At 36.6% G+C, this 288,358-nt stretch overlaps 1 long non-coding RNA gene across 3 annotated transcripts; it reads right to left on the bottom strand.

The window, feature by feature from the left end:
- Window positions 1-47,714: 47,714 nt before the first annotated feature.
- Window positions 47,715-271,944, bottom strand: LOC134729949 (uncharacterized). Of its 3 annotated transcripts, XR_010111524.1 has the most exons (5): window positions 270,213-271,944; window positions 257,790-257,895; window positions 208,460-208,621; window positions 142,919-142,982; window positions 47,715-49,850 (listed from the first exon to the last, which is right to left on the bottom strand). It is a non-coding gene; the product is annotated as an uncharacterized LOC134729949 (long non-coding RNA). The 3 variants fall into 3 exon arrangements; XR_010111523.1 differs by lacking the exon at window positions 208,460-208,621; XR_010111525.1 differs by lacking the exons at window positions 47,715-49,850; window positions 142,919-142,982 and having other exon boundaries at window positions 208,103-208,621.
- Window positions 271,945-288,358: the final 16,414 nt, after the last annotated feature.

The raw sequence follows: 288,358 nt of genomic DNA, 5'->3' as shown, positions 1-288,358 counted from the left end.
TTTCCTTTAGTTTTATAGACTCTACTCATTTCCAAAGTTACTTAGGTAAGCACCTTTTCCTCCACCCCCTTCACTGTGGTTGTTTTATACATTTGCACAACAGTTAGATTCTTTGGTCATATACCACATTTCATCCTGGGATTTCCTAATCTACTAAGTTATTTTGAAAATTTGTATACATTAATATTTTCTCTTTGTGCTGTAAAGTTCTGTGGGTTTTGATCAATGCATAGTGTCATGTATCCACCATTACATGACAGAATAGTTACACTACTCTAAAAAAAAAATGCCCATGCTTCAACTCTTCAGCCTTATTGACCTCCCCCTGAACCTCTGATAACCACTGACCTTTTGACCATTATAGTTTTCTTTGTCCAGAATGTTATATAATTATAATCATACAGTATATAACCTTACAACTGTTTTTTTTTCGTTTAGTTATGTACATTTAAGGTTTATTCATTTGTTTTTGTGGCTTGATAGCTATTAACAATTATAGTTCATTTTAAAAGTTTTGGTTGTCCTAGAGTATGCCATATACATTTTGACTAATCTAAATTTACCTTCAAATAACATTATACCACCTCACATCTCTTATGACATTATTGTCATTCATTTCACTTATCTATGTGTCATAATTATCTAATACATTGCTACTATGACTATCTTACACAATTATCTATCAGTAAATTAAGAATACAAAGATTTTATTTTACCATTTTTTCATCGCTTTTCTTCATGTAAGAAAATTTCTGATCTATATCATTTTCCTTCTTCCTGAAGAATTCCTTTTAGGGCAAATTTATTGTTAATACATTTCCTTAATTTATTTCTCGTTCACTTTTGAAAATTATCACTGAATATAGAATTTAGGTTGATAAAATTTTTTCTAAAAACGTTAAGTATTTCACTCTACTCTCTTCTTCCTTTTCCTTGCATGGTTTCTGATGAGAAGTTTCCAGTGATTCTTATTTTCTTGCCTGTATAGATAAGGCTTTTTTCTCTGGCATCTTTCAAGATATTTTTGTTTTCTGTCCTTTGCAGTTGGAAGGTGTTATGCCTAAGTGTAGACTTTTTGGTATTTATCCTGCTTGATGTTCTCTGAGATTTCTGGATCTGTGGTTTGGTGTCTGCCATTTATTTTGAAAAGTTTTCAGCCATAATTACTTCAATTTTTTTTCTGCCCCATTATTTTCTATCCTTCTGGTGTTCCAATTATTCATATGTTAAATCTTTGGAAATCATGCCAAAGTTCTTGGATGTTCTGTTATTTTTTTCCATTGTTTTCTGTCACTGAATTTCAGTTTGGAAGGATTTACTGACATATCTGTAAGCCCACTGATTGTTTTCCTCTACTTTCTCCAGTCTACTGATGAGCTCATCAGAGGCATTCACTTATTTTACAACATTTTTGATCTCTAGTATTTTGTTTTGATTATTTCTTAGAGTTTCAAATCTCTCTGTTTACATTAGCTCTCCATTCTTTTATGTCTACTTTTCTTTAGAGGCCTAAAATATTAATCATATTTATTTTAAATGGTCTCTGACAATTTCAACATGTGCATCATCTCTGAGTATAGTTCTGATGTTTACTCTGTCTCTTCATGCAGTTTGTTTCTGTCTTTTAGCATACCTTGTGATTTTTTTGTTGAATGTTGAACATGATGTACTTGGTAACAGGAAGTAGGTAAGTAGGACTTTAGTTTGATAGCTTATGTTAATCTATCTAGGAGTCAGTTGAGCTTACTATTTACAGTATCTGTAGGTGCTTCAAATTCCTCTAGTGTCCTTGTCTCCCTTCTTCCTCAATTGTCTTTGGATTTCCCTGAGAACTCCTTCTTAGAGTCTATGACTTGCAGCTATTCTAGCCATAATCCACTGTTATCACACTGGAACTCTGTGGGTGTGGTGGCAAGGGAGGGAAAGTATTCTTAAATCTTGTAGTTAAATTTCAGCCCTTTAGTAGTCCTGCTGCGTTAGGCTGTGATCTTCACAAGTGTTTTTAGCTTCCCTCCCTTCTTCTTTTTCTTGGGTGAGACAGGAAAGCTAGAGGGCACTGAAGTGAGAGAAATACTTTTCCCCATGTGACATATGGTCTTCATCTCTGGTAAAGTCTTTTCACCTTAAAAGTAAGTCTGTTGTGGAGAATGATCTGGGTATATTTTACAATGGTTATCCTTCCCTTCCTCCTGCCAGAACCACAGGGTATCTTCTCAGCTCTTCATCATTAGAGCCTGATGTGGTTTCTGCAGGTAAAACCCATGAAAGTGTGTTGAATACTCTGTATAAAGGTGTATAAGACTGCAGGTCCACAAGTTTCTCAGTCTCATTCTGGTCCACACTCAGCCTCCAAAATTGTGTCAAAACTACCATTTAAATGTTTCTACCCATTTATGGTTCTAGCAGTGTCTGGAGCCAATCTCAGCTGTGACTTTCTGGATTCACCTATCTCTCCAGATTACCCAGTGTCAGTTAGCCCTGTGACTCCATCTCTCCAATGGATCCAAGAATAGTCATTAAGTTTTAGATCAGCTTTTTTGTTGTTGCGGAGATAGGAGTAGGTAGGTATTTTGAATTCTTTTAATATCAATATTTCTCTAACTTATGTTTAAGGATTTTCTTTTCTAAACATCATATAGTTACTTATAATAATCTGGAGTATTTATCTACTCATATTTAATATAATTACCAATATGTTTGTACTTAAATCTACCATTTTATTATGGATTTTTATTGCTCTTGCCTTTTCTAGGTTCTTTTGGTCCTCTTTTCTTCCTTTAGAAGTTTTATGCTTTATATTGCTGGGTAAATTTGGTAGTGCTTTCTTAAGGAATTTTGTGTTTCTATTCACTGGCCTTAATATTATTCTTATTATTTTTGGAGTTTTGGGGTCAGATTTTAGTATTAAGGCTGTTCAGTCTTCATAAAATGAGTTTGGGAAATGTTCCCCTTCATTTCTTTTCTTTTCTTTTTTTTTTTTTTTTGAGACGGAGTCTCGATCTTTCACCCAGGCTGGACTGCAGTGGCGCTATCTAGGCTCACTGCAAGCTCCGCACGCCATTCTCCTGCCTCAGCCTCCAGAGTAGCTGGGACTACAGGCACCCGCCACCACACCTGGCTAATTTTTTGTATTTTTAGTAGAGACGGGGTTTCACCATGTTAGCCAGGATGGTCTCAATCTCCTGACCTCATGATCCTCCCGCCTCAGCCTCCCAAAGTGCTGGGATTACAAGTGTGAGCCACGGCACCTGGCCTCCCTTCATTTCTTGAAAGAGTTTGCTATAAGATTGGTTTTATTTCTGCCTTAACTGTTGATAGAACTCCCCTATGAAGCATCATAGGAAAATTTTATATTATTACAAATTCAATGTTTTCAGTAGATATAAGGTTATTTAGATTTTGTTATCATTTCTTTTAGTCATTTTAATAAGGGTGCTTTTCAAAGAATTGTCAAATATATTCACAAAACATCTAGTACTAACTTTTTATTATACTGTTGAATCTCTGTAGAATGTATAGAGATTAATAAACAAACCTACAATGATTCCATAGTGTTTTCTATGTTTAAAATCATATCTTCCCTGAAAACATTTGCTTCTTTCTTTTTAATATTTATGCCTTTTATTTATTTTTATTGCCTTATGGAACTGGCTATGAGTTCCAGGACAATGTTTCACAGCCGCCTTTTTGCTGTTTTTCATACATAGTATCTTGTCTCCTCATTTATCTGTTGATTCCTATTTGTTTGTTGGATATTTATATTTGCCAAGTTCAAAAAGTAAAAGCCAAGTTAAAATATTAATGTGAAAAATAAATTTTTTTAAATAGCATGTTTGAAAAGAACCAGAGAGAACTAATATATATAATTGAATTTAAGAAATAAATAATAAAAGACAGAAAAAATAAAATTAAATTTAGATTAGAAAATCAAAGATGTCAAGGACACAATAAGTGTACAAGAAACTCAAGTTCCAAAAGGGGAACAGAAAGAGAATAAGGAAGAGCCAGTATTTGAAGAGCTATGGGCTGAAACTTTTCCAGACAAAAGTGATAAAACCACAAATCCTAGAAGCATAAATTCCAAGCAACAGGATAAACATAAAAATGCCCACACCTAAACACATCACATCGAAACTACAGAATATCAAAGGTAAAGAAAATATAAAAGTTTAAAACAGTGACAATTGGACTAGAGCTGACTTCCCACAAATAACCAGGTTTATAAGTGAGAGAGCCAAATAAGTGTTCTGATTTCCTCCCTCTATTAGATGGGAATCTAAATGTACTACTTACATGTGGTAAATAATAAAATTCAATGTTTTCAACAGATATACAATTACTTAGATTTTTCTACCATTTCTTTCAGTAGTTTTTATAATTCTTTTCAAAGAATTATCAAATGTATTTACTAAAACTTCCAATGGTAACTTACTTTAAAACCTATGTAGGATGTACAGTGATCAAAAAACAAATCTTAAAATAGTGGTAAATAATGAATCAACAACTAGAATTATGAGCATCCCACTATCTGAATATTGATTGGTAGAGGAGAGGGACAAGAGGAGGCATAATATATGTCCGTTGATTTTATTGTTGCTAATACTCAGAAACTAGTAGCTATTAAATTAATAAAGAGGACAATAATAATAAAATTTAAAATATATCTACATAAATAACAAAAAGTACAAACTTCTAAATATCAGAAGTAATAAAACTGAAAAAGAAAACAGAACACGTAATAAAAGTACTTTAATATAATATATAGAAAAAAGTAAAAATTAAGATATTTGTTGACATGTGCATATTAGCACATATCAATGAGCTTTAGTCACTAATTACCAGAAAAATATTTTACATTTGGATTACAAAGCAAATCCCAATTATTTTCTATGTACCAGAGACACCAAGTATTTAGAAAATGCTTTTTTAAAGAAAAGTTTGGGGACATGGTAATGAAAACTTAGTTAATTCAACCATATGCCATGAAAAAAAAATGAAAGCTGGGCAAAACTTTAAAAAACATTTATATGTAATGTGCTAAGAGACAGCGAAAAATTCTAACCTGATACTCAAGAAAAGATGGAAACAGAGAATTCAGTGCTGCTTCTAAACAAAGGGAGTTTGCTGATCCAAGTGAGTGAGAGGCTATGGTGTGCATTTAGTGACTTCATGTGACTTAGAGAATAGAAGTCAGAGTCCAGGGCTGCTGTGGTTGAATGTGTCCCTAGCGTTCATGTGTTGAACACTTAATCCCCAGTGCAACAGTGTTAGAAAGTGGGGCCTAATGGGAGGTGTCTAGATCATGAGTGCACCACCCTCATGAATGGATGAATACCACTATAGAAAGGGCTTTGAGAGCGGGTACTCTTTCTTCCACTCTTCTGCAATGTGAGCCCACAAAGTTCAATCCCTTTTGCCCTTCTGCCTTCCACCATGTGAGGATGCAGTAAGAACACCCTCACCAGTTGCCGGTGCCTTAGTCTTGGACTTCTCAGCCTCCAGAGAGAATAAATTTCTGTTCTTTATAAATTGCCCCATCTTGGTTATTTTGTTATAGCAGCACAAACGGACTAAGACAAGCACCTACGAAAGGGTGAAACATGGTAAAGCACTTGCCACTTTGGGATGTGAGTCCTATGAACAGTACCCTAGGAGTACAGGTGAACTTAAAGAGGAACAGCCCTTGTGTGGACTTCAGCTCCATTAGAGCCATCTAAAAGGACCCAGAATATCATGAAAAAGGTGTTTTCATAAACTTGGCATCAAATTTGTCAGCCAAATCTTATCTGAACTGACAATAGCTGTCAGTTAGATCTCAGCACTTCTACCAGTCACTCAAACTGTTGAATTTTCATTTTATTATTTTGTAGTTTTACTATTTAAGTTTTAATCACACTGTGAAAATGTCAAAAGGTATTAAGGTATTACCCCATGTGTAACAATAATTTTGTGGGGGATAACCTGGTACAATCTTTCTGGATGGGATTTTGATATAACTGTCATACACACACACACACGAATCATATCCTGCCATGGCAATAGCCTTTCTAGAACTTTATCTTACACACAGAGTTGTGTATACAGAGGGCATTTATTGCAGTGCTATTTGCAATAGCTTAAAGTAATCTAATGTCAATCATTATGTGACAAACTAATCAACTATGATGATGCTATACAATTTAGTAGCAAGGCAGCACTTTTTAAATGAATGAAGCAGCTCCATATGTGCAACTATGCCCTGTACATATATAGTAACTAGAAAGTAATCAAGTAAATTTTAATATGTTAATTGCAGAAGGTCTCCAAGGGATGTATTATTAGGTGAAAATGGAAGAAATTATTCTCTGGATAGAATTTGTCTTTCTATATCCTTGACCTTTCCATAACTTCAAAATAAAAATCCTGTCCCGTGGAGAACTGAGGAAAAAGCCTGACCAACACATGGAGGTTCTTGGGACAAAGTAGTAAGGTTCTTCTTAAGAGCATGAGAGCAGCTGGCATTATATCCCCAATGTGTAGACAATTGAGCCCAGTAAGAATTAGGTTAAAAAGTGAAAATATACTGAAAAGCAAAATATGTTTAAAAACTGTGCAGTAGTCTCTGGGGGAATGAGACTCTCAGCTATGGTTGGCAGATAAAATCAAAATGATGCCTATTGAAATTCATATATGTATTTATTGTCAAAGGCTGATAAGATATTTGGTTTATATTGCATACATTTTACACAATCAAACAAACCTACATGTATGCATATAAATATGTTTTACATAAATGTCTATATACATATATACATACATATATAATGCCTATGTACATATTATTTATGAAGATTACTGAGATTTTTCATAACTGGATAGGGTCTGATTGACTTGTAATGATGGCTGTTACACTAATTTAATGTAAGCTAATATCAAATATAAATGAGTTATTAAAATGTCATTTGTCCGAATTTTTTCCATGCTTATAAAGTAGTCCATTAATATTAAAAGAATAGCAAAAATATAATTTCCTAACTCTAAATTTCCCAATTGAAAATTTGAAAAATGCCAATATAAGCAGGAGTTTTCTTAGGAAAAGTACAGGGTTCAATATCAGTTTTTTTTTTTTTTTTTTTGTAATTTCTTTTCTATCCTCAAGGTCTGATTCTTAGTGGGCAGAGACTGCAATCCAGCACAGAAAATAGCTAGATTATGTTTCTCCTACAAGAATGAGTGCAAATGTCTGTTTTCTCTTTACTTTAAGAAACTGTTGACAGGAGATAAATGTTTTAAGGATGTTAACACATGGTAATACACCAGGCCAGAAATCTATTGATTCTTTCTGTGATCAGCATTTGAAGAAAACTAAATTATTTTAGTTATAAATTTTTTGACAATAACTAGAAGTTCACATACTGTATTGGCCAGGAGGCCTATGTTTGCAAAGGTTGCCAGATACCTCTCATGAGTCACTGCAAAGTTATTTACCCTTATTTCAGTTTTCATGAGCCTGACAATTTCACCCAGGTGCATTCAGAAGGTGCCTCACCTCTGGTGACCTGCATGCTCTCTTCTAGCCCTGAAGCTCCTTTAACTCTATGGTGTGGGATGCCCATGTCTATACTGTTGCATGCGCAACTTGGAGTCCAGGGAAATTAATGCCTGGTGGGGCTACCCCTTGACCAATGGAGAAGGAAGCCAATGGATAAATGCTTCCTGCTTTCTGCTCAGAGGTGGGCAGTCTGGCAAAACACTTAATAAGGTGACTCAGAAGCTCTTGGCTGGATTGAGCATGGGCTGTTTCCTATAGAGGAGGCCAGGTTCATTCTGCATCCTAATTTTACCCCTTCCTCTCCTCCCCCACTCCACCTCTTATCCTGCACTCCTGTTCCCTGGGATTACTTTCCAATTAAAATACCTGGGAGCCCTTATCTCAGGCTCTGATTTCAGGAAAACTCAAGCAAAGAAACAAGTAAAATAGCACAATTATTGGTTTGTGTAACTAATGTTGGCATGTTGCAAATGATCTCAGGAATGGCCTGTTCCAGGGCTGAAATGCTCCAGTAATTCTCATTCTCCTTTTCTGTCTTTCATTTCTCTTCTTTGCTCTGTGAAGGTCTCATTTGCTTCTCCAGTAGCAATGTCTCCCAAGAACAACAGGAGCTTCTGATAGTCTTGGCTTTGTATTTCAAAGGTCCCTCTCCCCCTTTCCCAGAGATCCAGCTCAAGGACTTTCACTGGTGTGAGTAGGGCCAGGTGTCCTATCATAATCACAGAGGCTGAGAAAACTGAGCACCTCCATAGCCTAGTATGGGACCGGGAGGTAGTGGGTACTATTTTCAGAAGTTGACTATGACGACAATTTTAAAAACTGTATATGAGTATTATGTTTTATATTAGCAGATATTGAGAAATTATCAGGCTTTTGATATCCTAAATTTTTAGGGCAACATCTGCTATGTGTTACTACATGGCCCTCATAACTTGGCAGACTTATACCCTAAACATACAATATGGCAATGTGTTAGTCAGGGTTCTCCAGGGGGACAGAACTAATAGGATACACATATATATGAAAGGGAGTTTATTAAGGAGAATTGGCTCACATGACCACAAGGCGAAGTCCCACTACAGGCTGTCTGCAAGTTGAGGAAGAAAGAAGCCAGTAGTGGTTCAGTCCAAATCCAAAAACCTCAAAAATAGGGAAACTGAGAGTGTAGCCTTAGTCTGTGGCTGAAGGTCTGAGAATGCTTGGCAGACTACTCGTGTAAGTCCAAGAGTCCGAAGGCCGAAGAACCTGGAGTCTGACATCTAAGGGCAGGAGGAACAGATGGAAGCATCCAACACAGTAGAAAGATGAAAGCCAGAAGACTCAGCGAGCCAGTTTATCCCACCTTCTTCTGCTTGCTTTGTTCTAGCTTCACTGACAGCTGATTGGATGGTGCCCGCTCACATTGAAGGTGGGTCTTCCCCCCATCCACTGGCTCAAATGTTAATCTTCTCTGGCAATGCTCTCACAGACACACCCAGAAACAATACTTTACCAGCTATTTAGGCATCTTTCAATCCAATCAAGTTGACACCTAATACTAACCATCACAGCCAAAATAAACAAACAGATAAGAAAACAGTCCTCATATGGGCTGTTAGTCATAGCTTCTGTCAACGTGTCTTGCTAGTCCATCGTAAACTCAACATGTGGGCTTGTTCCACACACCTATCTTGATTCCTGCCTTAACTGACTGTACATCTCCCTGAGCTCCAGGTTTATGTTCAGCAGTACTCACCCTGAAGATCCTGCTTAAAAGTGATTCAATCAAAAGGGTTGACGCTGCCTGAGAGGCCTGGAAATCCAGTTTCAGGGTCCCTGCTGTGTTCCCAAGAAAACTTGCTTTGGAACAGTACAATTTACCACTGCTAATGCACTCCGGACAGGGTTTCGTCACTCTCCCATCAGTATTTAGTCTATGTTTAGCCACTGTTCTTGGAGAAAACACTCTGCTTTAAAATCTAAAGAGTATCATGAGTAGTCCTTTGATTTATGAGATTAAGCATGACTATTGCACACAATGTTCTCACCTTAATTAAACAAATTCATTGCTGGGTTCTAGCTTGATGAGTGATATCAGCTGTACACTGCAAAGAGTCTCTGGCTGATAGAATTCAAAAGCTAGGGAACAGATTAGTGAGACCTTGTGGAAGTTTCTTCTGAGATGTCTATGAAACACACCTATACCTACACACACTCTCTCTCATAACACACACACACACTCACACCTTTTCACACATGTCAATTATGCATAGCTGCAAGCATCAGAGTGCTTTGCTATACAATCCTATTTACCTTTCCACCAAGAAAGATTATACTTTTTGTATTTCTTAGAAGTATTCAATTATGCTATATTTCATAGTAAGTTTTTATAATGCACTTGTTAACAAAAGTTGTTATGGAGAATTTTCCTGTAAATGCCAGTGTGGGTAGCCTTTTTGTTTCTCATTCTAAATTATTTCTCATGGAGTGATGTGATATGGCATGCATCTTATTGCATTAACTGGGAAAAATATTCTCTCATTTTAAAGAATCAACAAATCTTGCTTTGTACTTCCTTTGACTTTGATTTTGAAGTCAAATTTTTTTTCACACCACAGACTGCACTCTGTGCTAGTAGGTCCCTGGTTTCATGACAGTGGGTCACTTGTGATAGAGGCCACTGTAATAGTCCAGGTACGAGAACTGTGGTGATTGAGGCTTCCTTTAGAGCGGATCTCTGCCAGTTTCTTCACATAGACACAGATTGCTCAGCTATGCAGGGGTTTTTCTGTTGCTCAGACAGAAAAGACCTTTGAGGTCTTTGCATTCCCTATCCCCCCTCTCTCTGCATATGGCCGGCTCATTCTCAATCTGTAGGTCATAGCTCAAATGTCACATCATCAGAGATGCCTTCTGTGCATGTTCTACTGGAAGTAGCCACACCCACATGCACCCTCTACCCCACCACTTACATCATTTTATAAGCTCTAGAGTGCTTAAAACCTAAAGTCAACGAAGTACTCATAAACAGTATCAACAGAAAAGACAGGAATATTGTAACCTACTACTAACTCTAGAAACAAAAAATAAAGCAAATATGTATGATTTTAAAAAGTGTAAATAAATACGGGCAAAATACAAATTTTTCTGAGTATTTCAAAGAGATTTATTTGGATAATGTAATGTTTTTTGCATACAAAAAAATTTTCAAATTAATAAGATAGCAATGAACCACCCAATAGAAAAAGAAGCACAAGTCATGAAAAAGCAATTTACAGAACAAGAAAGACAAACCAGGAATAAAGATATGACATACTTAAGCATATTAAAAATAAAACAGATATCCACATTAACATAAATTAATTAAAATTAAATTCACTTATCAAATTCAGCAAAAATTAAGTAGTTACATAAATTGAAATGGATTGAAGAAACAGTCACAATGAAAATTTTCAAGAGCAATTTGAAATATCCTTCAGAACTTGACAAAGTAATTTCAAAAGTAGAATTATTTTATCCTACAAATACGTTAAAATAGGTACAAAACAACTTGCCAACAGTTAGCATTTATTGAGTACTTACAATGTTCCAGATTATGCTTTGAGCACTAAACATCCAATTTTATTTCAGCTAGCTAGGCACTACTGCTTTCACAATTTTGCACATGGAAAAAAATCAGGCAGCAGAGGTGGCCTATCTTGCCCCAGCTCCCCTGCTAGTCACTAACACAGGCAGAATTAGAATGAGGGCATCTGGATGGATACAGGGCCTGGACCCAACTTTTACCCTAAACTGCCTAGCCTCCTGGTAGCATTGTAATGGCACAAAACTTTAAACAATCACAGTGTTTATTTACAAGAAACTGATTTTTATGGTCATGTAAACTAATTTTTATGGTTATATAAACAAAACACTACTTCATAGTATCTAAAAGGAATGGAGAATATTTATATATGCCGATATGGAGAGACATCTGCTGTGATCTGAATGCTATGTCTCTCAAAAATTCATATGTTGAAATCCTCACTCCACATTGATGGTATTGGAAGGTAGGGCCTTTGGGGGCATGATTAGGTCATGAAGGGGTTAGTGCCCTTATAAAAGAAGCCCATGAGGAATACCTTGCCCTTTCTCCATGTGAGGTTAAAATGAGATGACAAGATGCTCTTCATTAGGAAGCTGGCCCTACCAGACACGGAATCTGCTTGCCCTTTGACCTTGGACTTCTCACCCTCCAGAATTGTGAGAAACAAATTTCTGTTTTTTATAAGCCACCCAGCCTATGGTATTTTGTTATAGCAGCCTAAACTGATTAGGACAGCATTGAAGACATATTAAGATGAAAAATAATCAAAATGAGTATGTTTAGTATAAACTTTCATTTTATGTAGATAGATATATACATGTGATGATATAGTATATTTATGCTTATATGTGTGTATGTATATGTATACACATGTATATATATACACACATATACACATGCACACAGAAACGTGCTTATTCAGAGACAAGTCTGGACTGTTGGAAAGAAAAGATGAATTTCAATGTCTCAATTTATACTTTTCAGTACATTGAGGATTTTTTTCCCCTAATATGTCCATGAGCAGATTGTATTGCTTAAAATAGTAATATTGCTTAAAATAGAACCAGGAAACTATACTTCTATGTCAGTGAGAAAATACTAAATCAGTGATTCCCATCTGCTCTCACATTTCATGAAATGCATATAAAAAATAATATTTAAGGCCCATTGAGATGGAGTTGCTGGAGACCTGTTGGACCTGGGTCTCTGGCTCCTCAGAGTTCCCCAGTAGATTGGAAGCTAGAGGAGATCCACTTTTGTGCGCACCTGTGACTTACTCTTAGCTTGTAGGAATTCACAGTTGGAGTATGGGGAAAGAAAAGGGGAATTCATTTTAGGACCTTGGGTACTGTTGGTGCAGCCTCCCTGCACAGAGCAGCGGGAGAACACATACATAGCCTATGTTGTGTCTTCTTTTGGAAAATAGGAACTAGCTTTAATAGCGATCATTTTTTGTGGCATTTTATAGGCCCAGATTCTGTGATTGACACAAACAAGACACTGGTTTTAACCAAAATATTCTGCTCTAAAATGGTAATATTTTTACCTATTCAGATGCTTGTTATGTACCATATTTGGTGTATAAATTATCCTCAGTAGAGTTTTTCATTCCATAATAAAATTAGAGTGGGCATGGCTCCAGCTCTTCCAGGTAGATTGATAAATTGAGGCATGATTACAGCAGGGTAAGTGTGTCTGTGCACACATGAGCAGACAGCATCTATCTGTTGCTGGTTTAGTGACTGAATTTTCATCCAAGGGAAGCTACGCTTAGAAAAAGAAATATATAGCAACATTTAGAGTGCCTGCTATGCCCGGCTCTGGCAAGTGTTTTCTTATATAATGTTTACAAATAATTTATTTTGAAATAAAACATAAATATTTTCCAAATTAACCAACCAACAGACAAAATCAGTGGATTTAGGAGTATTGCATGTGCTTGTGTAGTTTGTGCCATATCAATAGGCTTCCAGCCAGCTGGAGGGGAATGGGCAACTGGAATCTGTAATTTAGCCTACTCTCTGCTTTTCAAATGTGTGCAAGGGTGCAGAAGGGCATTAGTCCAGAAGTGGCCCAGGAACCCAATGCAGTAACTGGGAAAATTACTTGGCATCTAACTTCATTCTCTGGCAAGTGCGGAAATTGTGATAAATGATAAAAGGCCACAAATGCTTTGCAGCTCATCCTCTCTAGAGTTTAAATCTACTTCCCAGTTTTAAAATCTAGGCTGGCCTTGTGATTTGTTTTGATCAATAACATGTGGGAGAAGTCATATTAGGGGAGTTACCAGAATAAACCTCAAGAGTCTTGGAACATCTTATCTCTCCCTCTTGGAATACAGATGCTATGTAAAACAATATGCACAGAGGATGGCCTAGTAGCAAGCCAGCACCTATCTTCAGGCATGTTAGTTGAAACCATCTTAGCTAATCCTGACACAGTTGAACCACAAGATAGCTGCAATCACCATGGTAATCTAGGCAAGACTAGTAGAACTGTCCAGATGAGTCCAGCCCAAGTAACTGACTGAATTGTGAGCAAATAAGTGGTTGCTGCTTTAAGACACTAAGTTTTGGGGGTAGTTTGCCTCCTACTAATGAAAAAGCCCCCACCTGAAACAGATATATAATGTACAATTAATCAATTAGGGTTTATAGATTATAATTCTCCTACTTCCTAACTCTGATAACTTCAGCAAGTTGTTAATCTTAGTTTTCTTTTCTGCCAGGCAAGAGAAAGAAATAAAAGGCATCCAAAGGGGAAAAAAATAAGTCAAATTATCTTTCTTCATTGACAATATGATTCATTACATAGAAAACCCTAAAGATTCTGCCAAAAGACTTTTAGGCCTCATAAAGAACTTCAGTAAAGTTTCAGATATAAAACTGATGTGTAAAAGTCACTAGCATTTCTATACATTAGTAATGTTTAATCTGAAAAATCAATAATGAAATCCCATTTACAATAGCCACAAAAAATTAAAATACCTAGGAATACATCTAACCAAGGAGGTGAAAGATCTTTACAAGGAAAGCTATAAAACACTGCTGAAAAAAATCATAGACAATGTAAACAAATGGAAAAGGCATTTCATGCTCATAGATTGTAAGAATAAACATTGTTAAAATGGCAATACTGCCCCAAGCAATCTATATATTTGATGCAATTTCTATCAAATTATATGCATCATTTTTTTCACAGAATTAGAAAAAACTATTCTAAAATTTATATGGAACCAAAAAAGAGCCCAAATATCCAAAGCAGTCCTGAGCAAAAAGAATAAAGCTGGAGGCATCACATTGCCCAACTTCAAACTATACTATAAGCCTGTAGGAATCAAAACAGCATGTTACTGGTACAAAAATAGAAACACAGACTAGTGGAACAAAATAGAGAACCCAGAAATAAAGCTGCACACCCACAACCAACTGATCTTCAACAAAGTCAGCAAAAATAAGCAATGGGGAAAGGACTCCTTATTCAATAAATGATACTGAGAAAAATCATTAATCATATACAGAAAAATAAAACTGGACCCCTACCTATCACGATATACAAAAGTTAACTCAAAATGAATTAAAGAATTAAATATAAGATCTGAAACTATAAGTATCCTATAAGAAAAATGAGGAAATCCTCTTCTCAACATTGGTCTAGGCAAAAAGTTTATGACTAAGTCCTCAAAAGCAAATGCAATGAAAATAAAAATTGATAAGTGAGACCCAATTAAACTAAGGAGCTTCTGCAAAAGAAAAAGAAACTATCAGCAAAAGAAACTATCAGCAGAGTAAACAGACAACCTATAGAATGGGAGAAAATATTAGCAAATTATGCATCTTGTAGGGAAAACAAAGAGAGATCAGACTGTTACTGTGTCTATGTATAAAGGGAAGACATAAGAGATTCCATTTCGACCTGTACCTTAAACAATTGCTTTGCTGAGATGTTGTTAATTTGTAACTTTGCCCCAGTCACTTTGCCCCAGCCATTTTGCCGCAACTCTGAGCTCACAAAAACATGTGTTGTATGGAATCAAGGTTTAAGGGATCTAGGGCTGTGCAGGACGTGCCTTGTTAACAAAATGTTTACAAGCAGTATGCTTGGTAAAAGTCATCGCCATTCTCTAGTCTCAATAAACCAGGGGCACAATGCACTGTGAAAAGCCACAGGGACCTCTGCCCTGAAAAGCTGGGTATTGTCCAAGGTTTCTCCCCATGTGATACTCTGAAATATGGCCTCGTGGGATGAGAAAGACCTGACTGTCCCCCAGCACCACACCTGTAAAGGGTCTGTGCTGAGGTGGATTAGTAAAAGAGGAAAGCCTCTTGCAGTTGAGATACAGGAAGGCCACTGTCTCCTGCCTGCCCCTGGGAACTGAATGTCTTGGTATAAAACCCGATTGTATATTTGTTCAATTCTGAGATAGGAGAAAAACCACCATATGGCGGGAGGCGAGACATGTTGGCGGCAATGCTGCCTTGTTATTCTTTACTCCGCTGAGATGTTTGGGCGGAGAGAAACATAAATCTGGCCTACATGCACATCCAGGCATAGTACCTCCCCTTGAACTTAATTATGACATAGATTCTTTTGCCACATGTTTTTTTGTTGACCTACTCCTTATTATCTCCCTGCTCTCCTACCGCATTCCTTTTGCTGAGATAATGAAAATAATAATCAATAAAAACTGAGGGAACTCAGAGACCGGTGCCGGTGCAGGTCCTTGGTATGCTGAGTGCTGCTCTCCTGGGCCCACTGTTGTTTCTCTATACTTTGTCTCTGTGTCTTCTTTCTTTTCTCAGTCTCTCGTCCCACCTGATGAGATATCCCACAGGTGTGGAGGGGCAGGCCACCCCTTCACATCTGACAAAGGACAAATATTCAGAATTTACAAGGAACTTAAACAGACAAGAAAAAAAATAACCTCTTTCAAAAGTAGGCAAAGAACACGAACACTCACCTCTCAAAAGAAGACATACAAATGGCCAACAAACATTTGAAAAAATGGTCAACGTCACTAATCATCAGGGAGATGCACATCAAAACCACAAGGAGATATCATCTCACATCAATTGCAATGGCTATTATTAAAAAGACAAAAAATAACCGATGTTGACAAGGATGCAAAGAAAAGGAATACTTACATCCTCCTGGTGGGAATGTTAATTAGTTCAGCCCCTGTAAAAAGCCGTTTGGACATTTCTCAAATAAGCAAAAATAGAATCACCATTCATGCCAGCAATTCCATTACTGGGTGTATACTCAAAGGACAATAAATCATTCTACCAAAAAAATACCTACATTTGTATGTTTATCACAACACTATTTACAATAGCAAAGAGGTAAAATCAACCTAGGTGCTCATCAATGGTGGATTGGTTAAAGAAAATGTGTTATGCTTACACCATGGAATGCTACACAACCATAAAAAAGAATGAGCGCATGTTCTTTGCAGCAACACGAATGCAGCTGGAGGCCATTTTCCTAAGCGAATTAATACAGAAATAGACAACCAAGCACTACCTAATCTCACTTGTAAGTGGGAGCTAATCATTGGGTACACAGACGTAAAGACGGGTGCAATAGACACTGTGGACTCCAAAAAGTGGAAGGAAGAAAGATGGTCAAAGGCTGAAAAACTACCTGTTGAGTACTATGGTCACTATTTGGGTGATGGGATCAGTAGAAGCCCAAGACTCAACATCACACAATATACTCATGTAATAAACCAGCACATGTACCCCCTGAATCTAAAATTAAAAAAATTTCTTTTCTGTATAATTTTTGATAACAATACCATCTACTTGAAGTGTATTTGTGAGAATTAAATGAGAACATATATCTAAAGTTTACAATGTCTGGAATATAGGAAACATTAAAGAACGTCACTGATTTTAGACAAAAAACCGATTGTAGTTTTATCTTATACATTACATTATGTCTAATGTAGCATCTTTCCATTTAATGCCATTTTCCAAGTAACACTAGAAGAGCAAGAGGAACAGTTTTTGTCAAATATTAAATGATGGTTCTTACAGATTGGAAAATACTACTTTCTCATTTGAATCATTAATATTTAATGGGAAACCTATAAATATCAAGCACTGAAATACAAAGTTAAAGAAGATGTGGTTTTATTAGTAATGCAACTCATACTCATATAGCAAATGTTGAAAATAATATCTTACAGTTATTAAAAAAACTCATATCATTTAGTCAGCTATCACAATGGTAGCTTTATTTTTCCCAATACTTGTCTCCATGACTCCTCAGAGTATCAACCAGTCACCTAGAAAGAAACACTTTAACACTGCTGTATTTCCAAGACTTAAAACTTAGAAGCTCAACCTCCTTCTCCAATCCCTCTCATTCCTTCCTCTTGCTGAATCTCATATTCAATCTCACAACTAGAGGGTCTTACATTATTGACTCTCCTTACTTTCCTATCCTATGGACCTTTTCAGATTTGTGTTAGACCTTTTTTCTTGCCTGGCTGTAGTGCTCAGCCATTTTCCCTTTCTATATTCAATGTTCCTAACTGAGGTGGAGAAAGCTCATGAACTAGCCCAGGTGTAATAAAGGATGAATGGTTGGTTTTAGGCACTGGAGTTTGAAGAATCAGAGCTGGCAAGGAGATTCCAACCCAAGGCACTAAACAGGGTGCTAACATACGGAAAGAAGATAACTATGGTTAAATTAACTCTTATTTTAGCAATATTGTCCTCTAGTGATTGTACAAGAGATGGAAATCGATCAGTTTTACCATTCTGTCTCCACTGTGCTCTGGACTATGCACAGTAATTTTTTTCTAGTGAATACCAGGGCTATATGTGTTTCATTACTGGTCAGTGATGTGATTTTGGGCTAGGCAGTTAATCTCTCTCCACCTCAGTTTCCTCATTAGTAAAATAAGAATATGGTAAATATTCTGCAAAGGTGATCACCATCAATTCCTTTCTCCCCTGAACATATATGCTGTTCCACTCATTAGGAGGTAAAATCTACCTCCTATTTTCCTTTTCTTAGAATCTGGGCTGGCTTGTGACTTGCTTTGATCAGGAGCAACCATATAATATGTGGCGCCCAGTGGAAAATAAAAATGTGAGGCCCCTTGTTCAAAAACTATTAAGAATTTCAAGATGACAGCAACAGAGCAACAAACATAGGGTCTTTCTGTGCACCAGATTTTGTGCAACTATACAGATCATATGTCCATGAAGCTGGCCTTGGCTTGACAAGTGGAATGCAGTGAAAGTTACACTATATTTGTTCTAGGCAGCTTGCCTTAATTGTACAATAAGCATAATAATCTACAGTGAGTATATATGAAAACTTTTGGTGAAAATTGCTGTGTATTTAAAATATTTAAAATTTTACTTAAGCTGACTTAAAAATGACAGTTAAAAAAATGTTAGGGAAAAGTAGAGGACATGTTAGGAGAGACAATTTCTAGTGCAATATGGCTCCCAGGAAAAGAGCTATAAGAGAGAAAACCTATGGGTGAGCAACAACTTTTCTAATTCTCTACTGCAGTTACTGATATGAGGTAAGGAGGACTAACAGAATTCAAACCAAGATCATGTTCTAGATTTATAGAATGTGCTAATTAAACTATTCTGCTAATCATGGCATATCACAAATTATCTGATATGAAAGATTAATGGTATTAGAAATAAATGGAATTTAATAATCTTATTAAGATGATTAATTATAGATGAGTCAAACTTATGTAAAAGGATTTATGGAACCAATTCTGGCTAGAGTTTTAGCAGGCTGGTTCAAAATTACAAATCATCACACTGGAAGATTTGAGTCAGTGATAGGAGTAGGACATTTATTTTAGAAGATTTTTTTTTGAAGATGGCCAAATAAGGTACGAGCCAAGTGGAATTTGCTGATTCAATCATGCACATTATATATCTTGAAGGTCTACCAGGTGCAAACTGCTGTTTGGAACTGAGCAAAACTGGCATAGGAAGGGCATATAGACAAAGTTTCTTCACTTCATATTGTCATAGTTTGGCATAAGGGAATGCTGGCAAATTAGAGTTCAATAAATCTCAGCCAAGAAAGCATGCTTATAGAGTGCCCTCTTGGTGACTATAGGCATATATATATATATACACACACACACACATATACATATACACACACACAAACATACACATATAGTCATATATATGTAGGTATGCCACACAAAGAAATATTTAAGAACATGTTTATGAGAATTCTAGAAAGGGAAAACCATTGCATAGGTTTTAGAAATTTACTAGAAATTTGCTACTCACTTGTTATAACTGAGTTTAGGTAATGCTAAGTATACCTGGAACTTGGATGCCTGGAAAGAAATAATATCCCAAAAAGTAGATAGGTAACAAGAAATATGAAAATTGAAAGGACACAAGAAGTTCTTGATAAAATTGCCTGTATTTTTTGAACACTGTGAAGAAAACTGAAATTATAAATCAACTCTGGTTGAATTCATACACTAAGACATCCAGACAGAAACATGTTTACTTTTCCACCCAAGAAAAGTAACCCAACAAAGAGTTACTGAATATTTACTATCTTCCAAGGGCAGTGGTAGAAACGGGAGGAATGAAGAATAATGAAACATGATCATGACCTTTGAAGATATCATATCCTAGTGAGTACAGAGATAGAGAATTACAGATTTTAAATATAGCAGGAAAATGACATAGTAGAGGTCTTAACTGAGTATGTGAAATTTTAGAGAAGAGAGTGAATACCTCTCATTTTACTAATAAATTTGTTAATAGCAATTAATCATAAGCACACACAGAAAATGTGTGTCTTAGTTCATTCAGGCTGCTAGAACAAAATCTCTTAAACTGTGTAATTTGTAAATAACATAAATTTATTTCTCACAGTTCTGCAGATTGGGGAGTCCAAGATCAAGACACCAGTAGATTCTGTATCTGGTGAGAGCTTGCTCTCTGATGGATAGATGGCACACCTTCTTGCTGTGTCCTCCCATGGCAGAAGGAGTGAACAAACTCCCTCAGGCCTATTTTCTTTCAGGGAGAGGACCACATTGTTTTTTTCTTCTTTTTTGTTTTGCTTTTTAAAATTGATACAGGCTGTTCTTGGCCTGAAGGTCAAGCCCCACTGGTGACCCATCCCTGTCTGCCCAGGAATCTATCTGTTTTCTTTCACTATCAATCCCCACCTTGAAGTGGTACATCTAACTGCCATTAGGATAGGGATGATGACTGGTCTACCTGCTTCATGCTGCCAGGGGGTATTGTTTTGGAAAATGGCAGTCAGACCTCGATCTCTCTCTCTCTCTCTCTGTCTCTCAGAGGCCTATTTAAGAGTCCCCAGTAAAAGGGAGCCATCATTTGAGTCTTCATTTGCATGGCCATTTGGAGTTTGATGGGCTCTAGGTGAGAAGAAACAGATTTTACAAGGAGGTTAAATATGCATGGACCAAATATGAGTATAATACAAACAGGAGCTAAGAAGGGAATAATCGAGGCCAGTGCCAGAGATAAGAAATAAAATAATCATTCTGAAAACCATGTTGTGGCCAGAGCTGTTTCACCATTGTGAAAGAAATTAAATCTTTTGTGGGGGAGGGCAGTTAAATTTTAGAAGAGAAACAGGTGTTTATGGGAGTAGACAATCCCATGAGTATTCAGGATTAAGGGGTCCTTGGCAAAGACACCTTATGGTGAGGAACAGAACAGATGTGAGAACAGCAAGTATAAACAAGACTGTAAAGAGGATATCCATAGAGGGTTAATTATTAACACTTATCTTTCATGATATTTAACTTGAGGTCTATGATTTCTTCACATTGGTATTTTGTGCACTCTCCTGGGTCAACAGAGGTAATTCCATCAGTTCCTCAGGTCTTTACTTGAGTATAATAAATTCAAGAATCTATTCCAGTGACCTTCACTGCTTAAGGAGTAGAAAGAAGTTTAGTGTAAGGTTCCTCCCAATCTGGGCCTAGAGATGGAGAAAGAGAAGGAAGAGCCTCTACCAGTACTAAGTCCCCTGAGTTGAGTAGAGGAGGCCCTAGTTCATGGGTTTGGACCTCTGAGAATGGTTTCAGTTCCTGCTGGATATGAATCAAATAAGTTGCATATTTAATCAAATCAGAGATTTCTTGGTCTAGCAGGAAATCACTGGTGAGAAAATATCATTTCAAAGGGACTTAAACCCAGCTTTGAAGGAGTGTTTCTAACAGGTAGTAGGGCCATGGGAAGAAGAGTAATCCAGGGGAGATGAGTCTCTTGAGACAGTTTTCTAAGGTGCCTTTTGATAATATCAGTTGTCTTCTGTACCATTCCCAAGGATTGTAGTCTCCAAGCACAATTAAGATGGTATTGTATGCCTAGTGCCTTTGACACCCTGGGTGACAGCTGCCTGGAATGAGGGGCCATTATCATTCTTGAGGTACTTAGGGAATCCAAAGTGAGGAATTATCTCATTAGTTAGTACTTTTATCACCTCAGAGGCTTTCTCTGACATGCAAATGCTTCTACCCAGTTAGTGAAGGTATCTACCAATACTAAGCAGTATTGGATGCCCCTTATCTCTGGCATATGGTTGAAATCCATTTGCCATTCTTTTCCCAGGTAGATGCCCATTCTTTGGGTCCTGGAGAAGGGAAGAGAAGCCATCAGTTGAGGGAATTATTTTTAAGGCAAGTGTAACAAGCATTAATGACCTGTTTGATGATTTTTTAGCAGATTTTTACCTGAGAACAACCTTTGAGCCAATTGATAGGTTTTATATTTTCCTAGGTGGGAGGCTTGATGAAGAATTTTAAGAACTTTCCATTGGCTGGAAGCTGGTAGATGAAGTTTGCCATCCTCCAATTGAGGCCATCCTAAGGGCTGAAGGTGTATCCCTGAGAAGTGGCCCATTGTACTTCTGCAGGAGAATATTGAGGTTTTATTTCTCTTATGGAGCATCCCCCAGACCAGAGGGGCCTCAAGTGGATCAGAAATCGGGGGCTTTCTTGCTGCCAATTTAGCTGCTTGGTCTTCCAATTTATTTCCCTTGGTTATTTCATCCATCCACTTTTGGTGGCCTTTACAATGTATTACTGCCACTTCCTGTGGAAGGAAAGATGAGGATAATAGTCTATTAATTTTATGATAGTGTTTAATGGGAGACACATTAGCTGTGAGGAAGTCTCTCTCTTTCCAGATAGTGGCATGGGCATGGAGGACTAGGAAAGCACACTTAGAATAAATGTTAACTTCTCTCCCTTTGTTTAATTCAAGCACCCTTGTGAGGACAATTCGCTCAGCTAGCTGAGCACTGTGTCTAAGGAGAGAGTTGTGCTCTCAATTGTGTCATTTAGGGTGACTACTGCATACCCTGCTTTATGGATCCCTTGTTCTACAAAAAAAAAAAAAAAAAAAAAAAAAACTTTGTTCATAAAGAGAGTTCAGTCTGGGTCTTCTAAGAGGGTTTCTTTGAGGTCGTCTCTAGACACATAGGCTTCCAGTACTATCTGTTTTCCGTCATGTTCAGGCTCATCAGCTTCCTCTGGGAGAAAGGTGGCTGGGTTTAGGGAGAGACAGCTTCTTAAGTGGACTGTAGATCCCTCCCATAGCAGAACTTGATATTTGAGGAGGCAGTTGTCTGTTAGCCAGATACTATCCTTAGAATACAGCAGTCCTGCCACATTATGTGGAGTAACCATGGTTAAGATATTCCCTATGGTTAACTTATTAGCCTCTGGCACCAGTAAAGCTACCACTGCAACTGCCTGTAGGCAAGCCAGCCATCCTTTAGCCACCAAATCAAGCTCCTTGCTTAGGTAGCCTATGGACTTGTGATGGTTAATATTGAGTGTCAACTTGATTGGATTGAAGGATGCAAAATATTGTTCCTGGGTGTGTCTGTAAGGGTGTTGCCAAAGGAGATTAACATTTGAGTCAGTGGACTGGGAGAGGCAGACCCACCATCAGTTTGGGTGGGCACCATCTAATCAGCTTCCAATGTGGCTAGAATAAAGCAGGTAGCAGAAGATGGAGAGCTGACTTGCTGAATCTTCTAGCCTTCATCTTTCTCCTGTGCCAGATGCTTTCTGCCCTCAAATATTAGACTCCAAGTTCTTCAGCTTTTGCACCCTTGGACTTAAACAAGTGCTTTTCCAGGGGCTCTTGGGCCTTTGGCTACAGAATGAAGGCTGCACTGTAGGCTTCCCTACTTTTGAGGATTTGGGACTCAGACTGATCCACCACTGGCATCCTTGCTTCTCAACTTACAGATGACCTATCATGTGACTTTACCTTGTGATCATGTGATTCAATTCTCCTCAATAAACTCCCTTTCATACACACATCTGTTATATTAGTTCTGTCCCTCTAGAGAACATTGACTAATACAGGGTTGCTGGGTTTCACCTCAAGACTGGGTTAGAACTCCCAGGGCCATTTCCTTTTTTTCTGATACAAAAAGATCAAATGTATTTCCTATGGGAAGACTAAGTGCTGGTGCCTCAAGCAGGGCTTGTTTGAATTGGTCAAAGGCCCTTTTAGCCTCTGGTTCCAAAATTAGAGAGTGAGTCTTAGCAGCCTGAATTTCCTTTATTAGATGATAAAAGGGACAAGCTATCTCACTGTACCCAGGTATCCATAATCTACAGAATACTGGAATGCCCAATAATCCCCTCAGTTGTTTGAGGGTTTGAGCGAGGAGAAAGGAGATGATGGGCTTAATCCTTTCTTCGCTCAGCACCCTGATTTCCTCTGACAAGACTAGACCTAGGTACTTCACTGAAATCTGACAGATCTGAGCCTTAGGTTTTGAGACCTTATATCCACTGTTAGCCAGCAAATTAAGAGCCTTACTGCCTTCCTGAGAGATTCCTTCAGTTGGGGCACCCAGGAGAATGTCATCTACATATTGTAAAACTTTAACCTGAGGATAAAGGAACTCAGAGAGATCCCTTGACAGCACCTGTCCAAACAGGTGGGGGCTGTCTCAGAATCCCAGAGGTAATACCATCCAGGCCAGCTGGGTGGTCTGGTTGGAGGGTTCCTTGAATGCAAACAAATATTGTAGTCAGGGTATAGTAACATGCAGAAAAAGGCATCCTTTAGGTCCAGGACTGTGAAACGTTTAGTTCCCTCAGGCATTTGAGTTAGCAAGATATAAGAATTGGGAACCACTAGATGAGTTGGAACCACAGCCTCATTAATGAGATGGAGGTCCTGGACCAGTCACCATTCCCTGTTGGGTTTCTCTATCCCCATTACAAGGGTAGTACAAGGGTTGTTGTAGGCCCTGCATCCTCAAGTTATAATGATGGCTCCTAGCCCTTTCTTAGCTTCTGGTTTTAGGGGAAATTGTCTCTCATTAGGGAAAGAAGTGGGATTCCTAAGGTGGATCCAGACTGGTGTAGCAGTTGTGGTTTGGCCAATTTTCCCTTGAGTTGCCCAAATTTCTGGATTATCAGTCTCCACCAGGGGAGATAAATAGTCTGTCCTGGGTCCATAAGGACAGTGGTTCCTACATGAGGTAAAATATCCCTGCCTAGCAGAGGAGTTGGGCTTTCAGGCATGATTTAAAAGGTATGATTAAACAAGAGGTCTTCAAAACTACAACTAAGGGGTTGGGAAAAATATCGGATTAAAAGCTTTCCTGAAATGCCCCTCATGGTCATGCAAAGAAAGGAGGGGAGGTCTGGATTGGAAAGAACAGAAATAGCGGCTCTGGTATCCAGGAGGAAGTACACCTTCCTCAGTGTGACCTCCAGAATCACCTGGGCTCCTGGATGGTAATGGCAGTCTGAGCCATCAGAGCTGGGAGAGGAGCCCTGGGACTCATCAGTTCTGCTGGACCATTTGGAAGACTGGCTCTGGACCTGGTGACCTGTATCTCTAGGGACAGTCTGCCTTCCAATGGTGCCCTCTGAAGATTGTACAGGGTTGAGGTGGCTTCCTCATGTTGCCTGGGCAGTCTTTCTTAAAGTGTTCTGGCTTGCCACATTTGTAGCAGTTAATAGGTGCCTTTGGGGATTCTGGGTTGAAGCTTGCAAGGCAGCCATTAGAGCCTCTGCCTTCATCTTGTGTCCCCTCTCCCTCTTTTGAGCCTCCTCTAGATCCCTATTGTGAAAGATCGAGGTGGGCACTTTCTGGAGGTTCTCTAAAGTACATCTGGTCCCATGGCCTGTTTCTGCAGCTTCCTCCTGATATCAGGGGCCACCTGGTAATAAACTTATCCTTTAGGGTTATCTGTCCCTCAACTGAATCAGGAGATAAAGGTATATGCTTTACCAAGGTCTCTAGGCCTTTCCAGGAAGGCAGAGGGCTTCTTATATGAGCCCTGGTCTATCATGGATAGTTTGGAGTAATTTAGAGGCTTAGTTCTAGTCCTTCATAAGCCTTCCAATATGCACATCTAAAAGTGTTTCCTCTTCTATTCTTCCATGTCATCAATGGGGTCCCATTTAGGGTCCTCCAATGGTACTGCTGTTTTTCCAATTGGATAATGCTGTCACCCTTCCTTGGCACTATATGTGATATAAAGCTCATCCCAAAACTTCTCTGCCACTTTCAGGGCTGCCTGCTTCTCAGCCATAGTCAGGGTTTGATTTAAAAGTACCATAATATCTTTGAAAAGGGGTTCAAATACTTGGGTTAAATTCTGGAAGACCTCTATATACCTGTCAGAGTTATCTGAAAACTTACAAAATCCCCCTTAATTTGTCTTAAGTCCTGTAGCAAAAGGGGGACTTGTACTTAATGAGGTCATATTCACAAGGCATCTTTTGTAGGGGCATGAGTGAGGCTGGGACCTTCCTAAAATGAGAATTTCTAGGATGGGATAAGCTTGAGAGAGAGAACCTGGGTAGAGAGAATGGAATGGACCAGGAGGAGCAGGATCAGAGGGAGCTTACTCCCCTGCTGGAGGCACCTCTGAGGTTTACTGCCCTAGTCCCTTAGGATAGTCCTTTGCAGACCCTCCTGAGATGACCACTAGGAGGGCTGGATCCATCCTACAATGTCAGCAGAGTTCCTGATTATCCTACAAGGGAAAAAAAAATCCTGCATATGGGACATTGGACCATTTGCCCTTGTGTTTACAGAAAAGATTGAGCTGCAGGATAGTATTAAAATTGTTACTCCCTCCAGAGGCCAAGCTTTTCCATCTGCAAATTATAACCTGACCAAGCCATTGTACAAAGGAATATAAGGCATGATTTCTTCAGAGTCTGAGGGTCAAAGGAGTCCCAGTGATTCAGAATGCACTCGAGAGGAGTGCAGGCTGAGAATAGTTTGCTATCCATTTGAAAAGAGAGAGGGGATAAAACATATCCCTTGGTCTCTCCCTTTCTCATTTTGAATTTGAGGCATCCTCCAAATCTTAGTACCTGGTACTGGCACCATGGGTGAACTCATGGGGCTCATACCATAAATATGAGCATGAGCTCCACCCATGAAGTGGGAAGGCCTAGTCAGCAGGGGTAGTCATGCTTACCCCCACTGTGCTGTAGTCTTCCACTGTCGACTGCCTCTGGGTCCCTCAGATCTAGTTTTCCTTTTAGGGCTTCAAACCAAAGCTTGGAAAATATGCTGGAGTAATGCTAAGGTAAAGCTGTGGGAACAGATCTTCCTCAAACAAAGAAAGGGAATCCCTGGAATTGGGGACCTGGCCTAATAAAATGCCTCCCCAAAGGAAAAACAATAACCCCTTACAACTAAAAGCTCCCTGTATTCGCAGGATTATGTTGACACCTGATATGGTGGGGAAAAAAAACCCAAATTAAATGCAAAGGAGGGAAGGTGTCTGGGGGAAAAAGCCTCTTTCCCTGTGCTAACAGGTTTTTTTTGACAGGGGAAAGAAAACTCTCTTAACCATTACATACCCCTGTTTCTAAGGATAGACAGAAACATTGTTCTGGTTTACTTTCCTGGTGACTAAGCCAAGTATTCATTCTACCCCATAAAATTATCTCTTTGGGTTGCAAAAACACCTGTAATATTGTGTATAAAGAAGGGATAGCAGCCAAAAGAGTCTCAAAAGAAAGAAAATGTGATAAGAAAGACTGGAAATCTTGGTCCAGCACCTGAATGGGCTGTCAGGGATTGGAACTAGTCCAGGAGCTCTTAGGTAATGCCAAGGTGTAGCCTTAGCCAGATACCTTCAATTGCCCCGGGACCTTATTCTGATACCATGCAATGGCTAGACATCTGTAAAGGGAAACTAAATGGGAACAAAGCCAACATTACCAACATCTGAAGGTGAAGGGGTATTGACAGAGTCCTTCCCAGGAAGCCTGTCTTCTGAGTCTTGTAGACCATCAGCTGTACTATCCACTCTTAACTGGCTGACAGAGTCCTGGTGTTTTATCTGTTTTTGGAAAATAATCTGAGGACAATAACCTTGGAATGAAACTAAAGAGTCATAGGTCCTCTCTTACTCAACCTTCTGAAGATCCTGAATGAGCCCCCCAAAATGTTGTAACTTTTTCACTCCTGTAGTTTGGCAAGCGGGAGGGAGTGGCACCCAGCAGCCTCTTCAGGCCCATAGCTTGGCGAGTGGGAGGGAGTGTTACAGCTCTTTTTACTCCCACCACCTGCAGCTTGGCAAGCAGAAGTGTTCCAGTTCTTTTGCTCCCAGAGTTTGGTGAGTTCTGAGTTCTTGTCTTGTGACCAAGACGAATAAGGTACATGGGCATTGGAGAGTGAGTAAGGCAGAATAGAATTTTATTTTGTGACAGGAAGAAAACTCTCAGCAGCGAGAGGAGACCTGAAAGTGGGTTGCCATTTGTGAGGCTGAGTCTGGGGTTTTTATGGGCTTAAAATGGGAGAATGCATGCTGATTGGTCCATGGGTGGGCTTGAAAAGACATCATAAGATTGGTTAAAAGGCAACATTCAGAAGGAATCAATAAAGAGAGAGTGGGTAAGATAGGAATAGAAGTTCTTATTCTGGTTTTGGACTCTATCTAGAATGAACAGCTTGGTTTTCAGGCTTCAGACTGTTCTTGGCCTGAAGGTTGAGCCCCACTGGGCACTTGTCTCTGTCTTCATAGGAGTCTGTTTCCTTTCACTATCAGTTCTGGGTATTGCTTTTGCATTTTTAATCCACATCAGTTTATTTTTATATATGTTGAGAGATAGGGGTCTAGTTTCATTCTTCTGCATATGGATATCCAGTTTTCCAGCACCATTTGTTGAATAGGGTTTCCCTTTCCCAGTGTATGGTTTTGGCACCTTAATTAAAAATAAGGTGGCTGTAAATATGTGGATTTATTTCTGAGTCTTTATTCTGTTCCATTAGTCTATGTGTCATTTTTATACCAATATTAGGATGTTTTGGTTACTATAGCTTTGTAGTATATTTTGAAGTCAGGGAGTGTGATGCCTCCAGCTTTGTTCTTCTTACTTAGGTTGCTTAGACTACTTGGGGCCTTTTGTAGTTTCAGACAAATTTTAGGATTCTCTTCTATTTCTGAGAAAACTACCACAAACATGGGATGTCTTTCCATTTTTATGGTGACCTACTCAATTGCTATTACCAGTGTTTTATACTTTTCATTGTAGAGATCTTTCATATTTTGTTTAAATATATTCCTAGGTATTTTATCTTTTTTGGAGCGAGTGTAAATGGCCTTCCTTTCTTAATTTATTTTTAGATTGTTTGCTTTTGGCATATAGAATCGCTACTGATTTTTGTGTGTTTATTTTGTACTCTGTAACTTTACCAAATTTGTTTATGAGTGTTAAACATTTTTGGCAGATTCTTTAGGTTTTTCTAAATATAAGATCATGTAGTACACACACATACACACACACACACCAATTTTACTTCTTTGTTTCCATTTGGATGCTCTTTACTTTTTTCTCTTGTCTAAGCACTCTGGAAGTTAACATTGGAAGTACTATATTGAATAAAAGTGGTGAAAGTGGGCATTCTTGTCTTGTTCCAGATTTTAGTGAAAATGCTTTTCACAAAATTTTTCTTCATTCAGTGTGATGCTAGCTGTGGGTTTGTCATATATGGCAAAACCACAGCTAGCATCACACTGAATGAAGAAAAATTTTGATGAGTTCATATATTACATAGGTTTTGATATTGTTTTATAGAAACAAAGTTTTGAGGTATGTTTCTTCTATAGCCAGTTTGTTGAGAGTTTTCTTATCATGAAAGTATATTGAATTTGTCAAATGCTTTTTAAGCATTTATTTAAATAATCATATGGTTTTTGTTCTTGACTCTGCTGATGAAATGTGCTATGTTTATTGGTTTTCATGTGTTAAAACATTATTGCATCCCTGGGATGAATCCCACTTGATAACAGTGGGTAATCTTTTCAAAGTATTGAATTCAGTTTGCTAATATTTCATTCGAGATTTTTGCACCTATTAATATATTCATTAGTGATATTGGCCTGTAGTTTTCTGTTTTTATTGTGTCTTTGTCTTGTTTTGGTATCAGGGTAATGCTGACCTCATACAATGAGTTTAGTAGTATTCCTTACTCTTTAATTTTTTTGGAATAGTTTGAGTAGAATTGGCATTAGTTCTTTAAATGTTTGGTAGAATTTAGCAGTAAAGCTATCAGGAACTAGGCTTTTCTCTGATGGAAGACTTTTTATTATTGCTTCTATCTTGTTACTTATCACTGGTCTGTTCAGATTTTCTATAACTTCATAGTTTAATGGGTAGGTTTTCTGTGCAGGAATGTATCTATTTCTTCTTGGTTTTCAAATTTGCTGATGTATAGTTGCTCACAATAGTCTCTAATGATCCTTGGTATTTCTGTAGTATCAGTTGTAGTGTCTCCTTTCCATCATTTAATTTGTTTTTTTTCTAATTCTAGATAAAGGTTTATAAATTTTATCTTTTCAAAACACCAACTTTTTGTGCTGCTAAACTTTTGTACTATTTTTAATCTCAATTTTAATTATTTCTGCTGTAGTCTTTATTATTTCTTTTCTCTATGAATTTTGCCTTTGGTTTGTCCTTGCTTTTCTAGTTCTTTGAGATGCATTGTTACATTGTTTGTTTGAGGTTTTTATGCTTTTTTGATATAGGCATTTATTGCTATAAACTTCCCTCATAATACTGCTTTTGCTGTATTCTTTAGGTTTTGAAATTTTGTGTTTCCATTTTTATTTGTTTTTTAAAACTAATTACCTTTTAAATGTATTCATTGACCCATTTGTCATTCAGGGGCATGTTGTTTAATTTCCATGTATTTTTACATTTTCCAAAGTTCCTCCTGTTATTGATTCTAATTTTATTCCATTGTGGTCAGAAAAGATATTTGAATATGATTTTGATTATTTTTAATTTATTGAGACTTGTTTTGTGGCATTACACATAGTCTATCCTGGAAATTGCTCCATGTGCTGATGAATAGAATGTGTATTCTACAGCAGATGAGTAAAATGTTCTACAAATGTCAATTATGTCCATTTTGTCTGCAATATAGTTTAATTCGGATGTTATTTTTGTGGATTTCCTGTTTGGATGATCTGTCCATTGCTGAGAGTGGAAGTCCTCTATTATTATTGTATTGCAGTCTATCTCTTCCCTTAGATCTATTAATATTTGCTTTGTATAATATGTTTGAGTGCTCATGTGTTGGGTACATAGAGATTTACAATTATTATATCCTCTTATTAAAATGACTCCTTTTATCACTATATAATGACCATCTTTGTCTCTTTTTTTTTTGGAATTTTTGGCTTTTAGTTTATTTTATCTGATATAATAAGTATAGCTACTCCTCTTTAATGATTTCTGTTTTCATGGAATGCCTTTTTCCATCTTTTCAGTCATGTGTGTTTACAGGTGAAGCGAGTTTCTTTCAGGTAGCATGTAATTGTGTCTTTTTGAAAAAATGCATCCAGCTCCTCTATATCTTTTAGTTGGATAAATTAATCCATTTATATTCAATGTTATTATTGATATGTAAAGACTTACTACTGTCATTTTGCATCCTGTTTTCTAGTTGTTTTGTAAGTCCTCTCTTTCTTTCTTACTGTCTTCCTAATTTTCTCTGGTAATATGTTTTAATTTATTGCTCTTTATTTTTAGTGTATCTATTCTCTTTTCTTTTTGCATAGTAGTTACCCTGAGACTTACGAAGAACATCTTACAGTTAGAACAATTTATTTTAAATTATTTGCACCTTAACTTTGATCACAATAAAAGAAGAAAAATCTACAAGAAAACTCAATTTTAACTGCACCTCCTTACTTTTTGTTGTCTCAATTTATATCTTTTTGTATTAACTATTTCTTAACAAATTGTTATTGTTTTTGTAGATTTATCTTTTAGTCTTCCTAATAAAGATATCAGTGGTTTATACACCACCATTACACTGAGTATTCTGAATATGTCTGTGTGCTTACTTTTATACCTTTCATAACCTCTTTTTATGGCTTGACATTCTTTTGTTTCAGGTAGACAAAGTCCTTCTAAAATTTCTTGTAACACAGGTCTGTGGTAATGAATTCCCTTAATGTTTGTTTGTCTAGGAAAGTATTTCCTTTTTATATTTAAAGGATAGCTTTCTAGGGACAGTATTCTCAGTTGAAAGGTTTTCTATCTTATTCAGTATTTTGAATATATCACCCCCACTCCCTCCTGCCCTGTAAAGTTTCTGCAGAGAAGTCTGCTGTTAGCCATATCAGAGCTCCTTTATATGTTACTTGCTTCTTTCAGGATCCTCTCTTTGTTCTTGAACTTTGAGAGTATGATTATTATATGCCTTGGAGTAATTTTATTTGGATTGAATCTGCTCGGTGTTCTTTCACCTTCTTGTACTGGGATATTCCTATCTTTCTTTAGGTTATTATTCTTTGAATAAACTTTCTATCCCCATCCTGTTTGCTCCCTCTTTAATGCCAATGATACATAGATTTTCCTTTTAAGCCTATTTTCTAGATCTTGTAAGCGTACTTCTTTCTCTCTCTCTCTTCTCTCTGAATGTGTATTTTCAAGTCTTTGAAACTCATTGATGTTCTATGACAGTGGAACACAGCACTGGGCAGAATTCTGAGTGCCCATGGTGAGAGTACTTAGACCAGCCATGAACCAGACGGAAATACCCTGCCCTGTCAAGAGAAACCTAAGTCTTGGCCTGCTTCACCATCAGCTAACTAAAGTGGCCTTGGACCCTGAATAAATTTCAGTGGTAACCAGGTTGTTGCAAGTGCAGTCCTTGGGTGAGCACTGGTGCTGTGCTAGTCTTGGAGGCTGTGGGCTTGGGATGTGACTCACTCTGAACTTCAGCTGCAGCAGCCACAGGAGTGCCTAATTACCCCTCCCCCAACTTCAGGCAGTATAGTAGAGAGAGACTCATTTTTACTTAGGGGAAACACAGGGACAATTACAGGGGGCATTGTCTTGCAACGTGGTGCCAACCCCACCACAGGAAAACAGAGCACCATGGAGAATACCAAAGCCCATTATATCAGGCCAATACAAGACAAATTGCCTGGGAACCCAGGCAATTTTTCTGTATCTTCCCAAAGTCCATCAGGGCTGAGTATCTTGGAGTCTGCGAGTCACACGGTGTACCTGGGCTTCGGACACCCTCTAGTGCTGAAATGGCTGCAGTGACCACAGACTTAGGGAATTCAGTGGTCAATTCCCTTTGATGATTAGAAAGCCTTCTAAAGAAGAATGGGTCAGTCTCTGAGCTCACTAATTCTTTTTTCTTTTTTGATCAATTATGCTGTTGAGACATTCTGATGCAATTTTCATTTGTCACTTATATTTTTCAGCTCCAGGATTTCTGTTTGATTTTTAAAAATTATTTAAACTGTTAAATTTATCTAATCAAATTTGAAATTTATTCTCTGTGTTTTCTTGAAGTTTGCTGGGTTTCCTCAAAATGGCAATTTTTTAAAAAAAATTACACTTTAAGTTCTGGGACACATGTACAGAACGTGCAGGTTTGTAACATAGGTATACACGTGCCATGGTGTTTTGCTGCACCCATCAACTTGTCATCTCCATTAGGTATTTCTCCTAATGCTATCCCTCCCCTGGCCCCCCTCCCCCTGACAGGCCCCAGTGTGTGATGTTCCCCTCCCTGTGTCCAGTGTTCTCATTGTTCAGCTCCCACTTATGTGTGAGAACATGTGGTGTTTGGTTTTCTGTTCTTGTGTTAGTTTGCTGAGAATGATGGTTTCCAGCTTCATCCATGTCCCTGCAAAGGACATGAACTCATCCTTTTTTATGGCTGCATGGTATTCCATGGTGTATATGTGCCACATTTTCTTTATCCAGTCTATCATTGATGCACATTTGGGTTGGTTCCAAGTCTTTGCTATTGTGAAGAGTGCTGCAATAAACATACATGTGCATGTGTCTTTATAGTAGAATGATTTATAATCCTTAGGGTATATACCCAGTAATGGGATTGCTGGGGCAAATGCTATTTCTGAAGGGGATCCTTGAGGAATCGCCACACTGTCTTCTACAATGGTTGAACTAATTTACACTCCCACCAACAGTGTAAAAGTGTTCCTATTTCTGCACATCCTCTCCAGCATCCTGTGTTTCCTGACTTTTTAATGATCACCATTCTAACTGGCGTGAGATGGTATCTCATTGTGGTTTTGATTTGCGCTTCTCTCATGACCAGTGATGATGAGCTTTTTTTCATGTTTGTTGGCCACATAAATGTCTTCTTTTGAGAAGTGTCTCTTCATATCCTTTGCACATTTTTTGATGGGGTTGTTTGTTTTTTTCTTGTAAAATTGTTTAAGTTCTTTTTAGATTCTGGATATTAGCCCTTTGTCAGATGGATAGATGGCAAAAATTTTCTCCCATTATGTAGGTTGCCTGTTCTCTCTGATGGTAGTTTCTTTTGCTGTGCAGAAGCTCTTTAGTTTAATTAGATCCCATTTGTCAAGTTTTGCTTTTGTTGCCATTGCCTTTGGTGTTTTAGTCATGAAGTCTTTGCGTATGCCTATGTCCTGAATGGTATTGCCTAGGTTTTCTTCTAAAGTTTTTATGGTTTTAGGTCTCACATTTAAGTCTTTAATCCATCTTGAGTTAATTTTTGTGTAAGGTGTAAGGAAGGGGTCCAGTTTCAGTGTTCTGCATATGGCTAGCCAGTTTTCCTAGCACTGTTTATTAAATAGGGAATCCTTTCCACATTGCTTGTTTTTGTCAGATTTGTCAAAGATCAGATGGTTGTAGATATGTGGCATTATTTCTGAGGCCCCTGTTCTGTTTCATTGAACTACATATCTGTTTTGGTAAAAACAGCTATTTTGAATTACCTGTGTGAGAGGTCACAGATCTCTGGCAATCCAGGTTGGTCACTGTGTTTTATTTAGTACATTTGGTAAGGTTATATTTTTTTGGAATGTTCTTGATGCTTGTAGATGTTCATCAATGGCTAGACATTGGATGATTTTTATTTATTCTATTCTTTGTAGTCTCACCATGTTTATACCCATTATTCTTTAGAAGGCTTTCTAATAATTCAAAGGAGATTGACTGTTGAGGTCCCTAAGCCTGTGGTTACTGAATCCGTTTCAGCCCTAGACGGTATCCTAAGCCCAGGAACACTGGGACTTGCAGACTCCTAGATACCCACCCCTGGTGGACTTTGTTAAGATGCAGAAAAATTGCCTGGGTTCCCAGGCAATCTGTCTTGTAGTGGCCTGATATAATGGGCTATGGTATTCTGGGTGCTCTGTTTCCCGTGGTGTGGTTGGCACTGAATTGTAAGACAATGTCCCCTGTAATCTTCCCTCTACTTCCCCCAAGCAAAAATGAGTCTCTCTATTTTACACTGCCTGGAATTGGGGGAGGGGTGATGTAGGCACTCCTGCGGCTGCTGTAGCTGCAGCTCAGGAAGGGTTACTTCCCAAGCCCACAGCCTCCAAGACTAGCACAGCACCAGTGCTCACCCAAGGACTGCACTTGCAACAACCTAGTTGCCACTGAAATTTATTCAGGGTCCGAGGCCACTTTAGTTAGCTGATGGTGAAGCAGGCCAAGACTTAGGTTTCTCTTGACAGGGCAGTGTATTTCCCGTCTGGTTAAGGGCTGGTGTAAGTACTCTCACCACGGGCACTGGTGGAATTCTACCCAGTGCTGTGTTCCACTGTCATGGAACATCGCTGAGTTTCAAAGCAAAGTCCCACACTCACTTTGCTCTCCTTCCCTCAAGCACACAAATTCTCTATCCATGCTGCACTGCTTGGGAATGGAGTAGGAGTGGTGTAGGCAATGTAAGACTATTCTTTACACACTCTTTTATTCATCTGTTCTTGTTATTACGCTAAAACCAAATACTGTGATCTCTCACCTGATTTTTCAGTTCTTGTGACGGTGCTTTCTTGCATGCATAGTTATTCCATTTGATGTTTCTGCTGGGGGAAGATTGCTAGAGGGTTCTGTTTAGTCATCTTGCTTTGTTTACTATTTTTCCAACCCTTAAGTCTTTTTTATAAAGGGACTGATCCTGTTCATGAAGGCATCATCCTCATGATTTAATCACCTCCTAAAGGCCCCATCTCCCAATACATTAAATATTAGGTTTCAACATATGAATTTTGTGGGGGTACACAACCATTCAGACCATAGCACTATGGCCATTGAGCTCATTTTGGAAATATGAGTTAGTTTGCCAGATGAAGAGAGCGATCTTAGGCCATGAGAATAGGGGAGAGTTATGACAAAGAATGATGAATTCAGCTTTACAGAAACGACGTGGATTATGTCACTTTTTCTGGAAGTTTAAATCTCAGCAACAACAATAAGAAGTCTTCAATATCACACTAACCTTAGTTCTTCTGAGTACGTTTCTTTTCAAATGTGTATCTGAGTATCCTTTCTGGTATATATTTTACTTTATTTTTTATCACTGCTCTTTCTTTCAAAATATACAACTGAATTTTTTCCCCAGTGTTTATTATTAGCCATATAATATTTGATCCCCAATGATATTCCTCACTTCCTAGAAGTGAGGTAGTTTTGGAGTTATAGTCATCTATACTAGGAAACAGGTAATATTAATATGTTAAGAATTGAGGAGAAGTAGTCAGCATGACTTTTGGCCACTCTTGCTGCTCTCACCTTTTTTACATGTAGAGTAAATGAAAACAAATTTTTTCCCAAAATATCCAAGTCTTTGATCAAATTCCCATAACAATTTGCTGTTGTCCTGGCAGGTTCTGGAGTAACAAGGACTCTGAGCACAGCAACCCTAGGTGGTGGAAAAGCAAATACTTGGTAATGAATCCTGAGATATTTAATTGAGAAATACTTTGCCATTGGTCAAGGGATAATTCACTAAGCAGTCTCTTTGTCCATTTTGACTTCTATGGTACCACTACCCACATATTAGGTTTTTTCTGTACATTCCCATGAAAAAATTGTTTATCCTTGGACTAGATTGATGTAGGTTATCCCCAGAAAAAGATTAAGGAAAAAAAGAGACATACCTTTGTTTAATTTATGCTAGATCATTTTGAAAGTCATTCTCTACAAAGACCATATGACAGGATACTTCCAATTTACAAATGAGGAAATTATAACTCTAATAATGCTGCTACTTGTCAACACCATAGCTGATTTTGTGATAGAGCCGATATTAAACCCCCTTTTATGTTCTTTCACAGCCTATGGTCTTTTGAAAGTTATACTCCAGCTTCCCCCAATACCTACCCAGAGCACTTATATAGATAAGGAGACTAAGAGATATTCTAAGTAAGGTGGGTTATCTATACTTGACTGTAGTCCAGATATAGCTCCTCCAAGGACTTTTTGAGATTTTTGAAATATTTGTTACTTCCTCAATGCATAGGAATTCCCACCAATGTAGCAAATCATTCATCCATTCAACATGTATTAATTGAATATCTAATATATTATGAGTACTCTTTTACAGGCTAAACCTACAGATGTGAAAAAATGGGCAAGGCCCTTGCTCTTATGAAACATTCATTATAATGGGACAATAAAAATGAACTGGATAATTTTAGAGAGTGGTAAGTGGAATAAGAGAAATGAAACTATTATTTGAAGCCATTACAAATGCACAACCAATATTTAGTTCACTGGTCTCATAGTCAACTCATTTTTCTTTCTGAATCATAAATGACAAAGCTAATTGAGGCCATGCTGTAATTACTTCTATGATCTAAACATTGATATAATTTCAGAACCTGGTAAACCTATACTGACCACACTCATTCTTGGGTAAAGAGACTGTGACCCAAGGTGGCTAAGAGATATGTCCAAGATCCCTGGCAAGGGTGATTGAGCTAAAAATTAAACATTTGTATATTTGTTTTCTACCACAAAGAAATTTATCTGTCAACAAAAGGAAAATTAGGCCAAAGGTCTTGCAACAATAACAGCAAAAACAAAAACAATGTTCAATTTAGGATTAGCCTCAGTATACCTTATTAGAATGCCTTGCAATATACTAACCTTTATATATCTAGTTTATAGAAAAAAATGAATACATAATGGACAATTCAGTGGGCTAAATACAGAAGCTTCCATGACCTCAATTTAAAATAGATTGTGAGGATCACTTGATATTTCTGAAAGCAACCTCCTAATTGCTCTCTCTGCTTCACTCCACAACCCATTCTCCACATGGCACTAAAGTAAACTGTTCACAGGAGGAATCAAATGTCACTTCTCGGCTTAAAATCTTCCAATTACTTTTTAGAATGCTGAGAAGTTGATCCAAAACTTCTTACCAGAGGCTCTTATCAGAAGGCTTCTTATCAGAAGGCTTTACCTGATCTGCTCCCACTGAATTTTTTAATCTTCTGCTACACTCCTTTCTCACTGTATTCTGCACACACTGGCCTTGCTGCTTCTAAATGATGCTAAGCATATGTCTACACCAGATATTTACATGCTTAAATCTTTCATATCCTTTTGTACTTAACCCAAATACAGCTTTCTTAAAAGAATCTCTACCAATCATAATATCTAAAACAGCTGTTCCTCTTATCCAAATACCTTCCTGTATTTTCAAAACAGAACTTACTACCACCTACAATTAAAGTATTTCTTTGTTTAATGTGTATTGTCTTTCTGTCCACTAGAATGTAAAATACACCAAAACAAGGGTCCCGTTCATTTTCTTCTGCTATATCTTCAGCCCCTTAATAAATGACTGACATACAGGAGTGACTCAGTCATATATGCTGAGTGAATGTCAGAGAGAAAGAATGGACTCATTAGCAATAGAGTTCTCCTGGGTCCCAGGTAGCCAACTAGTTGTGTGTAGGGAAAATTGCACTGCACTACTTGGCATATGCAACCTTGAGCAGAGTGCTTTGCTTTGTTTTTGCTCACCCTTAATTTGTATTTTCCAAAAGAAGATATTTGACTGGAGTATCTGAGCTCCATGGGATATGGAGTATTGCTATGGCAAGAGTTTTTATCAGTGATGTGAAAAATAACTATACCCCCTTATCTGCAGTTCATATTTAGCTTCCTTCACTCTTTTAAAGTCCCTGGCAAAAAATTTAATTTAAAAATAAAATAGGTTGGGTGAAGTGGCTCACGCCTGTAATCCCACCACTTTGGGAGGCCAAGTTGGGAGGTCAAGAGTTCAAGACCAGCCTGCCTGACATGGTGAAACCTTATCTCTACTAAAAATGCAAAAAGTAGCTGGGCGTGATGGTACATGCCTGTAATCCCAGCTACTTGGGAGGCTGAGGCTAGAGAATCACTTGAACCTGGAAGGCAGCAGTTGCAGTGAGCCGAGATTATGCCACTGCACTCCAGCCTGGGTGGCAAGAGAGAAACTCCATCTCAAAAAAATAAAATAAAATAATAAAATAAAATAAAATATATCAATGCATATTTTTTTTTCCAAAGGGAAGTTGCTTCATAGTCACTGGGGGCTTCTTTCTCCAGAAGGTGGCTGTATGTTTGTCAGGCATTTAAGATTCCTGTAAATAAGTTCACAGTAGACCTATACAAGTACATCTGATGGCACGCTAAGATAATAGTGAAGTTCTGAGCATATTCCAGTATATTGCTTAAAATTCACAGGTGGAAGTCAACTATATTGTATGCTACCATGGAGCATTTCTCACTGAACCAACATTTCAATTTTAGTCTGGTATCAGTGGCATTCTTTCAGCAGCCTACCTCACTGTCATGGGCATCCATCCCATGTGTGCCTGAAGAGGGTTGTTCAGTCTTACATGACAGCATTGTATGGATGTGTGTGTTAGGGAGTGGCGTGTGTGTTGTGTGTGTGTGTGAGAGAGAGAGAGAGAAAAAATGTGAATACAATTACTTGATTGATAATAGAATCTACTTGCCCATTGATGATTTCCCTGAAGTTTTACATGCTATATTGTAACCTTTGCTGTTTACTTAGCTTTGATTATAGACAAACCAGACCTTTAGGGATGTAGACTAGTGGAAGAGAACTGTGTGCCAGGGGCAAGGGCAGGAGAGCCTTCCTGGAGAAGTGAGGATCAGGCTTTGGTGTACCTTAATCATTCTTTTCTGGGGATTGGCCCCACCTTGGGGGCCCTATCTTGTTCCAGTCTGTGGTTCTGGATGTCTGCCCATACCTCTTTCCCTCTGATCACATTGGCTCAGAAACAAACCCTGATTCCTAGCATTCTGCTGGGCTTTAATCGTGCTACTCCCAAACTAAAATTCTTCCACACTGTCATCCTATGTATGGAACTCATTTTGTTCTCTTAGGGTTCAGCTCAGACCCATCTGTCTGACTCAGATCCCCAAAACTTGTGTCTCTCATGAGTGGTACTTACTATTATTTTTTAATTTTTAATTCTTGTGGGTACATAGTAGGTCTATATATTTATGGGGTACATGAGATATTTTGATACAGGCATATAATATATAATAATCACAATGGGGTAAGTGGGGTATCCACCCCCTCAAGCATTTATCAATTCTTTGTGTTATAAACATTCCAATTATACCCTTTTAATTATTTAAAAATGTACAACAAATTATTGCCGACTGTAGTTCCCGTTTGTTCTATCATATACTAGATCTCATTCATTCTAACTATTTTTTTCCCTATTAACTATCCCCACTATCTCCATCTCCCATTACCCTTTCCAGGTTCTGGTAACCGTCATTCCACTCTCTATCTCAATGAATTAAATTGCTTTAATTTTTAGCTCCCACAAATGAATGTGCCTGGCTTATTTTACTTAAGATAATGACCTCCAGTTCTATTCATATTGTTGCAAATGACAGGATTTCATTGTTTTTACAGTTGACTAGTACTCCATTGTTTATATGTACCACATTTTCTTTATCCATTCATCTGTTGATAGGCACTTACTTTGCCTCCAAAGCTTGCCTACTGTGACTGGTTCTACAATAAACATGGGAGTGCAATCTGTCCAATATACAGATTTCCTTTTGTTGGGGTGGGGGGTATATGCTTATCAGTGAAATTGCTGGATCATATGGTAGTTCTATTTTCAGTTTTTTGAGGAGCCTCCATATCGTTCTCCATAGTGACTGTACTAATTTACGTTCCCACCAACAGTGTATAAGGGTTCCCTTTTCCCCACATCTTCACCAGCATTTATTATTGCCTGTCTTTTGGATAAAGACATTTTAACTGGGATGAGATGATATCTCATTGTAGTTTTGGTTTGCATTTCTCTGATAATCAGTGATGTCGAGTGCCTTTTCATGTGCCCGTTTGACATTTGCATGTCTTCTTTTGAAGTGTCTACTCAGATCCTTTGAACATTTTAAAATCAGACTATTATCCTTTCCTATACAGTTGTTTGAGCTCCTTGTATATTCTGATTATTAATTCCTTGTCAGACGGGTAGTTTGCAAATTTTATCTTCCATTCTGTGGGTGGTCTCTTCACTTCATTGATTGTTTCCTTTGCTGTGTAGAAGAATATCATTGTGTTTTGATAAGGATTGCATTGACTCTGTAGATTGCTTTGGGTAGTATGGACATTTAAAAAATATTGATTCTTCCAATCTATAATGAACATGGAACATTTTTCTGTTTTTTCTGTCATTTTCAGTTTCCTCCATTAATGTTTTATAGTTTGCATTATAGAGATCTTTTACTTCTTTCGTTAAGTTTATTCCTAGATATTTTATTTGTAGCTATTGTAAATGGCATTACTTTCTTGATTTCTTTTTCAGATTGTTTGTTGTTGGCATATAGAGGTGCTACTGACCTTTCTATGTTGATTTTGCATCCCACAACTTAACTAAATTTGTTTGTCAGTGTTATTACCTCTCTAGGGTGCTATTTCAGGTGTGTGAGATTACACGATTCAGGAGTCAAGATGCCTGGGTTCAAAACCTGGCTTTCCTGTGTTCTAACACTAGTTACTTGTTCTCTTTGACAGTCAGTTTGCAAATCTGTGAAATGGACCTTATATTTCAATATTTATTGAGTTATGACATGAAAACATACATGTAAAGCCCTCTATGTAATGTCTAACAAATGCTTCAAGTAAATTAACCAACCAAAGAAAGGTCAGTGTTTGAATTAAAATTTGAATCTGTAAACTTCACTGGAATATTCTATAAATATATAGACCATTACAGGCTGACACAGATTATTATAAACAATATTATGGGCTACTCAGTATGCTGATTGCAGAAAGAACTCCCAGTGACCCCAATTTATTGCTGTTCTTACTAATCACTTGACATTTCTAAGAAAAGTGTTAATTAACCTTACCCTAGTCAGTAACTTTAATGCTGCCCTGCAAATTCTCTGTAGTGCTTCTGCTAGGTAGTATATTAGTCCTAGCCAATGCTGAGAAAGTTTGCCATTGCTCAACAGCCTACTTACTGGGGGACAAAGAGGCTCACATATGTACGTGCAAATGTTTTGTGAATCATCCTTTAAGTGGACGTATGTGTAGTTTGAAAGATATGGCACAAGCATTAGGACACTCCTCTCTGAAAATAAATTGGTCTCTGATGAGTGGCAAAATATCACTGAGACATTTCTTAGTCCAAATTCAAAGGATATATACATTATCTCTACCAGATGAGTGTGATGTGCTTTAAATCAGGAATTCTTCTCAATGTTCTTGATTTTTTTGGGGGGAATTACAAACAGATGTACATATGTGTATGTATATACATATATGTGTGCATCAGTATATATAGTGTTGAGTTTTTTGTGTATGTGTTGTTTAATTTTCTAATATAGCATGGTGAAAAGAAATACAGAAAAATGAATTCAGAACACATAAACTTCTAATTCTGCATTTATTATCCATGGAAAGTTATATACTGAGTTTTTGATAAAATAGGCATAATTATTCATGATTCACGAAGTCTTGTTAAATAGTTACTATATGTCAAGAATTATGCTGAGTCATTGTGAGTATTGAATAAATAATGTAATTATATACAAGTGTGTTTAATGGACTGAAAAGTAATAGGTAGATATTAAGTATCATAATCTTTTTTATAAGCATGTATAAGTAGTTATAAATAAATAGCATAAATTGTTAAATAAATTATTAGATTTATTTTCTAAAACAAAAATGAGGTTACATGATTAAACATCAGGTAATAACAGAAATGAAAAGTATACACAAAAAAGTACTATTAGTGAACATTTGCTATAATCCAGGCATTGTGGAAAGTATTTTCACATTATGTCTTATTGTTAAGAATGTTGTCTTTGAAGGCAGATCACCTGGGTTTCTGGGTTTAATTCCGTCTCTCTTTTTAACTAATCCTCTGGGCAAGTTATTGAACATCTTCCTGCCTGTTTGTTCATCTGTAAAATGGGTTCGTAACAGTATCTGCCTCATGGAGATAAATGAGCTGGTATATTTAAGGCACTTGGAGAAATCTCATCTATACACAACAACAGGAAAATAAATATTAGCTAAAGTTATTTTATTATTTAAAAGAACTATTCTGTATTCAAAAGAGGATTTATTTCATGTGTTTGTGTGGTGTGTGCATCTGTTTTGTGTGGTAGGCAGAATTTCTTAAATGGCCCCTGAAAGATGTCCTGCCTTCACCCTTGGAACCTATAAATATGATGAGATATTACTCTCATGATGACATATGGTTATATGGCACTGTTATCATAACATGGGGAGATTAGGCAGGTGGGTCGAATCTAATGACATGAGCCTTTAAAATCAGGGAGTTTTCTCCAGCTAGTAGCAAAAGAAGAAACCAGACAGATTTGCAGCATGAGAAGGACTTGATGAGCCATTGCTGATTTAAAGGTGGAGGAGGTCACATGAGAAGGCATGTGGGAGGCTTTAGGGAGCTCCACGAGGCTTCTCTGACAGCAAGGAATTGGGGACCTTAGTCCAACAACCACATATAATTAAATTCAACAACCACTAAACTCAGAAGAGAGCTCTTAGCCCCAGATGAGAAACGAAGCCCTAGCTAATACCTTAATTTTAACCTTGTGATATACTGAGCAGAGAAGTCAGCCACACTATCTCAGCCTTTTAACTTCCATAACTGTGAACTAATAAATAAGCGGTGTTTAAGCTGCTAAATTACTGCTAATTTCTTGTGCACAATACAAAGCAAATAGAATGTATTTTCCTCAGAAATCTCCTCGTTCATTCTGGAGACTTTCATTTGATGTTAATTAAAATAACACCACTAGAGTTTATATTTTAACAGTATTTAAAAAGGTTTTCCTCTTGATATTATTAATTTTGTACTATTAAGGTAAGACTAATACTTCAATGGCAAGGCATTCTAATTTCTGATAAAGCATCATGCTAAACAGGAATAGCTCTTCTATTGCTGCATTCTCTTCCAAGCCTGCGGGAGATGTTGACAACCAGTCACACACTGAACTCAGAATTTGTCTTTGAAGCTTTGTCACACATTGGTCAGGGTTTGCATGTGAGTTGAAACCCATATATATATAGTAGTTGAGGTGAACGTCATTAGCTTTTTCAGAACCATAAACATTTAATTTTTTGAAACCATATAAAGCATAATCAGCAGTATTGCAATCAATATCCTCTGACAACAGTGGGGCTTCGGGAAGATCCCTTGAGATGAGTCCAAATGGTTTAGGGAATAGATTGTGGTCTGTAATTGCAAAATTACCCTGCATATATGTGTGTAGGTTATAGGGCTTTCTTCTTAGCCCCACTGCTGCCTACAGTTATGCTTCCTTCTGCATGGAGGAAGCCACTTCTAGTAGATGAAAAAGAAGTGAACACACAGAGAAAGACAAAAAAGAGAGAAAATTGAATGAAGAGAGGAAATAAAAAGCATAAAAAAAGGGGAGGAAAAGAGAAAGTCATGATAGTGTTTGAGTGGGTCAAGCTGCATTGCTGGTTAGATCCAGAGTCACTGGTAAATGCAGCAACATCAGCTATCCCATTGCCGTATCCATGCCATGTTGTAGAGTAGAGGGAAGTAGCTCACACAGACAAGGAAGTGTTAAAGGTTGCCTTGGGAGTTTCTCAGTTTACGGTGAACTCATGAGTTTGTTGAATTATGAGCTCTTGTTTAGACATTATTTGGTTATATATGATAATCATGAAAATTTATGAGGTGATTTTAGGGTTTTTTTGGTCAACACAATGAATGTTCATTATCTTTGTGTTTTATTCTTGTGCAGACTTTTCAGCCCTGAAAAGCAGAAGGGACATATGATAAGTATCATGCTATACTCTTCATTCCTGTGACTCACCCAAGAGGTGAACACTGAAGTGACACTGGGTTCCATGAATGCATGCCAATGGGTGGGAGGGTGTTTTAAATTTTTAAAATATTTTTGAAAAATTTTTATAAGGGTTTTAAATTCACAGAAATATTAGAAATATAGGACAGAGACTCCCCATATGCCTCACACACGGTCTCCCCTATTATTACTATCTAGCAATAGTATGCTACAGTCCATGAACACAGAGCACCTGTCAGTTTATTTAGCTCTTTTTATATTTCTTTAGTTTTCCGAATATACATCCTGTACATATTTTGTTAGAATTATGCCCAGGTTTTCAATTTTTTGGTTCTATTGTTAAGTGGTATTGGTTTTTTTGATGCCAAATTCCAATTGTTCTTTGCTGTTATATAAGAAAGCAATTGGTTTTTGTACATTATTTTTGTATTACATGCTTTTGCTATGCTCATTTATTAATTCTAAGAAGTTTTTGTTGATGTTTCTGGGATTTTATACATAGATAATTATGTTATTTTTGAATAGACAGCTTTATTTGTTCCTTTTCAATCTGAATGCCTGACTTCTTTTTCTTGTCTTACTGTGCTAGCTAAGAAAACTAGTATTACATTCAATAGAAATGGTGAAAGAAAACATCCTTGTCTTCTCCTAAGGTTTGCTCTTTCACTTTCTCTGCAAGAGCCATGAAGGTATCTTTCTCAGATCTTCACCTTGAGAATCTGGAAAGCTTCCTGGAGGTAAAGCCCATGCAAATGTGGGGGTTCCTCTACAACTGCTGTCACCAGAACTTACACACCCTGGTCTATATTCAGCCTCCAGGAATTCATCACAATTACCATTTCAGCGTTTCTACTAGTTTATAGCTGTAGCAAATTCTTGTCCAGGTAAGAAGATTTCAGCTATGATTCTCTGGATTCATCTGTCTCTCTTGACTTCAGGGTGGCAATTTACCCTACAACCTCAGTTCTCCAATGGGTCAAGAAAAGTCATTGCTTTTCAGTTTGTTCAGTTTTTAAAATATTGCTATTATAAGGATAGGAGTGATGACTCCTACACTCTTTACATGACAGAGCTGAATACAGAAGTCCTATAGTGGTTTACTTCAAGCCACACTACACCTCACATTAAAGAGTATGCTCTCTTCTCTAGAGGTAATCTACTGTGCATTTTGAAATCCCATGGCTGATTCTGAGCTAAGCAATTCAGAGAAGAATCCAGGTCCTCACACTCTCCTTAATGGCTTCTCACTTAAGTGCCCACTTAAGTTACAGGGCCTTTATTTGCCAGTAAGGGCATCCACCCCCACCATGCTTCTGATATATTGTTTACTGCTCCATGCCCACTACCAAGAGGCATATAGTGAGTGGGTGGTTAATTATTTAAGAAGCAAATAATTACACTAGGGCCTATGCCTGAACAGTCTATTGAGGAAAACCTCAGAGTCTCGCTAGGTGGTCTGCTCCAACTATTAAAACATTCTACCCTTTAGAAAGCAGAATTCTGCTTCTTTGTAACTCAATTGTCCTAATTCTGAGCAATTGTAGCTTATCTGAGGTCCCCAGGTGAGCCCTCAGTGGCTTCCATGTCACATTTCCTGGTTGAATACCTCAATTTATCCAGCTGTTCTCCATATAACCTGGTTTCTATTCTGGATAATCTCCTTTGGGTAACCTCTCATTTTTTCTCTCAATGTCCCATTTATGGCATCATATTCAGAATTAAATATAACCAGGAGTACTGAGGGCTTGTGGATTAGTCCTACATGTAGTTGGGTATGCTGTGTTTCAGACACCGCCTTTCTGCTATCTATGACTGTGAGACTTGTTTTATGGTGACTTGAAGTTAAATTTACATGTGACAGAAATAGGCATCATCTTGCTATGCCTCATTTATTATTCTTTAAATAATATGTAAACATATAATGACCATCATGGTTATAATCCTTATTTTACTGATTTTGAAGAGTGAGGGTAGAAATCTTTATAGAGATGACTTAGCCTGAAGAATCTCCATTTGATTATTATTATTTTTTCTTTGCTGAAAGAAGAGTATTTTTTACTGTCTTTTTCAAATTCAATTTCATAAACCAGTTCAGTAAGCCATATTTTTCTAAGCCAACAGGGATAAAACTATTCTCCAGTCCATCTCCTCACAAAATCTTTTTGATTTTAATGAATTCAGACAGAAAGAATCAAGAATACAAAAGCATTATGCATTTCATCATCTGAGTTTTGTTCATGGCTAACAGCCATTCTTGGATTGAATATCTGCTACCTGATGGTTTTTATAAGATTACCAGGGCCACTATAGGACTGTAGGGTTCAAATATACTTCATTCATTCACTCATTCATTCATTCATCAAATATACAATAAGTTAACATTCCAGGGGAATAGACAGATGCTTAAATAATTATTTGGGAATAAAGTTTCCATAATAAGTGAGGCTATTTGTTTAAGCATCTCAGAGTCTGTGAGTGAAATGTAATTTTGGCAAGAGATTCTTACATTAAATTGCAAGCCATATTAAATGACCAACACTTTTAGAACTGTTTTATATTTCAGAATTTGGGGACCTAAAGTTCTCTCTCCCTGGGGAGTTCTTTCCTATCCATCGCTCATAAATCTGCATGGTGACTCCTTTTTTGTTTATGAAACTTGGTTTATTTGACTTACTTTCTCTTCTTTGTGCTTCCTCTACATCGGAGATTTTTCTCTTTATAATATCTCTAATGTTTCATTGCAGTAATTTATAAGATTTTCTTACTCTACTGAGCTACAAATTTCCTTCAGATAGTACCATAATATATACCTCACAGTTCTGGTTCTGAGCCCCTACTTACTTTAAGATGATTAGTATGTCCTCAATAATGCTCAGTTGAATAAATAAAACTCAAATCTATAAATATATAGAAATGTTTCTGCTAAACCATCCCAGGCAAAGGAACTTCTTGCATGAAAGAGAATTCAAGAGATCTGTTATTTAGATGGGAAAAATACATATTTATTCTCACGAACATCTAATTGAAATTTGCCACTTCATTCAGTTATGAATGTAAGTAACAAATCATAGTAGTATTAGCAGTACCCATAACCTTGTCACTAATACAAATGACAGACATTTTCATATTTTATTACAGTTGTTAAAGAGGTATCAAAATATTATTTATGCTTAATGCCATTTGTAATTATGTTATTTATTATAACTTAATGACAGGCCTTCATATTTAATACAATAATAAAAGGCAACTATGTTACTACATCATAGATTTTTTCTTCAGTTCTTTGATAACTATAATGTAACTATTTTCTTGGTAGTGGTATGTATTTTATTTTATGTCTTTAGAAACTTTATTCTGAGAAAAGAGTTCATAGGCTTAAATAGACTGAAGAATTGTTCTATGGTACGAAAAATTTTAAGTGCATCAAGCCATATTATTTTCATGAAAATTCAATACAAAGCAAATTATAATTCAATAAAACAAATTTTAGCATATGCATCCTCTCTTTTCTATATTTTTAGGACTTACCCTTGTACCCTCTTTGAGATGCCCTATATTCATATTTATCTATCACCTCCCCCAAAACGAGTCTGGTCTCAGTTATTTGTTTCTGGTGACATATTGATTATCCTTGAATTACATGAATTCTAAAGAGTAATGCTTCCCAGGAGATGCTTTTCCTTTTTATTATGGAGTAAAATATGCGGCCACTGTTTAAAATGATTTTACAAAATAGCTCAATGATGTCAAGTTTAGAGAAATAATTTTTAGAAAGGCAGAACATAAAAACATATTTCAATAAGTTAGGAATGTCCAACAATATTCAATCTGATAATTATTGTATTTTCAAAATTAAAAAAGTTTTAAAGTGAAAACAGTGGTTTTTACTACCACATTACAAGGATAACATTTTGTTCTAACCATTGGGAGCATGCACACCTTCAACAGAGAGTAATTCTTCCAAGGTGTCCACATTGCCTAAACCTATGGAACAACAAATAGGAACAGAAATAGAACAATACTATTTTGGAAGAAAATACTCTCAGGATCAAATTTTAACAAACTTAGACATAAAAACTGAAAGTTGATTGTGATATCAGCTCTGATATTAAAAAGTGAGATTGAAACATGGATTGATAAGAGATACAGGGCACATGCACCAAATGATGAGGAAGAATCATGCCTAGACATGGGAAGGACAGGAAGGTAAAAGAGGGAAATGGTTAATAAATTAGGAAACTTCATAAAGGGAATTTTCTGCCAACTTTAAAAAGAATGCAGAGTATCGCTGAAGCCATCATTGGTCTAGAAGCTTCAGGAAAGCAATGCTATTGGAATGAAATGCAACTTTAGGATCTGAATGATGGAAGATAATCAAATAGTATAAAAAAGAACAAGTTTTTAGTGATGTCACTTGAAGTTCAACAAAACACACTTGTTTTTTGCTGTTGTTGTTTTGTTTTTGTTTTTGCTTTTTAGAGATGCTTCCCTATTTGCTTGCTCACTCTGGGCACCAGACTCTTGACATTTGTATCCGTTCAGGGACCCAATAACATGGTTGCCAAAAACAGTAATTTTAACACAAGAATTTATGGAAGATGGCAATAGGACTTGTTAAAAATGATTAAGTTTCCTTTAGTAATACACTAATAGGGTTTGCCATCTGTACATAGAAAATAAACTATAAGGGCTTTACATTGGATTAATTGCCTGTTACCAATCATTTATGCATAGGTTATAACTATTAAATGTCATGAAGGGCATTAGGCTTATTAAATGTACAGGTTTTCCATATGGCTCCTTTTTTTCTGAATTGTTAGGGGTTGGTGAAGACTGAGCTAGAACATGGCGGGGCTTCGAGAAATAGTACTATTGGTTATATGGATAGAATAGCCATGTTCCACATGTTGACCATAAACTAGCTCTCAAAGGAAAAGGATCTTCAAGAAAGTCTAAATGGCTTTCTGTGTGAAGAATGAGCTCTACATTCTCCCCAAGGACCAAAATGATTGAATCATTTTTCCACTGATTCCCCTCAAACACATTTGATTTTTCTTTCCCAGCCACTCCTCCAGTTCAAGTTCTGGCTCCAGCCCAAATGCAGATGCAAGCAGGATTCCAGGGTTGGAGAGCTACAAGGAATGAAAAGAAATACATGTTATATGTTGGGAACCTATGCAACAAGATGTAGAGGAAGAAGTTAAGCCTGGAGTGTGTGTTATAGAAGTGTTTGCTGGTAGGCTGAAAATAATTGGAGAAGGTGTGATCTGAGAGAGCTGAAAAATGTGAACCCAAGATGAAAGAGGAGAAGGCTCTTAGAGTGGGGAAAGGGCTAGAGAAATTCTTATCCTTTGCCCAGAAAAGATTAATGACTGTTGAGTGTAGATGTTTAGTATGGCTTCCACCCTCTTCCCTTTTAAAAAATACAGCTTTATTGAGGAATAATTGACACACAATAACCTGCATATATTTAAGGTGTAGAATTTGATAAGTTTTGAAATATGTATACATCTGTGAAATCATCACTCCCCAAAAGTGTCTTCATGCCCCTTTGTAACCTCTTTCTCCTGACCCTCACTGCCACCCCAACTCTGTCCCCAGGCAAACACTGATCTATTTTCTGCCATTACAGATTAGTTTGAATTTTCTAGAATTCCATATAAATGAAGTAACATGATATGTTCACCCTTTGAGTTGACTTTTTTCACTCAACAGAATTATTTTGAGATTCATACATGTTTTTGCATGTATCAATAGTTCATTTTTTATTGATGTATAGTATACCACTGTATAATGATATTACAATTTGTTTATCTATTCACTGGTTGATGGATATTTGGGTTATTTTCAGTTTTTGGCTATTACAAATACAATTCCTATGAACATTTGTGTACATGTCTTTGTATGGAAATATGCTTTCATTTCTCTTCAATAAATACCCAGGAGAGGACAGTATATACATCATACAAATATATAGGCTTAATTTTTTAAGAAACTCCCAAACTGCTTTCCAAAGTAGTTATATAAGAGTTTTAGTTCCTCCATCTCCTCACGAACACTTGATATGATCTTTTAAATTTTAGCCATTCTAATTGGTGTCTAGTATTTTGTTACTGTATTTTTAGTATTTTTAGTTTTGTAGTTTTAATTCTCATTTCTCTAATGATGGATATTGACTATCTTTTCAAGTACTTATCTGAAACCTGTGCATCTTCTTTAATTTTTTTTATTTGCTTTTAAAAGTTTTTTAAAGAGATGGAATCTCACTTTGTTACCTAGGCTGGGGTGCAGTGGCACAATCATAGCTCACTGCCACCTCAAATTCCTAGGTTCAAGCAATTCTCCCACCTCAGCCTCCCAAGTAGCTGGGACTAGAGGTGTGTGCCACTATGACTGGCTAATTTTTAATTTTTTTGTAGAGAAGGGTTCTTGCCATCTTTGCCAGGCTAGTCTGGAACTACTGGGCTCAAGTGATCATCTCACCTTGGCCTCCCAAAGTTCTGGGATTACAGGTATGAGCCACTGTGCCAGGCCACTTGTGTACCTTCTATGGTGAAGTTTCCATTTAAACACTTTGGCCATTTTTAACTGGTGTTTAATTTTAGTTTTAATTATTTTTTTGTATTCCTCTTAAGTTTTGAGAGTTTTTTTTTATTATACTTTAAGTTTTAGGGTACATGTGCACATTGTGCAGGTTAGTTACATATGTATACATGTGCCATGCTGGTGCGCTGCACCCACTAACTCGTCATCTAGCATTAGGTATATCTCCCAATGCTATCCCTCCCCTCTCCCGCCACCCCACAACAGTCCCCAGAGTGTGATATTCCCCTTCCTGTGTCCATGTGATCTCATTGTTCAATTCCCACCTATGAGTGAGAATATGCAGTGTTTGGTTTTTTGTTCTAGCGATAGTTTACTGAGAATGATGATTTCCAATTTCATCCATGTCGCTACAAAGGACATGAACTCATCATTTTTTATGGCTGCATAGTATTCCATGGTGTATATGTGCCACATTTTCTTAATCCAGTCTATCATTGTTGGACATTTGGGTTGGTTCCAAGTCTTTGCTATTGTGAATAATGCCGCAATAAACATACGTGTGCATGTGTCTTTATAGCAGCATGATTTATAGTCCTTTGGGTATATACCCAGTAATGGGATGGCTGGGTCAAATGGTATTTCTAGTTCTAGATCCCTGAGAAATCGCCACACTGACTTCCACAATGGTTGAACTAGTTTACAGTCCCACCAACAGTGTAAAAGTGTTCCTATTTCTCCACATCCTCTCCAGCACCTGTTGTTTCCTGACTTTTTAATGATTGCCATTCTAACTGGTGTGAGATGGTATCTCATTGTGGTTTTGATTTGCATTTCTCTGATGGCCAGTGATGATGAGCATTTTTTCATGTGTTTTTTGGCTGCATAAATGTCTTCTTTTGAGAAGTGTCTGTTCATGTCCTTTGCCCACTTTTTGATGGGGTTGTTTGTTTTTTTCTTGTAAATTTGTTTGAGTTCATTGTAGATTCTGGATATTAGCCCTTTGTCAGATGAGTAGGTTGCAAAAATTTTCTCCCATTTTGTAGGTTGCCTGTTCACTCTGATGGTAGTTTCTTTTGCTGTGCAGAAGCTCTTTAGTTTCATTAGATCCCATTTGTCAATTTTGTCTTTTGTTGCCATTGCTTTTGGTGTTTTGGACATGAAGTCCTTGCCCATGCCTATGTCCTGAATGGTAATGCCTAGGTTTTCTTCTAGGGTTTTTATGGTTTTAGGTCTAACGTTTAAGTCTTTAATCCATCTTGAATTGATTTTTGTATAAGGTGTAAGGAAGGGATCCAGTTTCAGCTTTCTACATATGGCTAGCCAGTTTTCCCAGCACCATTTATTAAATAGGGAATCCTTTCCCCATTGCTTGTTTTTCTCAGGTTTGTCAAAGATCAGATAGTTGTAGATATGCGGCGTTATTTCTGAGGGCTCTGTTCTGTTCCATTGGTCTATATCTCTGTTTTGGTACCAGTACCATGCTGTTTTGAGAGTTCTTCATATATGTTGGATAAAAATATTTTATGAGATATGTGAGTTGCCATTCTTTCTTTCAATCTTTGGCTCATCTTTTCATTCCCACTGCAGATCTTTGGAGTTCCTTTTCTATTGTGTGGCTCTCTCCTCGTCAGTGCTCCGTCTTGTGAGCTGTAGCTGCCTTGTTAACGCAGACTGTCAGCTCCAGGAGTCCACCTGGCCCAGGCTTGATTCCCCACTCATCTCTATGGCCTAAAAAACCTCTGAAAATAGTAAAGTGGGCAATTATAGGATCATCTCAATTGCTTTCCATTTCTTAGAAGTTACTGTCATTCCTTGCTTGATGTCTAATGTCTTAAAAACTGTAGTTTTATATATTTTGTCATTTTTTTTTTGTTCCTTCAGGCAAGAAGACAAATCTGCACCTTACTATTTCATAGTGGCCAGAACCAGAAGTCAGAGACCAATTCTGGGAATGGATACTGGATACTATAATTGCAATTAAAAAACAGTCTGTTGTTTTCTGCTGCTATAACAAAAAAATACCATAGACTAGGTAGCTTAAACAACAGAACCCTGGGATAATGCACCATAGAAATTAATAATATAAATGAAGGATACATGTTTCTTTTGTAAAGTGGAATAAAGATAGATAGATACTCAGGCAGAAGTTTTAGGAAAAAGAAGATATGGATGTTGAGGAGCTAGAAATTGATTATTTTAAATTGCCCTTGCTCCTATAATCCTTGGGATAATTTCATGTACTCACGTTGGTATCCAAGTTTGAGGAACACTACTCTCTGCAAGACAGAGATAGAGCAATGGAAATTAACATATTATATGGAAGAGGCAGTACATTGTTGCTCTTCTTGGGCCAGAATTTGTGAAATGTGAGGCCTAGAGCCTTTCATTAGAAGTTGGGAAATTGGTCTCTGACTTCGCTAGCAGTGGGATCTTCAACCAAACACTCTGGTTCTTGAGTCTACATTCCCATCTATGATATAAAGGTAGTCAAGTCTCTTACAGCTTTAATTTTCAGTGGCTCTAGTTTGAATTGTAGCATGCAATTCAATATGGGGAATTGGCATCTAGGTAGGTTATGGAGATCCTTGAAGGTCAGGTAAAGAACACTAGGCTTCTAATATTTGACATTTTATTGGGCTTCTGATGGGAATCATTATTAATGATCAGTAATTGAATGGCAAGAATACATACAACCACAGGGCTCAAAAGCAATAGAAAGGATTTGAGGATTATAAGACATTTTCAGTTATCCAGGGTCTGGCCCTAACCACTAATGAGAGTAATGGAAAAAAAAGGCATAACAATAACATTTGTGCTTTGGGGTATACACTATTTAATATTCACTCAATAATCTTAAACAATCCCCCAAATGTGATTCAGCTAGTTTCATTTCATAGATTAGATTAAAAATATATATTAGAGAGGATGTAAATATGCTGGTCAAGGTCACACAGTAACTACATAGAGGAACCAGGACTCAAACTTAGGGGTGCATCTTATCCTAAACCCCATGGTCTTTACATTACAATTATTGCGTCAAGTATTCTGTGTTGTGAGCCTGAGCACATGGATTTGAGCAGGACCTTGTTCTGTATTCACTTCTTTTAAACACTTTTAAGCCTTATAATCCATAATTTTAATTTAACTCATTGTCATTATAAATGAGGTCTAGACAAGGTGCCTCCTGTAAGCTCTAGGAAGGAAAAAAAGGGTAATTATTTTGGGAAGTCACACTCAAGAAAAACTACAAACTATAGGAAGATTTAGAATAAACACAGGATGGTTATGTACCAAATCACCATCAGTCTTTTTCTACCCTGTAAGAGACAATAAAAACAGTCTGTATTTGACAGTCTTGCACCTAACTTTAAGCATTCACAGACTTCTTATTTTACTGTTTCCATGACAACACATGGCATTTTAGGTATGTTTTTCAAAGAAAGGTGAAAATTACTCTCAGTGTTAAATTGAATTTTCTCCTTTTCCTCACCTATTTTATTCATAGATACTTAGAAGGTACAGCAATTTCACATTCCTTTCAGAATTTCAGTGCCATTTTTCTACATTAGATGCAGATTAAATGATTTCAACTTCAATTCCTTATTCTGAATCCAGTATTTTTATATAGAGAAAAAGTTTTCTTAAGATTGCTCTATTCAACAAGCAATATTCATTATAATAGGAATGTTCCACAAAATTGTATTCATTTTTTGTAACTTTCAAATTTGTAAGTGCTCAGTATTTTAGACACTCACTGCTAAACTTGGATGTAGTTCTCTATTTGCTCTACATAGGGTTTCTCTTTTATTCCATCTGCTAGTAAATAATTAAATGAGGAAGGAATCAACAAATACTTGGGAAGGAATTGAGAATTGAATAAATAAGTATTTTTGAAGTAATTTTTAAAATTTAGAAAACAGAAACATTCTTTTAGAGTGAAATATTTGATGGTTAAAAATAATTTATTTTGGGGATGAAAAAAGACTGGATATTTATTGAACATTTGTAGTTGTATTAATCAGGATTTTCCAGAGAACCAAGCCATCAGGTGTGTGTGTGTGTGTGTGTGTGTGTGTGTGTGTGTGTGTGTGTGTGTAGAGAGAGAGAGAGCTTGGTTGAATTTAGTGAATTGGCTCACACAGTTGTGAAGGCTTTGTAAGTCCAACATTTGTAGAATAGGCTGGCAAGCTGGAGACCCAGGAAGGGTTATAGTTTGAGTCCAAAGGTGGTCTGCTGGCAGAATTTCTCTTGCTGAGAAGAGGTTAGTATTTTGTTCTATTAAGACCTTCAACTGATGGAATGAGGTCCACTCACAGGATGGAGGGTAATCCACTCTACTCAATATCCACTGATTTAAATGTTAATCTCTTCCAAAAAAAAAATCTTCACAGAAACATCCAGAATAATGTTTCTTCAAATATCTGGGCACTGTGGCCCAGCCAAGTTGAACATAAAATTGACCATCACAGTATATTGGGCCAGGCACTGTTCTAGGGGCTGGTTTTTAAAAGATGACCTTGCAGAACCAACCCAGTACAGTGAAATCTTTTGGCTTCTACTTCCAATCATGTGTCCAGGCATATTGATTATGTGTTGAATACTTAGAATGTGCCAAACATAGTTGCTGCCTGTGGGGATTAGTCTAATGGGGGAATTATCATATCTTAGAAAGCCACTGGGAATTGTTGTATATCTTAAAGAGATTAAGCCCCTTGCTTGGCATCAAGTGCTCTTTAACATTGGAGACAATATTGCTTAGAAAGCAGCTTTTTATATTTGTGTGGCATTTAATAGTATCCCAAGCACATTGATATTTATTGTTTGGTTTGAGTATCACAACAATCTGTGACCTAGAAAGGATGACATTTCATTCTCACTTGACCAAAGAGGAGCCTGCAGCATTATCCTTCTGAGCTAGCAGTGACATCTCCAATCTCTTGTTTCTAGACTCCTCATGGATGTTCTAGGAGTGACAGTGATTTCCTCAGGGCTACACACTTATGAGAAGAAGCCAAAACTTTGATTTCTTTTTGTCTATGTCTGGAATTTGTGTTCTGTCAGCTTTTATATATTATTTTCACTGTGTGTGTGTGTGTGTGTATGTATGTGTGTGTGTATGTGTATGAGTTGAGAGACATTCTCTGTTTCTTGTTTTCAAAGCCAAACCCAGAGAATTCGGAACTAACAAACATCCTCTCCAGCCCATTCTCTGTGGGCCGCCCTAATAGCTGCTTTCACAGGATTATTTCCCAGCTGGGTAGTTTCCAAAAGTATATATACTAGGAACAAAGATTTTCATCCTGCTTTTCAGATCCCTAATAGTATTTCAAAGCCTGAAAACAAAAGGAATGCACAACTGGGTGATTAAGAAATTTGAATTGAGTGGGAAGTAAACCGAGATAGCTGATGAAATGAAAATGGAAAGGAACTTGCATTTATGTCTTTGGTTCTCTCCAATTAACACTTTTATCCCTTCTAGTGTGCATGTGCCCAAGACCTTCTCATCACCCTACAGTTAACTCTTCCTAAAAAGGAAGGCACTTTTGAGGCTGATTTAACCTGATTCATCCTCTAGAAGTAGCAAATCTTAAGGCAGAGGCAGGGCAATGTGGTAGGAGTAGGCATTCTGGGGTCAGGTAGATTGCCATTTATTTTATGGGTGATTATTAGAAAGTCACACAGAGTGTGATGTTCCCCTTCCTGTGTCCATGTGATCTCATTGTTCAATTCCCACCTATGAGTGAGAATATGCAGTGTTTGGTTTTTTGTTCTTGCGATAGTTTACTGAGAATGATGGTTTCCAATTTCATCCATGTCGCTACAAAGGACATGAACTCATCATTTTTTATGGCTGCATAGTATTCCATGGTGTATATGTGCCACATTTTCTTAATCCAGTCTATCATTGTTGGACATTTGGGTTGGTTCCAAGTCTTTGCTATTGTGAATAATGCCGCAATAAACATACGTGTGCATGTGTCTTTATAGCAGCATGATTTATAGTCCTTTGGGTATATACCCAGTAATGGGATGGCTGGGTCAAATGGTATTTCTAGTTCTAGATCCCTGAGGAATCGCCACACTGACTTCCACAATGGTTGAACTAGTTTACAGTCCCACCAACAGTGTAAAAGTGTTCCTATTTCTCCACATCCTCTCCAGCACCTGTTGTTTCCTGATTTTTTAATGATTGCCATTCTAACTGGTGTGAAATGGTATCTCGTTGTGGTTTTGATTTGCATTTCTCTGATGGCCAGTGATGGTGAGCATTTTTTCATGTGTTTTTTGGCTGCATAAATGTCTTCTTTTGGGACTGTTGTGGGGTGGGGGGAGGAGGGAGGGATAGCATTGGGAGATATACCTAATGCTAGATGACAAGTTAGTGAGTGCAGCACACCAGCATGGCACATGTATACGTATGTAACTAACCTGCACAATGTGCACATGTACCCTAAAACTTAAAGTATAATAATAATAAAAAAAAGAAAGTCACACAATACCCCAGAATCCCAATTTCTTTATCTTGTGAGGATTAAATGAATCAATGCATTTGTGTGTGCCTATAGTAGGTAACGCTCAGTACTCTTAGCCCTATTTCACTTTAAACAAAAAAGGATGCCAATTATTACAAAATTTTAAAGACCCTAAGATATGAAGAGAAGAATTCTGGCACCAAAGCTTTTACTTGTGGAAGGGGCCTGCTGGCCATGTCCCTCATCACACATCTGACCTACCTTCAGGACTGACTCAAGTCCTTCAGTTACATTCAAATGAGTGACCTACTCACTCAAGGCAGATATAAGGCCTTCCCCAAAATTACTGCTACATACTGCTTTGGTTTTACCTAGTGTTTATCTCAATGGAAATATTGAGTACTAGGGACTTTTCCAAACTGAGAAAAACTGCTGCTTTTAAAGGACTTCTGTTTTCCTGGGCAGTTGCAAATTTGAAGGCAGAATTTTTATTTGTTTTTGAGACAAGGTTCCAGGCTGGAATGCAGTGGTGAAATCATAGCTTACTACAGCCTTGACCTCCCAGGCTCAAAGGATCCTCCTGCCTCAGTCTACCGAGTAGCTGGGACTACAGGTGTGCACCACCACACCCGGACTTGAAGACAGAGTTTTGAAGTTCAGGATCTGCTCCCTACTTTTAGTTTAAAATAGTCCTTTTGGTCATAGCTATGCTGCAATGGGTTATGTTCCATTTGTAATAAGGAAATGTTAGTTTCTAGTTTGTCTGCTTTAGCATTACCAAGTTCTTTCCATTTCAAAGTTGCTTAATTTTTCTTCTTTCACAGGGAGTTATTTTTTTTAATGGGTGGAATTTTTATTGTTTATGACTATTAAGTTGATAAAATTTAAAATTATAAAAAATTTTAAGATAGTATAAAAAATCATGTATACCCTTGACATTGCTTCAGAAATTTCTTATATTTTCACTCTCTCTGGCTCTCATTTGGTCTCTGAAACATTTGAAATTGACTAGGATACTTGTAACCTCTTTACTTCTGAATACTTCAGTGTGCATTCCCTAAGGAAGGACAAGCACTTTCCCTTAACATCAAATGTTCACCCACTAGTTTTGGCACTCACTTGTGATTTCCTAACTCCATCATTTCATCCATATTTATTAATCAGCAGTCTACTGAAAGGAAGAGTTTGTCCCTTATTAATTATTTATATCAGTATGGGCTCATGGATTTTTATCTTATTTGGTGGGTTATAATCCATTAGTAATTTCATTTATTTTGATTTTCAAATTATTTTAGATTTGGCTAGTGGGAAACACTTCACTATAGCTCTGATGTGTTTTTGCCATGTGCTCATTTGTTTTTAGCATGCACTGGCTTGACAGAATGTCTCCAGGTTCATCTTTTACGTATGCTGCCTTACCCTGGGAAGCAGCCTTTTATCCAAGGAGTCCTGGCACTAGGTATACTCGTTGCTAACAGTGTATCATTGCTTCTAGATCCACTCAGCAACAGAGCTAGTAAATATCTTTATTAATTATAAACTTTGTGTTAATTCAATCCCAAGCCAGCACCACCCCGGGTATATTCTAGTCTCTTTTCTTATCTGTAACACGCTTCACTAACATTGAGAAACCTGGCTTTCATTATCCTAAATACATTGACTCATTTGATCAAGCCTGTAATACAGTGAAGGCAGCAAGAAGGGCAGAAAAGCAAGGTCTTTAACATCTGTTGGTCATGGCTGCCACTCTAGAAAACCACACTGATGGCTGAGAGGAAACACTACCTCCATGTCGCTTAGCCTGTTCCTTCTTTTCAAAGAGAGATTATGGGTGGTGTGAAATGTTGTGACTCCCAGTTTGACAGTCCATGTTACCATTGTCACCACTAGGCACCACAAGTAGAGACAGTGTTTATCACATTTCCAGGCCAGAGTTTCTTTTCTTTTTTTTTTTTTTTTTTTTTTTTACCAAAGCTGTACATATATTTTAAACATGAAGATATTTTGGAAAATCAGGTCTAAGTTTTCTTTCTCCAAACAGGTATGTTTAAATTCTTTATAATTTTTTTCCATACAAGAGAAACTTTTTCATGGTACAAAGGATGAAGGTAAATTACAGTCCTATAGGCGATGAAGGTAAATTACAGTCCTATAGGCGATGAAGGTAAATTACAGTCCTATAGGCAGTCCTGTTAGAGTGACTGTTCTATACGTATTATTGACCATTTTAAATGTACCCTTCCCCTAATGGCCTTTTTTATTTGTTTATTTTAATGTATTTAATCTGTGCCAAGAGAAAGCTATAAAGCTTTTCTATTCTCTGAATTTTTTTTTTCCCATTTCTAGGGAGCCTAGAATAGGTATTGTTCCTTAAAACTGAGGATGGGAAAAAGAAGCCTCATTCTTAGATGCAATGGTATAAATTCTAAGGACATTTGATGGGGGTTCATCTGATTCTGTTAACTGGTTAACAGAGTCTATTGCTCTACATTTTGATGAAAATTATCTAAAGCAGCAGGCTATATCTCAAGAAGAAATGTGTGATATCAGAATCTATTTTCTCCATCAAATTCAGATCTCATCCAAGGGACCAACCCAGTAAGACACACCTCTTTCCCAACAAGGAGACTGACGGTCCTAGAATCTGTGAGGTATTTATTCAGTATAAAATTATGAGGCCAAAGGGGAATCTGAAGCACAAAAATATTTTCAAAATTATATAAAGAAGGTTAGAAAGTACAATCAAGGTTTTGGTTTGAAAGGTGAAGACCAAAAATGGGGAGAGAAAAAATGAAGTCAGCCATAACGACATCTAAGGAATATCAGGATGCTCAGGAGGCATAGAAAAGCAAGTAGCAAAGGACTACAGACAGGAACAGAGTGGGGCAGCCTGCTGTGGATGGTGGTGGTTCTGTGACACTTGGGCTTAAGGAAATTGGGCAGATCCAGACATACTATAATCATATGATTTCTCCCTAAATAGTAGACCCTACAGAGCAACGATTTTTACCACAGCATCTCTTCTTGTCATCTCAAGCTAGTTTCCTATAAACAGCGTGTACAGAGAGACTTGCAGTAGCGATGAACTCCTTTGAAGCAGGTGATCATGACCATTCTGCCTCCTCTTGCAGCCTTGTTTTATGTTAATCATTTGTCACACAAACTGATAGTGTTAAAGAAAAGAAAAAGGAAAGCAATTACTACAAAACACTCTGCTTTGGAGCTTGATAGCTTTGTTTAAATATCTGCTTGATCACTTACTAGAGGGGTGTGTGTGTGTGTGTGTGTGTGTGTGTGTGTGTATTTTACCTGACTTTATTGTGCCTCAGTTTCCTCATATATAAAATGGAATTAAAAGAACCTTCTCAAAGTGCAGTTTTGAAGATTATAAAACACTGACAGTAATTGGCATATAATATATTCTTAATAATATTAGCTATTATGTTAGTCTGGCTGTTAATATTTTACTTTTTTAAAAACATTATAGTGTCTCCATTTCCCAGCAGGTTTTTGAGACAGATAAATAGATTATTACTGCAACTTAATATAAACAATCTAAGGACTGAGGAAATAAAACTTTCTGAAGTATATAGAACTGATGAGTGGCAAAGATGGGATGCTTAGGCCATGGATTCTAGAATTCATGTTCATTCACTCAGACCATTAGCCCTAATACCACCTTTTTACCCTCTACCGCTCTGCAACTCTTGAAGGTATATATGGGGTCTCCTGTTATGTCAAAGTGTTCTTTCTGGGATGGAACAAATGTTTTCTTCCTGGGAGTAGAGAAAGTGGGATGGCCTTCCTAACTTTGGAAATTTCTAATCTAGAATGAAATACCTATATCTAAAACACTTCTTATGCCACTTCTTTTATTCCAGCCATTCCTTCTGCAACCAGCTACCTGTGGTGTAACCTGACAGCCCCTTGCCTCAGTACTCAGTACTTCTGGCTTTCTGTCCGAAGGTGGTTTTTTTTTTTTAGGCAATGAAGGTACCTACTGTATGCACAAACACACCCCGATATTTTTAGGAAGCTTATATCCCATGAAGTAACACTTGACAAAAAGGAATGAGAGCATATGGATAGTAGCTTCCTCATCCAGCCCTATGGTGGACAATTCAGAAGTATATTCTATGGGTTCCTCAAGGGCACTGGCAGGATTCAACTTCAGTTGCCCACTCAAGAGGCAAAGTCAGCTCAAGAGTTTTTCTTCTTCTCTCTTTCACTTTCCTCTGTCTTTCACTTCCCATTTCACTTCCTTAAGATTGCTTTCTGACGTAGATTACCTTCAGCAATTTTTTTTGGATCGTGCCTCTTTTTTATTACAATTTTATTCTGCTACAGGCTCTACTTTGTAATAACATTTAATTTTAATGCAATTTTAATTAAAAATTTTATTGTGTATATTTAAGCTTTACAACTTACTATTTTGATATATATAGTGAAATGATTACTTATAGTGAAGCAAATTAACATACCCATCACCTTACATAGTTACCTTTTCTATTTGTGTATGTGGTAAGATCACCTAAATCCTACCTTCCTAGCAAATTTTCAGTGTACAATACAATATTAGTTAATAACTAATAATTAGTTAATACTTAGTTGGTATTATTAACTAATATTGTGTTATACACTGAAAACATACATGTTATTGTTTCACACTGTCCTTTGCAGGGGGAACCAGTCTCCAGTATCCTTGCTCCTACCCACATAAGTGGAATTCTCTTACTTGAAACTAAACTGATCTTTTGACTTGGAGAACTCGAGGCATTCTATACTGGTATTTATGTTAGTCTTCCTACTCGTCTGACAATGGTCTTCAACCTGCATTTTGCCACCAGATTTTTTGCCTTGTGAAGTTATCTGGTCAGTCACTCAGCAAATACTTGTCATATTATTTCTACCATAAACCCTTCCTGGAAATTCAGAAAAGATACTGTACCTGTGGCCAGACAGTTTAGGAAGCAGTGAAAGAATAGATATGCAGATAAATAATTTACTAAAATCAGAAGAATGAGCTTTAACTTATTCTTGTGTGTGTTTGCGTGTGTACACACATTTTCTCCCACAATTATATAACAAGAATATAATAATATAAAAACAAGAATATATACTATTCTTGTTATATAAATGTGGAAAGATTTTCTTCCTGTAACCGAGGTTTGGGTCTGCAAGGTAGTATCTTTCTGCAGGTTTTCAGGTACCTGCTCCTCTAAGACAGTTGTTATCAAACTCAAAGGAGCATCAGAATCACCTGGCAGGCTTGTTAGAACACAGATTTCTGGGCATACCCTCAGAATTTCTGATTCAGTAGTTCTGGGTTCAGGCCCCCAGATTTGCACCTTTAGCAGTTTCTCAGGTGATGCTGTACTGCTGTTTCTGGACCACACTTGAGAGCCACCTAAGAAGAAAGGGTCATTGACTGCTCTTGCCTCCAACCATTCTGGAGGAATCCCTTCATCAATGGTTTATTTAGAATCCTGAAAAGACTGAGGAAGCTTGTGAACTTTATTCCCACAGTTCTTGTAAGGAAAGATCTTTGAGACCCATTAATTGTACCGCTTTGAAGCCGTCCTTACCTCTTTTTTATTCTCACCAGCAGAATGTATGTTCATTATTCTCAAAATGACCTGGAAAAATTCCATTCATGACCACAATCTAGGCATCAAATGAAGCTTTCCTCATTAATCTTCCAACTCTAGGCGCATAATCTCTATGACCACCATCCTTTTATGTGCTTCAGCTTTATCAGGAAAATTGTGGAAGGCTTTGAAATGGGCAAGAACACATTATTTTGTGTCCTGTCTAGGTCATCCATCAAGGTTATCGCCCTTTTTTATTATCTCTGAACTATTTTACAACTCTAGAAAATGCACAAAACATAATCACGCAAATGATTTGTGTCCATAGAAATGCAAACTAATTGCATCTGGTGGAATGCAATTATTGACCATTGGATAGAGTTATTTTCATTTATTTGCAAATCCATTTCAAAAATCTGTTTCTGCTTTCTGAATTCTCTGTTGAATCAGCTGTATCATCTTATTGGTTCTCTCATGAATTAATGAGGTAAATACAACGTTTGAATCTTTCACACGTGTTCATTTTTTATTTGTGTGAGCCATAATTATGCTTTCTTTAGAGCATTATCTATTGACAACAATACCAATCATCATATTGAATTCTAGTGGTTTAGTTATATTTAAAGCATCCCTCTACTCACCTCGCTGTAAGCTTCTAGAACTCTGACACCATATTTATCTTTATATTCTCAGATTCTATCACAGTGTTTACAGTGAGTGTTTAATAAATATTTGTTAGTTAAATAAAAAGCATGTTGCTTTAGGACAGAAGATAGAAAATGAGAAAAGTAGGCAGAATCTAGTTTTTAAAGGTTATTAAATACCATTTTAAAGAGTATGAGCTTTATCCAGAGGGTACAAGCTCCTGAGGAACCACTGAGGACTTTCAGATAATCAAATTTGCATTTGAGAATGATCCCTCTCTGCAACAAAGAGGTTGTATTTGAAGAAAAGAACACTGCAGACAGAAAGACCATTAAAAACTATTATAGCAAATGCACCGAAAGACCTTACATTCCATCTCTAGAAACTCAGTCATCATGTGTAAATTTTCTGTTTTTCAGGGCATCATAGTTCCTCTTGCAGTTTCTGTCGCTTGGGATGGAGTAATTTGGTTTCCCAAAATCTTGGTACCATGATTGTGTCACTGTACTCAAATACATCTCTAGGTGGGTGCTATCTGCCTAAGTCTTTTCAGATAGCTTCTTCATATTGTGGTAGATTTTCTGTTGTAGGAACACCCTACTGTTACAACTGGATTCCCATGATACTTCATTGATTGCCTGGCCACTCTTCTGCTAGCCTTCACTTCATGCTCTGATTTTCTTATTCTGCTTACACAACTTGCCTATGTCTTTTGCATTGATCCCATCTCCAACTACAGTTGAGACCCTGGCCCCTTCTATTCAGTTGAGTTCTGGGCCATGTTTTGCTAGATTCAACAAAGTCCATAATTGTATAATTATCATTTGAAAATGTGATTACCAATGTTGCAACTAAGTTCATCTTCATGATAGTGATTCTCTGAAATAACTAGATGTCAAATTGCACTTAAATTTATTAAGTTCTATACAAGTTTAACATCCTATTGTTAAAAATGAAATTTAGTAATAAGATGCAATGGCAATAATTTAAGGAGAGTTTGTAGATTGAAACTGTGCAAGTGAAGCAGTTATGGAAAGTTATTCTTTTCTCTTTGAAGGAGAATAATAACATAACTGAATGAGATTGGCTGCTGAAAATTGACTTAGCAATTTTTACTTCTATTATGGCTCCATCTTCTCACAAACTGAAATTCTGTTATTTTGCTATTATGAATAAAGATGGCAATTTAAGATCAAAATGTATCCAAATGCCTTTAAACCTTAGAAATATTCTAATCTAATATTCTTTCCCCTCTATATATTTCATCATTCTTATATTTATGACCTGAATATCAAATTTTCAATGACGTTTGCTGATGATCACGACTCCAAGTTTTGTTGTCAAGCAGAATGTGGGAAGTAATTATCTGCTCATGTGCATCATATCACCACATGTTTTTCCTAAAATAAGCTCTGAAATTTGGCTTTCTGATTTTTTTAATTGTACTTTTAAAGTAGTCACATAATGTTTCAAAAAAGGTGACATAAAAAGGAAAATAAGGTTCTTTTTTGGCTGATAAAACAGTCACTAGGCATGTACCCAAAAATATTTTGCTAACCTTTGATTCATCTCACTAACTTATTGAAATCAATAAAATTAATTACATTTCTAAAGAATTTATATTCCATTACCTCCAGGTAACCCAACTACAGGGTTTTTGTTGAATTAAAAAGTAAAAGCTCCAAATCAATCCTACTAGCAGAAAGTTTATTGAGGAGATGAAAGCGAGGAGGGCAAATTTATAACTAATATAGATTTTGTTGATAAAAAAGAGAATAAAACTAAGAATTTTACCTGAGTTAGGATGGTAATTGGCAGATTTCTATTTAATGTGAATGGAAAAATCAACATAAATTTACATGTTTCATGTAATCAGCAAAAGTAGAGAACTTAAATTGTAAGCAGGAATATTAAAAGCAAGGAAACAACCAGCCAAGTCTAGATCAGACCTGCCATTATTCAAAATAAATATAAGTATTTATAATAAACATTTTTCTCATAAAAATAGGTTCATTTTTTTCTTCTTTTTTTTGGGGAAACAAAATATAGTAAAAAATGAGGGGGCAAAGATAACAAAATATCTATGATTTAATAATTATAACTACCATGATGATGACAAAGCTTCGTTTTACTGAAACTTTTTCTTTTCAATGGCACCTGAAAGATGAGTTAAGACAGAGTTGTTATGATTACATTTTACTGATGGAGAGACTGAAATATAAAAAAGAAATATCTCACTTCTAAGAAGTGGATTTTAATGATTACATTTTACTGATGGAGAGATTGAAATATAAAAAAGAAATATCTCACTTCTAAGAAGTGGATTTTATGCAGTGCTTGAATTACTGTTTGCAAAATATTTCGATGTCCTCATAACTTCTAAGAGGTTTATAAAGCACCCCTATCTATTTTTCTATTTTCTTACAAGTTTAGTTGGTTGATTTGAATTTAAAATATGCACATTGCAAGATGAGAACCCAGTCATTGAGGAAATGCAACAAAACACTTTATATTTTGAGAGTAACGATTTGGGTCTTCTCAATGGTTGTTTCTTTTCTGATTCACATTTGCGTAGACTTTGAAAAAGCTAGTGTATTTGTTATCTTGTTCACTCTTTGTCAAATAGAAAACAATGCATGAGATCTATATATACATCTAGAATGTCTGATATAAAGTTCTCTAAGTTATTTACTTTACTTAATTCAGTTGCCTGTTATGGTTGAAAACCCATATGATATGCAAAAGATAGATCTGCAAAAAGAGAACCTTTTATTGTTGTAAGAAAAGATCTCATGCTAAATCACTATTGAATGCAAGTATAAAAAGTGGAAATAAACATTTTAACAGTGATTTATAGTGCTCTTACTTTTTTAGCAGTTTAATAGCTATTAAAATAAATTTAAATAAACATATATTCTCTAAAATTGCTAATGGTCACAGAAAACAAGTTGCTAGGAATGTAGGGTTTCCTGAAATAAACATCTTCAGCTTTCCTTAATCCTCAAATGAATCAATGATATTGACAGATCAGTAGGCAGCCAGGGTATAATTTTCCTACCATGAAGACTGAAGAACAAGCAAACAAAAAGGTAGTGTTCTTAGGGATCACATTTATCTTCTACTAATTTATAAATCTTTAAAATATAAAACACATTTATGGTACAGTAGTAACTTTGATTAGATATAACAGTTGTTGCTAACTTTAAAGGAAAAAAGAAGCTGTGTCAGTAGACATCTCTAAATTTGATAGTAAAGCAAATATACTTTTGTCTTAGAATAATATGGAAAATAGATGCAATCAAATTATGCTTCTATTAGTATTCATATGAAAAAATTTGGAGACAATGAAAGAACTGTATTTTTCAATCCAAAGTGTTTGAAATATTGAAACATATAATATTTAAATATTAGTTTTCTTTTTTTGACACAAGATCTCACTCTGTTACCCAAGCTGGAATGCAGTGGTGCCATCATAGTTCACTGCAGCCTCCACCCCTGGGCTCAAGCGATCGTCCCACCTCAGCCTTCCTTGTAGCTGGGACTACAGGTGCGTACCACCATGTCCAGTTAATTGTTAGTATTTTTTGTAGAGACAGGGTCTGTCTCACTGTGTTGCCTAGGCTAAAATATTAGTGTTGTTAGGTTGAAAGTTTTTTTTCTGCTAATTGTATAACCTTTCATAGTTTCTGATTCTTATTTGAAAATATGTGTCATGTTACTGCAGAAGATGTTGTGTGGATGGAATAAAACAAACCTTGTAAACCTGCCCAGCATACTAGCTCCTCCTAGTTTTATTACTAGCACAATGCACATTTGACTTTTAGAACTTATTAATATAGAGATCTTTCTAGACAGAATTTTTTATTAGCAACAAAATTGGGCTAATTCAGGCAGGTAAAGGCCTCCTATTACATGATTCCACTTATATAAAATGTTTAGAATAGGTAAATCTATAGAGACAGAAGGTAGATTAGTGAGTACCAGGGTCTGTGGGGAGTGAGGAATGGGGAGTGACTGCTTAATGGGTATGAGCTGATTTCTTCTTGAAGTGATGAAAATGTTCTGGAATTAGATCATGAAGATGTCTGCATGGCATGGTGAGTATACTGAAAACCACTGAGTGTGATACTTTAAAATGATGAATTTTACATTATACGAATTTTATCTCAATAAAAGCCAAAGTGACATTTTTAAATTTGAGGCATTCAGATATAAAATATAGGGAAAAATGAAAAAAGGCTACTGAACAGTTAACTTCTTTCTTGAAAATTCTCTCCCTCACTCTCCACAAGTCACCTGCCCTTGTTTGTTTACCAAAATGCCAACCCTCTCACATTGCAAAAAGCTTCATTTTATTCTTTAAAAACTGTTCTGCAACAATGATCTTATTTTTTGTTCAATCTTAGAGTACCTACTTACTATAATCTATGTGACCGATTTCTCAATTCTCTTTCTGTATTAATCTGACTTTTTTTATTTTTATTTTTTGGCTTCAGAGTCCATGAGTTTATTTATTTATTTTCATTTATTTATTTTTAAATTTTATTATGATTATACTTTAAGTTTTAGGGTACATGTGCACAATGTGCATGTGTGTTACATATGTATACATGTGCCATGTTGGTATGCTGCACCCATTAACTCGTCATTTACATTAGGTATATCTCCTAATGCTATCCCTCCCCACTGCCCCCACCCCACAACAGTCCCTGGTGTGTGATGTTCCCCTTCCTCTGTTCATGTGTTCTCATTGTTCAATTCCCACCTATGAGTGAGAATATGCGGTGTTTGGTTTTTTGTCCTTGCGATAGTTTGCTGAGAATGATGGTTTCTAGTTTCATCCCTGTCCCTGCAAAGGACATGAACTCATCATTTTTATGGCTGCATAGTATTCCATGGTGTATATGTGCCACATTTTCTTAATCCAGTCTATCGTTGTTGGACATTTGGGTTGGTTCCAAGTCTTTGCTATTGTGAATAGTGCTGCAATAAACATACATGTGCATGTGTCTTTATAGCAGCATGATTTATAATCCTTTGGGTATATACCCAGTAATGGGATGGATGGGTCAAATGGTATTTCTAGTTCTAGATCCCTGAGGAATCACAACAGTGACTTCCACAATGGTTGAACTAGTTTACAGTTCCACCAATAGTGTAAAAGTGTTCCTATTTCTCCACATCCTCTCCAGCACCTGTTGTTTCCTGACTTTTTAATGATTGCCATTCTAACTGGTGTGAGATGGTATCTCATTGTGGTTTTGATTTGCATTTCTCTGATGGCCAGTGATGATGAGCATTGTTTCATGTGTTTTTTGGCTGCATAAATGCCTTCTTTTGAGAAGTGTCTGTTCATATCCTCTGCCCACTTTTTGATGGGGTTGTTTTTTTCTTGTAAATTTGTTTGAGTTCATTGTAGAGTCTGGATATTAGCCCTTTGTCAGATGAGTAGGTTGCGAAAATTTTCTCCCATTCTGTAGGTTGCCTGTTCACTCTGATGGTAGTTTCTTTTGCTGTGCAGAAGCTCTTTAGTTTAATTAGATCCCATTTATCAATTTTGGCTTTTGTTGCCATTGCTTTTGGTATTTTAGACATGAAGTCCTTGCCCATGCCTATGTCCTGAATGGTATTGCCTAGGTTTTCTTCTAGGGGTTTTATGGTTTTAGGTCTAACATTTAAGTCTTTAATCCATCTTGAATTAATTTTTGTATAAGGTGTAAGGAAGGGATCCAATTTCAGCTTTCTACATATGGTTAGCCAGTTTTCCCAGCACCATTTATTAAATAGGGAATCCTTTCCCCATTGCTTGTTTTTCTCAAGTCTGTCAAAGATCAGATAGTTGTAGATATGCGGCATTACTTCTGAGGGCTCTGTTCTGTTCCATTGGTCTATATATCTATTTTGGTACCAGTACCATGCTGTTTTGGTTATTGTAGCCTTGTAGTATAGTTTGAAGTCAGGTAGCGTGATGCCTCCAGCTTTGTTCTTTTGGCTTAGGATTGACTTGGCAATGTGGGCTCTTTTTTGGTTCCATATTAACTTTAAAGTAGTATTTTCCAATTCTGTGAAGAAAGTCATTGGTAGCTTGATGGGGATGGCATTGAATCTATAAATTACCTTGGGCAGTATGGCCATTTTCAAGATATTTATTCTTCCTACCCATGAGCATGGAATGTTCTTCCATTTGTTTGTATCCTCTTTTATTTCATTGAGCAGTGGTTTGTAGTTCTCCTTGAAGAGGTCCTTCACATTCCTTGTAAGTTGGATTCCTAGGTATTTTATTCTCTTTGAAGCAATTGTGAATGGATGTTTACTCATGATTTCGCTCTCTGTTTGTCTGTTATTGGTGTATAAAAATGCTTGTGATTTTTGTACATTGCTTTTGTATCCTGAGACTTTGCTGAAGTTGCTTATCAGCTTGAGGAGATTTTGGGCTGAGACAATGGGGTTTTCTAGATATACAATCATGTCACCTGCAAACAGGGACAATTTGACTTCCTCTTTTCCTAATTGAATGCCCTTTATTTCCTTCTCCTGCCTGATTGCGCTGGCCAGAACTTCCAACACTATGTTGAATAGGAGTGATGAGAGAGGGCATCCCTGTCTTGTGCCAGTTTTCAAAGGGAATGCTTCCAGTTTTTGCCCTTTTGGTATGATATTGGCTGTGGGTTTGTCATAGATAGCTCTTATTATTTTGAGATACGTCCCATCAATACCTAATTTATTGAGAGTTTTTAGCATGAAGGGTTGTTGAATTTTGTCAAAGGCCTTTTCTGCATCTATTGAGATAATCATGTGGTTATTGTCTTTGGTTCTGTTTATATGTTGGATTACATTTATTGATTTGCATATGTTGAACCAGCCTTGCATCCCAGGGATGAAGCCCACTTGATCATGGTGGATAAACTTTTTGATGTGCTGCTGGATTCGGTTTGCCAGTATTTTATTGAGGATTTTTGCATCGGTGTTCATCAAGTATATTGGTCTAAAATTCTCTTTTTTGGTTGTGTCTCTGCCCAGCTTTGGTATCAGGATGATGCTGCCCTCATAAAATGAGTTAGGGAGGATTCTCTCTTTTTCTGTTGATTGGAATAGTTTCAGAAGGAATGGTACCAGCTCCTCTTTGTACCTCTGGTAGAATTCGGCTGTGACTCCATCTGGTCCTGGACTTTTTTTGATTGGTAAGCTGTTTATTATAGTCTCAATTTCAGAGCCTGTTATTGGTCTATTCAGAGATTCAAGTTCTTCCTGGTTTATTCTTGGGAGGATGTATGTGTCGAGGAATTTATCCATTTCTTCTAGATTTTCTAGTTTATTTGCATAGAGGTGTTTATAGTATTCACTGATGGTAGTTTGTGTTTCTGTGGGATCGGTGGTGATATCCCCTTTATCATTTTTTATTGCGTCTATTTCATTATTCTCTCTTTTCTTCTTTATTAGTCTTGTTAGCGGTCTATCAATTTTGTTGATCCTTTCAAAAAACCAGCTGCTGGATTCATTAATTCTTTGAAGGGTTTTTTGTGTGTCTATTTCCTTCAGTTCTGCCCTGATCTTAGTTATTTCTTGCCTTCTGCTAGCTTTTGAATGTGTTTGCTCTTGCTTTTCTAGTTCTTTTAATTGTGATGTTAGGGTGTCAATTTTAGATCTTTCCTGCTTTCTCTTGTGGGCATTTAGTGATATAAATTTCCCTCTACACACTGCTTTAAATGTGTCCCGGAGATTCTGGTATGTTGTGTCTTTTTTCTCCTTGGTTTCAAAGAACATCTTTATTTTTGCCTTCATTTCATTATTTACCCAGTAGTAATTCAGGAGCAGGTTGTTCAGTTTTCATGTAGTTGAGTGGTTTTGAGTTAGTTTCTTAATCCTAAGTTCTAGTTTGATTGCACTGTGGTCTGAGGGACTGTTTGTTATAATTTCTGTTCTTTTACATTTGCTGAGGAGTGCTTTACTTCCAAATATGTGGTCAATTTTGGAATAAGTGTGGTGTGGTGCTGAAAAGAATGTATATTCTGTTGATTTGGGGTGGAGAGTTCTGTAGATGTCTATTAGGTCCACTTGGTGAAGAGCTGAGTTCACTGCCTGGGTATCCTTGTTAACTTTCTGTCTCGTTGATCTGTCTAATGTTGACAGTGGGGTGTTAAAGCCTCCCATTATTATTGTGTGGGAGTCTAGGTCTCTTTGTAGGTCTCTAAGGACTTGCTTTATGAATCTGGGTGCTCCTGTATTGGGTGCATATATATTTAGGATAGTTAGCTCTTCTTGTTGAATTGATCCCTTTACCATTATGTAATGGCCTTCTTTGTCTCTTTTGATCTTTGTTGGTTTAAAGTCTGTTTTATCAGAGACTAGGATTGTAACCCCTGCCTTTTTTTGTTTTCCATTTGCTTGGTAGATCTTCCTCCATCCCTTTATTTTGAGCCTATGTGTGTCTCTGCACGTGAGATGGGTTTCCTGAATATAGCACACTGATGGGTCTTGACTCTTTATCCAATTTGCCAGTCTGTGTCTTTTAATTGGAGCATTTAGCCCATTTACATTTAAAGTTAATATTGTTATGTGTGAATTTGATCCTGTCATTATGATGTTAGCTGGTTATTTTGCTCGTTAGTTGATGCAGTTTCTTCCTAGCCTTGATGGTCTTTACAATTTGACATGTTTTTGCAGTGGCTGGTACTGGTTGTTCCTTTCCATGTTTAGTGCTTCTTTCAGGAGCTCTTTTAGGGCAGGCCTGGTGGTGACAAAATCTCTCAGCATTTGCTTGTCTGTAAAGTATTTTATTTCTCCTTCACTTATGAAGATTAGTTTGGCTGGATATGAGATTCTGGGTTGAAAATTTTTTTCTTTAAGTATGTTGAATATTGGTCCCCACTCTCTTCTGGCTTGTAGAGTTTCTGCCGAGAGATCTGCTGTTAGTCTGATGGGCTTCCCTTTGTGGGTAACCCGACCTTTCTCTCTGGCTGCCCTTAACATTTGTTCCTTCATTTCAACTTTGGTGAATCTGACCATTATGTGTCTTGGAGTTGCTCTTCTAGAGGAGTATCTTTGTGGCGTTCTCTGTATTTCCTGAATCTGAATGTTGGCCTGCCTTGCTAGATTGGGGAAGTTCTCCTGGATAATATCCTGCAGAGTGTTTTCCAACTTGGTTCCATTCTCCCTGTCACTTTCAGTTACACCAATCAGATGTAGATTTGGTCTTTTCATATAGTCCCATATTTCTTGGAGGCTTTGTTCGTTTCTTTTTATTCTTTTTTCTCTAAACTTCTCTTCTCGATTCATTTCATTCATTTCATCTTCCATCACTGATACCCTTTCTTCCAGTTGATCGCATCGGCTCCTGAGGCTTCTGCAATCGTCATGTAACTCTCGTGCCTTGGTTTTCAGCTCCATCAGGTCCTTTAAGGACTTCTCTGCATTGATTATTCTAGTTATACGTTCGTCTAATTTTTTTTTTCAAAGCTTTTAACTTCTTGGCCATTGGTTCGAATTTCCTCCTGTAGCTCGGAGTAGTTTGATCGTCTGAAGCCTTCTTCTCTCAACTCGTCAAAGTCATTCTCTGTCCAGCTTTGTTCCCTTGCTGGTGAGGAGCTGTGTTCCTTTGGAGGAGGAGAGGTGCTCTGATTTTTAGAGTTTCCAGTTTTTCTGCTCTGTTTTTTTCCCATCTTTGTGGTTTTATCTACCTTTGGTCTTTGATGATGGTGACATACAGATGGGTTTTTGGTGTGGATGTCCTTTCTGTTTGTTAGTTTTCCTTCTAACAGACAGGACCCTCAGCTGCAGGTCTGTTGGAGTTTGCTAGAGGTCCACCCCAGACCCTGTTTGCCTGGGTATCAGCAGCAGTGGCTGCAGATCAGCAGATATTGGTGAACCGCAGATGCTGCTGCCTGATTGTTTGTCTGGAAGTTTTGTCTCAGAGGAGTACCTGGCCGTGTGAGGTGTCAGTCCGCCCCTACTGGGGGTGCCTCCCAGTTAGGCTACTTGGGGATCAGGGACCCACTTGAGGAGGCAGTCTTCCCGTTCTCAGATCTCAAGCTGCATGCTGGGAGAACCACTACTGTCTTCAAAGCTGTCAGAGAGGGACATTTAATTCTGCAGAGGTTACTGCTGTCTTTTTGTTTGTCTGTGCCCTGCCCCCAGAGGTCGAGCCTACAGAGGCAGGCAGGCCTCTTTGAGCTGTGGTGGGCTCCACCCAGTTCAAGCTTCCCAGCTGCTTTGTTTACGTAGTCAAACAACTAACTCGGTAATGGCAGACGCCCCTCCCCCAGCCTCGCTGCTGCCTTGCAGTTCGATCTTGGACTGCTGTGCTAGAAATGAGCGAGGGTTCGTGGGCGTAGGACCCTCTGAGCCATGTGCAGGATATAATCTCCTGGTGTGCCGTTTTTTAAGCCCGTTGGAAAAGCGCAGTATTAGGGTGGGAATGACCCGATTTTCCATTTGCTGTCTGTCACTGCTTTCTTTGACTAGGAAAGGGAATTCCCTGACCCCTTGCACTTCCCGGGTGAGGCGATGCCTCACCCTGCTTTGGCTAGTGCACAGTGTGCTGCACCCACTGTCCTGCACCTACTCTCTGGCACTCTCCAGTGAGATGAACCCGGTACCTCAGTTGGAAATGCAGAAATCACCTGTCTTCTGCGTCACTCATGCTGGGAGCTGTAGACTGGAGCTGTTCCTATTCGGCCATCTTGGCTCCTCCTGTTATTTCTAAGATTACTACTTAGTTGATCCTTTCACAATATCTTATGAAACTTTTCAAATACATGGCAAAGTTGAAAAAATTTGTACAGAGTACCTGTTTACCTAACATGTCGATCCTACCTTTAATATTTTACTGTACTTTATCAGATTTCTATTTTTCATTTCATCCCTCTATCCATCTAACAATCATATTATGACCAAAATCAGTCACTCATCTTGTCTGACATCTCTAAAACACTTGATGTTGCTGACAATTATTTCTGAAAACCTTGTCATTTTTCAATATGTCTCATGTGTTTCTCAAGTATTTGAAATTGCCAATTATTGGTATGTTTCAAAATTCCCTCCTTTTCTTTGTGCCAGTATTCCTTTCATGTCTATGAACATGCTTCTTGGGATCATTAGTGGCTGTTCTTTAATCCCTGTTCATCTGCATTAGAACCTCATACCCTGCAGATTAGAACCTCATACCCTGCAGACTGGTTTCATGATACGTAACTCCTAATTTAACTGACCCTCAATTATCTGTACATGCTTGTCTGTTTTCTTGGTATGCTATTTCGAACACAGCCCCATCTCTTCAGATTCAACATACTCCTCACACACCTGCTTCCTGTCTGGTTTTGAGCAGATAGTCTTCCCATTTACTTCATAGAGAATAAAACATATCCTGTGAAAAATCCTTTTATACTCGCCTCACATCTGCCAGCATATGTTCTCTGCCTGGAACAATCTTTTCCCCTTTTACAAAACTAGCTAATTAATTAAGCCACTCATTGAGATGGGGGGCATTGAAATAGTAACAGAATAGTTAGAAATGTGTGAACGTTGGTCAGGATATGAATTGGTTTTGAACATGAGTTTGAGAGGACTTTGAGATGTCCAGGAGGATCTGTGCAGTAGCTATGGAAAAATGCAGATCTCTGAGGATTTTGTGTTCTGAGGAAGTTTGGTATGGAGGTTCAAATGCATGAGTCCTCTACATGTAGGTGGCAACTAATGCTGGAGACATGGATGAGCTTGCTCAGATAAAGACTATAAAGGCAGAAGGGGATTGTTTCATCATTTAATAGCTGACAAGAAAATACAGAAAAGTGGCCTAGAATATTGTAGAAAAAGTAAATGTAATGAGAGTCAAGTCCTTAGGTACTAGAGTTCCAGGGGTCATTTAAGAAACTGACCTAAAGGTACAAATTATATTTTCCTATAAATGATATTTTATGTATAAAAATACTGTTAAAATTATTTGCTCACTAACCAATTAAAGAAAAAATATGCAAGGTAATAAAGGCAATTCAGCACTAGATAAATCAGAACACAATACTTTCATATAATATGGGAAAAATTGGAATGAATATGAAAACACACTATAAGAAGAGGGTATTCCATTTTAAATGAGAATCATATAAAACACATCAAATTTTGTCTTTTAAGGTAATAGGTGTGAGTAAGTAATAGGTTATTTTTCAAGAAATTGAGTATCCTTTATGAAGGAGTAATTTAATATGTGTCATCTGTTTGTTAACAAAAGTTTAAGTTGGCTCGATAATTCTTAGAGTAAAAAACAAATGGTGTCTTTAACAAGTCTATTTAGAAAAATCTACAACCATCTGATCTTTGACAAACCTGACAAAAACAAGCAATGGGGAAGGGATCTCCTATTTAATAAATGGTGCTGGGAAAACTGGCTAGCCATATATAGAAAGCTGAAACTGGATCCCTTCCTTACACCTTATACAAAAATTAACTCAAGATGGATTAAAGACTTTTAAATGTAAAACCCAAAACCATAAAATCCCTAGAAGAAAACCTAGGCAATGCCATTTAGGGCACAAGCATGGGCAAAGACTTCATGACTAAAACACCAAAAGCAATGGCAACAAGAGCAAAAATTGACAAATAAGATCTAATTAAACTAAAAAGCTTCTGCACAGCAAAAGAAACTATCATCAGAGTGAACAGGCAACCTACAGAATGGGAGGTTTTTGCAATGTACCCACCTGACAAAGTTCTAATATCCAGAATTCACAAGGAAATGAAATAAATTTACAAGAAAAAATCTCCATCAAAAAGTGGACAAAGGATATGAACAATCACTTCTCAAAAGAAGACACGCAATCAACAAACAGATAAAAAAAACCTCAACATCACTAATCATTAGAGAAATGCAAATCAAAACCACAATGAAATACCATCTCATGCCAGTCAGAATGGCGATTATTATAAAGTCAAGAAACAATAGATGCTGGTGAGGCTGTGGAGAAATACGAATGCTTTTACACTGTTGGTGGGAATGTAAATTAGTTCAACCACTGTGGAAGACAGTATGGGGATTCCTCAGGGATCTAGAACCAGAAATACCGTTTGACCCAGCAATCCCATTGCTGAGTATATACCCAAAGGAATATAAATCATTCTACTATAAAGACACATGCACACGTATGTTTATTGTGGCACTATTCACAATAGCAAAGTAATGGAAACAACCTAAATGTCCATCAATGATAGACTAAATAAAGAAAATGTGGCACATATACACCATGGAATACTATGCAGCCATTAAAACAAATGAGATCATGTCCTTTGAAGGGACATGGATGAAGCTGGAAGCCATCATCCTCAGCAAACTAACACAGGAACAGAAAACCAAGCACTGAATGTTCTCACTCATAAGTGGGAGTTGAACAATGAGAACACATAGACACGGGGAAGTTAACAACACACACTAAGGCTGTTAGGGGGTGGGAGGCGAGGGCAGAGAACTTAGAGGATGGGTCAATAGGTGCAGCAAACCACCGTGGCACATGTATACCTATGTAACAAACCTGTACATTCTGCACATGTATCCTGGAACATAAAGCAAAATAAAAAAATAAATAAAGACAGACTTTAGTCCAAAAAAAAGAAAAAGAAAGATAAGCCATTACCGTAAGAGGAATAATATTCACAAATTACATGAAGATCAATTTTAATATAACTTAATATTTTGCTAGTTATCAAATGATACATTTGTTATAGAAACTTGAAAAGTACTGATAAATAAAAATAAGAAAATAAAGTAGAGATTTCTATCATTCAGTGATAATTATAGTTTATATTTTGTTGTAATGTTTTCAGGATTTGGAAAATAAATAACTTACAGCAATCTCAGTTTCAAATGCAGTCATAGAGCTATGAATGGTGATGGAACTATGAATCAGTTTAATCGGTCGTATTCTGTATCCTGATTGGAATCAGGCCAATTTTAAAGTTAGGATGGGGAGATTCAGACATCATGCAAGTACAATGAAGACAGGGCATGTTTGTTTTCCCTGCAGAAGAAAATAAGCTTTTATTTGCTATGGACTGAATTTTGTTCCCCCCAAATTCAAATGTTGAAGCCCTAACTCCCAAGGTGATAGTATTTGGAGATGGGGTCTTTGGGGATAATTAGGTTTAGATGAGATAATGAGGGTAGAGCCCCCATGATGAGATTCATACCCTAATAAGAAGAGGAAACACCAGAGCTCTCTCTCTGTCATGTGAGGACAAAGGGATAAAATGGCCATTTGCGAGAACTTGACCATGCTGGCTCTGATCATGGACTTGCAGCCTTCATCACTGTGAGAAATGAATTTATGTTGTTTAAGCTACTCAATTTATGGTATTTTGTTACAGAAGTCCCAGCTGCCTAAGACACCACTTCAGATATTTAGACAACCAAAATGGTAAGAGGGAGAGAAAAATGAGGGGAGGCAAAAGAGGGTATATTCAAGGCACTCAGTATTTTCTTTCCAGCAAGTCACCAGCAAGAAGGTAAGGGATTTTGATTCAAAATCATTACACTCCCCAAAGCTGCTGAATTACAAAGTCTCCAAGAAGGCATCTTTGAGAATAAGCACAAAGGAATCATGGAACAGGTTAGCCAAAAAATGCAACAGGTTAGCCAAAAAGTCATTCAAGGCACCAGTCTATGATGAGGTCTTGCAGCAGAATACCCTTGAATTCAGGGTCCTGTTACCTCACTCCACATATAACTTCCACTGTGTAATAGATAAAATAGAAATTTGTCTTCCTCCCACCAAAGCTGACAGTATTTCCATATAAAAGTTAATTAATAAAATAAAGCAAACAAAAAATATTCTACTAGCTAGTACAAAGCCATCTTTATTATTTTTGCAGTACCTATGTGTATATGGCATAATATACCTATAAACTGTGTTGCCATAAATCCAGCCAGTTGACAGTTTACTGAAGTAATTTTAAGTAACCGAGATTCTGAAATGAGTAGAGAAGCATGACATAGTTTACAAAACGAATTGTAGTAACTTTTTCATTTGATCACTTTTAATTTTATCCAGGTTTTACATGCACAGAATTTTGAAATTGAAATAATTCTAATTATCTCTTATAGAATTCCTTCCAACTTTTGTTTCCAGTTGCCCCAAATTTGCTTATTTCAGAAATTCATGTTTCTAGAAAACATGGTTTTCCTCCATTTTTGATATTAAAATTTTATATATAGCTGTTTATTTCTTGGAAAACTAAGGATTTCATTCTCTTAAAACTACCACATCTGTCATTTTCCTGCCATAATACTAATATAATAAAATAAATTACTAGGTTAAATCCATATTTTGGGTTTGCATTATGACATTTATGTAAATATATTTATATTTCATATCTGATTGAAAAAGAGAGCAGAAATGGGTTGGGAAAATTATTCTGTAATTTTCCTTACTTACCTTTGTCTTTAAGGATACTTCCAGGGAAATTTCAACTTGGAAATGGCTCAAAGTGACACTCTAGACTATTCAATACAAAGAAAGATTGTGCACTGGGAAGAAGCAGGCCAGTGAGTCACACCAGTCATCTCAGCCAGTATTAAATTTGGCATTTAACTAACAGTTAAATAGAAGGACATTTTGTGGTTAGGTGATAGTAGAGTTCTTTAAATATTTTAAAACATATATTATTAGTGATTGGTTGAATTCTAATCCAAATATACTTAACATTAATATTCAAGTCATTTAGACTTAAAATTCATTATTGAATTTTATAAATTTAAAAATACTTTAAAAATAATTATTGACTAGAGTATTCATTTACACTCTGCAGAAAGTATCTAGAGTATTTTAAAAAAGCTTTTTTAAAACATATTTTGATGAAATTCACCTGTTTGAAGTGTACGATTCAGTGTTGTGGGGTATATGCATGGTGTTACACAACCATCAATTTTAGAACATTTTGATGATTTCAAACAGAAACCTTGTACCTATTAGCTGTCATTTATCATCTCCCTCCCACTACTTCCCACCTCAGACAAGTATTAATCTACTTTCTGTCTCTATAGATTTATCCATCCTTGTGATTTCATATACATGAAATCATACAATATGTGGTCTTTTGTGACTGACCTCTTTCACTCAGCATGATGTTTTTGAAATTCATCAGTGTTGTAACATATATCAGCACTGAATTGTATGGGTATACCACTAAGACTCTTCGTTAACATCTGTATCGCATTCACTCTTACCTGCAGAAATCTTAGATTTGGCACATGTAAACTTAACTAGAGGACACACTCTACACCTGATAAGAAAAAACTGAGTTGTAGAGCCTCAGAAGAAATACAATGGCTGGGCTAATGGAAACCTATAGTGATGGTAAATGTCGTATCACTACTTCCCGGAAAGCTACTCTACATTACCCTAATTGTAGGCTACTTAAGAAAACCTTACTTTTCTGACATAGTTTATGAGCAGGTGCCATAATCATGGACAGAAAAAGAAGGATGATTACATTTAGACTTTTTGCAAAAGTAGAAGATCTTGCTCTGTTTCCTACCTAAATGAAAATCTCAGTTACCAACATTTTGCAGGAGAGGTACTCACATTTACAGTCTAAAAAGTACTTACCAGAAATGTATTTAAATCCATTACTAAATCTTTTAGTGTTAGATATGTATGAGTATTGTGATCCACTTCTGCTCTTTTAATATATTAAATTGTATTGCTAGACTTTTAAAGATGGCATATTCACAATATTAGGTAGACACAGTGTACCATTTCTCTAATGGAAAAAATAAGATGTCTACTCATATTTAAGTACTTTTTTTTCTCAGTAGTCATAAACTACAATCTGTCATTTATCAAAGGTGCCTATACATGGAGGTAATTACATATTTTAAGACAAGTCCAACAAAAGAACATAAGGAAGCATTATGTTGAAATAGTGTCATATAGCATACTAAAAAATGTATAAAAATAAATATTATTTGTCTGCTTTGTGCCAAAGGCACTACAGTTGAAAGAATGCATGTGACCAAAATTATTTATATCCTTATAAACTGGATATTTATATTACTTCTATATAGATGTCACATCTTTCTTTTATTTATAAAATATTTTATTAAACTCTTAATTGAAATGGATGGCTATATTAGAGAACTTGGCAGTACACAAAAAGAAGTATACAGCCAAAATGCCTTCCTTCTGAGAGATTATAAACTAAGAAAAGCAATGCAATCAAATAAGTGTTAATTAACTAAGCAATACTTAATCACCTGGGTCTGTAAGAGGAACTAATAATTTAAAGGAATTTAAAATTTCAGATTTGGGGGAATTTCATTTTTCTTTGATAACCTATATTGATTTCTGTCTCATCACAAGGTTGAAATTGCATGTTTTCCTTACTATACCAATAGGTCATCAGAAAGACTTAGCACAGTGCCTGGCACAAAGTAAAACCTAGTAATTACTCACAATTGGTACATCAGCACAAGGGTTGAATTAGCAAAACAGAATCACACGATTCAAATATCTTATCCAACAGCAAACTTTACCAACTATAAAAAGAATAAAGCAAGAAAACAATATAATCAAAACAGTCTCTGGAGAGATCCCAAACCATCTGACATAGCTTCTATAAAATGTTTATTTCTTACACTCTGGTTCAAAGTTTGGCTTCGTAGTAGCAGACAGTACTAACAATATGTTTAGAACATTGCTCACAAGGGAAGCTGCCTAGGTTTAGGACTTCTCAGTATTTATTTTCCCTTACTCACACAGAGAAAGTATCTGTGTGACTAACTTTCTATTCTCCATCCAACCACGGCCCACAACCCTTAGTCATGAGCGTTTCCCTAGCTAGTCTCATTCCCCATCCTCAGCTCTAGCTTCTGTGTATTTCTTGGGTTTAAAATGTCATCTTTAGGCTGGGAGCAGCGGCTCACACCTGTAATCCCAGCACTTTGGGAGCCCAAGGTCACTTGAGGTCAGGAGTTTAAGACAAGCCTGGCCAACGTGGTGAAACCCTGTCTCTATTAGAAATACAAAAATTAGCCAGGCATGGTGGTGCACATCTGTAATCCCAGCTACTCAGGTGGCTGAGGCAAGAGAATCTCTTGAACCCGGGAGGCGGAGGTTGCAGTGAGCTGAGATCACACTAATGCACTCCAGCCTGGGCAACAGAACAAGACTCTATCTCAAAAAATTATCATCTTAGTGTATTCTTGCTTCTTGGTGCTTGGATATACCTGCTTTCTAGTTCTTGTTTCTTCAATCTATTTCTATTCACAGTCCAGAATTTTCACATTATTTGAATTTAATGAGAATGTGGAGAGATGGTAGCTATGGTTCAGTTGGGATCAGAATTTATAAAAACTAGAAGAGGAGTGAAGATGGCTGATTAGTAGCAACTGCAGTCTGTAGCTCTCACTGAGAAGAACCATAGCAGTGAGTGAATTCTGCATCTTTAACTGAGTTATCTGGGTTCTTTCACTGGGACTGACTAGGTGATTGGCACAACCCACAAAGAGAGAGGAAAAGCAGAGTGGGGTGACGGCCCACCCAGGAGTGGCAGGACAAGGGAAGCTCCCTTCCTGCCAAGGGAGGCAGTGAGTGATTGTGCTACCCTGTCCAGAAAATCACATTTTTCCCATGGATCAGGAGATCCCCTCATGAGCCCATGATACCAGGGCCTTGGGTGCCAAACAGAGCTATGCAGACTCTTGGCAGATGCTCAGGTCAGTGGCCACAGGAGCAGGCATTGAGACACAGGAATTGTTTTGTTTGTTTGTTTTTTTGGGACAGAGTCTTGCCCTGTCACCCAGACTGGAGTGCAGTGGTGCGATCTCAGCTCACAGGAACCTCCTTCTCCCAGGTTCAAGCGATTCTCTTGCCTCAGCCTCCCAAGTAGCCACCACACCCGGCTAATTTTTGCATTTTTAGTAAAGACAGGGTTTCACCATGTTGGCCAGGCTGGTCTAGAACTCCTGACCTCAAGTGATCTGCCCAATTCAGCCTCCCAAAGTGCTGGGATTATAGGCATGAGCCACTGCACCTGGCCTGCAGGAATTGTTTTGCATACTCCAGCCCCAGGAATTCTGATGAGGCAGGAAATCATCCACTCCTGAAGGAAGGGGGCTTAAACCAGAGAGCAAAGTGACATTGTTTAGCTGGCCCCACTCCCACGGAACCTCACGAGCTTAGACCCACTGGCTTGGAATCCCTGCCAGCTTAGTGGCAGCAGGCTGGAGACCGCCTAAGATAATTGAGTTCTTGTGGGGAATGGTGGCCGCCATCTCTGTAGCTCCAGTTGGCTGTTTTCCCCTGTCGGTGCTGGGGAGACTGGGAGGTTTGGACCGGGAGGCATTCCCCACAGTGCAGCACAGTGGCTGTGGCAGATGGTGGCCAGACTGCTTCTCTAAGTGGGACCATTATTCATCCCTCATCACTGGGTGAAGCCTTCCCACAGGAATTTGAACAACTCCAGTCATGGGTTTACAGATGGAACTCTGACCTCCTTTTGGGGGAGCCCCTGAGTGGAGGGGTGGCTGAGACCTGCATGGTTCAGCTTACTTAGTCTTTCCTTCCAGTTGGCTCTGGAGAGTCTGGACAGTCCAGATAAGGGGGATTTGCCCCATTGTAGCACACCTTCTCTGCCAAGGGACAGCCAGACTGCTTCTTTAAGCAGGTCCCTGATCCCATTTTTCCTGTCTGGGTGAGACCTCCCAATAGGGGTTTCCAGACACCTCATACAGGAGCGTTCCGGCCAGCATTAGGTGGGTGCCCCTCTGGGACAGAGTGCCCACAGGAAGGAGCAGGCTGCCATCTTTGCTGTTTTGCAGCCTCCACTGGTTATACCTCCAAGTGTAGGAGGGACCCAGGAAAATAGTGTCTGGAGTGGACCCCCAGCAAACCAAATCAGTCCTATGGAAGAAGGGACTGATTGTTAAAAGAAAACAAACAAACCAACAGAAAGCAACAACTACAACAACATTAACAAAAAAGACTCCACAAAAAATCCCATCCAAAGGTCAGCAGCCTAAAAGATTGAAGGTAGATAAACCCACAAAAATGAGAAAGAATCAATGCAAAAATGCTGAAAACTCAAAAAGCCAGAGTGCCTCTTCTCCAAATGATTGCAACACCTCTCCAGCAAGAGCACAGAACTGAGCCGAGGCTGAGATGGATGAATTAACAGAAGTAGGCTTCAGAACTTCAGAACTTAACTGAGCTAAAGGAGTATGTTCTAACCCAATGCAAGAAGCTAAGTAATATGATAAAACATTACAGGAGCTGATAACCAGAATAACCAGTTTAGAGAGGAAGATAAATAACCTGATGGAACTGAAAAACACAACACAAGAACTTAACAATGCAATCACAAGTGTCAATAGCTACATATACCAAGTGGTGGAAAGACTCTCAGAGCTTGAAGACTATCTTGCTAAAATAAGACAGACAAGATTAGAGAAAAAAGAATGAAAAGAAGTGAACAAAATTTCTGAGAAATATGCGATTATGTAAAAAGACGGAACCTACAACTGATTGGGGTACCTGAAAGAGACGGGGAGAATGGAACCAAGTTGGAAAATGTCCAGGAGAATGTCCCCAATCTAGCAAGACAGGCCAATATTCAAATTCAGGAAATCCAGGGAACTCCAGTAAGACTTCAAACAGACAAAGATCAGAAAAGAAAAGGAAGGAATTACGTAATGGTAAAGGGTTCAATTCAAGAAGAGCTAACTAACCTAAATATATATGCACCCAATACAGGAGCAGCCAGATTTATAACAAGTTCTTAGAGACCTGCAAAGAGACTTAGGCTCCCACACAATAATAGTGGGAGACTTTAACACCACACCATCCAAATTAGACAGATCATCAAAACAGAAAATTAACAAACATATTCAGGACCTGAACTCAGCTCTAAATTGAGTGCACTTGATAAGTATCTACAGAACTCTCTACCTAAAAACAACAGAATATACATTCTTCTTGGTGCTACATGGCACTTACTCTAAAATTGATCATATACTTGAAAGTAAAACATTTCTCAGAAAATGTAAAAGAAGTGAAATCATAACAGTCTCTCAGATCACAGAACAATTAAATCAGGACTCAAGATTAAGAAACTCAATAAAAACCAAACAACTACATGGAAATTGAACAACCTGCTCCTAAATGATCTCTGGGTAATTAATGAAATCAAGGCAGAAATCAAGAAGTACTTTGAAGCTAATGAGAACAAAGAGACAATGTATGAGAATCTCTGGGATGCAGTTAAAGTGTGTTAACAGGGAAATTTATAGCACTAAATGTCCACATCAAAAAGCTAGAAAGATCTCAAAGTGACATCCTAACAACACAACTAAAGGAACTAGAGGATCAAGAGAAGACAAATCCCAAATCTGGCAGAAGACAAGAAATAACCAAGATCAGAGCAGAAATGAAGGAGATAGAGACATGAAATCTTTTCAAAAATCAACAAATCCAGGTGCTTTTTTTTGAAAAAAATAATAAAATAGACTGCTAGCTAGACTAATAAGAAGTAAAGAAAGAAGAATCAAATAGATACAATCAGAAATGATAAAAAGGATACCACCACTGACCACACAGAAATACAAAAAACTGTAAGAGAATACTATAAATACCTATCTACCCATAAACTAGAAAATCTAGAAGAAATGGATGACTTCTTGGATGCATACACCCTCCCAAAACTGAAACAGGAAGAGGTTGAATCCCTGAATAGACCAACAGTAAGTTCTGAAATTGAGGCAGTAATAAATAGCCTACCAACCAACCAAAAAAAAAAAAAAAAAAAAGCCCAGATCAGGTGGATTTACAGCTGAATTCTACCAGAGTTACAAAGAGGAGCTGGTACCATTTCCTCTGAAATTATTCCAAACAATTGAAAAGGAGGGGACTCTTCCTTAACTCATTTTATGAGGCCAACAACACCCTGACATGAAAACCTGGCAGAGATACAACAAAAAAGAAAACTTCAGGCCAATATTCCTGATGAACATTGATGCAAAAATCCTCAATAAATTACTGACAAACCAAATCCAGCAGCACATCAAAAAGCTTATACATGACGATCAAGTAAGCTTCATCCCCAGGATACAAGGTTGGTTCAACATACACAAATCAATAAATGTAACTCATCACATAAACAGAACTAAAGCCCAATCTACATGATTATCTCGATAGATGCAGAAAAGGCCTTTGATAAAATTCAATATTTATTTGTGTTAAAAACTTTCAACGAACTACGTACTGAAGGAGCATACAGTAAAATAATAAGAACCATTTATGACAAATGCACAACCAATATTATACTGAATGAGGAAAAGCTGGAAGCATTCCCCTTGAAAACTGGCACAGGAAAAGGATGCCCTCTCTCATCATACCTATTCAACATAGTATTGGAAGTTCTGGCCAGGGCAATCAGGCAAGAGAAAGAAAGAAAGGGTATTCAAGTAGAAAGAGAGGAAGTCAAATTGTCTTTGCAGATAACATGATCCTATATTTAGAAAACCCCATTGTTTCAGCCCAAAGCCTTCTTAAGATGATAATCAACTTCAGCAAAGTCTTTGGATACAAAATCAATGTGCAAAAATCACAGCATTCCTGTGCCCCAACAACAGACAAGTAGAGAAGCAAATAATAAGTGACCTCCCATTCACAATTGCTACAAGGAGAATAAAATACCTAGGAAAACAGCTAACAAGGGAAGTGAAGGACCTGTTCAAGAACTACAAACCACTGCTGAAGGAAATAAGAGAAGACACAAAATGGAAAAACATTCCATGCTCATGGATAGAAACAATCAATACTGCAAAAACGGCCATACTGCCCAAAGTAATAGATTCAGTGTTATTCCCATCAAACTGCCATTGACATTCTTCACAGAATTAGAAAAAAACTATTTAAAAATTCATATGAACCAAAGGTGCCCATATAGCCAAGAGAATCCTAAGCAAAAAGAACAAAGCTGGAGGCTTCATGCAACCTGACTTCAAATTATACTACAAGGCTACAGTAAGCAAAACAGCATGATACTGGTACAAAAACAGATACATAGACCAATGGAATAGAGAACTCAAAAATAAGACCACACGTGTACAACCATCTGGTCTTTGACAAACCTGACAAAAGCAATGGGGAAAGGATTTCCTATTTAATAAGTGGTGCAGGGAGAACTGGCTAGCCATATGCAGAAAGTTGAAACTGGACCTGTTCCTTATACCTTATACAAAAATTAACTCAAGACGGATTAAAGACTTAAATGTAAAACCCAAAACTTTAAAAATCCTAGAAGAAAATCTAGGCAATATCACTCAGGACAGAGGTAAGGGCAAATATTTCATGATGAAGATGCTAAAAGCAATTGCAACAAAAGCAAAAATTGACAAATGAGATCAAATTAAAGAGCTTCTGCACAGCCATGCACAGCCAAAGAAACTATCATCGGATCACACAGACAACATACAGAATGGGAGAAAATTTTTGCGATCTAGCCATCTGACAAAGGTCTAATATCCAGAGTTTACAAGGAACTTAAACAAATTTACAAGAAAAAAACAATAACCCCATTAATAAGTGGGCAAAAGACATGAACTAACACTTCTGAAAAGAACATATTTTTGCAGCCAACAAATATTAGAAAAAGCTCAGCATCTCTGATCATTAGAGAAATGCAAATCAAAACCACAAAGAGATACTATCTCACACCAGTCAGAATGGCAATTATTATGAAATCAAGAAACAACTGGTGAGGCTGTGGAGAAACAGGAATGTTTTTACACTGTTGGTGGGAATGTAAATTAATTCAACCATTGTGAAAGATAGTGTGGCAATTCCTCAAAGACCTAAAATCAGAAATACCATTTAACCCAGCAATCCCATAACTGGGTATATACCCAAAGGAATAGAAATCATTGTATTATAAAGATACATGCACGTGTATGTTCATTGCAGCACTATTCACCACAGTAAAGACATGGAATAAACTCAAATGCCCATCAAAGATAGATTGGTTAAAGAATATGTGGTACATTTACCACCATGGAATACTACACAGCCATAAATAGGAACAAGATCATGTCCTTTGCAGGGACATGGATGGTGCTGGAAGCCATTATCCTCAGCAAAGTAATGCAGGAACAGAAAACCAAACCCTGCACGTTCTCATTTATAAGTGGGAAGTGAAAAATGAGAATATGTGGACATGGGGAGGGGAACAACACACATTGGGGCCTGTCGTGGGAGAGAGAGTTTGAGGGGATGGGAGAACATCAGGAAAAATAGCTAATGTATGTGGGGCTTAATACTTAGGTGATGGGTTGATAGGTACAGCAAACCACCATGACACACGTTTACCTATGTAACAAATTTGCACATCCTGCACATGTACCACAGAACTTAAAATAAATAATATATTAAAAAACATAATATATAAAAATTTATAAAAACTAACTAAACAGTCTTTAGATACATTTTCTTCAGCTGCTCTGTGTAAACAGACCTGGCAACCTCATGGGGTGTTTTAGAATAATACTTTTAGTTCAAAAGCATTGGAAGTGGTGCCATTTGAGTTCTTCTGTACAGTGAAGTCTCCATCTGGTCATATTTAGGTCTCATACATCTTTGAGGTACTTGGGAATTACCACAACCCTTATTAGAAGTAGGCTGGCATGTCAGTAACTTAGAGGTTGTGTTGTTTTGGGCAAGTTATTTGAAAACTATGGGTCTTCATTTTCTCAAGTAAAATAATAGGAGAATCATTATAGTTTTAACTATCTCACAAAGTAGTTATCAAGCATAGAATAAGCAGCAAATCCTTATAAAATGTAAATTAACATTCCTATTATTTTACTCTATTTTGAATGTATACATTCTTTATTGTATCAATCATTTTAATTTATCCTAGGTAAGAATAGAGCTGAATATTTTGGTTGTTACAGTCCTGTTATATTCTTCTTAAATCCTGGTGAAACATATTTGCTTTTGAATATACCTCCCAGTGGCTTATATAGTACTAAATGTTTTTAAAAATTAAAATCCTAAATTTGTGATGAGATTTTAGGGGAATAGAATATTCTTTTACAGCTAATCTTACAAATTATTCATTATGGAGTTTACCACAATGCTCTGCAGGTGATGTCTGCTGGCTAAGGGTACTATTGGAAAATACTAATTTTCCTCTGATAAAAAGTGGCAGAAAATATTCTGTGATTAGGCTAAGACTATAGTCTGGGACTATTAATCAGGTGGTTGATAAGTATACACAGATATCTGAAAATCCTGTGCATTGTCTAGCTTTGACTTCCAAAGAGCAGCAGGTGGATAGTTGGGTTTGCATAAAAGAATGACAATATTACTTAACTATTATTTTAAAATCCTGAAAATAAAACTAATTAATCCACTTATGTATTTCAAACATAATTGTTATGACAAAATTAGTTTAGTAGAGAAAAAATATGTTCTGGTTTTGTGAGGATTTAAATGAGATTATATATGCAAAGCCCAATAATTGGTACATAGTAAGTACTCAATAAGCGATATCTATTGTATCCTTAGGAATAATCACATATAATTACTAAATTTCTAATTACTGAAATTCTCATGTCTGCTAATGTAGCCTTTATTTGAAAAATCTGGTTAAATTGTTTTTAATCCCAGTCCACCTATCATGAGGACCAATCAAGTCTCTTTAGTGGTAGGAGCCCTTTGTTTTATGATAGCTATGAGTTAAGTGTTGCTGCTTCTTAAATAGAGATTGCATCTAAAATGCGTATTGAAATTGAGTACAACTCTGGGACTAGTATTTTCATATAAAAGGAAGCAAAAAGCATAATTTTCCAGAATGCACTGTGATAGAATTATTGGGATAAGGAGCTTTAGATTAGTACCCTTCTTAGCATTCAAGAGGTAAATACTTACCTGCCTATCCATGCAAATCATGCTTTTTTGTTACATATTCATTCTACCTCTTAGGGAAGGTATAGTATGAAACATCTCACTACAAAAATGTTGTTGTGTGGGTCTGGGGACATAATGCCATAGCACGCTTTGATTATGACAGGGAAAGGTCTCAACACGAGGAGGGACTTACACACTTTCATTTGTTGTATTTTGTATCTTGATGACATTTAAGATGTGTACACTGGTTCAGAACAAGTAAAGCTGTGAGTTTTATTCCATAATTTATATGGATGGTGTCATGTTTGTTTCTTTTTTTCAATTTTTGCCTGATTGTTACCATTTCAATGGTTGCATGTTTTCTCTCTGGAATATCGAGATTTTAAAGTGGGATGTTGTTAAGTGGAGGCCCTTCTATATCTCACTGAAGACATTTATCTTGATTTCTACTCTATTTCTAACTGCATAGAGCATTTAATCCTTTGTTGGTGGTAGGTAAGTCCTAAAGAACATAAAGAGAGTAAAACCAGTGTCTTAGTTTGCTAGGACTGCCATAACAAAGTATCGCAAACTGGGTGGTTTAAACAAAAGAAATGTATTGTCTCACAGTTCTGAAAGATAGAAATCCAAAGTAAATGTGTCATCAGGGTTGGTTTCTTCTGAAAATTTTCAGAGAAAATCCATTTCATGCCTCTAGCCTAGTTTCTGACGGTTTGCTGGCAATCTTTGGCTTTTCTTGGCTTGTAGAAATGTCCCCCCAATCTCTCTCTTCATCTTCACATGACATTCTCCCTATGTGCATGTCTGTCTTCAAATTTCCCCTTTCTATAAGGACACTGGTCATATTGGATGATGACATAGCCTAATTACTTCATTTTAACCTGATTACCTCTGTAAAAGACACTGTGTGCAAATAAGGCCACATTCTAAGGGACTAAGGGTTAGAAATATGAATTTTAGGGCAACAAAATTCAACCCACAACAATAAGTCTCTGTAGTTCAGATTTTTAAAGCATATTCATAATTGTAATGTAGCATGAAAGGGCAAATGGACTTCTTGTCTGGGTGTCATGGGAATATGGATAGAAGAGCTCACTAAGCAATTATAATCCCAGAATTTTAAAATTCAGATTGAGATTGCAGGAAGAAGGCATGCTATTTATTGAATAATAGTAATAATAAATATCGCCTCAACAGTGCCAGGAAAATCCTCATAATTTAGGCACCAAAATCATATGCTATCCTTTGTTTACTCTTGTTTTTGACATTCCTTTAATTTTTTTTCACTTTTTCCTTCTTTTTTTTTCTTCTATTTTCTTTTCTCTCTTCTTTCATCTTTCTCATTATTTGTCTGTCTCCTTATCTAAAATCTTTATAACAATGTAGCCAATATCAACTTAAGCATGCTTACTCCTTCACTTTAAATTATTTTAAGGAATAATAATCAAATGGAGATTGAAGATAAATGTTATTTCTAGAGAAATTTTGGTGTTACATTAAATAAAACAAACACAAACATACGCATACAGAAAAAGAAAAAAGAAAAAATCTTCCAACAAATAACCTAATCCCATCCTACCCACATAACATCTGTGAAAAATCTCATCACCGTCTTTCCTTGGTGGGTGTGAGTTAAAAGCAGTAAGGAAGGAAGGAAGGAAGAGGAGATGACATGTGTGTTTATGTCTCCCTAGGTGTTAGCTGTGTGTTTGTGACTCATTGCTTCATGGTTTCTTAGCAGGGGCCATTTCACATTTTTCTGGACAGATTTCAGGTGGGCTGTGTGGTTAGTTAACACTGTAGTCTCATGTTTGTGCCAGGTGTTACCTTAATAAGCAATCTGACCAGAATTATTGTTTTTTGAAAAACACATTTATTCAGAGAAGTCATCTCTGACTTTGATTCTATGGGCTTGAAAGAAACAGATGCTAACTGAACCACAAACTATGGCAAAACAAAAAGCTTTTTTCTCTTTGTTATCTTATCCAGAATGAATGTGCAGGTCTAGCATTGAACCTGATCTTAGGATGCACTTTAGATTCTGTCCCTACTAATAAAACAGGAACACTTAACTGATAACCATGACAAGCAAGATTTATGGTCACTGCCACTGCAATCATTTGGCCATTTTACGTGCAGAGAATTTAGAATGGGCCCAGACTTTAGTGCGCTCCTGTGTTGGGGAGAATTTCTCTGCAGATATGGAGGTCTCACAGCTGACAACAATGCAATGGGATGTAGGACATAGTTAGGGTTACACATTTGAAGGAAAGAGAATACCCTGATTAGAAGTGCCTGGTGATAGTAGAAGTTTGCAGAGAGAGATTGTTATGAAAATAATAGAAAAATGTGTCATAAAAGCCCATAAGAGCAATTTAATTTCACTGTCATTGAATGAGATAAAGGCACTTTTTGCTACTTATGAGTTATAGCTGACTTCTGTTACTCTCCCTCACACACATATGTGTGTGTATGTGTGTGTGTGTTTTCTTCATATATGTGAAGAAAAATTTAAAAGAACTGTAAAGTATAACAATATTTCTAAACTTGCAAAAAATTTCAAGTAATCCTGTTTAGGACAATAAGGGAGATATATCTTCACCTTGGATGTGGAATTAATTTGCAAATGAGTAACTCCAAGAAACTGTTACAGAGGAACAAGAAACCCTTTATTAAGCACAAAATTAGCAGATACTAAGGTTATTGCAGAGTAGGTGCCAGTGGACTTGGATTTCTGCCTATACAGTGAGAAAAGCTAAAAAGAAAAGTTGCAGTTCCTGTTTAGAACCTGTGAAACTTCTGGAATTGCCTAAAATGTTTGTTCATGCATGTATTTGATGTTATACCTACCACCATATCCAGTAGCACTCCATGAAATATGTAGCCAAAATTGGGAAGAAGTCTGTACTTGTGGTATAGACTTTAGGTTAATATAAAAGTATTTTAACCAAAGCATATTGTGATCAAATCGAAATGATTCATAATGAGGTCAGTTATACAGAGATGCTTAAAGAGGAGGAAAATAAATATCTGACTCCTTTCATTCTTCCCTTTTTCATTTTTTAAAAGATAAGGGTTACATTTTATAGGATTTCTCTTCCTGATTCATCACATGTGGGTTTTCCAATCTGCTACACAAGGAATGTAAGGGGAGGCTTCAATTTTAAGTCATTAACTTGTGTACAGACTTTGTTTACTGGATATATTCCTTGACTCCAGCCCTTATTTCTCCCAGCTAGCTAAGATATTACTGGATACCCTATCAGTGCTAAAGATTATTTTTTTTCCAAGTCAAGGAGGATATATGTAGTCTCTCAGATGCACTTTGGGAACTTCTAAAGTGCAAGCTAAGTACTACTCGGGATTTCACAAAAAGGAGACTCAGTTGCTGGCTCTAAAATCATATAATCACTTGTACATTACATTTCAGACATTCATTTTATATCACTAATTGGATTTCATCTGTGTCCCTCTTACTACAATGAGCTTGTCCCAGTGGGGGCCTTTTAGCATATCTGTCTCTTTCTCAATTTCAGTGAGAATTCCAATTTTCTTGCCCACTATTTGCTTCTCCACCTGTCAGTCACACTGATTGTTCTCAAAAGTAGATGAAAGCATACTAGCTGTGTGAAAAATACAAGTTTGATTGTTTTGTGAGCTTTAAACAGTACTATTTTAGAGGAAGTTCTTGTTCTCTAAGGAATTAAGACTCAGAAGGTATGATCAAGTCCCTGCTAATGTAGGCCTGAGGATTGATAATCCCACTCTCTAGTAATAAATTGACCTACAAAGATATGTGCATTAACTTATCATATTGTCTTCCTTCAATGAATTTCCCAACAGGTTGGCTTAATGAGAAAGCAAAAATTAATCTCATCTCTTACCTGCTCTCCTTTCTAACTGAAATAAAGTCTCACTTGAAAGTGAATAAGTTGAAATATTTTCTATGCTCATGTGCTGAAATGGTTTTTGCTATCAGATTGGGATTGCTGGCAGCTATTAGAAGTGTGATGTGCAAGAACCCAACACTCAACTTGCAGCCCTGCTCACTGGTGTATCATTTTCAACCTAGCACTTCAGATAATTATGCATTTGGCCCATCTTTCCTTGTAGAATGTACATTCTATGAATGGAGAGCCCAAATATTATTCATTTTTATATTGCCCCATGCCTCGGGCATAGTTAGTACCTACATTGATCTTGTCAGTATAGAAGATGTGCTTGTGTTAAGTGAGTGGTTTAGAGCGAAGCCTGAAGTTGTTGTCATTTGCAGTTTTCTCTCTTTCCCTGTCTGCCCAAACCCTTTCCCATTGTCCATGATGATGTCTGTCATTTCTCAGACTTCTCCCAGTGTTTGAATAAATAATAAAAAGCGATGTAAATTGTGTGACCACATAAAATATTGAGTGTGGAGTGATCCAAGTGTTATTATTTCATTACAGTTATCTAAAGTTCACTTAACAAAAAGGGTAATGGAATCCACATATTTGTACTTGCTAAGATCTGTTTTTTGTTGTTGTTGTTTGGGCTCTAAGTAGGAAAAGACACTTCCCATCAAATTCACTTTAAAATGTTTTCCCAGTAGTCAATGAGTGTGAGAACACTGGCTGATTCTAGGCCAGAAGAATGGCAGCCCTAAAGAGTCTGAAGTCAGGTGCAGTTAGGTTACAAAGAGTCAGCATGTGTAATCCTGACATGCTGTAATCCAGCAATGTCTAAGAAATCTCTATGCTAACACATTAGAGCATTGAGCCAGAGGAAGATACAGCCACCCTAACCAAAAAGAGCATGGAGCAAGCACTCTTAAGTAGACAGAGACCATACAGAAGAAAGACTGTTCTCCTAGCCTCTCCATTTAGGACTATAAGCAGTTCTTGGGTGAGAAAACCAGAGTTTCTTTGTAGAAACTATGTTCCTTGTACTGCAATGTAACTGTGCATGGTAAATTCTATGCATTTATTGCAAAGCACCTCAGATATTCTTAGTAAATCTTTCATTAACTTATATCACAAATTAATGATTACATACCTTTAGTATTCTATGTAGATTTCTAAGAAGAATTCTACGTAGACTTCCGAAATAGATGGTTCTTCCTTGACAATTAAAATTAAGCATTCTATGCTCTCAGGAGGCAAAACCATGTAAACCTCCTGTTAGATATGTTTGCATCAAGGAGATTTATTCTGACTAGGTGTTTCACTTGTCACATTTGCATAATGACAGTGTTTTCTGCACTAACTGTGCATACACCTGTGTGGTCTATCAAACACACATAGTCATAGGCAGGCCTAAAGGAAAAGACCCAAGTATTGTTATTAATATTTTTAAAAATGACAACAACAAAAATCCTTCTTAGATAAAGGAAAGATTGATATGCCCGTCAGTGCTAAATATGTTATGAAGGCCTTTCATATATGTCTCATGTACAATTGTTACAAATAATAATTATTTTTATCATTTCTATTGTTACTAAAAATAAACTGGTTTCCTTATACTCTCACCTTTTCCTGGTAATCATCTCAAATTCTCCTTCCCCAAATTGATTGAACCCAATCTCAAAATCTAGTTCTATAGGAAACAGTTTTTTCAATTTTTTAATATCATGATTCACGAAAAGATATCATTCTTACAAATATCTAATCAGGAAGTTTTAAGAAGCAGTGTCCTTATGTATTTGATATCTGAGTGTTTTATTCTGTCCTGTTTTCTACTCAGCTCCATTCATTTCATTTTATTTCCTTTCATTCTATTCTTTTATGTTAATAATTGTTGTTTGAAAAATCATGAAGTTAGGTAATGACTTGCAGTATGAATATCAGTGACCTTTTTCTCCTCCTAGTATGGCTCTGACTTCTCTACACATTAAGCTCTACTAAGTGGATGAGAAAAAGGAGATCATGTTGTTAACTCAGAACATAAAAACTCCAGCTTGGCAAATAATAACGTCCCTGAGCTTATAATTGTGTTGGTGAGCTGAATGTTTCCTTTTAACACTCCAGTAGATTTTAGATTGCCCTTTGGACTGTGATGATCAGACAGTAATACATTCCTCTCTGTAGTAAATGTGAATGCTCATTATCTCCCCATCTGGCTAGGAGAATACATTTGGCTGTTCTTTGAGGAAGTGATATTTAATCTTAAGGATTTATCATTCTGATTCATGTTCACCAGTTGAGGATGATGAGGTATGAGAGACTGACTAAACAGTGTGATGATGGATTGTCGTACCTACTCAGGACCGGGTAAAAGCAATTCTCTTAATGGTTTCATTCAGTGTGTTACATAGCTCCCTTGTGTCTCTTTGCCTCAGATCTGGTCTCTAGAATATATAGGCATCAGTAAAAAGGGAAGTACATTACAACAAACCAAGGCATACGGACAATTAATTTCAAATTGAAACCAGTATTGGATAACGACTAGGCAATGGCGCTTGATGCTAACACCAACTCAAATTATGAGGAAAGTCATTGGATGGGAGAAGAGATCACTGTCTTGGGTTCTAATTGTTTTTTCATTAATAATACAGAGGAGAATAGAAAAGAGATTTTATATTTGGCTCTCTCTTCTTAATCCTTCTGTATAACCTGTAGTTTAAGATGTCCTATTCATTTTGTATCTTTTGTTTCTCTCAGAATCGTACAACTTAGCACTGCTTAAAATCTTATCTGGGGTGACATCAGGAGGATGGTGGAGTAGGAAGCACCAAGAATCTGATTCTTCACACAGAAAACAGTTGTACTGGCAGAAACTGTTTGATGTAACTATTTTGGAAATCTGGAGTCTATTTGAAAGCCTGCAGCTTCCAGGGGAAAACATGGTTAGTAAACCGTTTAATTTAGCCAGCTTCAACCTTTAGGGTAGTAGCGGCTACCCACCCCCTAGCCCTGCGTTAGGCAGTCATGCCTGTTTTTGGTGTGTCTTGCTGGAGCCAAGATGGACGAGGAAGAGTGTGTCCTCCGTGTATTCAGTTTCCGAGTTCTGATTGCTGACTGTTGTTTCTGATCACTCAGGTTCAGGCACAGAGGCTAGCTACCGCTATCTCGGATATCTCTGTCTTAACTCCCACTGTTTTTTACCCCCTTTTCCCCTTTTAGAAGTCAGGCATTTAAAGATTAGAATATTCAAAAACAACCACACATATCAGGGCATTTAGAAAGCCGCCATGCAAGCCCATGGAAGGACGTAGACCCAGAACTAAGTCCTGAGATGACTTTAAGCTTTCACCTCAGGCAAATCCTCAGCACAGAGATACCCTTCAACAATAAAAAAGACAACATCTTCTGGAAGCAGAGGAAGAATACAATTTCCAGAGTTAACACAATGTAAGATTGAAATAGACAGTTTTCAATTTTAAAAAATCACAAGGCATTAAAAAACCTCAGAAAAGTATAGCCCACCTGAAGGAACAAAAAATGTCATGTCTGAGGAATCCCAGAATTTGATTTAATAAATACTTTAAAATAACTGTCTTAAAAGATGCACAAAGAGCTGAAGAAGGACACAGATAGGAAAATTATGCTCCAGGCTTATCTTGTATATTTTCTGCCCCAGTCCTGGAATCAGCCATTTCTCCAAGGAGCACTAGTCCCTATTATCAGGGAATAATATTAGAACCCAAGCTCTGGGTACTCAAAGTGCTAGTTACTGATAGAGTGACAAACCTAAAACTAAATGTGTTTATACTAACTTGTGTTTATGCACATACCTATAAATAATTAATAACTATCCACATCAATATATTAAGTTAAACATGAATTCACACTTGCGTTAAACTAATCCATTATCAAGTGAATCCTTGCTTTTCCATGAACTCTAACTCCAACATTTAGAAGATTGGCTCCCACCTTCTGCCATCCATCTACTTGATTGTTCTGTTCTGGAATACATGTGTAGCAGGATCAGAATTGCTAACCTGTACACCCCTGGGAAATAACCATATCAACTAACATATAGTGCTTAAGTACAGTTCCTTTTGCCTTCAGTCTTACAGACTCCACTCATTTCCAAAGTTACTTAGGTCAGTACATTTTCTCCCAATCTCCTTCAGAGAGTTTGGCACATATATTTGTAATACAGTTAGATTCTTTTTTCAGTCTGCATGTTTTCCTGAGATCTTCCAACCTCCTAAATTATTTTTTAAATTTGCAAACACTGAGGATTGCTCCTTGTATTGTAAAGATTTATGGGTTTTGTCAAATGCATAATGTCTTGTATGCAACTTTAAAAATCATATAGAATAATTTTATTGCCCTGATAATTCCCCGTGCTTCACTTTTTAATCCCTACCTCCTCCTGAATTCCTGGCAACCACTTATAATTTGACTGTCTCTATAATTTTACCGTTTGCTAGTATGCCATGTAATTGGAGTCATACAAGTTGGAGCCTTTTCAATTGTCTTCTTTCAGTTAGCAATATCTATTTAAGATTCCTCCATGTCTTTTCATGGTTTCATGGCTCATTTCTTTTTATTGCAGAATAATAGCCTACTCATACCCAATTGGTAGATGTACTAGTTTATTTAGCTGTTAAGCCACTGAAGAACATCTTGGTTGCTTCCAATGTTTGATTATAAATAATGCTGTTGTAAGCATTCATGTGAAAGATTTTTGTTTTGACATGAGTTTTCAAATCAATTGTGTAAGTATCTAAGAGCGGGACTGCTGGATCATATAATAAGACTCTACTTAGCTTTGTAAGAGCTGCCAAACTATCTTTCAGAGTGGCAGTACCATTTTGCATTTGCACCATCAAATGAATTAGAGTTCCTATTGCCCCATAGCCTCATCATTTGCTACTGTCAGTTTTTTGTCATCTCTAGGTTCTCTATTTACTATTTCCTCCCCTACCTATGGGCCACATTATCCAGTTTTTCATATGTGTAATAGTTATTGATTGCATGCTTGTCATTGTCAATGCTATATTGTTGAGCATATAACTTTGTTTTTTTCATTTTAAAAAATATTGACTTTCATTCTGGAAGATGGTTACTTTACTGGTAGCTTAGCATGATCTTGACAAAGTCTGTTTTTAGCTTTTATAAAGTAAGTCTACAGTATTCCTTATCCTTATCTTTATTCTTGGGCCAAGGTACCTCTACTTCTAATGTGTGGGCTTTTGGAGTCTTTAACTGAATGCCTAGGGTGTTCAATTAGGTTTTTTAAACTATATCTGGTTGTAACTCCAAAGTTTATGGTCCTGTATGTCTTTTAACATATTTGCTTCACTCATACACCACCTTCTTTGATAGGTGTCACAGAATACTGCTTTGCACATGTACAGTAGTCCCCCTTGACACCCCTTGAAACACTTTCTGTGTTTCAATTACCTGAGGTCTACTGGAGTCTGAAAATAGGTGAGAGCAGTACAATAAAATATTCTGAGAGAGAGAGAGAGAGAGGGAGTATGTGTGTGTGTGTGTGTAGAGAGACCATTCACATACTTTATTACAGAATATTGTTATAATTGTTTTATTTTATTATTAGTTATTGTTAATCTCTTACTGTGCCTAATATATACATGAAACTTCACCATAGGTATCTTTGCATAGAAAAAGCATAGTATATGTAGGGTTTAGTACTATCTGAGTTTCAGGCATCCACTGGGGATCATGGAATGTACCCCTTGTAGGTAACGGGAGATTACTGTGTAGTTAAATATTTGCTCAACAGTGCAAGGAAACTTCTATCAGACTATGAGGCTCCCTCTCTGTACATCTCCTTCCTATCTAGTATCTTGTCCCAGAAATTCTAGCCATCATTTTACCTTCTAACTCTGATCTTTGTTTCCTCCACTAGTGAAACTACTGCTCTCTGTTTAGAACTCATTTCCCTGTGGTGATATTTAAAAATTCCCCCAGAAAGAAAATTAGGCTGACGTGGAACTCATCTCCTATGGTACTCCAGGGATCAGAGTACTATCCTTTTTGCCCTCCAGTGTCTTCAAACAATTGCATTGTACACTTTGTGTATTTTATAATTGTTTACAGTGTGAGGGAGGACAGATACATCCAATAATTCATCATGATCAGAATCAGAACAGGTTGATATTTGCTTTCCGAAGAAACTTTTTTGTATGAATTTAATCCTAACCTGATTTCTTAAACATATTTTTGTTTAAAAAGTTAGAGATTTTAGTATTGCCATTTAGATAATTTATTTTTATGTATGGTGTGAGCCAAGATATAATTTCATCTTTTACCATATGGATAATTAATTATGTCTGCACCATGAATTTAGTATCTATCTTTGACCCATCCTTCACAGTCACTGTGTGTGTAGCAAGAACGAGACAGATTCAGGATTTCCAAATATAAATGTTAAGAAAGGAAAACTGTGGTCCAGAAAATACCAAGTACTACTAATACATTACTCACAGCTTTAAAAAGCAGAATAACTAAAAATGAATAAAAATTAGAATATTTCTTGCAATTTAATAAACTGTAGAAATGATCCAAAGAATGAATGTCACACTTAAAATTTCATTTCCTCTGGGATTTTAAAATGATGTTTAATTGCAGATGGTGACCTTCTGAATAAGACCCTGTTTACAAGTGTTAAATTTCAAGTAGGCTACATCCATGGTTCTCCATAATGTGTCTCCATGGAGTAGTATAAAAACTCCAGGGGAAGATTTATAAATCAAGAAAAACCAGATGCTTCGTGTCACCAGATTACTCACCTATCCATTCCCAAGGTTGCAGCATATTTGCAATTCAAATTATTTCAGAATAAAATTTTTATTGTCATTTAGTGTTATGTAATATTATTTTATTTTTGTGAATTATTTGAGAGGTGATGAATAGGAATATAATACTTTGGTCTACTAATAAACATTACATTTTTTGAACTGGTCTTGATAGGAGCGTAGTGACTTAAATACTATATACCCTTAACAGAAATTAGGCATTTGTCCTAATGTAACTCTGCAATTCTACAATTTAGCTTTCTTGTCCTGACTTGTGGAAGGATGGTTAATATCTCTGTCCACAAATTGTTCCATAAACAGTTGGCATGTGTTCAGAACAAGTTGAATTTTATCTCAAATGTCACACTTCCCTATACTAGAAATTAAGGCAGTGGCTAGAAATTATGAGGTGGAATGGAGGCATCATCTTATCCCTCTCATAATACTCAATGTCCTTGTCTCTAGCACTTTCTCTGAAATATTAATAATCATAGGATATCTCTTGCTATCCATTCCTGTCCATAGCCATTCTAGGCATATTAATAGATTAAAAATAGAGTTAAGAGAGAGGTAAAAATCTTGGTGACATCTGGAGAGAAATGCTTTTCTAAGATACCATAGCTACTTTTGGTTATGGGGCATATGCTTTCTAGTAAGGGTAATAGAAATATTAAGGTAAGGGGGTAAGATTGCAGAAGTGGGCTGTGAGCCCACTGTGATTAGTTCTCTAGATGTTTCTTTCTGACCCATCACCAGCCAGCCTATTTCTACTCATGCCTGCAACACCATGAAGTTCTTTCTTTCCCCATTGACTTGTTACTGTATTCTCAGCAAAGACAAAAAGTTCCTTGTTTTCCTGAGACATAATCAGGGTAAATACATTCCATGGAATGTTGCTAAAGATATATTTGGTAGCTGGTTCAAAAGCATACTGAAATGCATGGTTAAAGTTTTTTATCTGTCTTTGTATTAGTCAGTTCTCACACTGCTAATAAAGACATACCCGAGACTGGGTAATTTATAAAGAAAAGAGGTTTAATTGACTCACAGTTCCACAGGCTTGGAAAGGCCTCAGGAAACTTACAATCATGGCAGAAGAGGAAGCAAACACGTCCTTCTTCACATGGTGGCAGCAAGGAGAAGTGCCGAGCAAAAGGGGGAAAAGCCCATTATGAAACCATCAGATCTTGTGAGAGCTCACTCACTATCATGAGAAGAACAGCATGGGGGTAACTGCCCCTATGATTCAATTACCTCACACCAGGTCCCACCCATGATATGTGGGGATTATGGGAACTACAATTCAAGATGAGATTTGGGTGGGGACACAGCTAAACCATATCTGCCAGAGATAAATGATATATTTGAATAAAAGAAGCATTTTCTCAATTTTTTGAAGGAATTATTAAAGATTCAGGTAAAAAGCAAAGTGGTTGCTTGTCCACTTGAGAAAATGATCAAATGTAGAGCTTATTGGATAAAGGTGAAAAGTTGTCTGAGTTTCTCTGATTTAGTACTTTCAATAAGTGGCTAAAGAACACAAATAGAGAAAACTCCATTAACCAAAAGTAATTTTTAATTAAACAAAACTCCTATGAAGCTTGTTATGAGCAAAGAAATCAAGCTGTTTTAATCACCTGGCAAGACATTGTGAGAGTTTTCTGACCATGTAAAAAGTTTCAATTAAAATAGCCGCTGGAATTTGAGGAACATGCCTAATTGAAATGTCTGAGCTATAAATACAGTAAAATGCTGTTTTAGGGGTGACAACTTTATTAAGATATAAATGAAATACCATAGAATTCACCCATTTAAAGCACACAACTCAGTGGATTTCAGTATATTTGTAGGTGTTTGTAATCTCACCAGTTAGATTTAGTACATTTTTTATCAAATCAAAATTGCTACTACTTCCCAGCCCTCTTTTCTTTCCCCATCCTGCACAGCCCTTATCTAATCACAGTACTAATCTACCTAATCACAGTACTAATCTACCTTTTGTTTCTACAGTTTTCCCTGTTCTGGACACATTATATGAATGGAGTTATATAATATGTATTTTGTGACTGTTTTCTTTCATTTAGCATAATATTTTCAAGCTTCATTTATGTAGTAGCATACATCAGTATTGTCATGCAGTGCATAATAATGTTTAGGTCAATGACAGACCACATATATGATGGTGGTCCCATAAGATTATAATAAAGGGGGGTTCAAGATTGCTTAGTAGATACAGCTAGTACATGCCCCTGTCACAGGGAGGAATCAAAATAACAAGCAGATATTCACACTTTGAATAGAACATCTAACAGCACTGGGTTGAAAAGAAAAGCAACAGAAAGCACCAAAAGCAAAAAAGAAGGAATTTAGGTAGCCAGCTTGGCCAGGCAAGGCTGGGAGTCAAGATAAGTTCCTGGACTTAGGAAAGAGGTTAGTGAGAGACTCCAAGGCTTCACATTCCCACCACAAAACTGACACCTCACACAGCCAGCTACTCCTCTGAGACAAAACTTCCAGAGAAATGATCAGACAGCAGCATTCGCGGTTCACGAAAATCCGCTGTTCTGCAGCCACCGCTGCTGATACCCAGGCAAACAGGGTCTGGAGTGGACCTCTAGCAAACTCCAACAGACCTGCAGCTGAGGCTCCTGTCTGTTAGAAGGAAAACTAACAAACAGAAAGGACATCCACACCAAAAACCCATCTGTACATCACTATCACCATGGACCAAAAGTAGATAAAATCACAAAGATGGGGAAAAAACAGAGCAGAAAAACTGGAAACTCTAAAAATCAGAGCACCTCTCCTCCTCCAAAGGAACGCAGTTCCTCACCAGCAATGGAACAAAGCTGGATGGAGAATGACTTTGACGAGTTGAGAGAAGAAGGCTTAAGGTGATCAAACTACTCCGAGCTACAGGAGGAAATTCAAACCAAAGGCAAAGAAGTTAAAAACTTTGAAAAAAAATTTAGACGAATGTATAACTAGAATAACGAATACAGAGAAGTGCTTAAAGGAGCTGATGGAGCTGAAAGCCAAGGCTCGAGAACTACGTGAAGAATGCAGAAACCTCAGGAGCCGATGCGATCAACTGGAAGAAAGGGTATCAGTGATGGAAGATGAAATGAATGAAATGAAGTGAGAAGGGAAGTTTAGAGAAAAAAGAATAAAAAGAAATGAACAAAGCCTCCAAGAAATATGGAACTATGTGAAAAGACCAAATCTACGTCTGATGGATGTACCTGAAAGTGATGGGGAGAAGGGAACCAAGTTGGAAAACACTCTGCAGGATATTATCCAGGAGAACTTCTCCAATCAAGCAAGGCAGGCCAACATTCAGATTCAGGAAATACAGAGAACGCCACAAAGATACTCCTCTAGAAGAGCAACTCCAAGACACATAATTGTCAGATTCACCAAAGTTGAAATGAAGGAAAAAATGTTAAGGGCAGCCAGAGAGAAAGGGCGGGTTACCCACAAAGGGAAGCCCATCAGACTAGCAGCGGATCTCTCGGCAGAAACTCTACAAGCCAGAAGAGAGTGGGGAGCAATATTCAACATTCTTAAAGAAAAGAATCTTCAACCCAGAATTTCATATCCAGCCTAACTAAGCTTCATAAGTGAAGGAGAAATAAAATACTTTACAGACAAGCAAATGCTGAGAGATTTTGTCACCACCAGGCCTGCCCTAAAAGACCTCCTGAAGGAAGCACTAAACATGGAAAGGAACAACCATTACCACCCACTGCAAAATCATGCCAAATTGTAAAGACCATCAAGGCTAGGAAGAAACTGCATCAACTAACGAGCAAAATAACCAGCTAACATCACAATGACAGGATCAAATTCACACATAAGAATATTAACTTTAAATGTAAATGGGCTAAATGCTCCAATTAAAAGACACAGACTGGCAAATTGGATAAAGAGTCAAGACCCATCAGTGTGCTGTATTCAGGAAACTCATCTCACGTGCAGAGACACACATAGGCTCAAAATAAATGGAGGAAGACCTACCAAGCAAATGGAAAACAAAAAAAGGCAGGGGTTGCAATCCTAGTCTCTGATAAAACAAACAGACTTTAAGCCAACAAAGATCAAAAGAGACAAAGAAGGCCATTACATAATGGTAAAGGGATCAATTCAACAAGAAGAGCTAACTATCCTAAATATATATGCACCCAATACAGGAGCACCCAGATTCATAAAGCAAGTCCTGAGTTACCTACAAAGAGACTTAGACTCCCACACAATAATAATGGGAGACTTTAATACCCCACTGTCAACATTAGACAGATCAACGAGACAGAAAGTTAACAAGGATACCCAGGAATTGATCTCAGTTCTGCACCAAGCGGAACTGATAGACATCTACAGAACTCTCCACCCCAAATCAACAGAATATACATTCTTTTCAGCACCACACCACACCTACTCCAAAACTGACCACATAGTTGGAAGTAAAGCACTCCTCAGCAAATGTAAAATAACAGAAATTACAACAAACTGTCTCTCAGACCACAGTGCAATCAAACTAGAACACAGGATTAAGAAACTCACTCAAAACTGCTCAACTACATGGAAACTGAACAACCTGCTCCTGAATGACTACTGGGTACATAAGGATATGAAGGCAGAAATAAAGATGTTCTTTGAAACCAATGAGAACAAAGACACAACATACCAGAATCTCTGGGACACATTCAAAGCAGTGTGTAGAGGGAAATTTATAGCACTAAATGCCCACAAGAGAAAGCAGGAAAGATCTAAAATTGACACCCTAACATCACAATTAAAAGAACTAGAAAAGCAAGAGCAAACACATTCAAAAGCTAGCAGAAGGCAAGAAATAACTAAAATCAGAGCAGAACTGAAGGAAATAGAGACACAAAACCCTTCAAAAAATTAATGAATCCAGGAGCCGGTTTTTTGAAAGGACCAACAAAATTGATAGACCGCTAGCAAGACTAATAAAGAAGAAAAGAGAGAAGAATCAAATAGACGCAATAAAAAATGATAAAGGGGATATCATCACCGATCCCACAGAAATACAAACTACCATCAGAGAATACTACAAACACCTCTGTGCAAATAAACTAGAAAATCCAGAAGAAATGGATAAATTCCTCGACACATACACCCTCCCAAGACTAAACCAGGAAGAAATTGAATCTCTGAATAGACCAATAACAGGCTCTGAAATTGTGGCAATAATCAATAGCTTACCAACCAAAAAGAGTCCAGGACCAGATGGATTCACAGCCGAATTCTACCAGAGGTACAAGGAGGAACTGGTACCATTTCTTCTGAAACTATTCCAATCAATAGAAAAAGAGGGAATCCTCCCTAACTCATTTTATGAGGCCAGCATCATCCTGATACCAAAGCCGGGCAGAGACACAACTAAAAAACAGAATTTTAGACCAATATCCTTGATGAACATTGATGCAAAAATCCTCAATAAAATACTGGCAAACCGAATCCAGCAGCACATCAAAAAGCTTATCCACCATGATCAAGTGGGCTTCATCCCTGGGATGCAAGGCTGGTTCAATATATGCAAATCAATAAATGTAATTCAGCATATAAACAGAACCCAAGACAAAAACCACATGATTATCTCAATAGATGCAGAAAAGGCCTTTGACAAAATGCAACAACCCTTCATGCTAAAAACTCTCAATAAATTAGGTATTGATGGGACGTATCTCAAAATAATAAGAGCTATCTATGACAAACCCACAGCCAATATCATACTGAATGGGCAAAAACTGGAAGCATTTCCTTTGAAAACTGGCACAAGACAGGGATGCCCTCTCTCACCACTCCTATCCAACATAGTGTTGGAAGTTCTGCCCAGGGCAATTAGGCAGGAGAAGGAAATAAAGGGTATTCAATTAGGAAAACAGGAAGCCAAATTGTCCCTGTTTGCAGATGACATGATTGTATATCTAGAAAACCCCATTGTCTCAGCCCAAAATCTCCTTAAACTGATAAGCATCTTCAGCAAAGTCTCAGGATACAAAATCAATGTACAAAAATCACAAGCATTCTTATACACCAACAACAGACAAACAGAGAGCCAAATCATGAGTGAACTGCCATTCACAATTGCTTCAAAGAGAATAAAATACCTAGGAATCCAACTTACAAGGGATGTGAAGGACCTCTTCAAGGAGAACTACAAACCACTGCTCAATGAAATAAAAGAGGGTACAAAGAAATGGAAGAACATTCCATGCTCATGGATAGGAAGAATCAATATCGTGAAAATGGCCATACTGCCCAAGGTAATTTATAGATTGAATGCCATCCCCATCAAGCTACCAATGACTTTTTTCACAGAATTGGAAAATACTACTTTAAAGTTCATATGGAACCAAAAAAGAGCCTGCATCGCCAAGTCAATCCTAAGCCAAAAGAACAAAGCTGGAGGCATCACACTACCTGACTTCAAACTATACTACAAGACTACAGTAACCAAAACAGCATGGTACTGGTACCAAAACAGAGATATAGATCAATGGAACAGAACGCAGCCCTCAGAAATAACACCGCATATCTACAACTATCTGATCTTTGACAAACCTGAGAAAAACAAGCAATGGGGAAAGGATTCCCTATTTAATAAATGGTGCTGGGAAAACTGGCTAGCCATATGTAGAAAGCTGAAACTGGATCCCTTCCTTACACCTTAGACAAAAATTAATTCAAGATGGATTAAAGACTTAAATGTAAGACCTAAAACCATAAAAACCCTAGAAGAAAACCTAGGCATTACCATTCAGGACATAGGCATGGGCAAGGACTTCATGTCCAAAACACCAAAAGCAGTGGCAACAAAAGACAAAATTGACAAATGGGATCTAATTAAACTAAAGAGCTTCTGCACAGCAAAAGAAACTACCATCAGAGTGAACAGGCAACCTACAAAATGGGAGTAAATTTTCACAACCTACTCATCTGACAAAGGGCTAATATCCAGACTCTACAATGAACTCAAACAAATTTACAAGGAAAAAACAAACAACCCCATCAAAAAGTGGGCAAAGGACATGAACAGACACTTCTCAAAAGAAGACATTTATGCAGCCAAAAAACACATGAAAAAATGCTCACCATCACTGGCCATCAGAGAAATGCAAATCAAAACTACAATGAGATACCATCTCACACCAGTTAGAATGGCAATCATTAAAAAGTCAGGAAACAACAGGTGCTGGAGAGGATGTGGAGAAGAGGAACAATTTTACACTGTTGGTGGGACTGTAAACTAGTTCAACCATTGTCGAAGTCAGTGTGGCGATTCCTCAGGGATCTAGAACTTGAAATACCATTTGACCCAGCCATCCTATTACTGGGTATATACCCAAAGGACGATAAATCATGCTGCTATAAAGACACATGCACACGTATGTTTATTGCAGCACTATTCACAATAGCAAAGACTTGGAACCAACCCAAATGTCCAACAATGATAGACTGGATTAAGAAAATGTGGCACATATACACCATGGAATACTATACAGCCATAAAAAATGATGAGTTCATGTCCTTCTTAGGGACATGGATGAAACTGGAAATCATCATTCTCAGTAAACTATCGCAAGGACAAAAAACCAAACACCGCATTTTCTCACTCATAGGTGGGAATTGAACAATGAGAACACATGGACACAGGAAGGGGAACATCACACACTGGGGCCTGTTGTGGGGTGGGGGGAGGGGGGAGGGATAGCATTAGGAGATATACCTAATGCTAAATGACAAGTTAATGGGTGCGGCACACCAGCATGGCACATGTATACATATGTAACTAACCTGCACATTGTGCACATGTACCCGAAATCTTAAAGTACAATAATAATAAAATAAAAATAAAAATAAAAACAAGTACAAAAAAATAAAAAAAATAAAAAGGATGAGTTTATGTCGTTTGCACGGGCATGGATGATGCTGGAAACCATCATTCTCAGCAAACTATCGCAAGAACAGAAAACCAATTGCTGCATGTTCTCACTCATAAGTGGGAGTTAAACAATAAGAACTCATGGACATAGGGAGGGGAATATCACACACTGGGGCCTAACAGGGGGTGGGGTACTGGGGGAGGGCTAACATTAGGAGAAACATCTAACGTAGATGATGGGTTGATAGGTGCAGCAAACCACCATGGCACGTGTATACCTATGTAACAAACCTGCACATTCTGCTTATGTACCCCAGAACTTAAAGTATAATAATAAAAGCACTCTCCAAACTAGGAATAGAAGAAACTTACCTCAAAATAATAAGCACCATACATGTTAAGTCCACGGATAGCATCAGCTGAATAGAGAAAAGCTGAAAGCTGTTTCTGTAAGATCTGGAACAAGACAATAATGCCTGCTTTTACCATGCCTATTCAAAAATATCTGGAAGTCCTAGCCAGAACAATCAGGCAAGAAGATACAAAAGGCATCCACATTGGAAAAGAGTGTGTAAGATTATCTCTGTCTGCAGATGATATGATCTTATATCTAGAGAAACCTAAAAACTCCATAAAAATCTCCTAGATCTGATAAATTCAGTAAATTTGTGGGATATGAAATCCACACATAAAAATCGGCAGTTTTTCTGTATATCAATGAGATGACTGAGAAAGAAATCAAGAATGCAGTTTCATTTACAGTAGCTAACAACAATACCAATGAATAAATTTAACTCAGAAGAAATATCTCTATGAGATAAACTACAAAACATTGATGAAAGAAATTTACAAGGACACAAATAAATGGAGAAAGACCTCATTCTCATGGATCAGAATTAATATTATTAAAATGACCATACTGCCCAAAGCAAGCTACAGATTCAGTGCAATCTCTCTTAAAATAGCAATGCCATTTTTCACCAAATTAGAGAAAAAATTCTAACATTTGTGTGGAATGAATAAAGAGCCCAAATAGCCAAAGCAATCCTGAGCAAAAAGAACAAACCTGGAGGAGGCATCAAAGTACCTGACTTCAAAATATATTACAAGGCCATTGTAACCAAAAGAGCATGGCATTAGTATAAAAACAGACACATAGACGAATAGAACAGGAACAGAGAACCAAGAAATAAATCCAACCACTTACTACCAATGGGTTTTCAATAAAGGCACAGAGAACATACACTGGGAAAAGGACACCCTCTTCAACTAATGGTGTTGGGCAAGTTGGATATCCATACACAGAGTAATGAAACTAGACCCGTGTCTTTCCACATATTCAAAAATCAACTCAAGATGGACTAAAGACTTAAAAATAAGACCTGAAGCTATAAACTACTAGAAAAAAATAAGGAAAACACTTCAAGATAGCAGTGTAGCAAAAATTTCACACCTGAGAACTCAAAAGCACAGACAACCATAACAAAATGGAGCTATATTAAACAAAAACCTTCTGTGCAGCAAGGAAACAATCAAGAGACTGAAGAGAAAAACAGTTTAATGAGAGAAAATATTTACAAACTATTCATCTGACTAGGAACTAATCTTTAGAATATACAAGGAATTCAAACAACTCAACAATTTTTAAACATTTCCTGAAAAACTGTACTTAGGACATGAATAGACATTTCTCAAAAGAAGACATACAAATGGCTAACAGATACATGAAAAAATGTTCAACATTATGAAGCATCAGAAAAATGCAAATCAAAAGCACAGTGAGATATCAATCATCTTACTCCAGTTAGAATTATATTATTAAAAAGAGAAAAAGTACTAGATTCTGGCAAGGATGTGGGGAAAAGGGAAATCATGCATTATTGGTGGCAATGTAAATTGGTACAACCACTGTGGAAAATGGCATGGAGACTTCTCAAAAAACTAAAAATATAACTACTATATGATCCCACAATCCCTGTATTTTGTCTTTATCTAAAGGGAAATAAATCTGTATGTCAAGGGAATAGTGCACCCACATGTTTATTGCAACACTGTTCACAATAGCAAACATTTAGAACTAACCTAAGTGTTAATCAATGGACAAAAGGATAAAGAAAACGTGGTATATATACACAGTAGGATACTATTCAGCCATGAAAAAGAATAAACTCATGTCATTTGCAGCAATATAGATGGAACTAGAAGTTATTAAGGGAAATGAACTAGGCACAGAGAGACAGATGCCACATGTTCTCACTCATGTGGGAGCTTAAAAAAGGAAGATCTCATGGAGCAAGATAAAAAAATAAAGAGTATTCAAATAGGAAGAAAGGAAGTCAAATTTTCTCTGTTTGCAGATGACATGATTGCATACTTAGAAAACTCCATCATCTCAGCCCAAAATCTCCTTAAGCTAATAAACAACTTCAGCAAAGTCTCAGGATACAAAATCAATGTGCAAAAATCACAAGCATTCCTATACACCAATAATAGACAAACAGAGAGCAAAATCATGAGTGAACTCCCACACACAATTCCTACAAAGAGAATAAAATACTAGGAATACAACTTACAAGAGATGTGAAGGACATCTTTACAAATCACTGCTCAAGGAAATAAGAGAGGATACAAACAAATGGAAAAACATTCCATGCTCATAGATAGGGAGAATCAACATCATGAAACTGGCAATACTGTCCAAACTAATTTATAGATTCCATGCTATTCCCATCAAGCTACCATTGACTTTCTTCACAGAATTAGAAAAAAACTACTTTAAATTTCATATGGAACCAAAAAAGTGTCCATATAGGCAAGACGATCCTAAGCAAAAAGAACAAAGCTGGAGGCCTCATGCTACCTGACTTCAAACTATACTACAGGGCTACAGTAAACAAAACAGTATGGTACCTGTACCAAAACAGATATATAGACCAATGGAAAAGAACAGAGGCCTCAGAAATAATGCCACATGTCTACAACCATCTGATTTTGACAAACCTGACAAAAACAAGCAATGGGGAAAGGACTCCCTACTTAATAAATGGTGTTGGGAAAACTGACTAGCCATATGCAGAACACTGAAACTGGACCCCTTCCTTACATCTTACACAAAAATTGAGCTCAAGATGGATTAAAGACTTAAATGTAAGACCTAAAACCATAAAAACTCTAGAAGAAAACCTAGGCAATACCATTCAGGACATAGGCATGGGCAAAGACTTCATGACTAAAACACCAAAAGCAATGGCAACAAAAGCCAAAATTGACAAATGGGATCTAGTTAAACTAAAGGCTTCTGCACAGCAAAATAAACTATCATCAGAGTTAACAGGCAACCTACATAATGGGAGAAATTTTTTGCAATATATCCATCTGACAAAGGGCTAATATCCAGAATCTACAAGGAACTTAAACAAATTTACAAGAAAAAGTAAGCCTGTCAAAAAGCTGGTGAAGGATATGAAGAGACACTTCTCAAAAGAAGACATTTATGCAGCCAAGAAACAAAAAAAAGCTCATCATCACTGGTCATTAGAGAAATGCAAACCAAAACCACAATGAGATACCATTTCACACCAGTTAGAATGATGATCATTAAAAAGTCAGGAAACTACAGATGCTGGAGAGGATGTGGAGAAATAGGAATGCTTTTACACCACTGGTGGGAGTGTTAATTAGTTCAACCATTGTGGAAGACACTGTGGCAATTCCTCAAGGATCTAGAACCAGAAATACCATTTGGCCCAGCAATCCCATTACTGGGTATATACCCAAAGGATTATAAATCTCTCTACTATAAAGACACATGCACACGTATGTTTATTGCGGCACTATTCACAATAGCAAAGACTTGGAACCAACCCAAATGTCCATCAGTGACAGACTGGATAAAGAAAATGTGGCACATATACACCATGGAATACCATGCAGTCATAGAAAAGGATGTGTTCATGTCCTTTGCAGGGACATAGATGAAGCTGGAAACCATCATTATTAGCAAACTAACACAGGAATAGAAAACCAAACACCGGATGTTCTCCATTGGTTAATGTTGACCTTTTCCTTTTAATTTGCAAGGGTGTGTTTGATTAAATACTATCTGAATTTTCTTTAGATTTGGTTTAAAAATCAGCATCACACACTTCAATTATATAAATTATTCTAAGATGTTCTCACTCATAAGTGGGAGTTGAACAATGAGAACACATGGACACAGGGAGGGGAACATCACACACCGGGGGCTGTTGGGGGTGTTGGGGGCTAGGGGAGGGAGAGCATTAGGATAAATACCTAATGTAGATGACGGGTTGGTGGGTGCAGCAAACTACCATGGCATGTGTGTACCTATGTAACAAACCTGCATATTCTGCACATGTAACCCAGAACTTAAAGTATATATATGTATATACATATGTGTGTGTGTATATATATACACACATATATATACGTATACATGTATATACGTACATATATACGTACACATGTATATACGTACATATATACGTACACATGTATATACGTACATATATACGTACACATGTATATACGTACATATATACGTACACATGTATATACGTACATATATACGTACATGTATATACGTACATATATACGTACATGTATATACGTACATATATACGTACATGTATATACGTACATATATACGTACATGTATATACGTACATATATATGTACATGTATATACGTACATGCATATATGTACATGTATATATGTACATGTATATGTGTACGTATACATCTGCACTCCAGCCTGGGGTGACAGAGTGAGACTCCATCTGAAAAAAAAGGAGGGGGTTGAGGAGAGAGGGTACTTATGAAAAAATGACTTTAGGACAGATAAATATGTCCTTAGTAGAAAAGATAAATGGGTCCTTAGGAGAATAGATGGGCGATATGATAGTTTTTTTACAGTCTAAGTTTTAAGTGTGATGTTTACTTCTAGACTATGACTTCTAGTCTCCAATGAAAGAATCAATATTCTCTAGTTGCTCCTGGAAAGGGATTTATGATGATAGAGATCTTTTGAGCATTTTTTTTCTGAGGCTGTGATTTTAGGGAGATAAAGGAGTTAAAGAGAGGAGCCCATTCTCAAATATCTTCACCTCCAAACAACTTTTATGCTACAGTGACATAGTCTGGACTTGTTCAACCCAACTGAAAATAAAACTGCAACTAAAACGCATTGTTTTTGGTAATCAATTATTAGTGTGAAAGTTGTTAGCCTCAAAAGGGCAAATCTAAGAGTTATTGGCCTTGAAAAGGAGGGTAGAGAAAGAGATAGGGGTAGAAAGTTTATTCAAAGGGATAATATCAGAGAACTTCCTAAACCTAGAGAAAGATATCAATGTTCAAGTACAAGGTTATAGAACACCAAACAGATTAAATCCAAAGAAGACTACTTCAAGGCATTTAATAATTAAACTCCCAAATGTCAAGGATAAAGAAAGGATCCTAAAAGCAGCAAGCACAAAAGAAACACATAACATACAATGGAACTCTAATTAATCTGGCAGCACACTTTTCAGTGGAAACTTTACAAGTCAGGAGAGAGTGGCATGACATGTTTAACTTATGAAGGAAAAAATCTTTTACCCAAGAATAGTATATTTGATGAAAATCCACTTTAAGCATGAAGGAGAAATAAAGATCTTCCCAGATAAAGCAAAGTTGGGAGATTTCATCAACACTAGACTTGTCCTACAAGAAATGCTAAAGGGAGTTCCTCAATCTGAGAGAAAAAGTGTTAATGAGCAGGAAGAAGTCATATAAAGGTATACAATTCACTGCTAATAGTAAGCACACGAAAAACACAGAATATTACAGCACTGCAATTATGGTGTGTCAAGAACTCTTGACTTAAGAGGAATAATAAATTATAAACCAAAGAAAAATTATAACTATAACAACTTTTAAAGACATAGACAGTAAAAGAAGACATAATGAGAAACAACAGGAAGTTAAACAACAGGAGAACAAAGTCAAATTGTAGAGTTTTCATTAGTTTTCATTTTGCATGTGTGTTTATGCCATCAGTGTTAAGTTGTCATCAGTTTAAAATAAAACACACAGTGGGTACACAAAAAATAAAAATGAAGAAATTAAAGCATACCACCAGAGAAATCACCTTCACTAAAAAGAAGAAAGGAAGAAAGAAATAAAAGACCACAAAAACAATCAGAAAACAACAAAATGTTATGTATAGTAACATTGAAGGCAAATAGATTAAATTCTCTGGTCAAAAGACAGAGAGTGGCTGAATGGATGAAAAAACAAGACCCAATGAACAGACCAATAGCACATAATGAGATCGAAGCCATAATAAAAAGTCTCCCAGTAAAGAAAAGTCCAAGACCCATGGCTTCACTGCTGAATTCTACCAAACATTTAAAGAACTAATACCAATCCCACTCAAACTGTTCCAAAAAATAGAGGATGGAACACTTCTGAACTCACTCTAAAGACCACTATTACCCTGATACCAAAACCAGACAGAGATACAGAAAATGAAGAAAACTACAGACCAGTATCTCTGATGAGTATTCATGGAAAAGCCCTCAACAAAATACTGGGAAACAAAATTCAAGAATACATTAAAGATTATTAATCATGACCAAGTGGGATTTATTCCAGTGAGGCAAGTATAGTTATGGTGCAACATATGGAAACCAATCACTGTGATACATCATATCAACAGAATAAAGTACAAAAAGCATATGAACATTTCAATTGATGCTAAAAATGCATTTGTAAAGTCCGACATCCCTTCTTGATAAAAATCCTCAAAAAACTGGGTATAGAAGGAACATACCTCAACATAATAAAAACCACATATGACGGTTTCACAGCTAGTGTCATATAGAATGGAGCAAAACTGAAAGCCTTTCGTCTTTGATCTGTAACACGACAAGGATGCCCACTTTCACCACTGTTATTCAACACAGTACTGGAAGTCCTAGCTAGAGCAATCAGGTAAGAGAAGGAAATAAAGGGCATTCAAATTGAAAAGAAAGAAGTCAAATTGTCCTTGTTTTCAGACGATATGAGCTCCTGTTTGTAAAAACCTAAGGACTCCACCAGAAAACTATTAGAACTCATAAACAAATTCAGTAAAGTTTCAGGACACAATATCAATATACAAAAATCAGTAGCATTTCTATATGCCAACAGTGAATAATCTGAAAAAAGAAATAAAAATGTATTACCATTTACAATAGACACAAATAAAATTAAATACCTAGGAATTAACCAAAGAAGTGAAAGAGCTCTACAATGAAAACTATCAAATACTGTTGAAAAAAATTGAAGAGGACACAAAAAAAGGAAATATATTTCATGTTGATGGATTGAAAGAATCAATATTGTTAAAATGTCCTTACCACCCAAGCAATCACTACATGCAATTCAATCCCTATCAAAATACCAGTGACATTCTTCACAGAAACAGAAACATCCTATACTAAAATTTATATGGAACCACAAAAGACTCAGAATAGCCAAAGCCATCCTGAGAAAAAAGAACAAAACTGAAGGAATCATATTACCTGACTTCAGATTCTATTACAGAAGTAAAATAACCAAAACAGCATATTATTCATATAAAAACAGACACATAGACCAATGGAACAGAATAGAGAACCAAGTAACAAATCCATACACCTACAGTGAACTCATTTTCAACAAATTTGTTAGTGGGAATGTAAATTAGTGTAACCACTATGGAAGACAGTTTGGAGGTTCCTCAAAAAACTGAAAATAGAGCTACCATATGATCCAGTAATCTCACTGCTGGGTATATGCCCCAGAAGAAGGAAAATAGTATATCGAAGAGGGTTTCTGCACACCCATGTTTGTTGCAGCACTGTTCACAATAGCCAAGAATTGGAAGTAACCTAAGTGTACATTACCAGATGAATGGATAAAGAAAATGTGGTATTTATACACAATGAAGTACTATTCAGTCATAAAAAAAGAATGAAATTCTGTCATTTGCAACAATATGGAAGGGACTTGCAGTCGTTATGTTAACTGAAATAAGTCAGGCACAGAAGGACAAACATTGCATGTTCTCACTTATTTGTGGGACCTAAAAATCAAAACAATTGAACTCATGGAGGTAAGAGAATAGAAGGATGGTTACCAGAGGCTGGGGGAAGCTTGTGGGGGAAGTGAGGTCATGGTAAGGATGGTTACTGGGTACAAAAAAAAGAACAGTTAGAGAGAATGAATAAGACCTATTATCTGAGAGCACAACATCGAGACTATAGTCAATTATAATTTAATTGTACATTTTAAAATAACTAAAAGAGTATTATTGGACTGTTTGTAATACAAAGAAAAAGTACTTGAGGGGATGAATACCCAGTTGTCCATGATGTGATTATTATGTGTTGCATACCTGTCCTAAAATATCTCGTGTGTCTTATAATATATATACCTACTATGTACACACAAAAATTAAAAATCTTCTTTAAAAATAGTAAACTTGGTATTTCTTCTCTGATACTGCTATGTACATATTGTTGAATAAAACAAATGAATAATTAAGGTTATTTTGTTGCAAATGAGGTTTGCCATTATGAAAAAAAGACATAATGGAAAATTATTGAGTTCTAATTAGTAAATAAAGATATCACTATGAATCCCTTTTCTTTTTCTTACATATACATATGTCTTAGATTTAGGCACTGAAACAATGACAACCTTAGCTGAAAGCAGTTCTGGGGCATGACATACACAGATACATTCAGAACATCTTTTCATAGTAGATAAAAAGGAAGCTTTCAAAGACTCTCAAAAGGTCTCAAAAATCATGGCATGTAAATCACTTATATATAGTATAAAATTTAAAAACAAAACTATTAAAAACAACAATAATAACTTGTTAAGGAATACATAATGTAAAAAGACATAAATTTTGACATCAAAAATTCAAAACATGGGGATGAAAAATGGGACAAAATACAGAGTAAAAATGTAAATTTTTTTTTGTTTTGGTTATTTCAGCAAACAAACTTAGTTGTTATCAGTTTAATATAACCTGTTAGAACTATAAGATTTTTTGTAAGTCTAATTGTAACCACAAAACAGAAACTTGTAATAGATGCACTAAAAATAAAAAGCAAGGAATGAAAACATACTACTACAGAAAATCATACAACCATGAAGGAAGATAGTAAAAGTGGAGAAAAGGAGGAATGAATCTACAAGCAAATAGAAAACAATGAACAAAAGAGCAGTAATATGTCTTTACTTATTAATAATTACCCTGAATGTAAATGACTAAATCCTTCAAGTAAAATACATGGAGTGTCTGGATGGATAAGAAAACAAGAATTAGTTATATGCTGCCTACAATAGACCCATTTTCCCTATAAGACACACATACACTGAAAGTAAAAGGATTGAAAATGATATTCCATGCAAGTGGAAATTGAGGAATATCTATATCCATATCAGATAAAATAGACTTTAAAGCAAAACCCATAAAAAGAGACAAAAAATACATTATATAATAATAAAGGGGTCAATACAACTAAAGGATATAATAGTTGTAAATATATTTATGCACTCAACATTGGAGCACCAAAATGTATAAAGCAAATATTGATAAACCTAAAGGGAGAAATAGACTGCAATACAATAATAGTAGAAGACTTCAACACCTTACTCTCAGCAATGAACGCATCATGCAGATGGAAAATCAACAAACAGGGAAGTTAAACTGTACTCCAGATCAAATGGACCTAAAAAACATTTACAGAATGTTTCATGTGATAGTTGAAGAAAGCACATATTTCTCAACAGCACATAGAACATTCTCCAGGATAGATCATATTTTAGACATTAAAAAAACTCATCAAATTTTAAAAATCAAAATCATGTCAAGTGTCTTTTCTGATCACAATGGAATAAAACTATAAATCAGTAACAAAAGAAACTTTGGAAAGTACACAAATACATGGATATTAAACAACATACTCCTGAATAACTGAAGGATAAATGAAGAAATCAAAAAGGTTTAAAAAAATTCTTGAGACAAATAAAAATGGAAACACAACATACCAAAACCTATGTGATTCAGCAGAGCTCTATAAGGAAATTTCGTATTAGTAAATTCCTACATCAATAAAGCAGAAAAATCTTAAATAAACAACCTAATGTTACACCTCAGAAAAACCTAGAAAAGCGAGAATGAACTAAACCAAAATTAGTAGAGGAAAAGAAGTAAATATCAAAGCAGGAATAAACAAAAGAGACTTACAAAACTCCAAAAGATCAGTATTAATAATGAAATAAACATTTGGGCTTTTTTTGAGAAGATAAAAAGAACAAACCTTTTGCAAGACCTAAGTAAAAAAAGCGAGAGAGAAGATGCAAATTAATAGAATCAGAAATAGAAAGAAAAATGTTACAAATGATACCAAACAACTTCAAAAGATCATAAGGGACAGCTCTGAACAATTATATGCCAAAAAACTGGAAAAACTTAGAGGAAATGAAAAAATTCCTGAACACCTACAGCCTACCAAAATTGCATCATGAAGAAATAGAAAACCTAAACAGACCAATAATGAGAAACAAGTTTGAATCAGTAATAAAAACTCCCATCAAAAAAAAAAAAAAAGGCAAAAATCCCAGAGACCGATGGCTTCATTGCTGAATTCCACCAAACACTTAAAGAACTAATACCAATTTTTCCAACCTCTTCCAGAAAAATAAAGAGGAAGGATGTCTTAGTCCATTTTCTGTTACTTTCAACAAAATGCCTGAAACTGGGTAATTTATAAAGATTTTTTTTTTTCTTTTCTCTTTTTTTTTTTTTTTTTGAGACGGACTCTCACTGTCACCCAGGGTGGTGTGCTGTGGTGTGATCTCAGCTCATTGCAATATCCACCTCCCAGGTTCAAGTGATTGTCCTGCCTCAGCCTTCTGAGTAGCTGGGATTACAGGCACATGCAACCATGCCTGGCTAATTTTTGTATTTTTAGTAGAGATGGGGTTTCCCCATGTTGGCCGGGCTGGTCTCAAACTCCTGACATCAGGTGATCTGCCCACCTCAGCCTCCCAAAGTGCTAGGATTACAGGGGTGAGCCACTGTGCCTTGCCCAATAAATTTCTTTCTTACATTTTTGGAGGCTGAGAAGTACAAGGTCAAAGGCTTCATCTGGTGAGGGCCTTTTTGCTGGTGGAGACCCTCTGTAAAGTCCAGAGGAGGTGCAGAGTATCACATGGTGAGGGGACTGAATTGCTGGCTCAGGATTCTCTTTTTCTTCTCATAAAGTCTTACTCCCAGAGTAACCCACTTATCCATTAACTCATTAATCCATTAATCCATTATTGGATTAATCCCTTCATGAGGGGAGAGCCCTCATTACCCAGTCTACTCTTAAAGGCCCACCTCTCGGTGTTGCCACATTGGGAATTAAGTTTTAACATGAGATTTGGAGGGAACAAATAACTTCTAGCAAGAAATTTCTTCCAAACTCATTCTTTTAGGCCAGCATTACCCTGACGGTGAAAGCAGACAAGGACATGACAAGAAAGGAAAACCACATGCCAATCAATATCCTTGATGAACACAGATGCAAAGATCCTCAACAAAATACTATCAAATAAAATTCAACAACACATTTAAAAAAAATCACCATGATCACATGGGATTCATCCCAGGAATTCAAGGATGGTTCACTATACACAAATCAATAAACATGATACATCACATTGAAAAAATTAAGGTCAAAACAACATGATCATTTCAATAGAAATGGAAAAATATTTGATAGAATTCAACATGCCTTCATAATAAAACTCTTAGCAAATTAGGTATAGATGAAACACACCTCAACATAATGTTAACTGAAAAATAACAAGGTCTTATATGGAGAGGAGACTTTATTTCATATCAAAGGTTACAGCTTGCAAGGTGGCCATTCTGTAGGATGGGAAGCATAGCCTTAGGCAAATACATGAGATAAGCACTTCAAAGGAGGAAAGCTGAGGCAGAAATTTATGCTTGAATGGTTGGTTACGTATACATATTCAATAGGTAACAGGATAAGCTATGATTATTCATGAAGATAGTTCTAAAACATGTACTAGACAAATGTGCATGTTACAACATATGACCCATTTTCACCTAGGAGTGGAGACTTAACATTTAGATGTACTAAATTTAGGCCCTATACCTCAAAAGGTGAAGCAGGGACATGAAGATATTCAAATGCACAGCCTCTGTAAACCAGACAGAACTAGTCCATGGTCAGTGGTCTTCTTATCAACAGAAAATTACTGAAATCAGTCTCTTATCCAATCAAAGCTGTAGTTGTGGCCTGTGGAATCCGAGGGTCAGTTAGCAACTGAAATTGAGCTGGAAATTGTTTAAATATTGCTTATCTTGAGGCCAGTGCTTATTTAGCTGCTAAAGAAAAAGAAAATCCTTGTGGCAGTTAGAACGTAGTTTGTTCTTCAAGTGTAAGGCTGCATGAATTAACCCTTGCCTGGCATGGCATTAAGTGTTTTTACAGTTTGTTATCTTCTTACCATAAATAGTCCATTCCAGTCAGTCTTATAATCTCTATTTTAACATTAATACTGACCAGTTTTTGTCTAAACCATAAAAGGGTATGAGTAAAACAAGGCCTGTCCAACCTCCTATCTCATCATGACCAGAAACTCACTTTTTAAAGCTTCTCTGGGGTCCCCGTGGCCAAAAGAAAGTCCATTCAGTTGGCTGAGGGGCCTGACATTTTATTTTTAGTTTATGTATTAAATGTCATACAAGATAAACCCACAGCTAACATCATAATGAACAGGGAAAAATTGAAAACTTTTCATTTAAGACCTGGGTCAGGACAAGGATGCCCACATTTACCACTTGCATTAAACATAGTACTGGAAGTTCTAGCTAGAGAAATTGGGCAAGAGAAAGAAATAAGGAGTATCTAAATTGAAAAGGAGGAGGTTGAATTGTCCCTGTTTGCAAATAGCATAATCTTATATATAAAAAAACCCTAAAGATGCCACCAAAAAGTTGTTTTTATCAAGTTTGAATTTGATAAACAAATTGAATAAAGATGTAGCATACAAATCAACATAAAAAAGTCAGTAGTGTTTTATATTCTAATAGTGAATGATCTGAAAAAGAAATCAAGAAGACAATTCCATTTATACCAGCTAAAAGAAAAGAGATAAATTTTACCAAGGAGGTGAAAGATCTCTACAATAAAAACTATAAAACACTAATGGAAGAAACTGAAGAGGACACAAATAAATGGAAAGATATCCCATGGGCATGAATGGAAAGATTTAATATTAATAAAATATCCATACTCCCCAATGCAATCTATAGATTCAATGCAATTTTTTTTCAGTATATCAATGACATTCTTCACAAAAATAGAAAAAAAGACAATTCCAAAATGTCTGTGGAAACACAAAAAATTCCTAAATAGCCAAAGCAATCTGGAGTACACAGAACAATGCTGGAGGCATCACATTATTTGACTTCAAAATATACTACTAAGTTATAATAACTAAAACAGCATGGTGTTGTCATGAAAACAGACACAGATTAATGAAACTAAATAATGAACTTAGAAATAAACCATACATCTACAGTTAACTGATTTTCAACAAAGACACCAAGAACACACATTGGGGAAAGGATACTTTCTTCAATTAATGATGCTGGAATGTCAAAACCACAATGAGATATGATCACATCCCAATTAGAATGGCTATTGCCAAAAAGACAAAAAATAACAAATGCTGGCCAGGATGTGGAGAAAGGGGAACTCTTGTACACTGTTGATGAGAATGTAAATTAGTACAACCATTAGGGTGAACAATATGAGGGTTCCTCAAAAAATTAAAAATAGAACTGCCATATTATCCAGCAATCCTATTATTGGGTATATACCCAAAAGAAATGAAATGAGTATGTTGAAAAGATGTCTGTCCTCCCATGTCTATTTCAACTTTCAAAATGTGGAATCAATCTAAGTATCCATCAATGAACAAATGAAATAAAAATGTGGTACATATACACAATGGAATACTATTCAGCCATAACAAAGAATGAAATCCTGTCATTTGCAACAACATGGATGAACTAAGAGGACATTATTTTAAGTGAAAGAAGCCAGGCACAGAAGGTCAAATACTACATGATCTCACTCACATATGGGATCTAAAAAAGGTGGATCTCATAGAAGTCGAGTAGAATCATGGTTACCAGAGACTAGGGAAAGTAGAGAAGATGAGAAGGGGTTTGTAAATGAGTACTCTGTCAGTTAGATCAGAGGAATAAGTTCTAGTCTTCTTTGCACAGAATTGTGATATAGTTAACGATAATGTATATTTCAACATAGCTAGAAGAGAAGATTTTGAATGTTCTGACCACAAAGAAATAAATGTTTTAGATGGTAAATATGTTAATTACCTTGATTAGATCATTACACAATGTAAACATTACACACTGGAAACATCACACAGTACTCCATAAATATGTGCAATTATTACTTTTAATTAAAATTATATATAAACTTTATAAATAATTTTATATAAATCTATAAATAGAAATCACAATGATGAGAATCACTGATCAAAGGTGAGGAATAAGAACCACGAATGCAATTGTTTGAAACTCACCAAACACTTTTAAATCCCTGAATTCATAATGATATTTCAAAAGTAAAATATCATTAGCTAATTTTAGAAGATGCTAGGAAACATTATGTGAAAAATTCATAAATAAAGAGAAAGAATCAACATTAGTTTTGCCTCTTCTTTTTAAACTATGCATCTGGGTAGTCAAAGAGTTTATAAAGGAAAGTTCTTAAAGATGGGATCCAGCTAATGCATGAAGAGAGAATAATAGAATGAGAATATCAACATTTAGCAATCCATAATGAGCAAGGATTCCTAGAACAAAAGTGCTAACATTTCCTAATGAAAATACACATGACCAATAAAGAAGTTTTGCCAAAACAAATCAAACTCATTTCTGATGAAAATTCTAAATCTAAACACTAATTTTCAAATAAAATATTACATGACACTACAGGGGCGCAACTAGCAAAGTCCCTACTGTGGTGTATTCCAAAGGGCATCAAGCTGGCTTCCTCAATAAATGCATTGATAGAAAAGAAAGAGAAAAAAGATGGAGAAAGAAACTACAGATTTAAAATACTTTGGAAATAACCAATCGCAATGCATGCCATGATTCAGACAAGCAAAAGCAAACTGTTCTAATGAATTAATTAGGCAATTATGGAAATTTAAACACTGACTGGATATTTGATTGTACTGAGAACTTTTTGTGTTGCAGGTTTTATATTTTGAGAAATGAGAACCGAAATGACAAAACTAATTTGCAAATTTTCATGACAAGAACAGCACCCTAGACTGGAAATAGGATTGGCTCTGCGTCCCATTGTTAAGAGTTATTAAATTTCCTCTCTGGGTCTTAATGTCTTTAAGTTTCTACTTAATTGTCTGTATCCTTCTTTTCATATGTATCTTTGCTGTTAAATAGATTACATTGTTATGATAGCCCTTTGCAAAGTAATATCATTTTAAATGTAAAAATAATCATTTTACTTAGGAAAAGGTGACGTTTCTATCCACTGTTATTTTTTTAAAACATTTTTCATCTTTCTATGACTTGCTAGGGACATCCAGATCAACAGTTTTTTAGAGGAGAAAAAAAGAAGAGAAACACTCTATTTCAGCACACAATTTTAATTAAAATAAATATAGCATTGATTGTTATAGAATAATATAGTAAGCAGTGAAGGGAGAATTTGTCAGTAACAAGAACTCAGAATCACAGGGTAGATTTAGCTTAATAATGTTAATGTATTCTTGTCTGCTGAGGTTTCTATAAATAACACACACCCGGCACAAGGCACATCCTTCATGATTAGCTTCTCCCTCTTGACTTACTTCATCAATTGGTGCCATCAGACTCTTGAAAGTCATTGCTACTGATTGAGAGAAATGAGCTGTTTCTCCCTCAGAAGGCTCATTGAACTGGCAATAAGGCGGGAGAAGCAGACTTCCCCCTGGCTCCTGGGTGTCTGCGGGAGCAGGTGGGTGCTCCTTATGAGATGAACAGAGACCCGGAATCCCTGGTTTGCAATGGAGACACAGCTGCTACTTGAAGTGTGAAATGGAGGCTTCTGGGAAGGAAGTTAGCCCCTTAGAAGCCATTCTCTGGTCCCTGTGTGTATATGTGTGTGTTTGTATGTGTGCCTACCTGGGCATGTTCTGTATATGAGTAGGTGATGCTTGCTCAAGCTCCAAAATCAGATAAGGATGTCATACACCAGGCTTTTGCTTAACTTCCCACATCCCTCTAGTGCACTTGAAAATGTGCAGACTGAAGCGACCTGAACCAGGCAAGGGAAGGTGAAAGATAGGGTTAACTAAAAGCTTCTAATCAGAGTAGGGAGATGGAAACAGATTTCCAGATTCATGGACTACATTATCCAGAAAACAGATTAAGAATGCTTCAACTAAATTGATGCTGGTTTCTGAAGTGGGCCAAGAACTATTTCTACAGTCTACTCTGTTCTGCATTTAGGCAGAGCCAACAATTCAAAGAAATAAAAGCACAGGAAATGAAGTAAGAGAGAGGATGGAAGGGGGTACATTACAGACGGGAGGGCCCACCCTCACTGCTTTGGAATGATTCCATGGCAAATTTAATTATGCTTCATTTAGCACATTTGCAAGATAATATTTTTATACTGGAAGCTTTGAGTATTACTTACTTGAGGAAAAAAATCTGCTATGGTAATTTCTATCTAACTATACTTAATGTTAATAAAAGGAAGAATAGAAAGAGAAGTAGAGGAAAACAATAAAAAGAAGGAAGTGCAGGGGCTATAGCTTCTGGGTTCTACATTTTCTAGGAAAACATGAAAGAAGTTTCTGGTCTGAGACATTTGCTTTAGATTTATAGAATTTTTTGAAATCTATAACTGATTTGGGTCCCTTCTTTCTACTGTGGGAATGGTTTCTGTATATGGAGTTGAATTATTAATGAGAATTTCACACTTCTAATGAGCACCTGCTGTCTTCTTTGGGTCAGTATATTTTTATCGTTTTTAAAGTTACATTAATCACACATGCTGGATTACTATCTAGTATGATACATTGCTTTAAAAAAAAAAAGGTAATTTGAACCAATTTTAGACTTACAGAAAAGTTGTAAGAACAATACAGAGAGTTCCCATATAGCTCTTATTCAGCTTCCCCTAATGTTAACATCTTGCATAACTAGAATAAAACTTGCAAATCCTGGACATTAGCTTTTATACAATATAATTTGTAGAGTTTTCACATGAATAAAACTTAAGAAATAGTAAAAAAACATAATATTCCAAATTAAAAAAATATATATATAAATAGCAACAACAGATAGAAGGTTTTGAAAATTGGAGGGCAGATCATAACAAATTACACAGAGTAAATCATAGAAAAAAGCAAAGGTAAACATATAGATTAGAGGTTATAATATTGTGCTTTAATAACAACTATATATTTAGGTCTCCCCTAACCCATTTCCTGGCATACAACTCCTAAAACCTTTGGAATCTCTGAAATGATGTGTCTTTTGTACGCTAATGAAATGACCAGATGGTTGAGGGCCCTGGGATAAACTCAGAATTGATAATGATTACCAGGGGATCAAACATATAATTAGCAGGGATGGAACTTTCAAACCCTCAGCCATTTTCCAACCTCCTCTACCATTTTCTCTACCATTTTCCAACCTCCAGGGAGGGAAGATGGGCTGGAGATTGAGCTACTTACTAATAGCCAATGATTTAATCAACCGTGCTTGTATAGAATGAAGCTTCCAAAAACACCAAAAGGGTTCAGGCACAGTAGCTCATGCCTGTAATCTCAGCAATTTGGGAGGCTGACATGTACTAATGATTGAGCCCAGAGTTTGAGACAAGCCTGGGCAAAAACCCATCTCTACAAAAAATACAAAAATTATCCAGGTGTGGTGGTATGCACCTGTGGTCCCAGCTACTTGGGAGAATTGCTTGAGCCCAGAAGATTGAGCCTGCAGTGAGCTATCATTGTGCCACTGCACTGCAGCCTGGACAATAGAGCAAGACCCTATCTCAGCAAAACAAAACAAAACAACAAAATCAAACCCAGAAGGATGGACTTGAAGAGTTTTTGGATTCCTGAACATGTGGAACTTCTGGGAGGGTGGTGTGCCTGGAGAGGGCATGGAAACTCCAAGCTCCTCTCCACATAACTTGTTGTATGCATCTCTTCCATCTGGCTGTTCCTGAGTTGTATCCTTTTATAATAATTGGGTGAATGTAAGTAAAGTGTTTCCCTGAGTTATGTGTGTCATTCTAGCAAAACATGGAACCTGAGGGGGAAGTGAAGGAATCTCTAATTTGTAGCCAAGTCAGACAGAGTGTGGGTAGCCTGGAAACCTATTACCTGAGATTGTCATCTGTTGTGGGGCAGTCCTGTGGGACTAAGCCCTTAACCTGCGGAGTCTGGGTCTGTGCTAACTTTGGTTAATGTTAGAACTGAATTGAATTATAGTACACGTAACTATTGGAGAATTGCTTGGTGTGGAACACCCTCTCTGCCCCTGCCACAGTTTGGTGACACCCCCATTTCATATTTAGTGACTGATTTCTCAACAGTCACTACAAAAATCAGAAAACAGAAAGGCTGTCTTTAAAATCCTGAAATAAAATAACTGCAACCTAGAATTTTATATCCAGAGAAAATATACTGAATGAAAGTCAAATACAAACATCTACAATAAACAAAGATTAAGGAAAGATTCTTACAAAAGATAATTTTGAAGAATTCATTTCAAGTAGAAAAAAAAATGAACACAAATGTGAGGCCTGAAAAGCCAAAGGAATTAAAAACAGAAAATGACAAATATGGGGCTAATGTAAATGAACCAAAATTGTACAAAATTATAAAACTAATGTCTAGTGGGGATCAGAATGTTATAGTAGGTAGCTAGTCAGGAATGAGCAAGGCAGGAGAGGGCTTCCTTCCCTCAACTCAGGAATGTCAGGCAACCATCAGGTGATGGTCAGGCAGTTGTTTCTAAAATAGTAATTAGTTATAGCTGGGATCAGGGAAAGGCAGTCTCTCAGTAGATAGAAAAATTGGAAACTGGTTATCAGCAGCTTCCCAATAAGATCTCAGTTCAGTGAGTGGGCTCCAAGCATGCACACAAAGAGGCAAAATAGTGGATGACCTTCCTTTAGGAACACTGAACTGGTGAGGGAAAAACACCTCAAGTGAGCATGTGTACAGCTCCAGTAAACATATCGTGCATGCTCCCCTCCCAAATGCCAGCAGGCCACTAAGCATGTGGACAGCCCACCCCAAGGGAAGAATCATAGGAAAAGTAACACAAGACCCCAGAAGCATGCCAACGTATAAAACCCCACATGCACTTGATCTCTCAAGTTAGCCACTTGGCCCTCTTCCAAGTATACTTTCCTTCCTTTCATTCCTGCTCTAAAGCTTTTTAATAAACTTTCACTCCTGCTCAAAAACATGCCTCAGTCTCTCCTTCTGCCTTATGCCCTTCAGTCAAATTCTATCTTTTGAGGAGGCAAGAATTGAGGTTGCCGCAGACCCTTGCGGGTTTCACTGGCAGTAACAATAAGTAAAAAAATGTTAGACTAAAATTCCCATGGAAAAAAAAATGAGTTAGAAGGTGATTAAATGGTGTTTACATTTTAAATTTTATTTTATTTTACTGACAGGATAAGTTTTAATTATATTTAGATTTTGGATTCCCTATTTCACTTCATACATGGAAAGTAATTCCAGGTCAATGAAAGACACAGACATTAAAGGCTTTTACAAGCCTTAGTAGCATTGGGATGTGGTAGGATTTTTTAAAAAATGACACATTGAAACCACCAACCATGAATAGAGAGTGATAAATTTAACGATACAACATTTGATATATTTTTGCAAAGATAAAGCCACAAAGTGAGAAAAAGCATTTGTCACACATATTATTACACATATTTGCTACACATATTATTACTGACGAAGGACAAATATCTGGAATATCTATAAAACTGCTATAGATAAGTGATGAAAAGCCAGCCCATAAAAATTTTAAAAAATGTTAAAAATAACTTGAAGAGGCACTTCAACAAAGAGGAAATCTAAATTTTAAGAAACAAAAGGTGTCCAACTGAATTTATAGGCAGTGAAATACAAACTGAAATCACAGTAGAATACCATTATACACCTACCCCTACCAGAACATCTAATATTAGCAAAAACTGAAGATTCCCAGGATTGGTAAAAATGTGAAACAACTAGAACTGGGCATATAGCATACATTCATACCTCTACTTTGGAAATTTGCTTGTCAATGTTTATATATGTACACTTGATTACCTAATATTTCCATTGTTAGATATGTACTACCAGAAATGCGTACATGTGTCATCAAGAAACATGTCAAGAATGTTCACAGCAGTTTTATTTGAAATAGGCAAAAACAGGAAAAAACCCAAATATCTATAAACAGGAAAATTAATCAATGTATTGTGGTATATTTGTAAAATGAAATTCTGTACAATGAAAATAAAAATTTTGTTCTATTAAATGATATGAATGCATCTTGCATTCATAATATTAATCAAGAAAACAAAGAAAAGTTGTGAAAGCGTACAAGCAATTTGATTTCATTTATGTAAATTTCAAAAACAGGCAAAGTGAAGCAGAAGTAGATCATGTAGAGATGCATACACAGGCAATAAAAATATTTATTTATTTATTTATTTTTGAGATGGAGTCTCGCTCTGTCACCCAGGCTGGAGTGCAGTGGTGTGGTCACGGCTCACTGCAACCTCCACCTCCTGGGTTCACGCCATTCTCCTGCCTCAGCCTCCCAAGTAGCTGGGACTACAGGTGCCCACCACCACACCTGGCTAATTTTTTGTATTTTTAGTAGAGACGGGGTTTCACCGTGTTAGCCAGGATGGTCTTGATCTCCTGACCTCGTGATCCACCCGCCTTGGCCTCCCAAAGTGCTGGAATTACAGGCGTGAGCCACCACGCCCGGCCAAAAATATTTTTTAAAAGCAATTAAATAATGGGTATAAATGAACAATTATGGTTACCTCTGGGGGATGAATTGCAATTGGTAAGGACTAGAGAAACTTTGATAACAAACATTTTTTTCTTGACTTGAGTGGTAGTAGCATGAATTTTTTTTGGCTTTGCTATCATTTATTCAACTTATATATTTATTTTATATACTTTTTTGTATATTTTCTTTTAAGATAAAATGAGATAAAAATTTTCAGCAGTCTGAAATTAGATACAATAAAATGATCCATGAATTTTTGGTAACACCATGAAAAAAAATTCTGAGAGAGGTTTAGGTTGCTATATATTAAATGTAAAAAATTTGCTGAGAAGAACATACAAAAAATATGAAATTTCTCTTATCCTTTGTGAATAAATGAATTGAATATAAATTATTAGTGAATTTTATTTACCTAATGCCATTCACAATTTCATAATGGAATTTTCATTGGTTAGTGGAGGAGATGACAACACTGATTTTGAATCCTGAGAGAGAGGGTTTGAATCCCTCTGCATAGTTGGTATATAACTATGAAGAAGTTACTTTACCTCTTGAAGCCAGTTTTATAACCAGGAACCTCAGTTTTAATAATATATTTTAATCACTCACTTTCATTTTCTTCCTTCCCTCCCCTCTCACTCCTTCATTCTTCCTCCTCTAGGCACTCCCTTCAGCAATGCATGTTTATCCAATTATGTTCTTGTTTAAGAAATTCCAGAGGCTAATCTAGAAACAAATCAGGCACAGAGCCCCTGTGGAATCCTCCCACTTAGGGGGAGTGGCAAACAATTAAGTCCACCACCATGGGCCAAAGTCAAGATAACATGACAACCAGGCCTCGAGATGGGTGATTACTCAGGATAGCCATCAGAATGGACACACAGACCCTGCACCTTGCACCACTCCTGCGTGTCTCCCATACCAAGTTTCCCTTTAGAAATGCTATGGTACAATTTAAAATTTAAGGTGGTCCTTTAGAATGCTAGTTTACCATCTTCCACTTGCTGGCTCTCTGATTAAACCTGCACTTCCTCCCATCAACCCTTGCTGCTTATGTTTGGCTTTTGAGCAGTGAGCAGAAGAACCTGGGTCTAGTTACAATTTTGTCTTTTCAAAAACTAGGATAAGATAATTTATCTCAAATGCACATTTTGATGATTAAGTTTTTATTTAAAGAGATTGCTCATGGTTGGAATCTGAATAATGATAGCTATAGTAATATTTCTTTTTCTGGTTGGTGACATGTATCATAAGTTGACAAAAAGAGCAGTTGTTCTTAGAAACACTTTCCAAAGAAATTCTAACTCAAATGGGGGAAAAAAATGGGATGATAGGACCTACACTGCTGCATTATAGGAAGGGTTACATGAGATAATGTGAGCAGGTTCCTGATGCTACATGACATCAAATTGGGTAATTTAAGAAGAATATAACAAAGGAACTATTTTCAAAAGTGTAAGTAGGGTGAAGGGAAATCAGGAGAAAAATTTCAGAAGCTTGGGGCTAGAAAAGTGCTGGGCAGTGAGGTAGTGGTTTCTGGAACCGAGATGAGGGATATATGGAGAGGGCTGGCTGGTAGAATTGTGACCTCTGAATGACAGATCCAGTTAGACCACAATTACCCCACAGGGAGGGAATAGAGTGATAAATACCCTGGCTTCATTCTCCTCTCTTCCTTTAATATCCTACCTGTGCTCCTCATTGACAAGATTCAAATAGAAGTGCAAGGGCAAGGAATCTTCAGGGACACAGAATAGGGTGAAAATGAAGAGTAGAGAGTGGTAGGAGAGGAAATCATAAGATTACCAGCACAGTGATGTCCTGAGCACAATGCTTGTCACATAATAAATACTCTATAATAAACAGTAGCTATGATTGAATGGTGACATTTACTGTTTGCCTCATTATTTCATGTCATTTCACAGAAGGAGAAAGGGCAACAATTATGATATTACAGTGCTCTTCCTTTCCCTGGGTATAGCTGGAAAATTCTCAAACTTTACTGAAGACTACATTGAAACGATAACTTCTCTGTGAACTCTTTTGCTGTCTCCAAAGCAGGATGAGGAGCACTTCCTCCATCATTCCAAATGGAACCCTTGAGCATAATGCACTGTAATTACCTTTTCAAGTATATGCCTCACTTGTGATCTGTGACTTCCTCAAGGTCCAAATGAATCATCATCACTTCTTAGCATCCAGAAAATCTTACCTGTCTGAGTGACATCACTCCTGAGGATGATATCTTCCCTTACTAGCATTCCCAGTAATGAATGCTGTGTCAGGGCAGGCTAGGTGATGGTGACGGGAGAGGCTTAGGATAGTATGGGGAAAAGTCACTGTCAGCACCCCATACCAAGAAATACCAGAACTTTGTGCGTATGGAGTAAAACGGCGTGGGAGGTGTTGATGAATTCATACTTTGGAAAAACTTCCTGTGTGATTGAGGTCTGTATCTTTAAGGGGAAGTGTGGTCCATTTTGTATCTTGGAATTATTGCTGTAGTACCTAATTCACTATCATTGATCTTTATCAATTAAAGTTCAAATGTATATAATTTCTTGGTGCAACATTTTTGAAATATATAGAGATCTTTATAAAATATGTTTTATTTTATGTATTTGGTACATCCTTGCTTCTTTTTCAGTTTCTGCAACACACAATAGTTTTAATGCTTTAATTTAAACTTGTAGCATAAAATTGACATGAATTTTCCTTTTACTATCTAACTTCAGAGCTAGAATAGTTCAATCATGTCCCTCTCATCACTCAAAGTTTGAATACTTCTATGTAGTGTATTTTTAAAGTATCCATGTAAGGAAGCATATTTGAACATGATGTTGGCAGTAGAAAAATACAATTTATTGAAAACAGAAAGGTACATATTCCCATTTTTATTAAATATATATTATCGCTCACATATCCAGTTTTTCATATATTTATAGTTATGTAAAGGTACTCAAAATATATACTCACATATAAATGGTAGTTACTGTTATCTGGTTACTATCATTTTCTTTATTTTTTTAAATTCATGTTTTGTAAGAGAAAAAATGAATAAAACTTTATTTTTAGCTATTGGCTGGCTTATACTGTCTGCTGCAGCATTTCTGATAGTCTGAAGGCATAGAACTGATTTAAAAAAAGTAATACAGCCATGCATTGCTTTATGATGAAAGTATGTTCTGAAAAATACCTGCCTCCTCAGGCAATTTCTTCCTTGTGTGAACATCACAGAGTGTACTTACACAAACTCTAGATGGTATAGCTTACTACACACCTAGTCTGTATGGTACAGCCTATTGCTCCTATATAAAACTGTACAGCATGTTAGTGAACTAAATACTGTAGGCAATTGTAATACAATGGTAAGTACTTGTATATCTAAACATAGAAAAGGTACATTAAAAGACGCAGCATAAAAGATAGAGTAGTATACCTATATAGGGTACATAGCATGAATGGAGCTTGCAGGACTGGAAGTTGCTCTGGAAGAGCCAGTGAGTGAGCGGTGGCTGAATATGAAGGCCTAGGACATTACTGTATGCTACGGTAGACTTTATAAACTTTGTCACTTATGCTACACTAAATTTATAAAAAATACTTTTCTTTCTTCAATAATAGATTAACCTTAGCTTATTGTTACTTTGTTATTGTTTAAACTTTAATTTTTTTAACTTTTGACTCTTTTGTAATAATATTTAGCTTAAGACACAAACATTGCACAGGTGTACAAAACTATTTTTCTCTTTATATTTTTATTCTATAAGCTTTTATCTAATTTTAATTTTTTTCCTCTTTCAACTTTTTGTTAGGCCTACACAGGGACAGGATCATCAAGACATCACTAGGCAATAGGAATTTTTCAGCTCCATTATAATCTTATGGGACCACCATTGTATATGCAGTCCATTATGGGGTGTATGACTATACAATAAAAACACAGTCTGATCATCAACCTAAGTCGAAAATGCCGAAGGAAAAAAAAACACTTGATATTAAATTATCAACTCATGAAATATAGTAAATATACTGCAAGACTCCTCTTTGTTTAGAGTTTAAGGTTGTGTTTAAGAAAAAAACATTTACAACACTTGTTAAATACAGTAAAACAGACTTTATTAAAGGGGACCGTAGTGATAGGAAAACTGCAATGGAATTTTTCAATGGGGGAGAGAGAATGGGCTCAACTCTGATTCCAACAAAGGCAAATGGGGATTTACAGCCAACAAGCCGGGTCAGAATCAGTGGATGGAAAATGAATAACGGGAAATATCAAGGATAAGGGAGTTCCTGGCTACACCAACTTGACAGAATTATTGCCGAAGGTAGGCCAGGGTGATCAGCTATTGAGGGTGGTCAGATATCGAGGATGGGGAATTTTCACCAAACTACCTTAGCAGGATTCTTGCTCATACTTGATTCTACAAGGATAGAGAGGGTAACCCAAGGTTGGGTCTAGTCATAAAGAACTCACAGGAGCCTGACTCAAGTTTTGTTAAAGGAGAGAGTCTTCATCAGTTGTTATGAATCAGAAAACTAAAAAACTTTCATTCCATCTCACACCAGTTAGAATGGCGATCATTAAAAAGTCAGATGCTGACTTTTATGCTGGAGAGGATGTGGAGAAATAGGAACACTTTTACACTGTTGGTGGGATTGTAAACTAGTTCAACCATTGTGGAAGTCAGTGTGGTGATTCCTCAGGGATCTAGAACTAGAAATACCATTTGACCCAGCCACCCCATTACTGGGTATATACCCAAAGGATTATAAAACATGCTGCTATAAAGACACATGCACACGTATGTTTATTGTGGCACTATTCACAATAGCAAAGACTTGGAACTAAGCCAAATGTCCAACAATGATAGACTGGATTAAGAAAATGTGGCACATATACACCATGGAATACTATGCAGCCATAAAAAATGATGAGTTCATGTCCTTTGTAGGGACATGAATGAAGCTGGAAACCATCATTCTCAGCAAACTATCTCAAGGACAAAAAAACCAAACACCGCATGTTCTCACTCATAGGTGGGAATTGAGCAATGAGAACACATGGACACAGGAAGGGGAACATCACACACCAGGGCCTGTTGTGGGGTGGGGGGAGAGGGGAGGGATAGCATTAGGAGATATACCTGATGTTAAATGATGAGTTAATGGGTGCAGCACACCAAAATGGCACATGTATACATATGTAACAAACCTGCACGTTGTGCACATGTACCCTAAAACTTAAAGTATAATAAAAAAAAACAAAAAGCAAGCAAACAAAAAACTCTCATTCCATTACAAAGGAATGGATTTTTCTAGTTAGCAACAATATCATTCCTTCTTTTCCTTCTCTCATTTGTGCCTTGCTCCTCTTTTCTATATTCATTGTGCAACAGCAAATCTAAAAAAACAAACAAACAAACAAAAAAACAAAACAAGATATAAAGTAGGAGGAATTTTGGCATGGTGACATTTATCCTGAGATGTGGGGCTCCTATAAAGTAAATACTGTAGGTAAAGACAGAGAAAAGAACTCCGGAAGTAGTGTATATGGAAGAGCATAGTTTGTCGTATTTTTCATTGGATCAGAGTGTCGGAGAAGCAAACAGGAGGGAAGAAGGTGGTCACTCAATTCCATGAAGCAGAAATGGTCACATGTTAGGTGTTGTGTATGTCAGTTTGTTCTCTAGTTCTAGACACATGGTGTGTGCATTGTGAACCACCAGACAGGGAATTTAGCTAATGGTAGAGTCTGTCTCCTTTGTGTTGCAAATATTAAGTCTAAAAAAATTGACACGATTGAAGTATTAACTTTTAAAACACTACACAGGTATTTATATAATACTACAGGAAAATGAATGTGATTCATGATTCAGAAGACACAGACATTTCAGTCTAAGGATTAACTATAAATGTCAGGTAAATTAATAGATACGTTGAAAACTCAGTATTGCTATGCTGAAATCAGATACTGACATTGGCCTGAATCAGTCTCTCTTGATTCTCCATTTCCGAGTTGGGTTTCTCTGAACAAGTTAAGTTACACAGTGACTCAGATACCTAATGTGTAAAATGTGGACAATTACAAAACCTACATTTTACACTTATAATGACAATTGCATAAGGTAATGGATATAATGTCCTCAATGGATAGTCAGCATCCTCAGTGTATATTTAGCATGCCGTAAACTATTACTGCTATTGCCAACACGTGGTAAGCAGACCATGTTCCAAAGGGAAATATCAGTATGAAATACAAAAGGAGCTAAATAATATCAAGAAAGATATTCAAAACTAAAAACACAGAAACTTTCTTCTATACTTGATTTTGATTTAATAGAGAATCAAATTGATTCAATTAAAAGTGAATGATACATGCCTACAATGTCTAATGATCAAATCAGGGTAATTGAGATATTCATCACCTCAAACATTTAATATTTGTTTGTGTTAGAAACATTCAAAATCTTCTCTTCTAGCTATTTTTAAAATATACAACAGCATCTTATTAATAGTAGTCACCTTACTGTGCTATTGAACACTAGAACTGTACCTACCTAACTGTATGTTTGTATCCATTAACCAACCTCTCTTCATGCCATTTTCTCCCCTACCCTTCTTAGCCTCTGGTAACCACCATTCTATTCTCTACCACCTTGAGATAAACTTTTTTAGCCCTCACATATGAGTTAGAATATACAGAAACAAACAAATAAAAAAGTTAATGAATGACATGCAGGTCAAACTGGTAGATTCTTGCAGAATATACAAGAAAAATGACAAAAAGAACCAATGACAGAAAATAACAGGTATGATAAACAGAGAACAGAAGTCTAACCTGTAGGAACTCGGAGTTATGAACAAGACATTTGTATGGCAAGATCACAAAATTATTCAAAAATAGAATTGAAAAAATTTCTCAGTTGAGGAAAGATGTGTGAAGTGTGAAAGGAGCAACCAAGCAATAGAAAAATTACTGAAAAGAAAACTCACATCTAAAATTAGTCAGGTAAAATGCTTGAATTATAAAATTGAAATCATTCTACATTCATCTAGAACATTAGAAAAGGATTAAAAACATTTGACTTCTGCTCTGCAACACAAGTTGTGAGAGATATAGAAACAATGTAAAGAATATTTTTGGGAGGGGTAGGTATTGATGATGGAATAATTTTAAACTTAGCCAAATTATATTTCAGATGCTAGCACAATAGAAAGTGCTTATAAATATGTAATATTGCCTGAAATATTTGATTATTTCAACATATCTTTAAAAGTCTTAATGCCAATGAGCTGGAAGGAAAAAAATCAAATTGGAGAAACTATGACAGGGAAAGATTAATGGACAAGTTTCAAAACAAATTTTGAAAGATTCAGGTCCAGAAAACTGGTGAAAATATGATAATTTAAATCAACAATTAATTATTGAAAACTTTCTGTTTGACAGTCTCTAGGTTTTAAAACACATAAGCAACAGGGAGCAAAACTGAAAACAAAGTAAATACACAGCATAAATTACATCATAAAATAATAAATGAATAAAATAACTTGTATTAAAACCCCCAGATCATACCCATAAAAACTTGGAGCAGGGTGATGAAATACCTTAATAAATGGATGAACAGTAAGAAAAGTTTTTATGTAATATGGCTAATTAGAGAACTATCAGGGAGATAATTTTAACCAAATTTAACCCCTAATAGAACTGCAAATAAGACAAATTTCTTTCAAATATCTAGAGAACAACTGTAAATATGAAAAGGCCATATTAAAATAACAGAAAACAAATACTGCAGAAATATAAATGCAAGAATAAAAAACTAGAGTAATTGAAAACAAAACTTAGAAATTATGATAATAAATATACATTTAAAAACTATCCTCTTGAATAAAAAAAAAAACAAATTGAAAGAGACTAAAGGAGAAATAACTGAATGCAATGTTGAACCTAAGTAGATTCTAAAGGGGAGATTAATAGAAAATCTGGCACAATTCAAATAAAGTTGAATGTTTCATTAATAGAATTACATCAATGATATATTTCTGGTTTTGATAAGTGTCTAAAGTTATTTAAAAATTAGAAAGTTGAAAAATAAAATTCAACAACTGTTATACCATCCATCAATGTCACTACTAGATATTTATCTAAAGGATAAATCAGTATATTGAAGAGGTATCTGTAACCCTATATTCATTGCAGCTGTATTCACAATAGCCAAATATGGAATCAACTTAAGTGTCTATCGACGGACAAATGGATAAAGAAAAGGGGTATATAAACAGGGTGGAATATTATTTAGCCATAAAACAAATGAAATCCTATTATTCACAGCAACATGGATGAGCTTGGGGGATGTTACATTGGGTGAAGTAAGTTAGGCACAGAAAGATCAATATTGCATGTTCTCAGTCATATAGGAATTAAAACATCAATTTCATAGGATTAGAGAGTAGAATTATGGTTACTAGAGACTGGAAAGGGTAGGGAAAGGGAAAAATAGAAAGAGGTTGGTTAAGGGATGCAAAATTACAGCTAGATGGGAGGAATAAGTTTTAGGGTTCTTTAGCACTGTAGAGTGGATATGGTTAACAATAATTTAGTGTATATTTTCAAAAAAGCTATAAGACAAGATTCAGAATGTTTACAACAAATAGAAATGATAAATGTTTTAAGTGGTAGATATGCTAATTATCCTGATTTAATCATTATATATTATGTGCATGTATCAGAATACTCTGTATCTCATAAATGTGTATGATTATTACATGTTAATTAAAAATAAGAGGGAAAATGTCAACAAATTAGATATAGAAGGAATATATCTCAGCATAATAAAGGCCGTATATGACAAACCCACAGCTAAACATACTGAATGGAAAAAAGTTGAAAGTTTTTTGCCTAAGATCAGGAATAAGACAAGGATGCCCACTCTCACCATTTCTATTCAACACAGTACCAAAAGTCCTAGCCAGAGAAATTAGACAAAATAAAGAAATAAAAGGCATCTAAATTGGAAAAAAAGCAGTTAAATTGTTCCTGTTTGCAGATAACACAATCTTATCTATAGGAAACCTTATAGACTTCATCAAAAATTTATTAGAACACATGAATTCGATAAAGTTGCACAATCAAAATCAACGTACAAAAATTACTAGTGTTTCTGTACATTAAGAACATGCCATTGAAAACAAAATTAAGAAAACAATCTCTTTCACAATATGTACAAAAACTAGGAATAAATTTAACCAAGGAGGTTATCCTGTATTCATGGGTTGGAAAAATTAATATTGTTAAAAATGCCCATACTAACCAAAATATTATTCAGATTCCATTCAATCCCTATCAAAATTTCAATGATATTTTTCACAGCAACAACAATAAATCTATCCTAAAGTTCATTTGGAACCGCAAAAGACCCTGAATAGCCAAAGCAATCTCGAGAAAATGAACAAAGTTAGAGACATCAAGCTAATCTAATCTCAAAATTGAGTACAAATCTATAATAATCAAAACGGTGTGGTGCTAACCCAAAAACAGACACATTGACCAGTGGAACAGAATAGAGAGCCCAGAAATAAGCTCACACATATCCAGTCAACTAATCTTTGACAAAGGCACCAAGAAGATACCATGGGGAAAGGATTGTATCTTCAACAAATGATGCTGGGGAACTAGATATTTACATGCAAAAGAATGAAATTGGACCTGTATTGTACACAATATATAAAAATCAACTGAAAATGGAGTAAAGACCAAAACATAAGACCTGAAACCATAAAACTTCTATAAGAATACATAGAGGCAAAGCTCTTAGGCGTCAGTCTTGGCAATTATTTTTTGGATATGATACCAAAGAACAAACAACAATAGCACAAATAAATAAGTGAGATTACATCAAACTAAAAAGCTTCTGTGCAGCAAAGGACATAATCAACAAAATAAAAAGGCAGCCTACAGATTGGAAGAAAACATTGGTGAATTATATATCTGATAAGGAGTTAATTCAAAATACAATATAGAAGGAATCTGCTCAACTAAATAGCAGAAAAACGGAATAACCTGTTTTTTTAAATGGGCAAAGGACCTAAATAAACATTTCTTCAAAGAAGGCATAAAAATGGCTAACAGGTATATGAAAAATGCTCAACACTACTAATCATCAGGGAAATGCAAATCAAGACCATAATGAGATATCAGCTCACAACTGTTAGGATGGCTTTTATCAAAAAGACAAGATATAAGTGTTAGCGAGAGTTTGGAGAAAGGGAAACCCTTCTACACTGTTGGCGAGAATGTATATTGGTGCAGCCACTGTGGAAAACAGTATAGAGATTCCTAATGAAGTTAAAAATAGAACTACTATATGATCCAGCAATCCCTTTTCTGGGTGTATATTCAAAAGAAATGAAATCACCACCTTGTAAAGATACCTGCATTTCTATGTTTATTGCAGCATTATTCACAATAGTGAAGACATGCAAACAATATGAGTATCCATGAACAGATATAAATAATTTGGGATATATATATCTACACATATACTTAATGAAATACTATTCAGCTTCAAAATAGAATATCCTAGCATTTAAGACAACATGGATGATGAACTTAGAGGACATTCTGTGAAGTGAAGTAAGCCAGACACAAAAAGAAAAATACTACATGATCTCGCTTACATGTGGGATCTAAAATAAATAAATAAATACATTGAATGCATAGAAAGAGAGTATGATGGTATTTAACAGGGGTTGAGATGGGGGAAATGGGAAGACGTAGGTTAAAGGGTACAAAGTCTCAGTTACGTAGGATGAATAAGTGCAGAGATCTAATGTACAACATGAGGACAATAGTTAATAATATTTTATTGTGTACTGAAAATGTGCTCAGAGTGGATTTTAGGTACTCTTACCACAAAAAAAGAAAAGAAAAGAAAAGACAACTATGTGAGATGGTGGGTATGTTAATTTATTAGTCTGTAGTAATTACTTCACTGCAAGTATGTATATAAAAACATAGTGCCTTATATCTTAAAATATGCAATAAAAACAAAATTAAATAAAATAAAAAATTTTCACTGAAAAATAGTAATGGGAAATGAGAAGCAGTGCAAAACTTACTAATCAAAGGACGTTGTTGGGAGAAAAAGTCTTAGAAGGTAGAAATATTTTTAATGGATACAAGAGAGACATTTTTCATAACAAAAGGAGTAATTCACCAGAAATACAGTATTTGAATTCATATGCACCTGATATTATAAACCAAAATATATAATGTAAAAATTAAAAGAATTATAAAACACTCTTAGAAACTGATAGAAAAACTTTGGTGACTATTAGTAGAATTAAGAATAAAAAATATAAGTTCTAAAGCTGTAGAGTTGGTAAGAGCAAAGTCAATAAATTCCCCATTGAAAGAGTATGAATTCAGAGGAAACTTGAATGGAAAAACATGGTGAAAGTAAAGCAAAACATACCTGTTATAACATGAATAAATAGGTTCATTTTTCTTATTAAATGACAGATACTCTTAATGGGTCAAAAACAAAATCAAATTATACCCTAGTATAATTTGGACTATATTATACCCTAGTATAATAAGGACAAAAACAGAGTGGAATAGTAAGGTAAAAATTAAAAGTATATGCAGAGGTGTGTCATCAAATGTGTAAAAATAACATTATATTGTAATATTTCTATCAGATTAGGTGGAATAAGAGGCAAAACATTGTAACCTTTTAGACTATAGATGTGTTGAGTAACTTTGCATAAAATTGTTTACAGAAACATAATTGAAGTGGAAAATGTTAGACCAATCCTTCTAAAGGATTAACAGATGACATAACTAAAACTTAGCAATGTATTCAAGAATATAAATCTTAATTGTGATATATGCCTTCATTTATGTATGATGTGTACACACACACACACACACACAGAGTGTAGAAGCTATCATAATCTACAGTCAGTAAGTGACTTTTTGTTAAAGGCTTAGTACCCTCAATATGATAATTTGGCAAAAAATAGCACTTGCCAGTTTAGGGTGAGAGTTTTCTGATTGGATTGAGACATTAACTTAAACAATCATAAATTTCAACAATAGAGTAGATTCCAGGGTTGATGATATACCACTCACTTCAACTTTTGAGAAAGTTTATATCTATACTATAGCAAAAATCATTCTAAAGAAGTGTTTCTAAGCAGGGAATGCTTTTGTCATCCAGAGGAATATTTGGCAATGTTTGGGCATTTCTGGCTGTCATAGCAGTGTGGGTGGGTGGGGTTGCTACTGGCATCTACTGGGTAGAGGTCAGGGAAGGTGCTAATCATCCTGCTATGCACAGGACAGCCACCTCCCCCCGACAAAGAATGATCTGGCCCCAAATGTCAATAGTGTTAAGGTTGAGAAATACTGATCTAAACCAATATACTTTAAAGTCCTAGTACAAACTGAATCTAAATCAAATATAAAGGATTTTGTATAAGGTAGTGGTGCTTAGAGAGGGTCTCACTGTATTTTCACTAACTTCAGACACTTTTGAGAGTGGATATCAAAAAATCTGTTCATGAAAAATAAATTTCCTCTTTGAAACTACTCAATATATTCTATCCAAGTGTGAAGGAACTTGAGAGGGTTTTGATCAAAGAGTATGAACCCTCAAAATTGAATTTCAGTCAGGTGGAGAGGAAAGTCTAATAATATCTACTAGCAGTTCCCACATACAAGTACACTTTTAGAAACCATTTGTTCGTTCATCTATTCAGTATTTAGGCTTCAAATTTCTACTTTGTGCCCAGCCACATCTTTTGATGACAGAGATGATTAAGCTGAGATCTTGTCCCTCAACTAAGTGAGAACTTGGAAATAAGTACACAGATATTGGTCAGGTTACTAAATTAATCTCAAAAGCTTTTTAAACTTAAGATGAACCTCAGTTCGGTACAAGGCTGAACTGAATACATGAATAAGGATCCATCTAGCTTGTATAGCCAAATACTAAGAATTCAAACCCGGGAAAAGAAAATCATGCATACTTAGCATTTTCTAAATATCTCCTATTGTATAAAGACTCTAACTTACAGCAAGTTAAAGGCTCTAACTTACAGTTGCCTTACAGCAACTCAATGATATCACTTTTATTAATCCATTTTACAAATGAGAAACTTGAGATTCAATGACATGGAGTCATCTGTCCTTGTTCACAAAATTTGGGTGATGTGATTGGAATTTGAACCCAGGTGTAAGAATTTGAATTCTAGGGTCAGTTATTTACCTACTACACCAGGGACAAACATGATCATCTCAGGAAAGGAGTACCTGTCTCCATACTTGCTCAGCTGCTCAGTGTTGATGAGGACCCTGCAGAACAAGGACTTGGGATCTGTAAGATGAAAGAAAAAGATAAAGATTCTTAGTTATCTGATGCTGAGGAGAAACCTGTCTACTCCCTGGTGATAGACATGCTTGTCTTCTCCATGTCTACCTTAATATTTCCTTTATAGTTTATTCTTTGGCCCATGAGTTATTTAAAATTGTTTTAAAATTCCAAATACTTGCTTGTGATTTTTTATTTCAATTTTTAGTCATTAACAGCCAATTTAATTGCATTATTGCCAGAAAGTGTCACCTGTATGATATGTATTCTTTAAAATTTATTGTGGATTGATTTTTAAACTAGTATATGATCAATTTTTATAAATATGACAAGTGTGATTGAGAAGAATATTTAGGGCTAATAGTTGGGTCCATTATTGGATTCTTTTTTGTCTACTTTATCTAGCCATAACTAGTAGAAGTGTGGTATAATCTACTGTGGTAGAAATGTCTTTCTCTAGTTCAATGATATTTTCTTCTTTATATATTGTGAGAATAAAACATACATTTTAAGAATTATTATGTTTTCTTAGTGAATTAAACATTTTAATGACTTCATTGTATGGCAGCCATGAAACTGGGCCTCTCAGGTCTGCAGCTGCAGGGAACATAATTGACCTGTAACTCCCACTGCTGTGTTCTGAAATTTATCACTGTGTTCACATGGAAACCACACTTTTCATGGACTGCTCACAGCCAAAGACTGAGTGTGGCAGAGATACAAGGGCAGGTGTATTCCTGGAAGACATGGGACTCCTGTAATAGATTATGTTAGTTCAAGGACTTGTGATCAGATTTACCAGGCTTTTCTGAGAACCACACCACATTCTGAGACTTTTTCTACTTAAATTTATTTCCTTGCCTGCTCAACCTTCTTCCCTTTCTTCTCTCTTCCATAGAGATAAGACTTGCATCAAGATCTGATGGCTCTCCTAGGTTCCTCCACCTTCCTCCTAATATTTTGTAGGGAAAATATTGGAGCCTCTTCCTGCTGCTCAAGATAGCACATTGATTTCAGAATTTTTGTTTCATGTACCAATATCAACAAATTCTGCCTGCTCCAATATTATATTCCTTCCCCCACAATGCAACATCCTTATGATGCAAATTTATACATATTCTTGAGATTTCTGTGGATATGTGCTAGCAAAATTTTTCAGTTGTTTTGGTGTGTTTTGTATCTCCTCACAGGTCTCACTTTTTACCTTGCCCCCTAGTGCCTACTAGGTACTGAGTAGAAAAAATGCAGAAGGGGCAGGGATAATTCTGGAGGACCAAAATTCCATTGAAGACAATTATCTCAGGGGGAACTAATAAACTTTCCTTAGGCAAAGGAAGACTAAACTCCTCAATGAGGAGGAAGTGATATTTCTGCTGGCAAACGACTTACTGAAACAATTAAATCATCTCATATTTCCCCATTCTGATTTTAAGGATGCCATCCATTCTTTCTCAGTCAATACCCAGGTTTAATGTAAGAGAGGCTGAAAGAGTCTGATCCAATTTGAGTTTAATTAAGCTACCTGAAAGGTCAGTTTTTGGACCTGTTTTTCAGCAATTGCATTCCTGCAGTCAGAAGACAAAGGACTTTTCTTTCAGAGCAGTCGTAAAAACTTTCTGTCCCAGCAGATTTTAAGTTGGAATTTTAAATCCCAGAACTCAAAATTTCATTTCTCTATGTTCTTCAGTGCACTTAGAAGCAATAAGCCAACCAAAATAAATTCTTTTCATTAATACATTCCATGATATTAACCATTTAATCACGCAAAGCTTTTCCTTCCATAGTCACTTGATTGCAGCTACCGACAGATAATAATTTTAATACCTTTTTTTCACCATGTGCCATAGATTACTAGTGTTTCCTTTACTACTGGCAACAGGGTTATTAATCCAACAGGATAATCAGCTAAGAAAACATATTTCAGATTCTCATCTTTAAATTTCTGTTTCCAGGAACCAATTATGCAGACAAGTGTTTCTGACAGGCTTCAAACAAGAAAGCAGAACCACTATAATTATTATGAAATCAGGGACTTATAGAACATTATAGACCTTAAACAACTGTGGGAAGACATGAAAGAGTTAAAGTATGGAAAAGAATGGGCAAAAGCTGGAAGCATTCCCCTTGAAAACCAGCACAACACAAGGATGCCATCTCTCACCCCTCCTATTTAACATAGTATTGGAAGTTCTGGCCAGGACAACCAGATAAGAGAAAGAAATAAAGCATATTCAAATAGGAAGAGAAAGTCAAACTAACTTTTGTTTGCATATGACATGATCCTATATCAAGAAAACCCCATCATCTCAGCCCAAAACCTTCTTAATCTGATAAGCAACTTCAGCAAAGTCTCAGGATACAAAATCAATGTGCAAAAATTCTGTCATTTCTACAACCCAACAACTGGTAAGCAGACAGCCAAATCATGAATGAACTTCCATTCATAATTGCCACAAAAAGAATAAAATACCTAGGAATACAAATAAAAAGAGAAGTGAGGGATCTCTTCAAGGAGAACTACAAACCACTGCAAAGATATCAGAGATGACACAACCAAATGAAAAAACATTCCATGCTCATGGATAGGAAGAATCAATGTTATAAAAATGGCCATACTGCCCAAAGCAATTTATAGATTCGATGCTATTTTTATTAAATTATCAGTCATTCTTCATGGAATTTAAAAAAGACTATTTTAAAATTCATATGGAACTAAAAAAAGAGCCTGAATAGCCAAGACAATTCTAAGCAAAAAGAACAAAACTGGAGGTATCATGCTACCTGACTTCAAACTACACTACAAAGCTACAGTAACCAAAACAGCATGCTACTGGTACAAGAACAGACACAAACACCAATGGAACAGAACAGAGAACCCAGAAATAAGACCACACATCTACAACTACTTGATCTTTGACAAACCTGTCAAAAACAAGCAATGGAAAAAGATTCTTTATTCAATAAATGGAGCTGGGAGAACTGGTTAGCCATACGCAGAAAATTGTAACTGGACCCTTTCCTTACATCATATACAAAAATCAACTCAAGATGGATTAAAGAGTTAAATGTAAAATCCAAAACTATAAAAACCCTAGAAGAAAACCTAGGCAATACAATTTGAGACATAGGCATGGGCAAAGATTTCATGACAAAGCTGTCAAAAGCAATTGCAACATAAGCAAAAATTGACAAATGGAAACTAATTAAACTAAAGAGCTTCTGCACAACAAAAGAAAGTATGAACAGAGCAAACAGACAAGCTACAGATCTGGGAGAAAATTTCTGTAATCTATCTGACAAAGGTCTAATATCCAACATCTACAAAGAACTTAAACAAATTTACAAAGAAATAAACAACCATATTAAAGTATTAAAAAGTGGGCAAAGGACATGAACAGACACTTCTCAAAAGAAGACATACATGTGGCCAACAAACATATGAATAAAAGCTCAACATCGACAGGGTGCAGTGGCTCATGCCTGTAATCCCAGCACTTTGGGAGGCTGAAGCGGGTAGATCACAAGGTCAGGAGATCGAGACCATCCTGGCTAACATGGTGAAACCCCATCTCTGCTAAAAACACAAAAAATTAGCCGGGCACAGTAGCGGGCATCTATAGTCCCAGGTACTCGGGAGGCTGAGGCAGGAGAATGGCATGAACATGGGAGGCGGAGCTTGCAGTAAGTGGAGATCGCACCACTGGACTCTAGCAGCCTGGGCAACAGAGCAAAACTCTGTCTCAAAAAAAAAAAAAAAAAGAAAAAAACCTCAACATCACTGACTATTAGACAAATGCAAATAAAAACCACAATGAGATACTATCTCACACCAGCAGAACGGCTATTATTAAAAAGTCAGTGGTGGGGTTGTGGAGAAAAAGGAATGCTTTTACACTGTTGGTGGGAGTATACATGAGTTCAACAATTGTGGAAGAAAATGTGGCAATTTCTCAAAGACCTACAGGCAGAAATACCACTTGATGCAGCGATCCCATTACTGGGTATATACCCAAAGGAATATAAATCATTCTATTATGAAGATACATGCATGAATATGTTCACTGCAGCACTATTCACAATAGAAAAGACATGGAATCAACCTAAATGCCCTCTGGTGATACACTGAATAAAGAAAATGTGGTTCCAGCATCTACACTATGGAATACCATGCAGCCATAAAAAGGAACAATTTTATGTCCTTTGCAGGGACATGGATGGAGCTGGATGCCATTCCTCAGCAAACTAACACAAGAACAGAAAACCAAAAACCTATGAAAACTACTCTGAAAATAGAGTCTCTCTCCCTGTGCTTAGCTGTCTGGAACTGGGGGTGTGGCCTGCTGGAACCACTACTTGTCTACCACCCATGTTCACTCAAGGCCCTGAGTCTTTACAATTAGAAGGTGGTGAAGCTATTCAGGTTTGTGTATTTTCCTTCAGGGAACCAAGTTCCCCTAGGCCCTGGGTGGGTTCAGAGATGCTGTCAGGGAGCCAGGAATCGAAGTCAAAAACCTTAGAAATTTGCCTGATGTTTATTCTACTGCTGCTAAACTGGCACTCAAACTACAATATAAAGTCCTTCCTGCTTTTTACCCACCTTTCCAAGGGCAGTGAAGCCTCTCCCTGTGGCAGCACCACTGCTGGTCCACAAGGAGCTTTTGTGAGGCCACTGCTCCTGTTCACTTAAAGCCCAAGTGCTCTTCAGTCAGCTTGTGATAAATGCTGCCAGGCCTGGGACTCAGCCTTCTGGGAATTGGGCTCTCCTCTGTCTCAGGGAAAGTCCACAAATGCTTACCAAGAGCCTAAGCCTACACTCAGGGACTCCTAAGAGCCTACTTGTTGTCCTACTCCACTGTGGTCAAGCTGGCATCTAAGGTGTGAGACAAAGCCCCCTTTACTTTTCCTTAACCTTTATCCAAAAGGAGTCTTTCAACATAGCCACCATAGCTTGGAATGCGCTGGATTACACCTGTAGTCAGCATGTCTCAGAGCTCAAGGCCCATGGTGTATTACCTGAATATTGCTACAGGTTATTCAGGGCACAAGGGCTCTTTAGGTAGCAGGTGATAAATATTGACAGGACTGGGTTAGTCCCTTCAAGGCAGTAGGTTCCCTTTAGACCTAGGATGTGTTTAGAAATGTAATCCTGGAGCTAGGGCCCAGAATGGGAGCATTAGGACTCTGCTTGGTGCTTTATCCTACTGTGGCTGAGCTTGTATCCAAGAAGAAAAACTAAGTGCTTTTTACTCTTAGCTCTCCTCCCCTTGAGCAGAAGGAAGGAGACTTTCACTGCTGTGAGCTGCACTGCCTTGGGTAATGGGAGGAGTGGTGCAAGCACTCCTTTAGCTGCCCTGACTGGTATCTCCCTAGATCATATGCCACGCTAGTCCACTGGTTCTGACCTCAGCCCAGCACTAGGAGTTGCCTAGGAATTGCCGTTCTAGGAATTGCAGTGCTTGTGTCCTAGACTGCCTTTCAAGTTTACTTAGCACCCTAGAGCACTTTGGCCTGTGGTAGTGAGGCTTGCTGAGAAATTTGAGTTTTGACTGATGGGATGGGTGATTCTCCTCTAGCTGGGTCTGGTCCAAATTCTCCCTCTGTGCATGGGTGCTAGTTGAGCTCAGCACAGCTTTATTCTCTGCTGTGACAGGGTAGCACTGAGTTCAATGTAATGTTCCCTTATTACCGTACTTTCCCTCCCTCAAGTGAACAGACTCTCAGAACTGCATGGCTGCAGTAGGGAATGGAGGAGTGGCATTGGCAATTCAACACTGTCTCTCCTGCTCTCCTCAAAGCCTTTTTCAATGAGTTGAAGTTAAAACCAGGTACTGTGATTGCTCACTTGGTTTTTGGTTCTTGTGACAATGCTTTTCTGTGTGCAGATAGTAAAATTTGGTGTTTCTTCAGGAGGTACCAATGCTGAAGGCTTTTATTCTGCCATCTTGTTCTGTACCTTTAGATAGAAATTTTTAAAGCAGGCTGGGCACAAAGCCCTGTTTACTTTTCCTTAACTTTCCTCAACACCTGTAATCCTAGCACTTCGGGAGGCTGAGGCAGGCAGACTGCCGAGCTCAGGAGTTTGAGAGGAGCCTGGGCAACACAGTGAAACCCCGTCTCTACTAAAAATACAAACAATTAGCTGGGCATGGCGGCCTGCAGCTGTAGTCCCAGCTACTTGGGAGGCTGAGGCAGGTGAATTGCTTGAACCCAGGAGTCAGAGGTTGCAATGAGCCGAGATCACACCACTGCACTCCAGCCTGGGCTACAGTGCGAGACAACGTCTCCAAAAAAAAAAAAAGGAGTTTTGTGTTAAATAGCCAATCAAATTCAAACATATAGTAAAATAATTTTTAAAAACCATGACTGATCTATCCAGCTGCTGAAAACACACACACACACACACACCATGATTGAATAAGGTTTATCCCAAGAATGTCAGTTTGGTTTAACTTTCAAAAATCAATCAGCGTAGTTCACTACATTAACAGACTATTATAAAAAAGTAAATATAATGAGAACAGGGTTTACAGAGGCTGATGTTGCTAGATATTTTGGAGAAAGATGCCAAAGAGGAGGACTCTGTACAGACAATTCCGGAAATCTGCAGATAGTCTCTAAGAATTTTGGACTGAATACTGCTTTTCACTTAACATGGGATGAAATGCCGGAGACCATGGCCAAGAGACACCAGGGAGCAATAGCCAAATAATTACTAAAGTTTCTACAAAGCATATATTACATATTTCTGAGATACTTACACAAAATACTAAGACATCTATGTTTTCACAAACATTTACACATGAATACCCATAACAATAATATTTGTAATAGCCAACAATTGGAAACAACTCAAATGTGAATCAACAGATAAATAGGTAAACAAACTGTGAAATAGACAAACAATGAACTTGTAATGAACAATAAAAATGATGAAATGATTGGTATATCCAACATAAACAATAAATGTCAAAATAATTATGCTGAGTAAATAACATAGACAATAAGGAGTTATATACTGTATGTTTCCATTTTTGTAAAATTCTAGAAAATCCAAACTAATCTATAGTGGCAGCAAGCAAATCATTGAGTGTCTAGAGATAAAGAGGAATTGATTACAAAGAAATGTAACATTTAGGGGGGATGGACATATTTATTATCTTGATTGCGATGATGGTTTTACATGTGTCTACATATGCCTTAACACATTTAATTTTCTACTTTAAATATGTGCAATTTTATGTGCATCAATTATACTTCAATAAATTTGTTAATATAAGAAAATAAGAAAATTTGCATTGAGATCTTGATATTGACAAAGTATAATTCAAGAAAAAGGCACTTAAATATGACATAAGATATTATTCTCTAAAAGCCATAAATCATAATGAACATATGACAGTTATGAATATGTATGTACCAAATATAACAAACTTCTATTAAAATAGAAACTACAGGAGATTAAATTAGACACAAAAACGTAGTAAGAAATAAATATTAATACATTACTATCAGTTCAAACAAAATAATTGGACAAAAAGAAATAAGGCACCAGAAGAGTTCTATAGCACAATTAACAATGTCTGAGTTGTGAATTTGAGACTCTGAATTGGAGATATACCTTCTTCTCAAGTACACATAGAGCATTCTGCTGGCTTAAAGCAATTCCCTATGGGACAACTATGAACAGTGAACATCCAAGACTCACTGGAGCTAGGGGATTGGCATAGATATTCAAACAGGATTTTCTTGGTAGGAAACCCCTGTATCCATTTTACATTGTTAACTAAGTGATCAAATGTAACATCACTGATAAAGTAACAAACTGACATCATGTGTCTCCTGTTATGATGGGATTACAGGTACAGAAAATTAACTAAATTGTACTCTTGGGGGAAATGATTAAGTTGAATCTAAGCAAAAGGAAATGAAATCAGATAATATTCAAGTGATGAGACATTATAATCGACAATTGGACTGAACTCTTCAAAAATACAAATATTGGCTGGGCGTGGTGGTTAACGCCTGTAATCCCAACACTCTGGGAGGCCGAGGCTGGCAGATCATCTGAGGTTAGGAGTTCGAGACCAGCCTGACAAACATGGTGAAACCCCATCTCTACTAAAAAAAAAAAACAAAAAAAAAACAGAATTAGCCTGGCGTGGTGGCGCATGCCTGTCATCCCAGCTACTTGGGAAGCTGAGGCAGGAGAATTGTTTGAACCTGGGAGGTGGAGGTTGCAGTGAGCCGAGGTTGCAACATTGCACTCCAACCTGGGCAACAGAGTGAAACTCCATATCAAAAAAATAAAATAAAATAAATAAAATAAAATACAAACATCATGAAAATAAAATAAAGGCTACATATCATCACAGATTTTTTTTAAAATTAAAAATACATGATAAAAAATAAATAAAAATAGAATTGATCTTTATGTTAAAGCAAAAATAACTATAAAGAACATCATTGGGAGCACTGAGAAAAATTTAGTATAGAATGTGTATTAGAAAATACTGTTAAATTCCTGAAGTGTGATAATTATTTTTATGATCTTATTATTAGAAGATAGATGCAAAAGTACTTAGAAGAATGCCAAACAACTAGAACTCTCACACGCTGTTAGTGGGAGTGTAAATTAGTACAATCATTTTCAAAACCACTTTGGTGCTAATAAGGTGCATTTCCAGCAATTTCACATATTAGATAAGCAACATATTTCACATATTAGATAGCCAACATAAATGTTCAGATGTTCACTACAGGACACACAAAAGAACATTCACAGTAGCATCATTCATAATAGTCCCACCACATACATCTCAGATAGGAGTGGTAAAGAGATAGGAGGGAGATTTAACTGCATCTATGTCCATAAATATTTCTGAGGTAAATATGGCAAGATTTTAACACTTGTTAAATGTGGGTGCTGGGAACATGAGCTTTATTATATATTCTCTGTAATTGTATGCCTATGTAAATATCTTCATAAAATATGTAACTAACAACATGATAAATGGATAGATATAAGTGACTGAATGAATTACATCAAAATTGTTTTAAAATGAGTTAGATTTGTTGATTTTTTAAATTTTTTAAAGATTGGCCAGGCATGGTGGCTCATATCTGTAATCCCAGGTCTTTGGGAGGCTGAGACGGGAGGATCACTTGAGCCCAGGATTTCAAGATCAGCCTGGGCAACATGAAGAAGTTCTATCTCTATTTTTTAAAAAGATAAACTTATATTTACCCTGTAATTTCAAAAGATAAACAAAATTCACACCTTAAAATACAAATTTCTATACTGAATATAATTTGAAATGCCATAAGAGAACAAAGAGAAAATGAATAATGAGAACATTGGAAAAGACTATCAATGAAGTGAAAGACATCTGGGCCATTTCTTGAAGATGAGGTGGAAGTTTGCTAGGTCACAAGATACATTCAAGAGAAATAGATACTTGCAATCCCTGGAAGTCTGAAGTAATAGATGTCATTTGTAGAATAGTTTGTTTCAGGCAATGTGCTCTATCTATCTATCTATCTATCTATCTATCTATCTATCTATCCATCCATCTACTTATCTGTGAATGCTCACTAGATTTGCAATACCTCAGAAAAAAATAGCATTCCCATTTTACAGTACAGTAATGCTCATTTACTAAGTAGTGATGTAGATTTGAAATCAGCTCAGATTTACTCCCAAAACCTGTGACTTCATTTAATACTGCTTCCCTGAAGAAGAGCACAGCATGACCACAGATCAAAGAAGAGGAATAATAGGTCTCCTTTACCTGTAGAATTTGTGTGTAGGTGTTAGAATAGATTACAAAGGTGAAGAGACAGGTGAGTCTGTGGAAAATCTGTCAAGATTTCTACAAGGTTATAGGAAATCACAGAAAACTATTAAACATGGAGGTGATAAGATGGCATCTGTGCCTTAGAAAAATAACAGCAGAGGCAATACTGAGGGAAGACTGGAAGACCAGTAGGAAGCACAGCATACAGGGGTTGTTGCCTACACTAAAGGAAAAGTGTGGGGATAAAAATGTGACAGATATTTTTGTCATAGTAACTGTTGATAACAATGTATAAGTACAAACTTCAGGAAAAATAATGTAAATGTTTTTTAATCCAAACAAAAGTGATATCACACCATTAGGTAAGCAATGTGAATTCCAAATTAAAATGCAAATGAGGCTGGGCGCAGGGGCTCACGCCTGTAATCCCAGCACTTTGGGAGCCAAGGCGGGCGAATCACAAGGTCAGAAGATTGAGACCATCCTGGCCAACATGGTGAAACACTGTCTCTACTAAAAATACAAAAATTAGCTGGGCATGGTGGCATGCACCTGTAGTCCCAGCTACTTGGGAGGCTGAGGCAGGAGAATTGCTTGAACCCGGGAGGTGGGGGTTGCGGTGGGCTGAGATTGTGCCACTGAACTCCAGCCTGGCGACAGAATGAGACTCTGTCAAAAAAAAAAAAAAAGGTAAATGAAAGGAATAACTGAAATAATACTATTGGTTCCTGAAGGTTCCACTTGAAGACACTATAAATAGATAAAGAATATCACATAGAAATCAAATTGATCTTTTAATTTTAGGAATTTTCACCTCTTCTGTAGCAAGTTTGATGGGAACATCTTCCTTCTTGAATTTCTGAAGCATCAATCATGGAAAGGGGTTATACACAAACCTCCTTTTGGGACATGTACTGATGGAAGAAGTCTCATCCCAAGATTAAGATTTTAGAATTTAAATAATGTGGTAGAGATTTCTAATGTTTATGTATGTCTGTTCTATTGTCCTTTTGATCAATGGTAGGATTTGGCTTTCCTATCTTCCTTGTATTTCTGTAGAATGCTGTAAGAGGTTCTGGCCAATAGGTTATGGTCAACATAAAAAGTATTACTTGTGGACTGGATTATTTAATTGCCAGTGAGAAGATGCTCTAATAACTTTTTCCCTCTTACACAGTAATCAGCAACATCCTTGATAATGGCATCTCCTTTAGCTTGAGTCCCTATCTTGGGGCTGAGCTTCTGGCCAACTCATGATGAATTTCTAGCAGAGACATGAAATAAAACCCTGCTTTGGAAGGCACAAAGATTTTGCAGTTTGTGTTATCACTGCATAATCCAGCTTTCCCTGATTGACATAGCATATATTAATATCAATTTTTTCTGACACTGATGGTGCAAGATGTGGTGAAACTGATTCATGAGTCACATCAAGGTTCCTTAACTTGTAAAAATGAACATTTCATGAGAATGGAAATTATTGGATCACTCCAGAGACAAACTGAGGTTTTCTCTCACTTCACAAGGGAAAATTACTCTGTGTCACTGTAAATGTGAATTGTCCGTATAGTGTGTCTTTGGATGAAATTGTCAATTAATTATCCTTTGGTTCATAAAGTCTCCTCAATAAGGTCCACATTTGTAAACATAATAGTAGTACAGTCATGCCCTGTATAACAACGTTTCTATCAAAGACAGACTGCATATACTATGGTGGTCCCATAAGATTATAGTACCATATTTTAACTATCTTTTCTATGTGTAGGTTATGTTTAGATACCCAAATACTTATCAATATGTTACAACTGCCTGCAGTATTCAGTATAGTAACATGCTGTACTGGTTTGTATCCCAGGAGCAATAGGCTATATCATACAGCCTAGGTGTCTAATAGGCTATACCATATAGGTTTGTGTAAGTACACTCTGTAATGTTCACACAATCATAAAATCACCTAACAATTCATTTTCAGAACATATCCCATCATTGACACTGTATATGACTCTCTATATGATATTAAAACGTATAGAATATATTAATATAGATTAGCATTAACTATTATACATAATATATTACACACTGTACATATTAATATAATCATTATATAATATTAATATATTATATACTATATATTGTAATTTGGTACACCATTAGTGAGGTTGCAGAGGAACAAATGAATATAAAAGTTGTTTCAAAGATAAAGCCAAAAAATATTAGCAGATGAATGTGAATGAGGAAGTCATGGGTGAGTAAGTTTAGTAACCTAGGAGACTTAAATAGTGGCATAGCTTAAGGAATAAAACATACAAGAAGGTAAATACATTTTGAGAAGGAAGATGTGATTTTATTTTATTTAGATATAATAAAAGTAGACAACACTTACTGGGTACACCAGCCACTGTTCTAAATATTTCACATGTCCAAACCTATATAATTCTTCCAACACAATGATATAGATTTTTGTATAAGCCCCATTGTATAGATGAAAAAACAAAGGCACAGGGAATAATGTGTTTTAATGTAAATCCAGGTTTCTACTGTAATACTGGGAAGAAAATAGAGGGAAATGAATTCTCACTTTGGCACTTTTTCCATTTTCCTAGTTATTTGTCTTGCTCTAGCATTTCTTGGGCCAAAGTATTACAATTTGGAATCTTAGATTCCATGCTGAAACTTCAGTTTGCTCAGCTGAGAAATGAGGATAAAAATCTTTCTGCTCTCTACTTCCTGGGGCTGTTATAAATATCCAATAGACTTGGCTCACTTGACGAAATGAAGAACAAAGGATAAGGAATGATGTAGAAGAATCAAGATGACCTCTACACACACTGCAGTAACTCACAATTCACAAGACCAGAGGAGAATGGAGCAAAGGTGGGGAGTGATTAAGCTAGAGAAGGAAAGAGAAGCAGTACATGTCCAGGAACTTTCAAAGTTTAGAAAAATCAGACTATCCATTTATCCCCTGGCCTTGGCCACCAGAATACTATCAACTGCATAAAGGTCATGAAAAGTGGTGAAGGCAAGGGAAGCAGTCATGTGTGCAGTTCAGGGAAGACGAGTGTCTTTGGATCAAGATTTCTGTAGCTAAGAGTATGTGTCAGGAGATCCAGTTTACAAGATAGATTGAGGAAAAAGATTGGAAAAAAAAGATTTAGAGTAATGCCATGGTTAGGTGGTGACAGGAAAACTGACCTGTTTAAAAGGAAAAGAGTAGACCTAAAGCAGGGGTCTATTTATTGGATGCTGAGAAGACAGCTTCCACTGTAGCATCCAATGCAAGGCAACTTCAGTTCTTCAGAGAATTTGTGTTAACTTTAAAGAATATGCCAAGAGAAAAAAAGACAACTAGAATTATGTCATGGGATTCAAGAAGCTAGATAATGCTCAAATCTTCAATCATTCACTTTTAGCATTAGGTTGTCAATATAAGAAAAAAAATAACCTGAAAAAAATTGAGGTGTGTAAACAATCCCAGTAAAATTGTCTACCTGATTCTGAGTTTGAATGAGTGAATATAAGCATGAAATGAAATCCGGAAACCCGGCAGATAGAAGGCAGACTTAACCAAATGCTCTGCAATTTTCATTTAGAAAGTGAGAAGAGATTATTCTATAGAGAGAAGTGTATCTGCTGTAGAAGTTTTACTGGCAGGTGCAAGCATAACTGTTTGAAATATGGAAGATAAACTCCTTTACACATCTCCTGTAAAAATTGAGTTGAAAATTTGGAATATACAAAGACATATATATTTAATGAAGAAAAAAGTGAAAAAGGAATTCCTGGACCAGCTTAAAGAACTCAGATCTGAAGGACAGATTAAAACAGCTAAACCAAGACCATTTATCCAAGAAGTTCAGGGAAAGAATGAGGGAGTGTTTTTAAAAAGGATGTAGGCAATTGGATATTTTAGAAAGATTTAGAGAATAACAACAAAAAAGATATTCAGATGGTGTTAGAGAAGACAATTAGGAAAAAAAAAAAAACAAATGAGCAGAGAATAAGTAAGACACTTGTTTAAAACCACTGGGAGGTGATGGTTTTTTCTTAGGAAAGCAAAATTAGACCTCCACTGTGTTCTGGGATCTAAGACTTAAAGAGAGCATCATCCTCTGTTGTGCAAGAGACACCAAGAGGAAGAAAACATTGCCATGAAATATCCAACTGTTTAGTTGGGGACATGGGTACTGTCAATCATGAAGCAAGGAGGAATGCCATTTTAGAATAGAAATATAAACAACGATCTTTGGGAGGACTGTGGAAAGAAAGATAAACTTAGTAAAGAGAAAAGAGAGGAAAAAATTTCTGAACCAGTACAGCGGTGTGAGCCATGAACATTGTGATGAGTGAGGAAGGAAATATTTTCTCCCCTACACACTTTTAGTCAGAACATATACTGTTGTTTTAGGTGGACAGAAATGGAGGCCAGAATTTCCACATAAAAGAATAAAAGGAAAATCAAAGACCATGAATACCACAGAGTTATTGTGAGTGAAAACTATGTCTAAGAGAAATCAACAATAAACAGATTCTAAACCAATCTGTTGACCAAAAACAGTGGCCTATTTGAATCTTGTGCTCCTCAGTTTGTTTGCTGTGTAATCTTGGAAAGTTTCTTTATTTATGTGAGCTATAGTCCCAGAGCCAAAACATGGGAATTAAAGATATATATGCCATAGTGCAGAAGAAATAAGATAATACACATAAATAACATCATATTATTTCCAGCAAATAGGAAGTTTTCAGTAATAGTCGCTACTAACTCTCAGATGAACTGACTTGATAAATTGCACTGAGATATCCCAAGCCCATATTGTATTTTTCCTGCCCCAGATACAGAATTGATTGGCTATGTCTTCAAGGAGCCTTGGTTCCTTTAGTGCAAAATGATATTTAGATACTAATATCTGGTTGCTAGGTGTGACAGAACTGAATATTATCTGTCTGTCTGTCTGTCTATCCATCCGTATCTGTCTATCAAGCCATACATACACATATATCTAAATATGAGCAGGCTGAGAATATCTAAATATGAGCAGGCTGAGAATATCTAATTAACCACTTCTAATTGACTTGGTGGTAGAGCTCCTATACAGAAATAAATAATAAATATAGTAGAGGAGATTCTACAGAAATAAACACATAGATTACTTAAAAAGTAGTAAAGAGCTGGGCATGGTAGCTCACATCTGTAATCCCAGAACTTTGAGAATCTAGGGAAGAAGGATCACTTGAGTCCAGGAGTTCGATACCAATCTGGAAAACATAGGGAGATCCTGTCTCTGCAAAAATAAAATTAAAAAAATAATAATAAACTAGCCAGGCATGGTGGCATACACCTGTGGTTCCAGCCACTTTGGAGGCTGAGGTGGGAGGATCACCTGAACCTGGGAGATAGAGGATGCAGTGAGCCGTGATACTGCCACTACACTCCACCCTGGGTGACAGAGGCAGGCCCTGTCTCAAAACTAACAAACAAAAAAAGTAGTAAATAAATAAAGGAATAAAATATATGAGAATGAAAAGTAAAACCTAAATTGTTGTCATCCCAGTTGTTATAACTTTCCACATCAAAAGATTTGTTAATTTAGACAAACGATTAATTTAAAGCTTAGTAAAATTCATGCATACAAGATGACAACTCAAATACTGACTGTGTTTATATAATCCAGCAATAAATAATTTGAAAATATAATGTTTTAAGTGATACCTTTTACCAATAGATCCAAGAAATAAGGTATTGCAGAAGAATACATTTAACAAATAAAGTGCAAGAGGTCATGAAAATTTGCTAAAAGTGTTTAAATAAATAGAGAGATAAATCATGCCAATGGATTAAAAAACTCATAAACATGCCAATTATCCTCAAATTAAATCTATACATTTGATGCTATTCCAATTAAAATCCTAATAGGATTTGTGTGTGTGTGTGATTTTAAGTTGTTGTTTACTGTAATACCAATAAAAATACCTTGTTCTAAAATTAGGAAAACTTAATTGTTAAGTAATCAAGAGTTTGTATTGATTTGTTTGCTTTCAATGAGGGTCGAAGAGTGATTTGGTAGAGGATTAAGTACATATTATAATCACACGATATGTATCAGCTTGAACCATAGGAAATTGCTATTTTTGTTTTTCAACAAAATCTAATATTGACAATTTCATATGATTCAATTTGATATATATTTTGTTAAAAATTATTGGGAATCACCAAATAAAATACATGCTCTTAAAAGTCCAACGTGTTCTATGAACATGACACCATGCAAAATAAAAAAAAAATGCATTCAGGTAAAAAAGGGAACTTTCAGTTTCACGTCTTCATACTTCATTTTGTGGAGATACTATTACAACTAATGAGAAGAAGATTTCAAAAAGCCCCTCAACTCAGGTATATACCATTCCCAACTCTTCTTTTTCTTATTAACTGCTCATAGCTTCTCTTAGCAATGAAAAACATACAAGATATATTGAATAGTATCTCCTGGTGGCAGGCTGCATTGCATAGCTAGTCAGTCACAGTTGGGTGGGTTCTCTTTATACAACATAAAAAAGATTGAGGGAATACACACAGGAACTTCATTTCTTTTGAGCATATAATTTCTTTTTTCCTTATTCTCTACAGATTTATGACATGAAGATATGTACATTTATGTAAGAAGTATTCCCAAATGTCCATCTAATATACATATCAAAGTAGATTTGTAAAAACCCAATTATGCAGTATAGTTACTTGGGAGGTTATTAACTTTTAAATTATTCCCTTTGTATATGGTCTTCTGAGATATTTTGCAATTATTAAAAATAAGTTACACTAAATTTGAGACCTCCTCCAAAAAGTTATTTTACATAAAATCATTTTTTTCTAGGGGAAAATGTAGCTCTAGTGTGAGATCTTAAAAGAAAACACAAAACATAAATTATTTACATAAAGCATATCCACTTAAGGATGCCTGGAGATACCCAAATAAACATACACATCCTTGTGTACTAGAAAGTTGGAAATGGTACCAGCATTCACACTTAATGAGCACAGCCTAGTCAGTGAGAAGCAAAAGTCTTTGTCCAGCCTCAATTCTGTCACCAAATAGCTGTATCACAATGGCTAAGTCACTCAGCATTTCTCTGCTTCCACTGACTCAAATAATAGAAAAATAAAATATTCTTGATTTTTGTTTTTGCTCAACTGATATTGTTTGCATATGCACAACAAAAAGTGCCATAAGTCCATTGATAATTCTGTCATAACCATCTTCTAATGTTCCACAAGTGAAAGCAATATGGTCTTGAAAATGTCCATTTAAACTCGTTGAAATATTCAAAATGTAATATCCAGTTTAAAAAAATCTCAGTACTTATTTGCCACAGACTTTCCCCCAATATTATTTCTTCTCACTATGCTAGCTATGGAGTTGAGATACATATTAATTATGATTTCCCTTGCCTTCCTTTTAAAATGGCTTTAATTAGGCATTTTTATTTGTGTTGTATTTCCTGATATTTACCAATGAAATCTTTCCATAATATAGGCAAAACAAAAAGTCTTGCCTTTTTTTTTTTTGAGACCGAGTCTTTGTCTGTCGCCCAGGCTGGAGTGCAGTGGTGCGATCTCGGCTTACTGCAAGCTCCACCTCCCAGGTTCACACCCATTCTGCTGCCTCAGCCTCCCAACCAGCTGGGACTACAGGCACTTGCCACCACGCCCGGCTAATTTTTTTTTTTTTTTTTTTTTTTTGTATTTTCAGTAGAGACAGAGTTTCACCGTGTTAGCCAGGATGGTCTCAATCTCCTAATCTCCTGATCCGCTTGTCTCGGCCTCCCAAAGTGCTGGGATTACAGGCGTGAGCCACTGCGCCCGGCCAAGTCTTGTCTTTTAAAACTCATTTTAAGCACAAAAATCCCAGAGCTTCAAGTAATGGTACGTTTTAAAAGCCTTTACTTCAATCACAAGATAGAGTCTCCTGGATTATTGAATTATTAAAGCATAAGTATTTCTTAAAGAAAGAATATGTTTACTGGCCAGGCTCAGTGGCTGATGACTACAATCCTAGCACTTTGGGAGGCTGAGAGGTAGGAGGGTCACTTGAGTCCACCAGTCTGAGATATGCCTGGGCAACAGAGTGAGATCTTATCTCTCCAAAAAAAAAAAAGAAAGAAAGAAAGAAAGAAAAAAAAAATTGGCCAGGCATAGCGGTGCATGCCTGCAGTCTCAACTTCGTGGAAGGCTGAGGTGGGAGGATCTCTTGAGCCTAGGTGATGGAGGCTGCAGTGTCGTGTGATCCTGCCACTGCCTTCCTAGATTGGGTGACAGAGCAAGACCCTTTCTCAAAAAAAAAAAAGTTTATAGCATTATATATGCAATAAACATTGCTGAGAATATTGAATGTAATTTAAATTTAACCCACAAAAGTCAGAGCAAAGCAATAAGGTGGAAAGAATTCTGGGATAGAGGAAAAAAAAATATTCTTCAAAGATTATGTATCAACTTCCTGCTAAAGTAACATGACAATATTTTATTTCTCTGTATTTTGCCTTCTTCATTGGAAAATAGAGATATTAATATCTACTTTGCTTCTCATTGGATTATTTTACAACTGCATTTTTTAAAAAGTCATAAACTGGCATGTAAATATGACCGTATTAAATGGATTTAAAGCTTAGCTGTATTTTTAATGGAAATAGAAACCATTTTGGAAAGTTAATTACCCTAAATTTGGAATTGGAATAACACTTTCTTATAGACTGAGTGTGTATGTTTCCCCCAAATTCATGTGTTGAAACCTAAGCCCCAAGGTGAGAATTCATGTTTGAAAATGGGGCCTTTGGGAGGTGATGAGAAGGTGCTCAAGCCTAAGTGTATTTCCATTCACATGGAAATGATGTGTGAAGCACGTCAAGAGAATAGAGAACATTTTAGAGTTAACTCACTGAACAACAAAAGAGGTTCTGCAACAATTTTTTTGCTAATAGATGACAAAAAAATGAGGGAGGAAACATGTATGATTTCAAATATATAGAAGTGGCACAGTAAAATTTACTAGCAAGAGGCCAGACCTGCATTAGAGAAAGACAGTCTTACACTGAATGAAATAGAAGAATTTGACTATATATATCACTTGAATAGACTTAGAGTTTGCTTCTCACAAATAATATTTATTTATAACTGTTTCCACATATTCATTTTTACCATATCCTCTTATCTTATGCCACTGGTGATTTTGATGTTTTTTTAACTACTTCACTTCCTGATCACATTTCATTAAATCATTTAATTTCTTCTGTTATTACTATGGAAAATGTTAAAACCAGATAGAATAGTGAAAGTGTCTCCTAATTTCCTTGCCAGAGGTAACCACTATTAACAGTTTGGTATATATCTTTTCTGCTCTTTACAGTATCATTTTAAGAGAATAAAAAGACAACTCACAGATGGGAGGAAATATTTGTAAATTTCATATCTAAATTAGAATGTGTATAGAATATATAAAGAACTCTCAAAGTTCAATAATAAGCAAACAAGCAAATACATATGAAAAATGAGGAAAGAATTTAAACAGACACCATGCCTAAGGAGGTACTTAATGACAAATTAATATATAAATAAATCATCAATAGCATTTATGATTAGAAAAATGGAAATTGAAGAAATGAGACACTAGTACTTACTAAAAAAGCTAAAATTAAAAAGACTGATAATAAAAAGTGTTGGCAAAGGTTTGCAGAAAAAAGAACTCCCATATAATGCTTGTGGGGATGTAAAATGGTACAACCATTTTGGAAAGTAGTTTGGCAGTTTCTTTAAAAGTTATATGCATGTGTGTCATATGTCCAAGCCATTCTACTTCTAGGAATTGCCTAAGAGAAATAAAATAATATGTCTACACAAGACGTGAGCATGAATTTTTATAGCAACTTTATTTCTAAGAGCCAGAATCTGGAAATGACATGAAAGTTGCATCAATAGATGAACAGAGAAGTAAATTTTGGTATACAATGGAATATTATTTAGCAAGAGAAATGAACTATTGATACACATAACATAGATAAATCTTAAAATAAATACACTGAGAGAAAGAAGGCAGACAAAAATTATTTATACTGTATAATTTCATTTATATAAAATTCTAGAAAATGGAAATTAATGGAAATTAGTATATATGGACAGAAAGCAGATCAGCAGTTGTTTCTGGGAGAATGTGAGGAGAAGCAGAAGGGAGGGATCACAGATGGACATAAGGATACTTTTGGGAGTAATGGATACATTCATTAAATTGATTGTGGTCCTGACCTTATATGTCTTGGTTTTGTATTCATTTTTGACTCAAAATAATGCAATTTAAATATGTGGAGTTTGTTATATGTCAATTATATTTCAATAAAGCTGTTACAAAGAAGAAAATAACATGAGCTCCCATCTCCTTGTCATGTCCTAAAGAATGAATTTTAGTGACACAGTGTCCAAAATAAGACACCCTTCTCCCAAATTTCTGAATATCATACGGGAAGTTAAGCCCCAAAAGTGTTTTCTCTTATCCGTGAAACTCCCTTTTAGGTGATGATTTGGGATAATACAATTATTAAACTTACTATTTTTAGACTTAACTTTTGGGATTGTGTTTACTTTGAGCCAGACACAGTGCTAAGCATGTGTGTTACCTCACAGAATCCTCATCTATGTAAATAGACTAATATTACATTCGTTTTAAAATTAAAATGTAAACTCATGGGAGTAAACTTAATTAATCAAGGGTACCACGTTCGCTATAGGGAACCATTTCCAAAAGTTGATGATCTTTTTTTTTATATCTCCAAATGATCTACTTGGAGAATGTAGTTTTATTAATGATTTTCTAAAAGCAAATATGCCTCTAAAGAAACTCTTCAGAAAAAATAAGGGGAGATAGGACTGCTCAAGTGTAACTGTAAACTTTGTGTTCAAATAGTTTTTTTGATTAAAAATCTTTCATTCCTTGAATCTGACTTCAGTAACCCACTCAGATCTCATTTCCTGGGTTATTGTACTCATCCTCCAGCTGCATTGAATTTTGGCTACTAAAGGCTCATAGATGTTCCTTTTTCTGGTCTCAAACTTGCCTTCTACTGAATTGAACCCCCTTGCCCAAAAAGTTGTGCCCTGCCTTGGTCAATGACTTACTTAAATGGGACTACAAAAAAGGACTGGCACCTTGACTCTGGTGGGACAAACTGTGATATAGTTCATGTTCCGGAACTCCCCATGAGATCAGACTGCAGCTAGACTCTTGCTGACATCACGTTGTTTCTTAGCTTGTCCTGCTGTATCCTGCTTCCCCCACGTCCTTGCTTCTGAGCACACTTCTCAGTCTATCACTTAAACAAGAATCCTTGTTGCAGGTCTGGCTTCTAAGGAATCTAACCTAAGATGACACGTCAAGGATAACCATGTGCTATTTAGCCTCCAGAACTTCACTATAACCAAGTTTAAGGTTCTCTGGTTTTGATATAAAATGCAAAATCTTATAACATTGAGGCAAATATTCATTAAAAATTAATAGCTATTTGCTGAGTAAGTATTGTACTAAATTAAAAGTTTCATATAACTGAGCAAAAACTGTTACAAAGATGCTTATCGAGAGATAAATAACTGTCTTTTTTATGGATGATATCTCTTCTAGGAACCTGAAAATTACCTTAAATAATATGTTGAGCACCATTTCTTTACCAAAGGTGAATCTAATAGATATTTTGTACTGCAATTTTATAATGAAGTTTATAATATATGTAGTTATTTGCCAGACTTTTGAAACATGGGTTATCTTCTTTTTATACTGTCTCATGAATAATAAGACAATAATAAATCTTTAACAGTAATATTTTCCACACCATTCATCTCTAATGATGAGATGATTTAGTGTTTAGTGACCAGTAGTTTGAAAACTGTGTTTCAGGCATGTCACTACCTCTAAATTTGTAAATTGCTACTATAAAAATTCACTTAACATTTTAGGACCTCAAATTCCTTATTGCTGATTGAAAGAAATTTAATAACATTTATTGGTTTTCATTAACTATATTGTATTTATCTTTAATTCTATCTTAATTGTTATATACATTTTTATCGTGTACACGAATAATTGTTTCTTAAAAAACAAATGATATGCAAAGGCATTTAATGAAAACAATGTCTTTCCTCTTCCCTTTAATGGACAGCCATTTTTTAAAAATTGTAGCTTATCATTCAGCTATCTCTCTCTCTCTCTCTATATATATATAATAGTATACCATTTTACATAATTCTAAATATTAAATTTCTGACATGACAGATATTAAAATGTAGCAAAGATTGGTCATGTGTTATGTGTTAATTGTTGAAACCAGGCCATGGGTATGTGGGGCTTCTTGTATTATCCTACAATTTATACATAACTACTTAAAATTCCACCCAGTAAATGAAGATTTCCTTAATGTCCTAGGAAATCATTCCCCAGGACCTCCTGGACTGCTATTTGAATATTAGTCTTTTTTTTTTTTTTTTTTTTTTTTTTTGCTTCTTGCATTGTTGAATTCTGGATTTAATTTCTTTTCTGATTAGACCCAATCCTAAATCCCATCTCTTTCTGGTTTTTGTTTTATTTTATATTTTACTTGTGCATATCCTCAAGCAATGTCCAAATAAAATATCTTTAATCCATCCTCATATGTCATTGAGAATGTGTTTCAGAAAAAAAATATGCTCTACCAGAACTTTAAATGGCATTGTCTAGCTTTCTGTAATGTTACTCGTAAGTCTGAGACCATAGTGCCTTTTGTTCCTTTGTCAATAACTATTTTCTCCTATCCAAATACTTTTAATATTTTTTATTATCCTTATAGTTCTTGATATGGTTCAGCTCTGTGTCCCCACCCAAATTGCACCTGAATTGTAATCCCCATAATGTTAACATGTCAAGGATGGGACCAGGTGGAGGTAACTGGATCATAGGGCAGTTTCCTCCATGCCATTCTTGTGATGGTAAGTGAGTCTCATGAGATTGGATGGTTTTACAAGCATCTGGCATTTCCCCTGCTAGTGCTCAATCCATCCTGCTGCCCTATGAAGAAAGTTCCTGCTTCTCCTTTGCTTTCTGCCATGATTGTAAGTTTCCAGAGGCCTCCCCAGCAATGCAGAACTGTGAATCAATTAAACCTCTTTCCTTTACAAATCACCCTGTCTCAGGTGTTACTTCACAGCAGCATGAGAACAGACTAATACAGTAAATTTGTAGTGAGAGTGGGACATTGCTATAAGATACCTGAGAATGTGGAAGCGATTCTGAAACTGGGTAATGGGCAGAGGTTGGAACAGTTTGGAGGACTCCGAAGCAGACAGAAAGATGTGGGAAAGATTGGAACCTCCTAGAGACTTGTTTCATGGCTTTGACCAAAATTCTGATAGTGATATGGACAATGAAATCCAGGCTGAGGTGGTCTTAGGTGGAGATGAGAAACTTGTGGGAACTGGAGTAAGGTCACCCTTACTGTGCTTTAGCAAAGAGACTGGTGGCTTTTTGCCCCTGCCTTAGAGATCTGTGGGACTTTGAACCTGAGAGAGACAATTTAGGGTATCTGGTGGAAAAAATTTCTAAGGCAGCAAAGCATTCAAGAGGTGACAGAGCATAAAAGTTTGGAAAATTTGCAGCCTGATGATGCAGTAGAAACAAAAACCCATTTTCTGGGAAAAAATTTAAGCTGGCTGCATAAATTTGCATAAGAAATGAGGAGCTGAATGTTAATAGCCAAGACAATGGAGAAAATGTCTCCAGGGCATGTCACAGGCCTTCACAGAAGCCCCTCCCATCATAGACCCTGAGGCCTAGGAGGGAAAAACAGTTTTATGGGCCAGGGCCAGGGCCCCCTCTGTTGTGTGCAGCCTCCAGACTTGATGCTCTGTGTCCCAACTGCTCCACCTGTGGCAAAAAGGGCAAAGTTACAGCTCAGGCCATTGCTTCAGAGGGTGCAAGCCCCAATCTTTGGCAGCTTCCATGTGGTGTTGGTCCTGCAGGTGCATAGAAGACAAGAATTGAGTTTCGGGAACCTCTCCCTAGATTTCAGAGGTTGTATGGAAATGCCTGGATGTCCAGGCAGAAGTTAGCTGCAGGGGCAAAGCCCTCATGGAGAACCTCTGCTAGGACAGTGCAGAAGGGAAATGTGGGGTGTGAACCCCCACACAGAGTCCCCACTGGGGCACTGCCTAGTGGAGCTGTGCAAAGAGTACCACTGTCCTCCAGACCCCAGAATGGTAGATCCACCAACTTGCACCATGCATGTGGAAAACCCACAGACACTCAACACCAGCTCATGAAAGCAGCTGGGAGGGGGGCTGTACCCTGCAAAGCCACAGGGGCAAAGCTATCCAAGGCCATGGGAGCCTACCTCTTGCATCAGCATGACCTGGTTGTAAGACAAGGAGTCAAAGGAGATCATTTTGGAACTTTAAGGTTTAATGGCTGCCCTTTTGGATTTTGAACTTCCATGGGGCCAATAGCCCTTTTGTTTTGACCAATTTATCCCATTTGGAATGGATATATTTACCCAATGCCTGTACCCCATTTAATCTAGGAAGTAACTAACTTGCTTTTGATTTTACAAGCTCATAGGCAGAAGTGACTTGCTTATTTTGGATGAGACTTTAGACTTGGACTTTTGGGTTAACACTGGAATGAGTTAAGATTTTGGGGGACTTTGGGAAGGGCATGCTTGTGTTTTGAAATGTGAGGACATGAGATTTGGGAGGGGCCAGGTCAGAATGATATGGTTTGGCTCTGTGTCCCCACCTAAATTTCACCTTGAATTGTAATCCCCATAATCTTCACATGTCAAGGGTGAGACCAAGTGGAGGTAATTGGATCATGAGGGCGGTTCCCCCATGCTGTTCTCATGACAGTGAGTAAGTCTCATGAGATCTGATGGTTTTATAAGCATCTGGCATTTCCCTTGCTTGCACTCACTCCATCTTGCCACCCTGTGAAGAAGGTGCCTGCTTCTCCTTTGCCTTCTGCCATGATTGTAAGTTTCCTGAGGCCACCTAAGCAGTGCAGAACCATGAGTCAATTACCCTTCTTTCCTTTATAAATTGCCGAGTCTCAGGTGTTTCTTCATAGTAGCATGAGAATGGACTAATACAGTTCTTAAACACTGGAATGATGCATATGTGGGCATAATTTTCAATTATGGTATTGTTCACTAAGTAGACCTCTTAACCAGGAAATATGTGCCTTTCTGATACAGGAAATTCTCTTGTAATTTTTCTTTAATGTTTTCTATCTTTTCTTAGAATGTCTACTTATTGGGTAATAAGCCTTCTGGGTTCTCCTATACTGTCATTATAGAACCTGGATTGGTTCTTATCTTTGATAGATTTATTTGACTTAGACTTCCAAAATTTCTATTGATTTTTCATTTTAACATTCATTCATGCTTTTACTTTTCAAATATTACCTCTTTTTCCTTTTTTATTATGTATTTTTTTGTGGTTTCAAACAAATACATTTTTATCCTAGTTAGTTTTCTTAAATGTTGTTTTCAGTTTCCTAAATTATTGCCTTCTCATTCAGGATTTTGCTTTCATTTGTTTATCTGCTGCTAGTCAAATAGTTGGTGATCTTGACTGTTGGTTGGGTTTTAAGAAGAAAAAAACCTGACTTTAGGGCTCTGTGTAACACAAAGGGGAAATATATGATTGCGCTATTTCACCATGGAAATGGCCAATTATGTTGAAGCTCCTCACTGCCTGAATTCTGAAGTCTTTTCTCCAAGGACATTCATTTTCTCTATAAATACACACTTTGATGTTTTCTCCTATGATAGGGTGTGATGTGGATACCCAGTTGCTGAGAGTTTTGCACCTATGGAGACAGCTAGGGTGTCAGTTATTTCATCTTTAGTTTTTCACAGAAGCACCCTTAGTTTAGATACATTTTTCACTTCTGCCCGTGAACAAAACAAGTGTTTCCAAGTTTTAAGGCTTTTTTGGAATCTAGAGTTGTATAGGCTCCTCTCTGTCTCTCTCCTCTCCATGAACTTGCCTGCCTCTCTGTTTTCTCCTGCTGTAGTCCGCTTGTTCTGCCTTTATAAGTTTGCTGAACTTTCCTGTCTGCTAATGTCTAGTCTTCCTGAAATAGAAATTTAAAATTTATATATCATTTTATCAAGATCTTACCTGTGTGAGTTCTTAACTGTGTGGCTGTCTATCCCATATCTTTAATAAATAAATGTTTAAGGTACCTTCAAAAATGAACAAAAAAAGTAGTAAGGCCATAAACACAGTTAGTACTCAAGGTCTCCATAAGTCCAGATAATAAGTTCAAATCATACTTTGTTGTAAGACTCTGAGAACACAATGCCTTAGAAAGGACTTGGAAGTCAAACAGGATGATGTTTGTATCCTACTTTGCTAGTCACCTTTTTAAACTTAAGGAAATGTGTTTCTGAATTACACTGCCTTCTAAGGCTACTTGGAGGAGATAAGGGAACAAATCACCTGAAACTATCCCTGGAACACAGTAGGACCCCAAAAGTGCTAGTTCCTTTCCTTAATCTCGTAATGTTTCATTTTTTTTCTCCTAAATATGCAGTTCTTCTCATGACTCTATTCATACTGGAGAACTACATGTAGTCCTTCACCTTCTGCTCATGTGCTGTCATGGATATCTTTTCAAATAGTAGCCATGACGTATCTATTTCTTATCTTGAGAAACATATTTCCCCACATGCAGTGGATTAAATAGTAAGTATTTATTTAGCTCAGAAATCTGTGAATTGGCAAATTGGGCTGAACTCAATGGATCATTTCTGTTAATCTGGGCCACCCTTATCAGATCAGTTGGATTTGCTGACCTTCCTTTTAGTCCGTTGAGACTTAGATGCCTCTGCTGGAATGGGTAATTTACTTTTCAAGGGGTTTCTCACCCTCCCACAAGCCATACAGTGATATTTCCATAAACATGATGTCACATTCTATGAGTGAGGCAGAAGTGAGCAAAAGACCAAAGTAAATCTGCACATTATTGCTTTTGCTACCTTCTATTGGTAGAAATCAGAAGAAGAGCCTGCTTGCATAAGTATACACTCCCTCTTCCATCTCCTGGTAGGAGCTGTAAAGAATTGTGGCCGTTTCTGTATCTATGACACAGAACAAAGGTTTAGATGTCAAGTTCTTGAGGATGTGTCCAAGTAACACTGCAATGAAAGATCTGAAGAACATGAAGTTGAGGACCAGGACAAGGGGACAAGGTTGTTACCTTCATCAGAGGCTCTGATTAGTGTGTTCCCACTTGATTCGTGGCAGAGATCAGGAAAATACGGTTTGCTAGCCAATACCTGCGTGTCATTCACTTTTTTTTATTTTTTATTTTTTGCTGTCTGCAAGCTAAGAAGAGTTTTTACACTTGTAAATGGTTTAAAAATATCAAAAGAAGAATAACATTTTGTGACATGTGAAAATCATATGAAATACAAATTTCAGTGTGCATAAATCAAGTTTTATTAGAAAACAACCTCTCCCATGTATTTACCTATCATCTATGACTGCATTCAGGCTGCAATTGCCAGATTTGAGTAGTTGCAGAAGAGACTGTGTGGGGCTCACAAAGTCTGTAATGTTTACTACCAATTACTCCTTCCAGAGTAAGCTTGCCAACATCTGATTTATAATATCTGTCAAGTATTTGGAGATGGTTGTGTCATCCATACAAAGCCACAGGGAAAAAACAAAAATCACCAAAGATGGTGAGAAACAGTGGTTAATACAAAAAAAGTGTTTAATAATCATCCTCTGAAACATTTATATCCTAATACCATTAATTATCTAATAATAATATTAGTAAGAAAAATTGTACCCCAAGGTTTTCTTTAGGTATCAAAATGGGAGAACTAACAGATTTATCATGTAATTCAAAATACACAGCAGGAAAGGCTTTATTTCATTTTTATTATTTTGTGCAGAATGAATGGGTTCCTACAGCAATATTTAGTGTTTTCAAAATGGAAGGTCCAAATGCCTTGAGTTTTTAAACAAACTTCAGTTACAGTTTGTTCCCAAATTCACAGAGAAATATAGTGGAAGGAAAGTAGGAAGATGTTAGAAGGGTCAAGGTGACAGGGCAGAAAATGAGAAGTTGACAGTGAGTAATAAAAATGTATTTTTCCCATGAATTAAAAACGAGAGCAGAATCCACAAGTGTGAATTTTTTAGTAATACTGAGAAATTAAATGGCTTTAAGCTAGGTCCCCTAGCTCCTGAAAATTAAAAGGACAGCATTTTTTATAATTGTATACATTTTTCCTGTTTCACATCATTCTACGTTGTTGCTTTTAAAAGCCTGTCCTCTTATCATTTTCTTTCATCTATATTTCAGTAAGCCATTTCCTGATTATAATATGAAGTATTTTCCATGCAGAAAAACAGAAACATACAGAAAAATTATTTGAAGCAAATTTAATTTCTTAGTTGTCATTATTCAGGGATACTACATCTAACACTTAGTCTTAGTTTGTTCTCTGCATTATAACAATTAACATTTGCATGTTCTCAAGTAATTATACAAATTTTAATGTTTGCCTAATGTTTCACCAAATATCTGTTTTCAGATTTTAGAGATATTTGATCTATTTTTATATTTCTATTTCTGTTATGTTTCAATCTCATAAATAATAGCATTGTGAAATTTGACATAAAGTTGTTTCCCATTATTCCTTAAGAAAAATGGCAATTTAGGTAGGCATGTGTAAATATTTGAAAACTCATGTGGTTTTTGTCTCTGGGTTTATGTTGCCAAACTATTTCTAAAAATATCTTTTTTAAAAATAGAAAACTAGGATACCTCCCTAAGAACAGAGTGCCTCTAAAGATCATTAAATTCTCTTGAACACATAGCAGTGTAGATTGGACTTAGGAGATATAGTCTTTTTTAACAAGGCTTGATGACATAAACAAAAAAGTAGGACTGAATATTATGTAGTTGCAGAATAGCATATTTTCATGATGGAAGAAACTTACTTTCACTTTTATTATTCTAGTTCTGATGCAGATCACTACTTCAGTGTAAATCAGGATGTGACTTTGACTAAAGTTAACAAAAGCTATGTTAATCTTTTGTTGTATTATATCAGAATTCCAAAAGCTTGATTAGTATTTTGTGATATTTGCAAAACAAAAAGTGAGCAAACACACAAACAAACAAAAAATCTGTGTTCTAATGCCTGATACTCAGAAAGTCATTAATCCCTTGGTATTTCAATTTTCTCATATGTAAGAAGAAATTATTAGACTTGATAAATTTCAAGACCCCTCAAACTCTTTTTAAAAAGCTATTACTCTTATTACACATTTAAAGTATGCATACTGTTATTTTCTCTCTCAAAAAAGCCCTCCAAATTAACCTACTTTTTTACTTGTGACTAGATTTGGCTATAAGGGCATCCATGATAGAAACCTAAAAAGTTTCCTAACATCCTATTATTGCCTTTCTCAAATCTTCACCCCAGCAATAGATGCTTAGTAATATTACATCTATATAATTAAGGAAAACCACTGGGACCAGTCTTCATCAGCAAATGAATATAAGTTTCATTGTAACTTTCAGATCATACTTACACTAGGAGCAAATGATAATATCATTCCCTATAAAAGAAAAGGGAAAGAAGAAAAATAGTATCTCTAATATATAACAGAGACCCTTTTATAGTACTATTGCTAAAATTTAAATAGGATTACTAAAGGAGCAATAACAGAATATAAACATAAGAAATGCCAGGCTAATATTGACATTGTGATTAATTATAAGTGATTTTTACAGCTAATATAAAGGAGATAATTATAGATTACCTTATAAAAAAGGAAAATGCTATGTTTTCAGGAAAATACTTATTTTTTTCTATTAAGTCCTAAATTAACCACACAATGTAAGCATTGTTTTCACCAGAGATTAAACAGAGAATACCTCATAGAGAATTCAAAAGTATAATGCTAAAATGTACTCCATTGAAGTCCTCCTAAGTCTAGGTTCACAGTTTCTTGTTGCTCTATTTCTTTCCCATAAATTAAGTAAATTGCAACCAAAAATAATCTTGTTTCCTTGTTCCTGTCAAATACTGCCCACAAATGCCACCAACTGAAACTACACAGGCTATATCTCCATTAAAGGAGCTTGCTTATCACCAGGCCTGACAGCGTATCACATATAAATTGTTACTTATAGGCTTATTCATAGGCAAATGATATGTTGTGCACATTTATAATGAGCACTCTGCATTATCCATTTCCAAAAAAGCACCATGTTATTCAATGTAACAAACTCTGATTTTGGCTTGTTACAAATCAAATATGTCACATGACTCACAGTATCTAACAACGTAGAACTTCTTTACATAACAAATTCACTACAATTAGAAAACATGTGAAACATTTTTCTAAAAATATATGCCTAACAGCCTCAAGTTCCTCTTAAAAACTCCAATTCAAATGTTATCCTCACCACACCAGGAATCTTAGAGACTTAAGAGGCACTGAGACAACAGTATCCACTTTCCATTCCACATAGTAAGAGAAATTTGGGAGTAAGTCTGCAAACCATTTACCATGTCCCTATCATTTATGTGATTAAGAGTGAGCAACAGGTAGCACAAGCAAGCACTTCAAAAGCATACTTCTCCATGCCCCCAACTTCAGTCTTTCACACTCTGCAAAAACAGGACTCCTCATAACTCTTTCTTCCATGCCCCTGTGCTTTCATCTGCCAGCAGCATGACCCTACTCTTCTCTGTCTTCAGTTTCTCCTTCCTGTCCTGTCAGTCCAAGGGTATCCTATCCATCCTTCAAAATTCAGGTTAAACTTGCCTTTTTCAGAAGTCCTTCCTGACCATTGCTGACACCAACCATTGCTGCACTCCCTCCTTGCCACTGATGCTCTGTGACTTGTCACACTTTGCACAGACATTGTATCATGTCTGCATGTGGGTCACCTCTGCTCCACAGGAAGGTTTTAGCCACAGGATTTTTTATTATACAATTTATAGGATAAGACAATCTCCTAGGTATTCTTCTGAAAATATATGCCAATATATCTGGCACAGTGGGTTGCATGGAATGCGTCTTCATTGAAGGTAATAGCCTTACCTTATTGCCTTTTAGTGATTATAAATAAATATCAAGCCATTTTTTTTACCACTAGTGTTACTGTTTCAGGAGGACACAAAAAAAACCCTTTTGGATCCTCTCCTAACCCAAAACTTAAATTGAAGAAAGCACTGTTTCTTAGAGGCTGCAAAGAGAAGACTGCTTCATGGGCTCAGAAACCTAGTGGTAAGTGTGAGCGCTGTCCATAGTTGCCTGGCTTAGAAACACAGGTAATTTCTATATGAAGTTCACTCAAGTTTGCAAAAGCTGAGATGAGATGCTGTGAGTGGGGGGTCTAACCTGTCTTTCTCACCCTTATTTATTACTTAACTAGCATTTTGCTGACTCCCTCTTCAGTGAGTGACTTCACTAGGAATGAAACAAAGAGGATGAGCTAATAAGAGCCATTTCCAAGGTGCTTTATGCAGAGTGTTTTGTCCAATGGGGACCTCTCATATATTCACCTTGAACTGTAGTGGTTTCAGTTAAGGTGTCACAGAAGCTTTTTCTAAAGAGGGTTATACTTCAACACATGGATGAGTAATTTAGAAAATTCCTAATGGGCCAAATACAGGAAGAAAAGTCCAGCAAATACAATTATTCACAAATCTAAGAAATAATTGTCTCTTTAGTATTTTGCCACAAAGAATAATGCCTAAAACTCTGCCCTTTCACTTCCTTCTTTTGAACTGTGAGGGGTTTTTACTTCCGAAATTATTTCATACCATTAGAATAGAATATAAAGAGAAAAACAATGAAAGAAAATGTACCAAGAATAAAGCTGGAAAACAAAATGGGAATATTGAGAAGAAAAGATCATATTCAGAAAAGAAACAGAAGCCATGTGTGGCCGTCTTCAAAAGTCAGTCAATCAACAGACCCCAGAAGCAGTTCCACTATTTATATAAAAGGACTTCGGATGGAACAATTGGCTAAAAGAAGGGTCTTAAATCTGCATTTGCAGATACTTTACATGAGACTGTTAAGATCAATTATTAGTGTCAAAGAGAGCCAAGGCTTACCTTTGTCATAGGTACACACACACACACACACACACACACACAGACATTCTTTGTGGAGCATTGTCCCAGTGCAGTGATTTCCTTGAATCTCACAATTCTGGGACTCAGAGCTTCTGCTTCAAGTTCTCATTGTTTTAAAGTAATGACCCTGAGTCTGGAAGGACTTTAATTCCCCAAATTGAATACTTCCTAACACAAATAACTGATAATCAGAGGAAATTACTTAGCCTTGATTTCTGGGAGTCTCTGAATTGTGTAGGATAAAGTAAATGATGTTAATCTAAAAAGATGGTAGGCAACTTGAATTCATGTTAGTCAAGAGCTCCATCTCCTGTTCTATGTGGGTATGTTCTCAAAACAGTTTCCACCAGCACGGGATTGCTATGCACACCAGAGTAATCAGAAAAAGTAAGCCAGTCCATAGCTTTTTTGCAATGTAGATTCTCGATTCTTTTGTTCACTCACTGTGCCTAAAAATGAATGCCATTTCTATTGTGGGAGTACTGACAACTGAGAGAGGGAAATGCCAAATGAAATATGGTTTTACATGTTGAGCTTACAGTAAAGAAAAAAGGGTGCCAGCAATTTTATTGAAATAATTTTACACTTTCATTTAGAGAAATCAATTTTGTGCCTTAGGAACAGCAACAAGAAAACTTTCTATCAGCTCTGTGAAATAAATGGGCCTCAGTGTAGATCTAGTTCAAGTTGGCAATGAAACATCTACCCTGGCTTATAAATTGAACCAAGTTTGGTCTATTTGACACTGTAAAACTTATTCTATTGATTCTACCCTTATTCTCCCTCAGTGTTCTGCCTTTTACTACAAAAGAAGCTTAAAGGATAGGAAAATGAAAGGGAAAGTGTTTATTATAAGATAAAAATGCTAAGGATCTAATAAATGTGAAATAATGATTTAGCAGAAGAGATGCTATTATACAAAATTACATTTTTCTTTTTTTGTTCAGTGTTAAGAACAACTTTTTTGGCAACAACCCATCGTTAGTTTTTGTTTGTTTGCTTGATATTCTTTGTTTTTATTGGAAACCAAGGAAAAGGCTCAGTAAAACCAACCAACTTTATATGTACAATTATACTAGGAGGCTTTGTAATTTAGAGCAACTAAACCAACTGACACTGACTGTTAACAGCCTCTATGAATTCCAGATTATTCCCTTTGTAAGGAAGGATTAGATTAAATCCTTTCCTTTCATACCTGAATGCCTTATTATTGTGTCATCCCCCAGTAACATATTGAAACTTAGAAACACATTTCCTATTATATTTATGAGATAGATAAATACACGCGCGCACACACACACACACACGCGCGCACACATATTAGAGTTAGGGTTAGGGTTGATTCTAGCCTGGCTTTATTCTCCCTCAATGTTCTGCCTTTTACTGCAAAAGAAGCTTAAAGGAGCAGAAAATACTATCCGTGTGTGTGTGTGTATATATATATTTATCTATTTCAAAATATAACTATATTTTTAATCAATACAGTTAACTAGATTCTATATAAAAAAAAATTTACATAGAAGTCCATGCCCTTTGTCATTTTAACCTTAGGAAAAAGAGGCCCAGCTTATCTTATTGGTTTTTCACATTAAATAGCATGCTATTAACCTCAGAGAGCAATAACATGCTAATGTGACTTGGCTGTCATAATTTCCAGATAACTGAGGCAGCACGAAAAACTATCATATTAACATCATCCCTTTATTACTGTATATAATCATACCCAATATCCTGAAATGCTTAATTATAATCGAGTGTATGATTAAATATTTTATATCCAGAAGGCAATTGGTATGAAATAGTAAACAGAGAAAATACAAATATCCAAATTATAATTATTTTTAAAATTGTCATCATTAGCCACAAAGACAGGTTTGTATCCACATGGATACATTTTGCCATGTAATCAGTGAGGGCTCATTCTTAGTTGATCCACAAATTTCTCTACAGGAAAGTGTTAGGAGAAGCTAGCATTATCTCTGCTTTTTTTTTATTCTTATAGTGCATTTTGAAGAAAAAGTTTCACAAAATAAATATAGATATTTGATATAGGGTTGAGACCAATTCTGATATCATCTTCCAAGGAACTTACAAGGTAATAATCAAGGGATGTCATTAAATACTAGTTTTTCCATGACTAGGTAATAATGTGACAAGGACCATGGCAAGCAGAAAAAAAAGACAGAAACCAACCATTATGTATAACGCTGTATTTTATGGCATAAATTCTATGAAATCTATGTGGTTTACAGACATGTAAGGTAGTGAGATTATAAATACTTTTTATTTTTTCTATATTAAGTTTCATTAAGAATAGTATTACTCATAACTGGAGAAAAATAGTGAATGACATCCATATGAGATAAGTCATGTAAAGTACTTAACGATGTGTCAGGATGTACTAATCAATGTTTTTTTTTTAATTTTGTTTTTCCTTTCTTCCCTTCTCTCTTCCTGCTTGGTGCTATTTTCTGCCCAAACTGAATCATGAGTCTGAAGTTATGGTGTCTAAACAGTTAACAATACTTCCCTACATTATTCTCAATGTTAAGCTATCCACACAGTGCATCTAAAAATATTAGAAACTCAGCCCCATTCTCTGCCACTTATCTACTCATTTATGCCCTTGTCTTAGCTCTACGTATGATTTCTTACCTTCTGTTGGACTTTCTGTATTCAACAATAGAGCTCACATTCAAGGAAATGATTTTGCCTTCTTCCTCTTGCTTATTCCAGTATGTCCCTCTGCTTCTTTTTATCATTTCTCCCCAAAGTGATTATAATCACACCCAACACAATAGAACACTTTGGATAGCAATTTCTCACCTTCAATTTTGCTTTACTCCTTTGCAAACATTTCTACATCAGAATCTTTTACATTGCTTTGTTTAGAAATAGCATGCTGTCTTTCTATCTACTGTTATAAGCTTTTGCAAATCATCCCTGAAAATGTTCTGTATCACACTAAGGTCTTTTTAAATTGGTTGTACCTTAAAAAGGTTATAGGATTTGATTTAAATTTCTAAGGATAAGTAACTGAGACTATTCAGTTGTGTCTAACTTTTTTCTTATTAACTTCCTAAGTTTCAAGTGTCCCCCGCAACCCAGCTCAATATGAGAAGTCCTAGGCAAATTTGAAGTTTTATATTTTAAATAAAAACAAAATCCATCTTCTATTTATTAAAACCTCAAGAATATATTTTGGGGGGTAGGGTAGAAGGGTAGCTTTTAAAATAACTCTGATAATGTTTCAGTTGTTTGACTACTATCTATAAAGAAAAATTACTTAGAAATATTTATGCCATCTGGGTAGAGACTAAGTAAAACTTCCACTTTACAACTTACTTTCTTGAGTATTCTCTTAGGGAGGAATAAGTGGAAAAGAAAAAGGACTGGAAAAAGTCAAAACAGATATTGATTTTCATGTGATACCTGATACTTACCTAAGTATTGGTATTTTCATTCCTACCAATGGAAAGTAGAGAGGATACCATTGGAAGTTATTGTTCCAGACACTAATGATGAACTAGCACCTCTGTTTGCAAAGGTACTTTTATATATACAAACATATTCAACATTCAAGGCAGCTCCGTGATGTCAGTAGCGCAAGACAAATCTTTTAAAATAGGACTCAATTTTTTTCATCACTCTCCTTCCACAAAGGCTACTAACTGCACTTAGGTACTTAGTATCTAGTGTGGGAATCGCTGCTGCCTTGTTGGCTTTTGACTGTGGCTATCTTCATCAGAGATTCATCAGTACATGAGGAGTCTAAATAAAAATTCTCATCAAATCAATTTAACAGAGAAAATGTCTGAGAACTTCCAAACATAAGCTTTAGCTCAGTGAGCATAATGGAAACCAAGAGCTGGTTGAAGGATAAACCAGAGCAGCAATTTTCAGGTGGCCACTCCATGGGAGCATAAAAGCACTACAAGCATAAACTTAGATTTCCATGCAGAATTCTCATGTACCTAGTGAAATGTAATCTGGATTCAGTCCAGCTGAAGTCAACAGAATCCTAGAGTGTGAATTTAACAACTGAAAAAACAATTCTTGGCTAGCAATATCTGGTTCCTGGGAGGAGTTTTATCTTAGCATGTTGCCACTATTGCAACCAGCCCTTCGTAAAGTCAGTACTCATGAACCATGGATATCATAAAATTGCATGGCTTCCTGCATGCTACAGTGATGTCTTCAGGGGAAAAAAAGCAGTTTATGTCAATATATACATTTCAAAATTTTTCATTTGATTGCTGATGTAGCTTGAAGGTTTAGTCCCCTCCAAATCTCACATTGAAATGGGATCCCCAATGTTGGAGGTGGAACCTGATAGGAGTGTTTGGGTTATGGAGACAGATCCCTCATGAATGGTTTCATACTGTCCTGTGGTAGTAAGTGAGTGCTCACTCTTTTAGTTCTTGCCAGGGCTGGTTGTTTAAAGGAGTCTGGCACCTTCGCCTTTCTCTCTTGCACCCTCCCTCACCATGTGACATGTCTGCTATCTCTTCACCTCCCACCATAAGCAAAAGTTTCCTGAGGCATCACCCAAAGAAGATGCTGCTGCCATGCTTGTACAGCCTGCAGAACTATTAGCCAAATAAACCACTTTTCTATACAAATTACCCATTCTCAGGTATTCCTTTATAGCAATGCAAAACAGACTAACGCAATTGCTGAAATGATGCCTGGTTTGGAAAATCACTGAGGAAAGGAAGGAACAATAAGACCTTCAGAACGATGCTTTCCAGTACAAAAGCCAGAAAGAAACTTTAAAACAGCTTGAACATGATTTTTGGAAGTATAGTCATGTAAATTAACTTTATTCTGAGTGCCAATGAGTAACGCCATTTAAATATAACTAGTGGAGAAAAGGGTGAAATGAAAGATAAATACAAATATGTTAAAAATTATTTTATATTTAGCACATGTAAAAATTCTTTATTTTTGATAAAGAAGAGATATCTAATTTTTGTTAATATATAATTGATTATTAATAACACCTTCACATAAACACTAAACAAATATCCAAAGAATATTTGTAGTGATGGGTTTCAAATTTTTAACTTGTCTGTGTTACCTTCATTATCATCAGTCTCATAGACAAAGGCTAACTTTGTCCTAGCTCAGTATAGTAGACTCTCTATCACTGGAGGAATTGGTGATGGAACCCATCATTCAGAAAACAGTACCACATACAATCACTATATTGAATCACACTGAAGTTCAAAATAAGTATCGCTCAAGGCTTATGGGAATGTTATATAAGAAAGCTGTGAAGATAACCATCAATAGTAGAAAGTTTCTGTGCTATCAGTTTTCTGATTTATTTTTATAGGAGCTTATTTAAAACATGAAAGATAACCTGTAAGTAGCTAGCTTGGATAACATTGTGAAAGCCCAGCCCTGGGTGGGGAATGTTCCTTGTTTAGGCCCTAATTTTTCTCTTGGGAATAGCTTCCTTGTCCATTGTTCTATGTGGTCCCTGACTCCACTCTGGGAGGGGTTCTTCCTTTACTGTTTTCCTCCGTGGCTTTCTCTAATATAGGTATTAGGGAAACACAACCTTCTTACAGGGTGCACAGCTTTCTCAGCCTGCATTCTGCTCATGATAGGTACGTGTCTAAGATCCAGTCAGAAAACTTTCACATACAGCTTCATGATTTCTTTGACTAATTCTCTCAAATCTTAATAGGCTTTTAATCCATTTCCTTCCAAAAAGTTTTCTGTGCCAGAAATCTTTTAGAGAGCGGAGTTTTCATGTAACTTGTGCTTTTTTTCTATTTCGTCTCCCTATTGCTCTAGCTATTCTGGAAATGCTATGCCTTTATTCTTATATTTGCTTTCAGGTATCTTAATTCATTTAAGTTTTTTAATACTAGAGGTAAAGTCATACCCTTAATTTGGTTTATTCCAACAAATTAAATTTTAATATGTCTTAAGACTTCCTTAATTTTATCTTTACATTTTGAACATAAAGACAATCAGCTATTCTAATTCTACATTATTACAAAATTTCTAAACTCCGTTTACTCCCTTTTATTTCTGCTTTCAAGCTAGCCAGTTATTTAATTAGCTCAAACCTTTATTTTAATTCCTTGCCAAATGCACCCAATTGCTTTCACTTTAGTATCCCTATGGTCTACCTACCAAGATGTTATAGATTACTATTTTAAAAATATTATAAAATATTTTCTGCTGTAACATGAGCTTCCATTTCTAGCCTCTAATATCAGTTTCATGGACAGCTATCTTCCAAGCCATATATCCCATGCCATATATTTTATGTTGTTATAATATGCACCTATATATCTACTACTACATTATTCAGGCTAGGATAGGCTAGTCAATGGCCAGAGTTTGAGAGCTAGAGTGAGCTGTGAATTCTATAGCCTTGAATCATACATGTTAGTGTTATCACCTCAGTGAACATTTCACAGACTTTTTAAGGTATGGGTCAGAGCTTGTGGGCTGCATTGTGGCAGTTTTTTTATTTCTCTATTTAGAGTTTTCCTCAATCTTTTCATTTTTCAGTGGATGTAAGGATTGAGGATTTAAGCAAAAATAATTTTACTCAGTTATATTTAATCGGGTTTCATAGTAATAAAAATTTAAAGACCCAGGGTGTATATAATGTCTCTTAACTTCCATTAATTACCAGGAAAGAAGATTCTTCCCAATCAGACCTTGGTTCTTGTCTTCCTCTAAATGGAATTTTAAACATAAAATAGCAGACTTATATCACAGCTCTCCAAAAGCCCACATAAACTTTAATAATAAAGTATGTAAATAGCAAGGACAAAGACTACAGGCAATGTGACAGCAGTAGATTAAAAATTTCAAAACTTTTGGGGAGATGAAATGCAGACGGAACACAGGAGCAGCTCTACCTTAGAGTCTCCTGGAGAATTAAAGCAGAAAAGCTAAGTGCTCACAGAGGAAGAACTTTTTGGTGGGAATTTGACCTCAGAAGCACTACAGAATCTCTGAATTAAAAGCCAACTGGTAACACAGAAGTTGGAAGTGGTTTACGAGGCTAAAAACAGGAACACTGTTCCAAAGTATATGTGTGGGGTTCTTATACCTCCAAGTGACTTCACACTCCATATAGTCAACTGATTACCACCTTTCTCACCTTGCACCCAAAGCAAGAGAACAAGAAGGTAAATGAAGGGAATCCACTGACTGACAAACAAGAACTGTGGAGAATGGGATGAGGTGCAAGGCTGGAAATAACATTAAATGAAAGTCTAACCTCCCTCTCACTCTCTTTCCAGACTGTTAGCAACCAGGTACATACTTCAGGTAACTTCAGGTAATGTATTAGAGGATGCTCTTAGAGTGATGATCAGCCCAAACCCAAAAAGACCAGCAGATCAACAAAACTAACATTTTCTTTTGAAGCCCAGTTGCTCTACAGTGAATTGTACTAGTACAAAAATCCCTTCCAGACATGTAGAGTTTAAAAATCACTAATGTAACATCTCATTCTTCAATATAAATGGACAACCAAGAACAACCATGGGTTACATAATGTATGAGAGGAGCTTCCAATGTGACAAACAGAATCTAAACAAACAAAAAAACAAAAAAAAAGAAAACCAGAGAGGAAAGAGAGACCATGAAAGAAACAGAGGAAAAGAAAGATGACTGACAAGAAGAAAACTATCTGTTATACCCTCAAAGAGATGAGAAAATATTGCATCCATGAAACAAAAATATATGTTTTTTAAAAAGCATTAGAGAAAAATTAGCTATTTCATTACTGAATTTGAGCAGAAAAATAATAGAAAATACCAAACTAAAACTGAGGCAGTTCCAGAAACATGAATAAGAGGCCAAAGATGTAAAATAGCTAATAAATTATGAGACTATTATAGAAACAATCTAGGAGATGAAAAAATATAGCAGAAATATTAGAAGAACTGAACAGGTAAATATGGGGAGGAAATAAAGACAAAGACTTGGAACCAACCCAAATGTCCAACAATGATAGACTGGATTAAGAAAATGTGGCACATATACACCATGGAATACTATGCAGCCATAAAAAATGATGAGTTCATGTCCTTTGTAGGGACATGGATGAAGCTGGAAACCATCATTCTCAGCAAACTATCGCAAGGACAAAAAACCAAACTCCGCATGTTCTCACTCATAGGTGGGAATTGAACAATGAGAACACATGGACAAGGAATGGGAACATCACACACCGGGGTCTGTTGGGGGGTGGGGGGGGAGGGATAGCATTAGGAGATATACCTAATGTTAAATGACGAGTTAATGGGTATAGCACACCAACATGGCACATGTATACATATGTAACTAACCTGCACGTTGTGCACATGTACCCTAAAACTTAAAGTATAATAAAAAAATAAAAATAAAAAAATAAAAAAAATTTTAAAAAGGTATTTCAAGGGTGAAAGGGCCATTCTGTGTCTGTCTACCACAATGAACAGAAAGGAGCCTCGCCCCAAGGCATATCAATATGACAATTCAGAATGTCAAGATCTAGGCAAAAAAAGCTTACAAGCTTTTATGGACAAAAAATAGGTAAAATACTAAATATGAGGACAGAAAGGTTTCAAGCTTCTTGGCAGCAATGCTAGAAAGTAAAAGACAATGCATCAAAGATTCTGAAAAAAAAAATTCTAATTCTAGAATTCTATACCCAACCAAACTACTCTCAAATTTAAGGCTAAAACTAATACAGTGTTAGACAGCAGTATTCAATTGACTTTCTAAGTACCTTTCTTCACAGGAAACTTTGGAAGATATATTCCACTAAGATGTAGGAATAAACTAAGAATTAAGAAAACAGAGCTCAAGAAACGGGGATCAACACTATATAATGTAGGACAGTTCTGGGACAATATGTACTCAGTAGCCTAGAGAACAACAATTCTAGATTAGAGAACAAGGAAAATTGGTTTCAAAAGAGAAGTCCCTAGGAAAAATAAAATGCACTGAATTATTTGTCTAATGTGTTTAGTGAGAGATAAAATGGAAGCATTTTAGAAGAATTTGTAGTAAGTACATAGAAAAGAAAACAAATTGTTTTGCAGTACACAAAACGATCATGTTTCACTAAGTGGAACTGACTATTTGGAGTGTATTTCAGTGAGGTCAGTTATTGACAGTCATACACATAAATGGTGAATATTGACTTAACAGTGTGTATAAAATAACTATATTGAAATGTAGAGGAGAAATGATGGGGAGGAGAATGTTTTCTGTCTAAATCCTAATCCACTAGAATAAGAAGTCAATAGATAATATCTAAATGAGAAGTTCACAAACATATTACTTAGAAATATCAGTATAAATATATTCACACATGGCTAACAGAATTGGACATTTATGCTTCTTACACTCAAGTGTAAAAAAAGGTAGAACAATTAGATTTGTATCTTTTCCCTTTCAGTCATTTAGAACAATTTAATTTTTTAAGCACATGAGTTTTTCTTTTAATAAAATGGAAGTAAAAAATACAAAATCCATACTTTTGTTATTTAGGAGGTTTAGGTATCTTTCTTTAAACCACAGTCACTTGAAGAACTAGTTTCACTTTTGAACCGAGATTTTGTCAGAAATACCTGAAATATTTTAACACTTAAAATATAGCTGCCATTTATAATTTCAAGTGCAAACGCAATAATACTCATTAGAGGAAGAATGGATCTATTTTTGATGAGCTTAAGTTTCTAATTCATGCCGGGAGCAATGATATGGGCACTGAAAAAACATAAATATTAATGTCCTGAGAGACCGGGCAGCAAGTGCAGAATGAAAATCAGTGGGAGTAATGAAAAATAACATTGATAATATAACATGAATAAAGTGAGGCAGAGGGTTTTAAATGCCAGGCTGAAGAGTTGACTTTGATCACCAACAAATCAGCATCATCTTAGAATGTTGGACATCAACTTCAAAAATTCTCTGCCTCTTTTGAATGTACTCCAACCCTCTTAGGGAGTCATGAGAAAGTTCAGAGATATAACAGAAATAAAAGCTCCCTCTCTTATTTTTCTAAGATCTAAACACTAAAGCCAGCCTTTATTTATTTTTCTCCATGAAGATCTTTCTTCTCTTATGCATGGCATATCCTTCAAATATTCTCCTCACTCAAGGGATAGGCTATCCTTAACTCGTTATTATGCTGTGGCCTTACTTTGTGACTGACAACAGGTTAAGTAGTTCAGAAGGTAATGAGCTAATATCTATGTTATGTGTAACCTATAGAGTTATGGGGGTAGGCTAGTGCCATAAAGCATAAAATCTGTATAGCCATCTTCATGTTTGGATGCTCCTGTACAAAAGAGAACACTTAGCTCTTCACCTCTCCCTCAACTCCTACCTCAAAAGAAACAATCATTGGCAAAAGGAAAGTAAATCCATTCTGTTATAACACCAAGACTTTTTAAGCCATCAGTGCTTCTCGAACTATTCAATATTAATACCACCAACAGCAGAGACATAACGTGGTCATGAGGAAACTTTGAGTCTAGCCTGATATTAGTTTCTAAAACAGAAAGTGTCCTTGAATTTGAGTTTTGTCTTTTAAAATGATAGTCAATTATATAATATGTAGTAGCCATTTTTGGTTTAACTTTAAAATAATTTATAGTATTTGCCAGTTAAATTTTACACCCAATTTTCTCTTGATACTTTCTAGCGATCTTGACAACTCACTAAAAGTGTGCTGTTAGCCCCATGACTATGCTGATTCCACAGCACATGCTGCAGACCACCTCTGGGGACCAAGGAAGCACAGGTGAACCAGTACTCAAGTTCTAGTCCTTATGGCAACCCTTAGCCAGGACCTAGATTCCTTAAATTTTGGGGTATTACAAAAAACACAGGTTTGGAAGTGAAAATTTCTGCGGTCTCACCAAACCAACAAAGTTAAAGTGGCTTTGAAAAGCAGTTTAATCTCTGATTCTTGATTTCCTTGCTGTAGCAGTGGTAGTACCTCCCTGGTAGAACTGAGGAGGCTTTAGATGTGAGAATGCACATGGAAGTACACGCTGAACGATGGCATTGGTGGTGGTGTTCAGGAATGGCCCTCTGCCAAGTGCTGGGCCCATTTCTCCACATCCTGATTTTCCTTTCTCCAGGGTGTTTTATGGTTTTGTGCAGCACAAATTCACCCTCTGGAGGCTGAGCCTTATTCTCAGAAATCTTTATCTCATGCCTCTCAGCACACACAAAATTACTTAAAGATCCTTAGATTTAAATGAGAATGATTGATATATTTTGTGTTTTAACACTTGGGGAGGTATGCTTTTAAATAAGATAAAGTTTATCACAATAACTTACTGGTAGTGATATTATAGGAAAAATGAGGGCCATTTTCTTCTGTAGGGTTTTTCCCAGGAGAGCTACTGTTGTCACTAGTATTGCCTACTCTACATTTATATACACATATGTGTGAAAGTTCCTAAGACTATATACAACATAGGTTCCCACCCCTTGGAAAAAGCAACTGAAAAAATTTCTGTGTAAGAGTGAAAACGGGCCATCACTCCTGAGCTAAGCAGGGAAACTAGAACAAACAGTGACTTGCAATCAGGAAAAAATTTCCTCAGGATAGAGAACATGACAGAATAAAATTAAAAAAAATTATACTTGCATGTATAATTTAAAATCTGTATCAACATCTCTACTTCTTTAAATAGTAATTAAAATGTTTTGAATTCTTCTTGGCTAATGCATGTATTCAGAATATAAAATAGATAAGCTTTGAAAGAAGACGTGTTTAAAAATATAAAAGCAAGATTAAGGCAGGAGGTCCCTCCATGTGCTCTGGTTTAACACAGTTGCAAGGGAAAGAAGTGCTGACATTTGAAAGCTGCAGGGATCTTAGTTCTGGAAAAGCAGACACTGGGTCTTACTAGCAATGAAATTTAATACCCAGATCTTAACAGGTGGACAGGCTAAATCTGTGATATACTATTTAAACTTTTGTGTTTAAGGCAGGAACTGGAATAGTGTGCACCATCAAATACTCTGTAAATGTTCACCATCATAGTTATTGGCCATTTTAAATGTGTTTTAGACCCTAATCTGCCTCTCAGCCTTCCCTTTGCACCATTATTTCTCTTACCTCAGTGCGCTGTCCACATTACTCTTCAATCAGTTCTTCCAATAAACTATAACATTTTTCAACTTTAGAACCTTCTTTCATGATTCTTTCCCTACCCAGAAATGTGCTTTCTTTACTCAACTAACATTTTCTCATACTTAAGATTTTATCCCACATTTTTATTCCTTTGCACAAGCTTTCCTGAGACAAAAAAAGAAAAAAAAAAGATATTTAGAATGGACAGAGAGAAGATGCAGTCCCCAGACTGAAGGGGAAGGAAGCTTGGGACCCTGCATAGGGTCACTGAACACCAGGACTCATTCCTGGCCCATAGCAGCTTCTAGGGAAGGGCTGAGTAAAACAGGCATGTAGTGGTGCACTCTCACCATGAACCTCCAGAATCCTAGCAACAGGAGATCCCATGACCCCCACAGACACCTGAGCTAGCAAGGAGAACTGCCTGGAGAATTGACAGATAAATAACTTCAGCCTGTGCAGAGCCCAGAAGGTTTGGTGTGGGAACAGCTGCAGTGGAGCACAGCCATGTGTGTTCAACCCCCAAAGCTCCCCATACTCTAAGGGGCTTTAGACTTTGTTAGCTACCAGGCTTGGACAGAGCAGAGCTGTCTTACCTGTGAGACAGGAATAGTCTTATCTGAGCACTTGCCTGTCTGCCAGCCTCTCGCAGAGTCCCTGCTTGGCTGCACCCATGCAGTACAGCCTCAGCTTGCCAGTGGCCGCCACCAGAGCTCTTTTGCCAGCAGACCCCACCTACCCATCAGAGCACTTTGCAGATGGACCTCCACCAGTGTGCACTCCCTCACAGTCTCCCCACACTGCCCCACTGGAATGCATACATGTGGGTTCTCTCTGCCACCCTGCTAGCATGCATCCATTCACAGACCCATCTCCAGCACACTGCTGGCACACACATGCACAGGGTCCCACCGCCACCCCACTAGAGATTTTGCTGGCAGCCCCTGTTAGAGTGTTGTTGTTAGTGTGCTGGGAACACCTTGGCCCCTCCAGTGCAGCACATACTAAACTCAAGGGCCCAGAAAACAAAGTCACAGGCCTGATCCCAGCTGCCAAGATTAGAGCATACAGCCGAGGAGTGCTGAGCTAAGCCTTGGCCACCTGAAAGGATCAGAAATAAAGCCAATTGACTAAACCCAATTTATAACACAGTCAAACTCTCACGTGCATAAAAAATATATATAAAAGCAAAAAGTTCCATCCAAAATACAGCAACCTCAAAGATTAAAGGAACATCAGCCCACAGAGATGAGAAAGAACCAGCCCAAGAACATGGGAATGCTGTAAAAGCCAGAGTGTCCTCTTGCCTCCAAATGACCACACTTGCTCCCCAGGAAAGTTTCTTAACCAGACTGAAATGATTGAAATGACAGATATAGAATTCAGAATATGGATGGCAAGGTAGCTCATCCAGATACAGGAGAGGGTTGAAACCCAATCCAAGGAAAAGAGTAAAATGGTCAAAGAGTTGAAATATGACAAAGGCATTTTAAGAAAGAACCAAACTGAACTTCTGGAAATAAAAAATTAACTACAGGAATTTTGGAATGCAATTGGAAGCATTAGTAACAGAATAGACCAAACTGAGCAAAGAATCTCAGAGCTCAAAGATAATTCCTTCAAGTCAATGCAGGCAGACAAAAATAAAGAAAAAATAATTTTTTAAAAATTAACAAAATTGCTGAGAAATAAAGGATTATGTAAAGAGAACAAACCAATGACTCACTGTCATTTCTGAAAGAGACAGAGAGTGAACAAGCAATGTGGAAGGCATATTTGAGAATATTGTCCATGAAAATTTCCACAACTTCACTAGACAGGTCAACATGCAAATTCAGGAAATTCAGAGAACCCCTGTGAGATGCTATTCAAGATGACTAGCCCCAAGACACATAGTCATCAGTTTATTCAAGGTCAACACAAAAGAAAAAATCTTAAAGGCAGCTAGAAAGAAGGGGCAGGTCACATACAAAGGAAACTCCATCAGGCTAACAGCAGACCTTTAAGTAGAAACTTTACAAGCCAGAAGAGATTCGGAGCCTATATTCGGCACCCTTAAAGAAAAAAATGTGAATGAAGAATTTTATATTCAGCCAAAATAAGCTTCATAAGAAAAACAGAAATAAAATCATTTTCAGACAAGTAAATGCTAATTGAATTTATTACCACTAGACCTGCCTCATAAGAGGTCATCAAGAGAGTGCTAAACATAGAAATGAGAGATCATTAGTGGCCACAACAAAAACACACTTAAGCACATAGCGCACTGACACTATAAAGCAACTATACAATCAAGTCTGTACAAGAACTAGCTAAAAAAACAATAACAGGATCAAATCCTCACATATCAATATTAACCTTGAATGTAAACTGGCTAAGTATCCCAATTAGAAGACATAGAGTGGCAAGTTGGATATAGAAGCAAGATTCAACTGTATGCTGCCTTCAAGAAACCCATCTCACCTGAAATGGTATCCATAAGCTCAAAGTAAAGGGATGGAGAAAGGCCTAATGAAAAACAAAACAGAGCAGAGATTGCTATTTTTACTTCAGACAAAACAGACTTTAACAACAATGAAAAAGAACAAAAAATGGCATTACATAATGATAAAAGGTTCAATTCAACAAGAACACTTCACTATTCTAAACATATATGCACCCAAACTGAAGCACTCAGATTCATAAAACAGGTTCTTAGAGACCTAAGAAGAGGCTTAGACAGCCACAGAATAATAGTGGGAGACTTTGGCATCCTATTGACCGTCTTAGACATTATTAGTCTAATAATAATAATAATTAGTTTAATAATATTAGTCTAATAACAGACATATTAGCAGAATATAGGCAGAAAACCAACAAAGATATTCTAGAACTTAACTTGACACTTGACGAAACAGACTAACAGATATCTATAGAATACCATGCCTAACAAGATAATATACATTCTTCTCATCTGCACATGGCACATACTCTTAGGATTGACCACACACGAGGCCATAAAGCAATTATGAATGAATTTTTAAAAAACACACAATCATACCTACCACATTCTTGAATGACAATGCAATAAAAATAGAAATCAACACCGAGAAGAGCTCTCAAAACCATACAATTACAAGGAAATTAAACAATGTGCTCCTGAATGACTTTAGGGTAAAGAATGAAATTAAGGCAGAAGTAAAAAAAATTCTTTGAAACTGATGAAAACGAAGGTACAACATACCAGAATCTCTGAGACATAGCTAAAGCCGTGTTAAGAGGAAAGTTTATAGTGCTAAATGCCTACATCAAGAAGATTGAATGATTTTTAAATTAATAATCTAACATTATATATAGAGGAACTAGTAAAACAAGAGCCAGCCAGCTCCAAAGCTAGCAGAGAAAAAAATAACCAAAATCAGAGCTATACTGAACAAAACTGAGCATGAAAATCTATGCAAAAGATCAACGAAACCAAAAGTTTTTTTTGAAAGAATAAATAACATTGAGAGATTACTAGCTAGATTAATAAAGAAAAAAAGAAAGAAGATCCAAATAAACACAATCAGAAATGACAAAGGTGACATTACTAATAACCCCACAGAAATACAAAAAACCCCCAGAGACTATTATGAACATCTCTATGCACGCAAACTAGAAAAGTAGAAAACCTAGGTGAAATGGCTAAATTCGTGGACACATACAACCTCCCAAGATTGATCTAGTAGGAAATTTAAATCCTGAATAGACTAGTGATGAGTTCCAAAATTGAATCAGTAATAAAAAGAAAAAACCTACTGACCAAACAATGTCCTGGACCAGCTGGATTCACAGCTGAATTTTCCCACATGTATAAAGAAGAGCTGGTACCAATCCTCCTAAAACTATTCCAAAAAATCAAGGAGAAGGGGCTTCTCCCTAACTCATTCTTTATGGCCAACATCATTCTGATACCAAAACCTGGCAGACAGACAACAAAAAAGGGAAACTTCAGGCCCATATCCCTAATGAACATAGACACAAATATCCTCAATAAGTACTAGTGAATCAAAACCAGCAGCCCATCAAAGAGCTAATCCACTATGATCAAGTAGGCTTTATTCCTGGAGTGCAAGTTTGGTTCTCCATATGCAAATCATTAAATGTGACTCATCACATAAACAGAACTAAAAACAAAAGCTACATGATCACCTCGATAGATGCAGAAAAGCTTTTTAATAAAATCCAATATCCCTTCTATATTAGTTCATTCTTGCTTTGCTATAGCAAATATCTGAGACTGGGTAACTTGTAAAAAAAAAAAAGGAGGTTTATTTGGCTCACAGTTCTGCATGCTGTATAGAAAACATGATGCTGGCTTCTACTTGGCCTGTGGGGAAGCCTCAGGAAACTTAACAATCATGGCAGACTGCGAAGTTGGAGCAGGTATAACACATGGTCAGAGCAGGAGCAATAGAGCAAATGGGGAGGTGCTACACACTTTTAAATGACCATATCTTATGAGAACTCACTCATTATCACCAGGACAGTACCAAGGGGGACGGTGCTAAACCATGAGAAATCCACCACCGTGATCCAATCCCCTCCAACATTGGGGATTGCATTTTAAAATGAGATTTGAAGGGGAAAAAACATCCAAACTATATCACTTTTATGTTAAAACCCTGAAAAAACTAGCCATCAAAAAAACACACCTTAAAATAATAAGGGTCATCTATGGCAAACCCCCAGCCAGCAATATACTGAGTGGGCAAAAGCTGGAAGCATTCTTCCTGAAATCTGGAACAAGGTAAGAATGCCCACTCTCACCACTCCTATTTAACATAGTACTGAAAGTCCTAGCCAGAGCAATCAGGTAAGAGAAAGAAATAAAAGACATCTAAATAGGAAGAAAGTAACTCAAACTATCTCTCTTTGCAGATTATATGATTCTATACATAGAAAATCCTATAGTCTCTGCCCAAAGGCTCCTTGAACTGATAAGCAACTTCAGTAAAGTTTCAGGACACAAAAATCAATGTATAAAAATGAATTGTATCTCTGTATGTCAATAATGTCCAACCTGAGAACCAAATCAAGAATGCAATTCCATTCACAATAGCCACTAAGAGAATAAAATATCTAGAAATACAGCTAACCAGGGATATGAATGACTGCTACAAGAATTCCAAAACACTACTTAAAGAAGTCAGAGATGAAACAAACAAATGAAAAAAAGTTCCAAGCTCATAGATGGGAAGAAATAATATAATTAAAATGGCAATACTGCCCAAAGCAATCTACAGATTCGATGCTATTCCTATCAAATTACAAATGTCATTCTTCACAGAACCAGGAAAAAAACTAATCTAAAATTCATATGGAACCAAACAAAAACAAAAACAAAAACCTGAATAGCCCAAGCAATCCTAAGCAAAAAGAACAAATCTAGAGACATCATACTACCTGACTTCAAACTATGCTGTAAGGTAACCGAAACAGCATGGTACTGGTACAAAAACAGACACATAGACCAATGGAGCATAATAGAGAACCCCAAAATAAAGTCACACCCCTTCAACCATCTAATCTTCAACAAAGTCAACCATAACTAACAATGGAGAAAGGACTCCCTGTTCAACAAAGAGATGTCCCTATTCAACACTGCATGTTCTTATTTATAAGTGAGAGCTAAATGTTGAATACACATGTACTCAAAGCAGGGAAAAAATAGACACTGGAGCCTACCTGCGGGCAGAGAGTGGGAGGAGGGTGACAATAGTAAAACTACCTATCAGATATTATGCTCACAATCTGGTTGACAAAATCTTTTGTACACCAAACCCCAGCAACATGCAATTTACCCATGTGACAAACCTGCACATGTACCCCCTGAATGTAAAATAAAAGTTAAAGAATAAAAAATAAATAAATACAAATGACCCCTTTCATCAGGGTTGTGCAACCATCCTGCAGCTGCTGTGAGTGATGACTGCTACATGCTCAGAGACACCCCCTTCTCCAAGGAATTGACCTCAACTAGTAGTTCTCAAATTTTATAATGAATCAGAATCACCTGGAGGGCTTGTTAACCCTCATAGATCTGGACCCCATTCTCAGAGTTTCTCATTTAGTACGTCTGGGGAGATTTCTGAGAATTGGCATTTATAACAAATTCCTAGGTGCTATTGATTCTGCTAGTCTATGGGTCACTTCTTGAGAACCACTCTCCTAGACCAAGCTAAATCCTCCTGACCTAGAGGTCACAGCAACCCCTTTCCATCCCTCCTCTCCATGGAGGATTATACCTGACTGACAGAGGGCCAAAGGATAATTCCCTTACTAACAGTGAGATCAACTCTGTGGAGCAATGCATGCTTCAGAGCTCCCCATGGTGTCTGGCTGAGGTTAGACCCCACCTGAGACCACAGGCTTGCTCAGCCCCTCCTGTTTCCCTTGCTGCCCTTCTCCAAGGAGAACCATCTTCAATAAACCATGTCTCAGCCTTCACTTCAGAGCAACTCGGCCAAAGACACACACACACACACACACACACAGTGGAAATACAGGAAAGAACAAAGAGCAAAGTTATCAACTTTCCCTAGACAGATAGGAATATGAATTTCCTCAAAGGAGGATTTGCAGGACCTTTCTAGAATGAAGAAAGCCTATTTTCCCTTGAAGTCATGAGCACAGAAAGATGTATCCTGTAAAAATCTTAAAAGTTTATCAGCATCATTTTTAACAAGCCTCGGAAGCCCAGTTGTACCTGAGGCCTGCGAGTACTTGAAATTGCCCTATCTCTAAGGTGCTAGGCTGTCATTTCATCTAATGAGACAATCTGTATTTTCTAGGACTTTACACAGTAAGACTCTATAAATTCTGCATCAGGCAAACTGTGGAGCCATCTCTTAATGGCCCCAACAACTACCATTCCACTGTCTGGAATCTGCCAATATGAGATAATGTTGATAAACTGTACAGCTTTCTGCCAGCAATAAAACCAGAGAGCAAACAGAGTTTAAAGGCTGCAAGTAATTTCATTGCAGGCAAGGCCAGAGGGCAGAGAATGGAAAGAATGAAGAGGTCTCAGTGGCCTGTTTCTAGAAATGGGCTATGGGGTACCACATGCCCAACTCTCTTCAATCAGTGTCATCTTTGTAAATCAGGATTAATGGGCTCACCTCTCTTTCTCGAGCAGGTGGCAGTGCCCTCCTTTGTGGGCTGACATGCCTAGAGTAGAGGCTGATGCCATCTGGACTGCTGCCAGGTAATCACATTGTTGCTGAGATTGGACCACAAGGCAATTAGCAGGGCTCTCCACAGTAGCTTTGTGTATGCCACAGCCCTCCTCATCAGTCCCTTCCTCATGCCTAACATGACAATATGCACTTGGCTACAATAATAATGAAGGGATGCAATGGACCAGTCCATCTGGTATGTTAGTAAAAATAAGACCAAGAAGGTCTCTGAATAGGTAACGGCACCAGTCAAAAGTAAAATGATAGTACTTGATGTCCAAAGTCTAATTGAATATATTTCTAGATTTACACATTTTTAACAATAGGGGGCATCAGGTCTCTATGTTGTCTGTGTTATTTATTGTGCTTATTAAAACCCTGATTCCTTTCTGGCTTCATCACGTAGTTCCACAAGTGAAATTTGCACATGGGTGCTGTTACCAATACCTTTTATTGTCCTTGAGTAAGGTAAATAAAGACAAATCTGGCTGACAAAACCACAGGAGATTTCATGTATGGTATAGTTTCCTCAACACTGTAAGAGCAAGCACATGAAGGATCCCGGTTTATCTTTTAATAATAATTCTGAACGAGCTTATAACAAGAAAAGGAAATGCTCTTCCCACCTCAATTTTATTTTATTATTTATTTCTGAAAATAAGAAAATCCTTCATAGTCTGCATTACATTGGGAGAAGGGAATTTTATCTGAAAGTTGATGCAACCCAACTTTCTATTGCGGCTTTTCATCTCAAAGATATTTGCCTGCAGGAGCTTCCTGTTTCTCGTCTTCCAAATGCAACATCTATGGCGCCAAATATTTAAATTATATTAATCTTACATGTACATTGACTGAGAGAGAAATAATTCGAGGCAGTGGAAGCATGTTATTGCTGGATATGAAATGTGGAATGGAACATGCTTTCACTATTAAGTCCTGGAGCCTTTTGACTGATACTTGAATATCGAACTCAGAAAATTCTCAGAAAACATGCAAGAAGGGATAAGAGGCCCATCTAGAAGAAAGTTCCATATTTAACATGTTAGCAGCCTATTTGAAATATAATCTTGGGTAAAGATGCATAACATGTAAAACCTCACTGTCCGCCCATTTTCACACTATTATGTAAATGGCTGATACTTTTTTAAAGAATGAAAACTTTAATACAGTGGAATCAAACTATAATACTGGCCCCATCAAAGGAGGAAGCATTAGTTTACTGGAGTCCTATTTCAAAAAATTCAATTAAAGTCTTTGGCCAAAACAGTTAAGCCCAAAGACAATTTAGTGACCACGAGGAAAAACAGAAGCTGTTCTTCTTAAAAGTTAGTTATTTTTCCCTCCCCACCCTCCTTTTCAAAATCAAACTCCAATTATTTTTTCCTGTAGTTTTTATCTGGCAGGACAGAGACCTCAGAGGTGGAATGACAAGGCCACACTGCTTTCTGGCACACCTAGGTAGGTGAGCAAAGCAGTCTGAACATTCACCTCCTGGGACGAGTGATGAAGTGATGAGTCAAAGTCTTCTCTTTGGAGTGACTTCATTCCCTCAGGTTTGGGTTCTCTGACCTATGAATCCCACAGTGGAAAAAATCAGGTGTCACCACCAACTCTTGACCCGGCTTTCCCCATGCATTTTTTTCTACTTTCTGGATCATTGTATTCAAGTGTTTTTTCTTAATATTACATATCATTTTCTCACAGGCAATGTCTCAGTGCACTAAACATCACTAAAATGTTTATTACAGTAACTTTTCTATCACCATTTTAGGCGGTTTATAGAGGATGACTTGTGCTTTATGTACACTATAAATGTTATATATTTGCTATGAACCCAACAAATTACATTCTAATTTCAAATGTTTACACACAGCAATCCAGAATGTTAAACAATAATTTTCTGCCCTTTGAACAGGAAGTAGAGTCATTATAAAAAGTCTCATCTAAATGGAAAGGATAGGCTTCTGGAATGTTAAAGATTTCGTGTGAGTAATCTCTGAAACAAGTCATGGTTGTAAATGTCATGTAAAAGAATATTCAGCTTGCTTTTGGAAGTCCATTTTGGTTATTTTCTCTAAATATTTTTCATGCTATTTTGTTTTATAAAAGAGTGCCTTTTCAGAAGTGGTTCTTTGCTGAACGAGGGGCATCCCTTCCCCTTTCTGTTAATGGAAGATTTTGCCATCAGCTTGGAAACAGCCAAGCATGTGGTGATTTGTGTTGGGCAAGGTAAATGTTCCTCATCCACATCCCTTCCTAACTTCTGAGTGGGTCTAGGTGAAAAGGACCTGCCATTGTTTTCATCATTTGCAAGGTTCTCTTTATTGGAAAATAGAGAGCTGGTAGAATTTGTGTTGGGGGCGATTCTTCTTTTTGAGAGGATGATAGCATGACTAAAATTATGGAAGCATAAAAGCTGCAGGTTTTCTATAATGGGCACTGCTCAGTATTATTAATAACCATGCACAAGGCACTTTTATGTTGGCAAGTGGCTTCAATCATTTTTATCACGTAATAGCTGCAGAGGTTCAGTGAGCTCTTCAATCTCTTCACAAGATTGGGTCCCAGTAACTTGTAGAGTTTTAAGGCTGGGAGGAAATTCCCAAGTCTTATTCAAGAAATATTCTTGAATTATTAAGAAATATTTTATATGTAAATACATACACATATGCAAGCACACACACACACACATGCATGCATCAGTGTATATCCTAGGGATATGACAATGAGATAAACACAGGCCCTGAATTATCTCATTTAATCCTTACCATAATCCCATGAGAAAGACTCTGTTATAATAGCCTTTTCGAAGATGAAGAAAATGAGATTTGGAAAAGTTAAGGGATTTATCACTACGATAATAAGTGGCAGAACCTGGACTCAAATCTAAGTGTCTGATTTTAAACCTCACACTCTTTAGGTGAATATACTTGACAAGAGACCACATGTCAGAGTCAGGAGGATGCTCTGTGCTCTTCCAGATGATCCCTTACCCAGAGACCCAGAGTCAGTACTAGTGATGGAAGTGGAAGCCAGCCTCTTGCAAACATCTGCTAGAGATGAGGTTTCCATGGCCCGCTCTCCAGTGCCTCCCTGCCACCACACATCCTCAGCCAGGCAGACACTATGTGTTCCAGAAAATAAAAACCAAAGGATGGGAAATAAGTCAATACAGATTGAAATCATTAAATAAGAAAACTAAAAATAATTTTTTAAAAGGTGATTAACTAAGCTACTTTTGGGAAACACTAATAAACAAAGTTCTGACAATGTTGAAGAAATACAAATTATTATGAGAGGAATGAGATAGAGCCATTTGTTCAGAGGGGATTAAGAAGCTAATTATTCTTTAAAAGCTATGTATAGTAAACTGATACATTTAAACAGTTTTGTTGAAATAGTTGATATCTGGGCTAATACAAATTAAATATCAAGAAAGTCAAAAGAGATAGAGAGCCTTGAAAGCAAACACACGTGGAAGAAAGAGGAAAAAGTTTTCAAAGAATTAAGGATTCAAGAGGCATTAGGCTCTACTGCTTTACTGGCAAATTTTATTAAGCCTTTAAAATATAAAACATTCTTAATTTTTTTGTTTCTTTGAGTGTCTGTGTGTGTGTGTTTACACACCTATTGAATGCCTATTACTTGCCACAAGTAGTGACATGATAGTGTGTGCTCACATTAAATATGATAGTGCGTGCTATCATATTTAATACGATTTCATGAGGGAGGTACTGTTGTTATTTTTTTTTCCTACAGATGGGAAATAAGTTTGTTAAGTTACACAACCAAGATGAGACAGTAAATAGTGTAACTGAATTTCTAACCCACATCTGTCATATGTAAGAGCCTAGATTCTTAACCATTACCTTAAGTTACTTCCTGAACTCAAATTGTAACAGAGTACAAAATTTTTTAAAATAAGTGAAGTATTGATGCAATAGTACTTTACCAATATGCATCCCTAAAGAAAAAATATTTAGACCATTCTCATTTTTAAATGTTGAAACAACAAATGTCTTAAATAAAATATTAGTATATCAATTATAGCAGCATGAAAAATATGCCATGACCAGTATGTTTATGTTATCAATAGCAGGATATATATTACCTTAATAAGTAAAAGGAGAAAAAATATATATAAATTCTTCTAATCAGTGTCAGAAAAAGTTATTTTATTTATTTATTTATTTTTTTTTTGAGAGGGAGTCTCACTCCGTCGCCCAGGCTGGAGTGCAGTGGCGCGATCTCGGCTCACTGCAAGCTCCACCTCCCGGGTTCACGCCATTCTCCTGCCTCAGCCTCCGGAGTAGCTGGGACTACAGGCGCCTGCCACCACGCCTGGCTAATTTATTTTATTTCTTTGTTTTTTTTTTTTTTTTTTTTTTTTTTTTTTTTTTTTTTTTTTTTGCTCCCCAAATGCTGGGGGAGACTGATTTTATTTCTTTTTTTTTCTTTTTTTTTATTATACTTTAAGTTTTAGGGTACATGTGCACATTGTGCAGGTTAGTTACATATGTATACATGTGCCATGTAGGGACATGGATGAAACTGGAAACCATCATTCTCAGTAAACTATCGCAAGAACAAAAAACCAAACACCGCATATTCTCACTCATAGGTGGGAATTGAACAATGAGATCACATGGACACAGGAAGGGGAATATCACATTCCTTGTATTTTTAGTAGAGACGGGGTTTCACCGTGTTAGCCAGGATGGTCTCTATCTCTTGACCTCGTGATCCCCCCGCCTCGGCCTCCCAAAGTGCTGGGATTACAGGCGTGAGCCACCGCGCCCGGCCAGAAAAAGTTATTTATATAATTTAACTTTTATTCTGATTTAAAAATAACCCTAATATTAAAGGAATTTTCATTAAAGGTCAGAACAGAAAAGAATGTACACTCTCTCAAGCATTATTTATATTGTTTTAGAAATTCCTGTCAATGCAATAAAATTTTTAAAAAGATATTTAGGTATTTGAAAGTTGCAGTGGAATTTGTTATAATTACCCACAGATCCTCCATGTGAAAAATCCAAGAGAACCAAGGTAACAATGATCAAAAATTTAAAGAACAATTCACTAAGTGGGATGAATAAAAGGGACTATTAAAAGAATTCTATATCTGCCTGTGCTCATTATCCAAATTTATATTGAGGTCATTTTATCATCAATTTTATAGCACTCTTTGAAGATTAATTTTAGTTTTATAGGTTTTTTAATGGTATTTTTTGCCATTCTTTAAGAATCTTGGTTTATATCCCTTTTTGTTTTGTGTTTGATTAGATTCTCCCATGCTAAAAGACCTCCTCAAGACCCTGGCTATTTTAAATGGACTTTGAAATAAATAATAACTATATGCCCAATAGCTATTGGGCAACTCCTCTTTCTGAACATATAATCGATACCATTAATAAGTTGTGGCATCTCTTCCCTAGTCCAGATGTTGTCTACAAATCTTTCTCAATAGAACTACTGCTGACTGATTAACACTGACTTATGAAATATAAATGAATATTTCTCCCCAGTCTAGGAACTTTGCAGCAGCCCACCCAGTACATTTCCACCTGGGGAAGGGCAATCTCCCAACATTCTCTACAAACACTAACTTGCTACAAACTCAACTTTGTTTATTCTTCTTAGAAAGGTCAAGGGCTCTAATATGCAACCTCTTAGAGGTAAGTCCTTTTGCACATGGGATTAGCAGAGGTTGTGACAAATTTATTCAAAGGGAATACCATACTTCACTTCTGAAGTATCTGTAACCTATAGCCTTAGAATGAAAAGCTTGACAGTTCTTTTATACCTAAACTGTCAAAGCAGTCACTGCACCAAATGTCTGTAGTTCACAAACAGTCATTTTTAGCTGGCAGCAGTGTTAAGAGCTCAACCGTTTGGGAAGGTCCAAAGTTGATTAAAGGCAATGTTTTTGATAGTTTAACCAGTTATTTTGTTCGATTAGAGACAATTTTTTTAAAAAATACCATTTGAAAAAAGGTATAGAATTTTATGCATACTATGCTGAAGTTGGTGTCATTATACAAGAAAGTAGTCTGATTATTATGACACTACATTCATGATTCAGAAAATAAAGAAAATAATTTATTCTATGTCTCAGAAAATACACATTAAACAACTGATGTTTTCAAAGAATTATATAAGGCACTGAAGAGTTAAAAATATATTAAAGATAAAATAGGCATAGATATGTCAACACACACTGTTAATTTTCTGGAAGAATAAATAAACATTCAAAATTGAAGCATAGGAATTACTGATTTAAATCCTATGGGATACTTTCATTTGCACAAGGAGATATGAACTCATGAGTGCTGAGTGATCTGACCCTGCCTTCCTTTCTACATTGATGCCTGTCTATTGGTTCACTCAAGGTATTTTGACCTCAGGGCTCCACTGCAAAACCCTACTGGATACCATTCCCATAGACAACCGCACAGTTTTATACCACGTCCTTGAATGATCTTGTTTTGGTTCTTGGAAAACACAGTCTTTCTACATTTCAAAATCGATGCATACGCTTTTCCTTATGCTTAGGACATTGTTCTTCCACACTCCCATTCTTTACTTGGCTAATTTCTGTTCATCCTGATGTCTTAGCTGACATTTGCCTTCTTTAGCAAAGCCACATCAGAACCAATCCCCTCACTCATTATGACCTTTCTTTATTGTCTCATCGTATTATGTGCTTGTCTTCATAGCACTAGTTAAAATGTTTACATATTTATTTTGAGTTTTCATAACTAAATTGTATGTTTTTTGAGAGCAAAGATCAAGTTTTTTTTTTTTTTTTATATACCAGGTGTTCAGCAAAGTCCTTGTCATTTGGTAGGCCTAAACTTAAATTGGAAAAGATTTCATGAATTTGGTGAGAACCGAGGTAGAAGCACAAGGAATATCTGGACCGTGAAATGTACTAAAATTGATAGAACAAGAACTCTGGAGCCTAATAGCTATAAATTTAAGTAAGTTTTAAGAATTAGACAAGTCATTTAAATGAGCCACAGTTGTTTCGTATGTGAAATAGAGGCTATCATATGTGATAAAGTCAATGTGATAACATTTGGAAACCTTATTCAATTCCTGGAACAAAGCAGGTAGTCAATACACGATATATGATAGCTATTATTATGTAGATATTATAGGGCTTTCTAGACCAACTAGACAGACTAAATCTAGGAATAAGGTGGCAAAGTGAAGGGCATGGAAGGGGAGCTGAGGATTTGGATTTGAATGGAACTGGAGTTGGCCAAAAGGAAGGAGAAAGAAGTATGCTTTGAAAAAACTGTATTCAGGCTACTGATTGAGAGAATGAAATGATCAGAGTAAGGTTTCAGGAGTGTTGATTTGGAAGCTCTGCTAGGAGTGAGCTTAAAGCAGGGAGAAACTGCTTTAAGTTGCTATGGCAGTAGTGGAGGAAAGACTCCTAGTGGCACGAATGTGTGGGAATTCAGAGAAGAGAGGGCATTTGGAAAGAGTTTGCTGGAATACAATTTACTGTGCAATTTTTAAAAAATTAAACAGACCTGAGAGCCTAAAGGCAAGCTGGGCCTATCCCCAGAGCTAAAATATACTGCAATGATTTGATAAACTTAATTAAAATACATTAAAAACTTAAGGGCAATTTTTTGATGACTCTATTTTGTGAAAGATATGCAAAAATGATGTGCATAGGCCAGGTGCGGTGGCTCACGCCTGTAATCCCAGTACTTTGGGAGGCCGAGGTGGGCGGATCACCTGAGGTCAGGAGTTCGAGACCAGCCTAGCCAACATGGTGAACCCCGTCTCTACTAAAAAATACAAAAATTAGCCAGGCATGATGGTGGGTGCCTGTAATCTCAGCTACTCAGGAGGCTGTGGTGGGAGAATCACTAGAACCCAGTCAGTGGAGGTTACAGTGAGCTGAGATGCACCATTGCACTCCAGCCTGAGTGACAAGAGCGAAACTCAAAAAAAAAAAAAAAGATGTACGATATGTGTATTAGACAACTAGTGGTGATATTCAGATATTTTCATATATTTTAGATAAATAGAACATTCTTCCTGACGAAAGCAGGAATTGGGGTAAGTAAAAAAGAATGTGAGATATCTATGTATGCATGTATCCACATAATGCTACCTATCTCCTTCATATAGATTTCTATTTAAATGTCCATATATCTGTAAATGTATTACTGTTTCTATATGTATTTTTATCTCTCTTTTCCTATATATTTTTACAATTGTTCTTAGAGTTTAATTATTACGGTTTATAGCACAAATTTGACAGTGCTTTTGGAAAATGCTTTTATATTTGTCTGCATATATTAGATTCTTAAAAATCTGATAATACATTCTCTAAGATGGGACCCATGGCTGAAATACCGTTAGATTTTAACCATAGCACCACACCTGGCACATATACTCAGTTAAATAAGTGAATACGTATCTGTTGAACAAATAAATCAAGTAGTAAATAAAATTTTGATCCTTTAATCCCAATTATAAGAAATTATTATAAATGAGTAATCTAAAATATAGGGAAGAAAACCTTAGAATTTTAAAACTTTATAAGACTTTAATACTAATTTATAAGAATTATAACTTGGTAAAAGCTTATAAACATTACCATAAATTAATGGTTAGGAAAATAACGGCATGTTCACTCAATTGAAAATAATGTAACATCTATAAATAATATCTATAAAGAGTGCATAATAACAAATGTTAAAATGTTAAGAAAAAAGGAATGTACAAAATTTTATATTTAGAATGAGTATAAGTGAAACAAACTAATAGAAAAGTAACTGGTGTTTTATTCTTGTGCATGGCTTAATAATATCCCATTGTGAGGCCGGGTGCAATGGCTCATGCCTGTAATCCCAGCACTTTGGGAGGCTGAGGAAGGCAGATCACTTGAGGTCAGGGGTTTGAGACCTGCCTGGCCACAACGGTGAAACCCTGTCTCTACTAAAAATACAAAAATTAGCTGGGCGTGGTGGTGGACGCCTGTAATCCCAGCTACTGGGGAGGCTGAGGCAGGAGAATCATATGAACCCAGGAGATAGAGGTTGCAGTGAGCCTAGATCATGCCATTGCACTCCAGCCTGGGTGACATAGTGAGACTCTGTCTCACAAAAAAAAAAAAGTCCCATTGTGTATATATAGTACTTTTTAAAATCCATTCATCCATTGATGGGTATTTAGATTGATTACATATTTTAACTATTGTGAATAGTGCAGCAGTAAACATAAGAGTGCAGGTGCCTTTTTGATATATTGATTTTCTTTTTTTTTTTGATATATACCCAGTAGTGAAATTGCTGGATCATATGGTAGTTCTTCTCTTAATTTTTTGAGGAACTTTCATTTGCAGCAACATAGATAGAACTGTTCATTATATTAAGTGAAATAGGCCAGGCACAGAAAGATAACTATTGCATGTTCTCACTCGCATGTGGGACCTAAAAAAAAAAAATTAACTCAAGGAGATAGTATAATGATGGTTATCAGAGTCTGTGAAGGGTAGTGGAGAGGGGTGAATAAAGAAGGGTTACATCGTGGGTACAAAAATACAGTTAGCTAGAAGGAATATGATCTAGTGTTTGTTAGCACAATTGAGTGACTGTAACTAACAATAATTTATTGTATATTTCAAAATAACTAGAGAAGTGGAATTGGAGTGTCCCTACCACAAAAAAATGATAAGTAAATGTTTGAGGTGATGAAAATCTCAATTACTTGATTTGATCATCACACATCGTATGCTTGTATCAAAATATCTCATGTACCCCATAAATATGTACAACTAATATGTATGCATAAAAATTAAAGATAAAAGTTTTTAAGGCCAGGCGCGGTGGCTCATGCCTGTAATCCCAGCACTTGGGAGGCTGAGGTGAGTAGACCCTTGGGCTCAGGAGTTCAAGACCAGCCCGGGCAACATGGCAAAACCCCATCTCTACCAAAAATACAAAAAATTAGCCAGGCATGGTGGCCTGTGCCTGTAATCCCAGCTCAGGAGGCTGAGGTGGGAGAATCACTTGAGCCCCGGAGGCGGAGATTGCACCACTGCACTCCAGCCTGGGTGACAGAGTGACACTGTGTCTCAAAAAAAAAAATTGAGTCAAAAAATATTAAATGGTGAAAGAAATATGGAAAGTGACCCATCTTATGTTAACAATGGTTTTCTTTAGAAGATAAGCCTAAGTACAATTAATTGTTATATTTTACACCTCTCAATTTTCCAAAACTTCAGTAGTAAGCATGAATTACTTTATTATAAAAAAGGACTTATTTAAAAATATAACATCATTACCAAAAACCAACAAATGCCTAAATATAAATCACCACCACGGAAGGGAGGGCTTGTTATTGGAGTACCTATCACAGTTCTAATTTCTGTGGGACATTCACATCAAAGTTTTGAGAGTGGTGTAGGGGAAGCCATCCTTGGTCATATAACATTGAAAAATACTGAGTTACATAAAGCTTAGGAACAATCTTTACTGCAGTACTTTTCAAAGCATTCAATGTACTCATGTGTATTTTGCAAACTTATTTGACTATGACCACTCTGGCACCTTTTCAAGTCTTTCTCACCCTAGTCAACCTTCTGGTATGTAATAATTATAATACAAACCAAAGTCACCCTTGGTTTGAGCCCTTACTACGTTTCATGTCAGATATAATGCTAAGGATTTTTATAGGCGTAGTCACATTTAATACCTGAAATCATTATATTAGGTATCACTATGACCCCCATCATACAGATGAGAAAACTGAGGTTATTGACTTTGCCCAGACCCACATAGCAAGTAACAAATGCAGACCTTGAATTCAGAACCTGTGATTTTGTACAGTACCAGATCTTGCTTCTGATGATATTATTCTATTCAAGATCCACTAATATCATTATCATTAAAAAATATTCTAGATGAAGATTCCAAAACTGCTTTTTTTTTTCCTGTTTCTGCAGACCTAGACTGCTGAAATCTACAAAAGAACAAAATTTGTGACTTTCATTAACATTAAAGCCAGGTTATAACTTTAATCTTCAAAACAAATGTTTAAGCTAAAAAGTATTTTTGACATTTTAATTTACTATCTGTGTTTGAGGCAGAAAATGATTTAAATACCTTTGGAGATAATGTGATTTGTGCTTTGGATAGGAAATGCAATATCAATCCTTTAAACATTTTCCTATAGCTCTTTTCTCGATGTTTGTTGCCATGATGAAATGAATAAATGAAAGTAAAATCTAAATATATGAATAATAGCTCTTATGCCATAGTAAAAGACACCTGGTCATATATGGGAGAAATGAAAGGTGGTTTTACCTTTCCAAAGCAGCTGAGAGAAACCTGCCAGCTCTGAATGGTTGTTATTTCTATGGCATCTCACTTTACAGGTGTGCATGTCCTTAATCTGTGACTTGTTGTAGTTTAGCATAGTAGCATGGCAAAATGAAAAAAAAAAAATCTCCCATTTAAAGGAAGGTTTATTTTAACTCTTTTAAACAGTTGTTTTGAACAGTTGCATGGCTACAAAGAGAAAGCCGCAGTTGGTGCCTTCAACCTCTTAGTGAAAGGAATTTATCTGAAACCAGAAGAAAGCAACGGTACAATGGAAACTACTCTATTGAAGACTGCAGTCCTCCCGCAATTCAGATGTGAGAAAACCTGACTTAAGTAGTTTTCTGCAAATATTCTCTTCACAAAATCCCAACTTGAGGTATGTAATCCAATTCCATTAGAATTTAAGGTTAACCATATTCTCAGAGGCAGTGAGGGGGAGAGGGAGAGTTTTGCACAGACTTGGAGCAGGTAGACCCAGGCCGCCCCTGTTCCATGGATTTGAACAGCTCTCAAAGCTTCTGTTTCTTCATCTGCATGGTGTAGGGTTTATGTAATCTAGGTCTAATATGATTGTATGTCTGAAGTGAGTGGCACAGTGTTTGTTCTACAGTAAATGATAGTGCTTCTGGTGCCTCACAAATGCCTCTAACTCTCCACGCTGTGGGGATGGGTTGTGAGGGCGACGTAGGGAATAGCTGACATCTGGGTTGTCAGTTCTTCCAGAGGAGAGCTCGGCATCCTATATAATCTGGATTACTCTCAAGGCACAGCAGGACTTAATCATGGGATGGAGGCGCCCTTATTAGGGTTATAAATAATGGGAAAAAAAGGAAAAAGGAAGGGACACAATGTGGTAAGGGGATCACAAACAGATGAGATAATAGGAGACAGGGAAGGAGATGGGGTGAGAAAGAAGGAAGGAATATGGTGAACCAGCCAGGACAAGCCAAGGAAACAGGCATTACCAGAAGTGGGATTGTAACTTTCTGTGACACACACAGCAGAATGCCCACCAGAGGTTTCCTGTCCTCTGTCAGACTTCAGTAGCCGGTGTTCTTTTCATCTCACCTTTGGTAATGAATGGACATTGGTTATTATTAATGGACACTATCAATTAGTGGACATTATTAGTAAAAGTTCAGGGAAGTTTTTTTTTCCCCTTCCTGCCAGGTCGCCAATAAATATATTGGTTTCATAAGGGAGAGTATGATAGGTTCAGAAATTCAAGAGGCAGAATTCATTCACAAAGTATTTTCAACATAATTTATTTCTCTACACGAGATAACATGAAATAAAAATCAGATATTCTCCTGCAAGTTTTTGAGCCCTTTCCTGGTGAGGTCATAATCTTTAAAGTTTTTCAAAAGTGAGAGCAAAAAACCCTTGAAACCCCATACCCCCATAGGAAGAATAGACCCCAAACGAAAGGGTCCATCCACAGGAACATGAGCTTCATGCTGGGTCTCCTTCTCAAGTCAGTGAATCTCCCTTTTTTTGAACATAAAAATGATTGACAGGAATGGCATTCAAAAAAAATCATTTTCTCCCTTATTTGGATCACTGAAAGTGGATTTTATTCCTTTTATTCTGCATCAGAAATATTACACGGTACTAAACACAAAGTCTGTCAAATTTTTTGAACAATTGAAAAATATATTCTCTTTCCTTTCTAAAAACTCATAATGTATCTTCCAGGCATGGAACCAACTGGGCCCTATATCATGCTCTTCTATTAACAGTTTAAAATATTTATGTTCGTAGATAAAAGAAGCAGTATCAACACAAGGAACAAATTATTAATAGGTGGTGTACACATCTTTAAAATTTCATTTAAGCTCAGAATGTAAATAACAAACGGTTATTAATAATATAAATATCAGACTCTGAGGCAAGCAGTCTGGATTCATGTGAGTTGCCATATATGTGCTATGTGACCTTAGGCAAGTCATTTAACCTCCTTGTGCCTCATCTTTTCAGGGTTATATGGAATATATATGTGAGTTTTAAAAGATTAAAAAACTATGTAAAATGTTTGACTATTAATAGCTTGGCTATTTCTTAAAATAAATAAATGTGGATATCAAATTTCTCTATTTATTGAAGACATTTTAAGCAGTGATATGAGCTTTATTTTAAAATTTTAGTATTTATAATACTACAAATTACATCTTTTATAACAATTTAAGTTTTGTATTAAAAGTTTTGTAGGTCAACTTGAAATATCCAAAGTTTTTCAAAGTTATTTTTTAAGGGGTAAAAAAGTATGAAACTTGAAGATCATGGATGCAAATTTCCCACTTCCTAACTGAATTGGAAACTGAAAATTAGTTTTGTTGTATAGCCACCATTGTGATGACATAAAATATATAAAATTACTACATTGTCTTTATTAATAATATAAATAATTTTTAGCATTTATAAATGGCAGTTTTCTATTGAGTTCTGACACAAATTGATATGAAATCACAAATAAACTAGTGTCTATACTTGGTCACAGTACCTCAAACGTCGAAGGCAACATCAGAAATGTAAAGACTCAAAAACACTATCTCAACAAAGCTTGATAAAAAATTTATATATTCAACAGATTTCAAGCAATCACTTTAGCTTCACATCTGACTGAAAACAGCAGAGCAATCAAGTTATCCAGCATTTTCAAGCTCCACATGAATGATTTGGCACCATTCTTCTGTCAGCTTCATTCTCAAACATGTATTAATGACAGCCTAAAAAGTGATGATTCATGGATAACAGAATAATTGTCTTTTCACTAGGTTAAAAAAAAAAAAACAATGCTCAAACAACAAGCTTTTTTTAGGGGATATTGATGACTCACTGTTTGACATCACTTTCATCCAGAAAGAGATTTCTGTTTCTCCATATCTGAAAGGTGGATATGTTCCAAGCAGGAAAAATGACAAACACGGGGTCACACAGAGGTCAAACCGCAACACTTCCCCAGATCTGCCTCAAGCGTAAGAAGTGCGGGTTGACTGCACTGTTAAAGAGGAAGGAGGAAAGGATACTTTCAACTATTAACAGTGACTACATTGGGAAAATAAAAATCTTAAACAGGTTCACTAAGAAAACTTTCTCATTTTTCTCCACATGCTTCTGAATCTTTTAAAGTAAGTTATTCATATATTGTGTGAATCAAACAACATGGAAAAAAAAAAAAACCTTAACTCAAAATGAGGTGTGTGTGTCCAAGGGGGGTTTGTCCAAAGTCCCTTTATGGTGATTTCATGTCTTCTTTGAATCAATGACATTATTACTTAAATTGTAAGTTTTATGGTTTATAAAGTTTTTCACTCATCTCTTCTTATCTGTACAACACTCTTATAAGCAGGTGATAATATCTCTATTTTACATATGGGAAAACAAAAGATCAGAAAAGCCGACTGATTTTCCCAAGTATATCTAGTTAGTTAAGGTTAAAACCTAGACTATCATTAACACATTAGGAGTGTTCTCTTTAACAGAAGAGAGTACCCACCTTTAAAATGGAAAATCAGAGCTATTACCCAAGGTTTTTTCATTTTAAAGGTGGGTTTCTTCCCAAGGTTTTAAAATTTATTTTTCAATCCCTCATACTCCAGTTTAATATGTGAGTGTCAGGCATCAAGGTAAGGGTATGAGAGGCAAGTGAGGTCTCATCTGTGCTCAAATTTTAAGAACTAGAGCAATAACAGAACCACTTTGGTATTTGTTCAATCTTTCAGAAGTTACTTGGAAATTTGCTGTGAAATAAGTAAAATAAAACAAGCAAAATCTTTAGGAAATTAGTTTGTCTGGTGTCATCTTTAAATAATAACAGTATTCAGAAATAGTAAGGATTTTGTTTTATGGCTCATGGCGTTCAACTTTCCTGCTATTTTTAGTGATTTCACTATCTGAAAGATTCAATGCATTATTCATTGCTATGAGGAAATGACCATATCTCCTGGTTGGTATTTTAAAACAATGACAGATTCTAGAACATTTGCTGTAACTAAGAGTGTTGGCTATGCATGGGGCAGGGGCTAGGGGGGCAGCAATGCCACCAATTCCAGCCCTCTCTAAATAACTAGGAAGCAAGCATGTCATTTTGTTACAAGGGAGTTTCTAATCCACAATACAAATGGCACTGAAGAAACTAGTAGGGGCCTATTATTTTAGAGGTGGGGTGATAACAATCATCGTTTCAGTTCTCGTGCTCCCTTCTGTAGCATTCTCCTCATTCTTGAATCTAGTTTAAGTCACCTGATGCTGCAATTTCTAAACTTGAAAAATAGGCATACCTGTCAGAGAATGCTGTTATGGGAAAGAGATCAGGATTGGAAGATGGTTCTGAAAATTACATGGCACCCATCTTGCTAATTACTCTCCAGCAAGCACCTGTAATTATGATATGAAAAGAAACTTGACGGTCTAGTGATCTTGTTCATGTTCCTTGTCAAGGCAACCTTCTGCACTCTAACAAGCACGTTTATGAGACAAAAAGTCAGAGTTATGAAGGTAGAGTTAGAAGGGGTTCTGGGCAAGGGCATAGGTCATGACTTACTAGGGTGAAAAATAAACAGGTAGTGATTGAAACTGTATGCTGCTCTCCCGATCAAAATTATTAGAGCTCTTTAAAAAGTATTTTGAAAACATGGTGATCATAAATTACAGAAAAGAAGAAAGAAAACAATGAGAATGAGGAAGAAGCAATAAACAGGGGGGTCATTGTAAAGTTAATCTTCAAAGGTTGTAAAGATCATCAAGACATACATAACAACATTCAGTTTTACTTCACCTTAAGAAAGTGACTGTACCACTTAGCACTTCAGTTTTCTTCACTTCTATAATGAAGACACCTCAAAAAGTTGGGACATTGATTAAAGATATCGGCACAGTGCCTGGCACACAAGAAGACATGACTAAATGTTTATCTTTCTTTACTCTATTCTCACTAAACCCAGCTTTCATGGCCTGAAATCCCATATAATCAGAATTTATCAATTTTCTTTTCAAAGTAATCCCTGGAGGACATAAGGCTCTTTAGGAAGCTCCTGTTTCCATTTCCTTCTCATTTTGATTGTGCTGTATTCCTGTAGCTTCCAAAGTATAAATAACTATGATTCTCTTTTCTTTATTCAGAAGCCCTCCCTAGGAGATTCAGAAGGGAAGACCAGAAGTCTTAGGGCCAAAACAAACCAAACAAAATAACAAACAAAAAGCCCACCTTAGCAAGTCCCAGGGACATCAGATTTATTATTCCGGTTACTAAGACTTTCTACCACCACTCAAAAGAATTACCAACCTTTACCAACATACAGCTCTTTAATATTTTCTCTATATTAAATCCTCTAGTGGTAAATTGTATCAACCAATTTCAAAGCAGTATTCAATTTTCTCTTTTATTTACCAAATACTATATAATTACATGTGATTCTGTAGATCAAGAACTAGGAAGCATTGGGTCATAGGGTTCGTACAGTGCCACTTTGGAAAAGAAAGCTGTGATAACCTATTTTTTCTAACACAAAATCACGATTATTGTTTTGTTACAGATAGACAGAAAGAGCTTGGTCTCTGGATCCAGATACAATTAATTTCTAATTCTAAGTCTGCTGCTTAGTAGTTATAGAAGGAATAGCTAAGTCTTTAACCTTTGGAATCCCAACAATTTCATTCCTATATTACAGATACTTAATAGTCTCCTCAACAGGTAGTACTGTGAGTTTTAAATCAAACAATTGTGCAAGATGGACAATATAGAGCCAGGAATGTGACAATTTTTCAATGAATGCTAACTCACAAAATTTTACTATCTCCCAATTTTAAATCCTCCTCTGCCTGAAAAATTAAAGAAAGAAAAAGATATGAATTACTGGGCTCAGAAGGATTTACTTGGTAGCCTGCAAGATTTTGAATATAAAGATGGAAATTAAATAGACTTTCAAACACTTCCTTTTCTCTCTCTATGCCTTAAGTCATCTCATATATCATTTTTACCATCCTATGTAGACTTTCCCACTATCACAGTATTTATCTTCCTTTCTTGGTATGTGAGTTTTGATTGGGTCAATAAAACACAGGTTGCATTTCTTTCACATATTCATTTGCAGTGTGTTTGCACTGGTATTTATTCCTGGGTACATATCACATTAAATGTTATTTATTACATAATTACTAATTATATTACATAATTAATGATACATATTAATAATATATGTTTATTAAATATATTCACAAACATGTATATACACATGTGTGTATATACACATAAGTGTCTATATACTAATATTTATTAGTTATCATATATGGACTTGTTGAAGGTTTTAGAGTGTCTTAATTGTGAAGAAAAGGTTTCAAAATGAGGCCAAGAGAACAGATAAAAATGACTTTTATTTTGCATTGTAGAATAAAAATCTGTTTAGAACCGAAATGTATCTGGGTGATTATATTGTTTAATGTCATTTTAAGCCAAGGAAACCAAGGTCCTAACAGGTCAAATGGCTTGCTCTGGATATATAAGGTATAAATACAGCTAGATGTAGGAGTATGGTATTTAGAATCCTTCCAATAATAGGAAGGAGAAGGTGAAGGACAAAACTAAGGGGTTATCATAATAGTCATCTTCAGAGCTCTTAAAGGTTGTTAAAAGGGAGGCTAATGACTACCTGCTTTCTATCTTAAGGCTGTATCACAATATTCCAAGCTAAAGGAGGAAGTGAGGCATTGTTTTTCATCCTAAGATACCCATTTGTGGTTCTTAGGTCAGTGCCAAGGGCTTCAGAATAAGCCCCTAAAAACAACAGCATACAGTATGATGAAGTGATTTCATGCATTGGAATTCAAAAATCCAGCGCCCAAATGTACTGCTTATCTTTCATATGATTTTTAAAAATAGTCATAAGATGTCTCAGTTTTGTTATGTATAATACGAAGGATAATACTAGCACCAATTTCATAGAGCAAGTTTGTGAAATCAGTAATAAAATGCATGGAAAATGCTTTTTATAATGCCTATGACTAGCATGTTTTCAATTATTGGTTCTTCGCTCCCACCATCAAATGCACAATATAGAGAAAGCGAGCCCATATGTAGGAGCTTGAGGTTAGGTGATGGGCTGAACAATGGAAAATTCAGGTAGTTTCTGTGTGAGCATGGAATGAAGACAACTCAATGAATGAATGATCTTCTCAGTATTTGTTCCAGCATCAACATCCATCCAATTTGGAGGTTACCAGCTGTATTCCATCCTTGTGAAACTTGAACCTAAAAACATGATCTGAGTTTTTGTCTTCATGGAAAGTAACTAATGAGCAATGGTATTCATATTTTGGGGGTATTTAAACCTCAATTAGGCCAGAGATGACACCAGTCTCCCTCTATTCATTGAAGTATTTATGGACTTATACAGACCTATTCTTCTCTAAATAGAAAGAGATTGAAGAGAAGAAAAAGTAGGATGAATATGGAGTGGTAAACAATTAACTCATCTGCATATCTATTATTAAATATTTTTGGGGCATAAAACTATCCATTTGCAACATGTATTATCTTATTTAATCTTAACTGTAGTATTTAAGATAGATGCAATTTTTTTCTATTTCCCAGAATGGTTAAATAGCTTGCCTGATATCACAACCAAAATAGATTAAATCTGGAATTCAGACCCAGGTCTGACTCCCAAATCTGTATTATTTTCACTTGACCCGACACATTATTAATACAGCCAAGCCATGATCAAATATTGTAATAATTTAAAAGTATAGAGATATTAACCTTCACCTGCTTAAAAATTATGCAAAAATACTTGGAGAGATCATTTTCAGTTACTGTCCAACACAGAGAATAGAAATCAATCACACATGTTATTAATTTTCAGTGGCCATTTATTTCTGTCCCACTATTTAGCAACTGGGGTCTCAGTATCAATTAGAAGTTAAACTGAGACAGTTATTTAACCTCTAGGGAGGCTTATTAGTATAAGGAAGAGGGAAAAAAAGGAAGAATAAGTGTTTTCAGATTATTTTAGTAGTTTTGTAATATTTGGAAATATTTTTAAACGATGCATTAATTAAAATAGTTAACATTTCTTTTAGGGAACCCTGATTGAATGTTGACTTATTTGCCCAGATGTTTGTAACAAAAGGATCATTATGTTCTTTCCTTCTGTGTCACAGTTTTTGCATAATGGCTGTTTTATTTTGAATGAATTGATAAGGTAGCTTTCACAGGAATACCATTAATATACTTAAAAGCCCCTTTCACAGCATCAGAACAATGCCTCCACTTCAGTTCGTGATTGTCTTCCACACCCTTCTGCACCCCACTTGATTCAACTTTCACTGTTAGGGTTCCTAATGGCAGTCTTCCTGAATACTGCTTATGAACTTAAATGAAGGAAGATTTATGTCAGGATGTTCTGATGACATAATATACGCCCAGGAGAGATGCAAACTGCAAGGTGGGAAAGGAGTGCATGAAGTTAAATGAAGAGCAGGCTGCTGACATTCTCAGAGCTTTGTAAGCCAAATTACAACTTCTTGAACTCACCTCGTTAAGTTTATATGTCAATCTTTTTTCTCCTGAATTTATTAGTTCAGCCAGCTTCCAACTCCCAACATATGTGCTCAAGAAAGATTCCTGTATGTTCCAAACTACTCTGGAAACAATCTGCATTGCAGTTTGTCATTAGAATGTTTGAATGAGGCTTCAAGATTCCAGGGGATAAAACAGTGGTCTCAGAGTAATAGTATGGTCTTTTGAGAACCTTTAAACAGGGAAGGCCTCAATTTTGAAGGAGCAAGTGAGAGAATTACCATTGGACACTAATTTAGTAAGGCTAGAGTTATCTTTAATGTCCCCCAATCAAAAACAAAAACAAACAACTCTAGACAGAAATTAAACACATACAACCATCTGATATTCAACAAAATTGACGAAAACAAGCAATGGGAAAGAACTTCCTATGTAATAAATGATGCTGAGATAGCTAGCTGTCTAGCCATGTGCAGGAGACTGAAGATGGACCCCTTCCTTGCACCATATACAAAAATCAAATCAAGATGGATTAAACACTTAAATGTAAAATGAAAAACTATAAAAACCTTGGAAGATAACCTAGGAAATACCATTCTGGACATAGGACCTGGCAAAGATTTTATAATGAAGACACCAAAAGCAATTGCAACAAAAACAAAAACTGACAAATGAGACCTAATGAAACTAAAGACCTCTCCACAGCAAAAGACACTATCAGCAGAGTAAACAAACAACCTACAGAATGGGAGAAAATATTTGCAAACTATGCATCTGACAAAGGTCTAATACCCAGAATCTATAAGGAACTTAAACAAATTTGCAAGCAAAAAACAACGCCACTAAAAAAGGGCAAATGACATGAACAGACACTATTCAAAAGAAGGCATACACATGGCCAACAAGCATATAAAAAATGCTCAACATCATGAATCATTAGAGAAATGCAAATCAAAATCACAATGAGATAACATCTCACACCAGTCAGAATGGCTATTATTAAAAAATCAAAAAATAACAGATTCTGGTAAATTTGTGGAACAAAGGGAGTGCTTATACACTGCTGGTGAGAATGTAAATTAATTCAGCCATCATGGAAAGCAGTTTGGCAATTTATCAAAGAATGTAAAATAGAAGTACCATTCCACCAGAAATTCCATTATTGGTTATATACCCAAAGGAATATAAATTGTTCTACCCTAAAAACACATGCACATATATGTCCATCACAGCACTATTCACAATAGCAAAGACGTGGAATCAACCTAAATGCCCATTAATGATAGACTGAATAAAGAAAATGTGGTATGTATACACCATGGAATACTATGCAGGCATAAAAAGAATGAGATCGTGTGTCCTTTGCAGCATCTTGAGTGGAGCTTAGGGCCATTATCATAAGCAAACTAACACAGAAACAGAAAATCAAATGACACATGTTGTCACTTCTAAGTGGTAGCTAAACTTTGAGTACATGTATACACAAACAAGGGAACAACAAACACTGGAGACTACTTGAGGGTAGAGGGTGGGAGTAGGGAGAGGATCAAGAAACTACCTATCAGGTACTATGCTTATTACTTGGGTGATAAAATAATCTTTCCACCAAACCCCTGCAACACACAATTTACTTGTATAACAAACCTGCACATGTACCCTTAAACCTAAAATAAAAGTTAAAAAAATCAAAATCTATATGAGAAAAATTTTGAAATAATTATCTGTTATAAAAACTTGACTTGAACAAATAGAAGAGAAAAATGTGTATGGTCAGGGAGACCAAGGAGTATTGGAGAGATGCCAATGCTCCCTAAATAAATATATAAATTCAGTGGATTCCCAATACAATGCATACGTTATTTTTTATAATTACACGACGTGAAGACAGTGTTATTCTTGAAGACCATGTATAGCTGGGAAATCCCCAAAAAGAAGAGCAATCTGGGGAACAGGCCTACCAAATTACAATTTCTATAATTAAATCAGTGTTGTTATTGGCTTAGGAATGGCCATTCAAATTAATGGAACAAAAGCTAAAGCTCTGAAAAATATACAAGGGCATATGGAATCTTAATACATCGCATAAATGGCATCTCAATAGAAAATGAACAGGCTTTTTAATAAATGTTATTTAAAAACTGGATAAGCATTTGGAAAAAACACATTTATTATCACCCATGTGTAAACAAATCACTAATAGTTAAAAGAGGTAATTTTTTTGAAAAGGCTATAAACTTTCTAGAAAATAATAGATTAATTTCATCATAAAATGAAAGAGGAAACATTTCTGTAACTATGATTCAAAATCCAGAAGAAATAACACATTGACTTTGATTACATTACAAAACATTTATAGCTTAAAAAGCATTGACAAAGCCAAAGAAAAATGTAAAAATTTGAGAAAAGGTATACAGAAGTATATAACAGGAAATTAGGCTTAAAAGTTCTAACACATAAAGAATGAGAATTAAGAAGAGGAAGACCAAGAGAAAAATGGACCAAATTTATGAATAGACATTTTGCAGAAAAATTTAAGATGGCCCTTAAATATATGAACTAATTCTCTTACTGATAGAAAAGTGTAAATTTTAATGCTCCTAAAGTGTTTCAGAAACATGATAAAAAGGTTAATTAATATAAAATCAAATAACTAGCATAAAAACTAATTTTACAGTTCAACTGAAAATATCATTATAAACTTCTGACATTATCTTTTTGAGAATACATATTTCTTCTATGCACTTATCAACAGAGCTTCAAAATATGTGAGACAAAAATGGACAGGTCTAAAAGGAAAAATATAAAAACTCACAGCTATAGTTGGAGACATCAACATTTCTCTTTCAGTAATTGATATGAATATGTAAGCAGAAGTCAGTTAGGATATAGATACCCTCAACTATCAAGTATCTTAACCTAATTTATATTTATCGGGCACTCCACCAAAAAATAGCAAAATATACATTCTTCTCAAGCATACATGGAACATGCACCAAGCTAGAACTTATTGTTACAGTTTATTTTATGACTCAGAATATGTTCTAGGTCTTAGACTATCACAAAATTAAAGCTAAAATCAATAACAAGAGATACTTAGAAGCCAAATGCATTAGTCTGTTTTCACATTGCTATAAAGATACTACCTGAGACTGGGTAAATAGTAAAGAAAAGAGGTTTAATTGACTCATGGTTCTGCCTAGCTGGGGAGGCCTCAGGAAACTTTCAGTCATGGCGGAAGGCAAAGGGCAAGCAGGCACTGTCTGCACAAGGTGGCAGCAGAGAGAGAGAAAGAGTGCAGAGGAAATGCCAGACACTTATCAAACAACCAGATCTCATGAGAACTACCTCATTATCACAGAACAGCATGGGGAAAACTGCCCCTATGATCCAATCACCTCCCACCAGGTCCCTCCCTTGACATGTGGGGATTACAATTTGAAATGAGATTTGAGTGGGAACACAGAGCCAAACCATATAACCAAATATTTGGAAATTAAATACATACTTTCAAATAACTTGAAAAGCTATCACAATAACATTTTTAAAAATATTGATCTAATAAAAATGAAAGTACAGCATATAAAAATTTGTGAGAGGTAGCTGAAACAGTGCTTAGGGGGAAATTTATAGCATTGAATGTTTATATTAAAAAATAAGAAAGATCTAGCTCCAGTAACCTATTTCCAACTTCAGAAACTAGAAAAAGATGAGCACATTTACCACAAAGAAAAGGAAGAAAAAATAATTAATGAAACTAAAAATAGAAAAGCCATGGAGAATATTAATTAAACCAAAAGCTGGCTCTATCAATAATATTGACAAATTTCTAGCACAGCGGATGAAGAGAAAAAAAATTGATGAAATAATTAACACAAGAAATCAAAGGGGAAACATCACTATCTCAAATATGTTAAAAAACAATAAAAAGAATACTACAAAAATTATATGCCTATAAATTACACAACTTAGATTACATATATCAATTCTTTGAAAAATACAAACTACTAATTCTCATGCAAGAAGAATAACCCTTTAAATTCCAAGATGACAGATTCGAAGCTTTTAGCATGCCTCCACCACTTGAAAATAGCAAGACTGTGCATAAAGATCAACTCTGTGAGCTTTAATTAAAGAAGAAAAATGGGAATCCACTGGAACTATGAAGGATCCTCCAGATTGCAGGGAAGAGAACACCGATGACTATTCCCTGTGACAGCATTTAGCTGGTAAAAGTGAGTGAAGCTCCAGTACATAAGGGAGGCAGAGAATCTCCTTCTGTGATTCACCTCTCCACTGGTGATCTGAGAAACCCAGGCTGAAGAAGTGTACTTCGTTTATCTCAAGTCCTGGAGATAACTTGGGAAGAGATTTGGAGATACTACGAGGGAAAGATATTGGGAAAAGTTGCAGATATTTTCCCAGACCTGGGACAGAGAGCAGGACGACATTTTTAATCTGCGTGCATATAATCTGGGTGCCATTTTTCAGTGACCCAGCAGCATGGCCGTGCAAGCATCTTAGTCTCAGACCAGAGATTGGAGTGCCTACTCCGGAGTTGGATAGGGGCCTCCATAGCCAAAACTGTGGAAAGTGTCCCAGCAATAGGTGCCGGAATTGTGCTCTTCTTGTCGCAAGCCTGGGGCAGAAGGAGAGATGCTACACCTGCAGTTTCTCCTGGGTGGCAAGACTTGCAGCCAGGGCCATCTTGGTGACCTGGAACTGGTCTGCATGTCTCATTGGTGGGTACCCCAACCTGCTCCCCTGATATCATGGTGCAGCAGGGCCCTCTCTGTGCCACCCCCAGGCAGAAATTCAGGATTTTGGAACTCTCACTTATCAGGACCAGAAACCTGAGACACCCTACTCTTCATGGACATAGATCATAAAGTAGCAAGGCCCTATCTGTTCCATGCCCAGGCAGACTGACAGCCATACAGAGCACCCATTTGCCTGGTTCAGTATCCTAAGCCACTCTACCACTCCTGGGCATAAGTCATGGTGCAGCAGGGCTCTCTCTGCTCCATGCTTGGGCAGATCTCTAGGCATTTGGAATACTCACTTACCTGAATCAGCAGTCTGACCCACTCCACCCTTTCTATGCAGAAACCCAGGTGCAGGGAGACTCTCTCTGCTTCATTCCCAGACAGAACTCCAGATATCTAGAGCACATGCTTTCATGGCTCAGCAGCCTGAGCCACCTAATCCTTCCTGGACATAGATTGTGGTACAGTGAGGCCCTCTATGCTTCACCCCCAGGCATATCTCCAGGCATTCAGAGCATCTGTTTGCCTGGATCAGCAACATGAGTTGCCCCCACCTGTCCTATGCAGATATCTTCATGCAGGGGGGCCCCTCTCTGCCTCATGCCCAGGCAGATCTACAGGAATCTGGAGTACCCACTCTCCTGGATTAGGAGTTTAGGCTGGTCCCATCTCTGTGCAAATAACTTTGAGCTGAGAGGGTTGCCTACACCTCTGGGTACTTGGTAGCCACTCACTGGATTTTCCCTTGGCACTGGTGCTTGTGCCTGCCATCAGGAGACCTTGTAGGCAGACCTATTCAGTCCAGCCCTGCCCATTGTGGCCTCTGCCCTCCTATCCTCGTAGCTGAGCAGGAAGCTCAGATCGCTGTGCATTATACAAATCAGCCCATTGCCTAAGGCAACACAGAGCTTTCTTTAGTAAACAAAATATACACCCAGCCACATTGGCCGCAGCTGGCTCTTTCCTATAAATGCCATCTACTGGCCTGTAGGTTGAACTGTACACCCCAACATAAAATCTGCTGACAGGGCCAGGTGCAATGGCTCCTTCCTGTAATCCAAGCAATTTGGGAGGCTGAGGCAGATGGATCAGCTGAGGTCAAGTGTTCGAGACCAGCCTAACCAACATGGTGAAACCCCATCTCTACTAAAAATACAAAAATTAGCTGGGTGTGGTGATGGGTGCCTGTAATCCCAGCTACTCAGGAGGCTGAGGCAGAAGAATCCCTTGAAACCAGGAGGTGAAGGTTGCAGTGAGCCAAGATCGTGCCATTGCACTCCAGCCTAGGCGACACCGTGAGATTCCCCCTGAAAAAAATGTAAATAAATAAATAAATCTGAATCTGCTGACAGAAGTCCATAGAGCTATAGAAGCAAAGCCAAAAGACCCTACACCACATTTTCTATAGTAACACTCCCTAGAAAAGGAGGGAAATAAAAGGGATAGAAAAAGAAAACTCACAATGATGTAGGGAAAGAAAGAAAAAGATAAACATACTACCCACATGAAAATAATTACAAAGGTTAGAAGTGCCAGCATCTCCAGATGAGAATAAACCAGCACAACAATTCTGGCACCATGAAAAACCTGAATATAGTGACAACACCAAAGGCATGTGCTAGCTCTCCATCTATAGCCCATAACTAAAAGTGAAACTCAGAAATGACAGAAAAAGAGCTCAAAGCATGGATTGCAAGAAAGCTCAATGAGATCCAAGACAACGTTGAAAATCCACCCAAAGAAACTTATAGAGCAATCCAGGAAATTAAGAAAGAGATAAAAATCTAAAAATATAAATCAATCAAAGCTTCTGGAATTGAAAAACTCACTTAAGGAATTTCAAAATATAATTGAAAGATTTATCAATAGGCTGGACCATGCGGAAGAAATTTCAGAGCTTAAAGACCAATCATTTGCATTAACCCAATTATTTTTTCAGATAAGCAAGACAAGCAAGCAGTAAGGGAATTTAACACCACTAGACCAGCCTTATAAAAGATCATAAGGGAATTCTACATATGGAAATGAAAGAACAATACCTGCTACCACAAAGGCACACTTAAGTACATAGCCCACAGACCCTAAAAGCAACCGTACAATAGTAACTACAAAGCAGCCATCTAACAACTTCACAATAGGATCAAAACCTCACATACCAATATTAACCTTGAATGTAAATGGACAAATAAAAAAATGCATCTACTGTTTTCAAGATACCCATCCCTCACATACTGACACACATAGCTTCAAAGCAAAGTATAAGAGAGAGAGTTACAATACAAATGGAAAACAAAACAGCAGGGATCACTATTTTTATATCAGATAAAACAGACCTTAAACCAACAATAGTAATAAAAGGTCAAAGAAGGGTATGATATAATGAGAAAGGGATCAATGCAACAAGAAGACTTAACTATCCTTAATATATATACGCAACCAACATTGAAGCACCCAGATTTATAAAACAAGTACTTCTAGACCTACAAAAAGACTGTGATACATAATAATAGTGGGTGACATCAACACCCCATTGACAGCATCAAACATATCATCAAGGCAAAAGACTAACAAAGAAATTCTGGGCTTAAATTTCACACTTGACCAATTGGACCTAATAGACAACTATAGAATACTTCACCCATCAGCCACAGAATATACTTTCTTCTCATCTGCACAAGGAATATACTCTACGATGGACCACATTATTGGCTGTAAAGCAAGCCTCAATAAATTTTTTTTAAAAATCAAAATTATACCAACCATATTCTTCGACCACAGTAGAATAAAAATAGAACTCAATACCAATAAAATCACACAAAACCACACAAGTAAATGAAAATTAAATGCTTATGAGTGACTTTTGGGTAAACAGTAAAATTAAGGCAGAAATCAAAACATTCCTTGAAATAAATGAAAACAGAGACACAACACACAAAAATCTTTGAGATGCAGCAAAAGCAGTGTTAAGAGGAAAGCTGGTAATGCTAAAAGCCTGTCTCAAAAATTAGATCTCAAATGATCTAACGTCACACCTAGTGGAACTAGAAAAAAAGAAAAACTAGCCTCAAAGATAGAAGAAAAGAAAAAACTAAAGCAAAACTGAGTGAAATTGAGACATGAAAATCCACACAGACAATCAATGAAACCAAAAGTTGATGTTTTAAAAGGATAAACAAGTTGATAGACCACTACCTAGATTAAGAACGAATAAAGAAAGAATAAATGCAAGCAGAAAAAAAAAAGATGATTATATTAGTCCCCGTTCTCACACTGCTATGAAGAAACACCCGAGACTGAGTAATTTATAAAGAAAAGAGGTTTACTTGACTCACAGTTCCGCATTGCTGGGGAAGTCTCAAGAAACTTACAATCATGATAGAAGGAAAAGGAGAAGCAGGCACCTTCTTTACAGGGCGGCCTGACAATGTGAGTGCAAGTAGGGGAAATACCAGACACTTATAAAACCATCAGAGCTCATGAGACTCACTTACATTATCAAGAGAACAGCTTGGGGGAAACCACCCCCATGATCAAATTACCGCCACTTGGTCCCAACCTTTGACACGTGGACATTATGGGTATTATGATTAAAGGTGAGATTTGGGTAGGGACACAGAGCAAAATCATATCAGTGTTGTTTGCATGCAGTTCCACAGAAATAAAAGATCCTCAGACTTTTATGAACAACTCACACATTAGAAAATCTAGACGGAATAAATAAATTCCTGAAAACACAATCTCCCAAGATTGAACCAGGAGAAAGTGAAACCCTGAACAGACCAATATTGAGTTCAGAAATTGAATCAGTGATAAACATCTACCAGCCAAAAATACCCTACACCATATTAATTCATAGCCAAATTTTAACCAGATGTACAAAAAAAAAAAAAAAAGCTGATACCAATTCTACTGAAACTATTTCAAAAAATTGAGGAAGAACTCCTCTCTAACTCTTGCTAAGAAGCCAGCATCACCTGATACCAAAACTAGGCAAAGACACACTCAAAAAAGAAAAGTTCAGGCCAATATCCCTAATTAACATTGATGCAAAAATCTTCAACAAAATACTAGCAAACGAAATCCAGCAACATATCAAAGAGTTAATTTACCACGATCAAGTAGCCTTCATTTCTGGGATGCAAGGTTGGTTCAACATAGGCAAATCAATAAGGGTGATTTATCACATAAATAGAATTAAAAACCAAAAACCATATGGCCATCTTAATAGATATGGAAAAAGCCATCAGTAAAATCTAACATCCCTTCATGATAAAAACTCTCAATAAACTAGGCAGTGAAGGAACATACCTCAAAATAATAAGAGCCATCTATGATAAACCCACAGCCAACATCATACTGAATTGGCAGAAACTGAAAACATTTCCCTTGAAAACTGGAATAAGACAAGAATGCCCACTTTCACCACTCCTATTCAACATAGTATTGGAAGTGCTATCCACAGCAGTTAGGCAAGAGAAACACATAAAAGGCATCCAAATAGGAAAAGAAGTCAAAGTGTCTCTCTTCAGAGACAATATGATTCTATACTTAGAAAACTCTAAAGACTCTGCCAATAGGCTCCTGGAACTGATAAATAATTTTAGTCAAGTTTCAGGAAACAAAATCCATGTACAAAAATTGGTAGCATTTCTATACAACAATAACGTTCCAGCAGACGGCCATATCAAGAATGCAATCCCTCCATGGGTTGAAAAAATGAATAAGACATAGTATTTGATAGCACAACAAGGGGACTATAGTCAATAATAGATTAAGTGTACTTTTAAAAATAACTAAAAGTGTATAGATAGATTGTTTGTAACACAAATGATATATGCTTGAGGGGAGGGATAACCAATTTTCCATGATGTGATAATTATGCATTGCATGCCTGTACCCAAATGTATCATTTATTTCATATATATATATAACTACTATATACCCATAAAAGTTAAAAATAAAAATAATTAAAAAATGCAATCCCATCTACAATAGCACAAAAAATTAAAATACCTAGGAATATGTCTAACCAAGGAGGTGAAAGATCTCTAAAAGGAGAACTACAAAACACTGCTAAAAGAAATCATGGATGACACAAAGAAATAAAGGAACATTCCATTATCATGAATTGGAAGAGTCAAAATATTAAAAATGGCCATATTGCTCCCAAACAATCTAGAAATTCAATGTTATTCCTATCAAACTACCAATAAAATTTTTCACAGAACCTGAAGAAACTTCTACAATTTATATGGAACGAAAAAAGAGCCTAAATAGCCAAAGAAATCCTAAGCAAAAGAACAAAACCAGGAGCATTACATTGTGTGACTTAAAACTATATTATAAGGGTAACAAAACATCATGGTACTGGTACAAAAATAGACACATAGACTAATAAAACAGAATAGAGAATGCAGAAATAAGGACACACATGTACAATCATCAGATCTTTGATAAAATCAACAAAAATAAGCAACGGGAGAAGGAGTCTGTATTCAATAAATGGTAATGGGATAGTTGGCTAGCCATATGCAGAAGAATAAAACTGGATCCCTACTTTTCACCATATAAAAAATTAACTAAGGTGAATTAAAGGTTTAAAAGTAAGACCTCAAAGTATAAAAATTCTAGAAGAAAACCTATAGAACACTATTGTGGACATCGGCCTTAGGAAAAAATTTATGAGTTAGTCCTCAAAAGCAATTACAACAAAGATAAGATTGACAAGTGGAACCCAATTTAACTAAGGAGCTTCTGCACAGCAGAAGAAACTATCAACAGAGTAAACATGAAACTTACAGAATGGGAGAAAATATTCACAAACTACACATCCAACAAAGGTCTAATATCCAGAATCTATAAGGCACGTAAGCATTTGAACAAGCAAAAACCAAATAACCCCATTAAAAAAATGGGCAAAACACATGAACAGATACATCTCAAAAGAAGACATACAAGAAGCCAACAGAGACTTGAAAAAATGCTTAATATCACTAATCATTAGAGAAATGCAAATCAAAAGTACAATGAAATACCATCTTACACCACTCAGAATGGCTATTTTCAAAAAGGCTAAAAACAACCCATGCTGGTGAGGCTGAGGAGAAATGGAAACACTTATGCACTCTTCGTGGGAATGTAAATTAGTTAAACCCTGGTGGAAAGCAGTTTGGAAATTTCTCAAGAAATTTCCAGGAAATTTCCAAGAAATAACACAGAATTACCATTCGACCCAGCAGTCTGTTTCTGGGTATATATCCAAAAGAAAAATCATTCTACCAAAAAGACACACACACTCGTGTGTTCATTGCAGCACTATTCACAATAGCAAAGACAAGGAATCAACCTAAGTGTCCATCAACAGTGGATTGGATTAAGAAAATGTGGTACATATACACCATGGAATACTACCTGGCCATAAAAATGAATGAAATGATACCCTTGGAAGCAACATGGACACAGCTGGAGGCCACTATCCTAAGTGAATTAATGCAGGAACAGAAAACCAAATACTGCATGTTCTCATTTATAAGTGGGAGTCAAACGTTGGGTATTCATGGACATAAAGATGGCAACAATAGAAATTGGGGACTACAAGAGCAGGTAGGCAGGAGGGAGGACAGAGTTGAAAAACTGTGGGTACTATGCTCAGTACGTGGGTAATAGGATTATTCATATCGTAAACCTCAGCATCACACAATATGCCCAGGTAACACACCTGTGGATGTACCCCCTAAATATCAAATGAAAATTTGAAAAAATAAAAAGAATAAAGAGATAAACTGAATAGTCCTGTGTCTATTAAAAATTTAACTTTTTTAAAAAATAAAAAACATTTCAAAAGGGAAAAAAAAAATGAGAAAAGACTGCCAGCCCAGATGGTTTTACTCGTGAATTATGGCAAATATTTAAGGAATAAATAATAAAATTTCTACAAAATTTCTTTCATAAATAGAATAAAAGGAATCATTCCCAATTCATTCTACGAGTTCAGCAATACCGTAATACAAAAAACAAAGACATTATACAAAGACACTATACAAAGACAACAGCTCAATATCCTTCATGAACATAGACATAAAAATCCTTGACAACATGTCAGCAAATCAAATTCAGTAATAAATAAAAAGGATAATTGTCACAACCGTTGTGGTTCATCTAAGAATATAAGGCTTGTTCAGCATACAAAAATCTATCATTGTAATTCACAGCATTAACAGGATAAATAAGAAAATAATATCATCATTCCAACAGTACCAGAAAAAAGCATTCAATCAAATTAAACATCCATTTATAATTAAAAAAAACTCTCAGAAAATTAGAAATAATAGAAGGAACATCCTTATCCTAATAGAAAGCATATACAAATAATTTATATATTATTTCAATTAATTCAAATTATCATGCTTATTGATAATCACATATTGTCTTTGCCCCAAAGATCAGAAATAAGCTCAAGGTCTCGTTAGACTGTTCTTATTTAACATCATAGCAGAAGTCCCAATCAGTGCAATGAGGAAAGAAAATGAAATAAAAGACATACAGAATGGAAAGGAAAAAATAATACTATTTGTATTTAGAGACAGCTTGAATATAAGTGTAGAAAATTCCAAACAATGTACAAAAATGCTCCTGGGACTAATAAGTGAGATTAATATGGGTGTAGGACACCAACTCAATCTTTAAAAGTCAATTGTGTTTCTTTATGCTGTCAATATGCAGTTTGAACTTGAAGCTAGAAAAAGAGCAATATCAATTATAATAGTACCAAAATCACGAAGTACTTAAGTATAAATATATCAGAACATGTGCAGATATATCATCCGCACTCTTACACACTTAAGACAAAGATCAGAGTTCTAAACAGGTAGAGAGATATCCCATACTCATAAATTGAAAGATCCAATATTAAGATGCCACTTCTGTCTAATTTGATCAATAGATTATAGAAGATTCCAATGAAAATCATGTCAATTTTTTTTGTAGATACTGACAAGCTGATCCTAAAAGTTATATGAAAAGAAAGAGTAACTAGAATAGTTACAACAATTCTGAAAAAGAAAAGCAATGTTTGTGGACTCAAATTACATGATTTAAAGACTTAGTATCAACTATAGCTATCAAGACAGTGTGATGTTGGTAAACAGTAGACACATAGGGCAGTGGAACAGAAGGGGCAGCCCAGGAATATATGCTTAAAAAATGGAATAAACTGATTGTTTTTATAAAGGATCAAAGGCAATAAAATACAGTCTTTTAAGAAAATATTACTAATATAATTGGATATTTATATGCAAAAATGAAACTCAACATTTACCTCACATTTCACACAAAGATGAACCAAAAATGAGTCACAGATTTCAAAATAAAATGTAAAATTTTTAAATTTCTAGAAAAAACATAGGATAAAATCTGTGTAATCTTGGATTTCTCAATAAATTTTTAGATGCAACATCAAAGGCATGTTCTGTTAAAAAACGATAAATTATATTTTTTTCAAAATTAACTTTTGCTCTTAAAATGATTCTCAAAAGAATGAAAAGATGATATATAGATGGACAAATGTATTTGCAAGTCATATATGTGATAAAGTACTTATATCAAGAATATGTAGAGAACTCTTAACAACTCAATAGTACAGAAACAAACTGCCTAATTAGGAAAATGCACAAAAGATCTGAAAAAAACACTTTATTAAAGAAGATGCCAATTATATTAATGAAAAGATGCTCAACATCACTAGTCTTGATAAATGCAAATAAAACCATAATACAATATTACTACACATTATAATGAATAAAATAATAATAATCCAAAATCTGACAATACCAAATGTTGGCAAGCAAGAGGAATGCTCATTCATTTCTGGTGAGAATGCAAAATGGCACAGACACTGGAAAACATTTTTGGCAGTTTTTTTCAGAATGCACTTACCATATGACCCAACAATCCAACTCGTAATTATTTACTAAAGAGTAATGAAAAGTTATCTTCATACAAATCATGTATGTGGATGTTTTTACCAACTCTTTTCTCATATTTGCCAAACACTGGAAACATATTTGAGGTCTTTCAGCAGAAGAATAGGTAAGCGAATTTTGGTACATAGATACAATGAACTTCTATTCAGCAATAAAAAGGAGTGAGCCACTGATTCACCCTCCAATCTGTATAAATTTTAAATACATTTTGCTAAATGAAATAAACAAGATAGCAAAGGCTATATATTGTATGAGTCCATTGATATGATATTCTGAAAAAGGTGAACGTATAAGGATTGGGGGAGAATGACTGTGGCGGCATATACGGGGGAATTTTTGAAGTGAGAAAAGTGTCCATGTGATACTGAGGTGTAAACATAAACACAAAAATAACGGTGTAACAATGGGAAGAAGTATTAAAAGAAAGGAAGGAAAGCAATGAATAGAGTGATAGAAATTATACAGCACAGGCACAAGTAAAATAAAGAGAATAAAGTAGCTTATGATGGCAAAAAAAAAGATTATTCCACTAGGTCACAATTCACCCATATATTTTATACATGACATATCTAATATAAAATGACCAAGAAAAGTAAAAAATAAAATGATCGGTAAAAAGTAAAATGATCGGTAAAAAATAGGCAAATGTAAATTAAGAGAAAGAAAATATTGAGATACTAATATTTGACATGGTTAAAATCAAGCCTCAAACTGTGGAACAGCAACAAGAACATGAAACAATGAAGTCATGAGTACAAAGAATATCTAAACTTTCATAAATTTCTGTGCATCCAATTTTTCTTTTTTGAGATGGAGTCTCACTCTGTTGCCCAGGCTGCAGTGCAGTGGTGTGATCTCAACTCACTGCAACCTCTGCCTCCTGGGTTCAAGCGATTCTCCTGCCTCAGCCTCCCGAGTAGCTGGGACTACAGGTGTGTGCCACCACTACAGGCGTATGCCACTAGGCCTGGCTAATTTTTTTTTGTATTTTTAGTAGAAACGAGGTTTCACTGTGTTAGCCAAGATGGTCTTGATCTCCTGACCTTGTGATCTGCCTGCCTCGGCCTCCCAAAGTGCTAGGATTACAGGCGTGAGCCACCGCGTCAGGCCGCATCAAAATTTTTAAAAATGAAAATGCGTAAAGCAAAATCTCCAGCAAAATCCAAGCAGAGAAATTAAGCAAGACATAGTACTAGGGAACCCCATTTATATCTCCTGGTTCATGATAGATCAGGCAGAATGAAAATAAGTTAGGCTATGAAAGTATAAATCACAAATTCAATAAAATAGGTATAGTGGGTGTTTTTACTAGCTGTTATAATGTAAAAGAAGGGAATCTACTTCCTTTTCAAATATTATGAAAAATGTACAAAATTTGACTATTATACAAAAATGAAATCTGACATAACAATGCAGAAAATATTCTTTAGATCACAATGCTGGAAAGCTAAACATTAAATCAAACATGGACGAAAAAATTTTACCACTTGGAAATTTAAGCATACAAATTAATTATTCTTTACTAGAAAAATGAAAGTTACCCAAACTTACCTAAGAATAAATGAAAAATCCTTGCAAATCATTATACAGAGGATGTTCAAAAATGTAGCAATAATCTATTAGACCAATTAAACACTAGTCCCAGACAATTTCTTCCAAATTTTTAATATAATATATATCTAATGAAATTTAAACTTTGCCAGAGATAAAAGTTTACAAACATCTTGTATAAATTCTACATAGCATTAATAATAATATCTAAAACATGGAACAATCTAATTTTTGAATATTGAGGAAAACAATGTATTTTAAAAGAGAATTCACTATTATATCAAAATAATAATATAAACAAGTGGTCCTGAGATCACTGGATATTCACATGCAAAGAATGAAGTTGAATCCTTCCTTTATACAATACAGAAAAGTTAATTATCTCAAAGTGCATCATTGTCACAAATGAAAGGCTAAAACAGCAAAACTGTTTTAAAAATTGTAGTAAAACTTCATCATCTTGGATTAGGGCCTTGGCTCTTGGCACAAAAGTACAAGGATCAAAAGAAAAATGGGAATATTTGAGTTTCTCAAAATCAGATAATGTTGTAAAGGACACCATGCAAAAGTGAAGAGACAATCCATGGACATATATACACAAGGAGAAAGTATTTGCACATTACATATCTGATAAGAGACTTCTATCAAGAATATGTAAAGAACTTTTATAATTCAATAAAAGAAGGAAAACATGATCTGTTTTAAAAATAAGCAAATAATCTGAATGTTTATTTTTTCAAAGAAAATATACACATGCACAACAAACACATGAGAAGATTCTCAACATTATTAGTCATTAGGAAAATGCAAATCAAAACCAGCTTGAGATACCACTTCACATTTACTATTTAGTATGACTATAATAAAACATCTTGGCAAGGATGTAGATAAACTGGAAGTCTCATATATTGCTGATTAGCCTGTCAAATGGTGGAGCCACTTTGGAAAACTGTTCAACGATCCTCAAAATATTAAACATAAAGTTATCATAGACCAAGCAATTTCACTTCTAGATCTATACCCAAGAAATGACATATGTCTACACAAAAACCTGTACATGAATGTCCATGGCAGCATTTTTATTAGTAGCCAGAATATGGAAACAACCCAAATGTCCATCAACTGATGAAGGGATAATCAAAGTGTGCTATGTCCATACAATGGATATGAGGTTATCAGAATTTTGGTTGGTTAAAAAATAAACAAAAGCATGCAAAAAAAAAATAAAATGCTTCTTTCCTTGAAAGTTTCAATATTTTATAGATATCCATTCTCCATAATACATAAATGTAAAATGTCCCCAAACCAAAATATTTTTTAAGAAATCAGTAGAGCTACATTTAGAATTAATATGTAAAAATAAGTAGAAACAGTTCTCGGAAAGTTCTGAAAAGTAAGAATAAGGAAGAGGAACTAGTCCAATCAGATTTTAAAACATATATAAGTAGACAATAATTAAAATATACAGAAAATAATGCATTGTCCAAAAGTAAAGCTAAATATATGTAAGAATTAATTTTATGATGCAGATAGCATTTTAGTCATTTGAGACAAGAGGCAACCAACAAATCAATTTTTTAAAATTAATAAAGCTTGAATGCTGCTTTATTTCTAGTATTAAAATAAATTCCAGGTAATGGGTAGAATTTTTAGATACTCAAAACAAAACCATGGAAGTTTTTAAGATAAGAACAAGAGGCTTTTGCTTTGTTTTTATGACAATAATCTTGCAGTTGGAGATGACTTTGTAAGACTAGCAAAATAGTGCATAGAAGGAAAAGAAAATGATACATATGCATATTAAAATATATAATAAAAAGTCAAATCAATTTTTAAGATTTTAATTACCTGTAACAGAGAACTAATTATCTTATTATAGAAATAACTCTTACTAATTAGTAAGAAAATGACTCATACCCTAATAGAAAATGGGAAGTCAAATGGATTTTATTTTTAAAACATTCTTAACTCAAAATTTTCAAATTTCCTAAAATGCAATTTAAACCCATAATGAGTGCACTCTTTTCACCTATGTGATTTGGAGATACCTGTCAGGTAGAAGCAACTTTCCTCTATGGAAGCTGAAGTGGTCGCATGCATCCTCTCCTCACTCAGAGAACAAGTGACTTCTGCCAATCAGGAGCTGGCTCCCATAACTTTATCTCCTCAAGTTGATGTCACAGGGTGGTAAGGCAGTTTAGAGATGTTTTGTTTCATTGTAATGACTTTAATGAATGAATTGTTGTGCTGAAACCCTTCCCTAGCATTCCTGCTGCCCAGCCCTCTGGAGTTTAATTGATTCCTACTTATCTTCAAAGTTCTCTCCCAGGTTCCATTCATCTCCATGAGGAAAATACAGCCCCTCCATGCACTCTTTTTTACTTTTTAAGGTAACCAGGTTTGGTTTCTGTTACTTGCAACCAAGACTTTTGAAAGATACATAAATAATCACATAAGTGTAAGGTTAAATGCGTAAGATTGTTTAATGCACAAAATATGGTTTGGCTGTGTCCTCATCAGAATCTCATCTCAAATTGCAATAGGAATTGTAATCCCCACGTGTTGCGGGAGGGACCTGGTGGGAGGTGATTGGCTCATGGGGGGCAGTTTCCCTCATGCTGTTCTCCTGATAGTGAGTGAGTTCTCATGAGACCTGATGGTTTTATAATGGCCTCTTCCCTCTTCACCCTCTCCTGCCACCTTGTTAAAAAAGTACTTGCTTCTCCTTTGCCTCCCCGCCATGACTGTAAGTTTCCTGAGGCCTCTGCAGCCATGTGGAAGTGTGAGTCAATTAAACTTCTTTCCTTTATAAATTATCCAGTCTCAGGTATTTCTTTATAGCAATGTGAGAACGGGCCAATACAGCACCTTTGTTTATAATAGCTGAAATTTGAAGTAAAAACTCAAATTCCATCAATTTAAAAAATTAAGAGAAGATAGAAAAAGAAGATAAACCTTATTACTTTGTAAAAGAAGAAAAGACAGACAATTTGGAAAAAGGAAATATCAAACTTAAAGGTTTCATCCAACATATTTAACTGTAACCTCATCTGATGTGTAAACAGACTGTAACCTACTCTATTAAAAAGAAACAGTCTCAGCCCATCACCAGCAATCAACTGTTGAAGGCAGATTCAAATTAACTGAAGGCTCAACTGTAACCCATCCAGCTGTTTCTGTAGCTCATTTCCATTTTCTGTAAACCACTGTTCTTTATCTGTCCCTAAAAGTTGTCTGACCACGTGACAGCCCTGGGGCCACTCTAAACGTATTCTGGTTCTGGGGGCTGCCCGATTCCACGAATCAGTCTTTGCTCAGTTAAACCCTGTTAAATTTTATTAGTCTAAGCTTTTTCTTTAAACAATATCCTAAGTTCAAAACCTAAGAGGTCATTAATTATGTGACCTTAAGTCGACTACATAACCTAACAATAGCTCATTATCTTCAGACTGTAAATTAGAAATGAGAAAGTTCAACCTCTTTGTAGTGATAAGCCATGCAATTCAGTTTTTTTCTCCAAGGCAAGTTAACAACAATTTATTTTCACCCTACAAATTGCATCTTCTAATCAGAACTAGGTAATTATCTCGAAGTTATATTACTATAATTAAAAAAAATCATTTCAATTTGGAGGAGCTACAATTCAAGGGATTTGGGGGCTAAGTAAGGAAAATAATCGACCACGAGGTGGCAGTAGCGCACACAAGCTTTACTGAGTGTTGCTTTGACAGGTTTGCATGCAGGCAAGTCCTTCATAGCAGGCATCTGGCCAGAGGCTAGAGGCAGTGGGGGTTTCTACTCAGAAGAGGAAGAGGGAAAGGGAATTCCTGGGGAGAGGAAGATCAGAAAGGAGGCTTACCTATCTGAGTGATGTCTGCTCAACAGCACCAGAAATTATTCTCATCTATGGCTACCAGATTTTTACCATCGTATGCAAAGCAGTCAGGTTCTAAATGGCTAAAATGTGCTTGTTTGGGCTATGTTTAAAACCATCTGATATATAAAAATTTCAGTTATACTGAAGAAGTAAGCAACCTAGGGGCCAATTCACAAAAGTCATCTTTGACTGATTTGTATATAACAAATTTTAGTGGGATTATATGCCTTATCTATATAAAAGTAAGACTGTATTAGAACCTACTTTTGCATAATTTCTGTGTTCTTTGGTAACTTTGAGGACAGAAAGAAGAGTTAGCTAAAACAGTTGGAAATACTTTTATAAGGAAGCCAATGTACTTTGGGACTTGGGCAATGTCCCAGTCCAAGACCATTCAGGCATACGAAACATCATGCCTACTCTCAGGGCGTTCTTCAGTCTATAATTTACCATTACAATTCACACAAAATGATTTACAGTACTTCTAAACCTGCTCACACAGATTAAATGTGTTTTTAAATATCATAAATGAGAAATCTGAAAGATTCCCCTTTGCTTATCTACAGCCTTGGCTGCAAAAACCTGCAACTAACTAGCACCAAGTAAGTTTTCCTGACTCTTTCAGGTATATGCTAAATGAAGGTGATACTCTTGGAACAAAAAGAACAGGAAAGTCATTCCAAAAAGTTCTAGCTATCCAAGAATATTGACTCTGATCCCTTGAGCTATAATGTCATATCTTAAAAGAAGAATGCTTTGGAAGGAATATTCTGAAATTCATTCTGGTTTTATTTGAATATTAAGCCTTGTCTCAGATTTCTCTGCAATTTTTACATGTCTTGTCTTTTGTTTAAATCATCTGGAGATGTTATTCTTTAAAAAAAAAAGCTAATGTAAGCATCTGGTAAAAATTTAAATATTATAAAGAATATACAGTGAAAACTTAGTCTTCCTTGTAAGCTTGACTTTCGAGCTCCTGCCCCAAACACTAACCCTAACACTAGCTATAATCCTAATCTCCCAGTTTCATGTACAGTATACATTCTTCCAGTAAATCCAAGCAGAACAATAATATTCACACAATGTTCTGTACCTTATGATTTTCTCTTGAACAAAGACATATACGTAGTATTTAATGTGGTATGCTGTTTTATTGATGTATCACATTTTCTTTTACTAGCCCTAATTAATAAAAATTTTGTGGTTTCTGTTTGGTGCTTTAAATGGCACTACTATTGAAATCTCTGTGTTATTCCATATATGTGTAGGTGTCAGACATGTGTGAACCTGAGCAACTCCATCTTAAATAGTAGTTAGGTAAAATGAGGCTGAAACCTACTGGGCTGCATTCCCAGATGGTTAAAGCATTCCAAGTCATGGGATGAGATAGTAGGTCAGCACAAAATGCAGGTCATAAAAACCTTGCTGATAAAACAAGTCGCAGTAACAAAGATGGCCCAAACCCACCAAAACCAAGATGGCCACAAGAGTGACCTCAGTTTATCCTCACAGCTATACACCCACCAGCGCCATGACAGTTTACAGATGCCATGGCAACATCAGGAAGTTACCACTTATGGTCTAAAAGGGGGAGGCATGAATAAACCACCCCTTGTTTAGCATTTGCTCAAGAAATAACCATAAAAATGGACAACCAGCAGCCACTGGGGTCATAAAGAAATAATCATAGAAATGAACAACCAGCAGCCCTTGGGGCTACTCTGTCTATGGAATAGCCGTTCTTTTATTCCTTCACTCTCCTAATAAACTTGCTTTCACTTTACTGTATGGACTTGCCCTGAATTCTTTCTTGTGTGAGACCCAAGAACCCTCTCTTGGGGTCTGGATCAAGACTCCCTTCCTGTAACGTAAGTATATAATTTTTCTCAACAAAATATATGGTACATTTTATGTTCCTTGAAATTTTGAAAATAATTTATGAACACACAGATTCCAGGGTTGAAACTATTGCTAGAGATGTTTTATGAACAGCTTCAAATATTTTAACTAAATTATGTTTTTGTAGACACTCAGTTGCTTCATATTTACTTATTACTGAGTTTGCTTCAATAAACTGATTCTGTGATGAGTCCCTCCATGTGCCAAGCACTGTGCTAGGTGTTCTAAACAACCATGTAGAAAAAGACATGAAACCTAGAATCAATCAGTTTGCAAATAAAAAATGAACAAATTAATACATATAATGTCTAAAATAACTCTCTAAAATGTATAATTATGTTAATGTCTTGAGAAGTTGCTTTGAAAGTGACAAGGATGACCATGGTAAGTTTAAGTGATAAGGGGACATCCAAGTAGTGATTATGACATGCAGTTGATTAGGGAGAATGTTAAAGATCTGTGAATCATCATTAGATGTCCTGTTTAAGTATTGACAGTATTTCCAGTCAAAAAGGGAACATATTTAGAGAAAATCAGAAGGTTAGTAATTTTGGTTTAGGAATCCACAATCAAACTAAAGAACTGAAAACAAAGGGAAGGAGAAACACCAGTGGTAAGCAGTGAATCAAGAGGATATGAAGTCATGGAAAATAATGGCTATCCATGTTACCACTGCAGGTCCTCCTATAAACCAAACCACCTGTGCCAGGTAATTATTGCAACAGATAACCAAGTCTAATCCAGGTAGGTGCAAGAATGTTGTTGGCTAATTGTGTACTCTCTGCTTCTGGCATTTTAAATAATGCCTGACACTATGGTAAGCACTGAATAAATGTTAGGTGTATTACCTCTTCCTCTCTTCTCCACTCTTTCCCTTGCTGCCTACTTCTCCTGGCTGCTGTAAACCAAAAATAAAATTCTTAGTCCCCCAACCAACTGAATGGGCCCCTACCCTTGGTCAAGGGGATTACAAAGTAAATTTGAAAAACTAGTTCAGGCCCTGATGGGAAGGAGAAGTCAGACATGCCTTATTGAATGCCCCTCTCTTTGGAATTCAGGTACAACTGACCAGAATTAACATTAAAACAGATCTTAAGACTGACTAAACAGATTCTTTGTAGCAATAAGAGACCAAATTCCAACCTGATGGTAGTATAGCATCACATGACAGCATGGCCTGAAAGAAATCAAAGTATTTTACCCCAAAGTATATTTCTTTGATATATTTTGAAATGGCCCTGCAAAGCTATCTCTTGTGGGGAAAATCAACATTCTATAGATTTCTTCCCTTTCTAGGTCCAGGAGAAAATTTTTCCTGATCCAGGAAAAAATTATCTAAGCATGTGGCACCTTTCAGGGTCTGACAAGAGACATTTACCATCTATTTTCTTTGAAGGCTGCCTGGAAGCTTCATCTACATAATAAGAACCTTCATCTCCACAGTTCCTTATCTTAACCCAGATGCTTTTTTCCATTGATCCAGATCTTTAGATAGTAATTTAACTCTTTCAACCAATTGCCAGTGAGAAAATCTTTGAATCTGCCTATGACCTGGAAGCCCCCACTTTGAGTTGTTCCTCCTTTCCTGTAACTTCTGTTCTCCTAAAATGTATAAAACCAAGCTGTAATCCAATCACCTTAGGCATATGCTCTCAGGACCTCTTGAGACAGTGCCTTGGGCCGTGGTCACTCATATTTGACTCAGAATAAATCTCTAAATAATTTACAGAATTTGATTCTTTTTCATAGACACTGTGGACTTCAGCTGTCAATTCCTCCTTTGTTTCCTCCATTTTGTTAATGCATTTAGACTCCCAAGTCAAAATTGCCAAATTTGATTTCTACATTTGCATTAGGTCTGCCCATCCATGATTTCAATGTCCACCACAGGTTCACCTTGAGCATTTCCTTTATTAGGCTTTGCAAGCGGGACCTCAGAAACTGACCAGCCCAGCCCTGCCCAGACTAGAGAAAGAAAACAAACAGCACTTAAGGTAATTAGAAAAGTGAGAAAAGAAAATAGAAGTTGGACACGAATAAATAGTGCAATAAAACCATCTTTAGTTCAATTCCTAAGCCTACTTCTTATGTTTAGTATCTCAACTTTTATGAAGACATTTTACTTCCAACTTAATTATATCATTAAATCATATTGGAAATCGTTTCTTATTCCTATGTAATATTTAGAAACATATTACTTTCATATACTTAGCATTCTATTTTAAATTTAGATATTTACCTTAAGTAAAGGACAAACTTATTTAAAGAAAAATTTTAAAATGTCTTTCATTCTTTTCACACTTAGCCTTTACAACATATAAGTTGGCCCATTCTATAGATTTGCGAACCAATGAATAGATGCATGAAAGGTTTAAAATGACTTACTGGTAATGTCAAGTGCAGTTGCAACTCTAAGTCACAGTTGCTCTGAAAGTTTCACGTAGGTGATAATTTTCTGAGCAGAGTGTTAAAAACTGCTTTATAATAGCAACTCCCACAAAACCTCTTCAGTCATATGGGTCTGGTAGCATTTTATTTTAAACACCATTTTGACAGGTGTATTATGTAGCTATTTTATTTTTCATGCATAGAACATTCTTGACATTCACTTCACTTGCACTTTTCTATTAGAAGAAGAAAAAGTTCAGGCAAAAATTGTTTTCCTGGCTGAATAAGAATGAAAGAGAAGTCCATTTTGTGATGACTTTTTGTATCATTGACCTGAAGTAGAACAAAATCCCAAATTCATTCAGACAACTTTTCATGCATTTAGGCACGCACAAGCTCATTCATTTATTCAGAAGTCACTTATTAATTTTGTACTGTGCTATGTGACCTTGTACTTACATGTGCTTACATCAGGCATATAAAGAAAAAGGCCTAGTCTGTGACTGCACAAAGCACAACTTTTTCTATGGGAAGTAGCAATGCAAACAAGTAATTACTACAAAGCAGCTATAAAATATGCTAGAAATAGCATAAAGACAAGTGTGATTATCTGTGCGAGCCAGAAAAAGTCTTCCATAAAAGATGTTTTCTGTCAGAGGATCATAATTCACTAGGTCAATGTTGATAAAGGCATTTGAGGCTGAGAAAATTGTCCACACAAAGGCAAAGAGGCAACGAAATACCTGGGAAGTTTGGACACATAAGCTAGCTCAGTACAACTGAAAAAAATAATAGTGACTGTGGGCTAGGCTTGGAGCTGAATATTGAATGGTGTCCAGATTATCAAAGACTGTGGGTATCCTGTGAAGAAGTTTAGGCTTCAGGGCTGCAGAAGCAGGGAGAAACCAGAGAGTGATTGTGCCATGATGATGTCTTTTCATTGTGTTTAAAGCAGAAAATCTAGAAGAAATGGATAAATTCCTCAACACATACACTCTCCCAAGACTAAACCAGGAAGAAGTTGAATCTCTGAATAGACCAACAACAGGATCTGAAATTGTGGCAATAATCAATAGCTTACCAACCAAAAAGAGTCCAGGACCAGATGGATTCACAGCCGAATTCTACCAGAGGTACAAGGAGGAACTGGTACCATTCCTTCTGAAACTATTCCAATCAATAGAAAAAGAGGGAATCCTCCCTAACTCATTTTATGAGGCCAGCATCATTCTGATTCCAAAGCCTGGCAGAAACACAACCAAAAAAGAGAATTTTAGACCAATATCCTTGATGAACATTGATGCAAAAATCCTCAATAAAATACTGGCAAAACAAATCCAGCAGCACATCAAAAAGCTTATCCACCATGATCAAGTGGGCTTCATCCCTGGGATGCAAGGCTGGTTCAATATACACAAATCAATAAATGTAATCCAGCATATAAACAGAGCCAAAGACAAAAACCACATGATTATCTCAAGAGATGAAGAAAAGGCCTTTGACAAAATTCAACAACCCTTCATGCTAAAAACTCTCAATCAATTAGGTATAGATGGGACGTATTTCAAAATAATAAGAGCTATCTATGACAAACCCACAGCCAATATCATACTGAATGGGCAAAAACTGGAAGCATTCCCTTTGAAAACTGGCACAAGACAGGGATGCCCTCTCTCACCACTCCTATTCAACATAGTGTTGGAAGTTCTGGCCAGAGCAATTAGGCAGGAGAAGGAAATAAAGGGTATTCAATTAGGAAAAGAGGAAGTCAAATTGTCCCTGTTTGCAGACGACATGAGTGTATATCTAGAAAACCCCATTGTCTCAGCCCAAAATCTCCTCAAGCTGATAAGCAACTTCAGCAAAGTCTCAGGATACAAAATCAATGTACAAAAATCACAAGCATTCTTATACACCAACAACAGACAAACAGAGAGCCAAATCATGAGTGTACTCCCATTCACAATTGCTTCAAAGAGAATAAAATACTTAGAAATCCAGCTTACAAGGGATGCGAAGGACCTCTTCAAGAACTACAAACCACTGCTCAATGAAATAAAAGAGGATACAAACAAATGGAAGAACATTCCATGCTCATGGGTAGGAAGAATCAATATCGTGAAAATGGCCATACTGCCCAAGGTAATTTACAGATTCAATGCCATCCCCATCAAGCTACCAATGCCTTTCTTCACAGAATTGGAAAAAACTACTTTCAAGTTCATATGGAACCAAAAAAGAGCCCGCATCGCCAAGTCAATCCTAAGCCAAAAGAACAAAGCTGGAGGCATCACACTACCTGACTTCAAACAATACTACAAGGCTACAGTAACCAAAACAGCATGGTACTGGTACCAAAACAGAGATATAGATCAATGGAACAGAACAGAGCCCTCAGAAATAACGCCACATATCTACAACTATCTGATCTTTGACAAACCTGAGAAAAACAAGCAATGGGGAAAGGATCCCCTATTTAATAAATGGTGCTGGGAAAACTGGTTAGCCATATGTAGAAAGCTGAAACTGGATCCCTTCCTTACACCTTATACAAAAATCAATTCAAGATGGATTAAAGACTTAAACATTAGACCTAAAACCGTAAAATCCCTAGAAGAAAACCTAGGCAATACCATTCAGGACATAGGCATGGGCAAGGACTTCATGTCTAAAACACCAAAAGCAATGGCAACAAAAGACAAAATTGACAAATGGGATCTAATTAAACTAAAGAGCTTCTGTACAGCAAAAGAAACTACCATCAGAGTGAACAGGCAACCTACAAAATGGGAGAAAATTTTTGCAACCTACTCATGTGACAAAGGGCTAATATCCAGAATCTACAATGAACTCAAACAAATTTACAAGAAAAAAACAAACAACCCCATCAAAAAGTGGGCAAAGGACATGAACAGACACTTCTCAAAAGAAGACATTTATGCAGCCAAAAAACACATGAAAAAATGCTCATCATCACTGGCCATCAGAGAAATGCAAATCAAAACCACAATGAGATACCATCTCACACCAGTTAGAATGGCAATCATTAAAAAGGAAACATCAGGTGCTGGAGAGGATGTGGAGAAATAGGAACACTTTTACACTGTTGGTGGGACTGTAAACTAGTTGTGGAAGTCAGTGTGGCGATTTCTCAGAGATCTAGAACTAGAAATACCATTTGACCCAGCCATCCCGTTACTGGGTATATACCCAAAGGAATATAAATCATGCTGCTATAAAGACACATGCACACGTATGTTTACTGCGACACTATTCACAATAGCAAAGACTTGGAACCAACCCAAATGTCCAACAATGATAGACTGGATTAAGAAAATGTGGCACATATATACCATGGAATACTATGCAGCCTTAAAAAATGATGAGTTCATGTCCTTTGTAGGGACATGGATGAAATTGGAAATCATCATTGTCAGTAAACTATCACAAGAACAAAAAACTAAACACCGCATATTCTCACTCATAGGTGGGAATTGAACAATGAGATCACATGGACACAGGAAGGGGAACATCACACTCTGGGGACTGTTGTGGGGTGGGGGGAGGGGGGAGGGATAGCATTGGGAGATATACCTAATGCTAGATGATGAATTAGTGGGTGCAGCGCACCAGCGTGGCACATGTATACATATGTAACTAACCTGCACAATGTGCACATGTACCCTAAAACTTAAAGTATAATAATAATAAAAAAAAACCTCTACTTAGCTGATCTCTAATGTCTTTCCTCTCACTCCTATTTGCTCTGCTCACTCCAGAATAAGCGTTTCCCTCCTGCTGTTTCTTGAGGAAGCCAAGCACATTCCACCCCCCGACCCCCACCCCTGCTCTCAAGGCCTTTGCATTTGCTCTTGGTCTGTTTGGTTTTTCTTGCAGTTATGCATGGACTTGCTTCTTCACTTTATTCATACGTCTGCTCCAAGGCACCTCCTTAGAGAGTTTTCCCTTGACTATCCCATGTAAAATAGAAGCACTGATCACCGATTATGTCTGCTCGATGCTTTTAAGTTTTCTTTAGTTGTGCTTGGCATTACTTCAAATAATACTAAATACTATTTATTTGTTTATTGTCTGTATCACTTACTAAAAGGTAAACTCTATCAAGGCAGAGGCTTCGTGATTTTATAACCACAGCATCAGCAATGAAAATAGCCCCTGGCACATAGAGATTGACAAGAGTGAATAAATATTTGCTGAATGGTGAATACATCAAAGAGATGTATTTCTGTATGCATGTGAACACATGTACAGTTCTTACAGCACCCATCAGAAACACAAATGCACTCTATAAAAGCAAAGAGGAAATGTCACTGAAAGTTGTCCTTGACCTCATCTTATGCTAGTTTCACCAAGGAGAGAGCTTGGAGAAGGGCTCTTTCCCAACACAAAGTAACGAAATCTTGAGAAAGAACCTTCTGTGATGGAGAAGTGTCAATTTTTCACCCACCATATTCCCTTAAAGGATGACAGCCCTAAAATAGGAAAAGATTTGATAAGCAAGTGATTTGCCAACTAATTTCTTTCCCTTAGGTACTTTGTTGAATTTGGTCTGAAGCTAACAAAGGAAGTGCTATCTGAAGATCTGGCTCTGGCTCTCCTAGAAAAGCACATATTTCTGTATCACCAGTCAATCTTATCTCTAATGGCTACAGCAAAATCCTCTGCCCCAATAACATGTCACTTTTTCTGAGTGTAGGCAGTTTGCCTTAATCAAATTGTCCATCACAGGAGAAGAAATGGTTGTTCAGAGCCTGAGAAGAAGGGAAAAGAGGATTTTCTCCTCATAGACTTTCAGCACAAGTTATACAGGATTTGTTAATTATAAATCAGTTTCCTTTAGAACATCTCAGTCTTTAGTAGGTCATCTGTGATCCGAAGTTAGCAGTAGATAGAGGGTCTGAAAACATTGTGTCAGCTAACATTGATTACCTCTGAAGGGTGGCCGTATGGGTAATTTATATTTCTTTATACAGTTCGGCACATTCAAAAATTTCCAGGATGTGTATTTGTTTTATTATTAGCAAATAAAATAAAGCCCACTTATGCTTTTTCCTAACCAACCAATTGAAGAATCCAGTCCTTGTACCTCCAAGATCAGTTGATTAAAGTAATTCTTCATTTGGGTTAAATGAGAGCAGGGGTGACTCGTAAAACCTCTGGGTGCTGACTGCCCATATTTCTGTAGTAGAGTACCAGAGTTCTACCTGGGCGTATGGCTATCTAGCTGAGATTTTTCTTTTGACGTCCCCATGAAGTCATTTCCGAGAAGGGCTAGTTATCACTCCACATTTGACAATCGATAAAATTGTCAATTTTATCGACAATAGGAAAAGACTGGTACCAAAGAGGTACCAGTTTCTTGTTCTGATTCAAGCTGCCTTTCCATTGCATTTTTTTGTATGTCTAAAGCACAGAGAAAGTTGAGGAGTTCTCTCTGGGCCTTACCTATACCATGGCTTGTATTGCTCCATGGTGGGTTTTCTCTAATCTCTGGTTTCCAACCTTCTAACTTAAATTACAAACCGCTCGGCTTCTTCTGTTCTCAATTTGCTGATGACTTTGCTGACTTTTATATCATCTCCTTTTACCAGGGATGTATTGGTGAAGATTGTGTTACTAATTTTTTTCCAGCTTTATTGAGTTATAATTGGCAATAAAACATATACAACACAAAATGTACGTGTTTAAGGTGTACAATGTGTTATTTTGATGTACAAATCAGGCTAATTAACACATCCATCAGCTCATAAAGTTACCAATATGTGTATGTGTGTGTGTGGGGGGGGGGGGAAGGTGAGAATTCTTAAGATCCACCCTCTTAGCAAATTTCAAGTATGTAATAGGTTATTATTAACTATAGTTACCATGCTGTACATTTGATCCTCAGGACTTAATCCTCTTATAATTGAAAGTTTATACTCTTTGACCAAAGTCCTACCATTTCTCCCATAACGTTAGCCCCTAACAAACACCTTCTATTCTGTTTTTATGTTTGACTTCTTGAGAGTCCACATATAAGTGAGATAATGCAGTATTTGTATTTCTGTGTTTGATTTATTTAATGTCTTAGAAGGTAGCCATCAAGTGCAATAGCTTTCAAATAAGCAGATGTGCTTTACTCCTAACACTGCTGCCTACTGGCTTTATGAACATTTACTTTGTCTAGTTTTTTTTCTCATTTGTAAAATGGGGGGAGGTGAGAAGGGGTTAATAAAAATACCTTACATGTGGAATTATTTTGAAGATTTGATGACATAGCACAAGTCTTAGAATTGTTCCTGACACATAGTGAGAGTTTAGAGAATGTTAGTGATTATGGCATTACTAGATCTATTAACCAGCATTATTATCAGGGGAATCACTAGCCTTCTTTAAATAATTACTGATCATACTCACCTCAGGGCACCTGTTGTTTGCCATTTTGGTGAGGAACAGCTCCATTGCAAACCAGCTACTCTAGACAGTGAAGGCCCAGTTCTGTGATGTGCCAGTCCTCATCTTACAAGTCAAACCAAAGTGAATTGTATTTATGCCACATAGCCTATATTTTTAAGTAGGTCCACTTCAAACAGCCCCTCCAAGTTTGCCAAAAATCCCTCCAGCAACTTTCATGAGTTGCTGTAACTGACACATTTCCATTCATTTATGTAGATATAGATAATAATTTCTTTCAATCTGCTCCTATGTGTAAAGAGAAGAGGCTTGAAGATTCTCTTAACTGATGCGGAATCTAAAAATTAGTTTCTACATATCTCCTATTGCAAGAACTTTAACAACACTTGTGAATAAATATGTCACAGATACTTTCTGTTATTTGGATTAAAGGAGGCCTCTTGCAGTTCCAGTGGTAGAATCAGTGTTGAGCTGAGTTTGTAAACACAGATTTATAGGAGAAATAAACTACTGTGCAATATAAAGAGTAAATGTTGTTTTCTGGATCCCCTGAACTTGTTTCCACCAAATGCTGAGTATAAAACTCCCATTAGAGACGAACTCTTAAACTCATATTTCTCTTATAACCTCCTTCTGCTTTCTTTATAGAGGAAGAAAGAGAGAGAGTGAGAGGGAGAGAAATAATACACAAATACATAAAGTGTTAATGATTCATGCCCTCACTCCCAGGAACTAGGGCTCATGGACTTGTCTTCTCTGACACCCACAGAGAATGACTGGATTATCCAGGTGAGAAACGATGCCTCCTATTCTGTTAAAGCAATCAGTGAAATGAATGAGTAATGAGTGAGAGAGCATTAGTAACACTGGTGCTTGTTTAATGAGCTCCATTGTCTTTACTGTATCTCCCTAATTTCCTCATCTTGCTAAATAAAAGTTTATTTATATTCTTTAGTGTAAGATAATTTTCCCAGCTGAGCTTTAATAAAGCACAAAGAGGTACAAGAAGAAACACTACAGGAAACTAATGAAGGCAAAAATGAAAAATGAGAAAAATAATAAATTTTTACTAGGGATTCCCTACTAAGAAACCCCTGAGTGTGAGAATAATATAATTTCACTATGAAGAAATATTACTTAACATTGATGTTTTCTTGCTTGAGAATGGGAGGTGGGTATCCTAGCTAAGGGTAACTTTAAAGTGTACCCCTAGTCTAGCCATTCATCTTTTGTCACTCTGCCCTAAACTTTGGCTGACATTGGTCTTTTGGGATTACAAAAATAAGACTCTCAAGTTATTTAAGTGTCTGGAAGGGGTGGGGAGAGATATTTTACTACTCACCAGCCCATCAGCTACAGGTGCATGGATGCTGCTTCTGGATTACTCTCCCACATTCCTACATCTTAAGGGGATATCTTTTCTGTGATGTGGACAGAGGAGCATGATGAGTGTTCTGGGCTGCCATATAACTCAAATCTATACAGAGGGTCTCTGGTAGGACACAGCAAACTCTTTGGGCAAGAGTAGATTTGTTTCTGGAGGATGACAAGGGTCTTGAAGGTGATACTGAGAAGGAGGTCACTTGCTGGTTATTTAAGGAACATAAGTATCTGTGACTTTGATTTAGCTTTGAAAAACCCTAGGATACTATCCTGCAGAGATCAGGAAAAGGAGGGCAAAAATAACAAAGAGGACTGAGAAGTAGCAGCTAATGGAGTAGAAAGAAAACCTAAATTGGAGTCCAAGTCATGATTTTATTGCTAGCAGGAGGATAGGAGGGATCAACTGTGTAAAGTGCTTCTCTTAAGTAAAATATCTAAAGACTGACATTTGAATACTGGATTTAGTAATATGAAGTTTATTAAAATTATTTCAATGGACTATTGGGGAAAATCACTGATTAGTGTGTATATAAAGACACAACGTAAAGAGATAAATTAGATACAATCACTTATAATCAGCAGTAGTATTTTGATGAGAAAGGGAGTAGTTTGAGAGGAAAATGTGTTCAAGATAGATTTTTATTATAAAAGAAATAGTAGCACATTCATATGCCAATATGAATAATCTCATTGAAGGGGTGTCAGGCTCTTAGCTGGGGCCCAAGGGGAATTGGTGGATGGGTGGCTGGTCGTTGAAAGAACACTCGGTGGGGCCATATGCAGGTGGGATATGCCTTTATTATGTATGCACTCTAACAGTGTCAGGGATACATTTATGTACTTCACAGACAATAGTGGCTCAGAGCCAGGTGATGAGCCTACCCATAACATGGTTACACAACTGTGATTATATAATGCATGGGATTGTGTGCTTGCGCTCCAATCCCACTGTGTCATGCTGCACCAGATGTTTACCTCAGCCTACTCTTGACTGCTGCACAGCTACTTGTCTTACAAGGGGGAAACTGATAATATTTTTAAAAGGGGAATATTGCAGAGTGCTGTTGTAATCACCCAAAGTGGGTTCTTCTTGCCTGTTGCACAGATAAACCCACTGAGATAGCATTATTGTAGTATGGAAAGAGTTTTAATTAGTACAAGTCTGGCAAAGTGGAAGGACAGGATTTTATTATTACTCAAATCAGCCTCCATGCCAACTCAGAGGCTAGGATTTTTATGGATATTTGATGGGTAGGCGGCTAGGGAATGGGTACTGCTGATTGATTGGGGATGAAATCATAAGGGTGTGGAAAAGGGTCTGCTTGTGCTGAGTCCACACTTGGGTGGAGCCACATGTCCCATTGAGTCATGTGTTCATGAGTCACGGGTCGAGGTGGGGTTAGCTGGTTGTCAGATGCAAAAGTCTAAAAACACCTCAAAAGACCCATTTCAGGTTCTTCCTCAATTGCTCCTACAGATAATGTCACTATTGTTATAACGATGTTATCTGTAGGAGAATTAAGGAAGTCCCAGACCTTCTGACCTCTAGCCATATGACTCCTGAGTAGTAAGGAATCATAGAAATTATAGCTACATTTTTGAAGAACTCAGGTCCCATAATCTTAATTTCATGGCCTTTCATTAAGTGGCTTCAGTCCCTGAGGTGGCTTCTATCCCTGAGCAAGGAGGGGGTTAGTTTTAGGGAGAGACTATTTCATCCCTGCTACAAAGTTAAACTTTAAACCAAATTTCTCCCTTAGTTTGCTTGGCCTATGCCAAGAAATGAGCCAGCATGATGAGGCTAGAGGCAGAATGGAGTCAGCCATGCTAGACTTCCCTTGCTGCCATGATCTTTGCAAAGGTGGTTTCACTGTCCTTGTGTAAACAAGAGGGGATAGGAGAAAATGCTTTTAGAAATGAAGGCAAATAGTTGCTCTGTTTTGACATGAGGAAAGGCAGAGTACACAGATGCAGGTGTTGTTAGATATATAATTGATCTATATGAATCACAAGATATACTTTTGTAATTGCTCCATTTTTACGTGAATTAGGAAGCAAGATCTTCAACCGAGAGTAAAAGGTGAGATGTTGTAAGAGACAGAAAAATATGAAATAGTACCCTCAGATAGTAAGAAAATGAATAAGCTGGGGGAATTGAGTATGGTTTCCAGGCAGCATTAAGGCCTACTTGGGATTGATGGTAATTAATTTAAAGTTAGATCAGTCAGCAGGTTTTGTGTTTTCTCCAGCATCATTCTGCTGCACAGGTATAAGTGTGGAGCAGGTAGAAAGTTGGATTTAACCAGGGTTGCTGTTAAATTTTTACTTTGTTTAATACTTTATATTTTACAATCATCCCTCAGTATCTATGGGAGACAGATTTCAAGTCCCCTTGAATACCAAAATGTGTGGATGCTCAAGTCCTTTATATAAAATCGCTTAGTATTTGCATATAACCTACGCACATCCTCCCATTTAATTTAAATCATTTCTAGGTTATTTATAATAGCTATACAATGTAAATGCTGTAAAAATAGTTGCTATACTATGTTTTTAATTTGTATTATTTTTAACTGCTGTATTTTTTTTTTTTTTACTATTTCTTCAATATGCTTGATCTGTGGTTGGTTGAATTCTTGAACGCAGAATCCGTAGATACAAAGAACTGATTATGTATTGAATTGATTATAAATTTCGGTTCAAAAATCAAAAGAACATAAAAATACATACATTGAAATGCCTCACCCCAAACTCTGTACCAGTCTGGCCCACTGTATTCTTTCCCCAGTTTATCTTCAGAGTAACCATTTTCCTGTGTTTGGGCTCAGAAACTGATACTCTCAAATATGTCCTTTTGACATACTGAATTAAGGAAGCCTCAAGGTCTCTCTGACCTTACCCTCACAAATATCTCTTCCGAAGAAGCTGAAGTTCCTTTATCAGCTTAAGATCCAGACCCACCAAGAATAATTGTTCTTTCTTTCCTTCCATGTTATCTCATTATCCTCTGCAGATAATACTTTAATACTTACTTCATTAAAGCAGACCAAGATGTGACCTCACCTGAGCAGACCTTTTTACTAGTACAAAGACTGTCTCCAAGGATCATTTAAATTCTAAAGACAACTCTTTACAAATTAGTTAATCTCAATGCCAGTCATTTTCCCTCACAATCAGTTATTGTCCCTCGATAGAATTCCTCTTCTCCTCAATACCATAACCTGTTTTACCAGGACTGAAGCCTCCATTCTTTCCGTAACCTCAAAATGGTATATAAGTTTCTGTAACTCATTGGAAAGTTGGATCTTTATTCTGAAGGCTCCAATGTATACATATTAAATACATATGTATGCCTTCTCTCCTATTAATCAATCTGTCTCATGCCCGTGATTTTTCAGTGAAACTTTAGGTGGCCAATAGCTATGGCACCACACCTGTATGTATCTACTCCTTGCTGCTTTCTGCTCTCCCAGGTTTAATTTGTTTGATGCTATCAATGTAATAGGCCAATGGGACAGTCTCTGAGACTCAAGGTGATTATGATCCTCTGGACTATATTTCCCCAGAGATCAAGCTAGTTTAATATAACCATGACATTAGGAAAGTGAAGGTGTAAATGCTATCCTCCAGAGGTAAAGGTGGGAATTTTTTTTTTTTATTTTTTTAGACAGGATATCTCTCTGTCGCTCAGGCTGGCATGCAGTGGGGTGATCTCAGCTCACTGCAACCTCTGCCTCCCGGGTTCAAATGATTCTCCCACCTCAGCCTCTGAAGTAACTGGGACTACAGGCATGCACCACCCTGCCAAGCTAATCTTTTTTTTTTTTTTTTTCAGTAGAGATGGGGTTTCCACCATCTTGGCCAGGCTGGTCTCAAACTCCTGACCTCAAGTGATCTGCCCGCCTCGGCCTCCCAAAGTGCTGGGATTACAGGTGTGAGTCACCATGCCCTGCCAAGGTGATAAATTTCTAATTGTACTTTCAGATCAGATTTCAGAAAACATCATTTACCATGTCAATAGCTGCAAACCAGGTGACAGAAGTTTTGTTAATTTGTTTAAATATACCACATTTGAAATGGGAGATGCATTTAACCCCATTAGGTTTACTAATCATTCACAATAGTTTTCCAAACTCATTTAGCTTTGCATGGACCAAACAGACAAGTAAGAATATGATATAAATTCTCACTTTTAAACCTTTCAACTTTTTGATGAGGACAAAAATTTATGCACTCCCTGCCATGTATGTGATATTTATTGTTTTTATTGGGAAGGGTGGGCTTCCAAATGTTTTCATAACTATTTCTACTATAAAAGCCCTTATTCCACTGGAGTCTATGTAAGGAATCCGCCAGATGCTGGTTACTGTGAAATAAATTCAATTTGGGTCTTTGGATCTGCTAGACTCACAGTGAAATAGATTTAAGCAAAGACTATATTTATCACCTGCCTTTCATAAGCCCTACTCTGACCTGTGAACCACAGCAGCTTTTTGAGTCTCTCTTACATTCAGAATCTATATTAATGGCCCACAGAGACGCTAGATATTTCTTTCCCCAGGGCACACTCATCTAGTTTTTAGCAGCAGGTTTTTCGGTGGAAAGGTCTAAAGGAAGTTTTATAGTATACATGCGTGGCTTTGCAGCACAGTCTTCTCACAAAAGTACCAATTCTCCCTCCATCAAGGATCTCTAAGGGGACTGACTTAGGTCTGTGAACTCAGAAAAGACCTTCAATTTCCTGTATACTGACCTGGGTCAAGACTGTGCACACCAGACCAAGGGTTTTGTTTTTTGGTTATATAGATGAAGCAATGAGTATATATTGCTCATCTATATTGTTTCTAGGAAAACATTAATTAAAAAGTCACTGACACAGATTCATGTGGGTTAAAACACTCTGGCCACTCCTATAATTCTATGGTTATATACAGTAAATATATAACTGACTCCAAAGATTAAGCACTGTCACATGAAATCTGTCATTCCAGAATCCTATTTTACACTGAAATCATGAAATCCAATTCCATAATTCGTCTTCCACTGTCCTCTCTGATCTCCACTAAAGAATTTTTCAAGAATTCTGGTGCTTCCCTCACTGATGCATTTCTTAGGACTGTATTAAACTAAAGGAATCTCTTCCCAAGGGGTACTGTTCTCACAATTAACTTCCTATTATGCATTTATTTTACAGATTAAAAAACATAACAAGGTTAAGTAAATCATATATCTAAGAAGGTAGTAGACGAGATTAGCGACCAGGCAATCTGATATTACCACCCCTAACTACTATGTCATACCACCTCTAAGATACATGTCAGCAAAATCATTAATCCTAAAAACTGAAGCAAAGCTAACACAAAACAGCTTTCCATGGCATTAAATAAATTGAGAAGAGTATAGATTCTTAAAGATATATTAAAATAAAAAGACATAAGACCAAATAAAAGGTGATATTTTATGTAAAAAGCTAAAAGGGGACATAGTACAATTCAGGTAAAAACTGAAAGTAATCAAAGCCATTTCAGAAATAAAATTTGCACTAAAATTGGAAAGGAAATAAAAAATTTACTGGTAAAAATACATGGTCATGAAGAATAAGTTGGAAAACACTTAAAATGGAAAGCCACAAATAGATAAAAGTAAACAAATTATACAGAGAAGGCAGAAAAAGAGAATATTTGCATAGAAAATGTATCTGAACAAAAGTTACAACAATTGGGAATGAAAATATTAAAGACAATATTCCTTTACTGCAATAAAGGAAGTTCTATATCTGTTTACCTAAAATCATCTATGTCTCTCCCTCATCAAAAAAAATTCATGCAGAACTATCTTCACAAAGAAATACTGTGATTTGATTAATAAACTGATAAACTGATGGTTAACCCACATAGATAATTCTATGAGGATATGGGGGCAGGGGAAGAAAGGAAGAAGAAAAATAAGAAAATCAAGGGACATGTGACAGGGCAATCAGGTAGGCCTTAGATGTACATTGAAGGCCACGACAAGAGAATTATTTTCTCTAAAGTTATTAAGGATTAAAGTATAACCCAGAACCCAGGAATAGCTTCACATAAGTAAAACCAACTACCAACTGATTTTTGACAAAGGTACAAATAAAATTCAATGGAGAAAAACCATCTTTTAAAAAAATAGTTGGGATATCCATAGGCCAAAAAAAAAAAAAAAGAAGAAGAAGAAGAAAGAAAGAGAAGAAAAAATAAAGAATCTTAAAAAATCTTGACCTAAACCTCACACCATACAAAATAAATATAAAAAAATTAGCCGAGCATGGTAGTGGGAGGCTGTAGTCCCAGCTACTTGGGAGGCTGAGGCAGGAGAATATAGTGAGAACCTGGGAGGCAGAGCTTGCAGTGAGCCAAGATCACGCCACTGCACTCCAGCCTGGGTGAGAGCGAGACCCGTCTCAAAAAAAAAAAAAAAAATACCCACACACACACACATATATATATATATTTAAACATAAAAGTCTGAGAAGAAATTATAGGAAAAATTCTGTGGGATGGGAAAAATTCCTAATCATGACATCAAAAACATGATCTATTAAAAAGAAAAAAATCAGTAAATCAAACTTTATCAAAATTAAATACTTTTGCTCAGTGAAAAACACTGTTAAAAGGATGAAAAAACTCTGTTTTTCAATATTTAACTTACTACCAGTGTTTTGTTATTGTAAACAGTAGTGAGCACACTTGCTTCAGTTGATTTGCGCTGCTGTAACAAAATACCTGAGACTGGGTGATTTATGAACAGTATAAATTTATTTTTTCACAGTTCTGGAGTTGGGAAGACCAAGATCAAGGCACTGCCAGCTTTGATGTCTGATGAGGGCCCATTCCTCATAGTTGGTACCGTCTAGGTGTCCTTACATGGTAAAAGGGACAGAAGGGCAAAAGAGGGGACAAATGCTGTGTCTTCATGTGGTGGAAGAACAGAAGAGCAAAAAGGGCCTACGCTAGTTCCCTCCAGCCCGTTTATAAAGCACAATCCATTGAGGACGGTGGAGCCCTCAAGACTTAATCACTTCCTCAAAGGCCTCGCATCTTAATACAACCACCATGAGGATTACGTTTCCAAACATCTCTGGGGTGTGGGTTAAATTCAACCCATACCAATACTTAGCTTATTTAATTTATTTTCCTGAAGCCATTACTTACAAGTGGAATCCCTGAGTCAACTATTAGCACAATTTTAAATTATTTCATATGCACACCTAATTTTCTTCCAGAAACTAGATTCCTTGATACTACAATTAGCAGTGTCTTAAAGATAAAGTTTACACATTCTTCTATGCATTAGAAAACAAATTTGCTTAATAATGGCTAATTTTTTTTTCTTTTGCCAATTTAATTCAGTAAAAATAGTATCACATTATCTTAATTTGTATTTTTTAAGTGGAAAGACTTAAAAAGGTATTCTGTAGTTTGTGACAATTATCCATTCCTTCTCCATTGTTTTTGAATATCCATTTTCCATAAACCAAATTATAATATATATTTGGTATCTGTCTAGATTTGTGCTGTCTCACAAGGTAGCCACTAGGCAAATATGGCTATTTTAATTTTAATTAATTAAAATTGAAATATAATAAAAAATTCAATTTCTCAGTTATACTTGCCACATTTTAAGTACTCAAAAGCCACATGTGAATAGCAGCCAATGTATCAAACCGCACAGCTATGTATTTTCATAATTGAAGAAAGTTATATTGGATAGTGCTAATCTTGAATTCCTATTCTATAATATTTTTAAAATTAATGGAGCTTTATAATAATACTTTAAAAATTAATATGTCTATTAGAGTCTTTTGAATAAGCCCTATCTTAATAGCTTTTCTCCAGATTCACTAAGGGTATCTTAGTCTATTAGAGCTGCTATGACAAAATATCATAGACTGAGTGGCTTAGAAACAATGGAAATTTATTTCTCACAGTTCTGGAGGCCAGAAGACTGAAATCAAGGCTCCAGCACAGCTGGTGTCTGGTGAAGGCCTGTTTCCTTGTTCATGGACAGCTGTCTTTTTGTTAGAACCTCACATTTTAGAAGGGCTGGGGGATCTTTCTTGGTCCTTTTGCATAAAGGCACTAATCCCTGCCCTGGTTCAAAGACCACACTGAGAAATAGTGGAGGCTGGGATGGTGTGGGGAAAAGATGCTCTGTCCTTCTGAGAACTTAAATAGTTTAATGAATACATGTGCCTCAGTTTGTTTCATGTCTTTGGCCAATTTCCAGAGCAGTGAAATAGTGGTTTTGACAATTTTGTGCAGCTCTGTTGTTGTTTCTGAAGGAGCGAGTATGTTGCACTCCTCCCTCCATCATGCTAAAGTTGCATGATTTTTATCATGCTGTTGAGTTTGCCTGAGACAGAGGGGTCTTCTCTAATTCTGGGAGTTGCTCTGCTTGGGTGCCTCTTTTGATATTGTAGATTCAGACAAGTTGAGGGGGAAAATGCTTTCCTTCCCAGAATTTTAATTTTAAATTTCAGAGAGTACCTTGGATGGGTGGGTATACAAGGAATTAGAAGTGGAAACTGTCAAAGCATTGGCCTTCTCTTCTGGGCGAAAGAGTTCAATGTTGGCATTGGCTGTGGCAGCTGAATGCTTTTAGTTTCCTTAAGTAAGATCGTTCCTCACAGTGTTGTTTCCTCATCATAAGGGTTAGAGAAAAGCTGAGCAGTGAGGGATTTATCCCAAATAGAATTTCTAAAACATTCCTCTGCAGGCTTATTTACATTATCATGTTTGTATTACATTATCAGGTTTGTATTGACATGATCACAATACATTCATGGAAAAATGTGTGGGATATTGGAAATTCATCCCACCAACTGAAAGGAACTTCTGTGAGGAGTTTCTTCATGCATTAATGAAGAAAAAATGGATAAACTAAGTTATTGGGAAGTAGATAAAAAGTCTGAAGTATGATTCCAGTAGTACCCCTGACTTGAACGACCAGTGGTGGCAGACGAGGACAGACTGAAGCAAACCCAGTGGACCTGGGAAGTATATCCACTTCCCACTAGGTGGCTGCTTGGGCTGGCCTTCAGATCTTTTGCCAGTGAGGGTTTGCCGAGCCACAGGCAGGTAGCCACAAGGGTTAACCTGGATGAGCCCCCAGATATCTAACTAGCTAGTGGGTTCTTTTGGCCTGCTGTCCAGATACAGTTGATTTATCAAGATAGGGGAATTGTAATTGATATGGTATGGCTGTGTCCCCAGCCAAATCTCATCTTGAATTCCTGTGTGTTATGGGAGGGACCCAGTGGGAGGTAATTGAATCATGGGGGCAGGTCTTTCCTGTACTGTTCTCATGATAGTGAATAAGTCTCATGGGATCCAATGGTTTTAAAAATGGGAGTTTTTCTGCACAAGCTCTCTCTTTTGCCACCATGTAAGAGGTAACTTTCGCCTTCTGCCATCATTGTGAGGCCTCTCTAGCCACATGGAACTGTAAGACCATTAAACCTCTTGCTTTTGTAAATTGCCCAGTCTCAGGTATGTCTTTATCAGCAGCATGTAAACAGACTAATACAGCAATAAAGAGTTTAATACACATAGAGCCATCTAAATGGAGACCAGTTTTATTATTACTAAAATTAGCCTCTTTGAAAATTTGGAGGCTTGGGTTTTTCAAGGATAGTTTGGTGTGCTAGGGGTTAAAGAATGGGGAATGCTTATTGGTGAGGTATCCAATTATAGGTGTGTAGAAAACAGACCTCGTGCTCTGCATCCACTTCCAAGAAAGGGTCACAGAGCAGTCTCTGGTCTGGGTGGAGTTATCCATTAGTCAGAAATGTGAAAATCTGAAGAGACATCTTAAAAGGCCAGTAGGCCAAAGGTTCTACAATAGTTTTGTTATTTATAGGAGTAATTGGGGAAGTTGCAAATTTTGTGACCTCCAGAACAATGACTGGTAATCATTTATTCCTACATCTTTGCAGAATTCAGGCCCCTCCCATCTTCCTAACCTGACGGACTTTCATTGTTTTAAAAACATGGTTTAGTTTTGGGAAGGCCTATTTTCACTTAAACTATAAACACTTCTCCCCCATGTCCAGGAATGATCAAAGGCAGTTTAGAGGTAAAAGGCAAGATGAAGTTGGTTAAAATGCTGTCCTTCATTTGCTACTGCAGCAGCTCAACAGATCTCCTTCACTGTGATAATTTTCTCACTGTTATAATTTTCACAAAGGCAGTTTTAGAAGATCAGATCCTAAGATTACCTCTTGGAATCCTAAGACTGTCATAAGCTGAAGGCTGCTGAAATTAGGAAATTCTGTGCCAATGTTTAGTCCTTGCTTATATTAGTGTGGATTAGTTTCTTTATAAAAAATGGAGAAATTCCACATCTGGACCCCAGTTTTCCTTCTCATTGCTTCTCCCCAGAGTTTTCCTGCTCTTCCTATTTTCCACTTAGAATTCATGGTTCGGTTAGACTTACTGCTTAAAGACAGTCTCCTCTCTCTTTCTGAATACTTCTAAGGTAACTCGATGAGTTCTGGGCAAGTTCAGGGCCACCCCAAACAGCCTGAAAACTCCAGACACACCATGGAGTTCCTGATGTTGTGCTCCCTGCTCCTTAAAAGGGGAGAATTAGGTTACGGCATTAAGGAAAGTCAAGTTTTAGAATCCAGAATGAAGCTGGTGATGCGGAGATTGAGTTAGGAGATGGCTTATTGTTTGGCTTTGAAAGCACAAACTGGATAATTCCTAGAAGGAACAGAAAAGTCACTTTTTGTTATTGTTGTTACTATTGATTTTGTTTTAAAGGTAGAAGTGATTGTATAGGTGTAATGGCTGAAGGAGCCCATAGAGAGTTGATGTCTGACATTACAGTCTCTGAAATGACTATCTGATTAACTCACTGAATTGAAGCAGCTGAATATCTTTATGTATTTTAAATGACAAATTGAGGCCAAGGCAACACTGGTTTCACACAAATCTTGTTTTTTCTTACCACTCAGAAATAAAGACAAGTATAATATTCATTCCCATTTTAGGCTCTGGGAACAAATCAGTAAGTAAAATCTATTGATGCAGGAATGATGTAAACACTTGTAGGGCCCTCCTTGTCAATGTCAGACAGAGAAGCTATGTTTGTAACCTCATATTTGCAGAAGCACTATTACAAAGGGTAAATTTTTCAGTGATTGCATTTTGTTCTGATTTCTACCTTCTCCTGAATCTCTTATTCTCCCCTTTCATTAAATCTGTACCAGCCTCCTGTGTACTCATAATCTAAGCCCTATAGTGAAATTCATCAGCCAATGTCAATGCCTTGGTCATCCACATTGTTGAAAGCAAACAGGAGCAAATAATTTTAAGTTCATTTGATGATAAATGCACTATTAATGGATCAGAAAGACAAATGGACTCAAACTGCAAATCCACACAATGTCATAGGAGTTTACTGTAAGGGTGAGGGTAGTTGAATTTCCAACATGATATATAGAAAGCATAATTTTTATGACATAAACATTTGTATACCATACAATTGAGTTACAGTAACAGGCCTCTGGGGTAATGAGGTGATTTTCCCCATTTTGTGAGTTAAAACTTTAGAGAAATGCTGTCCTTCATTTGCTGCTGCTGCTGCAACTCAACAGATTGTGAGCCACCATCACTTCTCCTGCTGGGAATGGCCTTCTCTGTCCAAGACAGAGAAAAGTAACCAGAAAACTCGTGGCTAGACATGACACTTGTTTTCTATAGCAAACCTTCTGATGAAAGCAGTGGCTTTCAAATTGGCATGGTCCATGAAACTTCAGTATTCAGTATTCAAAAAATGTTCAGGGACACCTTATTTATATTTGAGTAAAAGGTGTGTCTGTGGATCTCCCACCCCAAGTTCAATCAAAGCAGTTTCTCTGTGGTCATTTATATTTTGTGGATTTCTGACTTAGACTTTACTTTTTAAATGGAATTCATCAATTAAAGAAAGTTAGAAAACCCCTGATTTTTGATTTAATTAGAATTTGAGCAAATCTATTGAAGTGGAGGATTAAATGGAGTAGGAACGAAAAAAGAAAGTAACTGACACAGTATCTTGGGCCGGCAGATAACACAAAAATCACTGACTCATGCAGTTTGTATAGTTATAAAACAAACTGTTTTGTGTGTATAGTAACTCCGAAGAGAACCACAGAAAATCTGCCCCAACAAATGGTGTCTGGATTCAGACAAGACTGCCTTTCAGGAGCAATGAAGTCTTGGGTCACTTATTCAGCATACTGATTCTCCTTTTTCTAGTTTTAAGGAGCTTTTCTAGTTTTATAAGAGGACTAGTAACATGTACTTCACAGAGGCATTGTAGGAATAGATGATTTAACAGGCGTGAGCAGGTATTCACAGAAAGAACAGTTGCCTTACCTTTTTTTCTGTGTTCTTATATTCATCCAGTTATCACTGAAAGATTAATTTCTCCTTTGATTGGTTGTTAACAAGTCAAGTTTCCAGGCCATTCTATATTCAGTGCCTTAGAGAGAAAGAAAAAAATATTTTGGACTCAGTGTCTACTCGGTCATCATGAAAACAAGAGCCTGTGAATAGGGAAGGTATGCATGGAGATGGCAGCCAGAATTTCTAATGAGTTACCTCAGAGCTCCCCCAGGTTGCCTTGTATGAATGTTTTGGTCTTCTCCTCCCGGGGGGAAGAGCTGTGCCCAAACTCAAGTCCTACAGGACCAGAACTCCCACATTTTCTACATGGACTGCTTGAAGCCTGGCAATTCTTAGCACTTTGCTGAACAATCTGATCTCAGACCACTTGGCACCCAAGTCTAAGGTGCAGTGTTGCTGTCATATCTGTCTTAGGAAAAAGAATAGAATAGATTCTTTGAATGGAGTGCAGTCCCACAGTGTATTCAGCTATGCCCAAACCAAATAATTTATTTTCACAATGGGCACCATAATATCTCTTAGCCTTCTGCCCAAAGTCCAGACTTGATTCAGTGACCTTCATTATTGTTTGCCCAGAGCAGTGTACCCCCAAATCATAGCTGTAACAATAATACTAAAGACTTTTCTAACTTGAAAAAGCTTCCCCTCTGAAAGAGATGTCATAAGTGTCTTCACATGAGAAATATGTAGAGCACATGGCAATTTTCAATCAACATTAGGGTTATGTGAACTGGCTAAAATGTAACTGATAGTATTAGAAGCTTAAACATAGTAAAAATATCCCAACTGACATTCCTTTCATTGGAATCCGTGGAATTTGAGTAAAAGTATTTGATTTTATGCTTTTCTTTTTGTATTATTTAGTTTCAAACTATTTGATAGCCAATCATATTTTAAGGAGATAAGTTTATTAGATAATGCTACTATAAATGCTTTAGCAAAAATTTATACATAAACAAGAAAATTAAGTTATTCTTATTGTGTACTTTAAACATAGTAACCTCAAAGAACACTTACACATGAGATTGTGTGAATTTGAAATAAATAAGACTTCCTAATGCCTTTTCTCCAATTAGTTAAAAATATTCTCAAATTATGATGTTTTATGAAGACACATTCTCTTGGAAAGTCACTGCATTTAGTGGAGAAAATGATGGTGGTTTGACAGTCTGTAATTATTCTATAATGCACTTTTATTATTTTTATTATGATTAATATATTTTTTTATTTAAATGTTATATTTACTTCATTATTATAGTGAGGTCTTTCAGCAAATAATGAATAGTTACTATGTTATAGATGTAGGCAAAGGACAATCAGGTCACTACCCCTGACCTCAGGGAGATTTCAGTCCAGTAGTCGTAACAATTACCCATTTACTTAGAAAGTGAATATGTGTGAATAAAGAATTAATGTGTGATAAGTCAGAACGTTGGCAGTGAGTCGTAATCTCTCTAGGAGTGACCATGGAGGCAAGATTCACATACAGTAATGGTTTATAGGAAGAAGCCTGAGACAGGAATAGGAGAAATGTACCAGGAGAAAAGGAAGAATCAGCCCATAGAGAATGGAGACCTCGGAAGAGGAAGAAAAGAGGGAGTTCTAGAGGGGAGACGTAGGCAGGGATCAGATCATGGAAGCCTTAGGATGGGAAAATAAAAATACATAATAACTTTTTCGAAGAGGGCGACCACAGAATTCAGTTTTAAACTTGATATTATACACAACACAAATGGCTGGTAACACGAAAGGAGTTCCTGGAAGGGGAAACTGCTTGAATAAAGGCAGCACAGTAGGAGATCTTCAGAAGTTAGCACATGAAGAGCACAGGAAATCTGGGGCAAGCTGAGGGAAGTTCTGGACAGAGGAGAAAAGATTGTTTGGGACCTGATGGTGACAGACTTTGTATTCCACATGGAAGAATTTGAATGCAATCCCCATGACAATGGGAAGCCATGGATGATCAGATCTATTTGGAGAGTCCACTCCATTAATTTGAGTTAGAAGTTGGGAGAAGAGTTAGCTGGCAGTGGCAGTCACAATCCAGAACGTGATGATGAGGGCTTGTACTGGAACACTGGCAGTGGGGATAAACAGGTGAAAATCCACCTGAGAGCAAGTTTAATGTATACAGTTGTTAAAACTTCATAACCGCTTGTATTTTAATACAGAGTGAAGCTGTTTTGGCTTTGTTTTGTTCTATTTTGTCTTTTGGGAGGTGGTGACCCTGGAAAACTAGTTTTTTGTTTTTTTTTTAAAGTTAGCCTCTCTTTTCCCTTGAAGGGTCAATTTGGAGAGTTAGAGACAGTTGATTCTTATTTAATACATCATATATCAGCATTAAGATGTTCACATTTTAGGATTAGAATGTTGAAGAAGCATCCTGGAAATGGGGGAAGTCAAGTTGCTGATGCTATGAATAATTGACTTGGCTTATGCTACAGACAGGTAAGCATGGAAATTGCAACATGGACCATGGTCAACAGGAATCATTATTTGTTGTTGGGAGCTTCTGGCATCACGAGCCCTTGTGATCAAAGACAGAAAAAACAAACAAAAATTCCAACAGCCTATGCATTCCTCTCTGTCCAGCAATGGGCCCTACAATCAGCCATATCTTCCAATTGTAAACTGTGCTATTTTCTGGCAATGTTTATTGGATTTGGAGCCAAACTTAAAAGTATATCTATTTCTCTATTTGCTTCCATATATTCTCAATATTTTTTATTGTCTAATGCACCATTACTGTCTCTGCCTAATTTTTATTTTCTTCTGAGATGAAAACTATCAAGTTTCCATGTTCACTGAAAAGCTGCTGCTACACAGACATCATGAGAACATACTCCACTTGTCATTTTTCTTTAACTAAAATTAGGCAATGATCTCTCAGGATGTACATACAAACTGAAAGAGATAATTCAGCTGGAAACAATGTTATTTAAAACAGCAGAGGAAATACATTCTTGTTATCCATTCGTTAGACCAATTCTAAACTTGTATTCAAAGTCAGTGTGAGTGCCGGTGAGCAGAGGAATAAACAATGAAGTGTAAGGAAAGATGTTAGAAAAGAAGGAATGCAAGAGGTATCCTGTAGGGATAGCAGGGGGGTACATTTGAAAAGAAAGTGTGATGTGGGGAGACTTACTTCATCTTTTATGGTTATAGTAATTGCTTGTTTGGATGTAACTTACTAGAATATAAGTGTTTTGTGGTGTAGTTTCAGATGTCTTTCATCTTTAAATTCCATTAGCACCATTCATAATTCAATGAGTCTGGATAAATAACAACTGAATAAATGAAAAATCAATTAACAAGCAAAAGAAATGAAACAGACACAAAATACAAGTACTATAAAACACTCGACTTGAAATATAAAAATTGTGGAAGTGGGCTTAGCTCTGAAGGAAATCCAAAGTCAGGTGCATTGAATTCAGAAATTCAATGTCCCGACCTAGGCTGCTCCACTGAGATCAGCACCAAGCATCCCTAAGAATTAATTTTTATAGTTATCTATTCATGTATATATATAAAAATTGACACTTTGCTTTATCAAGTTGGCTGTGTTGTGCATCTATTGTAAATTTTGTGTGATGGTGATGTTTTAATCCTAGAAATTATTGTGATTAGGTTCTTATTATCTCACTAGCTGAGATGTACACAAAAATTAATGTCCAATCACCAATCCTATTTTTCCTGGTTTCTGTAATCTGGTCTAGGAGCTCAGGGTTAGACATAGCCAAAGACACCTCCTTTACTGTATATCTCAGAGCCCTCCGTCTCCCACGTCTTTCTTACGAGACACAATGTCAGGCCTCTGAGCCCAAGCTAATATCATATCCCCTGTGACCTGCACGTACACATCCAGATGGCCGGTTCCTGCCTTAACTGATGACATTGTCTTGTGAAATTCCTTCTCCTGGCTCATCCTGGCTCAAAAGCTCCCCTACTGAGCACCTTGTGACCAACCACTCCTGCCCACCAGAGAACAACACCCCGTTGACTGTAATTTTCCTTTATCTACCCAAATCCTATAAAATGGCCCCACCCTTATCTCCCTTCACTGACTCTCTTTTTGGACTCAGCCCACCTGCACCCAGGTGAAATAAACAGCTTTATTGCTCACACAAAGGCTGTTTGGTGGTCTCTTCACACGGACCCGAGTGAAATTTGGTGCCATGACTCAGATCAGGGGACCTCCCTTGGGAGATCAATCCCCTGTCCTTCTGCTCTTTGCTCTGTGAGAAAGGTCCACCTACGACCTCAGGTCCTCAGACCGACCAGCCCAAGAAACATCTCACCAATTTTAAATCCGGTAAGAGGCCTCTTTTTACTCTCTTCTCCAACCTCCCTCACTATCCCTCAACCTCTTTCTCCTTTCAATCTTGGCGCCACACTTCAATCTCTCCCTTCTCTTAATTTCAATTCCTTTCATTTTCTGGTAGAGACAAAGGAGACACATTTTATCCATGGACCCAAAACTCTGGCGCCGGTCACGGACTGGGAAGGCAGCCTTCCCTTGGTGTTTAATCATTGCAGGGATGCCTCTCTGATTATTCACTCACGTTTCAGAGGTGTCAGATCACGCAGGGATGCCTGTCTTGGTCCTTCACCCTTAGCGGTAAGTCCTGCTTTTCTGGGGGAGGGGCAAGTACCCTAACCCCTTCTCTCCATGTCTCTACCCTTTCTCTGCTTTTCTGGGGGAGGGGCAAGAACCCCTCAACCCCTTCTCCTTCACCCTTATTGGCAAGTCCCACTTTTCTAGGGGGCAAGAATCCCCAATCCCTTATTTCCGTGCCCCGACCTCTTATCTCTGTGCCCCGATCCCTTATTTCCGTGCTCCGACCTCTTATATCTCTGTGCTCCAATCCCTTATTTCCATACCCCGACCTCATATCTCTGTGCCCCGACCACTTTCCCGCTTTTCTGGAAGGTAAGAGCCTCCGAACCGCTTCTCTCTGTGTCTCTACTCTCCCTTTTCTTTAAACTTGCCTCCTTCACTATAGGCAATCTTCCACCCTCCATTCCTCCTTCTTCTCCCTTAGCCTGTGTTCTTACTAACATAAAACCTCTTCAACTCTCACCTGACCTAAAACCTAAATGCCTTATTTTCTTCTGCAATGCTGCTTGACCCCAATACAAACTTGACAGCTGTTCTAAATGGCCAGAAAATGGCACTTTTGATTTCTCCATCCTACAAGACCTAAATAATTTTTGTCAAAAAATAGGCAAATTGTCTGAGGTGCCTGATGTCCAGGCATTCTTTTACACATCGGTCCCTCCCTAGTCTCTGTGCCCGGTGCAACTCGTCCAAATCTTCCTTCTTTCCCTCCCACCTGTCCTCTCAGTTCCAACCCCAAGCGTTGCTGAGTCTTTCTAATCTTCCTTTTCTACAGATCCATCTGACCTCTCCCCTCCTCCCCAGGCTGCTCCTCACCAGGCCAAGCTAGGTCCCAATTCTTCCTCAGCCTCTGCTCCTCCACCCTATAATCTTTTTATCACCTCCCCTCCTGACATCCGGTCCAGTTTACAGTTTCATTCCGTGAGTAGCCCTCCCCCACCTGCCCAGCAATTTCCTCTTAAAAAGGTGGCTAAAGCTAAAGGCATAGTCAAGGTTAATGCTCCTTTTTCTTTATCAGACCTCTCCCAAATCAGTGAGCATTTAGGCTCTTTCATCAAATATGAAAAACCCAGCCCAGTTTCATGGCTCATTCGGTAGCGACCCTGAGACGCTTGACAGCCCTAGACCCTAAAAGGTCAAAAGGCCGTCTTATTCTCAATGTACATTTTATTACCCAACCTGCCCTGACATTAAATAAAACTCCAAAAATTAAATTCTGGCCCTCAAACCCCACAACAGGACTTAATTAACCTCACCTTCAAGGTGTACAATAATAGAGGCAGCCAAGTAGCAACATATTTCTGAGTTGCAATTCTTTGCTTCCACTGTGAGACAAACCCCAGCCACATCTCCAGCACACAAGAACTCCAAACGCCTGAAACACAGCTGCCAGGGTTTCCTCCAGAACCTCCTCCCCCAGGAGCTTTCTACAAGGGCTGGAAATCTGGCCATTGGGCCAAGGAATGCCCACAGCCCAGGATTCCTCCTAAGCCGTGTCCCATCTGTGCGGGACCCCACTGAAAATTGGACTGTTCAACTCACCTGGCAGCCACTTCCGAGCCCCTGGAACTCTGGACCAAGGCTCTCTGACTGACTCCTTCCCAGATCTTCTCAGCTTAGCAGCTGAACACTGACACTGCCCAATCATCTCAGAAGCCTACAGGACCATCACAGACACTCTAGGTAACTCTCACAGTGGAGGGTAAGTCCGTCCCCTTCTTAATCAATACGGAGGCTACTCACTCTGCATTACCGTCTTTTTAAGGGCCTCTTTCCCTTGCTTCCATAACTGTTGTGGGTATTGACGGCCAGGCTTCTAAACCTCTTAAAACTCCCCAACTCTGGTGCCAACTTAGACGATACTCTTTTGAGCACTCCTTTTTAGTTATCCCCACCTGCCCAGTTCCCTTATTAGGCCGAGACACTTTAACTAAATTATCTGCTTTCCTGACTATTCCTGGGCTACAGCCATACCTCATTGCCGCCTTTTCCCCCAGTTCAAAGCCTCCTTCACATCCTCCCCTTGTATCTCCCCACCTTAACCCACAAGTATAAGACAACTCTACTCCCTTCTTAGCAATGGATCATGCACCCCTTACCATCCCATTAAAACCTAATCACTGTTACCCCGCTCAATGCCAATATCCCATGCCACAGCGTGCTTTGAAAGGATTAAAGCCTGTTATCACTTGCCTGTTACAGCATGGCCTTTTAAAGCCTATAAACTCTTCTTACAATTCCCCCATTTTACCTGTCCTAAAACCAGACAAGGCTTACAGGTTAGTTCAGAATCTGCGCCTTATCACCCAAATTGTTTTGCCTATCCGCCCCATGGTGCCAAACCCATATACTCTCCTATCCTCAATACCTCCCTCTACAACCCATTATTCTGTTCTGGATCTCAAACATGCTTTCTTTACTATTCCTTTGCACCCTTCATCCCAGCCTCTCTTTGCTTTCACTTAGACTGACCCTGACACCCATTAGGCTCAGCAAATTACCTGGGCTGTACCACCACAAGGCTTCACAGACAGGTCCCATTACTTCAATCAAGCCCAAATTTTATCCTCATCTGTTACCTATCTCGGCATAATTCTCATAAAAACACACGTGCTCTCCCTGCTGATTGTGTCCGAGTAATCTCCCAAACCTCAATCCCTTACAAAACAACAACTCCTTTCCTTCCTAGGCATGGTTAGTGCAGTCAGAGTTCTTACACAAGAGCCAGGACTGCACCCTGTAGCCTTTCTGTCCAAACAACTTGACCTTACTGTTTTAGCCTAGCCATCATGTCTCCGTGCAGTGGCTGCTGCCACCCTAATACTTTTAGAGGCCCTCAAAATCACAAACTATGCTCAACTCACTCTCTACATTTCTCATAACTTCCAAAATCTATTTTCTTCCTCATACCTGACACATACTTTCTGCTTCCCAGCTCCTTCAGCTGTACTCACTCTTTGTTAAGTCCCATAATTAACATTGTTCCTGGCCAGGACTTCAATCTGGCCTTCCACATTATTTCTGATACCACACCTGACCTCCATGACTGTATCTCTCTGATCCACCTGACATTCACCCCATTTCCCCATATTTCCTTCTTTCCTGTTCCTTACCCTGATCACGCTTGATTTATTGATGGCAGTTCCACCAGGCCTAATCACCACACACCAGCAAAGGCAGGCTATGCTATAGTACAAACCACTAGCCCGCCTCTTAGAACCTCTCGTTTCCTTTCCATCGTGGAAATCTATCCTCAAGGAAATAACTTCTCAGTGTTCCATCTGCTATTCTACTACTCCTCAGGGATTATTCAGGCCCCCTCCCTTCCCTATACATCAAGCTCAGGAATTTGCCCCCGCCCAAGACTGGCAAATTGGCTTTACTCAACATGCCCCAAGTCAGAAAACTAAAATACCTCTTAGTCTAGGTAGAGACTTTGACTGGATGCGTAGAGGCCTTTCCTACAGGCTCTGAGATGGCCACCGCAGTCATTTCTTCCCTTCTGTCAGACATAATTCCTCAGTTTAGCCTTCCCACCTCTATACAGTCTGATAACAGACCAGCCTTTATTAGTCAAATCAGCCAAGCAGTTTTTCAGGTTCTTAGTATTCAGTGAAACCTTTATATCCCTTACGGTCCTCCGTCTTCAGGAAAAGTAGAATGGACTAAAGGTCTTTTAAAAACACACCTCACCAAGCTCAGCCACCAACTTAAAAAGGACTGGACAATACTTTTACCACTTTCCCTCCTCAGAAGTCAGACGTGTCCTCAGAATGCTACAGGGTACAGCCCATTTGAGCTCCCGTATAGATGCTCCTTTTTATTAGGCCCCAGTCTCATTCCAGACACTGGACCAACTTAGACTGTGCCCCCAAAAAACTTGTCATCCCTACTATCTTCTGTCTAGTCATACTTATTCACCGTTCTCAACTACTCATACATGCCCTGCTCTTGTTTACATTGCCAGTTTACACTGTTTCTCCAAGCCATCACAGCTGATATCTCCTGGTGCTATCCCCAAACTGCCACTCTAAACTCTTGAAGTAAATAAATAATCTTTGCTGGCAGGACTATGCTGAATCTCCTTAGGCACTCCCTAATCAGATGTCCTAGGTCCTTCCAATTATTGGACCTTTTATACCTGTTTTTTTCCTTCTCTTATTCCATTTAGTTTTTCAATTCATAAAAAACCGTATCCGGGGCATAACCAATAATTCTACACGACAAATGTTTCTTCTAAAAACCCCACAATATCACCCCTTACCACAAAATCTTCCTTCAGCTTAATCTCTCCCACTCTAGGTTCCCACGCCGCCCCTAATCCCGCTCAAAGCAGCCCTGAGAAACATCACCCATTATCTCTCCATAACACCCCCCAAAATTTTCACTGTCCCAACACTTTACCACTATTTCATTTCATTTTTCTTATTAACATAAGAAGACAGGAATGTCAGGCCTCTGAGCCCAAGCTAAGCCATCATATCCCCTGTGACCTGCACGTACACATCCAGATGGCCGGTTCCTGCCTTAACTGATGACATTGTCTTGTGAAATTCCTTCTCCTGGCTCATCCTGGCTCAAAAGCTCCCCTACTGAGCACCTTGTGACCCCCACTCTGCCTGCCAGAGAACAACCCCCCTTTGACTGTAATTTTCCTTTATCTACCCAAATCCTATAAAACGGCCCCACCCTTATCTCCCTTCACTGACTCCCTTTTTGGACTCAGCCTACCTGCACCCAGGTGAAATAAACGGCGTTATTGCTCACACAAAGCCTGTTTGGTGGTATCTTCACACGGACGCGAGTGAAACACAGCAATCAGCTAAAAGCTCCTACATTCTCAAATTGCTGTCTGCTTGTTTTTGTTTTCACAAAATAAAAACTGCTTTGGGATTTGGGAAACTTTTGATTCTTACTTTGATTAATTTTGTGTATTACATATTAATTTCATGTATCACTACCAGTTTCACAGAGTTAACAGAATTTACCTTGGAATATGACACACATCTGCTCAGCATTCTCTGGTAATTCCCCATACTGCTCCACATAACATAATGTCTGCTGGGGTACCTAAGCGTGTTGATCAACTCTCCTCTGTACTTTAACCAATGCTGTGTTAATGAGTCATCTCACAGCTTTTCTTCTTACATGATTTTATTTGCATTTATTTTATTTTTAAAGTTTGTCATTGTAAAATATACATAATTTAAAATTTACTATTTTAACCGTGTTTTAGTGTACAGTTCAGGGACATTAAGTACATTCACATTGTTGTGCAACCATTGCCACTATCTATCTCATGAAATTTTTCATTTTCCCAAACCGAGATTCTGTAGCCACTAAATAACCCCCTATGTTTTAAGTTTTTATTACAGTATAACACATGCAGGAAAATGTCACATATTTACTATCAGAACATGAGTACACCTATGTAATTCTCACTAGGTAAAGACATGGGATACCAGAACCTTAAAAGCTACCTTTTGGTCTTCCTGATAATTATCCTTTCCTTTTTCTGAAAAGGCAATCCCTATCTTATAGGTAACCCCTGTATACAAAATAGTCTATTGCATTGGCTTTTTTGGCTCACTTAGTTTCTCTGTGAGTTTCATCCATGTTTCTGTGTATAACTAACTGTGAAATGTTGATTTTCATTGTTGTATGTGAAGTACTCTATTGTATAAATATATATCATGATTATTTAGACTTGATGGACTTTGAGCCATATTCAAATTCCAAATTTTGGTTCTTATGAAAAACACTGCTATAAAAATTCTTATGCATGCATTTTGGTGCAAAAGTGGATATATTTTATATACACATTATACAGTATGTTTTCATTTTATTTCTAAATTTATATTTAACCAGAAGTAGAATTGTAGTGTACAGACATATTAAACTTTGGTATGTAACACTAAATAATTTTTTAAGACAGTAATTTCAATTTGTACTTCTAGCAGCTGTGAATGAGCCCTCAAAATGTACCACATATTTGGCAACACTTGAATTTCTCGGTCTTTTAAATTTTCACTATTCTAGTAAAATATAATAGTAACTCATTGTCTTTTTAATTTGCATTCCCATAATGACTAATGAGATTGAGCACATTTTCATGTTTATGGCATTTTTAGTATTCTCTTTTATGAAGTTCATATTTAAGTATTTTGCCAATTAAAAAATAGGTTATATTTTATTATTGATTTATATGACTTCTTTACATATTCATAGCCATTTGTCAGTTATATGTGCTATAATAAGTGTCTTTTCTCACTTTTTTTTTTTTGAGACAGTCTTTCATTGTTGCCTGGGTTGCATTGGAGTGCATTGGCGCAATCTTGGCTTACTGCAAGCTCCGCCTCCCAGGTTCAAGCGATTCTCCAGCCTCAGCCTCCCGAGTAGCTGGGATTACAGGCGCCCACCACCATGCCCAGCTAATTTTTGTATTTTTTTAGTAGAGACAGAATTTCACTGTGTTGGCAAGGCTGGTCTCCAACGCCTGACATAGTGATCCGTCTGCCTTGGCCTCCCAAAGTGCTGGGATTACAGGCGTGAGCCACTGCGCCCAGTCCTTCTCTCACTTTTTATTGACATATGTTTATACATTTTTATGGGGTATGTGTAGTATTTTGTTATATGCATAGAATGTATAATGATCGAGTCAGAGTTGTTTGAATATCCATCACTTCAAGTATTTATGATTTTTACGTGTTAGAAACACTTGCAGGCCCCTCTTAGCTATTTTGAAATATACAATACATTGTTGTCAACTCTAGTCATCCTACTCTGCTATCAAACATTGTAACTTATTTTTTTCTGTTTAAATGTATGTTTATACCCATTATACATATCCTCAACTCCCTTACCTTCCACCATGATTGTGAGGCCTCCCCAGCCACGTGGAATTGAGTTCAATTAAACCTCTTATTTTTGTAAATTGTCCAGTCTCAGATATGTCTTTATCATCAGTGTGAAAATGGGCTAATACAGTAATAAAACAAAAGATGACACTTAGAACTGGATCTCTTGGCACTTTCTCTTATTTCCTCCCAGTTCAAAATGCTTGCATATTTTAATAGCCAGCATTTCCTTAGATCTGCAGTTGGGCTCCATACCCTCAAGCTTTAGCACAATCTTTGTAGTTTTAGCCTTTTTCCAGAAAATCTACTTAGTCTGCCTACCATAGCCACTCTGCCTCCTGTTAGAACGCCACTTTCCCTGGGCCTACAGAGAATCCTTGCCCTTCTTGTACTGTGTTACTTTGTGAGGTTGGTGCTTGCCCCACTTCTTACAGAAAGTCCGGTGGGTTTTAGAAACATTCATCATGTTTGTGTGAGTGCTATTGGCATGGAAAGGATCCCTATACATTTTCTTTGCCTTACCTTATTCACCATGTAAGACCTTAGGATGTTGTAAAAAGTGGTCTCTTACCCAATATCAGTGGAACTGAGAAATGTATTAGAATCTGACATTGGAGGATCCACGTTTTCTTGCAGAGAACTGAGCCAGGAGGAGGCAAGCAGAGGACCCTGCAACAGTATTTATAATCAAGGATAATCAAGGTCTGCAGCAGAGGTGATAGGACTCAGTTATGCTTTCCCAAATTATGCCATCAGTATCTATATCTTCGAATCATACTACTATTGAAAGAGAACTGATATTGAGGGCTCAGAGGCAACGTTCTCTGAGCTCAGCATGAATATTGCAATCCTATGAAGTAATATTATTATCCCACTTTAGAGTTAAGGGACCTGAAAGTAAAGAGATTGACAACTTACCCAAGGGCACGGAACTAGTAAAGGTTGATCCAGTGTTTGTATCCTTTTTTTCTGATTCCAGAGCCCATGTAAACAAATACAGTACATATATCCTTCTTCCTCATGTCTCAGTGGTGAGCTTAGACCTCAGATAGCTTCGGGGGCAGTTTTTTATCAGCTCAGTATCATATCTTCAAACCAATTCTTCTCAGTCTTTATTGTGCACATGAATCATCTGGGGAGCTTTAAATGCAGATTCTGTTCGGGTGGGTCCGGGGTGAGGCCCAAGGATCTGTGTGCCAATAAGCTCCCTGGCAATGCTGCTGCTGCTGCTGCTGCTGCCGCCGCCGCCGCCACTGCTGACACAGGCCCAAGCTTTGAGAAAACAGCAAGACTTTAACCCATCTGTAAAGTCTGTGAAGTTGAGCTGCAAAGTCGAGTAGGTCACATCTACACCTGCTTGCCTTGATTGGCTGAACAATTCCAGCTGCTATGCATTCCCCTTCAGGGGTCACTTGCTTAGTGAAAGAGACACATAAGCTGTTTCATCAATTTGCCCACAGTAAATGGCATTACAAAAAAAGAATTTCTGTGTCTCTCTCTGATGTTTTTTCATGCTCTGGAGAAGGCTGTGAAATAGGTAATTTATGCCAGCAGTTACAGATTACACATTTATTTAGCTAACTGACTGCAATAATAAGACCCCACAGGGGGCCAAATGGGGTTTCGTGGTCTTTACAATGCTGAAAATCTGTCCAAATTTAACAATTATGTAGGTTTCAATGGTCTCCTTATGCAATCCCAGGTTAAAAAAAAAAAAAAAAAATCAATCCTTATGATATAAAATGTGAATCTGGCTAGTGACCTATTGGTGTCCTCTCCAAAGAATTTGTAGCTATTTTGGATTTGATTTCCAGACACACAGGAGAAAGTGGAACTGTGTAATTAATTCAAGAGTCTACACATGTCTAAGAGGCTGTAACACCTCTGATTACCTCTTTCATCCTGTGTGGGACTCAGGATGAAGGCAAGATTGTCTCCTTGGCTGTTTCTGCTGTGAATTTCTTCTCTGGTAATCCCTAACAGCATGTATTTTGTACTGAAAAAGTAAGGCATGAGAAATGAAACTATGGGAGAGTTAGTTAATCCTTGGGATATAGCGATCCTCTATGATCTCTCCAGGCAATGTTCTAGAGGTGATGCAGCTGAACAGATGGCACCTGTAATGTCTTTTCTTTCAACATAAACAGGACAAAAACAAAAACAAAAACAAAAAAAGAAAAAGAAAAAGGCATTTGTCTGGAGTGGAGTCTAGAGAAAGGGCACTTTGGGTTTCTCTGTTAGGTTTATAAAATTTGGGGAGGTTATCTTTATGATGGAGAATACAAAACTACTTTGATGCACTTGTGCGTGAGGAGGGGATGATAATTATTAAACCCAATTAGCCCTAGCCAATTCACTTTTGCCTGTATTGTTGCTCATTGATTCATCTCCAGCTTCTGGGCCTTCTTCTTTCATTACCCTTCTGCCATTCCCTATGTCAGCTGAATATAATTTCTTTGCTTTGTTCTGTCACTTCATAAGTCCTTGTCTTCTTCAGTGGCTTTTCAGGATATCATCTGAACTCCAAGGATGGCTTTTGAGGCTTCCTGTGGCTCCAGAGACATTTTGGAAACTTGAGTTGTTTCAGGCAGGCTTCATTACCTTTTTGTCATAAACTTCCTCATCTGCAAATAATTTTTTTCTCTTGTTTCCTCTTTTTTCCACAAGCCTAGGAATCGAGGGAGAAATATGTCATTTACTCCTAAACATATTTAACTTTGTGAGTTCAGTTATTTTTGCATTTCTTCTTGCATCCAACAAGGTATTTCCCATCTCTATCTTCTCCATTTCCCTGCCACGTTAGTTACCATGTATGTATGTGGTCCACATAGGTGAAAGGCACGATCCCAGGCACTTTATGTGCATATCTTATTTAATATCAGATTTAAGGAACTCTTATTTCTACTCATTATCTTTTACATTTCTCCTTGAGATCCTAAATTATAATTTTTTGTTATATCCAGGAGTGGGATTGTTGTGTTCTAGAGTTTGAGCATTCTCAGTTCCACTAAATAGTGCCAGATTTTTTTTCTGTCTCAGAAGAGAGTACCGGTTTATGTTCCCACTAAGAGTGCAGAAGGTACCACATTTCTTTACAACTCTAAAATATTTGATATTTCAGTTGCTCAAATCTTTGCCAGTCTGTAAGGGTATAAATTGACATCTTTTTTTAAGTATTTTACCTTCTGATCCTTTTTCAACTCCTTATTGAAATGTAATAAACATACAGGAAAGTATACATGTGTACATCTCAATACCTTTTTACAAATAGAACACAGTGTGTAGCTGTCGTGCCAAAACTCTATTGACTCCAACGGGGATGGCACCAGGTTCAAGAGGCCAAAGAAGAGACCCAGAACCAGAGAATGAGACATGGGGTGTTATCAGGAGCTTCTATACAGGGGAGAGAGTCCAGTGGTGGTGGGCTGGGCAGAAAAACTGCAACCACTTTCAGAAAGCATTCAGTTTAGACAAAATTTTCACTTAACACTCTCCCCCTAACAACCTCCACCTGGCAATCTTCGTTTAACCCGCAACAAAGGGTCTCGATCTCTAGTATGGCATGCTTCCAGGGGCTGGGCCAGGGACACAGATGTTCCTCTTAGATAAGGAATGGATCTCCAGGTTGGCTACTCCTGGAATCCTTAGCGCCAAAACCTGAACATTCAGGTGCATCTGCCATACAGGATTATTCTTAGGGTATGAGCAGGTTACCACTGTCAGGTGCATCTACCATACAGTAACCAATCCAGATCAATACAGTTTTGCATTTCCCTGATTACTGCTAACCAATGTTGAATCTCCTGATAATAATTAGCCATTTGAAACCCCCTCATTTCATATCCATTGCCCATTGTTCTACTGGGCTGCTGCTTTTCAACTTCCTACTGCACAAGGCATTATTTTACATTCTAGAACTCGTTTATGTTAGGTGTTATAACACCTAACTGGTCTATCTTGGGTGTTTAGGAGTTTTAATAAATATTAGGGATATAATAGATGGAGAATAGAAGACACCATGTTTCAAAAATCATGTGTACTGACAGAAAGCCAAGGACCTGGTTTTTAAAGCAGAAAACTTTTTCACCCATCATAGTAAAGAAAAACGCAAATTCCAGCCAGTGAACAGAGATTATACAGTGGCTTATTTGGTCTTAAAAGTAAAATAGAACACTTCTATGGACTTTTTCAGAAAAGTTAAAGGGAAAAATATATATCCAAATCCAAACACAAACACAAACTTCAGCTAATCCAATTTAACATCTGTTGGCATTGCTGTTTCTTTTCATGAAATAAAGTCTTCTGCTTGGTGAATATAATTGCTTTGCTTTAATCCTGTTGCTTTGCCTTCCCTTCACTCAAGGGTCTTTGATTGACAGCTTGATGGGTTTTCTTAGAATTAGATTCAAGTGAGTCCACTAAATTAACTGAAAGGGCTATGCATTTTAGACCACCTGTTCCTCAGCTGTCTCAGAGCTACAAGCATGTCAGATAGTTGACTGAGCTTAATTTACCTCATTCCTTAAAACAAGCAATCAATCAAATTTGTAGAATATAAAAGGAAAATGCAGCATAATTGGAAATTGAGTGAAGACAAACCTCTTGAATTCCAGTGGAACTTTTCCTCTGATGCTTACTGTCAGGCATCAATAAATGAAAATTATTTCCAAGGAATACTGTGTACAGCTAAAAATTACTAGAAAGACCTCTTCCTAAGAATGGAAAATACCTTCAGCAGGCTCCAACAATCAATGCTTGAGGAGTAATTGGGCATTTCTAACATATGCATACACAAAGGGCTGTGGGGGATAAATGCGGACTATCCCAGGGAGGCAGGAGATGCTGCAGTTGCTGGAGAATAAAAACAATTTGTGTTATTAAGGTCTGTAAAGGTCCTCCAGTGGATTCCAACGCCTTTAAGACACAGCCTTAGAGACAGGCACACCTGTGACACAGGGTCCAAGAAGAGAAGGGAATTGAGACAATTAGATAAACTGCAAGGGAAAGAACAAAATTTCAAGGGAAACTTCATACCTGAGGTTACTAATGTTCCAATTTCCTGACACCGCAAGAAGTCAGCAATGTTCCAGATAATACTTTAGAAAAGGAAATGAAGGTTTACATGAGTTTCTTCTCTCCTTCATATATCTTAATTCCGTAGAGGCAAAATTAAGCTCTTAAGAGGAATATCAGATGGAACATTATCGGCAAAAAAATGAGTGTTTGTTGAATAAATAAAGACATTTAAAAAGCAAACCTAAATACACAAGCAATAGAGTCAAAAGATCTGTCTTATTGATAGGCATGTCAATAGGCTGAAACCAAAAGGTTTCTGCTGTCTGCTTTCATTGTCTTAGATACCACTTATTGTTTTCCATGACTTTTAATGAGCTCTAGTATTGAAACTTGAAAAAATAAAATTGCATATGATAATTACTTTATAGGCAGAGAATTACCTTGCTTTCTGAATTTGGAATGTGGAGCCCAGCTGACACTGTGATCATCTTTGTTTTGTGTTATCTATTTGGACTCTTCAAATTGGAAAGTCCTGAAATAATTGTGCGGAACTAATGTAACATCCATGGCCCTCAAGGACAGATACTGTTATTAAGGTCTGTGTAGGTCCTCCAGTTGACTCCCATACCTTTAAGACACACAGGCACACCTGCTCCAGTGAGAGATTCCAGGTGTCACCTACTGAAGGAGTTTCTATTATTGATTCAAAATAGAACTACCCAGGAACCAAGAGCTCTTCTAGCTAGAAAGGCCCAGAATAAAAAATTAAGAAGGGCCTTAATTTTTAGAAATGTTTTTACTATGCTAAAATATAACATAAAATTGTCATCTTAACTATTTGGAGGACATAATTCAATGATGTTAATTATAGTTATGACGTTGTGCAAGCATCATCACTATCAATTTCCAAAACTTTTCCATCACCCTAAAGAAGAACCTTATACCCATTAAGCAATATCTCACCATTTTCCTTCCCCTCTGCCCTTGGGAACCTCTAATCTATTTTCTGTCACTATAAATTTTCCTATTCTAGATATTTTATATAAGTGGAATTACACGCCATTTGTCCTTTTGTGTCTGTCTCATTTCACTTAGCAAATTATGATAATATGGGAGTTGATATCTGTGTGATAAAATGGTGAAAGTAGACTGATATCCCCCCAGGCAACAGTAACTTTGCACTTTTTTGCAAATCCGTACAGAGAAGAGAGAAGTACACATTTATTTCTTTCTGATCAGTAGTTACACATCCAGCCTCAGGCCCATGTTGATTTGTGTAAAAAAATCTACAACTTTCTTTCTTTTTTTTTTTTTTTGAGAGAGAGAGTCTTGCTTTGTCACCCAGGCTGGAGTACAGTGGTGCAATCTCGGCTCACTGCAACTTCTGCCTTCCGGGTTCAAGTGATTCTCCTGTCTCAGCCTCCTGAGTAGCTGGGATTACAGGTGCACACCACCATGCCCCGCTAATTTTTTGTATTTTTTGTAGATACGGGGTTTCACCATATTGGTCAGGCTGGTCTCGAACTCCTGACCTGATGATCTGCCTGCCTCAGCATCCCAAAGTGCTGGGATTACAGGCGTGAGCCACCGCACCCGGACAAAAAAATCTACAACTTTCTAAACAGCAGTGGTCATTGGAATTTATTCATGATTAAATTTTCACCTACCTTTCACTTTCAAGATCCTACTGCCACTAGTCCTTAACATTCAATAAGCACTTAAAGGATGTTATTCTTGTCTGCAACCTATTCTGGTACCAAATACTATATCAGTTTGAACTCAACTGTTGATAACAAAAATACACTTGACAGTTTAAGCAGATACAGAGTGTAATACATGGAATTAAAGGTTTACAAAATTATTGGATGAACCACGGGAGGAGTCTCGAGGCTAAGCCTCTATGGATGACCCTTAGAACAACACAACACACTAGCTCATAAAGAAAACTGCTTCCTCTGCCTCAGCCAGGAAGCTCAAAATCACAAAGCAACTCCGCCAATTTGTAGAAACAAATCACCTTAGCTAAATTTGGGTAGCAGAAAACTATCGCAAGAACTGTTGGTTTTGGAAACATATCACCTTATTAGTGATCTGGTGTTACCTGTGGAGGGTGTCCAGGTTCTTGGCATTTTGCACAAAGAGTTGGACAAAATTTACAAACAAAGCAAAGAGAATGAAGCAACAAAAGCAGAAATTTATTGAAAGTACACTCCACAGGGAAGGGAGTGGGCCAAGCAAGTGCCTCAAGAGCACTGGTTACAGAATTTTCTGGGGTTTAAGTACCCTCTAGAGGTTTCCCATTGGTTACTTGATTTAAACCCTAGGGAAATGTAGAAGTGGCCCGTGATCAAGCATTGTCTTAAGTGACCAATTAGAGGCTGAAGTGAAGTTACAAAGTTATACTCCTATGCAAATGAAGACTTGACCTACCACCAGTCTGATTGGTTTGGGGAGGGGACCAATCAGAAATACTTTCAATTTTTTATCTGCCATGTAGAAAAGTGGGATGGGGGTTGAAAACAGAGTAGCCTCTGGTCCTTTTGTTACTTGTGCATGAAAGTTGGGGTTTTCCTTCTGATTTAGTTCTAGGAAGTCAGCATGAATCGGCCTTAGGTTCACTGCCTCCAGACCCTGTTCTCCTGCCTCACTGGGTTACAAGAAATTGCAACAAAACTTGTTTATCTTCTGGGCCAGGGCATTCCCACTTTAACCAGAACTTGCAAAATGGACACCTTGCTTGCTATCAACTTATTTCTAATTCAAGTCAGAGCAAGTATATGTTACTGATAGAAAGTAAGTTGTATGCAGACTTCTAACTACAAAAACAATTGCAGCTTTCATTTCTTTTCAGTTTCTGTAGTATAGGAAGTTATTCTGGAAAGTCTAGAACATATGATTAGTGAATGAATCTTCCATCTCCCCTAGAAGAACTGACTGTAGCTTTATTCAATGTTTTAAAAGAATTCCTAAGGCATACAAAAAGGAAAAACTTTCTGGTGTTTGCACAGAACCAAGTAATTACACTTTATCTGGACTCTGGTCATAATGATAAGATACTACATGCAACAATGGACCTTACTGAATCCCAATAATGAAATCATCAGAAGCTAGGTTAAGTGATCTTTTGTTTAATAATGCTTTAAAAATTGTTACTAATACCTAACATTTTCCCCAAAGGCATTAACATACTGTGTGATATAAATTATTTAGAACAATGATTTCCTTTTTAACATCCTGTTAAAAAATATGTGTAACTTAAATGCAATTCAAGCAATAAATGGAAATAAATGTACTTTTGTCCTTTGTTTCTCATTTGGTTTTTGTTTTCCTTTTGGTTTTGTGAAAATGTATTTCTGGAATAACTTAATATATCTCTTTTTCAAGATCTCTGTTAGATATATCCTCATAAACCAAGCCATGACCAAAGCACTGGAGTGGTGAGTTTGATTATTTGGAAGAAAGTATGACAATAGTAAGTTCAGATGAAGCCAGTGAATATTTTATCCACGTAAGAGCTACTTGCCTTCTGAATAATCTTTTAAAATGATCTGAGATGTTTCAAAGTTCAGATTTTCTACAGGAAACCATAGCTGAAAGTTGAAAACAAAAATGTAGGCTGGGTGCGGCGGCTCACACCTGTAATCCTAGCACTTTGGGAGACCAAGGTGGGTGGATAATTTAAAGCCAGGAATTCGAGACCAGCCTGGGCAATATGGTGAAATCCTGCCTCTACTAAAAATACAAAAAATAGCCAGGAGTGGTGGCACATACCTCTAATCCCAGCTACTCAGGAGGCTGAAGCAGCAGAATGGCTTGAACCAGGGAGGTGGAGGTTGCAGTGAGCCAAGATCACGCCACTGCACTCCAGCTGCGTGACAGAGCAAGACTCTGTCTTGGGAAAAAAAAAAAAAGGAAACAAAAATCTAAATTTTAAGGCAAAAAATCTAATAATACTTGTTACCTGGAAAACAATAATTATAACTTGGTCACTTCTAACTTTAGTATCCAACTTAAAACTGTCTTTATAACATCAAGGAGAAAGCATAAACGAAGTTAAATGTGTTAAATTTCATAACAAATAATTTGCAAATTACTTACCGCTAAATTTTGTTTTCTTGTCATCCACTAACAAGCTGGATTATAAGTTTTATATAAGTGAAAAGAAAAATAGGCGACATATACATAAAATGCACACATTTGAAATTTAGGTCAAACTGCATTCACGTCCTTAAATGGTCACTTTTATGTTGGAAATAGTAAATGACTGTCTGTAAGCCACAAAAAGAGTAAACATTTATTGTGTGCTGTCTATGGGCCAGTCACTATTATAAGTAAACCATCCATATTGTGAACCATGTAATACTCACAATAGGGCTAGATGGTGGGTAGTATAACTATGATGATGAAAAAACATGTGATGAAACTAAGGCACTGAATAACTGACCTGAGGCCACACAGATAAGATGTGGACAACAATATTTGAACTCAGGAGATTAAACTGTTTCATATCACACGAGCAGCACTAAAAGAAAAGTGGACTGAAATACAATGAGTAGGAGAGTGAAGAAAGAATCTTTCCCTTCCTTCTACTCATCCTCATTTCTTCAGGCACCCTTAGGCCGCTGTGTTGTCAGGGAAGAGAAAGCTGTTGTGTTTTCTTCCAACTCAACATAGCAGTTGCTCTGGGTTGCATCTTAATAGCAGTGGTGGTCCCAGCTTATACCCATAAACCAAAGTAGATTAAAAATATTGTGATTATTTTTGCTGACTATATCCTTATCAATGGGAGATATATGGTAGACATGAGTTCTAAACTTGAAAGCTCAGTAAAATTCATTTCACTTTCAATCCACATCTGTCCCTGTGTATCACCCTTTACCAATATAAATAGATAATGAATAAATAAATAATAAATACTCTTCTCAACCCGACTCCAACACTTTCTCTAAGATAGAATTGGCTAGTGCACATGTTTCCCCTGATTGATTTTATCTTGTTTAGGGGTGTCCTTTGTCATTTTTAAAACGTCACCCTGAGGAAGAATCACCAGGAGGATCACCTGTGTAATTTCACGTCACATGGGCCCTAGACTATTTTTGACAGTGCACCTAATGTGTTGATAACACTCCTGCACTTTGCAAAATGCCAACACTCTGTAGGCTTTCCTAGATATCTTCTACATTCTGTCAACACCAACCTCTTAAAAATGTTTCCTCTTCTCTTTTTATTGCCTTTAGAATTAATATTTTATTGCAGTTTTTGTATTTTTTGATAAATTTGTTGTAAATTATACATTCCTTTTATATTTTAGTGTGTAGACTTTACATCTTAAAATGAACACTTATGTTTTAAAGTTAATCATGTTTCTTACTCTTTTGTGAACAATACTCTAAGTAGAATTATTATTTTTTACCAGTAAATATTTGTGTTTATACATCCACGTGTACTGCTTTCTTTGCTTTTTACTCTTCCTTGCATCTAAAATCTTCCATCTCATCACATTATTTCTGCACTATCAATGAATGTTTTATTTCAATTACCTATTTTTTATTTTTAAAGTTCTTTTAAAAAATGTGTGTATTCCTTATTATTATTATTATACTTTAAGTTTTAGGGTACATGTGCACAATGTGCAGGTTAGTTACATATGTATACATGTGCCATGCTGGTGTGCTGCACCCATTAACTCGTCATTTAGCATTGGGGGGGAGGGATAACTTTAGAAGACATACCTAAAAATGTGTGTATTCCTTATTCATATTTTGTATCCTTTCAAATGAATTATTTATAAAAGACTAAACATTTTATTTTGGCATTTCCTAAGTTCAGTATCTTTAATTTTTAGGCTGTTCCTGCTGACTAGCTTATATCCCTTATTTTTCTGGGTATTTCATGAGTTTTCTTCCTGTGAGCTGCTAATTTTTCCTGCAACTGTATGCATGCACATTTTTTGAGGCCTCGAATAATGCGAGTTTTTCAATAGAGAACTTTCAAATGCTCTCATAAGGTGCCCTAAGGGACTGCACTTTAAAAACAACTTTAAATTAAATATATAATTTAATTACTTTTATGTCACTCCCACAGTTTATTTGTGTTTACTCTTCTGTAAAGTGCCTGCCTAAGTCCTTTATCCATTTTTCTACTATATTCCTTATCCCTTTCATATTGAGAGTCTCACAATTTTAGATAAGAATACTATTTTGATGCCACATTTATTTGTGTCATAAATATGACACAAATATTTTTTCTAAGTTTGTGGTATGTCTTTTCATTTTGTTTGTGGTAGGTTTTCAGAGGTGGCATTTATTTCTTTTAATGTAGTCATATTATTATTTCTCTACATTTTGTTTAAGAACTACTTCTCTTTTATGTTATACATGTATTAATAGTACATATTTTTCTCATGTTTTATAGTTTTGCCCTGCACTTTTAAGCAGTTTATCCACAAAATATTTTTGTGAAAAGTCAGAATTGTAATTTATTTTTTTCGCCATATGTATAACAAATGTAGAAGACACTACCCATTGAGTAATCCATCCTCTACTCACTTATCTGCAATGACAGATATAACAAGGATTATAATTCTACTTTGCCATCAGTCTGTTCTTAGAGTTCTACTCTCTTCAATTTGGTCTATTTGTTTATCACTAAGTCAAAATTACACTGTTTTAGTCGGTAGCCTTTAAAACAAATCTTTATATCTTGTTAATAAATCTTTGTATCTTGCTTCCCACCTTGTTATTTTCCTTCATTATTTTGACTATCTTTTGGCTTTGTCTTCTCATATACATTTTAGATTAACTTGTCTATTTCTGTCAGTCATCTACTGTCTTTTCTATTGGCGTTAGGTTAGAATGAAGAATCAGAATGACATTATGCTATTCCTCTAGTATTTCCAAATTTCTACATTTAGAAATTTAAAGGCAGGAAAGTAAAGTTATCATTTTTGGGGCACATGTTTCTTCATTCTTATTTTAAAACATAAAACAAAATCAAACTATGTAATAGATACTCTATATTGTGTCTTTGCCTACTTTTCTATCATATTTTCCTTTCCTATCTCCATGATTTGATTCTTTCATGCATTGATTATTTCATGCATTATTTGATTCATGCATCGAGGCATTCATGGCTACACTTTACCTGGGTCAGAAGTTTCTATTTGTCTACAAGTAGAAACTCTCAGATAACTCTTTTTCCCCTCCATAAAAAAGCTACATTTGATCTTAAATTACTGAAGTGTATGGCTAAAACATCTAAATTCATTTGATGTTTAGACCCTTCCCAGCAAGGGTTTAAAAATAAAACTTTAGATGAGGAATGGAAATGCAACAATCTGTTTAAATTAAGAATCTCCTCTAAGAATTTTAAGGGGACCTACCACTCTCTGAGATGGATCTTGCTCAAAAATGAACCCTAATTTATTACTTCCAGTCCTGGTTTTTCTGTTGCTCAGTTGGTACTGAGGGCTAAAAATAGCAACACAGCAAACACCCAAAACACACAAAGTCTAACAATTTATGCTGCCAAAACGTAGAGAGAAAGTAGTACAAGAATATTCAGCAAATATTCAATCTCTTAGGGAATTAAAGGAAACCTTATTCTCAATAACAGATTATCTCTAGGTTGAAAATTTAAAACTTTTTTTAACAGCTTCAGTCCATCTTGGAACTTGGATTTTTGCCCCCTTCTATTTGTGGCATCGACATAGCTCAGCAAATTTTTGTCTCCGAAAAAATTGAACAAGAGTAATTCTATTTTTTTCTTTCTGCTTTACAAATACAGCATAAACTTAGACTGTTACTTTCAGAAGTCAAATTTACAGATTCAACTTTGTACTACTAATCTTCCTTTTAAAATTATATTTGTATCTACATTTTCAGCCAATATTACTGTGTGCCTCTTCTGCGTCAGACATATCTTTAGGTACAGCATGAGAGAGAAAATACAGACATAATTTCCTACTCTTAAGGGGATGCAGCTTAATAGATGAAGACATTCAACCTTTGGCCCTTATCTATTCAGAATTGGTTTGTGAGTGATGCTTTGGGGGAAATCATCTCCTGATACAGAAAACCAAGAAGAAGTAATGAGACACAAAACACAGTGTGCACCTAAATTCATTTTAAGTATACTTTAGTGAATAAGACAAGCTAGACAACTCTAGGTTCTGAAGACACATTGAGATTGAGTCATGGTCCCAGATTCTACTGGGAGAGATAGCTATCTAAACAGATTATTTTAATATCATATGATTAAAGGAAGCTCCTCACAACTTAGATTGAGACAAGTAAGATTTCACAGAGTAGGTAGCATTTGAACTAGTAAAATTATACAGTGAGTTCAGTAAAGACAAGATTTTCCATGTGGACGTTTTATGGGAAAAGGGGGAATTACACTAGATTTTACTTAATGATGAAGAGTGAATGTCTAGAGTAAGGATTTTGCTAAAAATAGATTTGTCTTCATTGATAAATACTTCAAACAGCACTTGACTCAGAAATGTACCCAAACATTCTGTCTCCAATGAAGGAGAAACTCACTTTTAAACCGTTTTTCATGTCAAATAACATTTTGTAGCTGTCTTCTAGTGGGTATGAACTGTCAACTCTCATTCATGTTTCCTTCCTTCTTGGGGTCTCCCTTTCATAGATATTGAGATCCTATAACCAGTAAACTTTTCCTAAAAAGTGTGAAGATCATGTGCAAACTGGAGAACGTATGAGTCCCTTTGCTATCACATTGCTATTGATTTTATTTAAATAAATAAAACTTTCTACTTCAAAGAAGAAAGCTTTGATCACTTAAAGTCCCCAAGAAGGCTAAAGGTGGCACTGAAGTTCCCTTTCTCTGGGGATAATAAGTATAATTGGCTCAGTCACGAAGAGCGCCTGTAGCATTAGAGCACCTGGTTAGCTACATGGATCCAGCTGTCCTTGACACCCCACTTTATGAATTAACTGAAAAAGAAAAAAAGAGGTAGAAGAAGGCAAAAGAGTCAGAAGGTAAGGACCAAAAACAGAGGGGTTTAGATGACAGTGCCAAAATTACATCTGGGGGAAGAGTAACACTGATTTGGCATAGATTCATTGAGAAGACTAAACAGAATCAATTTATAGCAAGCCTTTTATAAACTCTTTTAAGCTCATTTTTGTCTCCACTCAAATTATTGGCATGTCCTTGCACAATAGTCAAGAATGACAAATATCAAACCATTAATCAAGCAAAACTATCAGCATTTCAAAATGATTAATTTATGTGATACAGAGAAACTGTGGTATACCAGGCATTGTAGGTAAGTAAAGCAAGCCCTGTATTGCTAATGGCTTACGACTGGGTAGAAATCAAGAGAGATTACTCATTCATTAATTTAACAAATATTTATTACACCTACTAAGTACAAGATTGTGTTTTTATTAATGAGTAAATATCAGGGAACAAAAACAATAGGTTTTCTGCTTGTGATAGCTTATATTCAAATGAGAAAGAAAGAGAAACAATAAACATGTAACCAAGCAATTAAACACATACATAATATATCTACAGATAGTGACAAATGTTAGCGGGGGGAAAAAAGGGAAAGAAAATGACTGGGTAGATGTACAGGAGGACACTTAAAATTGAGTGGACAGAAAAGTATCTTTGGGAAGAAGTTTGAGCTTTGACTTGAGGGATTAAAAGCGATCATTCACACAAAGTACTAGGGAGACAGTTTCAGGCAGTCAAAGAAGTTAGTATGCTAAGAGTAAATTAGTTTGGCATGTTTGCAGAACAGAAAGAAGCTACAGTGGCTGAAATTTGGTAAATAAAGGAGAAAGTTTTATAAGAAGTTCAGAGAAGTAGCCAGGCATCTGGTCATATAGACTACATTGTAGAGTCTGGAAATACGTGATTAAAAATTTAGATTTTATTCTAATTGCAGAAGCAGACAGCTAATGGTTTTAAAAAAGAACTGAAATGTTGTCAATTACATTAATAAAAAATGACTCTAGCTACAAAGTCTAGAAGGGACCATTATATACGTACCAAGAATGGAAGCAGGAGATCAATGAGGAAGTTGTTTTAGTAATTCAGGCAGAGTAGATGATGGTAGAAGTGACCATGATAACAAGCAGTTAGAGTGAACATATATTTAGAAAATAGTATAGCTAGATCTACTTTAGCTAGTGCAGATAGATCTTGGCTTTGATATGAAAGCGAAAGAAAAAAGAGGAACCAAGAATAATTCTTTTGTGGGGAGCAGGCTTAAAAATCAGGTAATGATGTTATGATGATGGCATTTACAAAAAACAGGCAGATTTTAGAAGGTGCATTTTTGAGGAAGAAAATAAGAATTTTGTTCTGACATGTTCAGTCTGAGACGATTGTTGAACATTTAAGAGATATCCAGTAGGCAGTGATCATCTATCAATGAAGGTGATATTACTGGGAGATAGCACTTTGAGAGGCCATTTGTGCATTGAGGGCATATGAAGACATACGTCCTAATGATAAGTTTTTTGCAGTATTAAAAATTAAATAACTAGGGGCTTCTGGTTCTGAAAAGAGATGGCATAGACTCACTTTCCCTCCTCCTCTCCTCTAAATACAACTGAAAGCCCTAGAAATAATTAAACAGACAACCAAAATATGACTCTGGGTAGGAAGAAGGTGAATTTATTAGGGATATCAGGACTTGAGGAAAGAACACGGTGAGTTCTCTGGGTTTTTGTTTTTTGTTTGTATCGTGGATTGGAGACTGGAGAGGTTTGGACTGCAATCCAAAACCACCAACAGTTGTAGACAAAATGATCAAACAAATAAGAAAACCTGGCTAAAGAACGAGAAGCCGAAGCACATCAGAGAGCCAGTGGGGTGTTTCAATCCCTTCTTCACAACTACACACTGGCAGTATCTCCAATTTACCCATAAAGTCACAGGAGAATCTCCAGTGGAGCAAATAAAGTCCACAGTGGCAGCGAGGACCCTGGCCACTCCACAGCCAGATCTCCAGCCAGCGGTCTAATTCTACCACAGCAGCAGCAACAGCAACAAGAGCAGCAGCAGCAGCAAAATCACAGTGCAACTATCCAACCCCTGTTCCATAACCAGCTACTTGTGGGTAGGGTCATCAGCCCAAAAACGTAGTATCAGAGAAGCTTAGCATCTCCACCTAGTGTTATAATGAGACCCAGGTCCAACACCTCAACCTCTACAATAGCATTGTGATGGGTCTGAAATCTAAACACACTGGGGTTGTAGCTCACATAAGCAAACCAGAATTTATGCCAGAACAAAACTTAAACTAAAGCCAGACTAAACCTATATAAGGCAACTGCATGCTAAAATACAACACTGAAAAAGGATCAAAAGTATTCTAATATAATGAGCAAACGATATGAGATATACTAAGAACCAAGGACCGAGAATCACAAGTTGGGTGACAATAGACAATCAACTGATGTCAATAGCAAAGTAAATCAGTGGTGAAATTGTTTGACAAGAATTCTAAAGCAGCCATCATAAAATTCTTCAATAAGCAATTATGAATTTTATTGAAAATGATGAAAAAGAGATCCCATTAAAAAATTGATATTATAAAAATAATCAAATAAAAGAAGGGCAAAATATGATAGCCAATATTTAAAAAAAATCTGGATACTCAGTAGCAGAGAGGAGAGGACAGAGTATAGCATCAGTGAGTTTGAAGACAGAGCAGTGAAATTTACTCAAAGAAAAAGTAGAAAACAAAACAAAACAAAAAAACAGTGCCTTAAGAACCTGACAATAAAAACCAGTTCAACATTTGCACTGTTGATTAGTCAGGAGAGAATAGAAGAGAGTGTGAGATGGAAAAATATTTGAAGAAATAATGGCTTAAAAGTTCCCAAACTTGCCGAAAGGCATAAATCTACAAATTTCAAAAATCAGGTTAACTCCAGATGGGAAAACCTAAAGAAATCTAAACTAAGACACATCATAATTACACGCTAAATAACTAAACACAAAGAAAGAAATAGAAACAGCTAGATAGCTAGATAGACAAAATTATAGAAATAGATATTACCTACAGAGTTACACCAATTTGAATAACAGATTTCTCATCTAAAATCATGGAGGCTTGAAGTAAGTGGCACAGATTTTTAAACTCTGAATGACAAAAAAAGTCAAGGCTGAGCCTATATCCAGCAATACTATCCTTCAAGACATCCTAAGATGGATAAAAATTAGAGAATTTGTTGCTACCACATTGACAATTAAGGAATGGCTAAAAAAAGCTCTCAAAAAATAAAAATAAATAAAAGCAGGAGAAGGTTGGAAACTTCAGATAGGAAAGAAGAATAATGTAATGAATAAAACTCAAGGTAAACATAATATACTGTCACGTTATGAGTTTCTTAATTTGTATAGGCCTAGCTCATTTTATTGTGCTTTGTTTCATTGCACTTCACTGATACTCCTTTTTTTTTTTTTTACAAATTGAAGGCTTGTAGCAACCCTACATTGAGGGTCTACTGGTGCCAGTTTTCAAACAGTATGTTCTCACTCCTTGTCTCCTCATATTTCAATAATTCTTACAATATTTCGAGCCTTTTCATTGTTTTTATGTCTATCATGTTCATCTGTGGTCAGTGATCTTTGATATTACTATTTTCATTGTTTTGTGGTGCCACTAACTATGCCCACATAATATGGTGAACTTAAACAATAAATGGTGTGTATTCTGAATGTTTCACTACCTGTCTCTTACCCTATTTCTCTCTCTTCATTCAGGCCTCCTTATTTCCCAAGACACAACACTATTACTTCATTCATAAATAACCCTACAATTGTCTCTAAATGTTCAAGTGAAGAGAAGAGTTACATGCCTCTCTCTTTAAATAAAAAGCTAGAAATAATTAAGCTTAGTGAGGAAAGCATATATAAAGTCCAACAGATTTTAAATTGGCTAAACCTAAAATAGAACACACCATAGTACAATATAATCAAACTGTCAAAAGTCAAAGAAGAAGAGATAATTTTAAAAACAGCAGGAGTAAAGCTACTTGTAATATAGAGGAGAGTTTCCATAAAACTTTCAGCAGATGTCTTAGCATTCACCTTATAGGCTAGAAGGGAGTGAGATAGTATTTTTCAAGTCTTGAAAGAAAAAAAAGCTATCAATGAATAATATAATACCGTGCAAAAGGCATACTGTCCTTCACAAATGAAGAAAAGATAAAGACATTTGTAACAAACGAAAGATTAGAGAGATGTCAGTCAGAATGGCTATTATTAAAAAGTCAAAAAACAACAGTTGTTGGTGAGGTTGCAAAGAAAAAGGAATACTTTTACACTGTTGGTGGGGGTGTAAATTAGTTCAATCATTGTGAAAGACAGTGTGGCAATTCTGCAAAGACCAAGAGGCAGAAATATCATTCAAACCAGCAATCCAATTACTGAGTATATACCCCAAAATATATAAATCATCCTATTATAAAGATACATGGACATGTATATTCATTGCAGCACTAATCACAATAGCAAAGACACGGCATCAACCTAAATGCCCATCAATGATAGACTGGATGAAGAAAATGTGATACATATACACCGTGGAATAGTATGCAGCCATAAAATGGAACAAGATCATGTCCTTTGCAGGGATATGAAAGGAGTATCCTTAGCAAACTAAAGCAGGAAGAGAAAACCAAATACCACACATTCTCACTTACCAGTGAAAGCTGAATAATGAGAACCCATGGACACATGGAGGAAATAACACACTGGGGCTTGTCAGAAGTGGGGTTTGGGGGAAGAAGAGCATCAGGAAGAATAGCTAATGGATGCTGGGCTTAATACCTAGGCAATGGGATGATCTGGGCAGCAAACCACTATGGTATATGTTTACCTATGTAAAAACCTGCACATTCTGCACAGGTACCCATGAACTGAAAATAAAACTTGAAGAAAAAAAGAAGCTTAGAGAGTTCATCACCACTAGACCTAGCTTGTAAGAAATGCTAAAGGAAGTTTTCAAATTGAAATGAAAGGATGCTGAAGTGCAACATGAAAGCATACAAAATTAT

The sequence above is a fragment of the Pan paniscus genome, chromosome 2 (genome assembly GCF_029289425.2).
Source record: "Pan paniscus chromosome 2, NHGRI_mPanPan1-v2.0_pri, whole genome shotgun sequence".
In the NCBI taxonomy this organism is placed as follows: Eukaryota; Metazoa; Chordata; class Mammalia; order Primates; family Hominidae; genus Pan; species Pan paniscus.
This window is presented reverse-complemented; position numbering and strand designations above follow the sequence as displayed.